At 44.7% G+C, this 288,358-nt stretch overlaps 2 protein-coding genes across 5 annotated transcripts in view; one reads left to right on the forward strand and one right to left on the reverse strand.

The window, feature by feature from the left end:
- The first annotated feature begins 70,866 nt into the window (after positions 1-70,866).
- On the forward strand, positions 70,867-219,415 carry KCNJ6 (potassium inwardly rectifying channel subfamily J member 6). 3 transcript variants are annotated; one of them, XM_039553472.1, is made up of 4 exons: positions 70,867-71,081; positions 119,592-119,640; positions 185,676-186,596; positions 218,178-219,415. In XM_039553472.1, exons 2-4 carry the CDS (start codon positions 119,616-119,618, stop codon positions 218,501-218,503), a joined length of 1,272 nt encoding a protein of 423 aa, XP_039409406.1. In that variant the 5' UTR covers positions 70,867-71,081; positions 119,592-119,615; the 3' UTR covers positions 218,504-219,415. The 3 variants fall into 3 exon arrangements, with proteins under 3 accessions (XP_039409406.1, XP_039409410.1, XP_010409535.1); XM_039553476.1 differs by lacking the exon at positions 119,592-119,640; XM_010411233.3 differs by lacking the exons at positions 70,867-71,081; positions 119,592-119,640 and adding an exon at positions 184,288-184,440.
- Positions 219,416-238,681: 19,266 nt separating this feature from the next.
- DYRK1A (dual specificity tyrosine phosphorylation regulated kinase 1A) overlaps positions 238,682-288,358 on the reverse strand; it is a 70,177-nt gene continuing 20,500 nt past the window's right edge. For both annotated transcript variants that reach the window (XM_039553482.1, XM_039553481.1), the window contains exons 2-12: positions 284,691-284,769; positions 256,942-257,147; positions 249,063-249,155; positions 247,936-248,124; positions 247,137-247,284; positions 245,669-245,955; positions 244,419-244,565; positions 243,969-244,109; positions 243,416-243,722; positions 242,811-242,935; positions 238,682-242,140 (exon numbers count right to left, since the gene is read on the reverse strand). In XM_039553482.1, coding sequence (XP_039409416.1) covers positions 241,517-242,140; positions 242,811-242,935; positions 243,416-243,722; positions 243,969-244,109; positions 244,419-244,565; positions 245,669-245,955; positions 247,137-247,284; positions 247,936-248,124; positions 249,063-249,155; positions 256,942-257,147; positions 284,691-284,700 — 2,277 coding nt within the window. In that variant the 5' untranslated portion in view covers positions 284,701-284,769 and the 3' untranslated portion in view covers positions 238,682-241,516. The remainder of the gene's footprint in view (positions 242,141-242,810; positions 242,936-243,415; positions 243,723-243,968; positions 244,110-244,418; positions 244,566-245,668; positions 245,956-247,136; positions 247,285-247,935; positions 248,125-249,062; positions 249,156-256,941; positions 257,148-284,690; positions 284,770-288,358) is intronic.

Genomic DNA, 288,358 nt, shown 5'->3' on the forward strand with positions numbered 1-288,358 from the left:
TCCTTAGTTAGACTGAGGCTGTGTGGTGTTCATCAGCAGCAGAAGCTTATATAAGTTTATATAGCTTCGATCTGGCGTGCTGGGCCATATGGTCCTATCCTTCTAGAAAGAGAGGTCTTCACTGAATGAAGTTCTGTCTCAAAACTGTTGGCACATATTTTGCAGAGTTCTGTGCAGCAGCTGATGTTGCTGGGAAGCTGAAAATACCCACTTTTAGTGCGCTGGGAAATAATAACAGGTGTGGTGGGGAGTGTTCATTGTACCCAACTCCAGGCACCCAGCATTGCTGCCTGCTCTTCTCAGGCCAGCCTGGAATTCCTGGAGAAAGACAGGCTTCTCTCAGGTGATCCAGAGTGACTAAGTCAGGGTTTGACTTGGAATTGTTCCCTGAAATAATCTCTCTCACTTTACAAAAGACAGTCAACTTCCAAAACGAATCCCTCTTGCTAGTTTGATTTTGTTTTCATGCTCCAGGGAAAGCTGAGAGTGTAGCAGTATCCTGCTACTCATAGCTGGGCATGGAAATATTTAATTTTCCTTTGAGAAATGTGGTCGTGTTCAGGTCTCATTGTGCAGCCCAGGTTTCTTCAAGTACTTTGGGGAAGAAAAGAGAAAGTGTGTCCTGTGGGATGCAGAATAACCAGGGTTCACCTTGTCCACTCTGTGTGCTCTGGGGTAGATGTGAGAATTCCCCTTGCTCTGGGATATTTTGGAAGGAGGAGATGCATCTTGCTCGTGATGTCCTCCCTTTTACCTCCTTCCTATCCCCAGCTCCCTTTCCGGACCGGAGATACGTAGGCTGACAAACACGTGTGATTGCTGAAAGCAGTGCATGCCTGAAAATGTCCCAGTTTTTCACACATTTGACAAAAAAAAAACCACTTCCAAAACCTGAAATACTCCAACCTGCTCAATTCTGACATCAATATTTAAATATTCAAGGCAGAATGTCCCACTTTTCAGAGGTAGTGAACAACCCAAAATTCAGGCTAAACGAAGAACCAAATATTCTTTATTTGGGCACATCTAGAAAACTGAAGTCTGGAAGTTCACTTAGTTGTCTTGAGGGGAAAAAAACGAATATTTGAGTGTTGTTAAATACAAGAAATCACCAGGTATGGCAAACTACTGTAGAGCCTAATTGCTAAATAACAGGTATCTTAGTTTATGAAAGCAGCTTTAAAAAATAAAGACTGTTTCTAAAAGATAATAGACTGTTTCTATTCAGTTCACATTAAGATATTTTGTAGTTTTACATCTCAAGACATTTAAAACAGCTTTTATTATGCCAGTATAGTGTTAATGCCATTAATTTCATCTATTCCTACTTGTTATTCAGCCCTCCCCCAGCTTAAACCCCTGTGAGTGGGAAAATGTATGAGGCATTAGATATGAAATGTCTAATAACTGTGTCTACAGAGAGAGACAATAAATAGCATTTTGATGGAGAGTAAAAGAATATTTTGAAGAGACAGTCTTATGAAATGAGTGGGAGTGGAAACTCACGATCATATTTGATTCTTCTGAGGTTATGACTGCAGTAATTTTTTACTTTTAAATAGGCAGGAATGGTGCTGAACTCTGTAAGTGAATTAACCTCAGTAACCACTTCCCTAATGGAAAATGCTGAGCAAGGTTGCTGCAGTTTTGATCACTAGAATGGAACCGGTGTAAGATATGAACAGGTCATCTGTCTGTCTTTTAAAATGAGCCAAACAATCAAAAGTGATAAGGCTAAAATGAGGCCACAGCATTACATTATTTTTCCACAAGGAGTAGGCAGAAGCTGTTCTGATTCATGAGCAGAAAAAGTAAAAACATCTCCCCACCTCATATCCAAATTGTAGATTTATTAAGGAGTTAAAACTCCTTAATAGCAAACTGATAAACAATATTCCATGAATCCTGATTAAAAGGTGAACCAATCTTCCTTAATGGGATTCTGCTTTACAACAAAACCACAGCTGGTTTATTTCAAAAGAAGTGAGCCCAGAGCCTGGAGAACACGGGGAGCAGAAGGAAATTCTGGCTGCCACATGTATTTTTGATCCCAGGTCTTCTTCAAGGAACTAGAAAGGTAAAATGTACCGATACCAGGCAATTTAAAGTTTCTCAAATGTCATTATTCATATCAGCAGACCTGCTGCACTCTTACAAGACAGATAAGGAAGCTAATCAACACTTGCTCATTAAAAATATCAATATATCAAAATATCAGTTCTAAACCATGAGGAACTGGACCTGTTCTCTCAGTGCCCAGTGAGACTCACTCAGTACACTCAGAAAGGCTCAGATAAATCACTTTTGTGCTGCTGTTGGTCCCAGGAGTCACACTGTGCTTGCCTTGCAGTGCTGGATCAGTAAGAGCTCCCTTCCTCCCATGGAACTCTCACACTCACACAAGGATGACCCTTGGAGTTTCTTTCCATCCTCTCACAGCTTAATCTCCACCCACTTGCTCTTCTTTTGTCTCCAGTCTGTGTGAACACAGGGCACATTTTCCTGGAGTTTTCTGCATCCTTTGGGCTGGGCCTTCCCTGAGGTGCACATGCAATATTTCTGTCTTATATATACACCATTTCCATCATATACACACCATTTCTATCTTATATACACCATTTCTGTGCTATACACACCATTTCTATCTTATATACACCACAAATATGCCTCATGATTACCACAAATATATCAAATGCTCTTTCACAACTTAACTCTTTAAGTGCAGTTCCAGCTAGGTCGAAACTACTTCTTTAAACACTTTCTCCCCATGTTGTTAAGCTTAACTAACAAGTTAAGTCTACCTGCATCTAGAAAATACCTTGAATTTCACCTGAAATTTAAGACTTTTTGTGGCCTAGGATGTGAAATTTTAAATCACAGCCTGATTTTAATTTTTATATATAGCCGTTTTTTTTCTTGTGCTTGAATAGAATAGTGGAATCACAAAATGGTTTGAGTTGGAAGGGACCTTAAAGATCATTTATTTCCAGTCCCCCTGCCATGGACAGGGACACCCAGGTCACTCCTTTGGCATTATCTGTACAATCCAATGCCTCTTGGTCCCTTATCTCTTATCTAACTTGTTCCAAGCCCTGCACTGCTGCACAGAACAAACACTGTGAGTAGCTGTAAACCCAGGTATCTACATGTGCTGTAGAACAATTGTGTAGAACACAATTAAACCAGAAAGTATTTAAAATGCAAAATTATTTGCTCTTAAAGACGGGGCATCCACTGATGGAGCACTTCTTAAATAGAAAAAAAACCAAGCGGGAGAGAAAATAACATAAAGTTAGGGTCAACACAGATTTTAATTGCCAGGGAAAAAATGTCATTACCACATCACTACTGGGGATTTTCAGTTATTGATCAGGAATGACACTGGGAGGGGAGATTGTGGATGTGGCCATGTATTCCCATCAAAGAGTCATGGCACATTCCTGCTTTCACTGTGCTTTTGTTAGGATAAAGATGTTCCGTCTGCAACAGGAGAGTCACACACTCCACTGATGAAGATTAATAGCTGCAGTGTTTTATTCATTGCTGCAGCATGGACGTTTCTTATTCCTGCCTGGAAATACCTCCAGGTCCATTTCCTTGGTCTGTAAACTGTTTTTTACACAGCTCCCGTTCAGCTGGATCTGGCTTCAGGGCCTGGAAACAACCAGCACAGTTGGCATTTCCTCTGCTTTACAACGTGTTCCTGCAGAAGAAACATTTCCTCTGTGCCTGGAATTTTACAGCACTGCCATGGTGAGAGTTGTAACTACTGTTTTGCTTCATCTCTGTGAGAAATACAACCTTTCTGATACGTGCTTATTAGCTTCATTACACAAATAATATTTCTTGTGTGCACAGGAGATAAAACTTTGACAGCTGAGTCACGGAGACTGAGCACGTTGCCGTATTCTGCTTTTTGTGACAGGCAGCCCTGGGAGAAAACAACGCCTTTTGTGACAGGTTCTTGCTAATGCTGGGACAGAGAATTCCTAACACATGTTTTATTCAGGCAAGCCATTAAGTTTGATAGTAAATAATTGGCCATTTCATCTCTGGTGGAGCAGCCATCAGCACACACTCAGCTAAGGAGGGAAAGTGATTTATATGCCATGAATTTGAATTTGGTGCAACACAGAACTGTGGCAGAGCTATGCAAAACTGCATTTAATTCCCCTAAATTGGATTTTCTAACACCAGTGGTCACGCTGACCAGGATGTCAGCACCCTTGGAGCTGCTGAAGTCACACAAGGAAGCAGAGGACAGAGGCAAGCCAAGTGATACATCTCAGCAAGTTCTTTCAGAACAAATAAATTTTGGAGAATAATGCATTTATTCCCACCTCCAGCAAGCACTCATGAGTCATGGGTAGAAATAGAAAAACCCAAATAATCAAACCTGGATTTGGGAGGTCACTGGAGTAATTTCTAGCATTCATAAACTACATAGGATAATGTCGTAGATTTCTGATTTTGTTCTCACCAGGTAAGCATTTAGCAAAGCACAAACTCAGAATCCCTTCCACCATGTGCACTTAAATGTACAAAAGCACAACTGAAGAATCTGGTGATGAGGACCTGAGGAAAAGTAGCCAAATTGCAAGAAGTGTTGATGTTGCTTGGCATGGAGTTGTTTCAAAAGATTTGCTGCAAAAATCATCATAAAGTTATTGACAACTGTTGTTTCAATAGCTCTTCACACTTCCAGGTGAAACTACACTTAGAGATGACACGAATCATGGAATCATGAGATCACAGAGTGGTTTGGGTTGGAAGGGACATTAAAGATCACCCAGTGCCACCCCCTGCCATGGGCAGGGACACCTTCCACTGTGCCAGGCTGCTCCAAGCCCCAATGTCCAGCCTGGCCTTGGGCACTGCCAGGGATCCAGGGGCAGCCCCAGCTGCTCTGGGCACCCTGTGCCAGGGCCTGCCCACCCTCCCAGGGAAGAATTTCTTCCTAATACCCCATTTAAAGCTGTTCTCTGTCAGTTTGAAGCCATTCCCCCTTGTCCTGTCCCTCCGTCCATTGGACATTGTCTCTCTCAGTCTTTCTCCTGGCTCCATTTCACCCAGCTCTCTAGACATGTCACAGAACAAATATTAGCACCAAAATCGCAACGTGGCTACAATTTCTTTCACCACATCTATTAATACACCTCATGGAAATTACAGTCAGTCTTTACAGTTTGGTGTCCACTGGCACTACTTTAACTTCAATAACTGATTAACCTTTCTGAATTAAAACAGCCCTCTTTGAAGATATAACACTCTCCCTCTAAAGTGAGATCAAGTCCGTTCAACACTCCCACTCACTCTGCTCTTGAAGAGAACCAGAGAAGAGAGGACAAAATATAATTCAGAAACATTCCCAGACGTTTCTTGAACAAGGTGAGGTGACAAAAAAAGCTGAATCTTTCAAAAATACTTTGCATATAACTTTTAATAACAGCTTTCTCCTCTGTGTGTGTTTTCCTCTCAGATCTCTTCTTTCCAGAGCAGGAGAGGAAATAATTGGTCTCCTGTCTTGCTGGATGCCCACTCAGAAGTGCTAAGGTGGGCATTAGGATCACTGTGATTAAATCCCCCTAAAACAGAGGTTAGAGCAAAGCAGAAAAGCAGAATTGAGGTTGAAACAGAAACCAGGTGGAGAAGGGAACTGGAGGAGTCTCACCATGGAGGAATGCCCCATCCTTCAGGAGGAGGAACTGGGGAACACTTAACTCATAACACAGGTCTGCCCTTGGAGCAGTCAGGCATCACCGCCCCAGGTACAGCTGCCCTGGGGTCAGAGCTCCAGCTGTGGGGGTTAAAACCCAGTATCTCCTGTATTTCTGATGGAAAACTGGGAAGCTGACTGGTTGCTGTTTCTGGGAATCTTGCTGCCCCTCAGAAATCCAAGGAGTGGATGCACTGCAATATTAACCATGATTTCTTGTTGGTATCAGCATATCAAAATAAAAAATACTATAAACCTGGAAGTCACAGACTGCAGAAACTGAGCAAAATTGGGACATGAACCTTTAATCCAATTCATGTTTGAGGGCACACCATCCCCATTCACATCCATGTCACTGCACAACAGCCTCATGTTTCCATCCCTACCATAAATGGCATTTCTGTGGTGAACTTTCATTTACAGAGCCATCAAGAATCACAGAATCATCAGGGTTGGAAGAGACCTTCAGGATCATCCAGTCCCATCCCCAGCACCACCAGCATCATCCCAAAACCCTGTCCCCAAGGGCCACATCCAGACACTTCTTGAACACTTCCAGAGATGGCAGCCAGAATTCCTCTGTCCTGGAGATCTTCCTCCTTCTCCTCCTCCTCTTCGTGCTCCTTCCCCTGTGTTCACAACAGGCAGGACCAAAACCCCTGGTTTCCCCTCTGGCTTCCAGCAGCAGCACTGGGATGCTGTGGTGTCTGGCACCAGGGGCTAAGAGCTTGGCAGGGATGACACTCAGTTTGCCCAGCTTTAGGAGTGTCTGAAAGAAATGATCCCCAGATGAAGGCTTGCAAAAGCCTCCTTGATGTTTCAAATGAGATAGAGAGTGAAAACAATAAATAATTCCATTTTATATTCATATTGCTCAGAGAAGCTCTGGATCCCAATCCCTGGAAGTGCCCAAGGCCAGGCTGGATGGGGCTTGGAGCAACCTGGGATAGTGGAAGGTGTCCAGGTGGAACTGGATGATTGTTAGGTGCTTTCCAACCCAAACCATTCCATGATTCTATGATTCTCTGGTATTTATACAGCGAAGGGGAGGGAAGTAATACAAACCCAGTCATTTTAATGTCTATTTCCAGCTTTTTAGACAATTAGATTGGTGAGATATTTTAAATAACCCCTGAAAATGAACTTGAGCATCCACTCCCCAACAAAAAGAAGCAAAGGGAGAGTGAGCAGAAGCCTTTCCTCGGGTACCGCTCTGGGTGTTCTCAGCGTTGCCCTGACAACCAACCAGCTCCTGGCTCTTGGGCAACTGCTGCCAATGCAACAACTTTCAGATTTCTCATTAGAATGTTATTATTGCTACAGGACTCACCAAAAAAAAAAAAAAAAAAAAAATTAAAAACCTGAAGGAACAGTCGTGTCAAATTTAGCAGAAGCACCCAGGTAAGGAACACTCAGAAAGACTTTTAAATAGCTCCTAATGACTGGGGCACAGCCTAATTTTAGAGCACTGTCAATCAGCCAAAACGGAGGTAGCTGCTTTGATTCCTTGGTGGTGAGAACCCTGTAACTGCCCAGACAGATGTTGGGATGTGAACTCCCTGTCTGGGTTTCTGAGCCTGGGACATCTCCTTCTCATCTGGAGCTAATCCCCTTTATTTTATATGAGGATATAGGGTAATATCCCTGGTACAGATCCCAGTGGCTACATTTACTTCCTTTACAGAGCTTTAAAAGTCCATTGGGATCTAAAGTCTTGAACAAAATAATCCCTCCCCAAGAATCCAGAAGGGATTTTTTAAACTGTGAGACACGACCCAAAATGAAAGCCTAGATTGTTCCAAGGCACTGGTACACTGAAATTCAGTCCTTACCCTTTCTTTCTCTATTAACAAGCTTTTCCATTAAATTAAAAGTCTGGTCATTGTTGTCTTCTGGCCACCTAGGAGAGCAGAGTTATTTTGAGGGTTTATCCAGGTGGAAATATTTCCAGAAAAACACACAGTAATCTAGATACAGCCTGCAAACAGCCCAAGCAATGCTGCTTGCGTTCCTTTGACTGTCACCAAGCCCTCACTGCTGTGTCCCCATCCCCAGTGATGAAAAAATGTGAGCCAGTAATCAAAACACCTCTGGACATGTTATGTTCCCAATTTCTCTGGTGTAAACCTGCAGCCATTCAATTTCCCCCCCATTTTAGGTATTTGCACATTTATACCCCTGCGCCAGAGCAGATTTGGCTTTCTGTGCATTTCTACCCAGCTCTGTCCAACTCTCCTTGAAAGCACAGGCCTTCCATCAGTATAACCCGTTCCCAGATCCAGATTTATAACACACAGGATAGACTCTGGGCCAGAAGGAGCAGACAGGAATCAGCTGTGACAGGATGGCTCCTGCTCGCACGCGATCCTCCTCAGACTTTTGGCACAGCCAGCGAGTGGCTGCCTTTATGTCTCTGCAAGTTTTAAACTTTAGATGTCGCGTGTGAAAAAGGTTTCCTTTCCCTCTCACCCTCTCCCAAGTCCCCCCATTAGCACAGCCTGTGCTCGTTAGCATGCAGGCAGATACTGGCCTGTCATTCTTCTTGCTCCTATTTGTATTCCTCACATTATTAACAGCTGCAGCGTTTATCAAATAGAAGCTTTCGTGGATCATGCAACAGAAAAGACAGATAAAATGATCATTTAATCGTAACTTTGAAGCTCAATTGTAACACACTTGATTTAGAACCTAATGGGTTTATTAATACTGCAGATAAACAAGGCTGAGGGAGCCGGGGCTGCTCAGCCTCGAGAGGAGCCCCAGCTGAGAGGGGCCCTCAGCCCTGGCTGTCCCTGGCTGCAGGGAGGGCTCAGGGCAGGGCCCGGGCTCTGCTCCGGGGCCCGGCAGCGGCACCAGAGCCACGGGCAGGGCCTGAGCCCGGCAATTGCCCTGCACAGGAGGCAGAACTGCTGCCCTGGGCAGGGCCAGCCCTGAGCACATTGGCCACAGAGGCTCTGGGCTCTCCTCCCTGGGGATATTCCAGAGCCATCTGGACACAGCCCTGTGCCCTGTGCTCTGGGAGCAGGGAGGTGGCACCAGGTGACCACTGTGAGCCCTTCCAGCCTGACCCAATCTGTGATTCTGTGAAGAACAAAACCCCACATTCTTTTCAATTTGAAGCAAACCTTACAAAAACCGTCCTTTGTGACATGTTCATCCAAACATTATCCATCAAATCACCCTGTTATTGAAAGGCTCTTGGCCATGAAACACAGAAATAATCTTCTGGTGAGTTTCAGTTGGGCACAGATTGCAATAAGAGCACACTTCAGGGTTCAGCCTGCAATCTGTCCATCATAAGAAATCAAATATTCTGTAGGATCCTAGGAAGAGTTAAAGGGGGGGAAAATGTCCTTGACAGCTACCCAAGTCGTTATACAGCCTCTCCAGTGTCACCACTGCACTCTGAAGAGTGACAGACTGGTTGCAGCCTTATTGCACCTTCAGTGCAGATGAGGTTTGGGGCCACAGGACCCACACCCTTGTGGTTCTTAGGGAAGGTCCCCTCACTCTCTGGGGGATGAGATCCCACCATAAAGCCAAGAGAGGAAACCAGGCCCAAGGCCATAATTGCAAGGTTCATCAGGACAATGACAGGCTGAAGAAGAAATAATCACATCTCTGTTCATATCTTACTGAAGGAAATACTTGGTGCTGCAAATTCTCGTACCTCTGTGTAAACTGGACATGCTCAAGAAGGAAGGAGAGATCCAAATACCCAAACAGAATTATCTCTTCACTGGCTCCTAGGCAAGCAAAACCTGAGAATGAAATACTTACAGCCATTATGTTATAAATATATTTTAATTAAGTGCTGCAAAATGCTACCCTGATTGAAAAATGAAGTGATAGAACTGGTTCTGTTGGCAGCCTGATTTTGGACATAGTACAATTCACACATTAAACTTCCTTTAGAGCTGAAGTTCCCAGTGCATTATAAAATGATAAGAGACAGTATTGCCTGATGATTTGCATGTTCACTACAATGACGCGGTACTAATGAGAGGTACTTTGCTACTCAAAAATGAAAACACTCTATTGGTTCATAGGATCCAAGAATAGTTTGGGTTGGAGGGGACCTCAAAGATCAGCCAGTTCCAATCCCCTGCCATGGGCAGGGACATCTTAAACTAGACCAGGTTTCTTAAGTTCCATGAAGAACTATTCTGTGCATCCCCAGAAAATCCTGGTCCCCTCTTTAAAGGTGATCAACCACCTGCGTTCACCATCTCAAAGCCAGCTCGTAACCTTCAGCTTTCTGTAACAATCCTACTCTTCCAACTCAGTGGCATTTCCTCCAGAGGGGTGAAGGCACATTTCTTCCACCTTTCATTCACAGCCATGTACAGAGAGCAACACACACCTTCAAAATGTGTTTGTTTAACAGTTTGTTACCAAAGTACCTCAAACAGACAGTCAAAAGGAACCAAGGAAAGCATCTGAACACTGTGGCATTGGTGGTGTAGGGACTTAGACAGACAAGGCTGATAAAGATATAGACTAAGAAAAAAGAAAGGATGGAACTTCAGCTCCAAAATTGTTCAAATAAAGTTGCTTGTGAATTGCAAATGACCAAATCTGTTGAGCACATACTTCCATTTCAGTTTAGAACTTTAAGTGTAACCTTAAAGTTAGACACAAATTTAATTACTTTGCTCAGACAGAACCCTTGAGAGCTGTTCACCCAAATGTGAAGTGTAAAACAGAGTTTAATAGACGCATTTTCAGGCTCTCCCAATTGTCGCTGCCATAATTCAGTTTTCCCTTAATAACATGCAATGACATTTTCACATCAACGCTGCATCCTACAGCTTTCAAGAAAAGCAGAGACTACCAACAAAATACCTTAAAAATCACTGTCCTGCTCAAAGCAAGATGCAGTTTGCAGGGAGAGTTATTATTATCATCACCACCATTATCATTACTGTTATTTTTATTAACTAGAGACCAGATATAATCTGGAAAAAAAAAACCCTGAAACCAAAGCACTTTCAGGTATTAATTCTCCTTCCCTCAAATTATCATTTCCAATGCAAGGACAGAGCTACTGTGATTCATTACAGAAGAAGCATTGGATGGTGACAGGAGCAAGGCCACCTGCAAAGACAGCATGAAATAAAACAGCAGGTGAGAGAGAATCTTTTCAGCACACTGTCCCTGTCTCTGGCTGCTGAAGAAGCCGAATCTTGGAGGCAGAGGGAGCAAAAACAAAGTTTGTGCTTTTGAATCTTAGCCTGTCATCTTCTTCACTTTAGTCTCCAGAAATCAGAGTATGAGGAGGAATGCTAAGAACCTGTCTTGGTTTGAAAGACAGCTCCTAAAACCCCAACAGAACCTCTAATAGAGACAAATAATTAATGTTCCTCACACAAAATGATTGCCCTCTATGCACTCTCCCTCGTTTCTCCTTGTGCATTTCTGTGTAACCCTAATGGTTAATCCCCAGCCCAGATTTCCCTTGTGTCCTAATTCTTTTCTGTTCTTTTTCAGTTAGAGATGCCAAGGTGCATAAAATCAGATTTGTCTGCAATTAACTCTTGTTTAAGTACAAGCCTCTGTGCTGCTTTGTTCACTGCCCAGGTCCCACCACCAAAGCAATGATCCCTACCGTAAATCAAGAGACTCTAAACCCTGCACACACGTGTGTGTAAATCTGTGCACACACAGTGATAGGAGCTGCGCTGAGCTTGTTCTGTGGAGAGAGATGAAGGGACAAATTCAGAACTGGACTTTGATAAAGTTGTGCTCAGTAATGGGTTCCTAAATGAACCCCAGAGGTGTTCCCTGCCTGGCAAATCTTCTGGTTCAGTGTTTTAACCACTTCTCTGCTGTCACTGAATGCAGGAGCTCCTGCTCTGCTTGGCACAACTTCTGTGGGATGCTCTCAGTCAGCCCAGCTGAGAAATAGAATCCCAGAATCACTGAAGTTGGAAAAGCCCTCCCAGACCATCAAGTCCAAGCTGTGCCCGATGTCCCCAGCCCAGAGCACTGAGTGCCACCTCCAGCCCTTCCTGGGACACCTCCAGGGATGGGCACTCCAAACCTCCCTGGGCAGCTCTTTCCAAGGCCTGAGCTCCCTTTCCATGGGGAAATTCCTGCTGCTGTCCACCCTGAGCCTGCCCTGGCCCAGCCTGAGGCCGTTCCCTCTCCTCCTGTCCCTGTTCCCTGGCAGCAGAGCCCGACCCCCCCGGCTGCCCCTCCTGTCAGGGACTTGTGCAGAGCCACAAGGTCCCCCCTGAGCCTCCTTTGCTCCAGCCTGAGCCCCTTTCCCAGCTCCCTCAGCCGCTGCTGGGGCTCCAGCCCCTTCCCAGCTCCCTTCCCTGCCCTGGACACGCTCCAGCCCCTCCAGGGCTCTCCTGCAGGAGCCAGAACTGGGCACAGCCCTCGAGGGGCCTCTCAGTGCCCAGCACAGAGGGACAATCCCTGCCCTGCTCCTGCTGGACACACAATTCCTGATCCAGCCCAGGGGCCAGTGGCCTCTTGCCCACCTGGGCACCCCTGGGCTCGTGTCCAGCCGCTGGCACCAGCACCCCCAGGGCTTTTCCCAGCTTTCCAGCCCCTCTGCCCAGCCTGGAGCTCCATGGGGTTGTTGTGACCCAAGGGCAGGACCTGGCCCATCCATCCAGCCTGTCCAGATCCCTCTGCAGAGCCTTCCTATTCTCCAAGGGTCCTTCTTGGTCCACTTGTGCCTGAGGACATTAAATGCACACACGGTTTCTGAGATTTGGATAAAATCTCTCAGGGACTTTCTGGTGCTCTGTCTCACTGACGTTATGAACACTTGTGGGGTCTCTTTATCAAGAGAATAAAAAAAAAAGTAAAAAAAATCCTCTCACACACAAAAGAACTCTAATGTCCAAGTTTAGAGGCTGTTCCCTGCTTCTTTTGTGCATACTTACATTTTTTGGGGATAGCATATTTGTCACAACCAGCTCTAGTGTTCCCTAGGCAAGGATAAAATAACCCGCTTCTATTTCAGACTTTGCAACTCTGTAGTTGCTTGAAGGGATAAGGACATGCACTGGGGAACTACAGTCTTTAAATATATATATATTTACATATATATATATATAAAAATATAAAATATACAGGGGAGTACAGTTAAACTGAATGATTAAAATGTGCTGGCAACTTCATAAAAACCAAAATCTTTCTCCAGCTCCCCTGAAGTCAAGAGAGACAGGAGAGACACCAACTCACCAAACCTCATGGTCTCCTAGGACATATTAATTACAAATTTGCAGCTTTCCCCTGCTGTGCAATGAGGCTGAACATCAGTTGAGGATCTCTCCTTGCGCAGAATAAGATGTAAATGATTGTCATTCAGATTAAGAAGTCAGAGAGGATGTCTGGACATCAGGAAGTTCAGGTTAAGCCAAGGCTGGGTTCCTCTCCTCATATATTTGCTGTGGAAAGACTCTGCCCGGTCCCTACAGCCAAGCCTTGTGTGATCCTTTGCAGAAAAGGGATTCAAACAAACCGCAGACTGGCTGATTTTGCACCGCTCTTCCCAGTTGACAAGGAAGAAATTTAATGTGCACTAATTAGTCTGAAAAGATGGGAGCCTGAAATTATCTTCACCCTGTAATTTAGAACCTGGTAGTGATTTGTACCTAACCCATACATTAGATACTGAGACCTATATTCAGACTTCTCCTTTTAGACATTTTAAGTGTAGCATTGCAGCACCTAAAATTTAGGCTTCTCACCCCACCAGCGTGATTCAGATTAGCTAAATTAGATACTTATTGGTGATCCTGGAAAAACAGGGAGTCAGGTGCTTCCAAAATCCTTTGGAGGGCAGCTCAGGAATCCTGGATTGATAGCGCAGAGTCTGCACTTTCTTGTAAGGTGATTCTGTGGCCTCACAGCTGAAATCCTGCACTTTGAAAAGCCAAGTTCTCCTCTGGCCCCTTGCATGGAGGAGCAGACACCCTTTCTGGTTTGGATTATTGGACAGGGTAATTGCCAGGAGAACCCTGAGTCTGTCAGCCCCCCTCAGCCTGGCTCCAGGACTCCCACTGGCAGGAGAGTGTTTTTACTCCAAGCAGGACAATGTCTGCTTGTCCCTCTGTTTCTGCTGTCAGGGCATCCAGTGAACATGGATCTTGGCCATATGGGATATGTGGGATTTGGTGACCAGGATTTTGCACCTGGGAGAGGCATTTCACCTGCTTTTTGCACTTGCTGTTGAAGGCCAAGTCCACACTCACCAGCTGCCCTGGATTCCCTCCCTCTGACTTCATGGAGCACACTCCAGGAGTCTGCCAACACCGCTGAATCCTGGTGGATTACACCATTTCCTTTCTGTCTTCAATCAGGGTTCCTGTTTTTCACACTGGTTTGAGGAAAACAAAATTATTTGGCTGTTAATCTCAAAGCATTTCATTCTGAGCCAGGTCTGCTTGTCACCAGGCCCTGTCTGCTGCATGGAATCTTAGCTCTGGATATGCCAGAGCCTTAGGAAGGGTATCCAACTCTTTTTAGCAAGACTCATGCTTAGATTTATAAAAAAACATCAATTCCATCAACTGGAAGTTGAGTGCTGCAAGTGCTTTACTCACAGGAATGGAGATAAACACGTGCTTAAATCCTTTGCTAAATTAGTGTCCCAGAGTGGAAGAGGATTAAGACTCGTGTTCATTGATTGCATATGATTTTAAACTCTTTGTAGGTTCTCCTGAACTTTCTCATTAGGAAGCACAGCAGGCCATTCACTTCAAAGAGCACTGTTTGTTTTATTTTATTTCATTCTACCACAATGGAGATTTGTTTCTTCAGTCACTCCATGAAATCGAGCCTGAACTTCTACACAGACTCCACTCAGATTTCTCCTTCTTTGAAATCACCGGTTTTCCATTTCCTTCAGGGGTAAATAAACCACTGAAGTCCAACCTGGGGTGAAATTTTGGAAATCAGGAACCTTTGCAGGTCCCAGCTGAGGCAGTTTGTGCTCAGGCTCCTCTTTGGGTGGGAAGTTGCATCCTGAGCTGTCCAAGGTATTCCAGGGCTGCAGCACTGAGGATAATTGAGCATTATTGCAATGGTTAAAATGCCTACTTAGCCATTCCTCATTGAATATGCAAATTACCAAACCTACATTACCATCTCAGCAATGTGTGATTCTGTACCCACTAGTGTTTATTTGCAGTTTGAACAGTTTGTTTCTGAGAGCAGAAGAAAAAGAAATAATCTTTCAAGCTTGTCCATTAAATTATTCTACCAGCTGTCACCTTATTAAAAAGCCTGCAGTTATTAATAAAACTACTTTAAACCACTCACCAGCAATTGCAAATTTAAGGAGAAGCTCCCTTTCCCCAAGGCTTCCTTGGAAAGGTTCTGAAATTCACTGACAACCTCAAATCCGTCTCTCTGCTCCTGCCAATATTCCTGCACGCAGCACAACAGAAGCTAACAGGGATAGGAATGCAGATTTTCAGACCTGAAGGTGAGGAGGAACAGGATGGATTTGTTCTGAGGTAAAACCTGCCAAAACACAGTAAAAACATCTGAGACAAGCTGAAATTCTAAATAAACATTTGTCTTCTTGTGCATTTTTAGTCAAATGGTGTAAACTAAGAAATAAACCAGAAGGAAATAGGGAGCTCCTAGATTTATAGGAGGTGGAGGAAATGAAAGAGAATTGTGAAGCAGAAGATGTAACCACCTCTTGTGCACCATAGTGCAAGATATCAAGATTTATCTGAAAATGTAATTTTAAGTGAAATTAAGTCAAGACAGTAAAAATTTATTACCAGCCTCCATCATCAAAGATCCTGAGCCAAAGAAAAAACAACAAAATTTTACAAAACCAACAAAAATGATAGCAGAAATCCCCTGTCACACACAGGCAAAAAAAAACAAACTCAGAAATAAGTGATGATGTTAAACGGATCAATTCTGCATCACAGAAATCGAGATGAATTGTGACATCAGGTTGGGAAGTTGACACAATTTAAGGTGCTGGGCAGTTGTCAAAGCCCTGCTGGTGTGGATTTTGCTAACTCTGCACATGGAAGTGATTGGGTTACTGTCCAGAGCTCATCCAACTGGAATTGGCTCAGTTTCTGTCCATTTGTTCCAAGCAGGAAACAGAAATGAAACTACTGCTGGATTTGAGCCGTGACTATCTCAAGTGTGGGGCAAATGAGGTAGAAACCAAAGTGAGACCCAGAACAGAAGTGCTGTGGAAAGCCTGGAAATGGGGAAAGGAGGGAAACTTTCACTTTGCAGCACTGCTATCAGAAAGGAGGGGGAAAGCTGCTACACTTCTCCTATTTCTGAACTGGGAAAGCAGATCCCTGTGATCACAGTCACCGTGATTCTCCCTAGTTAAAAAAAAAAAAAAACCCACAGCATTTCCTCGAAGGGAGAAAGACAGAAAGAAAGAAGGAGAGGAAGCAGAGAGAGTTAGCAGGGAAAAGACTTTTTTGAGATGCCTCTGTGATTTTTGCCAGCAAAGAGAAAGATGTCTTTCCTCATCCCAAATGAGCAGTTCATCATGTCCATGTGGGAATAAAGGCAGTCCATCCACCAGCAGGCAGGGTGTTCATCTGTGTTTTCCACTAGACAGTGACAAATCTTTATTTGGTTTTATTTCAGCATCCTGGTCATCCTTGACTTCTTATTAAACTCATCACGAAGTTCAAATTGCATTCAGCTGGTGCTGAACAGTGGAAACAGAGGTTCCAATCCTGTAAAAGCTGACAGCATTCTTGTTCTGCTGCTGCTTCCATCACATTCCATAAAGAAAAGTAGCACCACCAGGCTGGCATCAGAAAACGGTGTTCCATGTGGAAAACCAAACAGGAACAAAGGAATTCCATTGCACAAGGCATGTCTGTGATTTTCTTAGAACCACCAGCAGACTTGTCATCCATCTATTTGGATTCCTTTTCCCAGCCTTATGTCAGATCAACTTCTTTGATTTTTCTATTTCCAACCTGTTCCCACCAAAACTCAGTGTGGTGCTCTCACAGTGTTGCCCATCTCATCACAGCAATTTGATTCAGTGCTTTTAGAAACCACAAGGGTTCTGTGCTATCCTAATTTCAGCACACCTGCAAAAGTCTGTGATTCCTACTGACTCGCACTGGAACGTGGATCCACAGGAGGAAGAACACTCCTTTTCCTCACACTCAATCCTGAGAATAATGATAACATTTGCAAGAAATACTTAAGAGTAACCACAAGGCTGGGAACAGAATGAAAATCAAAACAAATCTGTAATTTTACAGTAATGTTGATACTGAAAATGTCTCATTTGCAGAGTCACTGGCATCTTTAGACTCAACCAACAAAGCCTCATTCAATATTCATTTCAATCCTGGGAAAAATTAAGGAAAATCATTGTTTACATCTCTGTATTTTGTAAATCCTTACCTTGATACACTGCAAATATTTGAGCTCAATTAAGTCTATTTTCTTTGCATGGTAATTCCGCTTGTTTGTCTCCAACCACTTCCTCCAATTTTAAATAGATTGATAAATGAAGAGAGTGGTGTCTGACAACCATTAAGCACTAATTGCTCATTTGCAGTACGGATCAACAACATTCAAATTCAGTCAGATCAGAGGGTGAAAGAGCTGCCAGGAAAAATGGAACAGAAAAACCAAAACCAGCAACAACCCTCACAGCACCTCCCTGGGCAGCCCCTGCCAAGGCCTGAGCTCCCTTTCCATGGGGAAATTCCTGCTGCCGTCCACCCTGAGCCTGCCCTGGCCCAGCCTGAGGCCGTTCCCTCTCCTCCTGTCCCTGTTCCCTGGCAGCAGAGCCCGACCCCCCCGGCTGCCCCCTCCTGTCAGGGACTTGTGCAGAGCCACAAGGTCCCCCCTGAGCCTCCTTTGCTCCAGCCTGAGCCCCTTTCCCAGCTCCCTCAGCCGCTCCTGGGGCTCCAGCCCCTTCCCAGCTCCCTTCCCTGCCCTGGACACGCTCCAGCCCCTCCAGGGCTCTCCTGCAGGAGCCAGAACTGGGCACAGCCCTCGAGGGGCCTCTCAGTGCCCAGCACAGAGGGACAATCCCTGCCCTGCTCCTGATCCAAGAGAGATCCAGAAATGTGGGAGAATGAAGAGGAAACTTCTGGTTTGGATTTGTGCCGGAATCAGTGTTGACAATTTGGGGATGCTTTGCTGAGCAGCACTTGCACAGAGTTGAGGCCTTTTCTGCCTGTCACCCCACTCCACTTGTGAGGAGACTGGGGGTGCACACAGATTTGGGAGGGGACACAGCCAGGCCAGCTGACCCCAAATGACCCCAGAGATGTCCCACACCATATGGCATCGTGCTCAGAGTCTGGAGATGGGAGCAGAAGGAAGGTGGGTGTTTGGGGTGATGGCATTTGTCTCCCCAAGTCACTGTTAAAGGTGATAGATCCTGGCTTTTCAGGGATGGCTGAACAGCCGCCTGCCCAGAGAAGTGGGGAATGGATTCTGGGATTTGCTTTGCTTGTGAATGTGGCTCTTGCTTTACCTATTAAACTGTCTTCACTGCAACCCACAAATTCTTTCCCTTTTACTCTCCAATTCTGTCCCCTGTCCCACTGGTGGGGACTGAGCAAGGGCTGCGTGGGGTCAGTTGCTGGCTGGAGTTAAACTCCACTCAAAACAAGATCTTGCATGGCCATGTCACAGTAATTTGCAGAAAAGAACTCCAAAATATTACGATTAAGACTGTTGGCCCACAAAGCCGACAGAACATAGAGCTTTGCTCATGTGCTGCTTTAATAGACATTAAAATGATAAAGAAATCTGTGAATCAAAGAAAATGACCCATTTTCCTACTAAAGTGTCTATTTTCCTGCTAAACCTTTTTAGTGGCAGAGAATCTGTCACTCTGAAAAACTGAAATGATTAGGCTTTCAATAGACTAATAGAGACTTTTTAATACACACAGACTATCATTTTCAAAATAGCAAATCTAAAATTAGGCTTTTAAGCTCGCATACACGGGATTTTTAAAAATAGTGGTGTGATTTGAGACTCTTGTGAGGTTCAAAATACACTCCCTAATTAAGAAGCATAATTTGCTTCGCTCTCATGACTTGCCAAAGTTATTAGAAAAGTGTTACCAATCAGATATGACATGAGAAGTGTTCATCAATTGCCTTTTTTAAGGATATTTGATTCTTCGCTGTCTTTTCTTGGTGAGCGTGAAACTGAGCAGTGAAACGATTTATAACAAAGCTGAAATTTTAATAATTATTACAAATCTAATAGAACAGGCACAAGAAAACATTCCAAATTTACAATTTTAAAGTATGATTAATAACATGACGCTCTCTATATATTAAAACTGATTTTTTAAAATTATGCATACAGGCATGGAGGTTCTGCCAAAATTTGGTTCTACCAAATCACAAAATCACAGAATGAGTGGAAGAACATTTTGTTAAAATGTTTTCCATTGTTCCAGGCGTATTTTCTCTATACTGACCCAAGATTAAGGCGACCTAAATAAAATTATACCCATTATCAAATCAAGCTTCAACATAATACATTTTCGTGCCTGCAGGTTATCATAAAAACTGTTTCCAGCTATCTTCCAAGGATGAAATCAGTTCAGTGCTGATCACATCTCCCTCTTTAGCTGTTGCAGAGCAGGGATGCACTCCCTGTGATCCAGGAAATCTGGTTCTCCAGAGCGGGATGCTGACATGGCAGGTATGGAGTCCGTGCGGATCCAAGTCTCACCTGCCTCCGAGGAGCTGCGTAAATGCTCCATGCTGGGACCACCCAGCTGGGATTCAGCTACTTCATGACACATCCAATCTGTGCTGATAAAAGAATCAGGTCTAAATTAAGACGCTTACACAACGAGGGGGAACAGAAAATAGGCTGGAGAGAACATACAGAATGTCTTTGCTGGTCTTTAAGTGGGTTTTTTACGGGGAACCTTTCCCTTTGTGAAAACAGGAAGAAGGTTTGCAGGCTTTGCATTCACCAAGACCTCATCTGAACAGAAACATTTGCATTCTGGTAGAAAACATAAACAGTGAGTGATTTCTGGGACTGGTGGGCTCAATTCTTCCCTGTTGTCACATTGAATTATCCTCAGAGGATCTACCTTTGGCTAACACACCTCAAAGGTACCCACAGTGTATTTGTACAGGGAAAAATACCCTCTTCTTCCCCATATATATCATCCTTTTTCTTTAATCTACACATTTAACATTTCCCTGGTTCCCAGTGGAAGATACTGTAGAAATTTCCTTCTAATCCCACTTTAAAAGACTGACCAGCTGAGGAAGTCCTCAAGTTTGAAAACTGTATATTAAAACTGAAGTGTTACTACAGAACAGCTTCTCAGTAGTTTATCCTTGACAGGACTTTTTTCACGGGGGAAATTCCCAAATGTTTCCATGACAGTCTCAAACAAGAGTTTTCTTCCCTGGTCTGTGGCTAAGTCTGGCTGGCTTCTGTAAAAGGGTATTGTCTAACTCAGCTAATGTCCAAAGAAAATCCAACATTTTCTCCAAAGTCAAGGGAAAACCAGGCACTGCCAGAAGTCAACTCAACATCCGTGTGGATATGTGAAATTTACATCCACTCTGCATCATTTCCATGGACAGAACAACCAGGACACAGTTTAAATTTAAAACATTTAAATAAAATGTTATCATGGAATCAGAGAATGGTTTGGGTTGGAAGGAACCTTAAAAATCATCTTCTTCAACCCCCTTGCCATGGGCAGGGACACCTTCCACTACCCCAGGTTGCTCCAATCCTGTCCAACCTGTCCTTGGACACTTCCAGGGATCCAGGGGCAGCCACAGCTTCTCTGGGAAACCTGTCCCATTACCTAAGTTTTTATGGTGATGAAATCATCATTTTTGTTGTCATTATTTATTCCCAATAATGCCTAGAAACTTCAGTTCCAAGCAGAAACATTTTCTCAGGAGTTTCAAGGAACAGTGCCTATCCTGGAACCCCCAAAATCTAAACAGATAAAGAGAAAATAGACAAATTGGATGCAGCCACCCATCCTCATAAGCAATGTCTTCATCACGACTTTCATTGAGGTCTCTTGGGAAGTTAGAAAGGCTGTAAATGGCAGGGACTGTGCTAAAATTTGTCCCCCATCTCCCAAATTCAGCATCAGAGCCTCATGTGAGAGATCCAGCAGCAGAGGGAACTCTGTTTCTGGACCTGCCAGCCAGCTCTGGGGCCACCTATGCCTTGTACAGCACAGTTTGAGGTCAAACCATGACAGATTGTTTAAAAAATGACTGAACAAACAACACATATCCTGAGAAATTCGTTACCCATGGCGGGATTTAATAGAGTTGACAAGATAAAATAATTGATCACTGTTAAGAGAGGGCAATAATGTAATACAGAGAGAAGAATATCTTTCACCGGAGCATTTTTAATTTACTGGCTTAATTTAATATTTTAGGAAACTAATTGAATATTCTTTGCTTCTGTTTTGTGGATCCATCATCATGTTTTAATCATTCTGTTTGCTTTTCCATTTTCCATTAGTTTCTGTCAGAGTAGCACTGCTCTACAACTTCAGTAATCTAATCTGCTTGATTTTTTCCTTGCTGATTTATAATTTCAATTTAAAATTTCTTTTGTCCTTTAATCTGGTGAGTAATTTATGGTATTGCAGACAGATCTCTGTAACAGGAAACAACAACCTTCTTTTCTTCTCAGAGATCACCTTTCAACCCTCTCAAAAACATTAGGAAAATGAATAAACTGAGGTTAATTTGTTTATTCTGAAACGAGCTCTCTGAATATCCATGGATTCCTGACACACTGCTGACTCCTGCAAGGATTATGGAAGTGCTTCAACAGTGGATCTCCGAGTCACAAGTCTTCAGCATCATCCTGTACAATCATTCCCTTACTCTGGGCTTTACTTAACACGATTTGCTCACAAAATCATCTCTCCCAAGCACAACAGAATCCCTGTGTCAGCTGATGTCAAATAAATAAAATGAAAACAAATGCATTGGCCATCTAAAAATTGAGGTTCTTTGATAAAGATGCTGTTACAAAGCAAGGAGGAAATGGAGAACAGGAAAGTTTTGATTTGCTACTAATAAAATCAACTTGACCGTTGTGAGAAAACCTAATTTCCTGAGTCTATTCATATTTACCTCCATGGGATTCTGCAGCAAGTTATAAATTGTTGTGATGACTGAATGTATCAGTCTTGCTGAGGCTCAGGAATAACATTAGAAGAAAGCAGGAAAAGCAGCACTTTCCACAAGAGTTTGCCAGGGAGTTAAAGCTGCAAGTCTTTACTGTAATTTTCATTTCACCCACTTGCAGACAGCAGAGTGGACTTTTACTTTCAGGTCAGGGCAAAATCAGAATTAAAACCAGGTAATCTCTTGGAAAGGTTGTGCAGGAGATTTTGAGAGGTGGTGTTACAATGTCAGAAGACTGAATGATAACACAGAGGTGTCTAAAATCAAGAAATAACAATTTCAGTGAGGTGACTTAGCCAGTAGTAGCTGAGATAATTTAGCCTGCATGAAAACCTTCAGATGTCACAAAGTTCTGTATCACAACAGTAAAATTTGAAGTGTTTTCAATTTTTTTTTTTTTTAATGTCATAGGAAACTCCATGCCTGGAAAATGTCAGTATTTGTACTCTACTGCTGGTGGTTTGCATTGCAATCTCATGAGTTTTTCCATCAAGGATTCTTTGTCATCTCCTCTCACTCCCTCCTCAGACCTGCTTCCAGTCCAACTATGGCTGCTGAGTGCTGGTATCACTTTTTCCACTTTCAGTTCTTTCCACAGTATTTTATTTTGGTTTCATCAGTGAAAAACAGGTTCTAGGTGCTGGATTCAGCAGCACAGCAACTGAGAGCATGTTGCTCCTCTCCACAAAGGAGCACGGACGGAGTAACCCCCAGGTGTCTGAAATTCTGGTTCCAGGGAAGATCCTGCTCAGCTGGAACCTGCTCATGGACAAAAGGATGCCTCTTGCTAAAATCTATCTTTAAGTCCCAAGCACATGGGGTGAAGATTAACTTGAAGAAAAGATTATTGGATGTTTCACTGGAGTGAAAAGCACTTTTTGTTTTTCCCTTGAGTCTCTTACAGAATACCAATTATTTCAGTGACGGTCTCCTCTCTCCTTCAAAAATCTCCACCTAAGGCATGTGGCTTTCTGGAAAAAGTTTCATCCAAGTGGAATTCAAGATCAGTACAAAGATTAGAATTAAATACAGGCTCTTATGTAGGAAATATTAAACAACCTGAATAACAGGGAATGTTTCCTCCTCCGCTAATAACACCAATTTACTGCCTTGCAGTTGGAGGAGGAACTACACTATCCCCAGCAGCTTGCCAGGAAGATCAGGCTTTTATAAACACCAAATTCCTTTTTTTTTTTTTTTTTTTAAATATAAAAACTGAGAAACAATTGTGAATGATCTGTATGCTCATGAAAAAGAAAGCTCTGTGTCCATAAATCTCCTGGCCATATTTGTGAACCAATATTGTATTGGTACTTGGATCCAAAAATTAAGTTTAGTGTCACACTTCCTACTGCATCTGCATAGGACAATCAAGTGTTGATTTATAATCACCTAAATGAAGAGGTTTGGGATTTATCACTCAATGTATTTTAAGATTAATATTTGTTCTTCCCTAAATTCAGGCACTTTCTGTTGAAGTGTAGAAAAATTCGTTTGTAGCACAAATGTTGTCAGAAGCAACAGAACCTTTTACAAACTCAGTGAGGTTAAATTGCAACACAAATTAGCTAATGAAGAACTTAATTAGTAATTCTTTGAATGCAAGAACTCAATAGGGGAAAAAAGTCCTAAAAATGACTGCTACCTAGACCTTCTGTGGAAAAACACCTCAACACTGTATAAATAAATGCAAAAAAAAAAATCACTGTAGAAAAGCAAGAGGTTTTATTTCTTAAAATGTAAACTGTAAATCCCCAAATATCTCCACAGTTTAACCAAAGGGAAAAACACCAATGCCATAAAGTGCAAGCAAAACCTAATTCTGCAGAATGTATGATATTTATTCACAGCCCAAGAGATGTATTTGTACAGATTCTCAATAGCTGGCAGCCAACATGACCTCAGTTGTGACCTGTTTTTCCAAGGCATCATTAGAGACATAAATACCTTCCAATAATCCCAGTCCCTCTCTTTGGGAATACAATTCACTAAGTGAAAACCAGTGCCCAACAAGTCCTGCAATTCAGAGTTTGGAAGTACCTTTGTGGACCGAAGAAAATCCCTCAGCACATAAAGAAATGTATTTACATTTCAGAGAAATGAAGGGAAGTGCAAAAGAAGTGTTCTGACCCTGGTCTCCACTGATGCAAACAAATGCAGTGTTTAAACAGCCTTTTTAATCTAAGAAACGATAAATGAAATTTTTGATGGTGGTTTGGCTACCATCCTTCAAGGGGAATTCTAAGTAATTCCCTCTTTTACCTCTCCATCACAACAATTCCCATTCAGCCTCTCTTGGCATCCTGAGCAGAACATCATCAATGATTTTGGAGACTCCATCCCTGCTCTCCCAGCACTGGGATCTCTCCAGCCATGAAGAGTCCCCAGTCTCCAGTGATGTCACTCCTCAGTTTTTTACAGAATCACAGAATAATTAAGGTTGGAAAAGACCTCCAAAATCATTTAGTCCAGCCTTTGACTTATGACCAGCCTGTCAACTGAGTGCTACATCCAGCCCTTCCTGGGACACCTCCAGGGATGGGCACTCCAAACCTCCCTGGGCAGCCCCTTCCAAAGCCTGACCACCCTTTCCATGAAGAAAAAATGTTTAGATGTTCAGATTCCAAACAATGTCACCATTCCCACAGGCACACTTGTTCCATCTATAGGTCAGTCAAATCCCCAAATGTGAGGGTCACGCGTCTCCAGCCACAGGCTGGAGATGTCCAGTCACATAACAGGAGAGCATATCTGCTCCAGGACCATGAGATTCAGCTGCCAGAGGGGAAAGTAGGGAAGTCTGGAGTAGGAACAGCTGCTCCTGCCGGGTGCAGCAGGCGCAGATGGGAACAGGAGGCAGAGCTGTCAGACAGGAGTGTGTGGAGGGGACACCAGGCAATGTGTCAGACGTGGCATGGCAGTATCCAAGGAGGAGACAGGTGTTAAAGGAGACTCCACAGGCCTGCTTGACATCTGCAGATACAGAGGAACAGCAGAAGGTGCTACAAATCCATCTGGGAGCCTGAGTGCAGTAGAGAGTGGTAGATCAGGCAAGGAGTGCCACAGGAAGGTCCACTTCCATGAATTCCAACAGTCTGGTGATCTACAACTTGAACCACATCAACAAGACCAAACAGGAGTGGGGTGAGAGCCCTGCCCAGCTGTCTCTTCATAGACTTCCCACCTCCAGACACCTCGTGCAGGTGTTGGCAGGTAGAGAAGGCTCCTGCTACAACAAGGGGCAGCCTGTGCCACTCACTTCCAGTGTTACTGATCCCCAGTGTTCTACAGCTTCTGCACAGCCTCGTGTCGGGTGGATTGAGTAGATAAAGAAAAACTCTGCTTCCTTTTGCCTTACAGGGACCTACAAAAGATCCTAATCAGCTTCCAAACCCAATTCCCAGCTCCGGAGTCCCAGCACAGGGAGGACGTGGAGCTGCTGGAGAGAGGCCAGAGGAGGCACCAGGATGAGCAGAGGGATGGAGCAGCTCTGCTGGGAGGAAAGGCTGCGAGAGCTGGCATTGTTCAGCCTGGAGAGGAGAAGCTTTGGGCTGAGCTCAGTGTGGCCTTGCAGGGCCTGAAGGAGCTGCAGGAAAGCTGGAGAGAGACAATTCCCAAGGCATGGAGGGCCAGGAGCCAGGGAATGGCTTCCCAGTGCCAGAGGGCAGGGCTGGATGGGAGATTGGGCAGGAATTGTTCCCTGGCAGGGTGGGCAGGCCCTGGCACAGGGTGCCCAGAGCAGCTGGGGCTGCCCCTGGATCCCTGGCAGTGCCCAAGGCCAGGCTGGACATTGGGGCTTGGAGCAGCCTGGGACAGTGGGAGGTGTCCCTGCCCATGGCAGGGGGTGGGACTGGATGAGGCCCCTTCCAATCCAAGTAATTCTATGACTCTGTGTCTCTCTTCATCCCATGTGTCCCTTCAGAGCTTCTCCCAAATCTGTGCACTGCCTGGTGCCTTTTAACCATCACTAATTACCCCTTAAATATTTAATGCCCTCCCCCCAAACTGTTCAGCAAGAGGCTGAGTTGGGACAGATCCATGGCCCTTTGCTTTGTCTTCCCGTTTGACACAACCTGAAAATTATTGGGATTACGGAAATAACTTCTGCCCACTATCATACCTGGGCATGACCCAGGCCAATTAAAATAAAATTAAACTCCAGAGGCCCAAGCCATCACTCACGATTAAGGGACTGGGAAAGGAAGAATATTTTTAACATATTAAGAATCCTAAAGCTTTAACATAATTTATAGCTGTCAGAAAAAGATAAAGTTGCAGCAAAAGATAGCATATCCTCCTAAGTAAGCATGTGGTGTTGCTGTAGAAGACTTTGTTCCTTTATGCTTGAGATGTTTTTGATTACAAAACTACGGAGTAGCAAGGATCAGTAAAAATCGAGAAATCATTTAAAGACTCATTTACTTTCAGCTGAGCACAGGGAAGAAAAAAACATTTTGGCTTGGAGGGGAAAAGAAAACTTGAGGAAGGAAATAAAAGTAGAAAACAGAAAAACATTATGTCACCAGAGATAAAAGTTTAGTTTCTGGCATCTCATTTATCTTCATAACTCAATAAAGGAATATAATGGATATTCATTTCTAAATTTCTTTTATACATATTTGTTGATAGCGATGTGATCTTTTGACTTTTTCATAACCTACTGGAGATAAACATCCTTAAAACAGGCCCTCCAGCACTTTCAGAAGCCAGCCTTCCATCTATAATTAACAGTGTTTTCTTCTTCTTCTCAGAGTTTTGACCTATCTTCTACATGGATTTCAATAATACTGTTTATTAGGCTCTTTATTATGTCTAATATGTCAGACAGTCTGTCACAAACACAGCTTAAAATGCAATAATCAGGAAAAGAAAGTCACAGGTTTTATCAAGCAATAACTCCCCAGTCACAGCCTGATCTGTGCATACATTATTTCCTCACACAATCCAAAACAAGGAGATTGGCAAGGAGAAACAAGGACTTGCCAAATATTGCCAGAAACAGTTTAACAGAAATGATAATACAGTACATCAATTAATGTTTAAAGCTTGCAAAAAGTTTAAATGAGTGAGAGAACTGGTGAGGTTGCCAACTAAAGTGAAAATAGATATGAGAATTACATACCTGAATGATATTTTTTTTTCCCCTGGTTGAGCAAATTTACAACCTTTTTATTATTTTAATGCTTTGCAGGACCATTTCCCCAACAGGTTTAAAAGATATGAGAGAGAGGGTTTGACTGTCAGATGGGTCACACCAGCCTCATTTATTTTGGAAGCCAGGCTAAGAAAGATAAATACCACTTGCTTCTGATGGAATACATTGCTGGGATTCTGATACCTAATTTGAATATGGGACAGAAGTTCAAGGGAAAGCAGGGGGAAGAGGGAGGATTGGTACAAATGGTTGGTGATCTTTAACACCCTGGCCCAGCAGGTGCTTTCTTCAGCTGGAAATGCTCTAAGACAGAAATGTAGGTAGGATGAGCTCAGACTGGCTGCTGAATTTTGTCTGCTCAGGCTTTTGTTGCACACAGGGTGTTGAGACAGGTTTATATTCCAAAGCTTTACCAGCTGAGCCCACAGTTGTTGGCAGATATTGCTTCCCACAAAGGGCCACCAAAACAGCAGGGTCTGGGCTTGCAGGGCCCTCGAGGTCACAGCATGAGGGCAACAGCGTGAGAGCCTCCAGGGGAAGATTTCTGCCACCAAATGTCTGGAAAAACCTGCCAGGGAAAGGGTACAGAGCCTCAAGCAGAGGGTAGCTGCGAGTTCACAAGTGGAAAATCTACGGGGGTTAATTCACCCACGGAACTCTGCAGCACATGGAACTGTTAACATTTAACTTGCCATTTGTGGAGGTTGCTCAGAGCATTTCAGGGCATGAAAGTCAGTAAACAAACCCAAAGTCTATTATTGTGTTCTGAGGCATTGTCTGCTCCCCCACAGCATAAATCAGTGTCAGGAACAGGGAGTGTGGAGCAGCTGCAAGGGCTGAGCACACAGAGCTTTCTCCTTCCCTAAGCACTGAATTTAAGGGCTAATGGTGTCCTGGGGTGCAGTGGGAAGAGCATTCCCAGCAGGGCAGGGTTATCCTGCCCCTGTGCCCAGCCCTGGGGGCACCTCTGGGGTGCCGTGCCCAGCTCTGGCTCCTCAGCCCAGCAGGGCCAGGGAGCTCCTGGAGCGGGGCCGGCGGAGGCTGCGCAGCTGAGGAAGGGCCTGGAGCAGCTCCGTGCCCAGCACAGGCTGAGGGAGCCGGGGCTGCTCAGCCTCGAGAGGAGCCCCAGCTGAGAGGGGCCCTCAGCCCTGGCTGTCCCTGGCTGCAGGGAGGGCTCAGGGCAGGGCCCGGGCTCTGCTCCGGGGCCCGGCAGCGGCACCAGAGCCACGGGCAGGGCCTGAGCCCGGCAATTGCCCTGCACAGGAGGCAGAACTGCTGCCCTGGGCAGGGCCAGCCCTGAGCAGATTGGCCACAGAGGCTCTGGGCTCTCCTCCCTGGGGATATTCCAGAGCCATCTGGACACAGCCCTGTGCCCTGTGCTCTGGGATGGCCCTGCTGGAGCAGGGAGGTGGCACCAGTGACCCTCTGTGGTCCCTTCCAGCCTGGCCCTTTCTGTAAAACCAACTCAAACACCTTGGAGAGCATGAGTGCCCTGCAGCACTTCAGCTTTGGTCAGCTCCAGGTGAAGCCTGCAAGCTCCCACCCTCTCTCAGCCCCTCCAGTTTTAGCTGTATCCCTGTGATATGGTCCCAGTTTTGGGTCAGCAATCAGTCTCTGATTGCCAGGTGGCACCAAACCCCCTTTGTACACCAGCCACGAACAAATAAATAGTGTAACTCACTAGAAGTGGGACAGAATTGAGGGGAAAAAACTGCTGCCTTTTCTCACAAAAGAACCATCCCATCCCCCTGTCCAGGAAGGGGAAGGTGAGGCTGCTGAAGGCACTCCTTGACTGGAAATGCAAAGGAATGTGGTACCAGCCATGTATAGGATGGACAGGTGCCAAATGAGCAAGTCTGATGTCAAAGGCCTACATATCTCACTTCCTTTCTCAGAAGTCTAAAAAAATCTGGTGAGTCCAGTGAAGGACTAAAGTACTGATGTGCCACCCTCCTAAATCCTCCTGCTTTTATGTCCCAATTGCACTTAGTAGGACACCTGCAGCATTTCACTTATGACAGGGAAAATATTTGAAAATGTTAACAGCCGTGGATGATCTCATTCTAATGAGGAAAGATCCTTATACATGGTAAGGGGGTCATTTTAAACTATCAGGAGGATGTTGGCCAGAAGGATTCTCCTGTCACCCCACACTGCAATTCATGAAGTCTTTCAGGAGAATTTTTTACCCAGTCACCTGACAAGTACCAGGGATAACCAGCACTCCATCCCTCACACAGTCCCTGTATCTATATCCCACAACCATTTCCCATTCTGCTGCTTTATTAATCCCTAGGAGCACATCAAGAACTTGCCTTGGATCCCTTCCTGATGGAGGGTGATGGCTGCCAAGAGGATCCCCACACATATGGGGCTGCAGTCCCCTCACACTCATGTTCCCACATGTCCCCTGAATCCAAAAACTCAGAAAAAAATGGGCAAATTCTGCTGAGGTTCCTGTGCTCAGCTGCACTTGTTGGAGTTGGAATTACAGATTTATTTAAAAAGCACCTACAGTGGAATTTAAAATTGATTTCTTCTGGCAGCAAAGTTAATGGGGGATTTTTTTTCCCCCTCACAGAGCTGTAAGTTTCTTACCCTCAACAGTCAGCAAACATGAGACAGGTTGCCAGGTAAATTGTTTTCCCACACATTCACCTCTCCCTCTGTCTCACATTCCCACAGAATTCAGGCTCCAGGAGAGGAGAGGGTAGAATTCTTTAGCAGATTCCTTTTGGGACACTTTGAACCTTTCAAAACATTAATCCCATTTTACTGTCACCAAATCCACTGCACAAATTATGTAAGGACATAATAGAGATGGACATTATATAACTCCAGCCACGGGCAGTGTCTTTTTTCTTACTGTGAGAAGCCAAGCGGAGGTTTTCTGATCATAATTTCACATTTTAGACCAGGACTAATATTGGACTATTCTACAATTACTTAAAGACACACACACACACACACAAGGCTCATAATTAATTCCATTTGTTCCTAGCCATCAAAAATTCTGAAGAGAACAACTCAAGACCTGAATAGGTTTCAGTGATTTCTGAAGGACATTTTAGTATGAAATATTTTCTGATGAACTCTGTCATATTTGGGACCAGTTGAAAGGGTTTTCCTTGCAACACTAGGTCATTTGAGATTTCAAAAATCCTGTCTTTCCTCTGCCAAATCAGTGCAGCAATTTAAAAAACATCTCCAAAAACAACAAAAAAGTTGACTTGACTCCCATTGTGTAATTTCTGACTTAGAAGAATCGATATTTTTCTTAATATTATTGATATATTTTTTTTAGTTAGTGCTTGAAACTTTTTTAAGGGGAAAAATGCAAAATACTCACTAAAAATGAAGTTTTATAGACCAAAATAGTAAAATACTATTTGGTATTTGCCCAGGGTGGCTGTAGGAACACCTCCATCCCTGGAAGTGTTCAAGGACAGGCTGGAAGGGGTTCTGAGAAATCTGGTCTCGTGGAAGGTGTCCCTGTCCATGGCAGGAGGTTGAAAATGGATATTTAAGGTCCCCCCCAACCCAAATAATCATGTGATTCTGTGATAAATATGGTACTGATCATTTTGAAAGTTTTTTCCAAACCATTTACAGCCAGGCTACTCATTGTCACCATATCTGCTTTGTACTGAGTTTGGAATATTTGGGGGGAAAACCCACCAGAATTCCAACATAAACAGAAATATAAAAGGAAACAAGAGCTTTTCAATTAATTGCAGACAAGCTCTATTTGAAACAGCCAAATCCCAACATCTGAATGTTTTCTGCATCACATCCCATCAATATCCTGCAGCCAAACCTGCCCATTCTGACAGGGCTACAAGGAGAGTATTTCCATGAGACATAGAGAAACCAGGCCAAAAATGCCCCAAATATGGGATATAAACAGCCAAGCCAGTAGAAGATAACTCTGAGTTGAAACTTTTTCAAAAAGGTGTCAGGAAAATATGTTTGCCTCCGGGGTCTTTAAAAATTCTGGGAATAATCTGTCCTCCAGACCCAGGTGGAATCCAGCACAAATCCATGTCCGACACTCACTCTAAATTGAGGAAATGCACTTTGCTGCTGATTCAGCTGAAACTGAGACTGCCCAGTTGATGCCTTGTCCAGTGGGAACAAGGGAATGATTATTCCAGGATGAGAGAGTGAAAATGTGAGTGAACATCACACGTTCTCTGCCTCATTGCAGAGCAGATGATTTTAATAACACACACCCTGTGCTCCAGCACGCTGCCAAATCCCAAGCTGAAAATTTGGAAGTACCTGCCTAATGATTGAAGACAGAAATGAATTCACAAGTTCCGTGCCCAGCAGTGCAACAAAAAAAAAATACCACCTAGTGTGGACGGCTGACAAAAATATTCCCTTATCCCCTGTGCAACAAACGGGGAGTGAAGGACCTTCCTTCCCCTGTTCATTCCCTGAATGTGAAATGACAGTGGGGGATTTCTGCTGCCACGCTTCAGGCAGATTTCAAAGAGAAAATCTGCGTGTTCCCCTTGGGAAAAAATGCACAATCTCCAGGCCAGGAGAGTCTGGGAGCAGGGCACACAGGCACAGGGTTGGAAAACAAGATCTGAGTGAAATGCAAAGTGTGGAGAAGACGGAGGGGACAGCTTAAAGGAAAACCTGTGAAAATAGGAAAAATACTTCTGCTTTATGGCTGTGTGACAGCTGCTTTCCTTCCCCTCGTGACTGCAGCAGGCTGGAAGTGGTGCAAGAGGAATTCTGGACCCCAGGAGCTGGCAAGAGTCCCCAGGTTTTTGCAACACAAAGGGAAAGGAGCAGGTCATTAAACATTGTTCAAAACCGCCAGGAATGCAAAAGAAATGATTTTTGGTTTGTGTTTGGTGTCCTGGCAGGGGTGCAGCTCCAGATCAGAGACAGGGTGCAGGAGATGAACAAAACCCTGGAATACTGGTGCCTGGTGTGAGAAAATACATGGCACCACAACAGTGGGAACAGGGAATGGGGTCAGACTGTTTAAACATCTCCTGGGAAATCAGGGCCACCTCAGATGCATCTTTTGGTGTATCCCATATCTGTAGCACAGCTAAATATCATCAGTTTGCAATGAATGGACACAGTTTTGATAGAATCCTATGGATATTTTGCATGTAAAGCCAATAAATAAATAAATAGATCCACTGCTGGGGGGAGAGGTTTTACTAACAATTACTGGGGTTTTCCTGTATTTCCTTAAGAAAAAAGGTTTATGCAATTATACAACCTGCCTGTCTTGTCCTTCTGTCCAATTGTTTTTGAACCTTTCACATGAGATCAGCATATTTGGAGGCACTGGGCAGGCAAAGAGGGCATCTGTGCTGGTGGGATAACCCTTGTGTCTCCTGCTGCAGGAGCAGGGAATTCAAGGAGTCTGTAACACAGACAGGTTGTTTTTATCAGTTAGATTCCACTGCCATCAAAACTCTCCTGAACACCATCACACCAAGCATGCAGAGAGTCTCTTGTCACCTTTCCACCCAGCTGTACCTGCACAGAGCTCTGCCAGTGTTCTGCCAGAATAAATCCAGTATAATTCCAGCCCAGCAGCCTAAACCAGGAACACAGAAAGAATCCCTGTCATGACAAGAAATTTGACATTTGATTCTCTGTGCTCTCTCTTTACAATACAAGAAGAAATATGTCAATGAATAACCACAGACCTACAACAATCAAATGCTGCAAATCTTGTGACGTCATAAAAAAGGAGAAGGGGACTGAGAGCATTTTGGGGTGCTCTGAAGTGATTGAGTTGCTAGTGCAGAATTCATTGCAGGCATTTTGGTGGTCAGGGTTTAGCCCTAAGCTTTTCCACCCTCATGCTTTCTACAGACCACATTCACCAGCAGGACAAACCACACCAATCAGCTTTTGCAAGAAGAGATGATCTGTGCAACACCTGAATGGCACCATCAGAAGGTCCCAAAATACACTATCACACAATTTATCAGCACATAATTACCTCAGAGGCTCCTCAAAGTAACTGGCGGCCTCTTGTCTCAGTGAAGTTATTATTATTATCTCCTATTTGCATCTCCATAATAATTTTTTGAACAATGTTTCCAGCAGAGATGTCCTGTTGAGCAGGTGTGAGCTGAAGCTTTTTCTTCCCAGAGCCTGAGCCAGAGGGGAGAGGTGGTGGGGTTTGACTCATTTACCCAAGGCAGAGTACAAACTTGCAGCTCGCCAGGGAGTTTTTTTTCCTGCCAGCCCACAATCTGTGATAATTTCTTTAAGTGTGATATAAAAAATACAGCAAATATGTAAGATCTGCTGGAGCAATGGTAGGAATAAGCAGGAGACCTGCTGGAATTTACAAATCGCCTGTGACAAGTGAACACAGCACCATGTTTCATGGAAACAGTGAATTGGACACTTGCCTGATTCAGCAAAGAAGCTGTCTTAATAATTTGCATTTCACTTAAATTTTATCTGTCCCCTAGTTTTACTTCCAAGAACTTGGCTTTCATTAGACTGGGGGGTTTTTTTCCACCTTCTCCAAACTTCATTTCCCTCGAAATAATTTTTTAAACTAGATTTTTTTATTTACCAGTTGTCAAGCATAAAAGCTAATTTGATTCATCATCAAACATAATCATGATCCAGAACAAAGCTGAAGGATTCAATCAGTAGTGAAAGCTGACCAGCCAGTCTTCAATTCACATCAAAAAAAAAAAAAAGAGAAATGAAACTTTCCAGTCTACTGAAAGTAGAGCTGGCATTTGGGCATGAAAGGCACGCAAGGAAGGGCCTATTTTTAACAGGAATGATCATGAGTCCAAACCTTTAAAAAATAAAATATTGCTTGTGAAAGTCAAATGCACAGGAGAAAAAAAACCCCAAGCCCTTGATGTATTCCACCCGGGAATCCTGGAAAGGAAGTGGGGGTGGTGGGCAGGGGCAAATGTTTTGAGCATGATTGCATCTATTGGCCAAACTCTCTTTATACAGGTGGTCTCTGTCTCCACATTTCTCCATGATTAGGGTCAAATGCCCCTGTGTGCAGTCACTGGGCTGCATATTCCAGGGGTATTCATCTAAAGTGAGTGCCTGGTAAAGTTTTGCAGCTGCTTTTCAGTGCTGGAATGTTGGCAGAGCTGGTTTGGAGGACTGAGATGTTCTGTTTGCTCCCACATTTATCCAGCTCGTTCGCTGAGCAGTGCAGAGATGCAATTTTGTAACACTTGGACACATCTGAAACCCCACAGAGCCCTGGTGGGCTTTGGTTCAATGGAGCTGCTTAGAAGAGATCATGGAATCCCAGAGTGGTTTGGGTTGGAAGGGATCTGAAAAATCATCTCATTCCAACCCTGCCATGGGCAGGGACACCTCCCACTGTCCCAGGCTGCTCCCAGCCCCAATGTCCAGCCTGGCCTTGGGCACTGCCAGGGATCCAGGGGCAGCCCCAGCTGCTCTGGGCACCCTGTGCCAGGGCCTGCCCACCCTGCCAGGGAACAATTCCTGCCCAATCTCCCATCCAGCCCTGCCCTCTGGCACTGGGAAGCCATTCCCTGGCTCCTGGCCCTCCATGCCTTGGGAATTGTCTCTCTCCAGCTTTCCTGCAGCTCCTTCAGGCCCTGCAAGGCCACACTGAGCTCAGCCCAAAGCTTCTCCTCTCCAGGCTGAACAATCCCAGCTCTCGCAGCCTTTCCTCCCAGCAGAGCTGCTCCATCCCTCTGCTCATCCTGGTGCCTCCTCTGGCCTCTCTCCAGCAGCTCCACGTCCTCCCTGTGCTGGTCCCAGGGCTGGGGCAGCTCTGCAGGTGGGCTCTCACCTGGGCACAGGGGCACCATCCCAATCCCTTCCCTGCTGCCCCCACTGCGGCTCAGCCCAGGACACGGGGGGCTCTGGGATGCAGCAGGTCAAGCTCTCACCCACCAGCATTCCCAAGTCCTTCTCCCAGGGCTGCTCCATCTGCTCATCCCAGCCTGGATTGATCCCAAGGATTGCCCCAACCCAGGTGCAGCACCAGCCCTCGGTGGTGTTAAACCTCACGAGATTCCCATGGGATACTTCTGGAGCTTGTCCAGGTCCCTGTGGATGCCCCCGTGGTTCAGATGAAACATTTCACCTTAACCTTCCACAGTTCCACATCTCCTGTCAGGACTGGAGCAGCTTAGCAGGAATTATTTGGGAGGGAACAGAACCAGCTTTGATTCTACTCCACAGTGTTTAAAAAGTGGTTGTTACAAAAATTCCAGTGCCTGCTGCAGATTCCTCACTGTACAGCAGGGAATTCAGTCCTTAGCAATGTGATACAGTTGGGACTGATTAGAAGTGGTTGAAAGGTTTCCTATTTGTTCCTAGAAAATCACTGTGGATTAGAGAAGCAAATGAGAAAGAAAAATTGAAAAATAAAACTAAACCCCCCCAGAAAACCAAAACCAGGCTTCAGAAGGGACCTAAAAATGGCTGTGTTTTGTATGAAGAGGGACTTTATTTAATCAAAAATGAAAACTCTTGGTGGTTTAATATCCTAAAATTAAATATTGGGCTTCATGAAATTGCAACTAAAGAAAAATGACAGCAATATTTTTACTACAGCAAGTGGAAAAAATAGAGAGAGCTGACACTCTCAAAAAGTATTTACATAGTGCAATTTCTTCAATTCACTGAGTCTTAAGGAGAAAATAGGAAAAAAATCTAATGAAAACCAAATAATATATCTAGGCCTAGATGGTGGACAAGGCTATTACACCATGTCTGGATGAATCCCTGCATGAAAAATGCATCTGTGACAGATGAATTTGCTTGGGACAAATTGCAACATGGAAGAATTAGGAGTAATGTGGGCCAGAATTTTAATCAAATAAATAAAGTGTGCAAATGGCTGTAAAATCCATTCCACAGGGGCCTGATTTAAAACCAGTTTTGATCACTGAAAGGTAACAGTGGATTTTGTGTCAGGGGACAGGATACCTGGATGGGGGTTTGAAAGAGTATTAATCCTAAATTTGGGTTACATTCCCTTTTCAGATCCTTTGCTCACACTGTAACTCAGATGTGCCCTCTTAAAAATACACATTGTCATTACTGAAATCTGTTTTTCTCTTTTAGGTGAGGACACTTGTGAGCTGTGCTGGGTCATCAAAGCACTGCACAAGAGGGACACAACGAAAGACATACAAATTCCTCTCTTTCCACAGGCCTTTCAGAGATGTGAGAAGGTGAATTTCCAGGGTTTGTCCAAATGTAAAAGAACTATTTCATGACCACACTGGGGATCTGAAGGGCAGGGTTCATCCAGAAGCATATTTTACAGACTCTCACTGGCTCAGAGAGCTTTGCAAATGATCATTTCCCTTTCCTACATCTTGCAGAAACACTTGGTGACAAGAATTGATAATAAATTGGGCCAACATCCATTCGTTTTGTTAAAATGATGTAACAGCATTTTATGCCACTTTAATAGGAAAATATTAAAGCAACAGCAAGTTTTATAGAACATTAATTTTTCTGGAGTAGGAAGCAATTCTGGCTTTGTTGCATAATGCTTAAATGGGTAATGTGGGAAAACTTCATCAGCAGCAGACTTAATGAGAGAGCTGATGCTTTCCTAATGCCTCTCATATTTCCTGAGTTTGCTACCTGTCAGCCTTTCAGGTTTCCAGATTTACCAACAATTTTATCTCATTGTGGTACAATAATTTACTTCAGGTACTCAATGCTATCTCTCAATCACTCTTCTTTTTTCCCTCTGTGTCTTCCTCCACACTCAAAATAGGACATCAGGTTCCAACTTTGACGTGGTTAAATCAGCCACTAAATCAGTTGTTACAACTCACCCACTGCTGCCTGAAGCCCTTGATATTTAACTCTTCCTGAGTGAAAAAATAACACATTCACATTAGAAAAGGACGTGTGGAAAATACTGAGGTTGCAAAATTAGTCCTTATGTGCAAGGAAACAACAGAGCTGCTGCTTTCTGTGTAATTCCAATTAAGCCTTTCTGTGTGCATGGGTGAGGATAATTACCTGGCCAGGTATTCCTTTCTTCCCCAGGGGATCCCTATTGCTCCATGTACAAAGAGAAGGACAATTACCCAAAGGGTTGCTCTGTGATTTTTTTTTACACCTGTAATTCAGTCTGTGGCCCAGCCCACCCTGCATAATCACGACTGAAGACTGATTTGTTGCCTTTCTTACTGGTTTATGTGTGGAGCTTCGTGTATGGAAGTCTTTCTCCACCCGGAAAAAACAGCATTCAAAGCACTCCAGTGAGACTGAGCATTGGTTTTGCTTTACACATGAACATCTGGAATAAATAATTGCTTGGAGAGGGTTTTCTCTGTCCTCTGCCAAAACAGGCAGCAGATATGACAAGTAAAACTTTTAGTAGCCTAATATTAGTCAAGACTTATTGATCTGACCACACCATGGTGCTAATTCTGCAATAAGCATAGGGAGAAGTAACAGCTCTCCTGGGGAACCCTTTACAAAAAGAGATAAACCTTTCTTCAGACTGTCCCCCTTCTCATTCAATGCTCAGCTCTCAATTTTGTCTGCCAGACAAGTGTCCCCTTGCTAAGGTGCCCTTTGCAACCCACCCCATCCATGATCAGGATCACTGGTGAATCAGGAGCTGATTCTCCCACCGTGTCTGCTCGCAGTCTGCTCAGTCACTGCCAAACCCTCAGAACTCTAAAATTAGTCAAATATGTATTAAGATGTGAAATTCCAGGTCCCAGCTGCAGCACCAGTAATACCTGAGGATGTCAATCACCAGGACAGCCCTGCAGATCTGCCAAGGCATTTCCTTTCATCACGGTCCCCACTAAAACATTTAATCCACCTGCTTTAAATCCACTTACTTAATGTTGTAGTTTAGAGGACTGTGACACTTAGCTGCTGTCACAAGTTCCTTTCAAACCCTTGCCCTGGAATAACTGGGTGGGGAGGATTTAGAACTACCACCAGCAAGAGCTGAGGTGGTGCCTGTGCCCCACAGAGTCAAAAGACAGGAGAGGGATGAGGGACAGCAGTTAAATGTAGGATTCTGTCCCTAAGAATGACAGACTTCCACCCTTTTCACAGAATCATTTAGGTTGCAAAAGATCTCCAGGGTCATCAAGTCCAACCTCATACCCATCTCTACATCAAATGATAAGATCAATCATTTTTCTCAGCTTTGCAAGGGGACAGATTCCTCCAATATCCGTGGCAGCATTTGCAATATTTTGTAGATCAACAAGTCCGGCATTTGAGCAGAGGGAAAAAAAATGACATTATCATGAATTACTCAGGTAGAGCTTTACAGAGGCTGCCTTCAGTTGCTATCATTTACTTTTTGGCTGAAATCCACTGTTGTGCAACTCGCTGTGAAAATCCTGGGTACTTCTGGAGCATGTAAGCCCGCAGGGTAACCGGGGAGGAGACATTGTGCTTGTACTTTACACAACAGCAAATGTCATCCCATGGGCATTGGCTGCTGTGCCTTGGATGTTCAAAACAGATGGTAACAGAACCCTTCTTCTAAGAGTCTTCTCTGGATTTCAGTGAAAGGGCAAAAATATTATATCCCTTCGGCTCAGAACACTAACAAACAGCAGAAACACTTCCTATCATAATTCCCCACTCTCCTTGTTATCATAATCCTGACTTTAAATGAGGACTGCAGTCAGGTGTCACAGACCTTTGAATTTACTCTTTACAAGGAAAAATTCACCATTTTTTCCTGTTGCCACTCTTACAGCTGGCATTTTCTGCAGCAGACCCACTGCAAAAGATTGGAAAATACATGAAATGTAAACCTTCATGTCTGAAGGGAAGTGATAGATTAACAAGTGGTGGGATAGGTTCTGTCTGGTTTCTATTTTAGAATCAAGGTATCTGTAAGATATAGAAGATATCTATCTATAGAGCTATACTATCCGTGATAATACAAATGTGTTTTCAGAGCAGGAAAGGCCTCAGCAACAAAGGGAGCAAAATATAACAACTCAGGCTGTAGCTGAGGCCACATTTTACGACTTACTCGCTATCCAAAAAGCAAAGATTTGGTTTATTTGGGAAGAGGAGGGACAGAGCACACAAAGTCCAGCACACAGCCATGAACAAAGGGCCTACACTGAGTGGGAACTCTGACAAGTGTGGCAAATCTGAGTAGATTTTCATGTGCTCTCCATTGTAATGAGATGCCTGCGTGCTGGAGAGCTGATGGATCACTGGCACTTGTAGGAGGTGCGTGACTGCAGAACCCGTGTAGCTGATCACTTAAAATACATCACTTAACAAGTTCTTGATATTTTTCTATGCTTGGCATAGATACATGGATAGATACAGCAATCCCTGGCCCATCATCTCTGCCTCGTGGAGCAGTGGCTTTGCTCATTTTCAGCCGCTACGAACTGCAGCCCGTTAAACTCAGAGCAAGGAAACAAAAATTCACTTTCTGTGAAACTGTTTTTCCTCTCTGACCTTCATGTATTGCACTGACACCATCAGAGCACACTTACCTTTAAGAATATGAGGAATCAGAGCCATATCTACTCACCTATTCCAGGGATCTTCCCTGTGTTTGTGCTGCATGGAGCAGTGTGAGAAACTTCAAGTTCCAGACAGAGAAGGGCTTGACATTTTCTCCATAATTTTCTCCACATCCACCCAGCATACAAGGAACAGAAATGTCTCTTAAGTCCTAAAGTGAAAACATAAAATCTCTCCTCCTGTGTTGGGCCAGGGGTGTATTCAAAGTGCTTCTTGTACCTGAAGGAGACATGATACAGTTTCACTGACAAACTCTGAGATTCTCTTTCAGTTAATCATAGAGGTGTTTCAGCAGCCAAATGTGAATTTATTCTTTTTCTTTCTGACATTTGGATCCATGAGTGTTTCCTTAAGAGGGATTTCTTATAAAATGCTGCAAGCCTCCATGTTAAAACCATGGAGCAAAAACATTTTGGAAGGAAGGAAGTTAAACGGAGAGGTGTGGAGAGGGGCAGTGCAGTGGTGAGTGCTCCTGGTCGGAATGAATCGGTGCCAGAGTTGCTGCACAGTTTCTGTGCAATCCCCTTCTCCCCTCAGTTATCTTCCCTATAAAACAAGGACAAAACCAGGCTCAAGTGGACAGGAACAGAAAAAGCCATCCTTGTTCCACAGTCCAGGAAACAAGAGAAACACTTCACAGAAATCTGTGAGAGAGGGAAAACTGTTCCTGCTCTTTGCAGAGGAAGGGAGAAGTTCTTTCCCTCTCACTCTCTCCTACCTGCCCCTCTGAGGACTACAACGTATTTACTCACAGGAAATATTCTACAAGGCTTAGGTAGTGAATATTTGCACAATATTTGGCTCATGGAGAACGCCATGCAGGAATTATCATTCTGTGGCAAAGCTGACTGTAAATGTTACCCACAGCAAGTGGCACAAACCAAAAACTTCAGGATGGGATGTGACTCACATGCCTGTAGTGACAGCCCTGCAAATTCTGCTGCTTTGAAACACCAGCATCAGATACCAGATCAAGATTAATTATTGCAGCCCAGTTGTAGTGAGGACAGAAACTCAGAGTGACTCGTGTGCGCAAATAGAGGAATCAAGAGTCAGCACTGCCATAGATGTCCCCAAAATAATCCCAAATCATTCAGATTTTGTGATCACTTCCCACCAAGCATAAACAATTCACAGAGTTAAAACAAATGTTACACAAACAAACAAATGTTGAGGTTTTTTTATTTTTTTTTTAAGATGTAATGATGGGTTGCTCACAAACACATTCAGGCTGTGCTAGAGGATACTGGCTGAGAATATAAAATATGTTGCTTATTTACATAAAGAGACATTTTTAGCTCAAATTTTAAACCCATTCAAGTCAGTGACAGCTGCCAATTTTAGAAAGAGCCCAGTCAGACCTTGCCAGAGAAACAAATATTGCCCTGCCTGGGATACCAAGAAACAATAAGAATGTGATATGCCTCTGCTGCTCTTCTTTTCTCTTACATGTGCCTTGCAGGCAGGAAAGGAAAGGTAACTTGAGTTTACTCAACCAGCTTTCATTGAAAAAGCCACGCTTGCATAAATCACATCCTGTTTTCAGGGGAAATACAGGGGAAACACAGAGCACACATCAGTTGCCATCCTGTATCAGCTGTTGTATGAAGGGCTCTTACCTGTTTTTCTGTGCCCTCTATGAATAAACCACACCTGAGCTTAATGTGGTGAAAAATCTCTCTTCAGCTCGTCCACCTTTGCTCAAATGCAGTCATTTAATGCAAACACAAAGTGTGTTCCTATATAAAACATAAAGGTGAGTTTGGAGGAGCTGGGATTGGGTCTGTAAGCAGGAATCACAACCCACTAGTTGTACAGGGTGTTGTAGCAGACAATTTGTATTTCACAACAATGAAAGAAAGATGATCTCTGTGGCCCTTTATGGAAAACCTTCAGTGTCCCCACATCTCCACCAGGAACTAAACAGTGAAAATAAGAGATATTTGTTTATTTTGCTCACTGTCATTGTCTGCTGCTGCTTCAGGATAAATGGAGAATTAAATTCCAAGGGGCCTTATAACTTTTCCAGCATGGAGCCATTTAAGTGACTTCTTATACTTCTCTTTAACAACACTAATATTTTTTTTTCTTAGTTTTTGAGTCTGTCTTACAGCATCTACCCGCTGTCTTGAAAAATACACTGCAAGAAATCATTTTGCTGCAGTTATTTAGCTTTGGGGTGACCTAATTGTGGCCTTGCAGGAGCTGAAGGGACTCCACAAGAAAGATGGAGGGGCACTATTTCCAAGGGATGGAGTGCCAGGACAAGGGAGAGTGGCTTCAAACTGACAGAGAGTGGGGTTAGATGGGAGATTGGGCAGGAATTGTTCCCTGGCAGGGTGGGCAGGCCCTGGCACAGGGTGCCCAGAGCAGCTGGGGCTGCCCCTGGATCCCTGGCAGTGCCCAAGGCCAGGCTGGACACTGGGGCTTGGAGCAGCCTGGGACAGTGGAAGGTGTCCCTGCCCATGGCAGGGGTGGCACTGGAGGAGCTTTAAATTCCCTTGCAACCCAAACCATTCTATGATTTTATGATTCAGAGAGAAGTTCGAAACTAAACTCTCCAAAATGTAATTTCTCTCTCCTCAGTGATGGAAGATGGGTCTAGGAAATAAGCATGGACTGGTCATGAACATGAACTGAGCAGGAACAGGTGAACCAGCTGACAGTATTATAATTAAAACTTTCCGGACACAAAATTGTCTGAATAATTATCTCTGCATAGAATTGCTAAATCTCCCCTAGGACAGAATGCCTCCAAGTACAGTTCTGTAGATTTTGGAGATGCATTTTAAGTGTGCAGTGGTGAGGACAAAGCCCACTTTGTTTTCTACTGGATAAAAACATCATTTGATTGGACACCTCGGTGCTGAGATAAGCCCTAGATTTAGGATTTAGCCTGCATTTCCAAACAAACATGCTAAATAGTCCTTTTATAGCTTTATTTTGATAAGGCTTCGCTCTCCTAATCAGTCGCATTGTTGGAGTGGCACTTAAAAGGAACTGGAGCTGGCAATCTAACAATAGCAAGACCCAGATAGGTCACTGAATCACCAACTTTCTGTGACTCACCCTCAGAACAGCATAAATTACCTAAGGTAATGTTTGTTAAACGGTTTGCTTTTGACAGGGAGACATATGCTGCACTGCTGGTTCATTAGGAGGTGTTTTAATAGTTAGACTTTAGTCTGGCGTCTGCACATTGCCTTTTCCAGCTCATGCTCTGTTGAATCAGCTGAACAGAGTAGCAGGACTTCCAGCGATCAGCTCTCAGCCCATGGGCTGGTTATTTTTGAAATAAATCCTGTCTCCAGTCTTTTAATCCTGTGCACAGACATAGGTCTCTTTGTTTTCCTCTCTGCACTCAGAGCTGGGGAATAAAAACTGCTATATTTAGTTTGGAGGATGGTTTTGCATAGAACTGAGACAAAAGGTGCTACGGTCTTCAAACTAATTTTTTTTACCCAGTTGGGTTGGATGAAAACCTACATCGATTTTGAGCTGTTTTAACTGTGCACTGGATTTTAAATGAAAATGTTAAGGGCTGGACTCTGCAGGCACAGATGGCAACTGAGTCCCACAGAAAATGAGCAGGATCCAGGTGTTTCATTCCCCTACATGACATTAAACATCTCCCCCTAAGTCCTCCTATTAAGCACCAGACAATCCCTTTTGTTTTCTGCACTTCATTTTCCTATCTGAGTCTTCTCTCACAAAATTAGTTGAAAATGTTGCTCCGAGTGTTGGAGATTTTTCATGGAAATGGTAAAAGGGAAAAAAATCCACAGAGGTTTAATACACAGCTGGTGGCCATCAGCTTGTAATGAAACTTTTGAGGGATGTCTAGCACCTGGATAAGGGTCATCCCTGGAATTTTTTGGTTATTTTCCTGGTTCCCAGCCTGTCTGACTTCCCCTGGGACCTCCCTGTGAGCAGGAATTGCCTCCCTCAGGAGATCCTGAGAGTCCAAGCTCTCCTCCAAGACCAGGGGCATTCCAAGCACCTCAAACTTCACACACTGAGCTCAGCAAGTGCCAGAAAACAAACTTTAATCTGTATCCATCCCTACATTCCCTGCCACACGTGTCTGCTCACCTGGCTGGATTCACATCCCAGAGCACAACTATTTATCCTCCTCCACATGGGATATTTGTAGCACCTTTGGTAATACTGCAAAGAGATTTTCTGCTACATTTGTGCAGGAATAGAAATTGTCTTCTGCTCTGCTGTGCAGGGACACTGTGCTTTCATTCCAAATGCCCTTTTTACCCCTTGAAAATTACTCTTTTCCTCAATAAATCAGTGCAGTTCTGGCTGACTTGTTCATGGGGGGAGACAGAGGAGAGGGAAGTTGGCCACCTTGATTTAATTTCCTCTCTGAAGTGGAGCGTATTTTGATTAAGGGAACCACGAGGAGACATTCCCTATAGGGACTCAATATTTGAAATTTAATTTCCTTCTCACTGAGCTGGATGTTGTTGTTGTTGGAATCAACAGACAGAACAGCTGACCAAGTGATGAAAGGACCCACCAGAAGGTGCTGGGAATGCAGGTTGCATTTGAAAATTTCTGCTAATGCTAAATTTCTCATAAACTTTCTGATGAAGAGTTGCAGAATTTCTTATGCAGTAATTTTTAATTAAAACACACAAAGTCTATTTTTAAACGCCTAAGACAAGCTACCTGTGCAGAGTAAATTGTGCAGCAGTGCAGGAATGTGAAAATTCCACATCTGGGGGTTTAAATTTCATTTACTGTTACCAAGCAGGGTTTTGGAGTCATAGTTGCTCCTAATTGAAAATAGGGAAGTATTTTGACTGTGCAATGGACACACACGACCCTCTTTTATTTTGATCTAGCTACACTTTCCTTCTTTCCCTCCCTCTATGGCAGGTGTTACTTAATGAAGTGAATTAGTAATTAGTGAGTTATGCTTGACAATGATGTATGTTGGGAGCTTTCATGTCCAGGCTCTAGAAGTAATTTGCACAGTTAGTGGAACAGAAGTTTATTCTTTTAAGCCTTAATCAAGTAAACAATGTAAGATGTGTAAATTTGTAATTTAATGAAATCACTTTTACACTTCAGCATCAGGCCAGGGTGCAGTTATAAATCTTATTGCTGAATCCTACTTGTTTTAATGGGATTTAGGGAAAACAGAAAATACCTTTCAATAACTTCACAGGAAGTTTGACATCCGCACTATAATAAAGTTTCCTCAAGTTCGCCCAAAAATTTCAAGACTTGATAAAGCAGAGGAAAAAACCCAATGCAAACTCTAAATATGGAAGTAGAAAAGGAGGTATATTGAGTCAAGTAAAGATTATAAAACATGGTTATTTAAATAACCAAATGACAGGGATTTGAGTGGATAGTCATCTTTTTAACACCTTAAGAAATAGTTAATTAATATAAAGGAAGGATAACACTGAGCTTTACCACACTTCCCAACACTGATTCTGTGATTTTATGACATTTTCCCTTTAGCTGGTTTGTACATGAAGGAATTAATTGTTTTTTCCATTTCCCCTTTCTTCTAGCAGGGAAAGTAAATGTAAAGGCAATTCTTGAACAGATTTTCCCTTAAGGCTCATAAAATAGAAACAATACTCAGGACAGATCTTAAAGTACATCCACAACTTCTATGCTTATGGTTTTTTTTCTGGTTATGTGCATAGTAAAGGCACATCTTGGACAATTGACTGTTCAATATTCTCTTTCATATTGCGAGGAAGTGCAGCAAGCAGACATAATCCTGGCAGTAATTCACATTAATGGTTGGCAGATGAATTGTGAATTACCACGGACTGCAAATTGATGAATAATCAAAGACAAGCAATAAGCAAGCATAAAGCTGCTCATAATATATTTTGTTCATTATCCCGAAGATCCCTTGGTTGTGTTAATAATTCAGGGGATTTTCCTAATAAATGAAATGTAGTAAATTTGGTAGCAAATCCCACAGTCCAAATAATAAGACTTCACTACAATGTCTCACTCAGTATATTTTTAAAAACTGCCAGATTCTTGCTGAGCATCATAAAATGCACAGATAACAAGGCAGTTTCACTTGCACTTTAAAAACTTTTCTCCTTTTTTCCCTAAAAAGAACCCCCAAACTGCAGCAAATCATCTCCAGAATAACACTGTCCTCTCAAACCTGAACAGGTGAGCCCAGAGGGCAAATCTGGTCATTGTAAAAAAAAGCTTTACAATTTTAAAAAATAAAGCCCTGCCTAAAAAGGCTAGGTCAGTCTATCATGCTACTGACTTTTGACGGGTTAGAATTTGGGGTTATTTTAATCACACACTGCAAAATCCTTGGTTTCTCTCCGAGGTTTTCACATTTCCCCACTGCACAGAAATTAAAGTTTTTCTCTTAATTTCTTAACCACTACTTTTTTAATTTTTCCACCTATCACCTCATAAGCCTCATGCTCTCCCTCTCGTTACTCTGACCTGCCTTTATTAAAACCAGATTTAAAGATTTTAAAGACTTAAACTGGCTCTTTGGAAGATACTGGGTGTGAATGCACATTCATAAAAGAGGCCTTCCACCACTGATCACAAAGATTAAAGAAAAAAAAAGGGGTGTTCCAGGCTTTGCAATCTCAGTCTTAAGGCAAGCAAACCCCAGTTGCATCCCAGCATTTTCCACGGTGACTAAGAGTTAGAAATGTCAGTGTGCCAACCTTCAGAGAGTTATTTTAGTGATACAATGTAAATGGAAAACGCTCTGATGGGGCCAAGTTCTTATCTTGTTAAGCAGATATTTTATGAAGAGAGCTAAGGTATTTTACTAAGAGAACAAAGTAGTTCTACAGGTCCACAAATTCACCCAGCTTGTTTAGGTTCTTTAACTTCCAGTCCTTTTTATTGCTCTGTTATTCCTTGTCCTTAACTGCTGAAAGAGAATATAACAAGTGCCATGTTTTAGTCTTTGTGAGGCTTGAGGTTTTGGAAGGACCTTTTGGGGATTTTATTTGGCTTTTTAAGGACTTTTAGAAAATCCAAGTTGCCTTTTTTCATTCAGAGGAATTAGCAATGGGTGTGATATGGAATAGTTCAAAAAATGTGTGGATGTGGCACTGGGGGATGTGGTTTAGGGGAAACACAATGATCCTGGGTGAACAGGACTTGTTGATCTTAGAGGCCTTTTCCAACCAGAATGATTCCATGAGAATATAGATCATGCAGAAAGGGGAGATGAAAATATGTGACATCTGTTACCTCTTAAAAGCCTGAAAAAAAAAGCGGTGCAGTGCATCCCAATCTTCCACTCTGGCAATATTGGATTGAGAGACCCAGCAAAACACCCAAACCTGCTGCATAAACTCTGGGCCACCAGTTCTGATCACCAAACCAAGGAGAATTTGCTTTGAGTAAAAGTTCTTTGCAGGAAGATCTCAACTACTGCCTGCACATCTTGACTTTGCCAGTCTTTCCATGTCAGCAAAGATCCCATATAATTACGAGCTCAAGCAATTTCTTCCCTGCCTAAAAATACTCTGATATTCCTACCTTCTGGGAAAAAATAGTTCCGCTGGAAGCTTGCACTGTAAAACTGTGATTTTAATTAGCTCTCCAAAGTTTTGAACTGAATAAATTATTGTTATCCACAGGAAACGTTTAACACATATTTCTGTTTACTAGGATAATTACTTTAATCCCCTTCACTCACTCTCTCTCCCCCTCTTTTGCCTTCCCCAAACTTGAAGGCAGTACAGACTGCTGTGAGAATACTTCTGCCTGAAAGAATAGCCAAGAAATTCTCCAGAACAATCCCTGTGCCTGAGACAACTCATTTAAAGCTTTCACTAAAGCAGGAGAAACGGCAAACAACAATTTTCAATATGCATGAGGCACTAAACAGCAGGCAGTGAACGGTGTAGGTGGGTTTAGACAGAAATGGGCTACAGCATCACTCATCTCCTCCTCAGGTAGACATTTCAAATAGATTTAAAACAGCAGAATCCCTTCCAGGAAAAATGCAGCTGTCTGCACTGACTCCACAGAGTCCCAGGTGAATTGTACAGCTGCAGGTGTCTTGTTGGGATCTGTCTGAAGTCAAGTGAAGGAAATCCCACCCTGAGGGCTTACATGACTGTTAGATAAAATAATTGCACCAACTCCCTCAGAAGATTTTAGAAAACCAAAGGAAGGGTTGTCACTCCAAGCTCTAAGGGACACAACTCCTTGGAAAAGCACCAGGATTCATCCACTTAAATCATCCTGATCCAAAGTGTGCTATGAAATCACAGCTCCTCTCAGACCTGTTCTTAGTGGCTGGAGGTTCTCTGTTCCTTCAGTGGTGTCCCTTCCACGAGGAGCAAAGCCCTGCCCCCATCTCTCTGCAAAAGACATTTGCTTTCACAATAGTTTATTCTCCTCTTTCCCTTCTGACAAGGTGCTCCCTTCGTCTCCAAATGATCCATTTTTCCACCCTCAAATCTTATCCATTGGGCTCCTCCTTAACAAATTTCCTGTCCTGCATCAGTCTATGCTTCTTCTCTCATCTTGCCATGATCATTTGGAGCTATAGGTTACAAGAAGGCCTCTGAGTGCTCTGGAACTTTCTGGATTTCAAATTTCTCTGGCACCAGACCACACCTTGCAGCTTTTGAAACTCAAACAAACCTAGTGCCAGCTCAGCTGCTCTCTGTGAGGGTCCGTGCTGAGCAACTTTTGGCTAAATGCAACAGAACCAAAAACTTCTAAAATGCCAGACTGTAACCACAGAACTCAGAAATCTCTTTCACAAGATACCTGGAACCCAACACCTCCGTGGGATCACAGAATGATTTAGCATGGAAAAGGACTCCAAGGTCATCGAGTCCCAGCTGTGCCCGATGCCCACCCTGTCCCCAGCCCAGAGCACTGAGTGCCACCTCCAGCCCTTCCTGGGACACCTCCAGGGATGGGCACTCCAAACCTCCCTGGGCAGCTCTTCCCAAGGCCTGAGCTCCCTTTCCATGGGGAAATTCCTGCTGCTGCCCACCCTGAGCCTGCCCTGGCCCAGCCTGAGGCCGTTCCCTCTCCTCCTGTCCCTGTTCCCTGGCAGCAGAGCCCGACCCCCCCGGCTGCCCCCTCCTGTCAGGGACTTGTGCAGAGCCACAAGGTCCCCCCTGAGCCTCCTTTGCTCCAGCCTGAGCCCCTTTCCCAGCTCCCTCAGCCGCTCCTGGGGCTCCAGCCCCTTCCCAGCTCCCTTCCCTGCCCTGGACACGCTCCAGCCCCTCCAGGGCTCTCCTGCAGGAGCCAGAACTGGGCACAGCCCTCGAGGGGCCTCTCAGTGCCCAGCACAGAGGGACAATCCCTGCCCTGCTCCTGCTGGACACACAATTCCTGATCCAGCCCAGGGGCCAGTGGCCTTGTCTACCTGGGCACACATTGGCTTTCCTCTTGTTGGTCCCAGTTTGGACAGGGTACCCACCTTTAAAAAAAATGGCCTTTTTTTTCTCCTTTCCCATTCCCTAGGTCTTAATGCAGTTATTTTTAACAGCTTCCCCAAGCAAATCCCAAAATATATCTTTCAAAATCTCTTGATTTTTCCATAAATGACAATGAACGCCATGATTGAATATGAAATGGGCTACAAAACGAATGGTGTGATGAATTCTTTATCCTGCCTCAGGCTTTGGTACCTACAGGTACCAAACATTTAAATACCAAGCTACTGAAATCCCTGGTTAGAGCCTTTTCGTGTCAGCTCCACTGCAAATATTAGGCTTTTGCTGATGCTAAATAGTCTAAACCCTGAGTCAGCTATCAAAACTCTGCAGCTCATAAGGGATCAGGCTGTACTTAGGATCTCAAGATTTGTATCTGAGTTGACTTACAGCTCACATTAAGTAAATATATTCACAGCTCTGCCCATCACGCTGTGTTAAGAAGCCCGGAAGCAGCGATGGAACCTGTGTGGTAACTTTAGCTTTGTTCATCATCTGACTTATTTACTGTTGCTAGGTAAAGCCATTTCCTGAAAGACTGAGTGAAAAATCACCCCTCCAAATCCTAAGGAACGGATCCTGCATGCAGGGAAATGTAGAGGGACGGGATGAGTCAGGGGAGCAGTGTGAAAATCTTCTGCAGCTGTGCCAGCAATGTGTGATGCTGTTGCCAGGCCAGCAGAGACTTTTTGTTAGTGCTGTTCTATTCTTCGAAAGATTGGCAAGTTTTGGTTCAATGGTCATAAAAAAAAGGTGGCTGAGGGCACCCCTCTGTCACAGATTTACAGCCTTAGTCAAAAGTCAGGTAGTGAACAATTTATCCCTGCAAACATAAATGGTGCCTCCAAGAAACAGCTGCCAGGGAATCACGGAAAAGATGGATTTTTGGTTTTATTTGTCCAGGGGACCAAAAAAAAAAAAAAAAAAAAAAAAAAAAAAAAATGGGCAGAGTTTATAGGTCTGGGCCTTATGCACCCAAACAGGTTCTGAATTACAACATCCCCAAGTGAAGCTGAAAAAGATTTGCATACCAACAAGACATGAATTTCCATGCCAACCTATCACTTCTACAGTTGCAATCTTGAGGAAAAAAACCCCAAGAAGAAAAGCAATCCTGTCTGTAGCCAAGTTAATGAATTCCACCATGCATCTTTCATTTACATTTGGTGATATGAAGTTTAAAAAATACATCAACTTCAAATTATCCTGCAGGCAATATGGACACATAGGAATCCTACTCCCACACAACTCATTTGGAGGCCAGCAATATTTATGACTAAAAAAACCTTAGCAGAATTTAAACAAACACAGGCTTTTCTGGGTGAAACTTCACGTCTATTTTTATTTTCTGATAAATTAACCTCAGCAGCAACAAGAGATTCAGTGAGCTGAGGGCTCAGCTGTTGGAAATGAAGCCCACGGACTAAAGCAATTTGAATGACCTAAACTTGTGCCTCTGAAAGGTAATTCCTTCAAATCAAGAACTACTTTATACTTGATAGATATTGCCAGGTAAAATCTGCCAGAATGAGACATCTGTATTTTGAAAAATCAAATTTCTTCTTACTAAAGTGAGCACTGCTCTTCCCAGGTCACGAATTTTATAGCATTAAGTCAAAGTATTTTTTGTTTTGCCACCTTAGGATCTTCTGTGAGTCCATTAAACCAGAAAAAATAGCCACCACTGCAATATGAAAAGATCCTGCTCAGGCTTCCACCTTTCCTAGGGAAGAAAAAAATTGGTCATGGATCCAAAGACTTCCTTTACTTAGTAGAAACATGCAATTTTTATTTCTTAGAAATCTTTCTATATTGTGTGAATATCCTGTCACAGGAAGAAAAATCATCACTATTCTTGTTTTTCTCAACATAACCTCTTATAAAATAATATTAAAATCAGGTACCTCCAGGTGAACTTTAATTTGATTTAAAAGGATTAATTAATTAAAAAACCACCAAAAATCCCACCCCCATATTCTTTGCCATGTTTTATCCTTTTGTTAAAAGGTTTTGTTCTCAGTAGCAGGCAGAAACAAGGAAAACAAAACAGATTTTTTAATCAGAATCTCCCTCATAACCTGATACATAAAAGCTTAAACTGATGTGCACAATTCCAGTCTCTTTTAGCCAGGAAATCTGTTCCCTCACAAATGAAAATTCCAGAATGGATATTAATCATGACTCTTCCCACTTGGAGCTGTGTTATTTATCACTCCATAAAGTGCCTGCATTTAAAATCGGATTCAGAGAACGTAACTTGTGTGTTCTTCACACAAGCCTAATAAAATATGTGCACTTATAAATATATATATATATAAATATTTTATGTATTTAAATATATGTAAAGAAACTACAGGTTTGAATAAATATGGGAAGTGGATTTAGGACTTCCTTATCATTGGTAGGGTAGAGGCAAATATGTACAAATATTTGTGCATGCATGGAAAGAAATCCTATTAATATGTTGGATGTCCAGCTTCTCTCCTAATCTTATATTTTCATAATCTTCATGGGCTCACACCTTAAAAAGATGTGCTCACATTAGATAAATATATGGAGATAGAACCACAGAATGGTTTGGGTTGGAAGAGACCTTAAAGCTCATCCAGTTCCAACCAGGGACATTTTCCACTGGCCCAGGTGGCTCCAAGCAAGTCACAGAAAATCCTTTGGAAATACAGGTTTCCAGATTCCAGTCCAATACAACATGGGAAAAAAGCTGTTTGGAATAACAACAGCAAAATCTCTCAGGGTGTGTTTTAAAGCATAAAGAGCTGAATGAAGATGAAAGTGTACCCAGCATAAACTGCGGGAATATCTGTGTACAGTGATGGTTTGATTACTGAAGGACATGAGGCAGAACACAACGCTGCAAATTCCAGCAAGAATTCCCAGAAAAATCCCCATGAAGCCCAAAATGTTTTGATCGATACCTTCCAACATCTCCTTTTCATGATGAATTTCAAACTTTACCACTTCTGTATAAAACAATTCCACCTATATTTTGATGTAGTGTCACGTGTCAGGGGTGATGCTCAGCAGATACATCATTAAAATTAATGGATGAAAATTAAAACCCACAAAAAGCGTGGGAGGAAGGTCAAGAAGCTGCATTTCAAGTCCCTTTTGGTCCATCTTTTATGCCTTCAATGAACACTGCCTCACATTTTTAAGAGATGCACACACTGTGAAATCTGCAGAGATATTTTTACGGGCCTAATGAAAAGTATTATTAGTTTACATTCTAATCTTTACTAAGTATTTTAGGAATACAACCTAATGAATAGCAGAGACGGCTGTGTTTTCACACCATAATTGCATTATGTGTAATTCAACCCCGTTGTCTCCTCACCAGATGGTGCCCTGGTAGAATTTAGTGGGTATATAAATGATGGATTTGGACTGAAATAAAATCAACCTTCGCTTGTGAAGTGTGTTTTACATTCCAGCACTGATTTCAGGACAAAACCCTGGGATGTAAAAGCTGGAAAATCAGCAGAGGGAAATAACAATGGAGTGTTACAGAGCCATACAAATGAATCATTGCAATTCAGGCTCTTCATACAAGACACTTTTCTGCCTGCTCAGCTCTCCCTGATGTGGTGAGAGTGCGAGACATAAAATTACTCTTTATGAAATTTGTGGAGGGCACAGTGACTGGCAAATAACATTGAGGACTGAGCAGTTAGAAAAAGCCACCTGATTTGCTTGTTGAGCTGAACATATTGAGGTATTCTGCAGGTAGAGAGTGGAAAAAGCAGAGTTGTAGGAGAAGAGCTTGTATTTTCCTGCCAGGAAAACGTAGACCTCAAGAATAGACACTGGCAGAGCTTGTGCAAGTCCCAAAGTCACAGGAGTCACAGAGCTCAACAAAAAATATGTTAAAATTATAATATCTTTGTGTTTCCACAGGGAGGAGCAGCAAAAATATGATTTTACAATGGCAGTGGCAAGAGTGATATGGGTTTTTTATGGTCAGCTCCGTGGTCCATGGGGAAAATGGGAACTGTGAGAGTGCTACAGGAAAAATAAATTTACCCAATGGCTGGAAAAACAACTGCACAGTGTAAGATGTGGGTATTTGACTGGACCATCTGTGTGTGATGCATCAAGAGACCCAACTAATGTTTCTAAATTTCCTGGGGATGAGAAAATAATTGATAATGAAGAAAACTTCAGTCTGGTGCAAATGAGCCTTATGAATGGTGTATAAATAAATTCGCAGCAGATTTAAGACACTTATTTTTAACAGAAGTGTGATCAGTCCTGTGTGAAAAACAACGGGATGCCTTCCATTCACAAGAAGATGAGGGGAATTATTTGGAATAGAAGCTTTAATCAGAGGTTCTTCTTTGAAGGATGCAATATCAGATGTTTTGGGTGACCTTTTCAAACCTTAAAATCTCAGCATGGACCAAAAGTAACCGACACAATTCTCTTGTAGAGACAGAAATCAAGGCAAAGATGTTGCTTTTTTTAAGTGAATGGACTGGGTCACATTTGGATCCCGTAGGTCCACAGAGATAGGAAATGTATGAGTTTTCCCAATTTTATGATGTTTAAAACCCAATTTTTCCATAAAAGTAAACATCAGGGAGTGTTTACAACTTTTTCTCCCTTAGTTATTATTCACACAACCACCTCCAGTGAAATCTCTGTAATTTTAACTACAAAAGGTATTCACCACTGAAGCCATTCTCGGGAATTAGGATTTTTTAGTAGGACGCAGCCCCATATTTCCCTTAACTCCTTAAGCACGACAAAGGCTGGAGGATTTGCCTGCTAATCCTGGGGAAATGACAGCCATCAAAAAGGCTGACTCATCTTCCCAGTCCATCCATGAAAGCCCCATCAGGCTGTTGTCCCTGGGAACAACACTGTGGGGGCTGTGCATGTGCAAATGAGCACGAAAGCACAGCTGGCATTTCTAATTCCGTCCAACCCAAGAGATATATGATCTCAGAAGTATCTGAGTTAATTGCACCGACTACATCAAACCCAAATACTGAATTCCCGAGTGAAAAAAATAAAATAAAATAAATAAATAAATCTCCACTGTGTGTCATGTAGAAGGATTGAAACATTTACTTTCCATCTGGGTGCTCTCTAATTTTTCTCGTCACATATTCTAATTATGAATAATGCTCAGAACCCAACACGTGTTTACACCTCTTCACTGTTCCAAACCCTGCTGAGAGAGTACAACTTGTTTGCTCTCAACTTGTGATTTCAGAAGAAATAAACCCAATAATGACTCTGTAGCACAGAGGACGTGGCCAAAATGTATTTTCTGTGAGCAGAGGGGAGAAATTGCTTTTTGAATAAATGGTCTTTCTTTCCTGCTTGGCCACCACATGAGGGTAAACATCACTTTCCTCCTCCAAATGAATATTGCATTCCAAGACAAACTCCATTCAGACAGCATAGAATTCTTATAATTCCAGCTTTAAATCCAGGCTGGAGGTACTTTTGTTACAGTGAATGTGTTTCACAATAATTTTGACAACAGCAACAGTGAGAAAAGCTCTTTTCTAACAATCCTTACCACCACAGCATTTAATTGTTCCACAATGCAGAATGCAGAGGCTTTCCAGCACAAGAAGGACTTGGAGAGCCTCATGTGTGTGTGAGAAGAGGAATTCAAGGCTGTGGAGATGGAAAGAAAGGGTAAAAAGCTGTGGCACAGTGTTTACCAATTCCACTGCTAGAGTTCTGTTTACATTACATGAAACCCTGCGAGCAATCGACTCATGAGGAGCTCTCATGTTATATGCAAAAAGTAATTAACAGGAAAAACAGGCTGAACATAAATTCCTCCAGAATTCAAGTTGTGGAAATACCAAGCCCAATGCTGGGCAGAATTAATACAGTTTATTTTTCTTACATTCACGCTTCAATTGATTTTAGGGTTTTTTTCAATTTAAAAAACACCAACCTTTAATTTTTTTTATTAATCATATGCCAGGCAAGCTGCTCTATGAAGATGTATAGAGCAGCATGGGACATAAACTCTGCAAACACCTGATAACAGCTGTGATATCTGTGACACTCTAAAAACAGTGGATATTTTACATATATATTCACTTGTTTTCTCCAGGTCACAGGCAGAAGTGCAATCCCAGAGTGAACAAAACCCTGACCTCCAAGTGACTCATTCCAGCTGCTGCTGGATCAGTTTTAGCCCCACTCAGGGCTCAGTTTGACCCTGAGGAACCCACACAGGTCTCTTTTAAAAGCAGGAGGAGTCCCTGAGCCCAAGTGTTTGGCTGAAGGACCTCATTTCTAACCAGCCCTGAGAAGTGAAATGATTCCATGGGCTACATTGCTCACATTTTTCTCTCCATGTGCGTTCCACCAGGCAGGGAGAAGAAGTCTCTTGTTTAGCACCTCTAAATAAAGATGCTGAATAAGTGACAGCTTATTTATGAAATATTGTATCATTTGTTACAACTACAGCTGGCACCAAAATCCCCTAAACATATGTGATTGTTTGCAAACGTGTCCAGTGAAGGTGAAAACAATAATATGCTTTGCCTTTAACCTTTTGCACCAGAAAACATTGGATATAAAGCAGGAAGTTTTGCAAGTTATGGGTTTGTTGGTTCTTTTTTTTTTCAAATACTCTGCTTAAAATAGGCAGAGAAAAATTTATTATAAGCACACACGTAAGCAGTTTTCACTTCACTGCCTGTTTTATAAGTGAGAGATGTTCATACAAGAGCTTGAGATCAGAGAATCATGGAATTCTAGAGGGGCTTGGGGAAGGGGAAGGAGAAGGGAAAGGTTTTTGGGATGGGGACCTTAAAGATCATCCAGTTCCAGGATGGGACAGGGACACCTCCCACTGTTCCAGGCTGCTCCAAGCCCCAATGTCCAGCCTGGCCTTGGGCACTGCCAGGGATCCAGGGGCAGCCCCAGCTGCTCTGGGCACCCTGTGCCAGGGCCTGCCCACCCTCCTGGGGAACAATTCCTTCCCAATATCCCATCTAACCCTACTCTCAGTCTGAGGCCATTCCCCCTTCTTCTGTCACTGCAATGCATTTCCATAAAGCACCAGGGCTCCACCTCTGTGGTCTCTTCAAAGTGGCTTCAGGGCTGAGCTGAAAGGCAAACTGCTAAACCATAGATAAACCATTTGCCCTCAGAAACACATTCAGGTACAAATTAAACCAGCTCAGAAGGCTGAGGGACAAACTCCAGCTCTGCCCAGAGCTGGGCAGAGCACCCAAAGGTGCTCCTGCCTGAGGAGCAGAGGAGCTCAGTGAGATTTTCCCAAGCTATCCATCTGCAGCACATCCCACCTGCTGTCCCAGACTTGTCACACAAGAGCCTGGCGCCCAGAAGATTGGAATTGTTGTCCCTCCCACATGGCTGCTCCAGTCACCTGCTGGCAGAGCAGATGGGATTTGTCTCCAGCTTGAGCCTGTGTAGAACTACCTGCCTGACAAAGCCAGGCCTGAGGGGGTTCAGCACCATCTGAGGCTAAAGCTGAGCCTGAGCCCGCAGCACCATGCAGGAGACTCTCCTGACTGAGCAGTTCCTTTGCAAAAGGTGCAATTTTCCCATGGTCAGGCATCAAATGAGTGACAGAGCTGGAAACAGAGCCCAGGAGTCCCAGAGAATCCCAGAGAATCCCAGAAGGATGAGGCTGGGAGGGACCACTGTGGTCCAGTCGGAAGCAGGGCCATCCTAGAGCACATTGCTAGGACATCCCAGATCAAAGAATCCTAATTTATAACTAATAGGGCCAGAAAGCCACTGCAGGAGGGTGAAGGTGCCTCTGCCAGCCGTCAGGGAAAGAGCCTTGCTGACAAAGAGCAGGATTTCGCTACTCAGTGTAAGAGGTTGATTTCTAAAGGAAGGGACTCTCTGAGAAACGGTGACTTAAGACTCCCTCAATATTTGCACGTCTCCTGTCTCCACGTCCCCAGCAGTTCTGCACGTCACCAGAGCTCTGCTGATTTTAGTGACTGGTTGCCAGAAAATGGTACAACCAGGAGAAAACGGTGCTGAGTAAGCTGCCATCATTTACTCACAGAGTAGACACGGAGTCACAAGCACAGAAGGTGCACAAGTTCAGGCTGTCTTCCTCCATCTTCCAAGCCAGTGCTTTGTTTTGAACATTATTTGGACACCTCAAGTCTCAGCAGTAAGTCTGAAGTGGAAAACAGTCAGCATTTTCAGGGTGCAAAAGCCCAAAGCCATGCAGGAAACAAAATGTCTTCTACTATTAAATATAGTGATATTTCATATCACTTTTATTAAATAAAAGTGATGCTGCAAATTCCAGCAGCAGGAAATCAGAGTTGGAAGAACTCAGAGCTGGGTTTGAACCCTCAAAATTTCCAAGAGAATCAAAGATCTAACTGTCTATATAAACAGGAGGGGGGGATTTTATATATCTGTATATCAGTATGCAAGTACATGCTGCAATTATAATTTATTATATATTAACATTTAATAACTTGTGCTATTCAGTTTATGTACATAAAAACCATATTTTAATACAGTACCATATTTTCATGACATCCCTATAGTAAGCAGTTCCTCCTTTCTGTACCAGGAATGGAGACATAAAGCACAGAACTTCTGAGCCCATTTTGTTGCTGTTGTGGTAGAGGGGAAAAAAAACACCTTATGGACAATCAATATCCAGTGGTCTGAGAAGTTTCTCCCATCAACAATCAAGAACATTTCAGAGGTGATAAAAATACTACATAAATCTTCCCAAGGAACTGATAAAAAAATGAGCAAGGTCATAAATCCGTAACATTTAACTGCTCTCTACCCCACTGAAGAAACACATTTCCAAAGGGAGTTAAATATAGCCAACCAGTAAAAGGAATCAATATGAACCATAAAAGAGGCGACCACGGGGATGAGGGGAAATTCTGAGAGTTCACAAAAAGGAGACTGAGAAAAGCAAGAATTGCAAAGTTCTGCTGAACTCCCCAGGCCAGCGAGAAGGTCTCTGTTAACAGGTTTTTATCCCCAGCTAATTAGGAGAGTTAATATGTTTCCAGCAATGAATATGGGTTGAAAAGCCCCACAAATGCACAATCAGTCCTTCTTTTCCCCACTGAGTGCAAACCAAGCCGTCTGGCGTGATACAAATGACACGCAGAGCAAGTCATGCAGCTGGACCCAAACATTCCCTAATTAGTAGCAGCCATTAACCCTCAGCCAGTGGTCACTGAGGTCAGGCCTGAGGATTTATAATCTCACCAATTTACACCCAGCTTCCCACAGAGTCAGGTCTGCAGAGGGGCTGCTAATCAGAGGTGTTTCTGCTCAACCACAGAGCCTTTTACAAAGTTAGGACCAATTAAAACTCAACTGGAACTGCACAGCCGGCCTGCCCACAGACCAAGCTGGGCTTTTGAGTCAACTGAATAAACTAAAGCTGCCTCAATGTGTTCAAATCCATGCTGGTTTTCAGCAGGAAATTTGAGGGTTTGGCCATTCCCTCTCCTCCTGTCCCTGTTCCCTGGCAGCAGAGCCCGACCCCCCCGGCTGCCCCCTCCTGTCAGGGACTTGTGCAGAGCCACAAGGTCCCCCCTGAGCCTCCTTTGCTCCAGCCTGAGCCCCTTTCCCAGCTCCCTCGGCCGCTCCTGGGGCTCCAGCCCCTTCCCAGCTCCCTTCCCTGCCCTGGACACGCTCCAGCCCCTCCAGGGCTCTCCTGCAGGAGCCAGAACTGGGCACAGCCCTCGAGGGGCCTCTCAGTGCCCAGCACAGAGGGACAATCCCTGCCCTGCTCCTGCTGGACACACAATTCCTGATCCAGCCCAGGGGCCAGTGGCCTCTTGCCCACCTGGGCACCCCTGGGCTCGTGTCCAGCCGCTGGCACCAGCACCCCCAGGGCTTTTCCCAGCTTTCCAGCCCCTCTGCCCAGCCTGGAGCTCCATGGGGTTGTTGTGACCCAAGGGCAAGACTCAACACTTGACCTTATTGACCCTCACACCTTGTCCTCAGTCCATGGATCCATCCCTCAGAGACTCAGGACATGCTGTTGAGACAGAAAAGTGCAAGATTCCCTCTCAAAACCATGAGTAATCTCAAAGGACCTGATTCAAACCTATTAAGTAAATGAGACTCTTTCTATTAACTTTCTATTTCTATTCAACTGGCTTTCTATTTGATCCCACGCAGCAAGAGGGAAATTGTCTTTCTTTAAAAAAAGAGTAGTTTGGATTAAAAAGCATTTCCAGTGAAAGGGTCTTCATACTCTCATATTTCAGAACTTTTACTGCTGCAATTCAAGCAGAAATCCTGACAGTTTAGTTCAGGGTAGTGCATTTCCCCCCTTGCTGAATTCCTTAAACATTTTGAGGGACAGAGGGGAGTACAGAAGCCACACAAGTGGAGGCTCCTGCTTTGCTAGAAAACAAACTGTTTCTCAGCACTTGAGCTGCAGTGGAAGGGAAGTAATTTAGACCCTGGCAAATCAGGAAGAATCCACCAAATTATTGGCAGCTTAAACTGCAGGGTGCTGCCAAAGCCCAGACTGCTTCAGGCCACTGGCCAGCATTTAGAAGGGCTACCAGAGGACTGATAACTCAGAGCTATCCTGTTTGTTTGGTTTTTTTAACAGGACCTTACAGGTTTCCCTCTGAAGGGTGAGGATGCTGGGAAGAACAAAGCCAGGAAGGCACAGGGCTCAATACCAGAGGGAGAGAACAGCCAGCAGAGGGGCAGGAGGGAAGGTAGGCAGCAAAAGCAGTCAGAAATGGAGTTTTTAGGTCGGAAATGATCTCCAAGACCATCAAGGCCAAGCTGTGCCCGATGCCCACCTTGTCCCCAGCCCAGAGCACTGAGTGCCACCTCCAGCCCTTCCTGGGACACCTCCAGGGATGGGCACTCCAAACCTCCCTGGGCAGCTCTTTCCAAGGCCTGAGCTCCCTTTCCATGGGGAAATTCCTGCTGCTGTCCACCCTGAGCCTGCCCTGGCCCAGCCTGAGGCCGTTCCCTCTCCTCCTGTCCTATTTTCCCTGAAAGAATAATCTAATCCCCCCCTCACTACAACCTCCTGTCAGGTAGAGTGAGAAGCCCCTGAGCCTCCTTTTCTCCAGGCTAAAGCCCCCCAGGTCCCTCACCCTCTCCTCACATGAATTCTTCTCTAGACCCTTCCCCAGCTCCACTGCCCTTCTCTAGACACCTCTGGACACCTTTTCCTGTGCTTCTTCCCAGGTAGGAGAATGGCATTCTGCACCAGGAACAGGTGGACCAAGCTGCAGCTGACTCACCAAGGCCACCAAACAACAGATGGTGGCAACTTCTGATAGCAACCGACATGGACTGGCTTTGACCTAGCGAATTAGCAGCAAAAATATTTCCAGCCTGTTGTCTAATTCCTTCCAACCAGCTGTTTCACCCATGGAAACATTATCTATTATGCATTACCTTCCATTAAGTCCTGGAGAGGCACTTGATTAAAAAAAAAAAACAACCCCAACCTTCTCGTTGCTGTGCAGTACAAAATAGAAGTGGCAAACCTGGCTGCCTCCTGTTCACATCTTACACTGAGAGGGCAATCTCACACTGCCTACCACTGATGCTGCACAATTTCCACACCCACTTTTTCCTTGTTTGCTTCTTTTAACTCAGCTCACGCCAGAATTAACACAAGAGGATTCATTGAAAATGCCCTCTCCTTGGTGGGGAGTTTGTGTCACCCTCTGCCTGCATTTCTGTGTTGTGATAGCATTGATCTGTCCCCAAAACCAGGTCAGCTCTGTGGCTGGCCTAGATAAGGCAGCAGGGATCCATTCCTTGGCCTGTCCCTGCTGCTGGTCAGCCAAGCTGTGGCTGTGCCCCTGCCCAGGTGACCACTGGCGGCACATGTGGCTGTGGTTCTGATCCTACTGACCGTGGCAGGATGCTTTGATCTGGATGCTCTGCCCTGGAACGTGGTCAAGCAGCTCAAATATCATGTTTGCAAATGTGTCAGGGTGGATTGAGAGGTGGCCACTGTTGTTTTTGTTGAGTTATGATAAAGCTCAATCTGGCAATTAACCCTGCATGAACATCCTGATAATGAGGCAAAGATTTGGCAGATGAACTGCTAAACTGACCTGGAGGCCTAAGACTGGCAGCCAACCCCTTTACACTATGAAAGTCCAGTCCACTTTCCTTCTGGAAGGTTCCCCTAACATATTCCTTCTTGGAATGTGGAGATCTCTCCCTTGGGAATTCGGGGATGCCCACCAGGGATAGTCCTTGAGGTTAAGAGAAAGAGCTGCCATGAGTGTTGTTATGGGTGAGTCACATCAATCTCTACTTACTAATTGTTTCTATCTTGCTAATTAAATATAATTGCTTTAATGTAGCTTTAGCTATTGTATTGTGTGGTAAATAATTCTGATGGAGTCCTTTTTGTCTAAACATTTGTCATAATAAAGAACTTGTTTTTGTACTAACAGATCTGATTTGCCATCATTAAGACCTGCAGGACAAAGTGGTAAAATTCAAAACTGTTGACAAACTCTGGGGCTAGGACTGGGTCCAGCCCCTCCACGCTCCTCTCTGTGAAGTTTAGAAAGCAAGGGGGGGCCTTTCAGCACCTCATGACTTGGTAGCTGGGATCCTTTAATAAACTTTTTCTGAAGCTCCCACTCCACCCACGTCACTAAACCAACCATTTCCACCAGGAGACGTGCACAAATCTCTCAGGTTTGGAGAGCTTTTAGATCTGTGGTTATTCAGGTTTCTATTTAGGAGCCTGTGGTGCAATAAAAAAGTGTGCTGAGGGAAAGAGAGTTGCTTTTCCCTGTTATTGCTGTGACAGAAATTAAATTATAAGCTATTACCACCACTTAGGAGTGGGAAGTGCTGGAGGGTAGAAACCTCCTGGGTGAAGCCTTAACCCTCTGGAATCAAAGGCAAAATTACTACTGACATTCATAAAACCAGGATCTCTTGCTCTGTAAATTCTTGTGCATTTGGGTGGTTTGCATTTTCACAGAGAGTCAGGATTATTTATTAACTGACTGCCCACAGCATCATCAAAACTTATGGAAATGCTCCTACATCCTTCCTTCCTCTGAAACTGCCCGTGCAAGCCAAACAGGAACTTCCCAAGCCCAGGGATGTGGTTTTGGTTACACAGAATTTATTTGTGAAATGGAGAGCCCGAGTGATTACACGCTTTTTTGTTGTTTCCTGAGGTTCATATTCATTTGTGAAAATGAAAGTAGGAGTGTGTTACGCTGTGTTTTATTAAATCACATTAGTTCCTGAATTTTAAGTGGCTTTCTCTGTTGGAAGTAAATCTCACAGCACTGGCTAGTGAGTTTTGGCTGTAGATGCTGTACGAAAGCAAACTGCCTGTGAATGCTTTATTTTTATGCAGCATTTATTATTTTGGATTTATAATTTCTGCCTTCCCCAGCAGCAGGATGTACACAGCTTTCTGTTGTTTCTCGAGCAAAAATAAAAATGGAAATTTTGTGCTGTGATCATTTTTAACTCATCCATTCGCTTGTTCTGACATCTCCATGGAACTGGATCTGTGAATTTGATGAAATTCAGCTGTCTGGCTTTTTTTTTTTTTTTTTCCTGAGCACTTTCTGGCAAAGGCAGATCCTCCAGTGACACTAATGACTACAGATCCTTTGGCATACATGGAACAGAAAAGTAACTCTGCTGTAAATCTCTTCCAGGTAACCAAAATTCTGGTTTTCTTCACATCTGTGAAGTTTCACATTAAATTATATCTGGGTACAAAACAATTAAAGAGAACTGATATACATATATATATATATATATATATATGTATATATATATATAATCTTCCCATTTCTTTATTTATTTCTGAATAGATGAATATATCTTGTCCTCACCAAAATCCTCTTCCAATTTGGTTTTAGATTTCTCCTGAGTGCCATCCCTGCATTGACTTCTATCACTCTTCTCACAGGTGAGGCTCAGGCTCTGCTCGAGGGAACGGCCTCAGGCTGGGCCAGGGGAGGCTCAGGTTGGACACCAGGAGCAATTTCCTCATGGAAAGGGTGCTCAGGCCTTGGCAGGGCTGCCTAGGGAGGTTTGGAGTCACCATCACATTCTACCTTGAACCTAGGGCAGGAGCCAAAACCAAATCAGGGTAGCTGTTTCTTAGCTGCTCAAATTCAACAGAGTAAAACTTCCTTTATTTTTTTCTTTTCTTTTTTTTTTTTTTTTTAACGTTTTACCTCAGAGGACACCAATATATCCATTACAATCTACAAGACCTTTTTACTAAATTGCTTCTTTAGTTTATTTTCTGCACCCAGATTTGCTTTTATTCATACAGATCTTTAACTCCTTAAATGCTGTATCAGATTACCTGTGTTCCTTGGAGAAGACACCTGCAGTGACCCAAATGGCAGCTGTCAGGCCAAGATTTAACATATTGATAAGTACCTGAAGCCTTTTGAATACCACAAGAGGAACACAATGGGCAGAGGCAACATCAGCCCTCAGATCTCTCCATTTAGGGCAAGGGGCTCCTTCCTTGCTGTGCTGAACCAGCCTGAAGTGCACTATGTCTCAAAATATTATTATTTTGTAGGAGCATAAGGATTTTAAACCAGTTATTACACACTTTGGAGCCTTACCAAAGACACCAACCCCCAGATAAAATTGTAATAAAGAGTGGTAGGGAGAAAAGTAGCTACTGCAAAGCCTAATTAAGTATTTTGATTAGTTCATACTTGCTGCATTTTGGCTGCTGTTTATAATTAATTTTATTATCTAATATCTGTCAGTGCTGGGGTTTTTTTAACTACTTCTTTGTTTACTTAATTGAGCCATTTATAATCATCACTTTGGAGGAGCGAGTTCTCCTGTTTGTTTTTATAACTGATGGTGTTCACTAAGCCTTTTTGCCCTTTCAGCTTCCCTACCCTTCACAGCACTACCAGGAGTAACCCCAAGCAAGAATCCAGATTTCCAGGCACAATGGAGGGTGCTGAGCATCATTTCTTAGCCACAGTCAAACACAAACCTTCCTTTCAGTCAGCTTTTCCTGCAAGGTACAACCTATTTCACTCTAACACCAGTTTGAGTTGGTAAGAGTGAATTATTGAAGATGGGGAGAAATCCGTAGAATGTCTTGTGGACTCAGACAGTCACTCCTGCCATGGAACAGCTGCAGAATTGGAGCCAAGAGCACCAAATCCCACTGATTTTGCAGCAGGAAGGAGACACCATCTCCTGTAAGGAAAGGCTGCGAGAGCTGGGATTGTTCAGCCTGGAGAGGAGAAGCTTTGGGCTGAGCTCAGTGTGGCCTTGCAGGGCCTGAAGGAGCTGCAGGAAAGCTGGAGAGAGACAATTCCCAAGGCATGGAGGGCCAGGAGCCAGGGAATGGCTTCCCAGTGCCAGAGGGCAGGGCTGGATGGGAGATTGGGCAGGAATTGTTCCCTGGGAGGGTGGGCAGGCCCTGGCACAGGGTGCCCAGAGCAGCTGGGGCTGCCCCTGGATCCCTGGCAGTGCCCAAGGCCAGGCTGGACATTGGGGCTTGGAGCAGCCTGGCACAGTGGGAGGTGTCCCTGTCCCATCCTGGAACTGGATGATCTTTAACCCAATCTATGATTCTATGATTTTCAATACCTTGGTTTTTAATTTTCAATGCCTTACTTTGGACTGGGGCAAGGAGACTCCTCACATTTTTTTGGCTTTTGCCTCTGCAGTCAGTTTTCTCCTTTCTCCAGTTTAAACAATAACTCAGTTAAAAGAGAAGGGGGCACGTGGCCAAACCATTTTATATTTCAGAGTATGACAGTGGCTGTGAAATGTGTCCATTACCCAAATTGGGGTAACAGGAAGATTGGGAATATCCCAATGCATGACCTTGAAAACTGGAGTCGAGTAATAGGTATGGAATGGAACTTCATGGTACAAAGTGCAGAGTCAGGAATGAAACAGAAATTCCTGCCCTCAGTTATGAACATGATCAGACTGACAAGGGAAGAGAAGGAATTGACTTTATCTCCCTGAGCCATGGGAGAACAGAGCCATGAGTGCAATGCAACTGTAAAGAAGTAAATGTGATCCTACATCTTATCGGCTGGGATGGTTCCCTTGGGGAAAGGGCAATATTGTTTCTGTTGTACATGACACTGATGAGCCCTTTGCAGGGATACTGTCACAATCCTGGTCCCTTCTGCACCAGGGAGATGAATTTGAACTGATATGGAGCAGAGAAGGACCAGCAGGATAATATGGAAAGCTTGTGGCACAAGGGAATAATAGCAAGGATTGGTCCAGTTTAGGAAAATAGAGGTGAAGAGGGGAGGGAGTGGTTCACTATAGATGTATCAGCTCAGATGAAGGAGAGGGAGAAAAGGAGGTAATAATGGTTTTAAATTAGTGGAAAAATCACTACAGGAAAAAAAAAATTGAAATAAATAAGCAGAGTGCTATGTCAAAGGGAATTTCTAAGCATCAGAGAACTGAATAATTATTCAGGAGTTGTAGCACGAATTTTAAAAAACAAACAAACAAAAAAATCCACAACACTCAAACAACAAGAAAAAAAAAAACCACAAATAACCAGACTGGGTTTATGGTAAACAGAAATCACAGATATTTCTGGAAGGAAGGAACTGTACAGCCCAGTGCAGACATGATCCCATCACCCTGCACGTTGTTTCCAGGCCTGTATTCCCAATCCAGAACAGCACAACTGAGCCGAGAAGTTTTATGAATGAATTTTCAGGAGATGGGAGGCTGAAATAGAAATAGGAGGAAGAGAAAACAGAGAGGAAAGAGCAGATGCAGTGACGGAGAGGCAGTGATGGACTAGACTGGGGTCTTTGGGGATTGGACTGGGTCTCCAGAGGTCCCCTCCAACCCCAAGTATTCGGTGATTCTGTGATTCTGTGACTGCTGTATAACATAGAAACAAAAGACCACAAATTCAGTGTTTAACCTGGCCCACATAACAAAAATTTACCAGTTGAAAATTAAATTTCATAATTGATTAGGAAATCTCAGCCGAAGAAGAGAGCTGAAGGGAGCCACTTGGGATTTAAAGAGTTGAAATGATTACTCACAAGAGGAGTAGAAGGGGATTAAAATAAACAGGCCTCAATTGATTAAATTTAATGTGAGGGAACAGAAAAGCTTCACATGGTTGGTACCTGCCCTGCAGTTTGCAAAGGAAGAGGAATTCTGAGAAAACATGAAGCTCCATTATCAGGGAAGATGGTTTGCACAGCAAATGGGATATTGGCAGAAAGATGGGGAGATTTTCCTCCTGCATGCAGCAAAATTCCAGGCTTGCCATTGAGTCTCTGGCTGCAAAACAGCTTTACATAAGCAGCTTTTGTAATGCTCCATGAAGATCAATAGCTTGAGGTTGACTTATTTGTTTTGTTTTGTTCCTCCATTACCAAAGTACTCAATTGCAGGCTGGAAAGTTGCTTTGTTGTGTCAGATTCTATCCAAAAATATCAGGAAAGACAGACTTTACCTTGCAAAATACAGGAGAGAGAGAAAGGGCAGAGGGGAGAAGGTTATTGCCAACCTCTCCATAATAAATTTTGGCAGCTGTGACACCTAACTCCATACTTACAGCCATTCCCTGGCCTGGCATCCAGAAATGGGAAGGTTAGCAAGTGAAATAGGAGCTTTTGCAGAGAAAAGCAACCTTAAATATCAGGCAGCTTTTCCAAACATCTGGGCTAGGTTTACCAGATTGCACCATGGAAATGTCAGACACCAAAAATTCAGGCCTTGATGTGCAAATAGGGGGGAAAAAAAAAAAAATGGGGGTGGTAGGCTGGGAAAGAGAATTCCCTCTGGTATTCTTCCTGCCAGAAAACAAAACCAGACAGCTTCCACCCACTGGTCTCTCCTTATCTTCCCTTCAGTTCCTAATGGCTTGCTCTGCAAAATCTCCCCAGCTCCAGCTCGCCACAAAACCTCCCGAGGATTTAAAATTCCCCTCGGATTAGCAAATGTTGACCCTTTGACAATATTATCAGCTTGTGTGAACCAAAACTGTTTCAGCTGATCTTCAAGCAGACATTTCCAACCACATCTTTCCTTGCTGCTGTGCAAAAAAAAACCTCTCAGGGTTGCCATATGGGCTGAGGCAATATCTAGACTTACACTTCTTAGGCCAGGCAGGGAAAGTGTCATAACAAGAGGAGGAGCAAAGGAGGCTCTAGGCAAGGCTTCTCCCAAGCTGCCAGATGATTTGTTCCCTTTGCATATCAAAACACCCCCGGGCCTGATCACAGAATCACAGAACCCTTTAGGATGGAAAGGACCTCCAAGATCGAGTCCAACTTTTAATTTTCATGAGGTTTTGGTTTATGGTGGTACCTAAAGAGTCACAGGTCAGGATCAGCCAGCCCCAGGACTGTCAAATGTGCATGTTAGTCATAAAAACAGATGATTTTTGATGTGCTCAGGAGTGATTTTGATATCTCCAGGTAACTCCAGTAATTTTGAGAACATTGGAAAATTCTTGTCTTGCAGATAAACAGTGATCCTTTGAGACAGGATAAAAAACTCAGACTCTTTAAAGTAATTAAACTCAGAGTTTATGTACAAAACACTATTCTGAGGACAAAATTCTTCTGCAGACATGTTTTGGATTTAACTACTTTTCATCTACTATTTACTAGCAGTAGTAATAACTCCTACTTTTTAACCCCTTTTTAATTACTTATCCCTTTCAGAGGTAAGGAGGGATGTACAAAAGGAAAGTCAAAATTCCTGAAGAGAATAACCAATGCCTCTGGCTCAGTTTCCTCAGACTTCAAATGCTGGTTTTTATGTGTGGGATTGCATTTGCCCAGGGAGGTTTGGAGTCCCCATCCCTGAAGGTGTCCAAGGAATACCTGGAGGTGGCACTCAGGGCTCTGGGTTGGGTGACAAGGTGAGGATCAGTCACAGCTTGGATTTAATTATTTTGGAGCTCTTTTCCAACCTCAGTGATCCTGAATTCAATCACACTAACATGAATCTGCACAAACCTGTAGGATAAGGTCATGGGAATACCACCTGCATTCCCATTTTGTACTGGGAGCTGTGGGTTCACTGAAACACCAGTACCAAACATCCCTAAAAATCACTCCTAGAGATGTGGTGCAAGTGATTTCTCCTTGTATAAATGCCCTGTTGCTTTGGCAAAATGAAAACTGGAGGGGTTAAGGATGTACCAGATCCTGGTTTAGGCAGTTTGTCTCCATAAAATCCCTCTGCACAACCCCCAGGAGTAAAACCCTCCAGAGGGCACATCAGAACTGAAGTTTATTTTAGGTGCACTGACCTCTGTGGGATCCTGTCCTCAACGGCCTGAGCAGAGCAGGCTCCTAAAGTAAAACCCAAAGTTAGGCATTTAAAGTAGGATGTACCCATCCCCTCCACCTCTTGCCAACCCCTTCCTCTGCTTTCCCTATCGTTTAACCATCCAAAACCAATTCCAAAATCCTCACGCTGATACAAACTGTGCTTCCTGACATAAACTGTTCCCTCAGGCATGGCACAAGTCTGGGGAAGTCATTTCTGGGACTGTGTGCCCAAAGGGAGCTGGGAGGGAACGGAGTCAGAGCCCATTAACTGGAATCACCCTGAACGAGCAGATTCAGGCACTGCCAGTTCAAGTTCTGCCTTGGCCTTCGACTGAAGTGGAAAGGGAAAGGAAATCCCAGCAGCCCACCAGTCAGGCATCTGCCTGGCACCTTAAGGAAGCAGCAGGGATCTTTTCAGTGTGTCTTGGCATGAGTGTTAATCCACTCTGAGAGGCTCTGCAGGGAGATTCACGGAGCTGACACTGAGCGAGCTGCAACCGAGACAAATAGATCGGAGGGGGACAGCAGGCCAAGTATAAAAGAATTATTTGTGCACCTGTTCCAGAGCCATTTCAGTTTTTGTGCCCCAAGAGAAGAAGTGCCATTTGGAAAGCACAAGGGTTTGTGCAATTAAATGATGCTGTTATGGTTCCAAGCTCAACCTAACCGCTCATATGCTGCTTCTCCTGAAATATTTAACAATTAATAGAGTTAAAAGGGCCTGTAACACGTCACGTTGTGTCAGGACTGTGAAGGCAGAAAGGATAAGTTCCTACATATCCTCCTTTCACATAAACCCTTTCTCCATTTTGAATGTGCCCAGTCTTCCCGCTCTGTTGGCAAATGAAAGCACGAAAAATGAGTAACAAGTAGAGCAGGCTCTAGAAAAGCAGCTTCAGCTTGGAGAACAGCTCCTGTTCCAGGAGATTTGGTCCTAGCACAAGGGAAGAGATTTAAAGAACTGTAGTTTGCAGGAAGAAATTAAGAGTTGTGCAAATCTCCCAGGAAGAAGAGGCCTCATGTTGCTCTTTTCAGCGAGGTTCCCTTTTATGGGAAAAGCTTAAGGCACAAGAACACAGCCATTTTTTAGTCTAACATGATATAATAATACATTCACCACACAATTACACGGGCTCAGATGAAATTTCAGAGAGAAGAAAAAAAAAAAATATTCCCAGAAAGTACATTAGGAAATGTAGGAAGGTGTGAAGAAAGGGTGAGGTGAGAAAGGAAATGCAAATAAGGAGATTTTACAAGTCAAAGTGGTGCTGGTTTAAAGTATTACTTTTGTCTCAGAAGGAGAAAAAAATTAGATCATTGATGATCCATGGTCAGAGAGCACAGATGGGGTGTGGAGCTGAGCTTGCTGCTAATCTAAGAAAAAAAATTACAGAGAAAGTGATACGATTTTTGAAAGTGCAGATTGTTATTATTTATGTTACCTGAAAATCCACAATCCCATTCTGTTTCCCACTGACCAGGGGCAAAAGTTTGGAATATGGGTAATTTATCACAGTGCACATACAAAAGGTGACTTTCACCTTTTCAGCAGGTGGAGTGGTCTGGAAAGGATGATTATGATGGTGTTTGGAAAGGACTTCTGGGCTCCACTTTTCAGCCAGGTTTTCTCAGCAAAGGAGGTTGAAGTAAAGTATCTGTTGATGTCTGAAGGTGTGCACCTGCCTGTTCGCCTGGCAGCTGTTCCACCTAGGAATGGGGGATCTGTTGGCCAATTTCAGCCGAGCCTGAGAGTAGAAAAGCAATGCCAAAGACTCCATGAGCGAGGAGGGAGGGAAAGGTGCTGGGAAGTGCCCCAAAGGGGGTGGAGATTTGTTCATGGTGTGAGATCAGCCCTCATTATGCACCAGAGAACTGCGGGACACAAACCCAGGTGTTCCCCGGATACACCCGGGGTGCGGTTCTCTTTGCTGTGAGGCTGGGGAGGCCCCGGCACAGGGTGCCCACAGAAGCTGTGGCTGCCCCTGGATCCCCGCAAGTGCCCAAGGCCAGGCTGGATGGAGCTCGGAGCAACCCGGGCTAGTGGAAGGTGTCCCTGCCCACGGCCGGGGGGTTGGCACAAACTGATATTTAAGGTCCCTTCCAACCCCAAACCGCTCCATGATTCCGTGATCCCTGCGCGGGGCGGACGCCGCCGGGGTGGGCGGGACGCTCCCGAGGCAGCCGCAGCCGGCGGCCGCATCCCGGCGGGAGGGACAGCGCCGGGTCTCCGCGCTCGCCCCGCGCTCCGCAGCCCCATCCCCGCGGGAGCGCAGCGCTCCCTTCCAGCGGGGGCGGCGCAGGCGGAGCGGGGCCGCCCCCGCGGAAGGAGCGCGCCGCCCCCGCCGCCCCGCGCCGCCCGCAGAGGGCGCTGCCGCCACCCGCGCTGCGCTCCGCGCTCCGCTCCGCGCCCGCCGGGCCAGCGCAGCCCCCGGTGCAGCCCCCGCGCCGCCCGCCCGCCCGCGGCCGCTCCGCGGGGCCGCGCCTCCCCCGCCCGCCTCGCTCGGACCCGCGCACAGCCGCGCACAGCCCGCACGCCCCGCGCACAGCCGCGCACAGGCGCGGCCGCCCGCTCGCCCCCCGCTCCGGCGGAGCCCCGCGGCCGGCGGGTGCCGCTGCCCCCCGGGGGTGCGCGCTGGCGGGAGGTGGGCGAGCGGGCGGTGGGGAATGGAGACGCCCGACAGCATCCGCGGGGCCGTGTGACAGCGAGCGGCGCTCAGACGCGCGCACGGAGCCCGAGCCCCCGCAGCCGGCGCAGCGCCGGGCAGAGCCGCCCTGCCCGTCCCGTCCCGCGGGGAGCCGGCATGGAGTGACAGCAGCGGCCAGGTAAGCGGGGCTGCCGTGCCCGAGGGGACGCTGCGCAGGTGATGGGTCGGGGCTCGCGGGTTTTGTGCCTGTGCCCTCACGGCTCGCTGCCGCCGCGTTTCTCCATCTCGCCCCTGCCCAAAAAACGCCCTTCCTCGAGCCCCCGGGCAGCCACGGCGGCGGTGCCGAGAGATTCGGGGCGCGTTACTTATGTAACCCGGGGGCGAGCAGCCGCGGCCGCTTCCCGCTGGGCAAGGGGTGAAGTGGCAGCGGCGAAAGCGCGGCCGAGGGGGACACGGTGGGGCGGGCAGGCGGCCCCGAGGTCCCCGTTTCCAGCTGCCGTCGCGGAAACCACCGCGTGGGAGCCGCATCCCCACGCCCTCGGGCAAAGCGCCGCCGCCGCGACGGGGCCGGGGCTGCTCCGGCCTCCCCCGGCTCCCGGGGCTCGGCACCGGGCACCGCGGGAGGGGACACCGGGGACGGCGTCCGCCCGGCCGCCCCCTCCCCCAGCGGCGCTCCAGCGGCGGTGCCGGAGCTGGGAAGAACTTCAAAGCGGGGAGGAGGCAAGGAGCGGGGGGGCGATGCTGTTTTGGCTGCTCCCGTCTCACTTCTCCGCTGGGAGGGCAGCGCGGGGAGGATGCGCTGCGGGGAGCTGGGGTCGATGCGGGCAGCCGGGAAGAGGCTGAGGGGAGCCGGGGTAGCTCTGGAGGTAGCCGGGGCCGGGCGGAGAGGAGCCGGAGCCGGGATGAGGGGGCGGCGCGGCCCCGCCGGGCGGTCAGGGAGGGACAGCCTCCCCCGGGGGACACGGGTGGCGGAGGGGACGGGGGTGTTCACGGAGGGGTGCCCGTCTCCTCTTGTTCGGAGGGAGAGTGAGCTCGGTATCACCATGGCGACCTGAGGGAGGAAAGCGCTAAATAAATAAATAAGTAGGAGATAACTCCCCCCCTCTTCTATTCCCCCCGGTCCTCGCCGTCCCTTCCAGGCCAGGTCCGGTGCCAGAGGTGGGGAGAAAGAGACCACAGACAAAACTTTCCTCTCGTGGTAAAAGCGGGCGGCGAAGGGCCGGGGGACCGCGGTGGGGAAGGGGCCGCAGTTTCGAGGAGCCAGGGACTCCCGAGTGGCCGTGGCCGGAGCATCTTCTCCGGGAAGCTGCCTCGGGGTTTGCTCCTCATGGCTGCTTGGGATGCTTAGGATGCATCCCTTTTCCCCCCCGCTCCTCGACCTCTCCGACAGCCCCGGGGCTCTCTGCCTTCGGCTGCCGGGCCGGTCCGGCCCCCGCTTCAGCACCGCGGACAGCGGCGGGGCGGAGGGGGAGCGCGGGGAGAGCGCGGGGAGAGCGCGGGGAGAGCGCGGGGAGAGCGCGGGGAGAGCACAGCTCGGGGGCTTGAATTGGGGATTCTGCGCTGGGAGGACCAGGGGGAGTCCCCACCGGTGTCCCCGCTGTTAAATTCCCCCCCAGCCGCTCCCCGCCGGGTGCCAGGAGCCGGAGGAAGACTCACCCAGGGCCACTAAACTTTCCTGAGCCAAAGGAATGCGGGAGCTGGGAGAAAAGACATGAAAAAATTACATCTTTTCCACGAGCTCGCTCGAGGATGTTTTTTAGGACTGTTTTGCAGCGGTTCTCTGTAAGTTGTTACAGGTAACTGCATCCCCCAGCAGGACCGTTCACACGCACAGCTCCCGTGAGAGGAGCCCTGCAGAAATTGTGAGAAATGCGTAGCCTCGGCTGGTTTGCCAGCAGAAAACTCGTGGAGAAATAGCACTTGGAAGGAATTGTGCTCGTAGCTCAGGGAGCCATCCCACTGCTGAGGGGCACAGTCGTACAGGTGGAGTTTGTGCCGGTCAGCCGTGATCAGCTCACCACAAAAACACCTCCTGATCGAGCCCTCTTCTCCTCAGACAGGTGGTGACCAGTTTAAATCAATACAAAAAGGGAAGGGAGAAAAAGTGTTCGGGTTAGTGATAATGCACCAACAGCCAGCATACATTTCCTGCTCTGATGGGTTGTGAATCACTGGCTCAGCGTGCCTATACCTATCTCGTTCTAGCAGTTACATATGCACTTATCACTTCAGACTGGGAAAAAATTAGTCTAGGAAAGCAAGCAGCATAATTAATACTCTTCACTGGGGAAGACAGAGATGGTTTAGCCACTTTTGGGCTGTTCACTGTGTCAGGATGTTCATTTTTCATTAAGCAAACAGAATTTATTCGATCTTGCCTCAGTGCTGATAGGCAGTAAACTACAGGTACACAGAGAATTACTGGTTTGGAATCCAAATCCCCGGCCTCTCTGGGCCATCCTTTAACTATCAGAAATCTATCAAGTCACACCAGGACTGGTTTCCTGCTTTGCCTGGCTTCCTTCTTGCTTTTAAATTCTCTGTTTGAAATAATTGTGGAAGAGACAACCACATAGGTGAGTCCTAGTCAAGTATGGGAGTTAATTGGGTTTTTCACTGATTCCTGGGATGCCCAGGGTGGGCATTCCTGGGTAAGGCTCTAGTGGAAGGTGTCCCTGGCAAGGGGTTGGCATGGGATGATTCTTAAGGTGCCTTTTAACCCAAAGCATCCTGTGATTCTGTGCAGGGACTCCAGGCAAATTCCTTGCTGAGAATAACAAATCCTTTCTCATGTAAATCCACATTTTGCCCTAACTCCACTTCTTGAGTGAACTAATGAGTTAAGCCTTTATGGAAACAGAGACCTGGATTTTATAATGCTGGGCCTCCCATTTCCAGGCCTGTCTCCCAGGGAATATGGGAATAAAGGCCCGAACTGTAAGTACAAGCTCAGGAACTCATTACTTTCCTGTGGGAAAAGGAGGAGTAACAGAAGCCAACTCTTCAGGGCAGCTACCAAACCATTTGCAATACTTGAAGCTATTGATTTCCTTACGTAAGGCAGTGCTCCTGCAGCGTCACAACAATGCCATCAGATCATTACCAAACAATTTTGCCTCATAAGCAAGTAAGGAAAGAATTAATTATAGCAACACCGACCGAAAGCCCCACAACCACAGCCCCAATCAGCTCAGTAAAAGACACAATTCCTCGTGGAATTTCTGCCAGTGCATTTGCACCACGTTCAGTTCGAGCTTCCCAAGATACATTATTTCACTGCAGAAAAGACTTGTTTTTCACAAGCATGTGTTTGGAGCCTTGTTTTGTAGTCATTTTGTTGAAGCGTGGTACTTTGGAAGGAAAATAAGATCTCTCATTCAAACTGTGTAAGAGAAACAGAATTTCATTTGTATTTTCATAAAATACCCATCACAAGGGATATATTCAAATATTTCACCATAGGTTGAGGTATAAGCTTTATGTTCTTTCACCTCTCAGGAACTCTGGACACCATTGGTGTAGGATTACTGGGTTTGTCATGATCTTCTCATGATGTTTTTACATATACAGTTTTATTCAGGATTTGTTTATATCCTTCTATAAAAGTAAGAAGTAAAATAATTCCTATTAACACTCTCCCAAATAAATGAAATTATGTCTGCAGCAGCAGTGCTTGATGCATTGTAAAGATCACATTCCTATTTTATAATTTCTTTGGTTTTTATTGCTGTTAAAAGCTTTGCACCTCTGTTCAGTGCTTCCATCACCTGCTTGCTCCAGGATGTTACTTTTTAATTGGGACAATTAACCAGGGGCAGTTTTTAAAAATATGTAAGGTTCAGGTTAATGTGTTACATTTGTGTGGATGTACAATTTTTACTGGTGGAGGCAGTTCGATACTAGAAAACAATATTCCCAATATATTAAGTATTAATATTTATATATTGATTGTGCAGAAAGAATGTGATGTTTCTTGACAAATCCCAAATTTCCCAAACAGCAAACCCAAGGGAAAAGTTTTAATCTCATTTCCACTTGACTTTCTGGAAGATTTTTTTTTTTTTTTTTTTTTTTTGGCTTTTACTTGCTTGGCTTTTGGAGGTTTTCTCCACATGCTTTGCTAGAATGCTGCTGATGTTGAAAATACAATTTTTATGTTTTATTAATAGCTGGAATAGAAGTATTGAACAATTGGAGGTTATTGAATCCAGTTTTTCCACACAGCACTGCAATTTTTAATGATGCCCAAGGACACTGGCTGGTGCAAGCTGGAGCCTTCTGACAGAGCCTCCTGACTGTGTTGTGGAGTCTCTGCCAAAAGGACATCCCACACCAGCCCATCCCAGCCCCACACTCAGCAGGACATCAATGGCATCAGTCCTGTCCATGCAGGTTCTGGAGGAGGAAAAGCTCTGTGATCAAAATTCTGGTGGAGAGACTGGAATTTTCCTGTCCTTAGTATGGCAGGTGTGGATCCTGTCCATAAGGAGGCTCAGAGCACCTTCAACTCCTCATTTAACTCATCACCTCCTCCTCAATTAACTCCTCACCCATGATCTGCCTCACAGAACATCACCCAGGGCCACGGGAATTTGGCAGCTGAGGAAACACACCTTGCTGCCATTTGAAAAGCTCCTTCAAGTGGATTTTTGCAGTCTATTCACGAGCTCCTACATGTGGCCAGCAGAACATCCTGTCCTCAGACACAGGACAAAAAACAAAGGGGGGAGATTTTCAAGTTCTTCAAAAACAGGCAACTTCTACCCTCAGAGTCACACAGTGCCCAGTAAAATCGTAGAATTATAGAATCACAGAATGGTTTGGATTGGAAAAGACCTTAAATATCATCTTGTTCTAACCCCCTGCCATGGGTAGGGAACCTTCCACTAGAGCCCCATCCAGCCTGGCCTTGAACACCCCTTGAAAATCTTCATGAGTGCAAGGGCTCTCCACAGCCCTGACTGCAGAAGCCCCAGTTTATGCCAGAGGTTGCACAAGAAGCTTTAACATAAGTGCCAAGGGCTGCTCAGAGAAGTTTTTTTTCTGGAGTATTACTCAAGAGAGCTTTGAATTAAAAAATAGCCACAATGCAAAGGCCCATTCTGCTGCTATTTGCCAGTTACAACCTCAGGTTAGACATTAATGGTAGCTGGAAGTCTATATCCACAATACCCACCAATCTTCAGCTGGAAATTATTTACTTCCAAGAAGTATTTACTTTCTTGACTCGCTCTGGTAGGAAAATACCGGAGTGTATCCAAGGGCAGAGCCTGCCTCGCAGTCAGAAAACCCTTCACATTTGCACACACAGCTTGCAATTCACAGGAGTAAATTAGGATTCCACAGAGATTTAAGGAGTTTTTTAGAAGCATCTACACTAATAACTCTGTGTGTGAGTGCAGACAGTGAAGGCTCAAATATTTAAGCCAGGGAGCCTCTTATTAATCCTGACTGCCAGCAACCTACCTACCCTTTCTGGCCATGTCCACACTGAGGGAGCTCAGCTTCAGACTCTGACATCTCTGGGGACATCCAAGCCCTCAGGAAAACCTCTCAGCCACAGGAAGCCCCTGACTCATCCTAAAACTGAGGAACAGGTTGTCCAGAGATGCTATGGCTGCCCCTGGATCCCTGGAAGTGTCCAGGGCCAGGCTGGACAGGGCTTGGAGCAGGCTGGATTAGTGGAAGGTGTCCCTGTCTCACCCTGGATGATCTTAAGATCCCTTCCAACCCAAATAATTCTGGGGTTTTATGCGTTTGGGATGCTGGCACAAATGTAAATATGAACTTTGCCAGTTGGCTTTGAGGCCTGATCCTCATGTGCCCCATGGCTAAAGGAGGTTACAGACAATTTGGGTGGGGAGAGGTGCTTCAACAAACCCTTGGATATGGTTCCACAACCCGTCACAGGCCCGCAGGAACAGCCTCAGTCTTGACTTAATTTCACTTCATAGCTTTTGACCTGTGTTGGGTCTTCAGATTCAACTGTGCCTTCAGGAAGAGAAGTCCCTGGTCTGATTGCTGCTGCCGCAGCAGTGATGGCATTTCAGAGGCAAATAAACACTGAAGATCACAGGTTTGTACAGCTGGTCTGGATTATCCCACATCCCTCTAATCTGTAGAGACTGTTGGAGGCTGACCTGAGGAAGCCACCATGCACAGGATTTTTTGTGACTCTCTGGAGCAGAACACTGGGGCTTGTTTCCTGATGAAAGCCAAGTGCTGGCATTTGTGCTGAATTCTCAGAAAAAAAAAAAAAATAAAAAAACAACCCCAAAACACTTCTGGACAAGAAAACAATTAATGTGCAGATTGAAAGGGTGAAACGGGAGGCTGAGGGAACAAATGGCACGATGAGAGCCTGCACGAGAGCATCGTTAATTCAATGCTCTAATCAACTGTGTTCTGCAGTGCTTCATCACAACCATCCCTGCACCAGCCTCTCCAGCTCAGAACACTTTGCAGCATTGCAGGAAATCCTCTGCTTTTTGCTTGCCATTTAAAAAAATAACCTCATTGTGTCTTGTCAATACAGACAACTTTGTCAATGAAAACAGAGGAGAAATTATCGTGTAATTTAGTATTTATCATAATCAAGAGCAGGGGTTCATTAGAACAATGAGCAATTGTCAAATTATTTCTCAGAGTAGTTATTTGAAGAATGAGAAAAGGGGTTTTCCTACCTTCCTGCTTTTTCTCCCACCATCTCCTGCTGACACACAGAGTCTGCAGTTTCTATCAGCCTGCCAGATCAATTTCCCATTCCTGAAAAGAAGCGTTTATGTTAAATGATTGTAATTAAGAACCTCCTTACCGCTCAATAGCTGTCTGGACATGCAGAGTTAATTCCCCATTGATTTCCATGAGGCCAGATTTTCACAGAAAGATCTCCAAAAGGCACTGCCTGCTTCGGAAGTGCAGCTTCCCTGGGCTTCTTAGAGTATCATAGAATGGAATCACGGAATCACTAAGGTCGGAAAAGACCTCCAAAGTCATTGTGTCCAGGCTGTGACCCATCCCCACCTTGTCCCCAGCCCAGAGCACCGAGTGCCACCTCCAGCCCTTCCTGGGACACCTCCAGGGATGGGCACTCCAAACCTCCCTGGGCAGCTCTTTCCAAGGCCTGAGCTCCCTTTCCATGGGGAAATTCCTCCTGGTGTCCACCCTGAGCCTCCCCTGGCACAGCCTGAGGCTGTTTCTCCTTGTTCTGTCCCTTGTTCCCTGGGAGAAGAGATCAAACCCACCCTGGCTGCCCCCTCCTGTCAGGGAGTTGTGCAGAGCAATGATGTCTCCCCTTAGAGCATCAATGAAAAGAGCTGAGCAACTCCAAGGGGAAACTCCAAAAAGTAATTTTATTCCATCAAAGATCTCAGGAGGCTTCTAGAGACACCACAGTTTGGTGCCTCAAGTTTCATGGCATGCCTGTCTAATAATTAAATCAGCATGGCCATCCACAGGTGCAGAAAGTGGGGGAGATGAGTCCCTGTCCTCAGAGCTCCCTCACAGAACTGAGCCCACTAAACTTCTTTGCACTGTCCTGCATCACTCTCTTCCTGCCTGGCTTATAAAAAGTACCAAGTTTATGTAGAAGTCAGGCTTATTTTTATCTCACATTGTCCCTGACACTCTGCAGCTGCAGCCTGAAGTGGCTCAGTGCCCCCTGGTCTCAGAGGTGGCCTTGGACTCTCAGAGCTGGAACCAACAGCAGGGGCAGGGAGAACACAGCTGGGCAAGGAAATGGAAGGATTCCTTTTTACCTAATTAAAACCAGGGGCTGTTTAATGATCTCAGGATTGTCATCAGCTGCAATAGGCTGCAGATCAGTGTCAGTGCAGAGAGGAAAGGAGGCTGGGCTGGAAGGGAATCTGTGCCAGCTTTGGTGTGTTCTCCTCAGTACTCTGCTGGCTTTGTCTGCTACAAGTGCAGGAGAGCAGAGCTGGTACGTGAGAAATAAATAAAGTGCCTCATTTAGTCCTTCACCGAATGGGAGCTGGGGGTTATCAAACCTTCACCCACCAGCACTCGTAGAGGGGAGGAGGGGGAAGGAGGCAGCTGGATGCCAGCCCATCAGGGCCACCCAGCATGGTGTGTCCACCAAGCCGGGCATGTTTCACCAAATCCAGCGTCTCTGCAGTCATCTCAAAATCCAGGGCTGGTGTGATTCACTGCACAAGGATGCCAATACTTCAGGTAGTTAATCATGTTCAATAAACTAGATACATGTTTATGTCAGCAGAGTGTCCCGGAGGGATGTGAACAATCCTTGGGAAGCTGCTGGATTCTATCTACGAGGCATAATTACATTGAGGCATAAAGTGCATCCCAAGCTTTCTGTGATTACAAACAAAGCAGTGTTAATCCACTTCCCCCAAATACACCAAAGTTACCACTAAAACCTGCAAGAGAAACAAGCAAACAGAACATTGTAGTGACCAAGAAAATATTCCAACCATACCTGCAATACCCTAGCGATGGTGACTGTAATTAAATGTTGGACATTTACAATGTGCTATTTTTTGTTGGTAAGGATTGATTTACTGTAGGTGTTCTCCACATATTCACCACCGTGAAACTTTTCCCTGCAACAGCACGTAAAGGTTTAAGGGTGACCCCAAACTTCTGCTGCAGTTCCAAATCCTGGGTCTGGCTGAGTTCTTCGTTTCTAGCCAGAGGAAGGAAAGCGTCCTTCAAAATGTAAGGTTGAAATTTGGCAGGGGTGGGAAGGAGAAGGGCTCGAGAGAGAAAGGAAAACAACATACAAAAAAAAAAAAAAAAAAAAAAAAAGGGAATGGAATAGAAGTCCTAGAATTGGATCATAAAGACTCCCATATTTGGAACAGCCCATTCCACAGTTCTGGCATGGCTCCCTGGAATTTAGGTGACCTGAAACATCTGGATGTTGCTGATCACTATTTTCTACTCCTTGCAAGTGGCAAATTTGTGGTCTGAGCTACAGCAGTGAATTCACTGACCCAACACTACCAAAGCCTTTGCCTTCTGGATGTATAGAAAATAGTTTTCCTTGAATAACTATTTTTTATAAACTTCTCTCCAGAAAAAAAATAGGACCCTGTGTGTATAAACAGCAAATGCCTGCTATTGACACGCTGCCTTCCAGTGGTGTTTGCTTCAGGAAAGAGCTCTGCTCTTCCATTGACACAAGGATGGCAGATATGAAGCCAATTTACCTCCAGAAGTTCAACAGAAATATCATATAAAGTCAAAGAAAATAATAATAATAATAATAATAATAATAATAATAATAATAATGTTTGCAAAGAGCAGAACTCGTGGTTTGTTTGCTGTTTTGTTTTTAATTCCAGCTGCTTTCAGAAGCCAAACTGGTGGGTTTGGGCACAACTCAAATATTAGAAGAGAATTAAGCAGGCAAATCAGGTAGGGCCTTAGAATTACACCAGAGGAAAGATTTATGATATTAACATGAGGGGAAATAATAATAACAAAAGAAAGTGGAGGAAGCCTTGCAGGAAATGCTCAGGGCTAGTAAAACCTACCAAGCTGCTACAGAAATAGAATCACAGAAAATATGAGACCTTCTAAATTCATTTTAGTCAAAGAGCATTAAAGTCTCTCTGTTCACTTCAAGGGGTTTCATATCAGACCTTAAATGTAAATTTATTTTAAATAGGCTGGTATGGAAGAGAGAGAGGTCTGACATGCAGCTTCCTTAGCACATCCCAGGATGACTTCATTCCTTCAGACTGGCATCAGAAATATTTGTATAATCCAGCCTAAACTTTGTTCCTATTTGTGCTTTGTCGGTGTCAATGTACAGCCAGCAGAGAGAGAGAAGGTGATCCAACAACACATTCTAGAAACCTCTACAAATTCTCCAAATCCTTTCCCAGTGGGATGATTTTAAATGGAGTTTCTCACATTTGGCCACAAAACAAGCACGTGGTGCTCCCATAGGAGTTCTGCAGCTCCCCAGGATGGAAGAGCACATTTTCAACAGAGGTGGATGTGCATCAACCCAAACATTTACCAGGAGCTGCAGCCTGAGTGTTTCTGCTTGATCTTTAATTAAGGTCAGCCTGCCTTAGGTCCAAAGCATGGATTTGGGAGTAAATATGAAAACAGATTTCAAAGCAGCTTATTTTAAAATTAATGGCTGTTGGCACCTGCATGGAACGTCAGTCAAGAGCGGTTGAGGTGAGCACAGCTGAAATGGTGCCATAAAAATATTAAGCCATCTGTTATGTTTTAAATATTATTTTTAGAAGTGCAGAATAAAGTCAGATTTATTCCTACTTCGCCTTAATGAAGTTTTCCAGAAATAAGTAGTGCACTAACAGACTCCTGACGATTTATGGCAGTAACCAGTCCATAAAAAGCCCATTAAAAGTGATGTTCAAGCCATCGAATGTGTAGGCAGGGCCACCCCATAAGTTTCAAGACAAAAACCAGCCCAGGAGCTGGGCTGTGCAATTGGAAAAGGTGGGAGCAAACAGTGGTAACTGAAATGGCAAGAAATCTTCATTTTGTTCTTGAAAACAACGCCTCAGGCACCCTCCTTACGAGCAGAAGAGGGAGAAAAATCCGACTTCACTGTTTGCAAATTACACAGAGGAAGAACTTTAAATTTCCACAACAATTTCTGGTTTCAGGCAAATTTCTCATTTCAGTGAAATCTGAAGCTGAGTGAGGCTGGGCCCAAAGCACATATTCCACATTTTAGCACAGTCACAGTCTAAAAAGTGCATTTTTCTGAGTTGACCTCGGATTGAATTGACCATCATTAGTGAAGGTGCACCATCAGGAAAAACCACAAACCACTAACAAAACCCAAAACCAAACCAAAGCAAACCCTACATACACACACACACTCACACACAAAATGAAAAAGCCTAAACTTCAAACCTAACTCTCCAGTTCTAATTGTAATTATCAAAACCATACTCAATAAATTAGAATTAGCACTTCTGCTCAATCTCCCACACCAACATGGGAGGCAAAAAGGAGAGGACCAGTGTAGCTTGATGCAGCTGCATAAACATGAATTAATGATCAGCAGAGAGGTCAAAATTAGAACTGTTAGAACTAAATTTTTTTTTTTAAAAAGTGTAAAAAGTTTCTCTCCCCAGATTGAAATTTTCATAAAATTAACTGGAAAATAAAATGCTTTACCTTTATATTGCCTATTTCCTCTGTGCCAAGTCAAGGACTTAATCTTGTACAAGGACCTAATCTTGTTTGTCCTCCCAACTTCCAGGGTTTTGGTGCATGTGGAAAGACTCTTGTCCAGTGTATGTGGAGTTATTGCTCTAATTTAACACCTGCCATGAATCTTAAATGAACTCGGAACAAAACCTAACGAAAAATACAGAATATAAAAATTATTACATAATTCCACAGAATCATAGAAAAAACAGATTAGAAGGGAGCTCTGGAGGTCCTTCACAGGTGCCAGGCAGAGGGAATAATCCCATTCCTCAGCCATTTGTTCCCAAAGCATCCCAGTGTACGTTCAGCCTTCGTTGCTGGAGGTTGCACAGCTGATCCATGTGGAAGTGGGTATTTGTGGAGCTCCCAGATTTTATCCCAGTTACCAGCCTGTACTGATGCATGGGCTGCTCTTTTCCAGGTGCAGGACTTTGTTTTTTTCCCTTGTTCAACTTCATGAGTCTCAACAGCCCATTGTTCTGGCTTTCCTGAAGAATCCCTGTGCATCCACTGCTCCTTCCAGTTTGGAGTCAGCTGGAGGCTGAGATTCCTTTGGTGCCCCAAAAGGAATCAGCCCCCAAGGGGTACCAGGAGCTGTGAGATTTGAATCTGCAGACCTTTCAGAAGTCAAGCCCACTTCCCACCCCTCCTTACGGTCCCTCCATCCCCTCCATTTGTCCTTTTTTTGGCCAGCAAAACTCTGGGATGGTGTTGAAAGTCTTACTAAAAACTTGCTACTCTCCCCTCATCCACAGATCCAGACATTTTGTGGTAAAAAACTATCAGATTTGCCAGCCATGGATAAATGTATTGCTTGGAGAGGTTATGGACTCCCCATCCCTGGCAGTATCCAAGGCCAGGTTGGACACTGGGGCTTGGAGCAGCCTGGGACAGTGGGAGGTGTCCCTGCCCATGGCAGGGGTGGCACTGGATGGGCTTTAAGGTCCCTTTCAACCCAAACCCTTCCATTATTCTAAATTCTACAATTCTAAATCCAAGCTGGCTGTTCCTGACCATATTCTTGTGTTTCATCTTTCTGGAAATGGCTTTTCTGAGAGTATATTCATTAATTTTCCCAAGGAGTGAAGGAAGGTTAATCAGCCTGTTGTTCCCTAAATGTGCCTTCTTATTTTCCTTAAAAGGACAATAAATCATTTCCCTGTGTACAGTCACCGGGGAATTTCTTATGTCGTTTGACTTTAAATGCTTTCATGTTCATTATTCTAATTTTTAGATTTCATGATTCCTTCCACTTGAAACATCCTTGTCTCTTGCTGCTAACTTGGCTGATTCTCAGGGTGTAACTTGACTTTCTGTGTGAGCAGTCCATCACTGGATGATTTCTTGGCAATCTTGTTCAGATTTGTGTCACATTTCTAGAAGGTTTATGTTTCATTCCTAAAGCCTTCTCATGCAGAAAGTAGGGGCACAGCATCCCAGCCCAGGAATGGGTTTGGAATTTTCCTTTATGAGGTGTTACCTTCATAAAATTCCTGCCTTTACTAAACATTTTAATTCTATCCTTTCCATGTGCACATGCACTGGAATAAGAATAATTTGAGAAACTTTTAAGACATTTGCAACAAAACAAAGGTCAATAAAAGAGTTTAATCGTTCACTTGGCTAATATTTGTTGTGTGAGCAGCTCTGCCCTGCCAGAGCCCACAGAGCTGTCTGGATATACAGAACTCTTCAGGAATTTTGCTTTAGTTACTTCTGAGTCCTCCTTGTTTGCTTGTGATATTTCCAAGTGGATATTTTTGATCCCGGCCAAACATAAAAGGTGGTGGCTGCTTTTGAAGTGACTGAGAGTTTCCCAACTCATTTCAGTGGGAATAAATTGAAACCCTTAATTACATTTTGTCATCTCTATCAATCTTTGTGGAAGAACTTTAGCACAGTGATATTTTCCTCACAGGCATATCCTTGTGGGATAATAATTGAAAATGTGAATTAACTGCATTAAGTATCGTATAATCAGGGTGGGTTTTTTTTTCCTAAGACAGTCACATTTTTGATTGACTTACACTGCTGCAGCAGTGACTTGAATTAGACATTTTGCCATTAAAAGCAGAGCAAGAGGATTACAAGGAATTCTGAAACAGATAAACCCTTGCTCCACTCTGCTTTTGCACAGATTGTTTTCCCCAGTTTCTCTCTCAGCTTCGTGACTACAAAGATCTCTGGACTATACCCAAAGCCATCAGAGCTGTTTCAGGTGCTGAAATGAACTAAATACTCATCATTTACTCCCTCTCAAGTGGCTGATCTTTGCCTCACCTTCTTTCACCTCTGCTCCTTCTCCTGCTCCTTATATTTGTAGGGGGAAAAAAAGGAAAAAGCCTCTTTTTTTCTTTCATTTTCTCAAGGTTGCTGAACAAAGCCTTTTATCCCCACTGGGCCTCTGAAAATGTGCCATGGTTACCCTCCACTCTTGGATGGATTTCCCACATCCCTCCTGAAGGTGTTCATCCCTTTTCCTCAATATATATCAATGACAAAGCTCAAGTTTTTAAGGTACATTGACAAGAGAATGAATTATCCTGTTTTGAGGAGCAGGAAAATTTTAATTTGCCCAGATTAGAAAGGAGTAAATTCCATTTTTTAAGCACAAATCCTCACCTGTCTTGAAGATTGTTGTTTCCCCACTGGATATATATTCTGTCTCCTACTGGAATGACAAATTTTGTCCTCAAAATATGAGGCTGAGGGACTAAGAAGTGCTGGAAAACCCTTCAGACCACGAACCACAGGCAGGCAGAGAATGCCATTTTCTAAACAAAAAAGCGATTAACCCTTATTAACCTGTGCCCCTTCTCCAGGCAAGGGGCCAAGATGAAAGAACAGAGTCCTTACTAAAAAAAAATACCACAAGGAGAGTTTATTTTAGGGAACAAACCTGTGGCATCAGGACAGGGACCTGGAGGGCGACGCTGCAAGGCTCTGTTTTAGCCTCCCTCAGATCCATCAAAGTCTCGGAGTGTTCAGTGGACACACACTCAGTGCAAAATCAAATAATGGTTCTCTCCTAATTTCCAGCATTCTGAACTCTTCAGTAGCATCTAAAGGAGAAGCTTTTCTCCTGCCTCTAGCAACTCCCACAGAAAGAGGAACATTTGGAGCTTAGCACGGTTCCAGGAGATGCAGCACAGCTCTACAGTAGTGACAGGGCCAGGAAAAGAAGATCCGATGGAAAGAGATGCAAGAAGAATTCCATGGCCAACTCTTGTAAATAGTCACCTATTTGCACCAAACAAGGATCTCATGCTAAGTACACAATTATCCATGTTTTCATCAGGTCACTGGATTAAATCCTTGGGCTGCAGCAGCTCGTTGCACACACACACAGATGGACATTTTGCCTGGCACATTTATCCTCTAATCTGAATAATTCCCATTAAAGAACTTCCTTCTTTTAGCTGTCACAAACTGAGGCTGTTCACCTTTCTCATGGAATTCAGTGCTCCATCCCACTGTCACTCTCCTCATCGAGCAGTTCCTGTCTCTCCATGCTGCTGCAGCATTACATAACCACCCCTGTGCAAAAGCTGGAGGAAAACCCAGCTCAAGAGCCCAGCACAGCACAGCCACGTCCAGGTGCCTCCTTGGAGAAAGGCACAAACTCGAAGTTGACCAATTCCCACTGGAATTGCAGTGGTGGGATGGAGAGAGGAGAGAATGATGTGCAACCAGCCGAGTCCAAGCGAATACAGCACCTTTGGAAACCTGTTCACATTCCAGGGAAGAATTTCTGTCTTTCCTTCAGTAAGGGTGTGAATTTCTCCCAACGTGTCTGAACAGAGATTAATAGAAAACATTAAATGAGTAGCAATACTTATTTATTAAAATCCCACTATTTAACATGCACATAAGGCCTTCAGCTCCCTTCTGGGCATACAGAGCATGGAACAAATGCAGTGCAAGGACTTCATTTATTCCCAAAACTTCAGTGTGGTGCTGTTGCCTGGAGAATTATTCCTACCAAGAGCCAGGACTTCTCCAGACACAGGAATACCCTCACAGTAGCACTGCTGTGCAACTCTGAGAGCCCAAGTCAGCAATTCTCTACAACAAAGTGTCCCAGGTTTAATTCACCACAGGATTCAGTGTCTTCCTTAAAACAAAGCACCAGAATTCATTTAGGATAACTGCTTGGTAAGGCACTGGCCCAGCAGCTCTCAAGAGCTACAAAATACAAGATACAGGCTGGAGTTTTAAATATAACATGTTGTATTTAAGTTAGATTTAAGAGCATCACAATGTCCATAAGCAAGAGCATGAACATTTTAACACAGGACTGCTGCCAGCATGGCAAGGCGGTGAAGTGCCGTGGCCTTCCAAAAACATCCCCAACGGGACGGAGCCGCTTTGGGGCCAAGCAAAGGTGCAGCCACACACCTGAGATGGTGCAGCCACTCACTCACACATCCACAGTGCAGTGATCAGTGGAAAAGAGGTGAGAAGGAGCGCCTGTATGGGGTTCCAGCAAGCAGGATTTATTCCACACATTGAGGGTCCAGCAACAAAAGGCAAAAGGGAGGACAAGGGTACAACTTTTATATGGGGCTGGGAGAAACCAGAGCCAATGGACTGAGGGCCAGGAGGGGGGGTAAGGGCAGGGTGAAGGTACAACAACCAGAAGGGAAAAGAGAGGGGCGGGCAGGAGAGCAGAAACCAATGGGAGAATCAGGAGTGGGGAACTTTCTAGATGGGGACCAAATAAAGTATAAAGGGAAGAGGCCAACGGGCTAATCCAAAACACAGGAACAGCAGACAATAATATATTAAGATGTGGGAAGGCTCCTTGTGCAAAGGGGGTGGTTCAAGACTTATGGATGGTCCCACTTGCAGACCTGTTTTGTCCCCACTGGTCCTGACCGGTGCAGTCTCACGCACTGCAACACAGGACATCTCAAAGACCAAGCAATAGATCATGGAATCATGGAATGGTTTGGGTTGGAAGGACCTTAAAACTCATCCAGTGCCACCCCTGCCATGGGCAGGGACACCTCCCACTGTGCCAGGCTGCTCCAAGCCCCAATGTCCAGCCTGGCCTTGGGCACTGCCAGGGATCCAGGGGCAGCCCCAGCTGCTCTGGGCACCCTGTGCCAGGGCCTGCCCACCCTCCCAGGGAACAATTCCTTCCTAATATCTAATCTGAACCTACTCAGTTTGAAGCCATTTCCCTTTGTCCTGTCACTTCAGGCCCTGGTCAAAAGTAACTCTCCATCTTTCTTGCAGTCTCCCTTTATCAGTATTATCATCTTTAGATGATTGCAAAACTTTTGCCACAGAAGCAATGTCAGCATAGAGAAAGAGGAGGAATGAAGTTGGGCATCTTCATCTTTGGGACACTTTGAAGTGGCACTTGGGGACATGGGTTAGTGGTGGCTTTGGCAGTGGTGGGGAATGGTTGTGCTGGATGATCTTGAGCATCTTTTCTAACTCAAATGATTCTGAGTTTCCAGGTGTGTGCAAACACCACTGACTTTGGCAAAGGCCTAAAATCAGAGCCAAGCTTCTTGAGGTTCTAAAAGGGATGAAGTCAGTGAATGAATCAATCCATTGAACAAATCTGAGCATTCCCCTTCATTTCCTGTATTTTTGCATCAGCACAGACAACATATGAGATGATTGGGATAACAAGTTCCTGGTGCAATTCCTGTGCACAGAAGGTTTGTCCAGTGCTTTTCCAGTCATATTTTGCACAGGGAAGGACTTGATACAAGCGCCAGGTAGTGATAGGAGAGAAGAGGAACAAGGTGCTAATACACTGGGGATTGAAAGAAGATCACTGATCTAAAAGGATCAGAACATCTAATCTCTTGTGGGCAATTAGAAGAATCACACAAATTCCAGGAGCTGTCAGTCATCGGGATTTGGGGGAACTCTGTAGAAAACTGCAGCAGTTAGGGAAAGCTGTCCCCCAGAGAAAGGGCACACACACACACACACACACACACACACACACACAGAGGAATCCGGATCAAGTATAAAAAACCAAGAGGTTAACTGAGCTAAGTGGAGAATTTCACACCGGCCTCACAAGAACAAAGCACACACAGACTGTGCCGTGACATTAAAGATAATTTCTGAAGGAAATAGGGGTTAACACTGGAAAGCAAGAAACACAAAGAGAAGTTCAGCTTGGAAGAGGCAGCAGTAATAGAAAGAAATTAATCTGGAGTAAATCAGTAGTAAGAGGAAGTGTTGGGAGAGTTTTGTCGCACTTTCAACAGGAAGGAAAGATACAGATGATATTTAGTAGGATAAAGAATATTTTTTGTGGGTTTTTGCACAGGAAAGGCCTGTGGTGAGCAAGGGACTACTCAACCCAAGAGGGAAGATCCTTCCCTAGAACTGGATAAGACATAACATAAAGCTTGATGTTCTCAAATCAATTAAACCTGAAGAATAGCCTAAGGACAGTCTGAGACAACATGAAATCTACCTCAGAATTCATGGAGAATGAGGGAAATTCCAGCAGGCTGGAAAGAGCAGATGTGGTGCCTGTCTTAAACATGAAGGATGTTTGGCAGAAAAAGGAAGAAACACTGGTGAATTATGGACCACTCACCTTAAATTAAGCTCTTTAAAAAATAAAAACTGCTTTAGGCAAGAGGAAATATAAGCCAAAATGGCTTTATCAACAGCCCATTGCATCAAACCTGCCTCATTTCATTCCACAGTAGATCAACACAGGCTAAGAAAGAAGCTGAGCAGGGTCATATATTTTGATTTTATTAAGACATTGCACCATCTGCCACAGTGTTCTAATCAGGAAACAGGGAAAGCTGATCTAGGAGAAATTACCTTCTCATGGCCCCAAAATTAATTGTAAAATGTGCTGAGGAAGAGTTACCAGAGGTGCATTGACAGCACAGAAGGATGTGTCCAGATGGGTCTGTGGAGTGCCCAATTCTGTCTTGGATAAAATAACGTTTTTAGTATTTTAGAGGGTAAGTTTAGCATCCAAAATGATCTCAAGAAGGTGAAGAAAAGGTCTGAAAAACCAGGTTCAACTCCAATAGCAACACAGACTATTGCCCTAAAACAGGAATAATTGGCTACAAAAACAAAGAGTAACAAAACCCAAGAATAATCCGCTACAATAATAAAGGACGGGAAAAATTAGAGAACAAAATTCCCAAACACGCTCTAGATCTCGCATATTCTGCCCTGAAATATGTGAATCAGGCCCAGGAGAAGCAGAGCATCCCACTCCTGAGAACAAGGATCCAAAGCCTTTCTTTGTGCCTGATGACTCTTTGCCACCACAGAGCCTCTACTTTAAATGCTTCCAAAGTTGTGTGACGTTGCTCTGAGCCAAATGTTTCTTTAAGGTGTTCAGCACTTCAGGAATGCAGGCAGGACAGATGTTTTACCAAGCTGCTTGTGGGTTCCAACAGCCTGGTTGTGTCTGCCAGGAGCAGATCCTGAAGGAGACTGAAGGGTGTTTGGCTGCCTCGCTGAGACATTTGGAGGAGGAGGAGGAGATGAGGGGAGGCCTTTCCCAAGAAAAGCTCCAGAGCTCTGACTGAGTCACCCCGGGCTCAGGACCCCATGAGCAGTTAGGACTGAGCCTAAATGCCAATCCTACAATGCCTTTGTCTTGAGGCACTTGGAGCTCGTGGGCTGGGGAAAGCAGCAGAGCACAAAAGCGTGTGCGGCACTCCGAAACCCTTTCAGGGCTTTCCAGCCGAGTGCTTTGAAGCAGCAGAATGTTCCTCTCTCGTTTTTGGGCGGAAATCACAAAAAGCAGATGTTCCACTCTGCTCATTTTTGTCACTGGCACCCGGCCCCCTGGCAGGATTCAAACAACTGTTGGCATCCTTGGAGCAGCTGGGCAGCAGAGCTGCTTCCTTCGCTCACACAATGCCAGTCTGAACAACCTTTGAGCCTAAAACCTTGTTCCTTTGTAATCTGTATTTTGGCAGGCTTCTCTCTTTTGGCACTCCCCCTGCTCAAATGTGGTATTCCCCAATCCTTACAGAGTCTGGGATGTGTCTTTATTGCACCGTAAATGCTGATGAAAAATAGACATAAAATCCACGACACTCTTAACTTTCACTGCAGAAAGGACACTTTCAGAGTTGTCTTTGCAGTTTAACTTCTCAGGATCTTTTTGAATTCAAGCTTCATCAATAAAGGAGGAAAAAGACCTCAGTGTGATGCGTTTTACCTGGATGTCTAACATAATAGACAACTTTACATAAATGGCTGAATAATTCTGACATTAGACATAGGATTTAAAAGTGAAAGTGGCAGTCATTGGCAAGAAATCATTTGAAGAATGAGTGCTATTAGATGCAGCATTGATAGGTGGAAGGAGAAAAATGATGCCTTATAGATCACAGTTCTTTTGCTGGGAGCTAAATGTGATGTCTTCTGTGGCAAAAAATTAAAATAAAAACCCCCAAACAAATATAAAAATGATCTACCTGTTGGTCAAGTGCACAATATTAGGAATGTCACTGATAGAACATAAAGAAGTGGGAAGAATATACACCTGGTTAGGAATCAGATATAATTTTTCCTGTGTTTTAGTTAATTGTTATAAAGAAAGAAAAAAAAATTAGCCCAAAAATAAACAAACTGCAACTTCTCACTTCTGCAGGCTTCACTGTGAGTTGTGAGATCACACAATAAAATACTAGACAGGGCTATAGAATGTAAATCCTCTGGGTGGGAGTTCCTGCAGAAAAATTGGAGATGTACTCAGCAACTCAAGAAGAGAGTCATGATTCAAAGGAGAAAGGGAAAAGCTACAAGGAACAGTGTTTCAATATAGTGCAGTGGTCCAAAATTGCCATGAATTCCAGATATCTTCATAAAAATCAGCCATTTAAGTCCTGCCAGCAGTCAAAAACTCAGGCAGGCGGGGTGAGTTGGGCTGGACTGCTCCCTTTGCAGCCAGCCAGTGAAGAGGAAATAAATACTTCCTGCCTCCAATCCTGTTTGCAATGGGATAAAAATGATCTCTGGAAGCAACAGGAATCATCTAAGAAAGAAAAAAGGGAGGTGAAATGAATTCCACAATTGCCACCTAAGATTACTTTAGCTTTCTGCAGCCTGGGGGAATATCTTATCCATGGGAAACGTGGTCACACGGAAAATTCCACTGGAAGTTTGATGTGGTGCATCCTCTCGAAAAGAAAGGGATGTGTTACTAAAGGGACAGGGCAAGTTCCTGTGGGAAAGAAGGAATTTGTGGCTTTTAGCCTTTTTTCCATACTCTGGATCTTGCCAGCAGAGACAACCTTCAGTGTTTGGGAGGAGTAGGTATTTTAAAACTCCAGCAGTTTGGGGGAATACATTGGATGCAGCCACATGAATCATGTGTGAAATATCTGCTTATGTTACTCCAAAGGTTTCCAGGCAGAATTGTGCTTTATGGAATGAGCTTGAAGTGAAATGGTCCTGATGTGAGGATATGCTCAAACTCCTTTTCATATTTCACTGGACATGTGTAGGACAGAGAATAACTACCCAAAACATAGATATCAAAAGTGAATATTCTCTTCATAAATATAGAAAAGCTACACTAAAAACTCCACTAGAATTATCATATATCTGTTTATGCTGTTTATATCTCTTTGGGAATCATATACAGACCTCTGCACGAGATATTTTTAGATTACTGCATGATTTCACGTGACTTGCATCTAAATTTAATCCAAAATTAAAATGAGTAACTACATTTATTTCAAACCCCAAGAAGCTGGAGACTCTTCCAATAGATGATTCAATACCAAACCAAAGAATCAGAGAATTGTTTGGGTTCAAAGAGACCTTAAAGACCATTTAATTCCAGCCCCCTGCCATGGGCAGGGAACTTTCCATTAGATCAGGTTGCTCAGAGCTTCATTGAGCCTGAAACTTGAAATTCAGGAAGTTCAAATGTAAAAAAATATATATTTACTTAACAAAATAGGTGATTAATTAGTTGAAAAAACAAGAGTGGGCACAGAAGGACAGTGCTCTCTAATGAAGTGAGAGATGCCATTGCATGAAGCATTCCACAGTTACACATTTTAGAACACTCTCATTAAAAGATGATTCAAAGGAAATTTAAGCAGTTTTTGAACTCCTTCTCCCTTCTGTGTTGAGTGGATCTACAGGAGATCCATAGACCTCTTGGATATATGGAAGATCTATAGAAAGATGTTTAGCTGCTGGCAGGGAGGACCAATGTCTCAAGAACATCTGATGGCACAAATTCCTTGTTCCCCGTGAACCTGTGCAGACAAAGCCTTGGCATTAGGAGCAGCCACTGATTTATTCCCAGGTCTGTTTAGGCTTCCGCTAAATTCCACTTTTGAGGGGCAAAGCCTGAAAATCTAGGGAAGAACGTGACTCACAGATAGGTTCTTCTGTTGTTTCCAAGAGTAGGGGTCTGGTGATATCATCTCACACCTGCAGATGCCGCCACATAACCCCAGGCGAGGAGCTTGCCTTTGGAAAAATCCGCTTTTTCCAGCTGATGTCCCAGTCTTTTCATGAGAACTCCAGAAATGACCAGTCCATGTTATACGTGCCTGCTGGACCCACCGGTTATTATGTAAACATCACTAAATGTTTGTGCTGGTATTCCCAGAATCACAGAATCCCAGAATGGCTGGGGTTGGAGGGAACCTTAAATCCCATCCATTCCCACCTTCTGCCATGGGACAGGGACACCTCCCACTGTCCCAGGCTGCTCCCAGCCCCAATGTCCAGCCTGGCCTTGGGCACTGCCAGGGATCCAGGGGCAGCCCCAGCTGCTCTGGGCACCCTGTGCCAGGGCCTGCCCACCCTGCCAGGGAACAATTCCTGCCCAATCTCCCATCCAGCCCTGCCCTCTGGCACTGGGAAGCCATTCCCCCTTTGTCCTGTCCCTCCAGCCCTTATATAAATCCCTCCTCATCGTTCTTGTAAATTCACCTCTTTTTCTCTCCTTACACACACCTTCCTCCACTGCATCAGCTGTGTCTACAGCACTACTGAAACTGTGATTAATTACAGAACTGAAATTAAATTTTCAGATAATTCCACATAGACAGAGACTTTCACAACACACCAGCTTAATCTTGGTCTAAACCAGAGGCTTAAAAGAAGATCACGTGTCACCTCTTCCAAACTATTTGATCTATCAGTCCATTCCCAGGTGCCCTTTGTACCAATCTCCCTTCCCCTCGTGTCATGGTTTAACCCCAGCTGACAAATAAATACCACATGGTTGCTTTCTCCCTCCCTCTCACCCCACCAGTGGGCAGGAGGATTGGCAAGAACAAGTAAACCTTGTGGGTTAAGGACAGTTTAATAATAATAGTAATAATAATAACAGTAATAATAATAATAATAATAAACAACCACTGATACTACTGATAATAATAATCATAGCAATGAAAAGGAGAGAGAGTGACAGAAGCCAGGAGACACAAGTGATGCCCAATACAATTTTCACCACCCACTGACCAATTCCCAGCCTGTTCCTGAGCAGCCACTCCCAGTCAGCTCTCCCACTTTTATCCTGGGAATGATGTCCTCTGGTGTGGAATATCCCTTTGGCCAGTCCAGGTCAGTGTCCTGACTGTGCTTCCTCCCAGTTTTGTGTGCATCTCCTCGCTTTCAGAGCATGAGACACTGAAAAGTCCTGGATTTAGGGTAAGCACTGCTCAAAACACTAAACTTCAGTGTGTTTTTTCACGCTAAATCCAAACCAGCTCCTAGGAAAAAAATTAACCCTCTCCCAACCAAAACCAGGACACCTTCCAGAGTTTCCTGTCCAGCTGGATCACCTCCAGGGTGTCTGCATCCAAACTTTTTCAAGCCACAGCACATTCAGTTATTAGTAAGTACAGAGAAATGCCAGCTCATAACAAGCCAAGATGAAACATTTAAATATCCACTACTTTTTTTTCCGTTCTGAAACTGATGACAGCTTCCCAGTTCCATTATTTATGCAGTTCCATACCTCTGCTCCAACACTGCAAATCTACAAGCACCTGTTATGAACTGGTTTTCTCTGTTAAAGGTTATGTAGTCAGAAGTCTGTGGAGGACTTTGACTCCCAATAGCAAATTTCCCTGCCTGGTTTTCACTGTGAATCACTCTTATGTTCTCCACTGCTTCTGTCAGCACAACATCACTTGTAAGTACATTGGAGGTCCCCACTCGAGTAAAACACACAGAATGCATCAAAAGCGGTACTTTGCTGTCTGGAGAGAAGAGTTTTGCTCCAATTCTTTCTCCATTTATTGTCTTTTCTACTCTTTTGCCACGAAGGAGTCAATAAGTAGAGCAGAAAGGAGTTCATTAAAGTCACTGCTGAGGAATAGCAAGGAAAACAAGTGTAGTAAAATTAAAATGCAAATTAAAGGACATGCATTTGTGCCCATGTGCTTGTGTGTGTGACTCCAAAGGGACAGCAAATTCCATGGCTTGTCTGTGAATGGATTTGCAGGAGTCACCTCAGTTGTGGCAGGGAGTTGATCAGGCATGTGAATCACCTGTGTGAAGAGGTGAAATCCCAGCACAGCACTGAGGTGAACAAAGGTATTCAGAAAGGTGCTGGGGAGAGAATTTCAGCTGTTCCACAGCTCCTGGTCACGACATTGTGATACAATTCCAACATTCCTGTTTGTGCACGGAGGAGACAGGGCACTCATGAAATACACTGAGAGAAAACAGAGGAAAAATAACCTCAATGGCTCCAAGTCTCTCAGAATTCTCCCAGCACAGCACACTGCAACATTCACAACTCCTGATTGATTCCTGGCTCCTTGGAGAATTCCTGTAAATCTGGGGGGAAGGGAGCGCTGCCACCCTGTTCTCCTAAACAGATCACCCTCCTACCCCCTCAATTAAAAAGCAATCAATGCACCTCTGAGGGACAAATATTGCAAAATCTCTGAATTGTCAAATTCTAACTGAGTTAAGGCAGATCTAGTAACCCCAGTTGACAACTAAGATTTTTTTTTTCCTGCTTTTAAAAAGAAAGTGTTTTGCTGTTGTAGGATGTTGAACCCTCATTGTGCACTGCTGCCATGGAAGATGCATTATGTAGATGATGCCAGGCCCCAGCATGTGTTTCCAATTAAAATTCTTCATTTTCTGCTAAGATGTTAGACTATGACCTGATTAGCTCTGCCAGTTATCAGAACTCAGCTTCTGTGCCTCCTTATCTTATTCAACAACTACTGTCTGACTCTACATTTGGAGAGGAAAGCACCACATCCCTCAAAGACCAGGCAAATTTTATGGAGTCCATAAAACTTTCCACAGAAAATTTAGTGTAGGTCAAGGGTAGCACTTCCAGCTGTTTTCTGTCCCTGAGTCTCCCCCTGTCTGCTCACACATCTTAATAAGAAACAATTAGCACAGCTCAAACTGCAGTTCCACCCTCACAGTGCAGGTTGATGTCTGGTTTTTTTAGAGATAACAACTGTACATGGTAGAATTTACTGCAGTAGAAGTACCTGCAAATTCTCGAGGCTTGAAAACAACAGAAAAGTTATCTCTTTTCATCCAGGATTCCTCCGTGGTGTTATCAGATAAGGAGCAGCATGAAAGCCCTTTCGTAAGAGGCAGTGTCCTTAGTCAGCAGGAAAAGAGCAGTGTATTATTTATGGAAAGCAGGAAATATGGGATCAGAGAGAAAAGGTGGTAGATGAAGTGCAAGATTAAGCCTGAGCTTTGAAAATGTATTTTATGTCACACATAAATAAATATGTCTGTTAGGTCAATTATATGCAATTATCAAAAGATGTCTTTTTATGTAAGTTTGACTTTGGATTCAAATTTCAGGTAGTGGACATTCATTTTGAATTCTTTCCTGTGAGGGTGGTGAGGCACTGGCACAAACAAGCTGTGGCTGCCACATCCTTGACAGTGTCCAAGGCCGGGTTGGACACTGGGGCTTGGAGCAACTTGGGACAGTGGAAGGTGTCCCTGCCCATGGCAGGGGTGGCACTGGATGAACTTTAAGTCCCTTTTAACCAAAACCATTCTGTGATTCTGTGATTCTACATTCAGCGTCATGAAAATTCTTTTTCAAGCACTTCAGCCTCAGCAGTCACCTCTCCTCACCTTCCCCAAAGACACACAGACATTATGCAGACGTTTTCAGCATCTTGTTCTGCACCAGCAACATGAAAGAATAGCTGGAGAGGTTGGGAAGACTGGAGCAGGTTCTCCAGCTGGGAAAGGGAATGTTTTTAGCACAGAGCTGCATACGCAAGGACTTCGCCTGGAGGTGGGTGTTAACGTAACTTTTTTAAAAGTGACAGTAAAAATGCAGTGCCCATAAATGCTGGGCCAGATGGATCCCCCCCTGCTTTCACGGGTTGTGCCTCAAATACCACGGTGCATATGGATTTGGGGGGTGAGGTGGTTTTCTGCTGGGTGAAACACACTGCCAGTCCTTGCACTCAGTATTGATAACGCCAGGGAGGGACTGGGAGCTTTCCAAGACTGGAGATGGCGAGTTTACACTGTAGTGACAAAGGTGTCTGTTCTCTCCAGCTCTGTCCTCATGTTTCCCCCAGGCAGCCTGCAGTACCCTGGCCTGTTCTGGGGCTGCCTTTGCCTGTGTCAAAGAGAGCTGAGAAGGCTCCATGCTTTCAGCTCAGGTAATCACAGAATCACAGGATCATTAAGGTTGGAAAAGACCTCCAAGATTATCGAGTCCAAGCTGTGCCCGATGCCCACCTTGTCCCCAGCCCAGAGCACTGAGTGCCACCTCCAGCCCTTCCTGGGACACCTCCAGGGATGGGCACTCCAAACCTCCCTGGGCAGCTCCTGCCAAGGCCTGAGCTCCCTTTCCATGGGGAAATTCCTGCTGCTGTCCACCCTGAGCCTGCCCTGGCCCAGCCTGAGGCCGTTCCCTCTCCTCCTGTCCCTGTTCCCTGGCAGCAGAGCCCGACCCCCCCGGCTGCCCCCTCCTGTCAGGGACTTGTGCAGAGCCACAAGGTCCCCCCTGAGCCTCCTCTGCTCCAGCCTGAGCCCCTTTCCCAGCTCCCTCAGCCGCTCCTGGGGCTTCAGCCCCTTCCCAGCTCCCTTCCCTGCCCTGGACATGCTCCAGCCCCTCAATGTTTTTCTCAAAGTGAGAAGCCCAGAACTGGACATATGGAGAATATTTACTGCACAAAGTGAAAGGGAGGAGGACTTGTTCTAACCAAAAAGTTAAATTTCTAGGTTGGGCACCTTGTCTGGGTGCCCTTTCTAACCAAGGAGACAGACACCTCCAGAGGATGATTCCCTGTGCCATCTTTAGGAGGGAGCAAAACAGGTACTTTTCATCCCAATTTCCTGTAGTGACAGACAGGATGAACCAGTACAGGTTTAACTTAGGGGTGGCTGAAGTCCAACAGGTGAGAAGTAAAAACAGCCATCAGCCTGTATATTATGATGTATATTTTGAGTTATAGCTGAAATTATTTGTTTCAGTGCAGTTTAGGGTACATCCACCTCTGCTTTTCCAAAGCTTTTTCTGCAATAATCCTCACTCCTGGAGCGAGCTTTGCAGAGCTGTGTGGGATTGCAGTGCTGCAGATTGTACTCTGCTAGAACTTTCTAGCCTGAGTTGCACTCCAAACACCCACAGGCTTGCACTAGGAATTTTAGGCTCATGAGGCTCAATGTTACTTCTCAAAGTGGGATAACAGAACCGGTATCACCCTCATGATTTTATAGATTAAGCTGCTTTTAGCTTAAATCTGGATCCAGGTTCTTTCTCGTCAGCAGCCCTTTTCAGTAAGGTTGTTGTAACTGGAAATAGAAAGGCTGAAAAAGAAGGTCATTAATGTGCTTATTGTGAGAGGGAACAAACAAAGGAAAAACAAAAGGAGCTGTGGATTTCTGTGAAGCCATGAAGAGGAAAAATCCCCACTTTTTTACTGTACCTTAGGCTGGTTCATCACTCCGTGTTTCAATATCAGGAAAGAAAAAAAGAGGCAGGAATGTACAAGGTTCTGCCTTCAGACTCCTGCTGAGCAATAATGGAAGTAAAACTAATTAAGGGCCTGATCAAGGTCCCGTTGAAGCCAAGAGAAAGCTTCCCACTGGTTTCAAATGGCTTTGGATCAGCTCTGAGTGCATGGAGTGTAAATATGACTGCATTAAAAACATGGTCTGCTCTCAGTCAGGGCTGGCTGAAGGATGCTGCCACACCAGAGCTGGCCCAGACCTGCTCTGGAGAAAAGAGTCAAAGGTTATTACTCAAAATTAAAGAGATATATGAAAGCTGCTCTTGATCTGAGAAGGATAAGTGGAAAAAGTGGTATAGAGAAGCCTGTGGGAAAGCTGGGCTGAGCCATTCTTGTGCTGCTCCTGGCACTGGTGGGAGAAGGAGAAGAAATGAGAATTTCCCTCTTCTCAGCACACCTGGAGCACAGCATCCAGTTCTGGGCTCCTCAGTCCTACAAAGACGTGGGCACACTGGAAAGAGTCCAGAGAAGGGCTACAAAAGGGACTGGAACTTCTCTTCCCCGAGGAAAGGCTGCGAGAGCTGGGTGTGTTCAGCCTGGAGAACAGAAAGCTCAGGGAGGGTTTATGGATATCTGCAAACACCTGAAAGGAGGGTGCAAAGGGGATGGCCCCATGTGCTTTTCACAACCTGAACCACAGGAGGCTTTGTCTGGACACCAGGAAACCCTTTTTTTTGCTCTGAGGGAGACTGGGGCCTGCCACAGGTTGTCCATGGAGGTTGGGGAAGTGTGTGGAATTTATTTTACAACTTTTTTACCTCAGCATCCTGCCTGGTCTGGTGATAAACTGTTTGCAGAGAACAGAAGATCCCTAATTGTGTTATATATTAGTCCTTAGGTTCCACAAGTTCTTCTTTCCGATTCTTTTGCCATTTATAGGACATTTGCTTCGTTCTGAGGGAATAAATATTCTCCTCAGCCTCTGAGTGTGGCCTGACCTCCACCACAGTCTGTGCCTGTTCCTGAGGTCACTCCAAAAAGGCTGTGACAGAGCTGACTACAAAAGCTGAGACATTGACATCATAGGGAAAAAACAAGCCTAATTTGAAAGGTTATTCAAAATGGGAGCATGAAGAAGGAAACCTTTGATTTCCAGGGCTCTGCTCCACAAAACATGAATAAATCAAAGCCTATCCTTGCAACATCTCTTTAATCCCTTGTATTCTCAGTCAGCAGATTAGAGAAGAAACAATATAATATGTTAACACCCAGGAAGAAAAAAAATTACTCACTCATCCATAAGCAAAAATCACAGAACACAATTCACTCTGGTCTGACTTCTGCGAGCAGCAAGAAAACTGCCACGTGAGAAACCACCCAGGCTGAAAAATCTCTCTTCTTCCCATTGCTATAGCAATTCTAAGCTGTAAAATGCATGTTCTTTTCCTACAAAAAGGGGATTAGTAGGCAGGAGACAAGGATTTGTCAGAATTATTTATCAAGTTAGTGCACGAGTTAGTTTAAAGTCGTGGACTCTGCCAACTTTTAATACCCTCTTCAGCCTGACTAGAAGGAGGAAGTTAAATTAGTAGAGAGTGGTGCAGTGGCAGATAATTTAAACCCTTGGAATGCTGTAGCTCCACAAGCCAGGCGAGTCAGATGTAATCCTCCAGTTTTAACCAAAATGAAAGAATGCCCTCAGCTCCAGCCAGAAAAAAACACCACGGGCAAACACAAGAGCACAGGCTGGGAAAAAATCAGTCCCAATGAGCAATAAAAGGAAAACCAGAACCAGGATTCAATCTGCATCTTATTTTATTGTTGTTGTTATTATCATTATTGTTTTATTCTTTAATCTACCAATTGGTCCATGAATGGTACATTGGAATCCCAAACCTGCCTTATAAACCAGCAGTGTGTGCAGAACACTGAGCTGACCATATCAGGAAAATAAATGTGCCCAAAAATAGCTGATGTGTTGTAAGTAGAGGAAATCACTGATTTTAGGTTGTCATTGATTTTGTGGGTGTTTCCTCCTGCCTTAAATTCATTCAGATGAACTTCTTAGGTGTTGTTTTAATATATTTTGTTTTCAATCAATGATTTATTGGTAGCCAATTCTGATAATTGATTCATTTTTTTCTTGAAAAAGAAGTAAGTGACTCAAAAATGCAAAATCTAGAAAAGCCAGAGTAAAAATCTTTTAACAGAGAAAACCAGCAAAAGCCTCTAGAACAAGAAGGAAGAGATTTTCCCCCTTGCAGACAAGAAGCAATTTATATTCTGAGGGGATGCATCATAATTTTGACTGAAGTAAAATATCTATCTCATTTTGCAAAGCAAGTTACCCTCATAGGCTTAAAAAATCTGCACATAAAACATGATGTCACCATCCATGTCTAACTCCTTCCTTCAAAGACAGGAGAACTTTTAAAAAAGTATTTATAAAGCACCAAGAGTTCCTTAAAAAAAAAAAGTACAGGTTAATGTACAAAATCAATTTCCCCAAAGAAAAGATAGGAAAACTGCAAAAACTTTCTCTTTGGACACTTATGACTCTATTTGTTTAAAAGAAAATTAACTTAATTTGCTAGATGAGTTCCAGCACTGTTGTTCTCTCTGCATCCAAAAAGATAAAAGAATTAGGATTTTTCATACCACTGATTAGAAAATGGGTACAAGTTTTTTGGGATAGAAGACAGGTCTCAGTGCAATTGTCTTTGGACTAGAGGTCAAAAAAAACCCAACCAAAATTTGGAAAAAATGTAGGTCCCTTTTTAATCCAAATTGAATGATTTGTCCATAATCCCAATCAGTTCATTTATTTTTAGACACAATAGGAAACCTTGGAGCTCTCATGGAAAAGCTCTATGGATTGGTTTCTATTGCAGCCAGTTCAGATATTTGTCTCAGAGCCTAAAGAAATGACTTTGGGGCAAAAATAAAATGAATATTTCAAAGGCCCGTTTTACTTCTGAAATCTTTGCTTAGTAGGAAGCAGTGCTAACATTTGCTGCAATTAAATTTTAATTTGTCCAGCTTGGAAAAAAAAAAATCAATGTTTTAACCTAATGATTTTTTTCCAACAAGCAAGAAAAATGCAGGACACGGTGCTGGGTAATTGATAAGGAATGTTGAACACAGGAATTCAGGATGCAATTTTCCCAATACACACTGAAGTGTGATAACAATGAACATTGGTCAAGGCTGTACCATCACTTTATTGGCTATTTTTACACCAGTTAGAGATGTGACAAGGTGTTGACAGAGCTCTCCTAACAGGACACCCTGGGACAGACACATCCACTCTAATAAATTCCATAATATGACACCTCATTTCACTTGGGACACACGAAGTTGCCACAGAGGTGATGCCTCTTACTGCAACTCCAGAAGTAATTTCCACTAAAATGTGAAATATTATCACCCAAGTAGAGAGATCCTCAAGTAAATACAGCCCTTAGAATAAAATATGTAACACACAGAGTGCAACAAAAGCCTAAACACCTCTCAAAACATATTTCAAACTCATTTTTCAGCGCTGCCAGTGCACACTTGGTGTTGTTCACAGCATAGATTAAAGGTCTTGCTTTGAAAAATTAGTATTTTAGTGCTGACAAGAGTAGCAGTACAATCTTTGCATGGTTCTTATACATTATCATTTCTAGAAATTTAATCTGCATGTCTTTACTGTTTAAAATAAAAGAGGGACAGTTGGCATTTGAGGTGTTCAGGTGCCAATATAAGAAGGTGTATCCCACAAGGTGCTTTCAGAGCTGTCTGGACATCGACTCCCATTTTATTTCTGAGTGCCAGCACCTGCCTGGATGAATTTTCCACCAGTTTCCATCTGTGCTGCAAGCAGATCAATGATTTTTATAATTTACAGAGTGCTCACCAGGCTGGCAGGGTGTGAAAGAACAGCCAAAAGAAGCCACAAATAGAAGGTAAAGGAAGGTGTCTTTTCCAATCAAAGTTAAACCAAAGTAACATTCTTCTGAGCAGCCCTGAAGGAGTTAAATAATTCACAAGGATTGGGATGAATGGATTCCCTGTAGGAAGCTCCCAAAAGGAGACTGGGGATGTTAATGGGTTCTTGGAAAAAAAGTGGTAAAAGGTAATGGAGGCCACAAAACCTCCCCTGTCTCACCTCTCAATTTCCCCTCCTGATAGACTGTACACAAATTAACAGCTTTTTGTGTCTTTCAAGGCTATTTATTTCTGGCAAGGACGCAGACTTTTCTGTCAAGGTTTGCAGAACATTTTGTTCTGCACCACGTATGCACATGCTGCTGGATCCTATTCCTATTATATATTCAAACAGCACACTGAAGATTGTCATCACACAATCTGTCTGGAGCTGTCCTGATGAGCAGAAAAAGTCCAAATTGATGGGGGGGAAAAAAAAATTCACCCTTTACAATTCTGATCCAGAATCAACTGGACTGGCCTTTGTGCACAAGAGGGGGTAAAAACACCAAGGTGTGTTCCCTGCCTCTCCTCCTCCCTTCCCTCATCCATCTGCACCTGCTCTTCATAATTTCATGGAGTTTTCTCCTTTCAGGAGCATCTATCCCTAATGGAAGTATTCTATTCATACAAGCTCTCCTGCCCTTCCTCATGATGCCACCTCAAAACAATTCCAGTGGCATTCAAGCAGCTGCTGAAACAGGTGTGCAATTCCTGTCCTGACTGCAGAGGTTTTGCACTATCACTGCCTAAATCCATACATTATTACTGCCCAAATCTGTAATTAAGGCTGGCAAGCAGCTGAACAGACTTTGTCAAGGATTTTAGACACCAATAATTTGGTTGAGCTGAAAATGCTGCAGTCACTGTACAGTCAGCAGCAGATCATCCCAGGATGTGCAAAAGGAACTTAAAATAAGGAATTTACACTACTGCAGAAGAAATGAGAAAACAGTATTAAATTAAGTTCTGGAAGGGATTAATTAATTAATGCATTTTTTACATCAAACTGGTCCTCTCACTCTACTACTGAACAACTTTATGTGAGGATGGACAAAATGAAAAATCAAACTTGTTTTTCCATGGGTGATGTAAATTCTGAGAGACACCCGTTAAAAACTGAAGAAAACCCAGCAACCGAACCCATTCTGATCAGGAGAGTTACACAGGGAGTTAGTCATATCACATTTAGGGTAAGGAGGATGTAACTTTGTAGTGGCAAAATGAGAAATACAAAAAGCTGCACAGCCAGGGGAAGCTGTGCAAGCAAAGCTCCGTGCAAAACATTTACACAGAAATCGTTCCCTGATTAAAAATTCCAGCCCAGACCTAAAAATTTACAACTTAACCAAATACACCAAAGACAACTCTTACTCTAGAGCTGAAACTGGGCCCTGGGGGAAATTTATTGATTATCACAACTTACTGAGACCTTCAGGGAAGCTACTGAAATTTAATGAATCACAGAACTTTCACCATTTGAGCCCCTGAAGCTGAATATTCTCCACCATCTGTGGGCAATTTTTTTGGAGCAGCAGACGGCACAAATTCCTGGGGAACTGTCCCATGTGAATTCTCCACTGCTTAATAGCAATGGCTCCTTCTCAGCTGCCAATTTTCAACTAAATTCCAATAAATGAATGTGATTGAAACCTTCAACCACGCTGATAAATGGGGTTGAAACTGATCTCCAAACTGCTAGAAGGGGTAAAAAATGACACCACAGTCACAATGGACTTGTTGCAGCAGAAAATCAGAATAAAAAAAAAGATAGGCCTGAGGTTATTTATAAATACATTGCATTTTAAAATGTTTAAATTTAAAAAAAAAAAGGCACCAACAATACAGAAGTTGGCAAAAAAAAAAGTATTACCATCAATATGTCCAAACATGAGAGATTAGACCCTTTTTCAGTCCCATCAAATACAAATCTTTGTTGTAGTGACACCATTAAAGTGCAAAGAAGAAGTCACCAGTTTAAATTTTCCTTCAGCACTGCCAGATAAGACCAGTGATTCATCCATCTAAGTGTCAGTATTTTGGCTGGGGAAAAAAAGCCCTAAAAAAAAAAAATATTTGGATGCACATGTCCACGTAATCTACTTGAAACTGCTCATTACCTCATTTCTGGAGTAATTTTATTCAGGTCTCCTCCCTATTAAGCTGTTTTCATTCTCCTCCATCAAAGAACTGGAAGCATTAGGGATTGTCAAGGTCTAAAGTGAAACTCCAGAAGCTGATTTGTTTCACTTTTTTTCCCTCCCAAATCACACACTGACCCATCCAGCAGTGTCCAGTCTGCCGAGATGGGTCTGAGCAGGAGGGAGCCCCTCGCACAGAGCGTCTCCCATAAATTCCTGGCCCCAAACTCAGCACAGAGCTATGGCCAAGCCAGGAAACTGCTTCTCTGCAGGCTGGCTGGCTACTGCAGGAGATGCCAAAATCATCAGGGTTGGAAGAGCCCTTCAGGATCATCCAGTACCACCCCAGTCCCACCAGCATCACCCCAAAGCCTGTCCCCAAGGGCCACATCCAGACTCCTCCTGAGCACTCCCAGAGACAGTGACTCCAGCACTCCCTGGGCAGCTCATCCCAAGGCCTCACCACTCTGGCAGGGAAAAATTGTTTCCAATCTCCAACCTGAGCCTCCCCTGGTGCCATTTGAGGCCATTTCCTCTCCTCCTTTCCCTTGGCACACGGCAGCAGAGCCCGACCCCCCCTCACTGCCCCTCCTGGCAGGGACTTGTGGGGAGCAGTGAGGTCCCCCCTGAGCCTCCTCTGCTCCTGCACGAGCTGCTGAGTACAGAAAGCCAAATTCTGATGTTTCTCCCCAAATGGAGCAGCCCCACTCATCTCTTGTGGCACGAAGTCCGCCTCAATGCGGCTCTGTCATGACAAAAAGTCCAAGATTTGGGCTCACTAAAATCAGCAGCAGCAGCAACAAGAAGGAGAAGTGAGGGAAAAGCTGTAAATTTTAAATCCAACACAACCTGTAGATCAGAGGCCTTCGGATTCAGAGAACACCAAAGAAATCGGATTTAAATCGTGATGTACAATCCAAACACAGAGAAAGTTGTATTTGCCTGTGCATCTACCAAGAAAGAGGCCAGAGGGGCACAGGGCAGGGGTGATGGTTTTATCAAAATTCTTCATTTAAAATTTCTCTAATCTAGCTCAGATGGCCACCAGGTCTTGCAAAATTGGAGGTTTTATGCCTGTAATATCTGTAATAAAGAATGTGCTGCATTGTGCCAGGCAGAATGAAAAAAGGACTGAAAATCATCATAATAAAGGATGTGCTGAAGAATTCATTGAAGGATCTTAAAGACAGGTTTTATTCACTAAAAAGGTGCCGTGGGGTGTTTCTTTTTTCCATCAAGGAATTCTAAGTTAATTACAAAGTTCTGGGGTTAAATGTTCTCCGCACATTTTCTGGAGTGTGCTGTGATAAAACCACTAGTTGTTGACTACTGTTAATTACGTGTTTGAGCATGCCAAAGTAATTTTCTGGGCCAGTTTAGTAATACGCCAATAATTTCTGTCTCCTTCAATCTAAAATTCCCCTAAAATCAAAAAAGAAGTGGCTTTGGAAATGAGGTGACCTTGTGGAAAAGGAGAAATAGTGACCAAAAAAAACAACAACAACAACAACAAAACCCTCAAAAACCAACCAAAGGAACCATTCCTAAGTAGAAAATTTTAAATTATCCAGAGGTGCTAGAGGTCTCATTCCTGTCTGATAATGAAAAATTTGTCTCTCAGCGACCTGAGCAGCAGGAAACAAGAGGAAATTACCCTCTGACAGCTTTCTTCGTAGGCAAAGAATTGGTGGCTCCTAATGGGCAGGTGTCCACATTAGAAAAAAACATTAATTAATGCCCTGGCTGGCAGGCTCAGCTGGGGAAAACATGGCTAAATGAGCGTGGAAACTGGAGTGCCTTCTGGGATGGTAATTGCGTGTCCCCACATTTATTGTAATTTGGGATGTGATTTTCCATTTGGATCCAAATCACTGAAAGGGTCTGGTTGTTGGGACAACACACAGGGATAATGATTCTATTAAAACACTGAGGGCCTGATTTCTAAAGAAATCAGCACCATTATTGGGATCAGGAAATTTTTGGTGGCTTGGAAAATTTGGATACTCATGATAATTTTAGGGTAAAAACTGCCAAGAAGGAATTATGTGAAAGCCACAAAGTGGTGGTGACTGTGGGCACAATGAAGAGCAACACCAAATTTTAAATGAACAATTTTGATAAAAACTAGAACACAGGGAAATGTGAGAGGAGGAAAGTTTTGTTTTCTTTCATTTTACATGAAGACAAAAGAGGAAAAAAAGCAGTAATATATTATTTTTCTGGTAATTAAGTCAGCAACTTTGTTCAGAAGTGGAAACAAAAATATGAATTAAAAATTGAATTATAAAGTTTCTAGATAAGTTGAAAGAGAGTTGTATTTTTCACCAGGACAGATTGCAGTCAAGAATGGAAAGATACGGAAAAGGCAGGTGGGATTTAACCAGATCCTCAGAGGGGTTGGATGAAGCCTTTCACAAGAGGCTGGTCCCCAAGGCTGCAGCACTGAAATGCCACAGGCAGGGACACCTCCCACTGTCCCAGGCTGCTCCAAGCCCCAATGTCCAGCCTGGCCTTGGGCACTGCCAGGGATCCAGGGGCAACCCCAGCTGCTCTGGGCACCCTGTGCCAGGGCCTGCCCACCCTGCCAGGGAACAATTCCTGCCCAATCTCCCATCCAGCCCTGCCCTCTGGCACTGGGAAGCCATTCCCTGGCTCCTGGCCCTCCATGCCTTGGGAATTGTCTCTCTCCAGCTTTCCTGCAGCTCCTTCAGGCCCTGCAAGGCCACACTGAGCTCAGCCCAAAGCTTCTCCTCTCCAGGCTGAACAATCCCAGCTCTCGCAGCCTTTCCTCCCAGCAGAGCTGCTCCATCCCTCTGCTCATCCCGGTGTTGCTCAACTTAGTCTTTTAACATTTTTTGTTATGAAATCTTTTGTAGCCACATTTCATACCAGCATCAAATTAATAATTACATAGCAAATAATTTAGCAAAGTAAAAATCATCCTGGTCTGAGGAATTCATCACCAGGGATGAGTTCAGAGGGTGGACAGAAGAATAAAGACATCTTCTTTCAATAAACTCAGACAAGGAGATTTCTCCTCAGTAGGATGCAAACCAAGGTAGTCACTTTAATTTGGAGCTTTTTAACCATCTCAGAAGAGCCTGGAAGGAATTTGGAGCTTTAAGCCCTGGCCCTGCACTGAGACATCTCTGTCTAGACTGAGCCTTCCTGTGGTCTGAACACATCCAGCAGAGCTCCATGAAGATGGGTAACAGCTCTGCCTGCACATAATTTCAGAGTCAGCATGTACCTGCCTATGTTGGATCACATTCTCCAGGTTCTGCAGCTGAAATTGTCCTGGAAATATACAGCAAAAAAAGAGAAGGAGGTGAAAAATTATCCATAAAGCTGCACATCCAGCCTTTGCAAAGCAAAACGAGCTGTTCCATGCAATGGTTAGGGAAGCCTGGAACTGATCTCTTCTAGTACAAATGCCTAGAAGCAGAGCTTTGATTTTTTTCAAAACAAACAAGAAGAAATTTTAATTAAAAGACATTGAGGAATGGCAAAACATCTTACCTAAATCTTGCTCCCGTTTTCAGTGAGTAAAGATTAACTTACCCTTAAATCACACCGAGTTTTCTGAAGTGTTAAACATTTGAGAATTATGCAGCAGACGTTAAAATCAAGTCAAGCTGCAAAACTCAGGAGATTTTTGTGCATCACATCCAGTCTGCACAGTGGTAGAATGCTTATGTTAATAGGACAGCACGAGAACTGTCAGGTGCTTATCTTTTTATTAACCAGGTTTGCACTCAACTGAGTGAATTCTGGGCATAATCTAGAATTTGGGGAGGAGAAAAGACAGCATTACAATAGAAAATAAGAAGGATCTTTAAAAATGGGGAAACAAATTAAATACTTCTTCTGACTGCATTTACTCCTGATTAAAATTTCACAAATCAGCTCTCAGGAAATATTCTGAGTAATACTGAGCTTCCTCAAAATTTTAAAATGAAGGAGACAATGGAGTTTCTATTGGGTTTGGGTTTGCATGGCAAGGTTTTGGTAGCAGTGGAGCTGCAGGGGTGGCTTCTCTGAGGAGCTGCCAGAAGCCTCCCGCATCTCTGTTTGTTGTCTGTAATGGAATAAAATGCTTTATCTCTATTAGAGCACATAATTTTTCCCTTTATAAGTTTACAGCTATGAATATTTTATCATTATTAACACTTAATAAGATTAAAAGCAGCAGCAGTGGCCAGCTCCATGAGCTGACCTTTAATCACTGGCATTATCCATTATTTTGGAGGTGTTTAAGCTCAGAAAGGACTTGAGTAGGCACAATTTGAAACATCTCCATTACAGGGCACTGTATCTAAAGCACATTCTGCAAAGTGGAAGTGCCATCAGCTGCACTGCCTCAAGAACACACAGATTTGCTGTGCCCAACTTGTCAATCTTTAGTCTGACTCACCCAGAGCTTGTCTGGAAATTCCAGTTAAAATATATCCTTAAAATATATCCCAATCCCCGAGACACGCCACACGTCTGCATGGCACTGTACAAAACACGCTGAGGTGAAGAGCTGCAGCAGGAACAGCACCAGGACAAGGCTCCTGCAGAATAATTGACTTGTTGACAGGGATTGTGCTTTCTGAGGCTCCTCGGGGATCTCCAGGCAGCCTCTCACTGTGCTGAGCTGGCATTCCCTCACAGGGAACAGCCCTTGGGGCTGGTTTGGACAATAAACGTGGATTCTGTCTCCACCCTCAGCTGATGGCAAGCAGGAGCCTCCTGGAGCAGTCAGAGCTTGGTCACCTTGGTCTGAACAGCAGGAGAGCCACAGGGAAATGAATTTCACTCTGTTCTGCTTTTTTGTTAGTGGATATTCTCTGTCATTTACAATATAATACATCCATATGTATGGTATTCTATATTATATATATTGTATATCAGCACTCAGGTGAGAGCCCACCTGCAGAGCTGCCCCAGCCCTGGGCCCAGCACAGGGAGGACGTGGAGCTGCTGGAGAGAGGCCAGAGGAGGCACCAGGATGAGCAGAGGGATGGAGCAGCTCTGCTGGGAGAAAGGCTGCGAGAGCTGGGATTGTTCAGCCTGGAGAGGAGAAGCTTTGGGCTGAGCTCAGTGTGGCCTTGCAGGGCCTGAAGGAGCTGCAGGAAAGCTGGAGAGAGACAATTCCCAAGGCATGGAGGGCCAGGAGCCAGGGAATGGCTTCCCAGTGCCAGAGGGCAGGGCTGGATGGGAGATTGGGCAGGAATTGTTCCCTGGGAGGGTGGGCAGGCCCTGGCACAGGGTGCCCAGAGCAGCTGGGGCTGCCCCTGGATCCCTGGCAGTGCCCAAGGCCAGGTTGGACATTGGGGCTTGGAGCAGCCTGGGACAGTGGGAAGTGTCCCTGCCCATGGCAGGGGTGGGATGAGATGATCTTTAAGGTCCCTTCCCACCCACTCTGTGATTCTGAGAGAATTTCTTGCACACATTAATTACTAAAATATCTCCACAGTCTGAAGTGAGGAGGTGACGCTGTGACAGAGCCAGGGGGTTCAGGCAGTGGAGCCCCTGCCCCGAGGCTGTACAGGCTGTTTAGGGAGGATAATCCCACGTGTAGGACTGGGGGCAGAGCGGGAGGATGCGCCCTGTGACAGCTCCGAGCCGCATGCTCCTTCCACACCCGCTCCCTCGGGAAGTGTGGGAGAGTGTGAAGAGAGGCAGGGGAGAGGTGAGGGATAAAGTTAGATGGAGAGAAAAGGAAAGGGAGACTGTTTTAGGAAAGGTGATGGGCTGGGTAAGACAAGAGAGAAGGAAACGAAGAAACTGAAGGTGGGGGAGAGGAGAATGGGAGGTGAGGAAGGGATCAAACCTTTGGCACGGCACAAGGAGCACAGTAACTCCGGGATTTCAGAGAGAGGTGGCCTCACACCCCCTGTCTTACCCATTTAACACATATTTAGTCACATAGAATCGGGTCAACTCCATCCTTAATGAGCTGAGCACTTCCCCCAGTGATCCCTTTGCTTGAGACCCCCGGACTACTCTCCTGTGGAGGTGCTGCTTTCCCTCTGTTGGTGCTACGGGAATCCAAATAACCTGCTTAGACCCTGCATCCAAATTTTCAGTGAAAAAGCTGGACTCAGGGACATGAACCCCAAGGCTATGTCCAAATATCCACACCTGGCTTGTTTCTGCTGCAGCTCCTATTATTGCCTTCATTAGCTCTGAAAAGTTAATGGTGAAGGTAAACCAAAAGCTGCTTTACCTCAGCATTTCTCTTTTTTATTACTTTTTCTGTCTGGCCCAAAAAGATCTGTGCAAGCAACCAAAAATTCGATTTTCTCTCAGGGAGTAGTAAATGGGAGGTATTTTCAGGTATTTTTTCAGTAGGACAGGGAGGTATTATCATTATTAGAATTTTTGCATTCATCTGACACATTACTTGTTCTTTTCCAACATCTCATTGCTTTTGAAGATTTTTTTTCCTTTTTTTTTTTTTTTGAGATGGATTTAACAACAAAAGGCTGCTAAAATTGGAAACTGTGTGAGACACTTTGGTATTATTCAATCGGAGAAAAACCTGACGCTGCAGACAGGTCTTGTTTAAGAACTTTCATTGAGGGAACATGATCACAGCACAAAACAAAGAAAAATGTCAGTTCCCCTTGTTCTGTGTTCATCATTTAAGTCTCACAAGGTACCTGAGGAAATAGGTTCAGGTTTGAGATGTTTGATCTGCTCTGTGCAGTCATGAGTTATTTTTATAATGCACCAAGGCAAGTAATAAACAAAACATCTTTTATTAGATCATTATTCTCTTAAATAGTTTAAATAATGGTTTCTAGATTAGTTCAGGTTATGCTTCCACTTACATTTTTCATAGGAAATCCTGAGCCTGTAGATTTTCTTAAAGCGATTCTTACTGAAATCTGGAATTTACAAGAATACAACCAACCAGTTGAGATTTTCCCTTTGGGGGGCACAGAAGCAATGAGCCCATGAAAAACCCTGCATGTGCATTATTAACAGCTGAAAAGATTGGATAAGCATTTTTAAGTCTCTTTTCTATAGTGAATCTCCTCTTTTGGGTTTCTACCAACTTTTTTTTTTTAAAAACAGGGTGGCTGCTGTTATCTCAAAGTAACTTACATTTCTCCTATTACAATTCAGAATATATTCATGATTTATGCCCTAAAAAAGAAAACCAGCAGTTTCTTAAGAGCTTGATCCAAAGGTCTCAGAATTGGTAAGAGCATTTCCACTGAAAATAGAGCTTTTCCCCAGGCATTAACTGCACACAGCCACCCCACCTGCAGCCTGCAGATTTCCATGGCAGAGCATATTTTAGATTATGCACTCTGCCTCGAAGACCTTTTGCTGAGATGTCATTTATGCTGGTTTGTCCAAGCCTAAGTAAAAAGCTTTCAAACCTTCTCAGTGTAGCATCCCTGCCTCACTTTGTTGCCTGGATATTCTCCTTGATTTCCAGTGTGAACTTACACTTGCTTAATTTCACAGTGCAGGCAGGAAATGCTGGGTGTAAGACTGAAATCCTCCACTGCAATTACCTGCATCCATAATTTGTCAGAACACCCAAGCTGAGCTTCTCAAAAGCAGGCAGAACATGCAGCTTGTTGGCTGTAAAACACAGGAGTGGAAGCTCTCCTGGTGTTCAGTCAGCCCAGCTCATTGTCTTGGAGTAGATGTATTTTTACAGAGATCTGAGGGAATCAAATGAATCTTCTGACTCTCTGTGGGACCTTTGTAGTGGGAGAGGAAAATTCACCCTCTAGAGCAAAGGAACTAAGAAAATATACCTGCCTTTAATCACGTAATCACACCACAACATTGCTTTGTTCCCACTGTGGTCCTGTAGATATCCAAATCTCTTTATTTTATTAACCTAAACCAGAATTGTCGCTAAAATAATCTGCATCTCCTGCCACTGTCACCACTGTAAGTTAAGGATACTCAAATTCCTGCAGTTCTGAGGTTTTTCTGCCAAAAGCAGGATCTTTTAAATAAGTTTTCAGTTTCATGTTCTCTGCAATAGATTTTTATAGTCTAAAATTGTGAAGTTCTTCAGGTTCAGTAAAACCAAAAACCTGAGACTTGCTACAGCTTAGATCTTACTTCAAATGTCAAACCCATAAAGTCTGTCTCTATGAGTTTTATCTTTTCATAGATATGAATATTCTCTCTCCTGCAAATGCTCAATTTTTTTCTCCTTATCTTGTCAAAATTGTATTTTATTTATTTATGATCTGCTAGATACAAGTGCATTAAAAACTGTTCCTATTTACTGCACAGCAGTCAGTAACATTTATCTGCTGATTCTGCTCCTCAAAGGATTTCCCACACTCAGAACCACCACACACCATCCCCACTGTTTAATATGTGAATATTTGTTCCTCCTCCTTGGAGAATGACACTGCATTTGCAAGGGGTTGAACCCACAATTCTGCGAGCTTTGTCCCTGGAGTCTGAGGGGACCTGACAAGCTCCTCTAGAACTGCTGCTTGATTTTTCTGCCTGGAAAAAAACAGAGATTTTTCCATACATATTTCACAGACCAAGTGTGAATGATGAGTAAGTTCACTAAGAATTATGAGAAATGTAAAAAAAACCCCTCGATTCTAGAACCCAGGGAAATAAATTCAGTTCCTCCTGCTGCTAATGCAAATTTCCTCCATGTAAGACATCTTAGAGCTCCTGAGAGTGTTTTATGAGGTCTGAACACATTAATGAGCCCAAGTCACCCCTGCTGCTCCATAACTCCAGTGAACCCAGCTAAGGCACTCCCTCCTTGAACTCTGCTCACTCCATCTATTCAAATATTGTATTTTAAGCTCATTCCAGCTGATGCAAATTGAAATCACCTCTTGTGCCACGAGAAGAATATTCCTATAAAATACATTCTCAGCCATTCAAGTGCTGGGATCACTGCAAGGGAGTGCAGATTAGTGCTCAGCTTTAAGGCTGAGGATGAAGCCAGTTTGCTGGAGATCAACTAGTGCTGCGTCCTGCACAAAAATAGTCTTTATAGGCCATGGCCCAACACTTAATTCTGGAAAACCAGAAAAAAAAAAGCAGCTGGGACCAACCTCTTTTCTTGGGACAGGCAAGACAGGATAGGAAAAATAAACAAGATATCCATTATTTCTTATTTTGGGCCAGGGAGACAGGAAAAGCAACTCCCACAAGCTTAGGCAGGCCTTGCATAAAGCCTGAATTCTAGTAATAGTAAAATAATGCAGTAACACAGAGTATCTCATTGTTTAAAGCCCTAAAGATGGGCTATTAAGCTATTTTTTTTCCTTCGTTGGATACGTGTGCAGATAGAAATGGAAGGTCCTACGGCGTTTTTCCAAAGGAAGAGCTCCAGCTCCTTCCAACAATCCCTCCCCACCTAAAACAAGCCCTGCTTTTGAGAGCTGGGTGTAGGCTATTGCAGGAATGAACAGCACATAATGAGAGCTGCATTTGCCTACACACCATCGCCCCAGAACCTGTGTCAAATTCATTACTGAAAAGTGTTTGGAGATGTCACGAGCAGGAAAGACACTCCATAAAATTAAATTCTATTATTCCCACTTAATAATGTTTCAAACATGAAACCGTTTTCATGTAGTTTGAAAAGTAATTGAAGATATCCCAAGATAGATTTGCCTGAGCTGAAATTTACAAAAAGGTTCTTCTTTCCTTTTTGCTCATTGAATTGGTACTTAGTGATTAAGGAGCTATTGCCTTCAAGGATGTCAATTGAATTACCAGGGATTTGCTACTTCAGAAGTGAGAAAGCTTCATAAAATGATGTGTAATGGATATAATGGATGTGAGTTCTGATCCACAGCTGACAAAATACTGTTAGAACTTTTAGTCAAAGTTCTGGATTACTTCAACAGATTCCCAGTGTGTTGGTGAAGCTCTGCATTTGTGAGCTGACAAAAGCGCAAGAGATGTTTGAGCCATGCAGGAAACAAAAAAATACCCTCCCCTGAAGGCTGTGAAGCCTTTCAGAGGGACCTTGGCAGGTTGGAGAGATGGGCAGAGAAGAACTGTCTGAAATTCAACCAGGGCAAAGTCAGGTCCTGGGGAGGGAACAACCCCAAGCAGCAGCACAGGCTGGGGGTGACCTGCTGGGGAAGGATGTGGGAGTCCTGAGGGACAGTGAGCTGTCTCCAAACCAGCAGAGTGTCCTGGGGGACAGGAAGGCCAGTGGCATCCTGGGGTGCACTGGGAAGAGCATTCCCAGCAGGGCAGGGTTATCCTGCCCCTGTGCCCAGCCCTGGGGGCACCTCTGGGGTGCCGTGCCCAGCTCTGGCTCCTCAGCCCAGCAGGGCCAGGGAGCTCCTGGAGCGGGGCCGGCGGAGGCTGCGCAGCTGAGGAAGGGCCTGGAGCAGCTCCGTGCCCAGCACAGGCTGAGGGAGCCGGGGCTGCTCAGCCTCGAGAGGAGCCCCAGCTGAGAGGGGCCCTCAGCCCTGGCTGTCCCTGGCTGCAGGGAGGGCTCAGGGCAGGGCCCGGGCTCTGCTCCGGGGCCCGGCAGCGGCACCAGAGCCACGGGCAGGGCCTGAGCCCAGCAATTGCCCTGCACAGGAGGCAGAACTGCTGCCCTGGGCAGGGCCAGCCCTGAGCAGATTGGCCACAGAGGCTCTGGGCTCTCCTCCCTGGGGATATTCCAGAGCCATCTGGACACAACCCTGTGCCCTGTGCTCTGGGATGGCCCTGCTGGAGCAGGGAGGTGGCACCAGTGACCCTCCGTGGTCCCTTCCAGCCTGACCCATCCTGTGACCCTATGAAAATAAGTATAATGATTTCATTAATTAGTGCCAGCTGAAGCCAACAGCCACTGGAGAGGGAGTTTCAGGATTGCCCTTGTCCTTCCATTAGAAAAATCACAAAAAGTTCATACACTGTCTTGTCCAAGAATTTTTCATTATGAGACAAGTGACCTAGGAACTCAATGTTTTGATTCCTATCTGGAATTCGATCCAGTCTTCTCCTGCTTGACATTGGAAATGTTATTTCTGTGCTGCCTGGTTGGCACTCCTGCTGTCTTCTTGTGCCTCTCTGACAGAGCCATGGCAGACTGTGCAGCACAGGATGTCAAACAAGGAAGGTTTCTTTGGCTCAGAAGGGAAAGAGTGATGTGAAGGCCGCACTTTGTGTTGTCCCTTTAAACCCATGAATCTTGCAACAACGTGATAATAATTTGAGACTAAATTCAGTGCAAGGCAGGACACCACAGCCTCAGATATTGTAGGACTGGGCAACTGCTCTTTTGTCTGAAGGAAGCTGATAGGAAGGAAATACCTTTAAACAAAAAGAAAACAACTCCATTAGAAAAGGACAGTTTGCATCTTCTTTCTTACACCCTCAGCTGAATGAAAGGCCTCACAAACAGTGCAAAAAGTACAAAGCAGCATTTTAAATGGCCCTTTTTGCTAGTTGAAGTTATGCTTCACTTAATTTATATTTCACGCATCCCTTCTTGCATCACAGTATCACCTTTTGCTGGCACTTTGTAAAGTGCACATCACTCCAAGCATGAAAAGCAGGATTTGTTGCTTTTTAGGCACCCAGGAAGGCAGTAACCATGTGAGACATCCACACACAACAGGAGCAGGGTCTGGCTCTGCTGCTCCTCTGAGGCTGTGGAAGATTTGGGATCTTCACCTCAGAACAGGCACCGGCAGCAAGAGCCCACAGATTCAAAATCCCCTGAAGAAATCACTCCATGCTGACTACAGGGCTACAAAAAACCCCAAAATATGAGCATCATTGTGTTAGGAGAGATAAAAAATGAGTCCTGCTTCTCTTGATGTGTTTTCTGAGGTGGCAATTCTTGTTTACCCAGTAATCTCCAGAGGAAATGCAACCACAGTCAGCCCTTAAAGGCAACTCCGCTCCTGTAATGAAACACGGTGTTGTTCGCTCTTTTTTTTTTTCTTGTTTCATTTTGTTGTTTACTTTTTTTGTTGCTCTGTTTTGTGGGTTGGATTTTCGTTTCTTCGAAGGCAGAAAATCTCACTCTGCTGTCAGTCTGTATTCAAACTCGCATCTGCTAAAATCAGGAACAAAAGTATGTTTTAATCTTTGATTCTCCCCCAAGTTAATCTGCTAGAACTCATTCTGTCAGAGAGGATGGAATTCCTTTTTTATATGGCATCAAAAAACAAATTTCTTAGAGGTATTCTAGCTCCCTTAAAATGCTCCATTTTGAAGAAACAGATGAGTGGAAAATTTTTCCTAATTTCCAGACCTTCATGGGTGTATGTGTGCACATCCTAGTGATCATTAGAGAGAGGGAAAAGGACAAAATTTGACATAACATTTTCATAGAGTCTTAAGTGCATTGATAACAGTACCAAAGGTTAATTTTTTCAATTAAAAAAACTGGAAATAAGATGTAATTTTAAAAAAAATTAATACTCCGAAATGACATGCATACAAACATATTTTTATCTAATAAAGAAGGAAGACCAGAAATCAGTAATCCTGGGCATTTCTTTAAGAAAAGTAAAATAAACTCAAAAACTTATAAATTTGTCCTTAGATAGTATATTTAATATTTTCACTTTAAAATGAAATGCCATTCAAGTCTCCTTTGTCATGATAGGCTTCGTCATTAGTAAAAAGTATGTCATGATAAGCAAAAGTAAAGTAATAATATTTAAAATATCAATTTGTTATTAGTCTAATAAATCCAGCCCTCCATCTCCAGGGCTCAAATTGCTCTTTCCTAACTGTTCACTCCTGATAAACTCGGAGTTCTGCAGCAGAAGGAGGTGCTTTAAGGTCACTTTATAAATCATCATGGACACAAATTCCTGATGGTTTTCAGAGTGCTTTGCTTTCCTTTGATGATTAATGCCATGCAAAAAAAAACTGCCATAGAGGACCTTTTTTTTTTTTGTAAAAAACCTGACAGTCTTGTGCTAGTTCTTTCTTTATTCCTTCTTTTTTTTTCCCTTCCATAGCAAAGCATGAATCTGATGCTGGATGCTATATTATCAGCATGGCTTAGGGCATTGTCCTCACTCAGATCCAGGGCATAACCTTAAACCTTTCTTTTAATATAAAATGCTCTCAGGGGTGTATGAACACAGTTCTGAAGCATTATCTGCTTGTTTCATGAATGCCAATGGTTCCTATTACTGTGACATTTGAGCTGGTTCTTCAGTAGAGGTCCAACTTTTTGAAGTGCAAGTAGTGGCTTATTTGGTATAGAAAATATTTCTGTAGGTTTTTGCATCAGATAAAAGTCAGTATCGGGATAAGACACTTAACAAGAGAGTACCTCCTGTGAGGAGCAGCTGAGGGAGCTGGGAAAGGGGCTCAGGCTGGAGCAAAGGAGGCTCAGGGGGGACCTTGTGGCTCTGCACAAGTCCCTGACAGGAGGGGGCAGCCGGGGGGGTCGGGCTCTGCTGCCAGGGAACAGGGACAGGAGGAGAGGGAACGGCCTCAGGCTGGGCCAGGGGAGGCTCAGGGTGGACACCAGGAGCAATTTCCTCATGGAAAGGGTGGCCAGGCCTTGGCAGGGGCTGCCCAGGGAGGTTTGGAGTGCCCATCCCTGGAGGTGTCCCAGGAAAGCCTGGACATGGTACTGAGTGCTCTGGGCTGAGGACAAGGTGGGCATCGCGCACGGCTTGGCCTCCATGGGCTGGGAGGGCTTTTCCAGCCTCAGGGATCCTGGGATTCTAAGGTAGAGCTGGACAGACTTCAGCTCCTCTGGAGTTATGAAATGGTCCTGCTCTTAGACAAAGTAAGGAGGTATCCCCTGAGCAGCCTGGGGCCCCTGCAGCAGGGTTTGCTCATGTCACAGCCAAAAGGCCTTGGAAAAATAACATTTTCCTGCCAAATGACACCTGGCAGGGACCATTCTCAGCCTGTGGCTCTCCCCAGTGCTGTTTTTACCACAGCCCCAGTCAAAGAGAGATGTCACCGTGCTGACTCCTGTCCCCAGCCATTCCAGCAGCTACTGAAGGTCACTGTACTAGTTTGAAAACAAACCAGTGGGAGGCACCAAGTCAGAATAACAATTTAATGGCGAAATCAAAGAAAAGGAAAAAAAATAAAAGAAAACACTGGTTCAAACTGACAGAGTCAAGATACAACCTGACACCCTGTTAGTCAGGGTGGTGGTAGCAGTCTGGTAGAATGGTGGCTGCAGTCCTCTGAAGCGGTGATCCTGTAGAAGAAGGGTCTGCTCTTCCTCAGAGGGTCCCAGTGGTGGCTGTGTAGCTCCTGTCCTCTGAGAGTCCAGTGGGAAGGGTTGTCTCTGGTGTTCAGCATCTCAGATTATATCCAGGATGGAATGCTTGGTTCCTCCCTCTGGGTGGAGCATCTCACAATGGGGTAATGAGTCATGAGGCCAAGTGTTGATTAGGCTCATTAACAGAAAATAGTCCGGAGGGAGTTATCTGGGAGTCATTCGGCAGGACAATGATGGGCCATTAACAGAAAGATAGTCTGGGGGAGGAGGCAAGGAAACACTGCCCCACCTGGTTTCAACTGCTCCTGAGGATGGTAATAGAAAACCCTGCAACCCAGGACAGTCACCCTGCCCAAAAACCTGCACCTCGTCCCAGAGCTGAGATAAGGAGCATCTGTTTGTGTTTCTGCCCATTAAAGTCAGATATTGGTGTAAATTTTCTCCCTTACTGAGGTTTTTTGGGGAAAAAAGAGCTGAGGTCTGCTCACCCATGGCCCAGGAGAGCCACTCTGACTACCTCTACATGGTACGAGGGTGGAGAGGTGGGGCTCAGTCACCAAAGGGATCAGAAGGGTGACAACAGCACCACCACATCCTCTCAAAACCACTTAATTGGAGTTTCAAGGGCTTTGTAGTTTTCATTCAGCCCAAACTTTGTGTCTGAAATCAGGAGATTAGGCCCAGCCTCCACTGCTCTGGCACTGGGACATTGGATTTTCGCCAAACTCAAGGGCTCTTGATTGACCAAGCCTCTGTCTCAGTTACAGCAGCTGCAAGTACCTGAAATGAAAAAAAAATCCAATAACAACAACAAAAAGGCAAAAACCCAAGAGACAAAGACCAGCAGGTTTGACTGGGAGTCCCTCAAGTATGCCCAGTGCCACACCACACACTCCAGCTCCCATATAAAATCGATTTATTTCCAAATAAGTGCTTTTTCCCTGCAGTGTAAGTGGTTTGTGGGTTGCTCTTTTGTCAGGAAGGCCTAACACACTTGTGTATTTTAGCAGAGAGTGAAAAACAGAGGAGGGTTTCCTCCTCCCTTACCACTTTGATTGGATAATTTTAATTTCTTCAGCTAGATACACTCAGATAAATACAAGCTTCACACTTCACAGTAGGAAAAATTGAGAAATGAAAAGGAAAAAAAAAAAAAAGCCCACAGAAGTTCAGGCTATTTAGGAGTGAAGTAAAATCCCTAAATAAAATAGAAATATATCATGGATTCATGTCCTCCCCTCACACTGCCACTTGCACTCAGGTGTATTTCTATTTCTATATTACATATACATATTTGTTTTTCATTTTGTCTGTTCCCCCAGGAGAAGCCCCAAAGAGAAACAGAGATGGCCAAATTGACAGAGTCGATGAGTGAGTACAAATAGGAAGTTCAACCACTTTCTTTTTCCATCTGTCCCCCTCCCTCTCATAAAGCCACAAACCCAGAACGCAGTGCTTGCATCCAGGGATCTCATTCAGCCCTGTCTTCACTCCCAAATTCATCATAAATCATTCCACTCCTGAAAAAAAACACCAAAAGAAAATAGGAATCCCCAGAAAAAGGGCTGCTATTTTCTTCATGCCCTGCTTAAATCACATCTGTTTGGGCTTAAATCCAGCAAAGAACCTGCTCCATGTTTGACTTTGTGAGCCTGAGGGGTTTTTTAAAATAGAATGCAACTAATTGTGGACTTAATAAGTGCCTAATTTACTTGATTCGTGTGTTCCTTTACAAGCTTACAGAAGGTCACTCTAAATCCAGTGCAATTATTCAGGATTGTTGCCGGTGCCACTTTCATCCAACAGGAATTATGCCCAGAGATGGGTCCAGAAAGCTTTCAGTTGATTTCTTTGGTTTGTGAGAGGTTTTTGTTGTATTTTTGCCATAATTTGGGATCTAGGTAATGGAGTAGTGGCTGTAAGCTTTTGTAGCTGAGAGACTCAGGTTGGATAATCCATTTGTGGACAAAATCTGGAGACAATTTAGGGTGAAATCCTGGTAGAGCACTGCCTCTTACCCAAAATTTATCAGCTACAAAGTCTATGGAAGCTTAAATGAATTGACTCAAAAGGGAGAAATATTTCACTCTGCTTAACCAGAGACTACAGAAAGACAGAATCACAGCCATGAATGAAATGTTTATATCAGAACGTTGTTTCCAGTTACTTTTTTCTGCTTGTGTTGGAAGGGACCTTAAAGATCATCCAGTTCCAACCCTCGTGCCAAGGGTGGTGATGAGGCCCTGGCACAGGGTGCCCAGAGCAGCTGGGGCTGCCCCTGGATCCCTGGCAGTGCCCAAGGCCAGGCTGGACATTGGGGCTTGGAGCAGCCTGGGACAGTGGGAAGTGTCCCTGCCATGGCAGGGGTGGGGCTGCATGGGGTTTAAGCTCCCTCCCAACCCAAATTGGTCTGGGGCTCTCTGATTCTATATTGCTGCAGTAAATATACATAGATATAGATATAGATATATATAAGTATAAAACCATATATAAAGAAATATAAATAAGTGTTTCTCCACGGTGCAGCCAAGCCTGGGTGGTAACAGAGGAAATCACAACATTCCAGCTTAGCAAGGCCCAGAAGGACAATGACACCAGGCCCCAGGGAAACTCTCTGCTGTAAGGATGGTAACTTTGCTCCTTTAATCTCTGTGGATGTTCAGTATCACTCTTAGAAGCATCCTGTGACCCCATCTGGTGCTGCTGGGTGTTGGATAGATGTGTAATTATGTCTTGATGGATGGAACAAAGGAGGAACCTGCTATCAAAGGTAGAAGCAGATAAATAATATCTCCGCTGTTCGTTAGGTACTTGCTGGACTTTGTGATGCCTCTTCCTGATCTTAAAATCAAGTGTCAAACACGGTTAGAAGGGGAAAAGGGATTTTACCTTGGTGTTTATTTTAAGGATCCTTAGGTGCACTACATCCAGGTCTAATGCACTGAAATGCACACAACAATGCCCCCCAAAAGGTCAGGTATATCATTATAGGTTTTACTAATTAGCACATCTATCAAAGATTCCCCAATGAGAGGCTCGAGTGAGCCCCCCTCCCCAAAGAACCTTCCCCTGGATGGTTCTATCTTGGTTTACAGAATGTGTTCTGGAGAGGACCTTGGGGTCTGGGGCACACTGATCCCTGGCTACCAAGCTTCTAAAATGTTTAGTCTCTCAGCTTGACAAACAAGTCCAAGAATGTAGGGGAAAAGCACTAGGAATACAGAAGTTGTAAAAAAGGTATAACAGGAGTATGAAAGAAAAGGCAAAAAATCTTTATGGCATCATTTGCACAACCCTTCTGAAACAAGGTGAAGGAATATTGCCAAAAAGTGTTAGGGGAAAGCAGTCAGACTGTCCGAGTGCTCTGAAGAGTCAGAGGAGAGGCCTCCAGAATGCTTTGTAACTGATTGGGAACACAAACCCAAAAACGCCCTGTGCTGTTCCTTCAGGATGCATGTTTGTCTTGCCAATTATTTTATCTGACTTCTTTGAGACAGAATGATGCCTAAAGGGGTTTACTGCTGCTTTCTGTGAGGATTTGTTCATACTTCATGTGAGGCTTTTATGAAATTTTCAGATCATTTCACGGCATTTTAAAATACTTTTAATAAATCATAGACGGCATTGCAAGGTGTAAGTAAAATTCTTAGTGAATGTACCACGGTGCTTATTTTAAAGCTGCTGCAGACTAAAATGAGATAAATGCAGTAGGGTGGGCCTCTGGCTGGGACTGCAGGGCCTTTTTCTTGGAACTGAGAAAATAAAGAAGAGCATTCAAGGCCTGAGAGGGTTTCAAAGGCCTGGAGAAATGGCTTGATCATGGTACCAATAGAACAGAATTATAACTTGCCTTCCTGTTTCACCCAAGAGCTGCGCTCCTCTCCCCCCTCTGCTCATATCTTTGCACAGCCCCAGGAAAAATCAATCCCCTTCCCTCCACTGCTCTGTATTTTCTCTCTATCAGAACACTTGGCTGAAGTTGCCAAGCACTGCTCTCTGCCCCTTCTCCTCCATAAAGATCTTCTTTCTGGATATTTCTGCACTAAGCAAAACCCCTGGACCTGAGATTCACATCACACCACACACCAAGAGGGAGACTGAGGGAGCACTGATGCAGAGGTTGTTCCAAGGCTGTTCTATTTTTTTTGCCTGCAGGGATAACAGTCTGTATTTCTGTCACATTTTGCATTTCCATTCTCAGAGGCTTTGTCACGTTATAGAGAGCATTGGTAAGGAAAACATTGTGTTATTGTTATTTTCTGTCCTCTTTCCAGAGAACCTTTATGGTGATGGAAAGAGATGAGGTATCATGACAGCGCCTTGTACTTGAGATTTGCTTTCCTTGAAAGTTAAAAAAACAAGAAGTGAGGGGGGGAAATCATTTTAATACAACAGTTAAAGTACAAACTAGCAGGAAATGTTCTGCTAAATTTTTCAGGATAGTCCCTAAGAGCTGATACAGAAGCAGAAATGAATACCAAATAACACCACTCCTTGCCCCAAGTTACTATTTCACAACTCTTGCACAGAATTAATAGAAAGCCACCACAATTACACTGAGCCCCAGGGAGCTGTCCAAGAATTCCTTTCTAATTCCTTAAAATCCATATGCATTTTTAAATTTCTATATAGCCTGAATTAGGCAATTTGCCTCATATAATCTCAGAATACTTAAAAGCTGAGCATATCCCTGAAACAAGGAATGAAATTCTTTTCCTTGCAACTTTTGTTTTCTTCTCTCCCTGTTGTTCTCAAGATTCCCATGCTCTGGTGATCATTTTTAACCCAAATGATGCCATCACCAGGCCTGCAAATGGCTAAAGCCCAGCAAGAAATGTAGGAGAGAAAATATTTAACAGCAGAGGAAGGAATCGATGTTCATCCTGATCTATTTGGCCAATATGGAAAATTTATTCAGAGAAATTTCCTCTAGAGAACTATCCAGTCCTTGGGAATGATCATTGCTGGGAATGCTTTCTGGAGTGAGTAATACAAGATATTTAGTGAGAAGCCAAATTTGTTGTTGTGTTTAAGAGAAGTTTTTTTGAGGATGTCAAAGTCCTCAGCTTTGCAGAAACATGGATCTCGTGTGCCATGGGATGTGTGACATGAGCAGAGAGAAGCTGCTCCCGGCTGGGATGGAAAATGGGCAGGGCTGGATGTCTGACACTGACATCCAATTAGGATCTGCTCTGGCAGCAAGGACACATCAGTGACCAGCCCTGCTTGCTCTGCTGCCCAGTCACTCCACAGACACACCTGCCTGAGGACAGCCAGAGGCAGCAGAGCTGAGTTAAAATAAGGATATTCCTTCATTTGTTACAAAAATGTGAGCTCTGAATGTCTGTGGATGTATTTCTGAAGACAGTGAAATAATGAATACTGAGACCTCAGATGACTCCAGATAAACCTTCTGAATTATGGATGCCACAAATTTTACTCAGGGGGGGTGAAAAGAATATAAGCCAACATGAAGGAATTGCAGGAGCAGACAAACCCCAGGAGAGAGCTGGTTTGTCATGAAGTGCTTTTCCCTAAAGGTTTCTTTTTCTTGTCTCCAGTGTCTGAGTCTGAAGTGTCCCTATTGCTCTCTCAGACTTGTAAGCAGAGCTTAGAAAGAGAAAAAATGTTTCTGCTTTGAGTTACTTGAGCATTTCCAGATTTACCCGTGCCAGGGTAGTCTGGAACTTTTTGAGCAGTTCCAATGATTTTGAATTAGTGTTTTATGACATGTAAGAAAAACATATGGTATGTTACAGTAAATACACATCCAACCTTCTCTCTTGCAATAGGACACTGTAACATTCCTACTTCCACCTTTTTTTCTCCCCAGTACTACACCTTTTATCTCTGCCTTTTGTTCAGTACCCTGGGCTGCATCAACACAATTGTGGGCAGGAATTAAGGGGGGGATGGTGTCCCTGTGCCCTGCTCAGGTGAGAGCCCACCTGCAGAGCTGCCCCAGCCCTGGGACCAGCACAGGGAGGACGTGGAGCTGCTGGAGAGAGGCCAGAGGAGGCACCAGGATGAGCAGAGGGATGGAGCAGCTCTGCTGGGAGGAAAGGCTGCGAGAGCTGGATTGTTCAGCCTGGAGAGGAGAAGCTTTGGGCTGAGCTCAGTGTGGCCTTGCAGGGCCTGAAGGAGCTGCAGGAAAGCTGGAGAGAGACAATTCCCAAGGCAATGGAGGGCCAGGAGCCAGGAATGGCTTTCCCAGTGCCAGAGGGCAGGGCTGGATGGGAGATTGGGCAGGAATTGTTCCCTGGCAGGGTGGGCAGGCCCTGGCACAGGGTGCCCAGAGCAAGCTGGGGCTGCCCCTGGATCCCTGGCAGTGCCAAGGCCAGGCTGGACATTGGGGCTTGGAGCAGCCTGGACAGTGGAAGGTGTCCCTGCCCACGGCAGGGGTGGATTATGATGATCTTTAAGGCCATTTTTATTCTGATTTTAACCTTTTTATGATCACACCAGGAGTCATTCGTGCAGCAATGCCGTCCTGTGTGAACACAACTCCACTTGTGCAGGTACTCATTCAAGAAAGACATTTGCCTGTGCTTGGGGGAGTCACTTTTTTTAGAAATATCCAGTTATCCTCTAGTTATCCTTTTTTATGAGGTGTGCCAAGAGCAGAATAAGAAAGCTGGTTTTCCAGCTACAGATGTAAATGATACATCTAATTATTGCTGATTCAATACTGTTTATGTAGGTTGATAACATTTATTTCCAACTTAACTCCCTAAGTCTTTGGTCAAATTTTAATTACAAGTAACCCGAATCTGTATGATTTTATTATTGTTGTTGTTTTGGTTGTTTCAGCAGAAATTAGCTGATACATACAATCCAAAGAACAGAAAGAACATTGCTATTATTAAAAGAAAAACCACTTTATTCTTCCTGGCAAAGGTCAGCTTTTGAGGGGAAGAATGAAATTCTAAAGCAGGAGTTCATTATGCAGGAAAGCAAGGATTTTATTGTCTCAGTGATGCACTGACAGGGGCCTAGAAGAGCTGTGAACTTATATATGCAATAATGAACAAAAGAAACTTGTCTTAGGCAGGAAGATGATTGACAACTTTTCCAGTCCTGGGGATATAACATTGTGAAGAGCATTTTCTTGGCATTCTCTGAGCTTTTAAGGGTCTTATCTTTACCTTTTCTCTGCAAGTGCGAAGGACAGAAATGGGTTTTCTTTCCCCAAATGAAAACCAAGGCTCTCACAAAGTCATATGATTCTAGAAGCCTGGATTTTTCAAAAACATATTAAATTTTGATAGCACTGCTAATATTCCTTGGCTAAGCTAAAATCTTTGTGAAAATTAAATTCAAAATCTCAGGGATGAGATAACCAAGAGTTGAATTATGAATGAGGTAAAAATTCCTGGTATTCTAGTTAGGAACAGCGATTACATATAGGCTACATTGGACTTCTTCTTGAAACAGAATATTTCCTGTTATTTCCACCTTTATATATGTTTTTATTAGCTCCATGTTACCCACTGCTAAATCACACACTTCTAAGACAGAGGCTGCAGTCAGGCTGCCACTATTTCAAAATTCTCAGTGTTCCTTTGCATTCCTATGGCCTGGATTTTTCAGTCTCATCCTTCCCAGGGCAAAGTGGGATTTGATTCCATACTGGATCTAAGTGGTGTAGGCACAAAGCTTTTAGATAAGACATCTTCCCAGCTTCCCAGGACACCACTCTCTATGCATCCCAAGCCATGGTCCTGTTGCAACAGCACCTTCTGAAGGGAAAATTTGTGACTCTGGATGAGCTTTGGTATGAGATGCATTTAGGTATGAGACAGTCTTCAGAGGGCAAATATATACCCAGGGGTTTTGGAAATGATGATTAGTTTAAGCAAGTGCAGAAATTTAATATTGAAAGCAGATTTTAAGGACCAGATTTTGAGGAGCTTGGTCAAAAATGTCACTTAAGTTGTTCAAGCCTTTATTGAGATAATTTTCTCCTCATACCCAAATAAGAAGTGTATGTTCAATGGGAGCATTACCCCCTTAACTATCCCTGGAAGTGTCCAAGGCCAGGTTGGAGCAGCCTGGGACAGTGGAAGGTGTCCCTGCCTGTGGCAGGGCTGGAACTGGATGATCTTTAAGGTCTCTCCCAGCCCAAACCATTCCATGATTCTATTTGGGGCTCGGTTTCACAATTTTAATGCTCATCTAACGCAAAGCTTTTCCTACATTTATTTAACATCCCCTCTAATCTTCCAAAGGTGCCAACCAACAACTTCAGCTGGAGAAGTGAACATTGTGCAGTGCTGGAAGAGCAGCTTCCACATGTAAAGAGCAGGAAGTTCATATTTACTCAGCATAAAAAAAGTCTAATCAGCTGTCTCCACAGAGAGCAGATGAGTCAAATTCTATGGTGAAAAGAAGGATCAATTTTTTTGAAAGCTGTAGAAACCTGTCTGTCCTGGAGCAGCCTTATCAAGCAGATAAGAGACCATAATGGATTTTAGTTCTAGGAAATAGAGTGTGAGGAATAGCAAAGAATGCTGGTCAACAGTTGAGGGAAAAACAATCCAGAAAAAAAATAAGCATTTGAGATGTACCAGAACAGCTGTTAAACAGGTAGTACCATGAAGTATTGGATTTTTAAAACCTTAGACACTGAAAATTATTTGCAAAGGCATCCAGAATCAATGACTGGAATATACCATAGAGCATGGCAAGATAAACTACTTGATGTGCAAGAGAAATATCCCACTTCACTGGAAAAAGGGCCCAGTTGCACTTTCCAACATAAACAATGAGAGAAAGGTTTTATCAGGGTGTTTTGGACAGATGTCTTTTAAAAGCCTTTTAATCGGGTATTAAATTAATCCCCAGAGCTGGACTATGTTCTCCATGTGTTTTTCACCTGCCTCTATTGCTCTTCAAACATTTGACAGGGGATAACAGGGACAATATTACCCATATTAAAGGCAAATAATGCCTGGAAGTGTGTGCACAGAGCACATTAATTCAAAGTGTGTTATAGCTGAATGACTGCCCATACTCACAGCTCAGCCTCTTCTAACTTTATTTACCACTATTCCTTTCACCATAAAATATCTTGAACTACATGGAGGAGAAAACCAGAAAGACTCCAGTGAGAGTCATTGCCAACAGTGAGAGAGCTGCTAAAATATAAGGAAGGCAGAGTCCTGTAAGGTCTGTCCTCTCTGAGGGACTCCAGCACTGTTTTCTGAGCCAGGGATGGCAGTCATTGTGCTATGGGGCTGTTCTGCTCCTCAAAATCAGTCAATCCCAGACTTCAGCATTACTGCCTTTGCTGTTCCTGCCCAGGAATGTCTCACAGGCATCTCTCTCTGCAGGAAAAGAAGGACACAGCTGTGTTCACCTGCTGATCATCGCTGTTAGAACTGCACTGAAATTCTGTCATATAATGAGATTGCTCCTTCTTCCTAAATGATTCCCCTACCTCCCTTCTTCAAATATGTGCCAGCTTGCAGAACCTCTCTCTAATCACCCTGTTAGATTTTATAATCCACATCAGCATCCAGGGCCTCCAGTCCTGGTTGTTCTTTGCTGCACTCTCTCCACTTTGTCATCCTCACACTCCGTAAGTACATTTCTTAATCCACATACCTGTAAGAAAAATAATGGAAAACAAAAAGGCTCACCCAAAATAAAACCCTGTGTTCCTTCAGGGCAGACACAGGTGAATCCAGCACAGCTGGTGGTAAAGTGCCTTAGACAGGTGCACTTCTCCTTGCCCTCCCTGACACCACTGACTGCTGAGGCACCACAAATCCTCAGTGCAGGAGAGCCCTGGAGGGGCTGGAGCGTGTCCAGGGCAGGGAAGGGAGCTGGGAAGGGGCTGGAGCCCCAGGAGCGGCTGAGGGAGCTGGGAAAGGGGCTCAGGCTGGAGCAAAGGAGGCTCAGGGGGGACCTTGTGGCTCTGCACAAGTCCCTGACAGGAGGGGGCAGCCGGGGGGGTCGGGCTCTGCTGCCAGGGAACAGGGACAGGAGGAGAGGGAACGGCCTCAGGCTGGGCCAGGGCAGGCTCAGGGTGGACAGCAGCAGGAATTTCCCCATGGAAAGGGAGCTCAGGCCTTGGCAGGGGCTGCCCAGGGAGGTTTGGAGTGCCCATCCCTGGAGGTGTCCCAGGAAGGGCTGGAGGTGGCACTCAGTGCTCTGGGCTGGGGACAAGGTGGGCATCGGCTTGGGCTCTGTGGTACTGGAAGTCTTTTCCAGCCTCAGGGATCCTGGGATTCCATGATGTAGGAGGTCAGATCTGACACTCCTGCCTGACTCCACGTCTCTATCCATGTCTTCAGGCAGCTCGCACTTCACACATGGAACAAAGGGAAGCTGCGTTCTCCTCCGACTGCCTGAGGATAAGTGATGGGGAGGTGATTATTGCTTCCAAATCATGACACTTTCAATTACCATTTTCCTTCATTCACAAGAGCTAAATCACACAATGATTGTCACTGTCTGACATATTTATCATTGTCAGGCTGAGCCTGCTCTCTCTACATCACAGGATTCCTCTGTTTCTCCCAGGATCCTACACAATGAAGTCATGTCCTGTGTCACGAAAGATTTGCTCACCTACCTGCAAACCAAAGGACAACAAACATCATTCTCTGTCCTTAGAAATGGCACATTTTTGTTGAGGTTTCAAACCTATACTTTCACTTAACAGTTTGGGTGGCAGTTTAAATTTCTTTTCCTGCTCTGTGTTTTAGGATTGTTTGAGTAGTTCTTTTAATGACAGGTAAAGAATAATTTCCTCTGAGATCTACTGGATGGTGTACTGGCAAATTTTCTTTTTTTTTTTTTTTAAGAAAGCAGAACAGAACTATCCCCAGAGCTCCTGCTAAGTTAGGTTCCTATGGCATATTGCTCTTGCATGCAGTTGAGTGTCTTTTTGGTGATAACATTATTATTTAGGGGAGTATTACTATTTCGGGCACAAGTAACTCATGCTGGTGCACTAATTTGTGGGTGAAGGCTGTGTATTTTTAGAATCCATTCAATCATGTGTGCTGGGCTGTAATGTTTCAAAGTGAAATCTTGAAAAGCATCATACAAACCCCCTGAAAGTGAGCAGAAGAACTCCTACTGTTTCTCTGCCTCCTAATTTTATCAGGTGCCTGTGATGTTAGCATGAAAAGGAAGGGGAGAGGCTCATGAACACAGTTAAATTATTTCTTTATCCCAATAATTTTGAGTGGGTCACACTAAGGTGTGACCTCAGTGACTGCTAGTCAGGTATATCAGGAAACAACAGGTTATTCAGAAAAGTTGTGCATTTCCTGGAAAAGTTTAAGGCCAGGTTGGCTCTCCATGGAACATTTCACTCCTGCAGGCTCCTATTTTGGACACCCCAACTCCAATCAAACCTTTCTCTTCTCCCTCCCTCCCACTTCCACTTCCAAAGCCTTGACAAAAGATTTTATGGATCTACATCTTCCCACTCAGCAGCAGAAGGCCTGGAAATGCTTCTTAAATGTTATTGAAATTGGTCAGGGATTTTTTTTTTTTTAATTCCTCATATTGAATGTGTGATAAACAGACCCCATAATAGAATTTGTCTAAAAAGACCAGATTAAAAATCCAAAGCCTATCACTAAACCTGATAAAGGCCTTTCCAACAGCCCTTGCAATGCACTTCTCTTTTTCCCATGGGATAAAGCAGTCATAGCAAACAAATTTAATAATTGAAGAATAAGAGGATGTGAAAAAGTAACCAAATGATACAGAATTTGTAATGTACAAATAAAAATGAGGAGTGGCAATGTGTCATTTTAAGTTCAGGGGAGTCATTTTAAGTTCAGCAGTGCTTTTTAATTTTAAGGAACTCTTTTCAAACTTCCTTAGGAACAGAGAAGAAGTAAAGCAGAGTGGCAAACCCAAATTTTTAAGATAAAGAAAATATATAGAGAAGGGGGCTGGGGGAAACTCATTTTTTATCAAAAGATTATAATTTCAAATTGAGCCTGCATTGTGTGTTACTATAGAAACTCCCATTTTGTGGCGTGTTTGTGGGGAAAAAGTCAAAAGTTGCATTTTAATGAAGGTAGATCACACATTGGCTTTCCTCGGGAAAGCCAAATAAAAGAGAAGTTTCTCTCTCAAATTGAATAATTACCCCAAATGAGGTGAGCTAATTAAGGGCACAGGGAGGGGATATTAAATCCTGAAGTGCCAATATGTTATGTTCATTTTTCCACACCAGTCCCTGCCTTCCAGATTATGTATTAGATACTGCAGGAGCCTGATGGATTGAGAGGCTCGTTGCCATGGCAATATTTGCTGCTTTGCTGGTATTCCCTACAGAAAGTAAAGGAATTTTTTTTTCCCTACTCAGTTAGACAAATTGGCTAAATATAGCCAGGGATGTTGGGGAACTGAACCAGCAGAATCTGCTGGGGGGAGGATCAGGGGAAGGACTGGCATTTCTAAGTGTTGAGGAATTACAATGGGACACGGATCGGTGGGGAAACAGGGGAAGGGGGAATGGGAGAGGGAAGGGGAGAGAGAAGGAAGGAGAGGAAGGAAGGAGAGGAAGGAGAGGAAGGAGAGGAAGGAGAGGAAGGAGAGGAAGGAGAGGAAGGAAGGAAGGAAGGAAGGAGAGGAAGGAGAGGAAGGAGAGGAAGGAGAGGAAGGAGAGGAAGGAGAGGAAGGAGAGGAAGGAGAGGAAGGAGAGGAAGGAGAGGAAGGAAGGAAGGAAGGAAGGAAGGAAGGAAGGAAGGAAGGAAGGAAGGAAGGAAGGAGAGATGGAAGGAAGGAAGGAAGGAAGGAAGGAGAGGAAGGAGAGGAAGGAAGGAGAGGAAGGAGAGGAAGGAAGGAGAGGAAGGAGAGGAAGGAGAGGAAGGAAGGAGAGGAAGGAAAGGAAGGAGAGGAAGGAGAGGAAGGAAGGAGAGGAAGGAGAGGAAGGAAGGAGAGGAAGGAAAGGAAGGAGAGGAAGGAAAGGAAGGAGAGGAAGGAGAGGAGAGGAAGGAAGGAAGGGTTCTTATCTCATACTTTCACAGCATATCTTGCTTTTAGAGACAGGGAGGCCAGCAAAGGAGAGCAGGCAGTGCTGCCCAGGAGGAAGACAGAGCTGCTGGTGATTTGCTGTGCTCCAGGTAATTTATAGCTTCAGGGACAGCTAAGAGGTAAAAAACCTCTAAAATGAATAAAAAATAAAAAATAAAAGCAATGGAATTGCTTACCACTGAAATTGCCAGTGTAAATCACAATTTCAGCTCCAAATATAAGCCGCCTTCTTCTGTTCTGTTTTTTTGGTTATTTTTTTTCGTTAATCTTTGCTCACAGCATTTTTAAAGCAAGGTGTTGATACCATTTCCATCCTCCTCTTGGCACAGGGAAAGCCAATGTGCTTCAGTCAGATGTTAGGGAGTACTGTCTCTTCTGTAGAGTTCAGTCTGTTGCTCGGAGGTGTGGGAAGAGTGTGACAATGTGCTTTCTTTTTAATATTAGCCCATCTCAGCCAAGCATCTATGGATTGCTGCAGAGTTTAAAAGAAAAAAGGCTGCTTTGTTTCTTCCTCTTCCCCACTCTTCTTATGCACAGAAATGCACTGACAAATCCATAGTGTTTGCCTTGAGGCTTAGAAAGACACTGTTGCAATGAGACTGACCAGGCAGCTGTGACTGTCCTTGGGGTTAATTCACTTCCCAGACACTCTTTCCTCCTCCTTTCCATGCCAGTCATGCATTTGAGTTTTAAATTTTTTAGGATATCAGACAGTCACACCATACTGTGGCAAGCCATGAGTACAGCTCTTGCAGCAGAAAGTTCACACCCACAAGGAAGAGCACAAGCAATGTGTAATTCAGTGGCCTGGAGAGTCCCTGAGGATGGGACTTTTCCTGAGGGAAGGCGCTCGTAAAGGGTGCAAGGTGGAGAGGCAAAGGAGAGAAGAGCAGGTCCAAAACCAGGATCTGATTCTCATGTTTTCTGAAACTTCAGGAGAAACTTCAGAGAGAAAAAAATACAGGCAGAGAGGCAGAAAAAAAGTGGGAACACCATTGGAGCAGGGAAGAGTGGAGGGGGATGAGAGAGGCAGGAAAGGGATATCTTGGCAGCAGCTGTGCAGCCTGTGCTTCACTCTCTGTGTGTCACACAGAGTTTGTATTACAGCAGTTCCAGGGATGTGATCAGACAGAAAAGAGATACAAGATCATTACAAGAACACCCAACCAAGCAGTGAAGGAGTGAGGGAAAGCAGTGGAATTAAAGAGGATGCTGAAAGGATGAAGTGCTGTGGAGACAAAAATAACAGAGCCCTCTGTTCACACCGCCAGCCGGAGCTGGGAATGAAGACAGGAGAGGGGTTTTTGGAAGAGAGGAGGAGAGTAAAAATCCTTTATCAGGCATATTAACATTCAGCTGTCAGATAGACCTGAAAGAAATTAAAATAAAAATCAGAGAATTAATTACAGTTCAACAGAAACAGAGAAAAGTTGCGAGGAGGGAAGAGGAGAATCTCAATATCCTATTTCACCTGTACAACCTCATAAAACCCACATTTCTTTGAAAGTGCAGGTACTAGAAGCCTGTCCTTGAATCACTCACTGTTCAAAACCATCAGGCTGAAGGGTGAAGGATAATGAACAGGGACCAAAAGTAGAGGGAAGTTGTGGATTTCCCATCCCCGGCAGTGTCCAAGGCCAGGTTGGACATTGGGGCTTGGAGCAGCCTGGGACAGTGGAAGGTGTCCCTGCCCATGGCAGGGGTGGCACTGGATGAGCTTTAAGGTCCCTTCCACCCCAAACCATTCTGTGATTCCATGATTATTGGAACAGAGGGATCAGGCTAATGGGAGCGGAGCTAAATGAGCAGTGACCCCAGGGATGGAGGCAACCAAAGGAGGTCTTTGGGATTTTTGGTTGCTTTTGTGTTGGTTTGGGTTGGGATTTTTGAGAGGAAAGCTGTTTCTTTAATAATAACTCACACAAAATAAATGACAAAAAAATTCATCCTCTCATAGAAGAAGGATGTAGGATCATTGGGAATGAACACGAGTTTGTAAAACAAACAGAAAAAGAAGAAGAAGAAAATAAAAGGTGCTTACAAATAAGATCCAAGGAAAAAGAGCAAGGGAGCTGAGGATCAACAAGAGAAGAGCATGGAAAACTCTGTACAGATCTACAAAAGCATAGGAGGGATTCATGGACTCCTTGACCAGAACAAATTAAAGATGCCATTAGCAAAGTGAGCAATTTCAGAGGAGCAGCTCCAGTAAATGCTTTGTAGGTGGGACACAGGAAAACAGAGAATTAGTGTCCCTTTGGAAATCCTCAACCACAGTATGTCTCTCCATGATCATCACTTCCATCATTTCAGGATTATTCACTGCCTAATCAGCATCATGGAGCTGAGACTTTCCACAGGGACACAACCACGTATCCCAAAACAACATCCTCTCCCATTCCTGACCTTTGGCTATGAAGTCAATGAGACATTGTGCTTAAATGAACAGCAGCTGCACACCTGTATATAAAAAAGTTTGATTTTCTTAGGAATAGACAGGGAGGAGCTTAAGTTTCCACATGGAGCTATAGGTTTCCATGCTGGGATTTTCAACAGAAAATGTCAAAGAATTGATCAGAACAAAGATGTGGGTGAGATGTATTGTTCCAAGGCATTCCCAAAGTGGCAACAGCATGACAGATGTGGTGTTTGAGCTTCTGTGTGCCCCCAGCAGAGGGGAAGCTGAGAGAGAAATGTCTGTTATTGATTCCCACTGCTCAGGATCCATTTGTACTGGCTGGTTTGGGAGCCATTCTAATTTACAGTCTGTCACGCAATTTGCTCTTGGCCTGTGAAATATGAATCTATTAGATAGACATCCCATGCCTGCACACTGAACACATGGACTCCAGATCCTTGGGGATTTTGCTTTTTAAACAACAGATTATTGCCCACGTTCACTAACTACTTCTACAAACAGCTCAGTAATTTCAAGCTTTAATATCCTCCTCAACTCTCTTCCTGCATAACTAGAGGTAATATTTGATGTACTAGGAATTAAAGACCTGGTTCTATTTTTTTTTTCACTTAAAAGGGAGCAATTTCAGTGTGCACAAAGTTTTTCTTCAGTGTCTGAAATGGATCTGTACACACACATATATATTAGCACAGATTTGGGGGTGTATAAATATCTATGTACCTTGTACAACCTTTGATTAGATTGGAGGAGGTGGTGATGGACTGAAGATTTGTTAGGGTTTATGCCAGTGTCATAAAAATCCTTCCCTGGGAGGGTGGGCAGGCCCTGGCACAGGGTGCCCAGAGCAGCTGGGGCTGCCCCTGGATCCCTGGCAGTGCCCAAGGCCAGGCTGGACATTGGGGCTTGGAGCAGCCTGGGACAGTGGGAGGTGTCCCTGCCATGGCAGGGGTGGGATTGGAAGATCTTTAAGGTCCCTTCCCCACTCAGAGAAGCTGTTGAACCTATGATCTGATTCTGCTGCCAGCTCTGGCCCAGCCCATGACAGACAAGGCCTGGCTTCCACTAATGAAGAGCCTTTGCTGATAAACAACTTCTAATTCAGAGCCCTGAGGAATCCCCTTCCTTCTTGGCTTGGTTTCTAGCAGAAGAAAGCTCATGGCACTCATGGCCAGACACCCCTGCCTTATCTATTCCTTATGAGACTCCTCACCCTCTCTAGCGAGGTGCTGGAGCAAGGCACCCAGTGCTGATGGAATTGGGAGAACACTGCCTTTTTGGGGGCCATAAAACATGGGCAGAAAGTGGCAACCAGGGAGGAAGGAAGAAGTAAAGATCATTAATCTCCCTCAGGCAGACACCTGTACCTGCTGCAGGGATGGAGAGGGCTGCGGGAGCCCTCAGCACCTTCTGTGGCCATGGATGTTCCCCACACAGAGAAGATCAGCTCCCCTTCTTTCACTTCTGACAATATTTCTGGGCTGCTTTTGCCCACTAGTCCTATAAGAATAAAGAAGACAGTCTTCATACACTCAAATACATCAACGTGGCAAGAGGCTGTTGTCAAAACGCCTGTTGGAGATGGAAGATCAAAGGCGGGCGAGCTGGAGATGTGTTTGCCTCTGAAAAGCCATCCAGGAGAATCCCTGGGAATGTGTTCTCACAGGTAGAGCAGGGAAGCACTTGAATTTTTCATCTCTCCCTGCCTACAAGGCAGGGAATGCATCACCCCTGTCCTCACAGCCCTGGATGTGATTTATCCAGCGGCACAGCACGGGATGTGATTTATCCAGCATTCCAGAGCCACTTCCCAAATAACCCAACAGCAGCAGGCCAGTTTATTATTTTACGGAGAGAAACAGCCATAAATTTCCTCAAATCCAAGCTAAACCAGCTTCCAGAGGCTCTGCCCTCTCTGTGGGTTCTCCTGAGGGTGGTGCACCAGAACCTTTAGAGCTACAAGGTCTCAGTGCTACTCGTTACCACAGCATTCATGCTAAAATCCAGCAATTATTCAAATATTACAACTCTGTGCTGCATCTCCACCTAAAATTCCAGCCTGTTCATGTGTTTTTCTCTGGAGTTTGAATTAGTGGAGCAGAATTTTTTATATATTAAGAGTTTCATCTTAAATTGATCATGAAATTTGGTCACCTGATGGACTCAGCTGTATTTCAGTGTGAGGAAAGTCTATTTAACAAAGCCAATTGGTGTCCAAGCACACACACATATTTTAAAACAAAAATTCATCACTTTTTTTTTCTATTCCATTAATTCATACAAAGCAAAATATGCTCTTTTTATGTAGTTTATCCCCCAAACTTAAATGGATCACAGTCCTTTAGCACCATCTTGAGAATAAAGTGACAAAGTTGTCACAGTATTATTTTACTGCAGCAGTCATTTCATCTTCAGTATCATAGAAGACTGATGGGGTAACTCCTTGTTTTTTCTCCCTGTAATCATTACTTGACATTATTTTATATTCACCTCAATAAATCCATCCCAAGAGCAGCAACGTGTGACATGAAGATTATTATTTGCTGGTAGCTTTATTATATAAGCAATAACAGTTCAGAAAATGATAGAAAGCTTTGCAGCTGCATTGGCAACACCCTAATGAACTGTCATTTTAATATATGTTCTAACTAGTCTTGATGGAAGGCACTACAGGAAAGTTATCACTCAAATTTTTAAAAGAAATTAATATTATGAAGACTGTGAAAACATGCCAGGAAGGAATTGTTGCTCTGTACAGCATGCAATTATTTATTCCAACTTTATAACATCAATAAAATCTTCCATGAAAAAAAAACCCTTAAATATTATTTTAAAGTTTTTTCCTTTAAATAGCTTACGCAATCATTCATTTCCATTCCCTAAATGCATGAGGAACAGAGAGTCACTAAACAGGAACTGAGGGGATAAAAGGAAAAATTGATACAAATATTTTTATCTCTGATGTGCATCAAGGCAGAATCCTCTGTGATTACAGAACCAAAATCCCTCAGGGATTGCAAAAAAATACAATCTCATTTGTGTGACACACAGGTGTGTGCACAGGCAGGTACAGACACACACACCGGTGAAACATTTTCACAGAATCCCAGGATCCCTGGGGCTGGAAAAGCCCTCCCAGCCCATCCAGTCCCAGCTGTGCCCGATGCCCACCTTGTCCCCAGCCCAGAGCACTGAGTGCCACCTCCAGCCCTTCCTGGGACACCTCCAGGGATGGGCACTCCAAACCTCCCTGGGCAGCCCCTGCCAAGGCCTGAGCTCCCTTTCCATGGGGAAATTCCTGCTGCTGTCCACCCTGAGCCTGCCCTGGCCCAGCCTGAGGCCGTTCCCTCTCCTCCTGTCCCTGTTCCCTGGCAGCAGAGCCCGACCCCCTGCTATGCGAATATTTTCTAAATATTCATGTTCATGATCTGTATCTGAGGTTGCCAGAGACGTGGCATTACCAAAATTCATAATGTATTAGCTGGAACTCCTTCCATGCATATTTCAGCAAAGTTGTACAGGCAGCGCTTCAAATCGCTGCTGTCTGGGAGATTTTCAACTTCTGTTCTGACTTGGTGCTTATGCAAATGCAAATGCAGGGGATAAAGCCAGGAGCAGCAGAAAACCATGCCTTGCAAGCTTCCCCTGACAAGTTTTCCAGCACATCCCATCCTATCCCTCCCATATGGAGATGGAGAAGGACTTTGGGTGCTGGTGGGTGAGAGCTTCACCTGCTCCAGGCATCCCCATGCCCAGGGCTGAGCCCCAGTGTGGGCAGCAGGGAAGGGATTGGGATGGTGCCCCTGTGCCCCTGTGCTCAGGTGAGAGCCCACCTGCAGAGCTGCCCCAGCCCTGGGACCAGCACAGGGAGGACGTGGAGCTGCTGGAGAGAGGCCAGAGGAGGCACCAGGATGAGCAGAGGGATGGAGCAGCTCTGCTGGGAGGAAAGGCTGCGAGAGCTGGGATTGTTCAGCCTGGAGAGGAGAAGCTTTGGGCTGAGCTCAGTGTGGCCTTGCAGGGCCTGAAGGAGCTGCAGGAAACCTGGAGAGAGACAATTCCCAAGGGCTGGAGGGCCAGGAGCCAGGGAATGGCTTCCCAGTGCCAGAGGGCAGGGCTGGATGGGAGATTGGGCAGGAATTGTTCCCTGGCAGGGTGGGCAGGCCCTGGCACAGGGTGCCCAGAGCAGCTGGGGCTGCCCAAGGCCAGGCTGGACATTGGGGCCCGGAGCAGCCTGGGACAGTGGAAGGTGTCCCTGCCCATGGGATGATCTATAAGTTCCCATCCAACCCAAACAATTCCACAATTTTTTGATATCCCTCCTGGTCCTGCAGGTCCTGCTTCTCTCAAGTGTGTTCAGGAATAGTTGATTCTTCCAGTTCCACATCCCTGCCACTTCACTTCTAAACTGCCCTGGAAGGTCCATGCCATCATTTAGGGCTGTCAGTATTTCCCAGCAGTGCAAACAAGCCCCACAGAAGCAGTGTGGCAGGGGCAGAGCCTGCTGTTCTGGGAGCCGATGGCTGTAAATGTGGGATCCACCAAGGAGCTCCATCTCTCTTCCCAGAGAATTCATAGGAATTTCAGTGCACACATGCTTTGCTCAGCCTGAAACCCTGCCATGCTCCTTCACAGAGCCAAAAAAGGTGCACAAGTGCCTTCCTTCCTTCCCACCACGTCTCGTTCTGCTCCCAGGGTGGCATTACTCATTTCACAGGGTGGCTGGGCAGGATGGCACCAGTGCTCTACCAACTGAGCTTCCTGAAGGAAAGCAAACCTCTCCCGTGGCTTTCCATCTGTCTGTGTTCCCTCACCGGCTCCTGCACCAAGGGAGGAGCTCCATGATGTGCCCACACTCTTTTCTAAGGATAAGTGGAGAAATTCCAGTTGGTTTTGGATGGATTTTGCCCTCAGCTGGAACACACAAACTGAATCATCACCTCTTTCCTCTTCCAGTGTTTTCCACACAGGAGGTAGCCAGTTCTCCCACCACCACTCAGAATTTAATGTCTCAACCTCTGCCCTCTGCGTCTTCTCCTTGGTTCTCTTGCTGAGAGCTCCTTGTCACACCACAGCCCACATGGGAGGTGAAAGAACCAGGAGAATCTTCTATTCTCCCATCACAAGGATTCCAGGTTTTCCAAAGAAAACAGGATATCCTGTTGATGTCGGTAGCAAGCAAAAACCCAAAGTCCTTTCAAAAAACAAACTGCCTGAAAATAAACCCCAGAAAAAACCTGAAACATAAACATTCTCTTCAGCAGAAGTAGCACAGCAGATAAAAGGTGCTGCTTAAATCAAAGGTTCTTCAGGAGTTGTTGCAAGGCCTTTAAAAAAAGAACGACAGGTCTATCAAAAGCCTCTCTTCCCATAGGGAATTTGGTTTTGGAGCTCAGGAGAACATTTCTGGTCACTGGTGCTGAAGTCAGTGCAACAATAAGTCAAAATCCATTATATTTTATTTTACAAGGTCCGAGCTATAATCTGGGGATGAATTAAGAGATAGAAAATAAAATTATGTCTAAATAAATGTATAAAAAATCAGAGCACGTTCTCATTTGAATGGTTGCCTTGGATCAGGTATTCCTCAGCAGAGCTACAGCTCATTTACCTCTAGAAGGCCAAAATTTCCCCTGCAAGACAAAAAAACTGTGTCTCCAACCCTGTGCCTTCTGCAATACTGGCAATATTTTGGGTCAGGGATGTTTCCTGATGCACATGGACACCTTTGCCTGTAGACCCTGTCCAGAAACCATTTCAACCCCGCCTACAAACCAGGCAAGTTCAAGAAAACCCTTGAGCAATATTGCACAAAATGCACACAGAGAGTAGGAACAACCAGGAAAAGAAAACAAAGGGGGAATATTTCTAATAATCCTTTATATATAAAAAAATAAAGCAAATTGAAGTACATCAAACAACAGCAATCAGGAACTGAAACCCACCACATTCCACATGACAACTGGAATGGCTCTGGGTACCTTGATGTCTTGCTTTGAAAATTCATTTGTATTTTTCTCTAAGCTAAGATAGCCAAGTGCAGGCTGGAGTTTGGTATTCCATCTTCCATGTGAAACCCTAACAATCCCTCGGGAACAGATCATAGCAGAAATCCACCTGCCTGTGAGATGCTTGCTGATATTTCCTCCATCACGATTTTGTTGTTTTAAACTGTGTTACCTGACTTAATGCCTACATTGCTAATAAAACAGTCCAAAAGAGAGGTTTAGAACTAAAAACAGCCAAACAAACAAATATCCATGCTCCTGCTGCAATAGATCTTGAGCACCTCGTTGCATTGGTTGTTGAAAACAGGGACAGAATTGACCTAAAAAGAAATTTTTGACCTAAAAAGAAATTTTTTACAGTAAGAATAATCAGTCACTGGAAAAACATCCCCAGGGACATCTCCTGTCCCCATTGCTGGAGATTTTCCAGAGGTGATTGGACAGGGTGGTAAATAATCTCAGTGGGCTCCCTTCCCCACAAAATGGTCATTTAAGGTGCATTCAAACCAGGGCTATTTTGCAATTCTCTGAATGATATTTGAAAACTGACTCTGCCCCGAGAAAAAGAAAATAATAATCATCAGTTGTAGAAGTGGATGGAAGGATGTGAGACACACAAGGCCAGGCTGGATGGGGCTTGGAGCAACCTGGTCCAGTGGAAGGTGTCCCTGGGGTGGAACTGGATGATTTTTAGGATCCTTTCCAACCCAAACCATTCCATGCTTCCATGATTTATGTGAAGGAACACAGCAACTTGTTAAGGCTATTTATTTACCCTTGCTCCTTTTTACCCATATCCTTATTTACTCTTCTATTTGTAATTGTTCATTTAATTCCATAACTCCCATCTGAAATTAATCCTCCTGGGCAGAAGAACTATCTTTCTGGAGAAATGAATGTCATGTAAGATCACAGCTCTGGTTATCAGGAATTAGCCCGGAAAGCATCGATACAATTTTTATCTAATTAGTCATTATAGGCATTTTTTGCCCCTAGTATTCCAGGACAAACTTTAAAGTCCTCATTGTGCAACAGGCTCACCTGGTGTGGGTGGATCATTGTCCTGGAGCCTGGCATACATCTGCAGTGCATTCCCTGTTGTGGCCATGACTCCTGCAAACATTCCCTGCTGGATTTAAACCAGCTGGGTTAGACCTGCCTCGCAGTGAAAAACAGCCTGGAAGGTCACACCAGGCACAAAACCTGCCTGATCAGGTGATGGATCCGGCAGGGAGTGGGAAAGGCTTTTCTTGGGAAAACAGGATGCTCCAAGATGTTGTGATCATCCTCAGGGGCTCTCCAAGCACTGCAGCTCACAGCAGGGCATTTTAAGGGAATAATCAGCAGTGTCCAGGACATTTCAGGCTCAGTCCTACCCCACCATCAATTAAGAAACTGGTAATTACCCAAGCATTTAGTCTGGACTAAGCAGAGCCAGCCTTTCCCTTTCAGTGGCAGCAGAGGCAGCTCAGCCTGCAGGGTTTTGGGGATCCTCCTGGAAAGGTTCATCCCTCCCTTCACCGATCCACTCCCAGGTCCTTCAGGTCCCTCCTGGGCTCAGCTGCCTGACTTAACTCTGTGCCAGACAAGGATTAACAATTCCCTCACAGCTGGGCCAGAAATCTTGGGAAAGACATCCCCAAGGAACACACATCTATTTATAAGTGTAGTGTCTGAAGTGAACTCCCCATCCTGAGCCGTTCACGCTCTCACAGCTTTGACAGAATCCCAAGCAGCGACATCACTTGTTTGTAAAGCTGTCTGATAAGAACTGTGATGTTCCCTGCACTCTACAGGAATTGGAAATGCAGTCCCTGTCCCGGGGCACAGGATCAGGATCAGAGAAACTAAAACCACTTATGCAATGCAGAGCGGGAGATAATTTAGCGGAAAAGTGTTGGAATTTTATTTCTTATGCTCTTTATTGATTATTAACTCACTTCAGTACCTGAAGGGAGCCAACAAGAAAGATGGAGAGAGATTATTTACAAGGGATGGAGTGACAGGACATGGGAGAATGGCTTCACTCTGAAAGGGAGTAGGGTTAGATGGGATATTGGGAAGAAATTCTTCCCTGTGAGGGTAGAAAGGCACTGGAACAATTTTCCCAAGGAGTTGTGGACTCCTCATCCCTGGAAGTGTCCAAGGCCAGGCTGGACAGGGCTTGGAACAACCTGGGATAGTGGAAGGTGTCCAGGGGGTGAAATGAGATGATCTTTAAGGTCCCTTCCAACCCAACCCATTCTGTGATTCCTGCAGACATTCCAGACTTTCTGCCTGTTTTCCACTGCAGTTACAGACCCAGGGAAATCATTTCCTTCCTATCGACTGCCAACCAGGAGCAGGACTGCAGGGAGCAACCAGATAACCTGGGAGAAATTCCTCTCAGCTTCACGAATTAATCAAAGGTATCTGACCCACTTCTTCCATTGACTGATTCTCCAGCTGGTCCCAAGCCAGTTTCACCAATTAGCAGCATGAAATGGAATCCTGGGCAGGGTGACCAGGGACAGCAGGGGCTGTCTAAAGCCCTCCAGCTATCGACCAGCAACAGCAACATCTGCTGGAGCAGCTGCCCCCCAGCTCTGGAGAGGTCAATCAATGAATCACTGCAGCAGCCCCAGGCCACACCTTTTATTTTCAGTTGTGCCATCAAGGCTGAAAAAGAAATCACCAGATCTCACAGGGAATCTGAACTTGATATCAATAATTCCATTGCCAGTGCCTCCCAATCTCTCCCAGTTAATCCATTTCCATACCAGTAGGTATAAGAAGGGGTAAAACCACTAATTTGTCTTTAAAGAATGTTGCCACATCGATGATATGTTATATACACATTTCCAAGATTGTTTAAAAATATTTCAAGAGGATTTCAGTCCCCAAATGCCTTCCACACATCTCTATATCAATATATTGCATGCACAGTTTGAAGGTGTTGCTACGTGTGAAAGTTTTCCAAGCCAAGAAATTCACTGATTAAAGCCAAAAAAATGACAGGAATAGAAACAAAAGACTAAAAAGCCTGCAGTTTGAAGCTTTTGATAACACCTTAAGCTTTACTTGTGTGCAAGAGTAAAATAATCAAATAAAAAAATAGTCAATAAAAACTTGTGTACTCCATAAGCAACCTGAACTTGCATTTCCATTTAGCATTCAAACAGAAAGAAAACATCCTTTCAGGTGAAAATGATAAGAACATTTCAAAATGTTCCTGTAAAAGCCACCTAGGAGTGCAGTGAGAAGCCCAAACACAGTGTGAGCGTGCCCTGGCTGATTTGTCCTGCTATCCAAGGAGGATGAAAGCAGACTTCTAGATTTTGGCATGGCAACCAATCCTACCACAGGGCACCACAGAGTGGATTAGGGACAGAATTATTTCCAGCTTTAACTCTGGGTCTGATTCAAGCTCCTCATATTACTTTGCATTTGTATTCCTTAGATTTCATAATCCTTCTTTAGCTGTTTGTGGGCAAAAAGAAAATAGCCAATTTACCAAGAACGTTTGGCAATAAGAATTCAATTTCTTTAATTGTGTTGCTTTTTAAAGGCACTGCCACGTTATTTCAGCTCCTGAGAAACATTAGTTTTATTTTTCCAAAGGACTTCAAGGTGAGACTGTTGCTGCCTGAGGTGCAAACATGGGTTTATATTTCCAACAGAGCTGTGGGGCACAGCAGCAACCTGTGTTTGAGGGGCAACAAAGCCCAAAGCCCCTGGTTTCAATGGTCACGTGCCAGATTCAAAAATATCTCCTAATGAGACTTGCTGGAGAACCCAAAAAAATACTTATGGAAAATCTGGGAACAGATTTCCTGGGCTCTGTGCCTAGGGCAGAAGTAGAGTTGTCTTCTGAGGGGTCGCGGTATGAATGTAACTGAGGCTGTTAACAGAAATACCTCAGGCCACCTTGAGTGCTCATTGCCAGCTTCCCAAAGAGTGTAAATATCCCAGTTATCCTGAGAGGAATCCTTGCCTCATCTGCACGCCCAGGACAGGAAACCAAGGCAGTGTTGATCACTTGAGCCTAATCCCAGCCTAATCCCATTATTCCACTCACACGTAGGGAATGCGCTGCCATGTGTCACCCTCAGCAGCAGCTACACCTCATCTCACTTGGAAATACAGGGAACTGGTAGAATTGAATTATTCCTATAAAAATGGTACCTTCTCCATATGTATTTCCCCCTAGCAAATGGGTTTTTTTAAGGTTGAAAGGAAAAACTGCTGTTCTCGTACAAAATCTGGTTCTGCAGTTCAGGTGCTGTTTGTATTTGGGGGCTCTCCACCTCTCCACTGGATTGAAAGCAGCCTGGTGTCCATTTGGCCTTTAAGATGGGACTCAAAAACACCAGTAAACACTCAGTTCAGAAGTTTAATTTTGCTTTTCATGATTAGGGCATGAACAGCAATTCTTCTCTTGGTTGTGTGCATGGCTCAGTTCAAACAAATGCCCAGAGAAGCTGTGGCTGCCCCACCCTGGAAGTGTCCAAGAGCAGGTTGGACAGGACTTGGAGCATCCTGATTTAGTGAAAGATGTCCCTTCCAACCCAAACTATTCCATGATTCTATGAAATTTTCCAGTCAGGAAGGTTTCTCTGCATATTTGCAGTGGAGGCAGCTCTGAGCAGGAGGGTAAAGGCGAAGAGGAATCACAGCTCCCCAACATAAACACATGAACCATCTTCCTGGCAGATCCCCTTGGGCCAGAGGTGCAGAACTCTGTATTTGTGCCAGAAAAGGCCCTCAGGGATGTGCCAATCTGCTATTGGCTACTCAGTGAGCAGCACATCTACAGGAGCCGCTCTCACTGCCTTCAGTCAGAAATGCCCTGGAGTGATTCTTTCATTGAATTCCCAAAGACTGCTTAGGCACAGGGAGCGTTTTCAGTGTTCCTTTGCGGGGAGAAAGGGTTTTGAAGGCAACTCAGAAATAGCACTGAGTCTCAGAGTGCAGAGCCAGCACACAATACAGCCCCACGGCAGCTGGCAGTCACTCACAAGTGGATGTCATATCAGGAAAATCCAGAATTTCTCCTTCCCTCTCAAGCATGTGCACACAAACAGCCTGACCCCCCCTTCCTTCACTGTGCTGCACCAGCTCAGTGTTTGAAGAGCCCAGGGTTCTCTGTTAGTGCCAGCTCATAGCACTTTTCTGACTGAAAGCAGAGGTTTTATCTCTTCTAGCTGGGACTGAGTGAAATCTGTCGCTCACCCAAGCAGAGCTTTTGAAGCACCACACCAGCACTAGGGATAGACAAGGTGAGATCCAAATCAAACCTTGCCCTGAAGCACCTCATGATGTTTGGCAGAGCATCCCCAGCAATTGAATTGGTGGCCACGAAATGCAAATAAAACAGACCTGTTAAGTTACAGCATGAAATGTATTGAGGAACCAACCTGCTGATCCTAATAAAATGGGCATAAAATTCAGCATATGCTCTTGCTTGTCATTAGCAGTAATATGAATACATGCCACTTTATTTGATTTCAGTGTTCCAAATCGTTGAATGAACAGCATCTTGTACCTGTTTTTTTATTAGGAAAAGAGTGATACACATATGGGCATGAACAAATGGATACAAGGATAGATTTACATGGACAGACAGGCATGGAGTTTTCCCAAAGATAAAACAAAAGCCAAATAAATGCCTGACTCTCCCTCCCTCTAAAGGAATAGACAGAAAGAGTCTGGCACATTTCCCCTGATTTCCCTGACAAGAGTTATCAAGAGGGCCTCAGATCCCTGGGAGTCTTTATCTGATGGTTATTACTGAAACACTAAGAATGATTCAGCCACTGAAAAAAAAAAAAAAAAAGTCCTTAGAAACAAAACGCAACCACCACGTTTTGTGAGGGGGTTTTGGGTGTGTCATTTTTGTGACACTTTCCTGCTGGTTAAAAAAAAAGAGAAAAACAAGAAGACCCTCAAACTGTGTCATATAACCATTAGATTTCTTTCTTCCTTTTTTCACTTTCCAAAATACAGTTAGTCCTTTATTCCTACTACCTTCATCTATTTTAGTGATATATGATCCTCATATGCAGCGCAGTTTGGTGTCTTGTTTTCATTGCTATCACTGAGATATTTTCTAATCCTTCCACTTCAAAATATCCCATTTTTCATTAAATGTCACTTGGATTGTGTCATCAAGAAGGCACTTTTAATAATCTGCATTTTAGAGCTAAATCAAGCTTGTTCAAATATTCCATTTTCCTTCCAGAGTCCTTATGGTTTTCCAGGCTGTAGTTTGGTCTCAGATATTCTCATGATCTTTGCAATGGGAACACAGGAGCTCAGCTGAAGATCAATCCTTGGGAATTGCTCTGTGAAAGGAACAAACTCTTACCCAGCTTCATACAAGAGCCAGCAAATGAGAATTGAATCTGTAGTCCTTCAGATTCCTTTACAAGAATCAATTCCTCCCATTTTCCTGCCTCCATGAAATATGGGCAAATGGAAAACTTTCCTGTAGCACCATCAAACACTGCCTGGTTGGAAAATCCACCCATGTTTCTTGCTAAGGAATTTCATTTTAGCCTTTCCTTGACGTTTGCCAGCTGCTTCCCTTTCCTAACGTTGTCCAGGGGGCATTTAATGAAACATCAAAGTAAGCACTGACACCCCCTAACTCCCAGTGCTGTGGCAAAAAGCTGCTCTTCCAAGGCTTCTGCACAGGTTAAAATGTCCATTTTGGAAATCTGGATTAGGGAGCTCTGGAGAGAACCCTTTCCTTTCACTGCTTACAGAGAGAATTTGGGGAGGTTGGCATCCAAGCTGGTGAAGCCAAGGTTTGCTTTTATCTCTGTCACCCTTAAAGGTAAAAAGCTTTTACAAATTATCTTATCCTTCCTAATCAAGCCCAGAAAATTTGGAAAACTGTGGTCAAACATACAAAAAGCCCTTTAGTTTGCAGCTTCCAGAGCAGGACATTCAGAGTTGTCCAGTCACTCATTTATTGTGACCAAAAAAGAAGCTGCATGTGGGAAGATAATGAAAGAAAGAAATCGAGTAGTTACAGCTAATATATTGTCGAGTGAAAATCATTTCCTTTACTAAATTAACTCCAAAACCTTTAAATATGAAGTTTGCTCCTAAGGGCTTTAGTAAATACAAAACACAGACCTTGATGCTGTGCAAGCACTGGTCAAGAACAGCTGAAATATCCCTGGGTTATTAATCACAAATCCCAGACACAGCTGCTGAGAAGAAAATTAACTCTTATCCCAGTTAAACCAGTCCACAGAGCCACCAATGCAGTTTGCTGTGGCCCAGTCAGAGCAGGGGAAGGGAAGCCTGTGAGGGAAATCCCAACCCTTGCAGGAAAAACAGGAATGTAGTGGTGGAACAAAGAGAGCCTGTTGAGTGTAGTGCACTCAGCCCACGGGATCTTCACGATGTGTCATCTTCTAGTGGTGCTGAATGTGGAATGGAATACAAGAACAGCTTTGAAAAACTGAAAAGTACTTCTGTTAAAAGCCTTTTGGTACTTACCGTGTTTTGCAAATGCAGCTCAGCACACTCTGTGTGCTGGGATTTGTATCGCAGTGAAATAGGGTTTCTGTTCCAATTAATATCCAACTCCCCCCTCCACGGAGAGGAAGAGACTCCTGAGGAAAGATTTATGCTGAGAGCTCACCTAAATAACACAGAAGGAAACACAGCAGCTGCTGTGACTCCACACCACGAGCCAAGGAAGACCCACGTGTCATTTTCCCAGTACTCTTTTTCTGAAGAGCCCCTTAAAAAAAATCTTTTAAGAGTTTTGCAGCCTGCTGGCTGAGTCCTTCAGCAGTCATTAGGGTGGCTTCTTTTTCGTGAAAACACATCAGGACTTCTTTGTAACCCTAAGTGTTTCAGGGAGGAGAATGCAAAGTGACATCCTGTGGGTGACATCCATTGGATCAGGACACGGCTGTCTCCACTCACACAGCCAGGGATCCCATTTTAATAACACAGATTGCATCGCAGCCTGATGCAGAGTTCTCAGGGTAAAAGGAGAAGGCACAGGACTGAGGGGCAACACTGATTCCCTAAATTATCCTCCTCTTTTGACACAGAACAAAAGTGTATTTTGCAGGTTTTATCCCATTTCTTGTTACGCTGATTTCAGAGCAGAATCCCCTCCTTCGAGTTTGTCACCCAGGCACTTTCTGCTTTCCTGCCAAAGCCACATTTCCTGAATGAGAGGTGAAATGTCTCATTTCCGTGCACAGGAGCTTAGCCTGAGGCCCATGTGAGAGCCGGGTAAGTGGGCACAAGATTATTTGCAGCAAAATATTTCCTTTACTGTCCAAGCTTTGTTCACTGAGGTAAAACCAAGGGCTGGCGAGAAGGAAAAGGTGCTGATTTCTGAGCTAGTCCGCTCTTTGGGAACTGATATTCCTGTTCATGGAAAGCTAAAGCTCTCCATTAAAATGCTGTGCCATCAGCCCTGCCCTCAGCTGGAGCAACCTGGAGTCTAAAAGGCTCCTCCCTCCTTCACCGAGCCTCAGTAAAAGATGGAAGACCATCCTCTACATCCTCACAACGTTCATTATTAGAAGGGAAGCACCATTTTCTGGGTTTTCCAAGTTTAGGAGGATCAAGAAGAAGATTCTTAAACTTGGAGGGGATGGCTGGCTCCACCCAAGCATTAGGCAGATCAGTACCAGGCACTGGCAGCTCCCTCAGAGCCTCACAAGTCCTTCAGGGAGCAGGAATGTCCCAAGAGCTAAAGCCAGGAGAATGGAATAAATTTTTCAAGCTAACTGACAAGGCAAACGGGGTTGTCCATCGAGAGACACCAAACAGAGAAATCTGTTTGGCTTTCCAGCCCTGGGAATTCATCTCCCGGCCATGTCAGTCACTGCTCTGCTGTCCAAGGGGGGCTGCTGGAACAGGGATGTTTGCAGAACCAACCAGCTCTTGGATGACCTCAAAGCTGTGCTTTGGGACAGATCCTTCCCCATTTTCAGTGACAAGTTACAGCCTGGGAGAGGTGCAGAGAGAAGAATCCCAGATTGGTTGGGTTGGAAGGGACATTAAAGGTTATCCAGTGCCACCCCTGCCATGGGCAGGGACACCTTCCACTGTGCCAGGCTGCTCCCAGCCCCAATGTCCAGCCTGGCCTTGGGCACTGCCAGGGATCCAGGGGCAGCCCCAGCTGCTCTGGGCACCCTGTGCCAGGGCCTGCCCACCCTCCCAGGGAACAATTCCTGCCCAATCTCCCATCCAGCCCTGCCCTCTGGCACTGGGAAGCCATTCCCTGGCTCCTGGCCCTCCATGCCTTGGGAATTGTCTCTCTCCAGCTTTCCTGCAGCTCCTTCAGGCCCTGCAAGGCCACACTGAGCTCAGCCCAAAGCTTCTCCTCTCCAGGCTGAACAATCCCAGCTCTCGCAGCCTTTCCTCCCAGCAGAGCTGCTCCATCCCTCTGCTCATCCTCGTGCCTCCTCTGGCCTCTCTCCAGCAGCTCCACGTCCTCCCTGTGCTGAAGAGGACTGACATCTTTTCCCAGGGATTTTTTTCCCTTTTTACCTTCACTTAGCTGCATCCATTCACATCCTTCTTACAGTTTCTACAGTCCAAGTCATGAAGAGAAGAAAGGAGTAGGACAGACCAGGAGTTAAACCCCAGGGTCTGAACTCCAGCTGAAGGACAGAAGATCTCTTAAGAATCATTCCCTCCTTTGCCATCCCTTGTCCCATTCCTGGAGAGGAAGCAAATCCTGACCGAAGACTGGGAGTGTAGCTGCTAAATGAGTCTGAAGTGGGATGTGCTCTGTCACCACCAAGGCACAGCTCTCTTGTGCAGATTTTGGCTTCCTGCAGAAAAAACCTTTCACCCTCCCCCCCCCCAAGGGTCCTAAGTTTAAATGTTTAGTGCAAAGAAAGGGCTTCCATTGCTTCCCTTTCAGGATTAGCAGTGAACTCGGGCTCTAAATGATTTATAAACATAATCTCCAGCAAATGTTTAACTCTCAGAGTGCTAAGTGCTGACCTGGGAGAAAATCCCTCGTTTCGCTCTTGCCTGCTGTTGTCTTGTTGGTTCCAAGCTCTGCTCTACAAACAGAGGAAACTTAATTCAGTTGCCTTTGAAATTAAACAGCTATATCAGACTTAGCACTGTGAAACTGCAGGAAGGCATTAGTCAACGGGCTTTAATTATTCACGTTCTCTGCTTGCTCCCTCCTTTCTCCCTCCTCGTTTTCCTCCAAGTGATCAAAAGCCAAGTTGTTCTCTGTGTCATGGAATATCAAGCAAATTTCCTCATGTTCTGCAGATATCAGTCATGATCTCACCCATCTGAGCAGATGAAAACCGCTGCTGCAGTGAGATCTGAGGTGCCCCAGAGACTTGGCTGAGGGAGAAATATCCCACATGGGTATTTTTGGGGCAGCAGTGCTCATTTCTACAGTTCTGACTGCACTCTGCAGCATCTGGGAAAGTCTTTGCAAGGGCAGGATGAGTTTTTATCCCAATGTGGACCTAAAGTCCCCTAAACCTCACAGATTAAATCCAGCTAGAGCAGGCCAAGATGCCTGCACATCACATCTCCAGCTCTTTTCACTTGATAGTCAAAAGAAGTATTTCAAATATTCCAATTTCAAATTTCGTGTCCCGTGTAAAGGTTGGACTTGATGATCTTTGAGGTCTTCTCCAAGCTTAATGATTCTATGTGAAAAATAAACAACTTCATAGCAAACCATGGCTCAACAAACCCTGTTTCTGCCACTAGCAGAGGTTTTCATTGCATGTAAAAGCTTTGTTCTCATTATCCTTAACAAAAGTGCTTCTTTTGGTTAACTAAAAATACATTTCAACAGTTGTCACTGCAGATAAAACACTGGTAAGTCACACTTACTGACAGAAAAGCTTCTCAAGACAACCTGAGAATAAAACTCTTGCAATTAAATTTCTGCCCTCAGAAACAAGCAAAACATATCCAAATTCCCATATAATCCACAAAGAGGATGATGAACTGTCAAAATAACACAAAACAAAACCTAATTAAAGACAAAGTAACTTAGTGTTGATGTGACTTTAGTGATGGGTACACAGAGAGAAGTTAAAACCTTGCATTTAAGCGTTAAGGCTTTTTTTTCCCCTTTTCACTTGATATTTGGGAGCCTCAGCACAAAATGCAGATTTTTCTGGGTTGCTGTCACTTGGCTGTGACCTTCCTGTCTGCAGCAGAAAGGCAGAGCAAGGTGAAAGGGCTCTACAAGGAGAAACGAGGGGAATTTTGAGATCTTAGAGCCCCTTCCAGTACCCAAAGGAGCTCCCAGAGAGCTGGAGAGGGACTTTTCACAAGGGTCTGGAGTGATAGGAAAAGGGGGAATGGTTTTAAGATGAAGGAGGGCAGGGCTGGATGGGAGATTGGGCAGGAATTGTTCCCTGGCAGGGTGGGCAGGCCCTGGCACAGGGTGCCCAGAGCAGCTGGGGCTGCCCCTGGATCCCTGGCAGTGCCCAAGGCCAGGCTGGACATTGGGGCTTGGAGCAGCCTGGGACAGTGGGAGGTGTCCCTGCCATGGCAGGGCTGGCACTGGATGATTCCCTCCCACCCAAACCATTCCATGATTCTGTGAAGTAGGAGCCATTCATGACAGCTGCTCACTGGTGGTAGAATCATCAAGGAAGAAGAGCAACCTTTCCTGACCAGGAACATTCACACATCTCTAAAACTTCCAAATACCATTTTATCAGAAAAAGAGTGCATCAAAACACTGTTTTCCTTAGCAGTGGGGAATTTTTCAGTCTGAACCGGCCCAACAGCTCCTTCCCAAGGGCTCCCAGTTTCTCTCCCTCCATCCTTCCCAGTTCTTTGGACAGGTACCAGAAAGATCCTCAGGAAAGGAGATTGATGTTGGACTCTGCTTCATTTCCCCTTGCACTGCACAGATTTCCAGGATCTTGCAGCTGCTTAACAGGGGGGAAAGGTCTCGCTTTGCCCCTTCTCTTACTTTCCTGCAGGGCAGATGAGGAGGAACAGGTCCCTGAAGGACACTGTGACACTGCTGACTGATATTTGTGCTCCATTCCATTGGAGCAGGGTGACTTTAAAACAGAGAGCAAGAGCTGCTCACTCTCCAAATTCAGTAATAACCGACCTAAACCAACCTGCTGGCAAAAAGCCACATCATGCCTGGAGCTGCAGCTCCCCTGAAGAGGTTGCAGCCTCTTTTCTCCCCTTTTTCTTCATTAAATAAGGAACATTCCCTTTTTCTGTCTCTCTGCCTCCTCCCAGTTTAGAGCAGCACACTTCCATTGTCATTTTCTGCCACCTACGAGTCGTGTGGCCTGTGGGTAACCCCAAAAGTGAAGAGGGACAGTGCAAACATCTCAGCAGCCTGTGGGAAGCACAGGAGCAGCCTGAATCCCTGGCACCCTTTGGAAAGGTGAGCTAATTGGAGCTGCATCATTAGAAAGGGCCACTGGGAGAGCCAAGTAACACTAATGAAACCTTGGGTGTCATCCTGTATTGATTAAACACTGCCTAAAGTCTCAGAATTATGGAGGAAGAAGGAGCTCAGGGGAGCCCAAAGCAGCAAAGGAAGTCAGCAAGCCAAATAAATTTGCAGGGATTTTATCATCCTAAACAGAGCTGTTTTGATGGGGAAATGGCAAGGAGAAATACGGAGAAACATTAGGAATTTTCCAGCATCTGACAATTCATCCTAATTAGAAAAATTCAATTAATTCAGCACATGCAACAATACCTTTATTATCTCCATCTCCCGTTCCTGCAGGAGAAAAGAAAGCTCACCTCTCACAATTGTTTTCTAATTCAATCTCCCATCACCCAAAGTCCTTCATTTCATCCTTCTTCCTGCACTTCCTGAATTTTGGCCATATTTACATATCAATCACACCTTGCACATCAAAAAATCATTTTCTTCCTTGAAAATAATTCATATCAGACAAAAGCTATTATTATACAATTAAAGAGAATGAAAATGCAAAGCTAATGGCAAACCTTTCTGTTAATCTGCTGGCTTTGTTTTCAGAAGGCACTTTGAGAAGAAATGAGGTGGCTCCTCATTCAAGTACTTTTGTGGGTTATCTTTGAAGATTTGATTTCTGCCTTCTGCACATTGTTGAGCTTGAACTCATTATTTAGAACAACAGTTTTTAGGATGTTTATCATGCTCTGAATAAACTGAATAATAAAGCACTGACACAAGTGCTGTTAAGAGAGTCAGCTGCACTGGCAGTGCCTATCCCCTCTGAAGGAGAGCTCATCATGTTTCCAGAAGGCCTGGTTATAAGAATCCACACTCAGCTCTTCCCTGTCAAAGGCAGCTCCACAGATCATGAAGGAAAGTTTTGGATCAGTTCACCTCAGAGAACAGTATGGACCTGGCACTTGGATTTTCCAACCTATCAGAGAATGCCAGAATGGTTTGGGTTGGAAGGGACCTGGAAAATCATCCAGTGCCACCCCTGCCATGGCAGGGACACCTTCCACTGTCCCAGGCTGCTCCAAGCCCCAATGTCCAGCCTGGCCTTGGGCACTGCCAGGGATCCAGGGGCAGCCCCAGCTGCTCTGGGCACCCTGTGCCAGGGCCTGCCCACCCTGCCAGGGAACAATTCCTGCCCAATCTCCCATCCAGCCCTGCCCTCTGGCACTGGGAAGCCATTCCCTGGCTCCTGGCCCTCCATGCCTTGGGAATTGTCTCTCTCCAGCTTTCCTGCAGCTCCTTCAGGCCCTGCAAGGCCACACTGAGCTCAGCCCAAAGCTTCTCCTCTCCAGGCTGAACAATCCCAGCTCTCGCAGCCTTTCCTCCCAGCAGAGCTGCTCCATCCCTCTGCTCATCCTGGTGCCTCCTCTGGCCTCTCTCCAGCAGCTCCACGTCCTCCCTGTGCTGGGCTCCAGGGCTGGGGCAGCACTAATCTGGTGTTTTGTTCAAATTTTAGAATAATGGAGCTTTAAGATCTATGGAGGCACCAGGAGGAATTCAAGCCATCAGCATTTGGGCTTTATTAAAGCTACAGTGTCAGCCACGTGGAACTCCAGTGGAGCAGGAGGACTGAGCCCAAAATGCATCCCCTCTGAGCAGCATCCTCGAGGACTGGCCCCTGTCACTCAGCAGCAGCTCTGTTCACCTGCAGCAGCCTCTCATTTGGAGGTTTCTCTCAGTTCAGAGGCTGCTCCAGGTCAGCAGGCTGACAGGCAGCTCGGGGTGCTGTGACAGCTAAAATCTTCATTTGGCATCTCCTTGCTTGTGGCTCACCGGCCAGAACATTCTGCAGTTCTGGTGACAGCCTGATATTTTGCCCTCTAATTGCTAATACAAATTTCTTCAGGCTAAAAGAGGGACAAAATGTGCCATTGCTGCTTGTCTGGGGGCAAGCAAATATTTGGGTTTCCTGCCCTAATCCCTAATCCAGCCTTGGGCAAACAGAAGGAGTGAGGGACCCCTATTCCTCCTCACAGTGGATTTAAACGTGGCCAAATTAACCTAATTGGGGTTCCCAGCCATGGCACCTATTGTTCAAGCTGCCTGGTAATTTTCATTACAGCCACATTTTCAGCTTATTGAACTCCCATCAGAGTCACTGCTTGGGCTGAAATCTTCCATGCTGAGGGTCAGCTTCAGGCAAAATATTTCACTGGATGTGGCAGGGAGAAAAGAAGAGAAATTAGGAAATGTGCTTATTCAGGAGGTACAGGAAAACTTCACCTTCCCACCTGCTCAAGCACATTAATTATGGAGGATCAATTAATTAAACACCACCAACATCTCTTGTTTCCATGGGCCCTGTCTCATTCACTGCCCAAATATGAACAGTGCTCACTTGACCAGAAGATGGGCAGGGTTTGTTTTATTCTCGTTATTCACTCTTTTTCTTGAGGACCATTTCCCCACAGCTCAGCAGACAGAATTAGTGACTCTCTCGTGGGCTCTGCCACACAGCCACTGCCAGACAAAGGCAAACTGACAAAAATTTGCTCTGTGTTGCAGAGCCTGACCTTAGTATTAAACTCAGTGGAACAATAGATAATTGAGCCAGGCTTGAATGCATGACAGCCAAAAGAGAAATGGCAATAGATAATTATATTACCAAAGAATATGCCTCTCTCAATTAACACCCAGGTCCACTTAATGGTTCAATTATACTCTAAAATAGTTGGTTACATTAACTAAAATCATGTGGGTTTTGCATCCTCTGGCCTCCTCCCGCTTAATATCTTTTTCCTCCCTATAATAAAAATAATTTGGGTGGTGACTCTACAGCTTGTTCCGTTCATGGTGGCCCCTGCAGCAGCCTCTGCTGCATTCAACAAGGCAAGACAGAGTGGAAGGAGGGGAAATCACTCCACCTATGCAGTGTAGATTTAAAACCAGACCCATTTGCAGCTCCTGGGGCTCCAGCCCCTTCCCAGCTCCCTTCCCTGCCCTGGACATGCTCCAGCCCCTCCAGGGCTCTCCTGCAGGAGCCAGAACTGGGCACAGCCCTCGAGGGGCCTCTCAGTGCCCAGCACAGAGGGACAATCCCTGCCCTGCTCCTGCTGGACACACAATTCCTGACCCAGCCCAGGTGCCAGTGGCCTCTTGCCCACCTGGGCACCCCTGGGCTCGTGTCCAGCCGCTGGCACCAGCACCCCCAGGGCCTTTCCCAGCTTTCCAGCCCCTCTGCCCAGCCTGGAGCTCCACAGGGTTGTTGTAATTCAAGTGCAGAACTTTTCCTTGCTATGCTCTGCATATCGTCATCTTTTATTATCTTCCTATCAAACATATCCCAGGAGAATGCCATGTGAGACATGCAGCAATTCAGAGGAGAAAAATCACACCATAGCCCCATCCCTTCTCCTTTTCTTCCATGAAACCACTCTCACAGCCTGTGTTCCTGCATTTTACAGGCCCATGCAGGGTCTTCCTTGCACTGTTGCACTTCCAGCAGACAACTGAGGCCTGGTAAAAAGGACAGCAAAGAGAAGAACAGAGTTAGAAGGTCTTTGCAGAGATACCCACCTCCTTTCATTGAAGGCAGCTCCCCAACAATCCTGGCAAAAAGCAAAGCAAAGCAAAGCTGCCTATGGAAAAGGAAGTTTGCAAAGATCTGCATCATTCAGGCACTGGTAGGGGGTGAGGCAGTGTGGGGTCAAGGCGAAAGAAAGAGGGATCTTCTTTTGCAGTAAGAGCAGTTGAACGCACAAGTGCTGTGCAGGTCACCCTTCTCAATAGACCCACAGCTTCCCATCAGCAGGAAATAACAGATTTTCCTTCTGTTCTGGAAGGGGGATTTTTTTTCCTGCTTTCTCTCCTGCTTTTAAGGCCAGAAGAGACCAAAAGTTCTGTGTAACACTTGCAAGGATATTTCATCCAGTTACCCCTGTAGGGAGGTTATTACTTTGCTAATGTATTCCTCCTACATTCCATTTCCAAACTAAAAGAGAGTGTTTCTGCCTAAAAGCATGTTTGTTTGGCTGGGTTTGACCCCAATTATGCAAGTTGATCTACTAGAAGGTATAATTACCTTCCACAGGCAGTGTGGAGTCACCTTACCTCCCATGTGAGTATAACTCCAGGAGCAGTTTCCTACCCTGTTAAAAACAAGCCACTCCCTTCTTCTTTAGGTTTCTTTCAGGGCTCCAAGCCTTGGCAGCTCCATAATTTCTTCCTGTTTCTCATCCGGATTCCTATGCAAGCCCAAAAAGAAAGTTGCCAGCATTATGAGCAAAGGCAAAATACATCTGAGCACTATCTCAGAGTGAAGGAGACACAAAAAAGCAACAAACCCCCAGAATAGAAATCCAGCTTTTTTCGCTGAAGCGTTCCTTTTCGTGCCCACATGTACCCACAGCTCCTCATTTTCCCGTGCATCTCATCCTTCCTTGCACCTGTCTCAGCTTTCAAGCCCAGCACTTCACGAGGAAGATGTGCCTGACAGCACATTTGTAAGGGCTGGGGGATAAAGGGGAAGCTCCCTCAGGGTGTCTGCAGGCTGCGTTTTCCCCTCCAGGAACCTTTCCCTGCTTGGCATCAGCGCAGGCTTTGTCATCCCACCACACCTCCCTCCCTGCCCCGTCCTTCGGGCTGAGGGCAATGAGCCATTTCCAGAGGGCAGGGAGGGGGTTCAGGTTCTCTGTCTCAGGAAATGAATGGGCAGGATGTGGAACAGATCCCAGGAAAACCCTAATCAAGTCAGTATCAAACAAACCTCCATATGCTGAGGGAACATAACACTAAACTCATTTGGAAGCAGCAACGCAGCCCTTCCCTATTAACACACAATAATAAGGCTCCATCCCAGTGTGGGTTCTGCAGGGTTTTGTTTTCTCCCCCCACCACCACTGCAATGTTTGAAGCACTTCTTAAAAATAACAAAAGTGGGGAAATTACATTCATGGGTTTCTGCTTCAAATATTTATATGTTTTTACAAAAGTTGGTGGAGGGGAGGAGGCCTGGGGTGTACATATATATATGCAAATAAACATCTGGGAACTGATCGAGCCACTGAATGCAGGAAAGTTTGGGCAATCAAAGAGGATGCACAAAGATGTGGACACAAAAGGACAGAATATATCTTTCCCAGGAAAAGATGGGAGAAAGGAGAGAAGGCAAAGGAGGGCGTTGTGTTATTCAGCAAGCAAAGGGAAGCCCAGTCAGGTCAGACAGTTGGCACAAGGAGAAAAGCAAGAGCAAAATAAAGCAAGAAGGTATCAAGGTACTGCATTCCAGAGGGGGATTTCACTCCTTCCCAGGACACTGTGCAGTGCAGAGTGCCAGCCCTAGGCAGAGAAACCTTCCCTCCCTAATTCCCTCCTTCCCTCTCTTCCTTCCCTCTTCCCTCCTTCCCTCACCCCCCAAGTGCTGCCCTGGCCCTGCAGGCACAGAAACCAAGAGCTCACAGCCCTCCCTTCACTGGTGTAAAGCAGCCAAAAAGCAGCAGCTTTTTTACACAATTTAACACAATTCAAAACTCCCCTGATAGCGCCAAGTGAGCAGCATTCAGACTTCACCCTAAAAGACGCTGGGCATTGGCTGACTTTCACCTCTGGACACATGCAGGGAAGTTTGAAAATTGGAAATTAGGAAAAATTGCTTCATGGAAAGGGTGGTCAAACACTGGGACTGGTGGCCCACGGAAGTGGCTGAGTCACCACAGAATCATGGAATAGTTTGGGTTGGAAGGGACCTTATGGAACATCTAAACTGGATTGTTTTGTCAGCCTGGAGAAGGCTTCAGGGTGACCTCATTGTGGCCTTGCAGGACCTGAAGAGACTCCACAAGAAAGATGGAGAGGGACCATTTCCAAGGGATGGAGTGCCAGGACAAGGGGGAGTGGTTTCAAACTGACAGAGAGTGGGGTTGGATGGGATCTTGGGCAGGAATTGTTCCCTGTGAGGGTGGGCAGGCCCTGGCACAGGGTGCCCAGAGCAGCTGGGGCTGCCCCTGGATCCCTGGCAGTGCCCAAGGCCAGGCTGGACATTGGGGCTTGGAGCAGCCTGGGACAGTGGGAGGTGTCCCTGCCATGGCAGGGGTGGCACTGGAGGAGCTTTAAGGTCCTTCCAACCCAGGCCATTCTCTGATTCTGTGATTTCTCTCCCAGCTGTCTCTCCCAGCAGTTTTCCTCGCTCCCAGCTGTCTCTCCAGGCCTCCCTGTCCCCTGGCAGTTTGCAGATCCTCCTGCAGCAGGAGGCTGGCAAGAGCTGCTTTGTGCCAGTGGCTGAAGAGCTGTGGGAGAAGCACAGCTCCAGAGGGGTCATTACAACACTTCCCTCTGCCCCAGGCTCCCCAGCTGTGCTGAAAAACCAGAGATTTCCCCTAAAAAACCCCTCAGTGTCTGGGAGGCCTCAAATTTAAAACATGCCTTTCACTATAGCATGACTGAAGTTCATTTGTGTTTTTGAAATGGCTTTTTTGAAAGCTGAGGAGTCTGTTGGAAAGCACAATGGATTAGGACAGGCTGGTTTTGCTACAGATTAAAGAGGTGCTTCCTTTTATTTGCATTTCCTTCAGGAAGCCCTAAGATTGGAGTTTCAGGAAGAAAGAAAGCATCTACTTAATTGCTTCACTTTCCTACTCTCAGAATAGTTTTCTTTTACTGTTCTACTTTCTTTGGGGTTTTTTTTTTTCCTTTTTCTTGTGCGTTTCTGTGAGCCTTTAGTAAGAGCCTGAATGACTTTTACACAATCAAAGGGGTTGTAGGGATTTGATCAGAACTTGAGTCCACCACAAACTGGAAACTCTACATTAATAACGTTAAACACAGGATGTTTCTGAGGCTTGGGTGGATGTACCTAGAATTCACTGGGAGTTTATCCAGATGTCAGGAAACACCAGTGTTCAAACTGTACCTGCTTCTCACTGGAGAGCCAAAAGTTGAAAATCACTCACTAAATGCATCATTGAAGGTCTTGATCAGATGAGGAATCTCATTTAGGATATTATTTGGGAGTTTTATTTGTCATCCAGAGGGTTCTGGACAAACTCAGGAGTGGGGCCATGCAAATCTCATGAGGTTTGAACTCAACAAGGCCAAGTGCTGTTGCAACAGGACAAGGAGTAATGGGTTTAAACTAAAAGAGACCAGATTTAGATCAGATATAAGGCAGAAATTTTTTACAAAGATGGTGGTGAGGCCCTGGCACAGTTTTCCCAGAGGATCTGTGGCTGCCCCTGGATCCCTGGAAGTGTCCGAGGCCAGGCTGGATGTGTTTCTGAGCAATCTGGTCTAGTGGAAGTTGATCTTTAAGGGTCCCTTCCAACCCAGTCTATTCTGCTTTTATGATTTATACCTGGAATATGAAACTGGAAGCCAAGAGACAAGGCTGATTCTATGTTTGCTGCTCTGTTTGTTAACATTATATCTTTTTAATTCCTTCCATGAATTGCAGAGTGCAGTCCTGGCTGCCTTGGATCTCAGCAGCACTGGAATTCTATGTACAAATGGGGCAGTGAACTGCAATTACCTCCAGATCAATCTTGCATGTGGACCTGTGGAGGATTTTTATTTTGCTTTGCAAACACAGCAGGGTAACCATGGCTGATGAGGTTTGTTTAAATAATATGTTGTCAAGAAAGGAAAAGGAATCAGAACAGTTTGGACTGGAAAGGACCTCCAAAGATCTCATAGTCCAACCCCACTGCCATGGACAGGGACATCTCTCACCAGACCAGGTTGCTCAGAGCCACCTTGAACACCTCCAGTGATGGAAGTATTCTCCTCTGGGCCACCTCTCCCTTGGAGTCTAAATGGGAAAGATGGATCCAGTTTTGGCCTTGGTCAACTGGAAGCAGTCCAAACTGGTGTCCAACACAGAAGTTTGGAACAGGAGCTCCGACCTCTTTTCACTTGCTCTCCTCCAAGTGGGAAGTGTCTGGATAAGGAGTTGGGGGAGGGGAGAGCTTCACACGTTCTCTGTGAGCCTGTAGAGTGCAGACAGAGCCACAGTCACATCACCATATGCTAATGCATTTACTGAGGGCTGCTTTTTAATAATTTTCCATTGCAGCAAGCGAAGATCTCGTTTGGCTGTGAGCTGCATTGTGCCAGCACGGGATATTAGTCTGTGTTAGATCAAAATCAATGCTGTCATTGAGGTATCCATTCCTTTCATTGCTCTAAATAGCACTTTGTCCTAATACATTGACTCACTGCAGCAGCAGCAGCAATAAAAATCAGTAAATACTTCTGGCTTATTTCAGGGTATAAACAACCTTTAATCCATCCCCCCACCACAGAAGGGTAGGGCCAAACGGAACAAATTTGGATAGGCTTTATTTAGCACAGATGCTATATTTTCCCTCAAAGCAAACAAAAGGGGCTATTTTGGGGAGGGAAAACTGAGCAGGACTAGGAAGGATGGAGGAGGGAAAACAGCACAGTGGGCTGGTGCCAAGAGAGAACAGGTCAACGTGCCTGAATATTGTCACCAGGGAGGTGGCAGGTTCCTGCAGTGAATGGATCAAGAGAGTGGATGGGACAGAGGGGGAGCAGCAGTGCCCCAGCTGGAGCAGAGAAGAGACTGATTTGTACTTCTGGTGTCACCCATCAGCATAAATGTTCTGCTTTAGATCATGTCTAATGTGCTGCACATGCTGCAGTTGTCTGAGTAGCCTCAACAGCAAATTGGATTGACGAGAGCATCTGTTGCCAAAAAACTTCTGGGATTCTGTGAAGTTCCCAGTCTTTGCCAAGGCAACTTCTCCTTGTGTCCACTGAACAGATTGCAGCTAGTCCCAGAGCCCTGGGGATGGCAGATCATGAGAGCAGAGCGTGCCCCATGGATCAAAGAGAGCAGATGCGCCCTGGCTGGGCCCAGAACACGGAATGACTCACAGATCAAAGGCTGCTCAGTGCTTAATAGTCACATTAGTGCCTTCTTAAATCAGAGGTAACCCAGAAAAAACTCAACTCCCTCACTCAGCTCGTCCCAGAAAATCTCTTCCTCCAGTCCCTTGCTCCCCAGTGGTTCGTTTATGATGTAGGGCACAACAGCTGGCGGTTCCTGGGTGGGAGATGATGTTCCAGGCACTGCTGAGCCTCGTGCAGACCTTGGCTGTTTCTCAAAGCTCTGGTACAATGTGGTGCCTCTCACATGACAAGCCCAAACAGCTCGGTGTGAGTAACAGCTTGGTTAAATACAAGAGGGGAAAGGCACAGGCACAGGAAAGCTGTGGAAACATTTTGCACTTCTCTCAATTCAGCACGTGTCTTGTTCCTCCTCACTTCCCAGATTTCTCCTCAGGCTCCCAGAGTCCAGTGATGTGCAAAACTTCAGGGGTTTCTGCAGAGTTTGCACAAAATCTTTATCCCACCCTGTATTTCCTCTGGTAGCTTCATGCTCCAAATAAATTGACATGAGGAAAGTCAGAGGAAGGTCCTACATCCCATTAAGTCCCTACATTTTATGTTGTTTTCACACATAGAGAAGCAGGGGACAAGCACCCTGGGAAGCCAAACCTGCTGGAATAGTTCTGACCAAAAAACATCTTGAAAACTGTTTTTCTTTGCAAGCCAAAATATTTAGCAAGGTGAGTCCCAGTTTCAGGAAAAGCAGCACTGGAAAGGGGTTTCTAAGGTGGGATCTCATGTCAGAGGGATTGCAGAAGGGAAACCAGTTTGAAATATCTGATCCTGCCAAGACAAAAAGGCATATTTTGCACAGGGGATGTTTCCCAAGAAGCATTGCTAAGGATTTGGTTTCCCTGCAGCACAGAATTAAAACTTCACAACCTCACAAAAAGCACAGAAGCTGCCATAAACCACAAATTATTCCCTGGCCAGCTTTACCTGCAAGTTTTCAAATAGCCACGGGTCAAAATTTAGGTTGGGAAGAAGGCAGAAAAGTCAGGAAGTGTCCTGCAGGTTGGGATTTCATAGGATGGGTGTGGGCAGGTCGTGGGTGAACAGCTACAAACCCCGACCCATAGCTGGGACCAAGAAATCCTTTGGGGAGATGGACACAGAACAAGAGCTTCAAACTTTTTCAGTGTTTATTTATTTACTTATTTATTTTAACTCTCTGTTTCTTGGAGTTTTTTGGGGGGTGTTTTGCTTTGTTTCTTAAACCCAGTCAGTTGTACCTGATTTCCAGGTTCCCCAAGGACAGCAGGTAAAATTACTCAGGAAATTACTTGCAAAGGAGGATTGCAAAGAAGAAATATGCTTTCAGGAGGAATTTCCCCATGGAAAGGGTGGTCAGGCCTTGGAAAGAGCTGCCCAGGGAGGTTTGGAGTGCCCATCCCTGGAGGTGTCCAAGGAGTTCCTGGAGGTGGCACTCAGTGCTCTGGGCTGGGGACAAGGTGGGCATCGGGCACAGCTGGGCCTTGATGGGTTGGGAGGGCTTTTCCAACCTCAGGGATCCTGAGATTTTGATTTTAGATCTGTATTGATTAAGGTACTTCTGGTTTCCATGGAATCTGTGGTTGCCAGCTTTGTTGAGCCTGGTAATTTATGGCTTTAAAGCAATCAGCTTAATTTAAAAGTGTATCTTGATCTCAGCACTGAGTGAGTTGCACCTGCCTGCCAAGCTCCAGTGCAGGATAAAACACACCACAAAGAAGTCTTCTCGGGTTTTTAGGCAACTGGGGAGAAAAAAACCAAAAAAATGTGTGATTCAAAGCACTTCTAGATTAGCAATTTCCAAGTGCTGTTACCGTGTTTTTATAATGAGCCCACACTCAAATGTAAGGATACATTTTGGTGGTGCTGGATGCCCATTAAACACCTCCTGTTTCAGCTGCAAGCCAGCCATGCTTAGAGACAAAACCTTACAAAGCTTTCCTACTCATTTTTGTAATCACCCACCTAAGACAGGTTACAGAACAAATGAAAATTAAGGTCTAGATGGGGACAGCACGCACGAATATATTCAGATTTCTATGACTCAGCCCAGACTGGGAGCCTGAGCAGGAAGAGCAAGCAGGCAAAATACTCCTGAAAAGGAATTTTCACTGTCCTGCCCACAGGTCTTTGAACACTATCAGGGTTTTTCACTTTCTAGAAGCACCCATTATGTGAGAATCTCAAAACAAAAGCAGCATTTCTTCTCTGTCATGACTGTAGAGCCAATTTCAGGTTCAAAACCCTAAATGCAATGAGGTTTTTTTCTTTTAAACTTTACCAAAGTGAAAAATTACATTGGTGTTTGTTCAGTATTTAGAACAGACTCAACTAAACCATTAACAGAAAGAAAATATTTTTAGAAATCAGTATTAACAGAGAAAATCAACTTCATTTCCTTGGTCTTTCTAATTTGTGTCCCTCTAAGTTTTCAGATTTTTATGTGCTAGGAAAACAAAAGTTGAGATGCTTTGATAAAGTTCTGCAGCCAAAAGGCAATATTTGAATTAAACTTATACCTTTTTATATCTTCCCAAGATTAGGAAGCACAAAGGATGACTGAGCACTGAATAATCCACCCAACACTGAGTTGTGCAAGGTTTTCTTAATCACTGGTTTCCACCAGTTAATGGCTGGTTTGTTGTGCCTTTTAATAGCCTGAGAGCAGCAGCTTCTGGTAGCATTTTAGTAGGATTGGGGTTTTTCCTAAACAGCATCCTGAGGCTGAAGATTGTTAAAGGTAAAAGAAATAATTCTTTAAATAAAAGGACCCAGCAGATATTTGTCAGGACAGGCTTCACCAAGAGGCAAAAGATTTGAACATCCCTGTCAGGAAAGCTGGGCTGAGTGAGCTGGACTGGATGTGGGAGAGTATTCCCAAAACATTCTCCAAACTTTCCCATTGTTTTGAGTTTTACAGCTTTGTCCCTCAGGTTTTAATGACAGCATATCGGGTGTATTTATATAAAAATTAATTGTTTGCTATGGCAAATGATTAGACAAAGGGTACTCCATAAGTTTTATTTACTACACAGCATAAAAGCTAAATCTGCTATTACAAGACAGAACAGTGTAATCAAAGCAATATTTAAAAAATTCTATTTAAGGTGGCAAAAAGAAATAATTATTAAGTAAATTATTTGGGATGAACTTTAATTCCTTGCTGAACAAAAACCACCTCACAGGACAGATCATCTGCTGCTCAGCTGCACCTTCATTTTCCACTTACCAGCTCCACAAATGGGGAAAGAGCCCAAGAGATCTGACAGAAAAGAGATTCTTGGAAGGGCAGAGTGGAAAACACAGAGATGGAACCAAAATGTTCTTCCTGAAAACTTCCTGCACAAAACCTTCAGATTGTCTTTCTTGGTGCTGAAGGTTTAACTTCAACCTGAGAAAACAAGATATTACAATGGTATTGATTTCCACCATTTTTGTAACAAACCCTGTGCTATGAAGCCCTAAAATTTAGAAGGAGCTCTAAAAACAAAGCCAAGAAAAAAGACAGAACATCAAAATTGGATTTTACATTCAGAGACATCCCAGAGCAACCAGGACATCACTGTATTCCTGTTTTAGTTTAGACAGAGAAGTTACTGAGGATGAAAAGCCTAGAGAAAAGAAATAAAAACCAAATCCTGACACACAGCCTAAATCTTCTTTGCTGCTTTATTCCACTGCAACTGGAACTGTTATTATTTCCCACATCTATTAAACTCTACTTATGCTTTTGCCCTCTTTAAATTCCCTCATTTACAATAACAGGTTCTCTCCTCTTCCAAAGCCTCTCTTTTTCATTCCAAAGGATTGTCATCCATCCACCACTTCACCCAGAGCAGGAACTATGAAGTGTAAGCAAATGCTAATTATACCCCTTGTCAACAGAGTGATCATCACACTCCTTTCATACTGGTGTTTGCAAGGGTCAGGAGAAAAATTAAATGCTTGCAATCCTCCTAATGTCCTTTTCCATAGGAGAAGTTTCTTTGGAATTTGCAGCTAGCAGGAAGTGGATTTATTAAAAGCTAAATATCAGCATGGCCATAAAAAAATGAGGGAATATGTTGCATTTATGCAGTTTTTAAAAATTGGTCAGGATGTTACAGATCCCAATCTGGAAGATGTACCCCAAGGGTTCCATTCTGAAAGAAACTTTTAAACTGGAGCAAAAGCAACTGAAACAGTTCCCGAGGAATACCACTGCAATAGGAAAAACCTTGGGGTTCAGGGCACAGTGATGCATTTAGGAGAGCCAGAAGTGGGATCTTTTTACTTGTCTCCATAGTAGGAATAGGATTTTTAATTTCTACATGTTGTAAATTTGTGATCTCCTTAGAATATCAGAGTATTTACACCAAAAGAAGGTTATCTTTCCTCAGTCATATTTCCCTTTGGTTTTCCACCGTGGAACTAATTGGATGTTTCTGCTCAGTCTTTGGAGACAGGCAAAATCATCCAGTCCCACCCTCACCCCAGCAGCACCAGCATCACCCCAAACCCTGTCCCCAAGGGCCACATCCAGACTCCTCCTGAGCACTCCCAGAGACAGTGACTCCACCACTCCCTGGGCAGCTCATCCCAAGGCCTGACTGCTCCTTCACTGAAAATGCTTTTTCTAATCTCCAATCTGCCCCTCCCCTGGAGCAATTTAAGGCCATTTCCTCTCATCCTTTCACTGAACCCCCCCCCCCTCTCTCACAGCCCCTCCTGGCAGGGACTTGTGCAGAGCCACAAGGTCCCCCCTGAGCCTCCTCTGCTCCAGGCTGAGCCCCTTTCCCAGCTCCCTCAGTGGAAAATTGTCTCCCCCTGAGTGCCCCCACCATGGGACCCCCCTGTATGGAAGCAGCTGGTGCAGCAGCTTCCCACACCTCCTCTTTGGCAGCTCTCTCTGCCCTGTGCAGACACTGCTTGGAATTAGGAGGCACAGAGAGCCCAGCAATTCTCACCAGCACCCCGATACCTCCCCAGCAGGGAGCTTGGCACAGCCTGAGCCGTAGGAAATTGGCAGGGGCTGCCCAGGGAGGTTTGGAGTCCCCATCCCTGGAGGTGTCCAAGGAAGGGCTGGACGTGGCACTCAGTGCTGGGGACAAGGTGGGGATTGGGCACAGCTTGGACTCAATGGGCTGGGAGGGCTTTTCCAGCCTCAGAGTTTCTGGGATTCTATTAAATAATTTGGCCTGGATTTTACTACATTACAGAGACAGCTTTTATTTTTTTTTTCCTCTGATCCTCTCTGAGCCCTCTGTGAAAGCACCAGGCCACTTCAGCAATGGCCACTTGGACAAAAGCCTCACCTCCAGTGACCACGGACAGCAGCCAGGGAGCAGCTGGAGCTGGGCCAGAGCAGGCTCAGGCTGGAGAGCAGGGAAAGGTTCTACCCCAGAGGCTGCTGGGCACTGCCCAGGCTCCCCAGGGAATGGGCACGGCCCCGAGGCTGCCAGAGCTCCAGGAGCGTTTGGACAGCGCTGCCAGGGATGCCCAGGCTGGGATTGTTGGGGGGTCTGGGCAGGGACAGGGGCAGGACTGGATGGGCCTTGTGGGTCCCTTCCAGTTCAGAACATTCTATGATACTACACAGGTTGCCAAGAATCCAAAGTCTCCAGGACAAGCTCATCCTGTGCTTTTTGGACCTGACAGGTTGAGCACCTGACCAAGTAAAACTGGCTATGAAGCCAATACTGGGCCCAGAGATGCCATGGACAGAATTCTAGTCCCCTGTTTGTCCACTGGTCCTGGCTTTCCATAGGAAAACAGTGTAGGTGGGCACTCCTATGGATACACGCTGGTTTTCCAGCTCCAAGTCACTTGACCAGAGGCCAACAGTTTCATTTTATTTTAAGCAGGAAGAGAACACAACAGAAGGACTGAAAACAGTGACAGCTTTATGAGGAGGTGTGGAAGAACAAATGCTGGGAGTCTTTTTAATCAAAAGGTCAAAAAGGTCTTTTAAAATTGCTGGATCTGATGCACAGCATAGTATGGCCCTGAAATGTCACTCTGCCACTCCTGACTAAGCCATTACTTCCCTTAGACTAAATTCCAGGCCAGCTTTATTTGCATTAATGTTCCTGGGATAACACCACAGAAGATTAAATGTGTTCAGCCTGCCATAGAGAGGGAGAATTTTGTGAACAACACTGAACACTGGTTTTCCCCTACCAATGTGGAGATAATATAATATATTTCTGCCTCCTACAAACACACCAGTGCACTCAGCTGCAGGTTTTAGCTCCTGTTTTTAATTTTGTCTGGACCAAATAACACCAGCACACTCAAACTGGACTGAGAGGATGAGCAGGGTGAGTGAGGATTTGATTGATTCATTCATTGATTCCACAGGGAAGCTTTACCAGACACAAGTCATACTAATGCTGAACGTAAAAGCAAATAATCAAGGTAACTGCAGGAGAAAGAAGGCGAAAGCCAGCGAGTCAGGCAATTTGTTAAAGTGATCACAGATGAAAAACAAGAGGTTTCCCATTTAGCAATCCCGTCCTGCAATAGGAGCTTGTACTCCATTTCCGTGTGAATGGCACTGAGGTCAGATTGCCTGCTCGGGTCAGCGCTGAAATCAGTTGTAACTGGTGGACATTTATCCCATCAGCCGTTCTTCATGGCTTGGAGATGTTGCTCTGTGTAAGAAGACAGAGATAATAAACACGTTACAGAGGGAAGGTGCCGCGCCCTGGGGGCAGATGTGTGGCAGGTCAGGCCATCAGCTCCTTGTGTGGATCAAACCCAAATTTAAGATTAACTTACAAACACGGTTGCCGCTTCTTTGATACCCACACAAATAACACCCATCGTGGGTTGTCACACATTTCCTTTATCTGTGGTGTCCTGGGGTGCACTGGGAAGAGCATTCCCAGCAGGTCAGGGTTATCCTGCCCCTGTGCCCAGCCCTGGGGGCACCTCTGGGGTGCCGTGCCCAGCTCTGGCTCCTCAGCCCAGCAGGGCCAGGGAGCTCCTGGAGCGGGGCCGGCGGAGGCTGCGCAGCTGAGGAAGGGCCTGGAGCAGCTCCGTGCCCAGCACAGGCTGAGGGAGCCGGGGCTGCTCAGCCTCGAGAGGAGCCCCAGCTGAGAGGGGCCCTCAGCCCTGGGTGTCCCTGGCTGCAGGGAGGGCTCAGGGCAGGGCCCGGGCTCTGCTCCGGGGCCCGGCAGCGGCACCAGAGCCACGGGCAGGGCCTGAGCCCGGCAATTGCCCTGCACAGGAGGCAGAACTGCTGCCCTGGGCAGGGCCAGCCCTGAGCAGATTGGCCACAGAGGCTCTGGGCTCTCCTCCCTGGGGATATTCCAGAGCCATCTGGACACAGCCCTGTGCCCTGTGCTCTGGGATGGCCCTGCTGGAGCAGGGAGGTGGCACCAGTGACCCTCTGTGGTCCCTTCCAGCCTGACCCATCCTGCAACTCTGAAGGTCCATAAGTGACTCTCTCTTTTAGAGGCGATCTCTAAGACCCTGGAAGGCCTAGATGCCCGTGCAGCAGGAATTCTCTTTGTTCTCAATCCCAAATTTATCAAAACTCAGAGAATCTTGTTGGGGACCGTCTGCTGAAGCTCTCTTGAGAGTCCTTGTACATGTACAAGAATGAGAAATGTGAGGAGCCCAATATCTTATTACATAACAATCCACAGAAAGTTCTTAGGCCGTTATCTTTTTTATTCCAACACTAGCAGAAGTGTAAAGAGAGGGAAAAACCTCTCTATCCAGGCCACCTTCCCAGTGCTATGAATGTGAGCAGGTAAATCCTACTCTCTCCCTCCAACCCCCTCCACTGATGGAGGCTGTGATTATATAAAATAATGCTTTCTCCACTTCACTTTGGTGCTGCTGATCATTTGAGCTTCCAACACAAATCCTGATTTACAAACTCACTGCCTTCTTGGGCTCCAGAGGGAAACAGTAGATCCGGGGCTGTGTCCAGCAGCCAGAGGGAAATGTTTGTTCTGCTGCTGCTCCCTGTTGCCGGCTCGAGGAAGCATCAGATAAAAATGTCTCTGATGCAGCTCCATGTACAGTACAAAATACCAGTCTCACAAGCTGGAGGAGGAGTAACAGCCCCGAAATAAAGAGTTTAGTCACCATTTCAGAGCTCAGTATCCAATGGAAAAAAATTGTGTTTGTATACAGGAAAAAAAAAAAAAAGAGAGGTTTCTGTGCATCTCCCCCACTCCTCCTGAATGCACATTCCTTGTTTTGTGTTCCACACACCTCAGGTCCTCACTATTCATTTCACACATGACTCCCACATATTCTGTGTAGATGGAAATAAATATCCATTTGTTAACGCAAAGGAGATCCATTTTGGGATACATGGAGGTGTGAAAGTCAGAAACAAGGTCGAAAACTCCATCCAGGCCTTTTGAAAATCATAATAATGATCACAGAATCACAGAATCATCAAGAGCCCTTCAGGATCACCCAGTGCCACCCCAGCAGCACCAGCAGCACCCCAAAGCCTGTCCCCAAGGGCCACATCCAGACTCCTCCTGAGCACTCCCAGAGACAGTGACTCCAGCACTCCCTGGGCAGCTCATCCCAAGGCCTCACCACTCTTCCAGGGAAATTGTTTTTTATAATCTCCAACCTGAGCCTCCCCTGGTGCCATTTGAGGCCATTTCCTCTCCTCCTTTCCCTTGGGACACGGCAGAAGAGAGCAACCCCGCCTCACTCCAACTTCCCAAAGGGACAATCCTGCTATAAACTGGAAGGTTTCCCACTTTTCTCCACACAGGCTGTGTCCAGGTAACTCTCAGCCACACTGACCCTTCCACTATTGATATTGCAAAGGACTTATTTTCTAAAGCTTCTCCTTTAACATGACTCCAGGTGTGCCTGAAAGTTACACTGTGACAGAGACTATGGGGAAATTTAACAGAAAATGGTTTATTTGCTGAACATAATATTCTAGCTTAAAATCTGTATATTTTCATCAAACTAGGTAAATATTTTTCAACTAAACAGCACCTTTTCTAAGGAGGAAAATATGGGTATTATATAGTGAAATAGTGTTACATTGGCGGGTTAGATTAATAAAGAAATTCAGGTGATATTCCCAAGAGAGTCAGTGAGAGTAAAGACCGTTCCTACCTCTCCTTCACCCTTCCTCACTCCTGTCAAGTAAAAAAGACAGCCCAAGTTCAATTCCTCTCTTTGCTTTACTCCAAAGGTGAAACAAAGGTTTCTCACTCCAAGTCTGTCTTGCATAAAAAGGGGAACATGTTTTATACACGGACTTTGCTCCTCCCTTTGTCATTTTTTCTGAGCCCTGGGCTATAAACCCCAACAGTTATTATTTATAGGCAGTAGAATTTGTTGGATCTTATTTTTAATAGCCAGAGATCATGAAAAAAAATCCCATCTGCATCCATCTGAGGACATTTTCCATTTTTCTGCTCAAGCACTGATCTGAAAGCCAGTTGTTTACAAAACCATGGTGTGAGGCAAATTAGGATGTCTGAAAAGAACTGATCAGAATGCTCTGATAGAACTGCTGGGAAATTTTGATTTTTGCCAATAAGTTCTTTGTGTCCATCTTGTTCGTTGCTGGCTAATTACCACCTTTGCAGACAATCTACATGGTTAGATCTCCTTGGAAACTAGCAAGGCTAGGAAAAAAATAAATGTAAGACTCTATATTTGAACTCAGAAATTGTTTTTTTAGCACAGAATTAGGGCCAAATCATCTCTGGTGCCAACTGATCACAGTATTTACATGAACAACATTCTCTCAGAAGAGAGGCAAAATATCTTTCTTAGCTTCTGTCCACTCCTTATGGACCCCCTGTGAGCCTCAGAGAATGTGTCCATGGCTTCAAAAAGAGAAATGTGTGTATTGGACAGTGGGAAAAATATAAAAAAATGTAAAAAGTGCTCTCCCATGCCCTGACAGGGGAGCACATGAGCCTGGGGGTCTATTTCCCACTTATTCCTGTGTAACTTGGCATTAGAGCCCTTGGAGGGTCTAACCCTGTCTATTCAAAGACCTTTTCTATGCTTTAAGCCAAATGAGGTCAGGGTTAGATTGGATATTAGGATTAAATTGTTCCCTGGGAGGGTGGGCAGGCCCTGGCACAGGGTGCCCAGAGCAGCTGTGGCTGCCCCTGGATCCCTGGCAGTGCCCAAGGCCAGGCTGGACATTGGGGCTGGGAGCAGCCTGGGACAGTGGGAGGTGTCCCTGCCCATGGCAGGGGTGGCTCTGGATGATATTTAAGGTCCCTTCCAACCCAGGCCATTCTGGGATTCAGTGGGTTTGCCAAACTTCTAGATTCCCTGATACTGTCCAAATCCACATCCTCCCAGGGGCAACAAGCTTTGGAAGCCACGACCTGCTGTTAAAGGAAAACTTACTTATTTTAAAACCAAAAAAATTCAGCTGTTTTAAAACCTAATTCGTTGTGTGAGATCCATGGGGTTTTCCACTCTCCACCCATGTCAACCCTTTTGGCCTTCACCCTCTTTAGGCTGAATATTCCAGGCTTTCCTTAGCATCTGTTTGATGGCCTGTTCCACTAGACTGGGTTGCTCCAAGCTCCATCCAACCTGGCCTGGAAAACTTCATCCTGGACAAAGAGAAGGAAGTTACAGCTCAAAGTTTTGCCACCAGATTTAAAAGGAATTAAACACAAATACTCTGGGTAACACCATACAATCTATCTCACCCTATGAACAAACTCACACAAGGCTGGATCCTGCAAATTCTGTCCTGTCACCCCTCAAGTACAAATACAGTCCCTTCTCTCTGTTGCTGTAGTGCCTCCTTCCTTCCTCCTTCCTCCTTCCTCCTTCATTTTTCCTTCCTCCTTCCTTCTTCCTTTTTCCTTCCTCCTTCCTCCTTCCTCCTTCTTCCTTCTTCCTTCTTCCTTCTTCCTTCCTCCTTCCTCCTTCCTCCTTCCTCACCAACTGCTTCTCTTCACTTTCTCTTTCTCCCTGCTAAAACACACACATGCCAATCCCAAATATTTCACTCAGCCCACCATTCCCCTACATCTTGGACATTCCAACATCCTCATTTCTTTCCCACACATCCATGGCCTCTGATGCTTCAATGCACACCAGGATAGCACAACTAGACCTCCAGGGAAGGCCCTTTAAAGCTTTTGCCATGTCACTAAAAATCACACCAGGTGCCCTTCTGCCATGGAACATGGTCTCATCTAGAAGACCTCACTTGCAACTTGTCCATATTGAGAAAGTCTGAGTGTCTACAAAGCTGCCAGTCCCACCTTCACACCAGTCAGGTGGGCTCTCATGGTGCTTGGGCACCAGAGAGGGCAGAAAACCCCATCAGTCCCTTCAGGTGGAACGTCAGGAGGAATTTCTTCCTCGAAAGGGTGGTCAGGCCTTGGCAGGGGCTGCCCAGGGAGGTTTGGAGTGCCCATCCCTGGAGGTGTCCCAGGAAGGGCTGGAGGTGGCACTCAGTGCTCTGGGCTGGGGACAAGGTGGGCATCGGGCACAGCTGGGACTTGATGTCCTTGGAAGTCTTTTCCAGCCTCAGAGATTCTGGGATTCTGTGATCATTCCTGGCAAAGCATTTCCCTTGTGCCACTGGCCTCCACCTCATGGATGGGCCTTTGGGTTATCAAAAAATGGTCTAGTGAGTAATCTTTAAAAAGAAGAAAACCAGAAACCTTCCCAACACACAGGCTAATTTGTTTGCAAATGTTCAAACCTTATTTCATGCACTGAAAGCTGCTCTGAAGCAGCCAATGTCTATTTTTACCACCTGAGTTCTCCATTTAATTTTGGGTTTGGATGCACAAGAAGCGTGTTCTCGTTACCAGTCGATTCATTTATCAAAAGCTGCCCTCCGTGGGCTCAATACTTTTGTTTACTGTTTTCTCATTGAAAGGTCAGCTCCTTTACCAACTACTTCTTTAAGTGAGTCTGTACCTGTCTAATTAAGACACGAAATTCACATTTTAGTGCAGCACTAATTCCTTGTCTCACGTAGCAGCTCTAACAAGACCAATCTGTATTTCTGCTGTCCATGGCCACATCCCTGAAAGGCAGCTCCCTCATTTCACTTTCCCTACACATCTCAGGAGAGATGGAAAGAGCAGAAACTCCCCTTTTTCTCTCAAGATCTGAAGGCTACGAAAGCTTTGAATTATTTGTGCTGCTGCTGAGCTTTGCCAGCTCCAGTAAGGGTGGATGGGCTTTACAGGCTGAATGTACCATCAAAAATCTCAGTTCTTTAAAAAAAATAACACCAGTGCAGCCTGTTCTGGTGAGATCCATCCACAGAAATAAAACATAATTCCACAATATCACTTCATTTTTATGTTAAACTCTCCATTCAGCCACCCAGAATCAAAGGCCATCAAGACTCCCTCAGATAGATGCAAGAAATTGGATGTTGCAATCTGGGATAACGGGAGAGTCCAGCACTGCCAAGTCTTTCTACTTTTTCCAAAAGGTTTCAGTTAGCCCTCAAAGGACCTTATTTTTAGAGAGGAAACTGGTGACTCGTGCATGGAAAAATCCTGGGGAATGATGGATTATTTTTAGCCAGATTAGAAAAACCTACAGGAAAAATCAAGGGCAATCAAAAAGTCTTTTATACTTTTTAGCAAAGTAAGAAAAACAAGCAGAAAATCCCTACTTCACCCAAAATAGGGATTACAGAGTTTTTCATATAATCCCTCCATTCTGAGTTTATTTAGTCCTTCTGAACAACTTTGTTTCCTAAAGTTGTGTAAAATATTACTGTGAAAAAGAAGTGCAAATCTGAATTATGAAACTGTTGTTAAAAGCACCAAAACTTCAGCATTTTGCACCCAAAATAGCACCTTTTTGAAAGCCTGACATTCAATGTATTTTCCCTTATAAAATATTTTGGAAAATGCTGTTGGTCAAATCAAATTCAATTTACAAAAAATGTTTCCTTGCTTCTAATTCTTTTTTTTTCTCTGCTTATATCCGTATAGAAAAAGATAATGGCAATTAGAGCAATTATAGCAATTTCACAGCAACTCCTTTGAGATTTTTTCAAACAAATTTATAGACCTATTTACTTTATTATGTAGCTTAAGTGAACTAGCACAGTAAATGGTAATTTAGACACCACTGAATTGCTTATTTCAAGACAAAATATTGCTATTTGTTAGCATGGAAAGATTTTTTTTTTTTTTTTTTTTTTTTTTTTTTTTTGGTGGTTTTAACTTCTATTTCTACTCTTGTTGGGGCTGACATAGTCCCTGCCTGAATACATCTTTGAACAACTTCTTATGTGTAAAATGGGTATAAAATCCTGTGGAGCTGATGCTCATTGCAGAAAAAATATGAGGTTTTTCATTCAGATTAAACAAAAGTAAGCAAAAATCTGGATTGAAACCAAACATATGTTTACTCAACCTTTTACTTAAAAATAAAAAGCACGAGTTGAGCCAGCTTTATTTTCTTGCACTTCAATTGTTTTGTGGACAAACCCCCAAAGTCTGACCTAAACTGAGCTGTTGTTGAAGGTGGAAGCCCCTGTATGGAAAATGAGGATCAGGCAGATGCAGCCGGGAAAATCCAAGCACACAAAGCAGGAGCAGGGGTTTCTCCTTTTGAAGAGACTTCTCAGGGACATGGAGTGGAATAGTGAGTTAAAAAAATATTTGACTGGAGCTTTGGGAGCAGCAGCATTTATGGAAACAAAAGAAACATTTCTTGTAGCTCGCTCTTGTAGAGATGGATTTCTTGGCGTCCAACGGTGTGGTTAACTCAGCCTGTTTTCATGACTTTGGTAGGAATTTAGTATTTCTGAGGGCTCCAAAATCTCACTGAAGATCTGAAAGAGATCTAAAAGCCTAAATACCAACCACAGTTTCAAAAGTGATTCAGAGGAGGCCAGACAGGGTGATGGATAAGGCTCATTTCCTTAGGAAACATTGCTAAAGTACCATTCTGAACTTACCGGTTCCAGGTTATCAAAACACCACAGCCTGAAACAAAACATTGACTCAGCTGAAATTAAGGAGGTTTTAAAAAATTTCTTTTTTCTAGATACCACTTCCAGCCTGATTTCTCAGTTTGGTTTTTTTTTTTTTTTCCTTCAGTCTATAAACTGCACAAAAGGGGAAATCATCAGCAAGAAACAAGGTCTTTGTATTTCACTGTGACTTTTTTTGGCAGGGAAAAGGGATGAAGGCAGTGATGGCCTAATTATTTAGCTTAAAGAAAGCAGCCAAAATCCCAGTATCACCTGCAAAAATGGTTAAGGAGCAGCATGGAAAGAACATGAGAGCTGTTGAGATAAACTCATTTTAAGAGGGGTAATTGCCTGGCCCCTGAGATATTATTTGAGGCAACATTTGGATGGCAGAGTTTGGGTTTGTATCTTAGGCCAAATGAGCCAACACTTAACCAGCAGAAATCTGTGCACATCCACCAAGTCACCACCAAGAGGGACAGCAGCAGCCACAGAAATGTTGTTTCCCTGGCATCCATGTGAAACATTTCAGTAGTTTTTCTCCTCAAGTGCATAAAAATTAAAATCCTGCATGATTTTTGTAAAGGAGGAGCAGGAAATAGAAGCTCACCTGAAATAGAGGCAAAAGCCATCAAAATCCTCCTTTGACTGCAGGGAAGTTGTCAAGAAAGAAATCTCCATTACCAGATTAAAAAAAATAATTATAATTTCTGCCTGTTTCAATTTTTCCAGTCTTTTCAACCCCTTCTTTAGCTTTGTGCAACAGTAATAGCAGCAAGAAAACCAATATGCTTGGGCAACATCTGTGACCTGGGGGCAGCAAGTTTGGATGGAAACTGAGTGAGGAAAAGAAAATCATTTCAGGAGGGAAGTTTCTGGCATTTTTTCATTTTTCTTTCAAGAATTGGAAGGCAGGAGGAATCACATATCTGTGCTTCAAAGTCATTCTGTCCCCTGTAGTTCATAATTTTTGGGGAAAAAAACCCAGAGCAATTGACAGTTCTTCATAACCCAAACACATCTCTTTACCAGTGGGATTTGCGCTGTTCTCCCAAAATTTTGCTGCCCAAGGAAGCTGAAAAATCAGTGTCAAAGTACAGTCAGGAGTGTGTAAATATTTGCTTTGCACTGTAGCAAACCCACACCCGACCCAGGGTGCCAATGCCAGAGCTTTCCCCAGCCAGTGACCACCCTGACCTCGGGAAAGGTAATTCAGTGCAGACAATGTTTTGCAGAGCAAAAGTGAACACTCTCAAAGTCATCTGGGATCCTCTCAGCTTAAATTGATCAGATCCAAGCTCTCTACCATCATATGAAGTCTTCTGCTCCTGGTAGGAAAGTGCTAGAAGCTCTTGGCCTTGGTCTGCAGCCTTAGACCATTGCATAAGTTATGGGTTTCACTCGACTGCTTCAGCATCTTGATTGAATCAAGTCCTTCCTTCTGACCAAAAATATTCCTCTCCATCATTCCTCTGCCTTATATTTATGAGAGTTCATTGATCAAAGCAAAGAAGCTGTCAGAGTGTGTTGTGCAGCAGTCAAGGTGGTTCCAGCACCTGCCCAAGGAGCTCTATGAATATTCAGGCACAAGGCTGCCTCAAGGTTGTTCAGCAATGCAGGAAAATACTGAATTTGGCTATGCCAAGGATGAAGATTCAAGTGAAAACACCCTGACTTCAGGGAGGGGAGGGAAAAAAGGACAGGAACTGAGTTGGGATAGGAAACAGCAAGGAGAGAGGGGCTGCCTTTTCCTGCCAACGTGAAAATTGGTGACAACAGCTCTTCTGAGAGAGTGCATTTCTCTCCTCTCTCATGAGCTAACTGGACAGACAGACTTTGACAAGCTGCCTGCCTTGATTTCCAAGCTTTTCCCGTGCTGGAACATGCACCAGCCCCACCAGCAAGCTGACTCCATCTCCAATGTTAAATAAAAGCAGGAATTGTTCTGCAGCCTTGAGACCAAGCAGTACAGGATGCCCTGCTGCAGAGCACCTGGCCCTGAGTCTTGTGGGGACTTTCTCTTGGGTTTAGGGCATAACTTGTTTATTAATAGTGACCTTTTTCCTCTTCAATTTCTCTGGAACAAGGTGAGGTCTGTGTTGCAGACCAGGGGTTTGTGTTGCTTTAAGCAGGGGTGAGATGGGAGCCTGTGGAGGTGTCTGAGGGAGCAAAGGTGGAATGGTGTTGGCAGATAAGAGTGAAAAAAGCCAAATCCCATTCAGTCTCATCCATGCTGCTGAATGGGAGCACATCCTGTCTCCCAAACCCTTCCCAGGTATTTTCTCAGAGCACTAATTGGGCCAAAGCCAAAACAATCAGTTTGCTAAATTAGCAGTGCAATCACCACTGGACAGGGCAGCCAAACTCCTATTTACGCTTCCAGAGCAACCAGGAGAACACCCCAGGTATCAGAGATATCACAAGTGCAGAATTAAATGAGTCAGGCTTATCCATATGAAATATTTGGGTCAGAATTATCTACACAAAATAGCTCAGCTGATCAGCTCATTTTTGTTCCCAGAGTTTTCATCTGGGAAAATTTTAATGGGGAAAAAATCTGGAGAATCTTGTCTCACAAAAGTTGGGAATACTCTTTTTCCATGTAATCAGTAAAGAGAATACATGGAGGAATCAGCATTTAACCAGCCCTCAACTTCTCTGGAAGGCTGAGCTCAGATTTGAAAAAGAAGCTGAAGAGAAGATGAAGTCCTCCTTTCTCAGAGGTGCAGGGGGAAGAACAAAGAGCAATGGACACAAGATGCAGGGAAGGGAATTCCAACAGGATGCAAACAAAGCAAAAAGAAGTCCTCAATGTGAGAGAGAAAGTGCTGAGACAGGGCCCAGAGAGGCTGTGGACACTCCCAACCTCGACCCAGAGCAGAGTAACCCAATTTTCAGAGAATCAGAATCCCTGAGGTTGGAAAAGGCCTCCAAGAAATCCCAGCTGTGCCCGATGCCCACCTTGTCCCCAGCCCAGAGCACTGAGTGCCACATCCAGGCCTTCCTTGGACACCTCCAGGGATGGGAACTCCAAACCTCCCTGGGCACTCCATGGAAGTTGGTTCTGTGTTGAGCAGCGCATTGAAACCTTTAGAGGTTCCTTGCAACCCAGAATATTCACTGATTTAAGCAGATTTTGAATTAATTGATTGATTATTTTTAGCAATTAAAGCATATAAACACAGTTTAAAGCTGGTAACAATAAGGTCAATACAGGTCTTTCATGCTTTCTCCTTTTCCTGGTACACCCCACAGAGAAGAAAAGCTTGGTTCTTAGTAAACCTCTGAAGAAATAGTGCAATAGTACAAAAATTTTGGTATCTGGACATGTGATAGCAACTGGCAGGAATAACTGGGGTTGAGTAACTGGAAAAAGAAGTCTCAGGGGTCACATCAGACAAGGACACCTTGCAGCAAGTCAGGGAACACGTCTGACTTAGAGGCACCAGGAGGCAAATGTGTGGCCAGGATTTGCAGCTGCTGAGGCCTGTCAGCACCATGCTCAGTGATCCCTGTTATCCCTCTGGCAGCACCTGGCACTCGTTTGGCACATGGAAATACCAGAGAAGAGCCCAGCTCTGGTGTTGCTGGGTGGCACAGTTCAGGTTGGGACACCTGGGCTGTCTCTGCTGCTGCCCTTGCTGCCTTGCTGGCAGCAGCACTGACAATATTGAGCGTTTTTCAAGTGTAAAAAAGGCTTTTTCTCTGCTTTGTCACCTTCTCAGATGAAACAGGGCTCTAAGGTTGTGGATAGGACAAGGACATTACAGAATCATGGAATCACAGAATGGTTTGGGTTGGTAGGGGCCTTAAAGATCATCCAGTTCCATGGGCAGGGAACCTTCCCCTAGACCAGGTTGCTCCAAACCCTGTCCAACCTGGCCCTGGACACAGAAATACCTGCTCTGAAGCTCCAGCTTAAGCTTTTCTGGGAGCCAAAGACCTGGTAAAAGACTAATCAGACAGGAAATGTCTCCTTATTCCAGAGATCTGTGTTCAGTGCCAGGCAGTAGAGATGGCTCTGAATAAACACTGACTCCAAGAGCTCAGACTTCAGGTAGCAAACAAGTTTCATCATCCAGTTTGGGACCCACAGCCTCAGGAAAGGCTGAAGATGTTTATAATGAACTGTGTCTGCACATCTTTGCAGGTTCACAACGTGCAGCCTTTTTACATTGCCCCATAAATGTTGCCAAGCCAGGGCTGTTTGGCTTCCCCGTGATTCAAATGAAGATAAATTTAGCAAAGCAGATGTAAAAACAGCATTCTGGAGCCTTCAGTGGTAAATTCTGCAATGAAGTTGGTTAGAATCCAAGACAAAAACTACAAGGTCAAATGACTACCAAAAATGGAGTCGTGTTTTTCAATTTCAGTTACCAGCTTCATTTTCCACCCTCCACAATAAAAGGGCCAAGAATCAGAAGTGAATGGAAATGTTTGTGCTGCAGAGACACAAAGTGTTACTCAGACTGATTTCTTGCAGCTGTACAGGCTTAAAAGAAATGAAAATAGTAGAACATTATTTTTATCAAGTGGGATTGGAAGGCAGTGATGAAGCAGGTAATGTGAAAAAACAAAGTATCATCTCTACAGTCTCTTTTCTAATCATAAATATATCTCATCTCGTGTCCTTTTTAGTGAAAGCTGCTGCTGAAATAAACCTCAGTCACACACATGCTCCCTCTGAAATTAGATTTATGATTCCATGGGTGCAAAGAAGTAATTTGGGTCCTGAAGAGATTTGCCAAGTCAGTGTTTATTGAGCACTCCAACCTCTCAAAGCGAGGCCTAGCAATGCTTCCAGCTGAGTGAATAGACAATCTTGCATTGATTTCAACAGTGCAGGACCAGATCCTAATTCCTTTCTTTTTCAGGAAAAAGGATCTGTGTTCTGTGATAATGACTGCTTACAGTTGCTAGCTGATCATAAAAGGCTCCACTTTTTTCTCTAAACAAGACTCTTTCTCCTCATATCTGGAGTGATGATGGCTCCTTGCAGTGTGGATTATCTGGCTGGGCTCATCCCACAGACAAATCCCCCTCTATTCCCAGAATTCCTGTGTTCCTGTGCCCCTCTGTGCCCATCACAAACGAGATTTTGCAGAGCTCTGAAACAAAAACCAGCCACAGATGAGGCAAAGCATTCCAAAATCTCTGCTTCCCTTCTCTGACTTCTTCCATTGCCAGCAAGAGGAGAAACAGAATTACCTGGATTTAGGGTGTTGAAGGCTACAAGAAATTCCTTGTGCTGTGCAAAGCCCAACAACCCCACAGAGGGAACCCAAACAGCCACCAGGTACTGCCAAATACTCCACAGCTGGATGCAGTGCCAGGGAGGTTTGGGAGCACAGCAAACGAGAGCTGAAACACTCAAGGCTTCCCAAAAGTCAAACTTGGACCTTAGAGATGCAAACACCTGCTTCACTTAAAAGTGGCCCTCATCCCAGCAGGAAGTGGGGAATGCAGACAGGAATGGCAGTGTCTGCTCAACACATCTGTCTACATGCAGCAAAGCCCATGAGAGCGATTTTTAGATTGTAAATGATTTTGGAAATCAGGGCATTTTCAATGAATCTGCACACAAAGTGTTCACAACTGTGTTACGAGAGTTAAAATCACTAAATTACAGTGGAACATCCACAGAACTTTCTGAGTCAGCTTCTGTTACAGAAAGGTCAGTTATAATTTGCAATATTCTTTGTTGAAACTCCTCATTATTTTACAGATCATACACAACCAAAATAGGCTTCCAGTACTTAAATTGGACAAGCAGGCCCTTTACATTCCTCCTTTTGCTTTGCATTTGCACAGCAGCACAACAAGATCTACAAAATACACCAAAAATCACATTTTTGATGAAAAAATGATTGCTTAAGGGTTATATTGATGTGTTACATTCACAGCCTCAAAGAGAGAGAGCATGTCCTGCACAGCTCTTTTGTTGTTGACACTGGTTTCGTGTTGTTCTACAGGCTCTAAATAAAAATATGTGCATGGAAGAATGGGATTGTGCCTTTCCAGTGCTGCTTTGGAGTAGACAAGAACATGATAACAACATTTGCTGCAATTTTACTGGAAAATAAAATGTTCTGAGCACTGGCACACAACCCCCTGCAGGGTGAAATTTCTAGAAAAGCCCTTGGCATGGTTTGGACCAGTGCAGAACTGAGGACACACAATTCCTGGCTCCATTTCAGGACACAGATTATTCCTGTTTGGCAGATTGTATGACACTAACCTGCCTGGAAAACAATTGGAGTTCAATAATCCAAGTGTGGGCTGCACCCTCCTTACCCTCCACGCTAAATAATAGGCCTGGGCACACTTAATTTGCTAAATTGGCCACAGCCAGGACACAAGTGAACTATTCAGGGACTTATTTAGGAGAACTCCTTGTCATTTGCTGGGAAATTAAACAAATCACTGAAATCTCCTATGTCTTGTAGGTTTTGCCTAAGAGAGTAACCAAAGCAGATCCTTTGAATAGAATCCCTTAAATTGGCTTGTTACCTGGCTGTTGTGTTCAAACAAACATAATGTTTACTGGGAGAGGAGGAAGAGTTCAGAAACACCTTTTTTTCTCTTTTTCAGTGCAGATTAATAATATGTATATATTTTTGTCAGGAAGAAAAGCAGAGAGAGCAAAAATAGCTCTCAAGTGAGGCTGCTGCTACTCACTCCCCTGTTCCTGGATCCATGACAGCCATTATGTAACCAATAGGAAAATTGGATGGAATAAACAGCAGAAGTTAATTGGGTTGATACCAAGTAAAAATATAATTAGTTAAAGTATTTTGTGGCAAAGGCACTGACAGTATGTGGCTGTGCCTCAGCCTCAGTGGTGAACAGGGATCCTGCCATGTGTTTAAAACTTATTCATCAAGCATTTCCATGGAAACACACAGATGCATAATCTTTGGATCACTTATTGAGTCTTTCATTAGTAAATTTGCAGATGACACTAAGCTGGGAGCTTGTGTCGATCTATTGGAAGGAAGGAGGGCTCTGCAGAGAGACTTGGATCGATTGGATGGATGGGCAGAGTCCAACAGGATGAAGTTTAATAAGTCCAGGTGCCGAGTTCTGCATTTTGGCCACAAAAATCCCCAACAACGTTACAAGCTGGGGACGGTGTGGCTGGACAGTGTCTGGGCAGAAAGGGACCTGGGGGTGCTGGTCAACAGCGACTGAACATGAGCCAGCAGTGTGCCCAGGTGGCCAAGAAGACCAATGGCATCCTGGCCTGCATTAGGAACTGTGTGGCCAGCAGGAGCAGGGAGGTCATTCTTCCCCTGTACTGGGCACTGGTGAGGCCACCCCTCGAGTGCTGTGTCCAGTTCTGGGCCCCTCAGTTCAGGAAGATGATGAGATGCTTGAGTGTGTCCAGAGGAGGGCAACAAGGTTGGTGAGGGGCTTGGAACACAAGCCCTGTGAGGAACAATTGAGGGAACTGGGATTGTTTAGCCTGGAGAAAAGGAGACTCAGAGGTGACCTCATCGCTCTCTACAACTCCCTGAAAGGAGGCTGTAGACAGGCGGGGGTTGGTCTCTTCCACCAGGCAGCAACTGACAGAACAAGAGGACACTGTCTCAGCTGCGTCAAGGAAAGTAGAGGTTGGATGTTAGGAAAAAGTTGTTCACAGAAAGAATGATAAAGTACTGGAATGGTCTACCCAGGGAGGTGGTAGAGTCACCATCTCTGGATGTGTTTAAAAACAGACTGGGCATGGCACTTGGTGCCATAGTCTAGTTGAGGTGTTAGGGCATGGGTTGGACTCGAAGGTCTTGGAGGTCTCTTCCAACCTCGTATTTCTGTGTGATATATATCTGTGTGTGATATTTCAGGAATTGCTGCTCCCAAGGTTCACTCTGGAGTGAGAACTCAGTCCAGGAGAGGGTAACAAACTATGATTCTGATCTAGAAACCTCTCCACAAAGGAATTCATTCATAGCAGGATTGGGTGAGGGAAAGAAGGAAAGGGCATCTTGCAAAAAAAAAGAGAAAAAGACAAAAAACTTGACCTTAATTTTTCCTCTAAGAGACTGAGAGTTGAGAAATGACAGCACTGGGAAGAGCCTGGAGAGTTTATAAACAGCCAGATGCCCCCAGGAAGATGGAAATGTCTGTAAGAGTGTCAAATAAATGCTGTAATGGGAGAGACTTTGGTTAAACACTGGGTTTGGTTGTCCAAAGCTGCCCCCTTACAAAGCCAGATGAGAATTAGCTCAACTACAACCTCTCCAGGTTAAGAAAAACCCTTCGAATTTGGAAGTGTCACATCCTGATCCCACTTACTGTGACAGCAGCTCCTGGCTCCTACAGAACCTATGGACACTTGACAAAATGTGGCCCTTCCCTCGTGCTGTGAGAGACAGGTCAGGCTGGTTGTGATGCACAAACCCACACAAAGCGTTTGGAAAGCATCAGTAAAACTTTGCTGTGTGAATAAAAGGTGCTTTGCTGCTCAAAGTACTTCCACAGGAGATAAACTCTGCATGCAAAGCAGGAGCCGTGTGGTGGGAGGGCAGCCCTGGATGTCCCTTCACGTTCCTCCTGCTGCCAGGAATAAAATCAGCACCTGGGTCCCCTCCCAGGATAATTTCTGGTAAGAGATGCTCAGACAGGGAGGTTTGGGATGTGGTTCCCTTCAACAGCAGGGCCAGGAGGAAGGAATATTCTCAAAACCAACAGGACTCTTCCACTCATGGTCTCTGGGTCCATGCCAGGCTCTGACTGGGAGGGGAAAGCAAATTATTCATAATGCCTGAAAGATAATGAACCCCATTATATCAGCATTAGTAGTTTAACATAAAGCCTCAAAAGCCAGAGCCTTCATAGGTTGTTCATAATTACTTGAGGATTCTGTTGCTGCAGTGATATGATAACTCCTGTGGACTGGAATTTCCTTAAGCACAACGGAGAGTTGAACATAAAGTGGGAAGCCTTAACTTCAAATTTTCTGGCTTTGGCTTCAGTCTGCCTCACAAGGGCCTTGCAATGCCTTTTGACTGTGTTTTGTCATGCATTACCCTGCATCAGGGATAATGCAAGCAGGCACAGTGTCACTGGCTGGGGGAGTTCCTTCAGAACTGAGGGCCTTGTGACACAGCTCCCAGAGCTGCCACTGCCATCAGCCCCGATAACGCTCTCCTGAGACAGAGCAGCAAACTGAAAAGGTGACACGGGATGGGGTGCACAGCCTTATAACGTGGCATTGCTCTCAGATTCTGTGCTACTGTAGGGCTTTGAGTCTTTCTTTGAAAGAGGAGCAGATCAGGAGGAGGGACAACCAGGCTACAACCCTTTTTTTCCCCCTGGGTATTTCGATCGCCCCTAAAACTCTACAAGGGTCTGTGATCTTTCTCTACAGGGATGAACCTGCACATCTTGAAAAAGCTACAGGTGCTGTGAGACTCCACACAGGATCTGCTGCACAGCACACATTTCTAAGAGTGAAAAATGCTTCTAGAACCACACTGACCCACCAAGAGCAGCCCCTTGTGCAACCCTCTGTAAGGGACTGGTTCAACATCACAGCAGTGCTGCTCTTTAGGTGGGATATTGGGAAGAAATCCCTGGGAGGGTGGTGAAGCCCTAGCACAGGGTGCCCAGAGAAGCTGGGGCTGCCCCTGGATCCCTGGCAGTGCCCAAGGCCAGGCTGGACATTGGGGCTTGGAGCAGCCTGGGACAGTGGGAGGTGTCCCTGCCCATGGCAGGGGTGGCACTGGATGATTTTCCAGGTCCCTTCCCACCCAAACCAATCTGTGATTCTGTATGCAGAGTCAAGCACCTGGACAGACCCACCAAAAGACTTTTCCCTTTACAGTCTGGCAGAAGAATGACAGCAGTTAGCCAGAAGGGAAAGAATTAGGAATTCAAGAGCTGATATTCCTGCAGGAAGAAGCCCCAGAAAACAAAAGGATTTCGGTTAAAAACAACAATTACCCCAGACCTCACCATGTCCTCCATGCTAAAGACATTTGATTAAACCACTCTCCTCCTCAGTACACTCTTTTTTTTCTCTGGCACACAACCATAATGAAGCTATTTATCTCCAAAGGCTGGGAAACTTAAGAAAAAAAAGCCCAGATCATTAGAGGACAAGGTACACTTGAATTAAAGGCCACAGGCACAGTGAATTCAAATGAAATCTGAAGTACCATAGGTTTTGCGTTGCTGGGAGAAGGACACACAATTCCCTGTCTCATTATCAGCAAGACATTGATTTTCTGTGGAAGTGTGCATGAATTGCTCTTGATGGATATTACAACTGTCCTTCAACAAGAGGAAGATTGGTTCTTTCTAAAAACTATTGGCTTTTTTTTTATAAAAAACCTCCTTCTACTTATTTAATACTTTCCCCACAGCAATGCAATTGATGGAAAAGAATAACTCAACAATAGCTCATTTTCTCTGCTCACCCCCAAGTCAATCCATTCCCTCATTTATATCTTTTATCTCCATAAGATCTTTTTTGGTGCATAAAAAATTTCATTCATTGAACTCTAATAGGGGTGAGGGGGGGAAGGAATATCTGCTTAAACCCATCTTGCAGAATTTAAATAAGGTAGGATGTAGATAGGATGACCTGATAAGAAACGAGAGTTTGGTTTCATTTTATTTCTGTGTAGCAATAAAATGAGGGTGCCTGGAATCATTTGATTTTTGTGTTAGCAAAGAACAGGGATGATAATTTTATCGATTAACACAGGAAAAGGTTGTATATTGACTTAGAGGAATACTAAGAGGAATAACGACTTTTCCTTGTTTGTTTGTTTTCCATGGCAGCCAACGTCCTGGAAGAAGACTCAATGGAGCAGGACATCGAGAGCCCTGTCACTATCCATCAACCAAAGTTGCCCAAACAAGCTAGAGAGGATCTGCCAAAAAACATAAGCAAAGAATGTGCCAAGAGAAAAATCCAGAGGTACGTTCGGAAAGATGGGAAATGCAACGTCCACCACGGGAATGTCAGAGAGACTTACCGGTACTTGACTGACATCTTCACCACCCTGGTGGATCTCAAGTGGAGGTTCAACCTGCTGATCTTTGTCATGGTTTACACGGTGACCTGGCTCTTCTTCGGCATGATCTGGTGGCTCATTGCCTACATGCGAGGGGACATGGATCACATAGGGGACAGCACGTGGACCCCCTGCGTCAGCAACCTCAATGGGTTTGTCTCAGCCTTTTTATTCTCAATCGAGACCGAAACCACCATTGGGTACGGTTACCGGGTCATCACGGACAAGTGTCCCGAGGGAATTATCCTGCTTTTAGTGCAGTCTGTCCTAGGTTCTATCGTCAACGCCTTCATGGTTGGCTGCATGTTTGTGAAAATATCCCAACCCAAGAAGAGGGCAGAAACCTTGGTTTTTTCTACAAACGCAGTCATTTCCATGCGGGATGGAAAGCTGTGTCTGATGTTCCGAGTAGGAGACCTTAGGAATTCACACATTGTAGAGGCATCAATACGAGCCAAGTTGATCAAATCCAAACAGACAAAGGAGGGGGAATTTATACCACTCAACCAGACAGATATCAACGTAGGTTATTACACAGGGGATGATCGTCTCTTTTTGGTTTCACCACTGATCATCAGCCATGAGATTAACCAGCAGAGTCCTTTCTGGGAGATTTCCAAAGCCCAGTTGCCCAAAGAGGAGCTAGAAATTGTTGTAATCCTAGAAGGAATGGTGGAGGCAACAGGTAACATTTCTTATACTTTGTATAAGGTAAATGCTTTGATTTTAGCAAGGAAAATCAGTGGGTTTGCTTCATTTTAAAGGAATCACTTCCACAGTTGTTACATTTGAAAAAGGCGTCCGTTCTCTGGTGAGCTTCAAAATTAAAAGCATGCCCGGTTTAATTGTCTGTTCCATCTTGCCTAACGGAATTAGTGTTGTTTCTGCTCTGTTTGGAAAATGGGATAGCATCTCTCATTTTCTAAATTTTTCACAGCATGTCACCCCGTTATTTGTCATTCTATTGCAGGAGCAGCTCAACCACAGGGACCTTGTGGGGTAAAATTGCTTAGGAAAAAGAAAAAAAAAAAAAAAAAATCAATGCAAAACTCTGTTTGTGATTAACGTGGAAGCACCACGGTCCTGCTGCTTCCAATCACCCCTGGGTATCTGCAGAACAACTGCCAGCCCTGTGGCATTCCAAGCCTCTTTGGATCCAGTAGGAAGTCATGATGTGTTCGGCTCTCTCTCTTTTTTTTGCATGCTTGTTTTGCTTGGTTTTTGTTTTAACTTGTAACATGGGGCTTGTTCCAGTTTAGCTCACAAAAGATCTTTGATTTTGTATTTCACTGGGGCCCCCACAGAAGCACACAGAACACTGGAAGCTGGGATGTGTAAACACGGAATGTTGTGTCACCGGAGTCTTGTGGAGATGCTGGGTGGTTGTTACCTGCAATTATGCAGCAGAACAGCAGAAATCACTTGGTGCAGAGAAAATAGTGCTTGAAATTCGCAGCAAATGCACCACTAAAATAATGTTTCTTTTTTGTATTAAAGCCAGAATTATAGGAGGGTACTTTTATCTGTGTTTTAGAAGCTGGAGGTGGTTTTTTCCCTCTTAATAACAGCATCAATACCTGAAATAAGTAAATACAATCAACACAAGGGAATGGTGATTATGAAATGAAGATTTGATGTGCTTGGGGAGGAGAAAACACTGAATATAGAAATATAAGAATGAGATTTGCCATTTTTCCCCACGACTGCAGCAAAACCCAGGGAAGTTTGAGCACGTGGATTCCACAGCTCTGACAGAGGCACAACCTTTCCAACCCTGACTCATGTTTTGCAACTGGAGCCAGGAAATAAAGAGCAGTCTCTTACTAGAACATGTGTGTGTGTTTCACACATCTATTATGTGGTGTCAGAAGAAAACTGCATTTGTCACCATATAATAAACGTGTGAGACAAAAATGGAGCAGGGGGGAAAAAAAGAAAAAACTGAAAGGAACTTGGCAGGGAATTTGAAGTGGTAAGTGCAAGGCTTCCAAATTTTCCAGGAAGTAGGTGGTACTGAAGAGAAATCAAGATGAAGTGTTTAGAGCTCCTGATCTGTGCAGTAGGCACCGAGATTTCAAACATCTGCATCACCTTTGGGTGAGACAATGAGGAAATTGCTGTTTGTTCCCTGAAACCATCCTGAGGTCTCAGAATTGCAGCTGAAGGAACTTGACATCCCAGAGGGTGGGGAGTATTTTCAGGTTTGCTGAACACTGTGTTTCCCAGCAAAATGGTTGGCAGGTAGTAGAAGAATAAAAAATGTCTCACAAAACCACCTACAAGATCAAAAGACAATATTTGTGCAGTGCAGCAAATGTAGATTTGTTATCTTAAGTCTCAACACTCTCCATTTGTGACCCCCCCTTCCCTCACCTCATTTTCACCCCTGCACACCCCCAGGCTCTCCGGGGTGTCCTTTGCTGCTCTGGCTCTGACCACCTCTCCCACTCAGCCATCACCAGGCTTCACTGCAGCACAAAACCCCTCAGCCTGCTTGGGCTGGCAAAGTTGAAGATAAAAATCAAATCTGTCGTTATCTGTAACCTTTCCAGTCCATATTACGAGAGGAACTGAGTGCAGTGATTTGAAAACCCACAGAAGATATCCAGGATTAAAGAGTTTCCCCTGCACTGGATGGGTCCATTTCCCATTTTAAACTTCTCTGTTTGGGTAGAGTCTCCTGCTGAGTGAGATATGAGCAGAGGCCATCAGATAATGTCAGAATTACCAGCACAATTTCTAGAACATATTTGTGCAGAGGTAGCTGCTTGTACCGTCCTTTGACCACATGCATTGAGTGATTTTTGTTGAAGGCACAATCAGGCCAGACTTCTGCCAAAACGAGGAATTTTCACTCTTTTAATTTACAAATATTTACAAGTTGCATGCTGGCAAACACAGAAAGCCGATTTACGCTGTCAAATCTACACATTTCCTTCTTCCACCTGATGCAGAGTGAGAGCAGCAAAGTCCAACCCCTCATTCCTGCCAACAAAGTCATGGAATACAAAATTATTAAAGTTGAAGCCAGGAAACTGTGATGTCACCTATAGCAGTGTCCTCATTTAGTGTTGCTGCTGATGGATCCAAACCAAGTGAGCTCATCAGAAAAGCCACTCCTGAGTCTGACCAGGGGAAACAATCCTTTATCTATTTTCAGAGCTTCCCCACTCAGCTATACCTTCAATGAGAAATAAAATGGGAAGTGATAAGGGTAAACATTTGCTATTACTGTTGCTGATTATTGATATCATTCTGTTTAAATTTGACTGAACAGGTAAATACATTTATAATACTTTCCACCCTAAGTGCTCCAAAATCACATCTACCAATGAAACACAACTTTTTTATGGGTTGTCATGGGAAGTCAGCATGGTGTGTTAGGACAGGAAATTAAGAGCAATGCATTTTATTAAATGATGTTAAAATAATGAACCGAACTAAAATTCAGCAGAAAGTTCAAATCAAGGACCCCTTAATTCCCCATGGAAGCATTGCCATAACTTCCTGAGGTGCAAAAAGAAGTGGATGTGTCTTTACTAAGGCACATAACAAAGTATTATCCCAGGGAGAATCCCTACCCCTTGGTTTTCCCATTCTTTCTACCATGAAGATCACTTTGAGGGCAGAATCTTCAGCAAGGCACTTTCCAAAAACATGAACTCAATCTGATTCCTTCATCCAGCATCATCAAACACTCAAAATAAGGCTGGTTTTTAAAAATATTTGTTACAGATCCTTTCAATATGCAATTCTCTTTATTTATTTACAACAGCATTCAAAAATATCCCTTTGGATTCAAAGGATAAAACTTTTGCAAAGATTTTTCTCTGTGCTTTTCCTGATGGTGGTGCACAGCTCTCAAGTGTCCAAAACCACCAATTTTGGGACAACACAATCATAGTGTAAAGCACATTAGGCTGCCATGGAACCACTGAGGAGCTTTGAGGAATGGGGGGAAAAAATCCAACCAAGCTTCACTGCATTTGGAGGACACCTCTGGTATTTCCACATTTTGCAGCCCCCATTTCCCAGAGTTTTAAATTTAAAACAATCTACTAGAATTATTAGATAATAATTATTAGGAATGTTTTATGATCATTGAATCCTAGCCATAGGCTTAAAATTTTTAAGCCTTTTTCACCTGGTGAAATGCTATTTTTAAGGGAAGTCTTATCATCATAAGCAAAGTAAGTATTTTAAAAAATTAAGCAAGGCTTGCAAATGTGTAATTCTGATAAGGAAATAGACCCATGAGAAGAAATGGAAACCCTTTTAAATTTGGGATGCAAAGTGGGAAAGTCAGGTGTGGTACAATAGCAAGAGAAACTGAGAGAAAGAAACTGAGAGAGAGGAAGAGAGATGCAAAAAAAAAAAAGGAAAAAAAGGGTGAGAAAGAGGAAAATTGTGAACAAACCTTGTGAAGTTTTATCTGGCCAGTGGGGTGCACTCAGTGACACTCTGGCAATTCCCTCTGCCTAAAAATAAACATTTGAGCATTGAACAGCACCCAGGAAAGAAAATAATCTGCACATTTGTAGCTCTCAAAAAAACAAGCAACAAAGCCAGACAGAGAACTTCAGGTTCAGAGGGATAATTTTACAAATAAACTCAGACTGGGATGCATTTATAATTCTGACACACGGGCAGCTTTGAGAGCAGCATCTGCAGAAGGCTTTACAGATACAGGAACAACCACACTTGCCAGCTGTGGAAAATATGTGTGCAAAGCAATAAAATGTTCACAGGGATGGTTATTTATTCAGTAAACAATGCTATTGACCAGACAAACATTGTACAAAGCTGTTCCCCTCTTCACTACAGCCCCTTTGACTGACTGATTTATCGTGGGTTGGATTTCTCTGGGATGAATTGCCATATTTACCCCTTATCCTTGCCCAGTCCTAGCAAATATCTCCCTCTGATATGAATTTAAGCAGTTCCAATCCTTCAAAACCTCTCAGCAGACTTTGCTCGCTCTCCAAATAAACATTGCTGGGGTCAGAGTTTCTCACTTGAGTTTTCTACTGCTCTTCAGAGAAGAAATGCTTATCCTCTCCAACTGCTTCTTAAGGGGATGCAGGTGAAAGGAAGAAAAGCACCAGCATTTCTCCCACCTGAGTGTTTCTGCAAGACAAAGAGTGAAAGTGGATTTCATTGTGCTCCAGGGTGTGACCAAAGCACATTGACTGAAATGCAGTTTAAGCAGGGTCAGGAATAGGTGGCTAATGCTCCAAACTGGATCCTCTTCTTTTCAGGAATGATCAGAACACAAGGGCTCTCCAGTCTGCAGTTTTCCTTTCTATTTTAGGGGTTTTAACATCTCCTAGTGCTGGGTGCTAGACTTGGACAAGGTTTAACTTCTCACACATCCCCACTTCCCTGGAGTTGCCAGCAATTCCTTTCACTTCTATCCCATTTTAGTTTTACTGATTGTAACAAACAGTTTCATTGTTATTTACTCCAACACAGAAAATTAGGGGCATTAGCAGGAGTGGAGTTCTAAATGCCAGCAGGGAAAGGCATTCCTGTCTCATTGGGATGTTTCCTTCAGGAAGATTTCTCTACAGGTGGAAAAGATGAGTTTCATTGCTGAAGAGGACTGTAAGGCTTAAAGGAGGCAATTACAATTTCACAATAGTCAAAACTATGAGGAATAGCAAGAAATCAGGGAGCAACATTCATGGGAAATAAAAGAGAGATGCTGATTATGAGTATCTCAACTAAAATTTTGCTGTATCTCACTTTCAGGGAAAAGGGAGTACACATTTGCTTAACAGCTTTATTCTCTGGGTACTGCTGTACTTTGCAAAGCTGTTATGAATGTTTGGCAATGGCTTTTTGTCCATCTCTCACACCTTCCTCACCGATTAATTCCTCAGCTCTTCACAACTCCAGCTGCTCCCTCACCCCTAAATGTTCAAATATAATATTCAGATTCAAGCAGTAACTCATATTAAAAGGTAAGAGCCCTAAAAAACCATGGGTTTAAGGATTACCTAACAGATCAGATATTATTAAATAATTCTGTGCTGACCACATATCAGACTTGCACGAGAAGAGCTTAATTTTGCACATCCTGCCTTTGCAATCCCTGCTAGATCTCTCTGGGCATGGAAAAAGGGCAGGTTCCAGTTCTTTCCACAATCCCACAGACCTACATTGTGAACATTGTTCCTTCCTAAACCAGGGACAAGCAGAGTGAGGTGCCCCAAAATCCTGTCTTTGCTCATCAGTCCTGAGCCTACACACAACATTCCTGCAGGGCTCATGATCTCCACGGCCAGAGGAATGACAGGATCCCAAAGTTTGCTTTAACACTGGCCCTGCTCCTGTTTTCCAAGCAGAAAGGCACAGTGGGAAGCTGGGCTGGCACTGTCTGCATTGACCAGCAGAGTCTTCCTAAAATCCTGTGGTTCCAGACTCCAGCACAGCATCAAGCAACAGTTTCCCAGCAGTTTTAGCCCAGAAAGAAGGCACTGCAGAGGTGTTCCTGCTGAGTCCCTGGGGCTCCAGACCCAGCTCAGACCCTAAGGAATGCCAGGAGGAACCAGTGCCCGTGTCCCTGTGCCCACACTGTCCCCACCTGGCAAAAACAAAGGGAGGATTCTCTGCAAAGGGCACCTGAGCCTTATCCAGGTCAGAGGATTCCCCAGGCAGGATTAGCTCACTGAACATGTTCCACCTGCTTTCTGAGTGGAGATGTGATTCCTGAGCCCCTCGGAGACGTGCTGGGGGCCCTGAGGTGCCTTTTCCATTCCAGAGCACTTCCCAAGACGACACCAGGAACGTGAGTGTGCTCAGCTTCAACTTGAGCTCACCCCTTGCTCCGGTATAAAAGAAGGGTCAGCACTGAAATATTTTCCTGGGAAAGGAAATATTTCGCTGGTATTTCTCATTTTAGACTTTCACTTTTGGTCATCCGAGGTTGTTACCTGCCTGGAGACAACGGTGGTGAAATCCCAGGCACGGGTTTGAGTCAGGGCTGGAATTCTGCTGGAATGAGCTGATTCTTTCATGTCGATTACCTTGTTCACTCAGCTTGATCTCCAGATATGAAGTCTATCTGTGCAGCCTGCAGTTCAAAACCCTGGGAAGTATTTTTAGGAAAACTCTGCTCCCTCCCATGTTTCTAAAAGATCTTTTCGCTTCTCCCCTTGGTGCTTATTTACTTCCAGCTGTAGAATATTGTTTCCTCCTGTCTCCCTGAATTGTAATGAAGGAAAACACTCTTCATACGCTCCCTGATAACCATAAGGCCTCTCTGGAACAGCAAATATTTACACAAATATTTACAGTTTCTAATGAATGTGAGCAGAAAGATTGTTCACCTTCAGCAGAAAGTTTTCACAAAATTCAATAGAGCAGCAACTGCAAAGCCAAAAGGGACCTAAAAGGCTGAAGAATGAGAAAAGCTGTGAAGTAAACCAGAAATTCAAACTCAACAGCTGATAGATCAGAAAGAACGAGGCTATGGGCAGCAGAAACACCACTAGCTACATAAAGGACATCAAAAAAGACAGAAAATTCCTGCATTTATATTTTTTATCCTAGGAAGCAGCTGCCAGCACTAAAAACTCCCATCGTGGCACAGTTCCTGGGATTCCCAAGGCCACTGAAAAAAATCCTCGAGGGATTTAAGGAAAAACAAATCACAAAGAAGGGCAGTGATCTCAGTGGTCTCAATCACTGCATTCCAAGGAAAATCAAGCACAAGTTTGGACTCACTGCTGTGCTCTTGCTCACTTACTCCCTCTTTCCTTCATTCCCAACATTCCCAAGAATGACTTAAAGAAAGTCACAATCCTCTCCAAGATTTCTTTTCTTCCTGATTTCGACAATTTTCATTAGTTGGGATTTCTGTGGAATGGCATAAACCTTTAGTATAAGAAAATGGGATTTTCATAAATACAGGATTGTTGAATAGGAGATATCCCATTCTTACAACTTAGACCAGAAAGAAACTTGATTTAAAGAAACATTCCAAACAAAGCAAAAAGGAAGATCTCCAAAACCAAATTTCCAGTGGAACACGTTTGAGATATCTGAGGAATGCCAAAATTTGATTCAGAAAAATGAATTCAGAGGGAATATTTGGCTGAATTCCATTAACTTCTCAGAAATGAGTAGTGGGAAGGGTAACTCACACTCTGGGGTATTTTGTAGGCTCCTCCCAGGCTTCTCCCAGCAGTTTGAATTTACAAAGGGATGAACTGGACAAATAATTTCCCCTGGCAGGTCTGGTCAGGACTTATCTCATACCAGGAGCAAAATGAGGTCAGAGCAGCCAAAATCTCTTCTTGAGGACACTCCATGGCAGTGGCCAAGGCTGAAAGGGGAGCCAAAGCCCCAGGGATTTGTCAGGGAATTCAAAGATAGAATAAACAGAGTTGGAAGAGGGTGATTTCAGGATGGCCCTGATACCACAAAAGTGGATAGAAATCCCCTCCAGCCTAAGTTTACCTGTGATTATAAAACATCAAGCCAGCTCCTCCTTGTATTTTAGAGCTGTGAAGAATGGAATGGCTTTGCAAAATTCATAGCTCGCCTCAGAGCTTTCATTGTTCTCCTCTGTGACCATTGAAGAAATTGTGGTTTATGGGGGGTTTTGCATCTTTCTGCTCCACTGGAGAGTGAGGGAAGTTGAGATGAGTGTCCAGCATGGATTGGCTGCTCCTTTCTCTGTGGGACAGGCTCCCTGTGATTCCAGCTGCCAGCACGAATCCCAGCTACAAACAGGTGCTGAATTGTCATTATTAGCATTATTAGCATCATCATCACAACAACTTGTGTCTCTCAAGACATTCCAGACTTTTTTGGGGTAACCCCTTTAAGGCACATCAAGGCTGACACCTTTGATTCCACATTTCTGACTGGTGCAGACCAATGTGAACGAGAGAGAGAAAGGGGGGCTTCCCCTAAAGGAGAGAAATCCATCTGACTGTGGCAGAGCTGCCAGGCACCACCAGAACAAAAAAGATTTATGACTCAGCCACTCCAATTAAATTGTGCTGGCACTTTTTTTAACCAGCCATTAGCTTCTATTTTTTTCTTTTTCTTTTTTTTTTTTCTTTGCAACCTTGCATAAGAAGCATTAATTTATTACACTTAGATCTCCAGAGTGGGAAAACCCCCCAGTCCATTTTCATCGTTTTCCAATTCTTTTTCCATTAATCTCCTTCTCCAGTGGGAAGACAACAAATTAGCTGCTTTTTCAGCTATTAAGTGCAGCAATGAGTCTCAAACTGCCAATAGGGCTGTGACAGGTGCCATGAAGAAGTGTAGAAGAGTCCAAAGCCAAAGGTTTTGAGGCAGTCAAAGGTTCTTGTCTGGCCAAAAATCTTCTTCAAAGGCAGCAGCCACAACTCCACAGCTGTGAAGGGGAGGAGGTTTTGCTTTGCATTTTAAGGAAAATGCTCCTCTCCTACTGTGAGTCAGGGGCTAAATCTCCTCTTTGAGCCACTCCCATCAGGGCTTGATCACAACTAAACCAGGAGTTTAAACCCCTGCTAAATTAGTCAAGATCCAAGGTTTAAGACACAAAATATTAATTTTAACCTCACTACATCTTCCTTTACCCTCCAAAGGGATATAAAATACCCTCCAAGCATTCAAAAGCCATCAGTGATAGCAATTCAGTCCAAAACCACCCCTTATCAACGTGGATCTGAGGTTTAATGTATAATTTTGAGCCTGATCCAGAGCCCTCCCAAACCTGTGGAGTAGGACTGAGTCTCTGGTGGCCTCTGAATTAGGACCCTAAAGGACTGAATTGAGCTGTGCAGTGCCTGTCAGCTCCTTAATGGTCTCAGAGAAGAAGCAATTAAGGCTCTAATTAAAAGGCAAATGGAAGATTAGAAGCAGCTGAATGTTTATAATCTAGATAAAGTACCCACACTGGAAGTTTGGGCTTCACCACATCTGAGGTAAGTCCACAGCCATGGGAGGAAGGGTGGATCCAGGCAGGGTGTCCTTCCCTCAGGAAATCTGTCCTGCAGCCCTGAGTTTTCTGTTCTCTGCAGCCACTGTCCCTTCTGCAGCTGGATGAAAGGAGCCATTCCACAAGGACAGACCCAACAGACCTGGACTGTTTCACTGTCCATGGCCAGCACAGACACTGCTGTGGCCAAAAATGCTCAATCCATGGAAATTCTCCTTCCTCTGTCTCCCTTCCTTGGGTTCTGAGTTCATCCCTCCCACCACACTTCCCATCTGTCATCTGTGGTTTCATGCTTAATCTGTTACAAAGAAAGGAACCAAAAGCCAAAATTTCAGCAGGTGCAGAGGGTCCATTACAAATCTGTGCTAATGATTCCCTTGGAAAGATAACAGACCTGGAGCAGAGACCCTTGGAAACACAGATCTCAGGGCTCATCCTCTGTCTGGCAGCCAAGACAGAGATCATGTCTCTCCTAAAACTCTTTTCATTATATTGTGTAAATATCACACTCAGCAGAACAGAATAACATGGTAAGGGAAAAAATTGAAACGTTTCCAGGAGTTCCCTGGAAATTTTTTGTGCAGATTAAGCTCTTGCACTTCTTGCTAGCTGAAATATGAGGATTGGCTGTCTGCTACCCAATAGACAGACAATCCTCATATTTCAAAGTAGTCTTCTGAAGAGCCTCTGATGCTGAAAAGGACCTCTGATGCTGAACGGACACCAGTCAAGCATTACTGATGTCTACAAAGTGACCAAAATCAAATGCACAGAAAGCTCTAAATAACCAGAGCAATTTCTATCCAGCACCTTGTACCCGAGCCTGCAGCACAGCCAGGGCAGGATGTGCTGAACCCTCACCCTTCAACCAGTTCTGACTTCCAACTTTATCTGCTGGGACATGGAAACCAATATGAGGGGAGCACAAAATGAGCCTGTTCATCTTTTGGGGGATGAAACAATGATGCAAATTCCCAGGGATGCAACAGCAGCAGCCAAGAGAAGGGTGAAAATTCTCGTCTGATTTGCACTGGGAGTAAAGGGGATTTGTGTGACTGAGAAAATAAGTGGAAGCATTGGAAAAAAAAAAGATGAAGAGAGCAGGGTTGGATGGGATCTTGGGCAGGAATTGTTCCCTGGGAGGGTGGGCAGGCCCTGGCACAGGGTGCCCAGAGCAGCTGGGGCTGCCCCTGGATCCCTGGCAGTGCCCAAGGCCAGGCTGGACATTGGGGCTTGGAGCAGCCTGGGACAGTGGGAGGTGTCCCTGCCATGGCAGGGGGTGGAGCTGGATGAGCTTTAAGCCCCTTCTAACCCAAACCATTCCATGATTCCATGATATTTTATGGGTACCATCCATGTCAGGTAACCAGGCCCCTCTCTCCTCCCTCAGCACACCCTCAGTTTCCCCCAGGCACCTGGGAAGATGTGAGAACACCAAAAAACATGCAGTGTCCCTCAGGGATGCAAGAGGAATCACACCTGTGGGACCCCATGGAATCCTCAGAACTCCAGGCAGCACTGAGACAGCTGGAGTAGCATCCTTCAGCCTCATTTCCCAAAAAAAGCCAGCACAGGGATACCACAGGGAGAGCAGTGCCCTTCAGCCAGACACCTTCCAGGTGAAAACAGCACTGTGCAGCACAGGAAACCTTATCTCCACTAGTCTACTTATTGCAGGGCTGGAGAAGATAAGGAAAAATCCATTTTAAAGCAATTTCGTAGAGGATGGCTATAACTTACTTAAATGGACAAAATACACAACATACCTGTAGGTTGTTTAGACAAAAGGAGAAGAAAATAGCAGGAGGAGCAGGTGTAGTGGCACAAAAATGACACTTAGTGTGCAAGTGGGGCTGTGAGAGCCCAGAAAATGCAGGTTGTGCCATTAATCCATGCTAGCATTTACAAAATGTGTTATAAAGGCTTTATCATGAGACCCTGTGGCATCACACTGCAAGGAAATGATGAAACCACGCTGAAGTAAAGAGGATATTCCAAGCAGGTGGTGGCATTAGGCAGCAACTGTGTTTTCCATAGATGTCGTGTAATTACAGTCAGCTCAGGCTGGGAAATCTTGTAAAAAAGTCTTATTTGTGCTGGGGTAGTTCCCTTCTGCTCTCCAGGCTGTAAAATCTTGCTTTTTCATTATTGTGAGCCTGAAGGCCTGGTGTTAAAGAGACCCTGGGAACAGTTGGGATCTGTCAAGGAAGAAATGTAATTTTCTCAGTGAGTTTTGAGCCACTGAAAACCTCTGAGTTCATAAAATTGCAATAAACACCAGGAAAGTGCTTGGGCTGAGGGCACTCAAATCCACATGGTCACTCAAGTGCCAGGCAAAATGAGTAACAGGGTCCTCTAACTCTTTTAGTGGGGAGAAAAGTTGGAGAAAAGCAGAGGGATTGATATAAATCAAAATTCACTTGCTCACACAGAGCATCTTGTGGTTGTCATTTGGGTTATGGTTAAGGTCAATCAGTTCCTCCACTGCAGACTCAGAGACCAATAATTGTGCTGAGAGAGGAAGCATCTGCTCTCTATGAAGCATTTGGAGCACAGATTAGGGTTTATCTTCTTTTCCTGCCAGATTGAAAGTGGTACAGGTCTGTCAAGGAGGAGAAAAGGAAATTTGCTGGTGGAGAAGGGGTTTTTTTACAGCACAAAACCATCTTGCTGGTAAAATACAACCTTTTGGAAGGCCTTGCTGCTACCCAGAGGGCACTTTTTTGTCTCAAGATGCCAAGATCCCGAGTTGGAGTGGTTTTCAGGGCATGTGAGAGCACTTGAGTTCACTAAATCAGCAGAGAGGTTTGTTGCTTTGAGTCAAGTCCAACCACGTCATCACCAGGGATTTTGCTTAATCACTACCCTGAGATTTTGCATCCAGACCAAAAGATACCACACCAAATCTATCTCAGATATTCTATTTGTTAGGGGTTGGTGCAGGTTTTCTGCTTCCTCCCCTCTGTCTCACGTTAGAACAACGGAATGCAGGACCCTGTGATTAGGAAAAAAGAGATACCATGTGAGGAGTACTTCAAGTTCTGAATTTGAGCACCCAAATTTTGCACAATGCACTTTGCTTCCACACTGGAATAAGATTTTGAGGGGGGGGGGAATCTCCCCCAAAAGATCCAAGTCTTTTGGACTCATTTGGCTTTGGGCTGATCCCACAGAGAGAAAGCAGGGACAAGCCCAGCACAGGTGCTGTGCTCCTAAAAGCAGGAGGGGAAGGACAGAGAGGAGAGGCTCCTAAAAGCAGGATGGGCAGGACAGAGAGGAGCAGAGGGGCTGCAGATTCAGAGGTGGAACCTGCTTCAAGCAAGAACAGAACATTTCAGCATCAACCCAGCCTTGCTGCCTCTGTCCTGCAGCTGCTCCAGAGCCTGCTGTGGGTATGTGCTGAGTTATCCTTGCTGGAGCAGCACTGTCTGCCCCCAAAAAAGGGAACAGCATCACACAGCCTTGAGATAAAACTCAGATTGGGCCAACAGGAATGAAACACCTTCTGACAGGATCAGAAATGGATCCCTGGTGTGACACACACACTGGCGTGGCCCAGATGGACGGAGCAGATCCCTCCCTCCCATCTCACCCTCTGCCTCGTTGTTTCCACACCTGAAGAAGCGAGCACACAGCTCCCCCAGACTTCAGCTGCACAGCTCAGTGAGAGCTGAGACTCGTTTTTAGGCAATTTGCATGGATGGGAACAATTACAGCCAAGGCACATCAACAGAGAATCAAGCCCTGCATCTAATGTTGGTAATGCTCTTAATAATAACAACCCCACTTTCCTGGAAGAGAACATTAAACCTGTTCAAAATACAGTATTTTTTTCCAAATGATAGTATTTCTCCCCTCCTACACCACATCTACCTTAATCATCTGACTCCCACGTAGCTGGCTCGACTTCAATGACAGTCTCCTCTACTTGTTTAAAAGTCATGTTATTTCCACTGCCATCAAAAAGGCAGGATTTTCAAGTGAAGTTATTAAAGTTTCCAACACAAGGAACAGTGCGTGGGTGCTGCTCAAGTCGACTCTCAAGAAGGAAAAAGAGATTCCTTCACTTCTACCAGAGGATTGAGGCTCCCTTCTCTCGGGGGCCAGGAGACACCTGTATTTATGATGATGTTTTGTCTGTCTGCAAAGTGTCTCAGATGTTTAGTTTGTTCTACACCCCCAGTGATCCAAACCTGACTTTCCAGCAGGAAAAAAAAACCTAGGGAGCAGTCCTTCCTGCTGCTGGATGAATGGAAAAATACTTGGATATTAATGTGTCCAAAGTCTTCTAGCCAGAGTACTGAAGGCAATGGGCAATGTGAGATCCAAACTTCCCCCTGGAGGCTCCACAAGGCCATCCCATCTACTTATCTGCCATCCAGAGCCCTGATTTATTGCAGCCAAGAGTAATTAGGTCTAATCCACTGCCTGATCCCCACCCAGCTGCTAAGCCCCTCATATTGGATACAGAAGAAGGAAATTTTAATACTTTAATTGGAAAAAATCCCTTCGATGCTGACCTGCAGCTGTTCACCTCGAGCTCTGTGTCGGTGCTGACAGAGTCATGGGTTTTAATCAACTTTATTGAGTTTCAACAAGTTTCTGCAGCAGCCCCCCTGTGTAAGCACAGGCTTTGTCAAGAGACCGTGGTTTAGTCATTTTGTGCCACTGATCTGAGCTGAGAGGTGAGGAATTAATCTCAAAACAATTCACTGTTTTGGGAGACTTTCAGCTCCTTTTCTGTACAGCTCTCTCAGCGGCTGTAAGATCACTGCAGGCCTTCATTTGCTGAATCCACCTCCCTGAATTTTCAGCTCATTAGCTGCCCTTTCACAAGGCCTGTTCAGTCCCTTTGAATTCAGCAGGATCAGGAGCTGGAGGGATGTTGCAGCTGCTCTGGCAGGAAAGGTTTATGAAAACTGCATTATGCAGCACCTACACTTGTAATGAATTAAATCCTCCAGGTTCATTCATCCATTGTTTCAAAACCTGTCAGAGCCCCTTAATCAAATTACAGCCCTCACTCAGCTCAGGATTACACCTGATGGTGTGTCAGTCTGACATTCTGTCATTCTCTGATCAGGAAAGAGAGAAGAACAGACAACAGGGAAAAGGAAAGAAAGTTTTTTTATATCAGAAGTGGTCCATCCCTTCCCTTCATCAGCAGAATTGTGTCCCAGATGTGATGGCTGTTTGGTTTTTTTTAGCATTGATCCATTCTATTTTGTGTTTGTATTAAAAAGACGAGGTCAAAAATGTCTCTCTGGCACTTCTGATGGAAACTGGGGAGTTTTAGTTGTAACTGGAGTTTATTCCTCAGTCTCTTGCCTCTGTACAAACAGAAAAGTTCTATTTTGACCACCTTTCCCCAAGATGGAAACAATCCATAGTTATTTGGGTCTCACGGAATGAGCACCTTGTAAACAAGCACCGGTTTTAATTCTGTTTCTAGAGATGAAATGGCAGGTGAGGTGTTTGGCATTCAGCATGGATTGGACCTGTGGATTTATGGCCTCTGTTGCCTTGCCCAGGTAGGAGGTGAAGAAGGGCCCGAAGTCAGTCCATTTACCTGAAATGCAGGGGAACCATCAGCTGTGCTTAAGACCTGTCCAAAATCTTTAATTCTAGACTAATTCCAACGAAATTCTTCCTTCAATTGAAAAACAGCAACAATAACCTTAAGCTCTTGTGTGGAAAAGATCCAGTGTGGCTCTGGAGAGCAGATTGCCTGCCTGGAATCGAGTGGTGGCAGAATTCAGCTGCAGGAGGTGTGTGTGACCCATTGCTGTGTGTAACAGTGCCCAGCCTGATTGCCCATTCACTGCTGGTCCTGATTTACCTGCCCTGCTCAGGTTGGGTTACTGGGGGTTTGTATCCTCGTGGGAAGGGTGAGCCAAAGAGACAGCAGCATCTGGACTCTCACAGCCCCTCCTTCAGTGTCTCTCCCTGGCTTGGAGTCTGATTTAGAGCAGCAGATTAAAGTTGTCCAGGTAAAATTGTCCCAGTCGATGTGGCAGTGCCCTGCTGGGCAATATTCCTCCCCCTCAGACCCCAGAGCAGCTGGTGCCCTGCTCAGCACCGACCACAGCCACGTGCTGACACCAAATAAAAAGAGGGAATTGTCTGTTTAGTCAGCACAGCTGAGGAAATTGATAAGCAGGAATTTCTCCCTCGCTGTTTTTCACGCCCCCTTCCAAGCGTGCAGTCGAAAGCAGCAGGGAGGGACCCACTTTGGGTGGAGGAGTGGTGGTGATGCCAAACTTGGACTCTTTCAATGCCCTTCCAGTCCTGGGAATATTTGTCCCATCAGTAGCTTGTAAAATCATTTTTTGCCCTCAGCCTATGGCCCCAAAGCAGCAGCCACTCAGAGTTAGGGAGGGTGGTGATACGTCTCACCCCTCTCCTTCCCCAAAAGGATTTGCTCCAGACTCTGGGCTTTTGGATGATCCCTTCTGGCTGGTCCATATTTCCTGGGACAGGGGGAGAGCTCCAGGAGCAGGAAGAGACTGCTTTAGAGCTGTTTTGCCCCTCTGAAGCAGCACAATGCAGCATTAGCACAGGGAAGGATCTGGTCCATTAACTTCTGAAATGAGCTTATCAAGGGAGATGGCAGCACTGGTGGGAAAACAAGACATTCAAAGCTCCTTGCAAATCCAAACTCTCCTCCTTTAAAGCATCACACCTCATCAGCTGTGCTTGTAGCTCTCTCTCCTACAGATGACAGTGTAAAAAAAGGCTGCAAAGTGGATTTTCTCCTGCGGTTGTCATCTTAATCTCCATCTTTCTCCTGTTAGCAACAAGCTCCAGCATTATCCCGGAGTTTTGCAGTGTCAGGGCTCTGGCTGTGCTCCCTCTTTTGAGAGAATTGTTCATAGCAATTTAGTTCAAGGTACCACACAACAGCAGCAGACCAGGCTGGTGTGGCTTGAACATGGCACAGTATGTAATGGAAAGTTGTTGTGGGATTGTTGCTGCATTATTCCTGAAGTGAATTAAACCTTCTACAGGTGACTAACTCCAGTCATGGCATCCTCGTTATCTTGGGGTGATTTCCTTTGAACAAGTTCTTCCTGCTGTCAGTCTGACACATTTGCATTCAGAAACATCCATGTGGTTAAGCAGCCACATGAAAAACTGGAGAAATTCCCCAAAGATCCCAAAAGGGATCCTGAGGAGTGATTCCATTCCTATAAAGAGTTTTCCTACCTGCTCTCATCCAGAATTAATCCACTCCCTTCCAAAAGCCAAGTAATGCAGCAAGAAGATTCTTTGGGCTTTTGTGAAGCTTGGGTTGGGTCATCACCTTGTCAGTGACTTTGGAGCCTTTGGCTGCTTGGAACCCTGGAGAATGGAATCACTGGTGGGCCCAAAAAGCACTGACCACAAGCAGCCTGTTCACAAGGGAATTCCAGTTCAGTGAGTAGGGGAACACAGTTCACAGGGTCACAGAATGCTTCGGGTTGGAGGGGACCATAAAGCTCATCCAGCCCTGCCATGGCAGGGACACCTCCCACTGTGCCAGGCTGCTCCAAGCCCCAATGTCCAGCCTGGCCTTGGGCACTGCCAGGGATCCAGGGGCAGCCCCAGCTGCTCTGGGCACCCTGTGCCAGGGCCTGCCCACCCTGCCAGGGAACAATTCCTGCCCAATCTCCCATCCAGCCCTGCCCTCTGGCACTGGGAAGCCATTCCCTGGCTCCTGGCCCTCCATGCCTTGGGAATTGTCTCTCTCCAGCTTTCCTGCAGCTCCTTCAGGCCCTGCAAGGCCACACTGAGCTCAGCCCAAAGCTTCTCCTCTCCAGGCTGAACAATCCCAGCTCTCGCAGCCTTTCCTCCCAGCAGAGCTGCTCCATCCCTCTGCTCATCCTGGTGCCTCCTCTGGACTGGCTCAAATAGTTTCTCATTATCAGTCAGGACAGTTAACGAGGCATTAATCACCTCCTCTTCCACTGACAGACACAAACACCCCATGGACACACAACCAACCTGTCCACGTTCCCAAGGGGATTTATTAACTGAAAGCCTTCAGCCCTGACCAAATTTTGAGGAATGCTCCCTGAAATGCTGGCCTTGAATCCTGTATCCAACCATGGGAGCAGCCCCTGATTTGCTGGGCTTTTATCCTGTGCTGGCCTCTGAGAGAATCACAGGGGGTTACATTAATATTCCTGGTGAGACCAGAGCAAACCCTTTGCTCTGTGATTAATAATGTGTTAAGCCACAGTTCCAAATTATTTCAACTTTTCGATGGTTATGGGAACTTTTACAAGAGTGATGGCTGGGCCAGACGCTGCCAAGAGGCTGAAAGAGCTGTCATTTATTACAGGGAATCCTTGCAGCCAAATTGTGTAACACTACCCTGCTAAACTGCAGGAAAAGAATTATGAGCTTTGCCACAGCTTCTTCCCAAATTAGAAATCGAGTGAAGCTTTCAGCACTACAAATGTTTTTGTGAGTGGGGAGAGGGAGGAAATGAGGAAATGCCATTAGACGTCACCAAAAATACAAGCCCCAAACATTTCTGTGCTGTGGTGGTGCAACAGAACTTCACTCGTGGGGTTGGCTGATTTAATCCTGTCACACCACAATATTTTGTGGTGATTTTTTGTTCAGTTTCACCATGTTCTCGTAATCATGGAATCCCAGAATGGTTTGGCTTGGAAGGGACTTGAAATATTATTTTGTTCCAGCCCCTGCCATGGGCAAGGACAGCTTCCACTATCCCAGGGTGCTCAGAGCTCCATCCAACCTGGCCTTGGACACTGCCAGGGATCATGGGGTATCCACATAACCTGACCTATTCATGATTTCCCAATTATTTTCTTGTAACAAGTTCTTAACCCTCCCAGTGCCGCTCTGAAGTCTGTTACTTGTCTTCTCCCTGCTGCCAGTTAAATTCTCTTCTCCTCCCTTCTTATGACACAAGGAATTTTCCTTTGATGATAATCAACCAGTCTCATGAAGCATTTAAAGGGGCTGAGGATTTCCAAGGCTCCCACGCCAAGGCTTTGCTATTTTGGGCACAGGGGAAGCGCGGCGGCGCTGCCCTCGGTGTCTCCGTGTGTGTGCACGTGCCACAGCCTCCTGCCACCCCAGCTCCCCCAGGAAATGCCTCCATTGTGCTGGGAGCAGGAAAATTTCAATCATGATTGAAAGAATGCGAGAGCTCCACTGCACAGAGAACAGGAAAAGGCTGAGGAAGCGCGATTGCAGCTCCAGGAAAACACGTTCGCGTTCCATGACTGTTTCATCTCATCCTCCTCCTGTTCCTGAAACAACCCATCCACTTTTGCCACCCATACCCTGCTCTGCTTAAAGCAAAAGGGAGAAAAGATGTTGAGAAAGATGCTGAGCTCTGCTGAGATCCCAGCACTGAGCCAAAACTTGCCTTGTGTTGAAATAGCAGGACCTGAAAAAAAAATGTTGTTCCAAAACTTTAGTTCTCCGTTAAATCTAAATCAGTGCTCCAGGCCAAAAATTCCTCCTGGTTCCACCAAAGGCCAACAAAAATCCAGCAGCCCCCACCTGACCATGAGGATGTTGAAATCCTCACCAGAGCCTTTCTTTGCTGCACACCTTCCATGAGGCCTCAGGGCAAGTCGCCATTCCCTGCCTCAACTTCCCCACTGGAAAAGAAAAATAATAATGAATCCCTACCCTGGAGACCTCCAGATAAAAGGTCATGGGAAATAAGAGCCAAATATTGCTGGTCTTGTTCTTTATGAGCTTCAATTATTCATTTCCTGATGGCCTGCTGGATTTCTGTGCTTGTATTGTTGTGTTTCCATTGACCTGTACTTCCAGCAAAATTGGAATAAAAAGTAATTGAAAAATTGATAGGAAACACAAAAAACAAATGATCTGGGTTGTAGAGAGTGAGTTGCAGTTAATGCTCTGTGAATGTAGGGCCCAGCATGTGCCAGCTCTGCCTTTGCTTCCCATGTATTCCACGTGGAATGTCAGGACTTAAGCTGGGCTGGGACAGCTGCATTTCCAATTAATTTCCAGTGCTCACATTCCTACTGGGTATAAGGGATTGCTGGTTTGTCTCCCTTTTCCCTTTCGAAATGTGTGATTAAGATGAAAAAGAGTCTTCATTCTTTGAGACAGCTCTGAGAAGCTGATCTCAGCTGAGCCAGGCAGGAGTCCAGCCTTGGTGGGTGATTGAGCACTTCCTCACCTTGGGGTCCTGATGTTCAGCTGTGCTTTGAGGAGAAGCCAAGGTGGCCATATTGATCTGTCACCTGTCCCAGCAGCCCCTCCCAGTTTTAGTTAAAGGGCCTTGTGCAAAATATTGGCTTCTTTTGTCTCTCTGGTTAAAAAAAACCTCTTCTTGGAGTGTATAGGGGAAGGCAGTGGCCAGATCTTTAATTTGGCAGCCAGGGAAAAGTTTTATTGTGGTGGGAAGGGAGAGAAGGGCTCAGAGCTGGTTGGATTCAGCATCCTGGTGTCTTCTTGAACATCTCCCAGACTCGTATCCCTTTTATCAGCCTGCCTTGTGTCCAACCTGTTACCTGAGTCCTCCCAGGTGTTGTGATTGACACTGCAGGAAGTACCAGGAATAAACCATCCCTGAGCTCCCCTAGTACCTAAATCTGACTCCCTGCAAGCAGGAAGGAGAGAAACATGGAATCCCAGAATGGTTTGGGTTGGAGGAACCTTAAAACTCATCCAGCTCCACCCCTGCCATGGGCAGGGACACCTCCCACTGTCCCAGGCTGCTCCAAGCCCCAGTGTCCAGCCTGGCCTTGGGCACTGCCAGGGATCCAGGGGCAGCCCCAGCTGCTCTGGGAAACCTTTTCCAAGGCCTCCCCACCTTCCCAGGAAACAATTTCTCCCTAATCTCCCATCCAAACCCACTCTCTGTCAGTTTGAAGCCATTCCCCTTGTCCTGTCTAAGGGCTTGGGAAGTTTTCAAAGAGACCATGCCAAGTTTTATTTCTCTTTCCCACCCTGGAGGTTAAACACACCTCAGGACCCCAGCAGGAGCCAGGGGATGCTGCCCCACAAGCAGACATCTGCTGGGTTTCTTGGGACTTAGCAAGGATCCCATGGAGGTGTAAAACTGGGGGGATCTGAGTCAGGTGGGCAGTGTGGAACGGCGAAATCCCGATGGAGGACGCTGCTGCTTTGAACTGCTGCTGACTGGGACTGGAATCGGGACATTTTAAAATTTCTCCCCAAGCACTCACGTGAAACGTTAGAGACAGATGTTTTCAGCCAGAAATGCCTGGGTTTAGCTTTTCCCCTGTTTACCTCTCAGCCTGGGAGCCTTGATTTTGGTGAGGACACCTGGGAGTGAGGGATGTCCAATTTTAGCCAAGAGCTCCTTGTACAACGTCTGGATTAACGAAGGGCTCCAAACCAGAAGAGGTCTGGCAGCAGCAACAGAAGCTGCAGGAGAGAGGCTGTGGCACTGTGCTTGTCATGCAGGAGAATGTGGTCCCCAGCTGCTGTCAGAGCTGCCCCAAATCCATGTGGGAATCAGAAGGAAACCAAGGAAAGCACCATCCTGTAGCTCAGAGAGAGTTCAGCAAGGCACATCCTTCAAATAATCCATTCCTGCCACAACCCCACGACATCCTGCTGATCTCTCACGGCCTCCCTGCCCAGACATTCTGAAAGCAACTTTCGCAATAATCCCTCGACAATATGTTCCAGGCATTGCTGCTTTTGGTTTTTTTCCCCCTTAGACACACACTCCCTTCCAAGGCATCTCTGCTGGGAGAAGAGTGCCACCTCATGACTGATGCTGAGGATGGATCGAGCCACAGCGGGGGAGCTGGGATTGTGCAGGACAGGGACAGCTCATGCCCTGGGCTCCCAGCAGGTTTTCATCCAGCACCACAACACCCTGAGAGCATCAGCCCCTTCCCCAGCTCGTGTTTGTGTGCTTTGCTGAACACTAATCAATTAATTACTCAGGAGAGCTGACATTATGGAGGCTTTCACACTAAGTTTTTCCTGCTCTGCAAGACCCCTCATTGAATTTCAGACTCTTCTCCATCATCTCAGGCACCTCTCCCCTGGGAATTCTGCAGTTTGGGTGTGAGCACCCTCACCTTGCTGCCCTTTCCCCACACACTCTTCTCAAGTTCATTATGTTTTCCTTACTAAACCAACAGATTTTTCTCAAAATTTTCATCTGACATAATTTTTGTCAAATGAAGGAGAATTAAAAAGTCCTAATGACTCTTTGTTACTTCCGTAAGTGAGGTGCAGGTGTCAAAGAAATTTAGAATTTCTCTGCTCCATCAGCAGTTGGAACAGTTTGAGGAAAATCTGACACATCTCTTTATGGATTGCTTTGTCTGTGCTCCTCCAGAAACAATTAGTTTAAGTATTATTAGTTTAAATATGAAGAAATAGAAAAAAAAAGTTTTGCTGGGGGTTTTGTTGGTTTTTGGTCCCCTCTTCCCCTACTTTAAATGAATTCAAGCATTGAAGAAAGTGCAGACTGAAAAGCCCAGAGCCTGACATGTGTTGTTCCTATTTTTTCCCAGAATAGAAATATCAGGGGAGTAGAACTGAAGCTTCCCTAAAATCCCAACCCTACTGCTGCTCTTCTCCTTTATTGGACCCTTTGCTAAATGTGGGCAGTAATTAAAGATCCGAATCAGCTTTTCCACACCACCTCTGATAAAACCAAAGTCAATTAAAACCAGGCGAATATTAATTTTTCTAAAATGGTCATTGATCTACCAGCAGATGTATTAATAGTCCCTACTATTGGATGGGATGCCAAGAAGATAAAATATGGAAATAAAATTTGACATCACTTGAATATTAAACAGCGTTTCAGAAGTGAAAGATTTTGCATCTCATTCCCCCAGGCAGCCACTTTCTGCTCCCTCCTGCATTTCAAAAAAAGATGCTGCTCAAGTTGTCAGATAGCCAAATATTATTAACCTGAAAGCATCAACTTAATAAGTCTCATCCCATGAACTGAAAAAAAACCAACTCAGAATAAAACTCAAAACCCACTTGCTACACAGTGGGAGGATTTTAACAGCGCAGATGATTTTCTGTGCAGAACTGCAAGAAGGCCTGCAAAAGTTCATCAAAACTCAGAGCTGCAGGGAGCCTGGCATTGGCTAAGTCTTTTGTTATGATCAAGATATCAATAAACCCTCATTTAAATTTTAATTAAAGATCGTTGTTGTGTCAGATGAACTTTGAGCTTAATGTGTTTAATGGTTTCCCTTAAAGAGATTTTTATAAAGGGCTGGATCAATCATGTTAAATAATGACATGAACAAATGCTTGGTTGCTTAAATTCTCTCCCACTAAGAAAATTAAAGGGGTTAAGATCTACTATCCAAGCCCATCACTTAAAATAGCAACAAAACCAGCCCAGATATTCCTCCTCCCAGAGCTTGGGATTTAGAGCTTTCTTCTGCAAACCACGGAGCTCATCTCCCCCAGTCCTCTTGCTCCTCTTTCAGGTGAAACAGAAGTCAAAAACATCATCTCTGAAAGCGGGATATCTTTAGAAAAGCTGATTTCTTCAAGTTTTCTCTTCTAAAAGCAAGCACCACCCACCCACGTGTGGCTTGTCCCAGCCCACCTAAAAGGATGCAGCGTTACGAAACCACCCAGGCGACCCCACGGAACTGGGCTGTTGCTTCCCAAAAAATCCCAGTGATTTTGGAACCTTTGCTCGTGCTGCATTTCCAAGCATCACTTCTCACCAGCATCTGCCTGGCAGGAACAAGTGCTTTCTCCTGAGCTCTCTTTCATCTCCCCCTCTGCTCTCACAGCAACCAGGCTTCAGCCACAAACCTCGAAACAACCCCCAGAATATTTGGTGGGTGATTCACAGATTTTGCTGTCAAAAAGCTCCTGATCTTGCCTTATTGCCTGGATTTTACAGCATGCCAAGCTGCATGTTCACGCTGTTTTGTCTTTAATCCTGGCTTCACAAGCATTTCCACAGGAAAATGTGACATTTTTATATAAAAAGCTCCGAGTCGGGAAAGTTCAGCACGGAGCAAACCTTGGATGTTCAGCATTTTAAGGAGAGGAACAAAAGCCATCCAAACAGGCAGACTGGAATTAGGTGTGGAAGAAGTGGTGGAATGGATCACACTTCTATTTTAATGGAATGTTTGTCCCCCAGCAGTGACAGCACAAGTGTGCAGCAGGTACAGAGTGTCACAGGAAACGCTTCCTTCGCAGCAAGCACCATTCCAAGGAAAGGGGTTTTTCTCCCAACCATCCCTTGGCATGAATTCCCATTAGTGGGAATTCAGCAGTGCCCACACATGCCTTGTTTTAGTGTCAGTCCCATGGCACTGGGTGCTGAGTGCCCGTTCCCCAGGAGAGGTGCAGATGCTGAGGGTTGTGTAGGATAGAACCATTTATTTTTCCACAAAAGATTGACTCTCCGTGCACATTCCTTGAAGGATGCCATCTTGGAAGAGCTCCCTCACAAAAAATGTTCTATTCTTTTTCAAGGCCAAGTGAATTTCACAGAATCCCAGAATGCTTGGAGTGGGAGGGACCTTAAAGATCACCCAGTGCCAGCCCTGCCATGGCAGGGACACCTCCCACTGTCCCAGGCTGCTCCCAGCCCCAATGTCCAGCCTGGCCTTGGGCACTGTCAGGGATCCAGGGGCAGCCCCAGCTGCTCTGGGCACCCTGTGCCAGGGCCTGCCCACCCTGCCAGGGAACAATTCCTGCCCAATCTCCCATCCAGCCCTGCCCTCTGGCACTGGGAAGCCATTCCCTGGCTCCTGGCCCTCCATGCCTTGGGAATTGTCTCTCTCCAGCTTTCCTGCAGCTCCTTCAGGCCCTGCAAGGCCACACTGAGCTCAGCCCAAAGCTTCTCCTCTCCAGGCTGAACAATCCCAGCTCTCGCAGCCTTTCCTCCCAGCAGAGCTGCTCCATCCCTCTGCTCATCCTGGTGCCTCCTCTGGCCTCTCTCCAGCAGCTCCACGTCCTCCCTGTGCTGGTGCCAGGGCTGGGGCAGCTCTGCAGGTGGGCCCTCACCTGAGCAGGGCACAGTCCCCCCTTTTCCTGCTGCCCACCTGCTTTGGAAGCAGCCCAGGGCACATTTGGCTTTCAGGGATGCAAATGCTCATTTCTGGGTCAGGAGTTTTTTATTCTTCACTTCCTAGTTGTATTTTATATGTGCCTAATTCCCATCTCCTGCCTCCTCAGCAAGGAGTGGAGAGAGAGGAACCTGCTTCTGATCCACCCAGGATGCTCTCAGCTCCATCCAGATCCACCCAGGATGCTCTCAGCCCCTCATGCTGGTGCCTCAGCTCACACTGCTTAGTGAAAAATCCCGCAGGACCCTTCTCCAGGGAGGCAGCAGCTGGAACCAGAGCCTTGCTGCCTGTTCCTGGATGGCTGTCAAGGAATTGTGGACCAGGATGCCAGTGTACCATGACAGGGGAGAACATCCCATCTGCAGGATTCAGGAGAAAGCCCTTGGATTCGTAGGAATATATTTTTAAAAGGTCAGGACAGGTCTTCTCCTTACTCAGCACTTTGGAAAGCGGAGCTGCAGCTTCTTTTAACCACAATTCCCACAAATCCCCCTGTGGTGGGCACCCAGTAGGAAAAATAAATCTCTTGTGTGGTGCTGATCCGATGTCTGAGGAAGCTCTGGATTTATAAATGTATCCAAACACAGAGCAGAGCACAAAATCCTGGCACTTCATGTTCCAGCTTCTCTGAACTGAGCTCCCCATTCCCAAGGACTCCCAGTGCCAGCTCTGGAACAAGCTTCTCCCTCTCTGGTCAGGCATTATTGGATACAAGAAATTTCCCAGATTTAGGTGACAGAAAAATGTAATTATCACCCATTAGGTAAAGATCAGCTGAAAAACAACATCAAAGCTCAGCCACATCAGGATTTGCTGGGCACGGCCTGAATAGGAGGCTAAATATAGGTTAAATATTGGCTGAATTGTAATTTTGCAGTAAAATTGTAATTTTTTGGTAAAATTACCATCTCTTTACAAGCAGTTCATTGAGAATGTGTTGGTACTGTTTGCTAAAAGTGGCAGCACATCTGAGGCTGGATCAGACAAACTCTTCTGCCTCACCAGGTACACTTGTCAGAAAGCAAGAAATTAGCACAAATTACCCAGTATTTAATTCCTGATAGGAGAAACAGTAACCAAGTAAATCAAACATTTCTAATTCAGCATTTTGCCACTGGAAAATATCACTTTGCTGGCATTGAAATCTCCTGCTGGGGGGGGGGGGAATGTGTATTTTAACAGTCTGTAAAAGACTAAAGCATGTCCATTTTTTTCTTATTTAGGTGTTGCATTACACAATACATCACATTTGAAGAAGTCAGAATGAAACCAGAATGCTTTGATTCACGCTGGGCTTTGTTTAGAATTTAACTTAATATCAACTCCATTTTTTTCTCATGCCTGTTATTTGTTTCAGCAAGAAGTAGAATTGAGAGTGTCAGAAAGTTCAACTGGCTTGAAATTGTGGCTTCTCATCAGCTCAGTTTCCTTTGCATATTCATCTCTGTGCAAATGGGAGCTGATAATCTGCGTGTTCTCCTGCAGAGCTGTGATTTTATTACAGGGTGGGGTGGTCAGAGCAGCTGCTCCAGCCCACTCACTCCATGGAAATTTGGATTTTCTGGATTGAGCTGGTCCCTGCTCCCTCCTCAGCTACCACGGAGACCCCTGAGCTGCATTCACAGATGGTGTCAGCAAATAAAATCTCAAATATAGTGATCTGCTCCTCAGGCTGATTAAGTAAGAGACGTGAAAATAGAAATATCAAATTACACGGATCCTTTGCAAGGAAGAAAAATAAACCACGCCAGTTTTAACATTAAAAAAGGAAAAAGAAAACAAACAAAACCCGGCAAAATTAACTCCTTATATTCTTGTAAGAGTAAAAAACATCTGCCCTCACTCCCTTCCTCTCCCACACCATTCATACCCCCACAGCACGAGGGTTTCACACCCAGATCCTCAGATGTGCTGAAGCAAAGATATTTAAAATATTTAAAAGGCTCCCAGGCACCTGTGCAGTTTTACTTCTTTCAGGAGGTTTAGACGTTGCTCAGGGTGAGATAAACATCCAATTTCCAGGTGTGCCTGGAACCAAGTTATCAGAACCCCTGGGAATTCCCCTTTGCTACCTCTGAACGGGAGATTATATACGTATAAAATATAAAATATATATTTGTGGGGTGTTAACTCAAATAAACTGAAACTACCATGGCTTTATTGTCAGCTGTACCTAAATTCGATGATTTTATGCTCCCAGCTTTAAAATACTGCAGTGAATTCAGGCTCCAACATGACTTATTGCTTCCTTCTTTTTAGCTTGATTAAAGAGGACCAATTAACGCCCATGGATTGTTTCTGACACCAACTTGGTGGCACTCTGGAGACTTTATTCCAAATCTCTCTCTTTTTTTTTTTTTTTTTTTTTTTTTTTGAGGCAATAATTTTCACACCAGGGAGAACTGTTTAGTACAAATTTGACAGCGAAAAAATTCTAGAGGAGGAAGAGAATCTACTGCCAGCACATCTCCTGCTTTTCCATTTCAGCATGTTCCTGGTGGCACAGCAGGGAAACGGAGCCAGCAAAGCTGGGGGATTTGCCAAAGCCCACACAGTGTCTGCAGGAAAACTGAGGGATCAAGCAGGGGGTCTTGACTCCAAGCCTTTGGCTTGTTTTTGATAGCCCACGTTGCTTTCTCATTCTCTTGAGAACACCCAAAAATAGCAGAGTGACAAATCCTTCACCGAATCCATCGGCGTGCAAAGGGTCAGCGGGGCAGAGAGCACAGCTCTGCCTCGCTGGGGATCCTTCCCAAACACGGGAGCAGGGCTTGGATGCAAAGCTGGAATCCACTTGGGTTTCCTGGAGCTACAAACAAGGTGCACGTTCCTCCAACTCCCTCAGTACTGGTGTCATTGAGAGGGACTTTTCTGCAAGAGGGACTTTTCACACAGCCCTGGAGGGCCAGGAGCCAGGGAATGGCTTCCCAGTGCCAGAGGGCAGGGCTGGATGGGAGATTGGGCAGGAATTGTTCCCTGGCAGGGTGGGCAGGCCCTGGCACAGGGTGCCCAGAGCAGCTGGGGCTGCCCCTGGATCCCTGGCAGTGCCCAAGGCCAGGCTGGACATTGGGGCTTGGAGCCACCTGATCTAAGAGAAGACTCCCCACCTATGGCAGGGGTTGGAACTGGAAGATCTTTGATGTCCCTTCCAACCCCAAACTGTTCTGGGATTCTTTGATCACAGTGATTGAATAAAATTCTCTCATCTTCTCCCCCTTGCCCCAGACAAGGTGAAAACTCAGCTCTAAAGCCTCTCCTGCTTCCTGATTCCCACAGCTCCATCATGAGAACACAGAGGCTGCAGAAATTAATAAGGGGCAAGAACTTCATGTTTTTGTTTGGTTTTAAAAGGTTCTCATGACTCAAGTGAACTTTTTGCAAAGTAGATCAAAACCTCTGCAGTGATAGCTCAGCAAAGGCTCTTATGGATACAGACAGGGTGAAAGGAATTCAACAGTAGCATCACAGGCACGAGGAAATCTCAGCTCCCAGATGGAGACCCCAGACCAAATTTTGTCCTCCTGCACATGAGTGAAACCCCACTCACCCCAGAAACAGGGACACCCCTATGCTCCATGCACAATTTGCTGCTGAGTCTTACTCCAGGCTGAAGTGTGAGGCAGAATTCCCAGGCAATGATTGAAAACAGGCCGTTCCTGTGGGATATCCCGAATAATTCAGTGCAGCAGAAAGTCTGCCTGGCCCTGCCAAGTGCCAGCAGCAAATTGCCAAACCTCGAAATCGCTGTGACTGTCACAGAGGTGCAGCCAGTCGTGAGCCATAACTCTCAGCCCCTCATTTCACTGAGAGCCCTTTTTTTATCCCAGAAATGGAATTTGAAAAGAAAAGGTGATGTTGTAAAAAAGGGCCTGTCTTGAGTAAAACGAAAGCTGAATGAGGCTGTCCCTGTGTGCAAACTGCAGGGCTGGAAAATCACTAAAATCCCTGCATTTCAGCCCAAACATGGATTTGATCCCATGGTTCTGAAGCAACCTTTTCCCCTGATTTTTTCCAAGTGGTTTACTTTTGATGGCTCCCATCCCAAAGGGGAACACTGCATGGTAAGAGTGCCTGACACAACCTTTTATTGTCTAAGCCACCAGGAAATCTTCAATTAAGTGCACTCCGAGGAAATGCATCAGGTCACTCTGGGTCATCACAGCAAACCCTTGTGGCACTGTGAGACAGAGCAAAGCTTGAGCCTGAATAGCAGCAGACAGCAGGAACCTCCAAATTTCTGCACAGGGCAACATCTCAAGAGTAATAAAGCCAGAAGTGACATCGACTTTGTAATTAATTCTCATCAGTCAGAGGTGGGGGTGAACCTTATCTGCCTTTCAGCAACAGCTGTGGGGAATTTCTTCTGTCATTCTCTTAGGCTGTGTGGGGCAAACATTAATAAATTAATATACATTAATAACACCTTTCCTTCTGCTGCAAAGGAACCTTCTGGCAGGGCATCCTGAAATAAATAGAGGCCACACTCCCATCCAGGCACAGGAGCCACTGCTCTGGAGAGGAGCAAGGTCCCAGCTTCTTGTTGAAGCAAAGATCTTTTTTGTTCCCATTTAAAAGCAAAACAATAACAATTTTTAATAATAATAATAAATAATAAAACAAAAAAAAAAGCCAAGTTAGCTTGGTTGCCTAAAATTAAAAGTCTCCTTCCACTCAATCCCCATAATTTAGTTTCACTGACTTGAAAAATCCTAACTTCCATTCTAGCTCTGAAAGTGCTTCATCCAGCTGTGGAAAAGGAACGGGAATTAAATCATTGCTGAATAGGAGCCTAAATTAAAAATGGAGATCTACATTTCAGAGGAGGCTTTGTTTTTTATGAGCCGTAAACCATAGTTCAATTAACACAGTTCAATTAATCTTCTTGATTTCTGCAGAAAATTGTCCCTCCTCTTTCCCACCAGGCAGAGCAATTTTTCCTAACCAAAGCAGCAGGATCACCGAGTTCTTGCTTTCCGGGCATGGTGATTCCAGCACCTCCCTGGGCAGCTCTTCCCAAGGCCTGAGCTCCCTTTCCATGGGGAAATTCCTGCTGCTGTCCACCCTGAGCCTGCCCTGGCCCAGCCTGAGGCCGTTCCCTCTCCTCCTGTCCCTGTTCCCTGGCAGCAGAGCCCGACCCCCCCGGCTGCCCCCTCCTGTCAGGGACTTGTGCAGAGCCACAAGGTCCCCCCTGAGCCTCCTTTGCTCCAGCCTGAGCCCCTTTCCCAGCTCCCTCAGCCGCTCCTGGGGCTCCAGCCCCTTCCCAGCTCCCTTCCCTGCCCTGGACACGCTCCAGCCCCTCCAGGGCTCTCCTGCAGGAGCCAGAACTGGGCACAGCCCTCGAGGGGCCTCTCAGTGCCCAGCACAGAGGGACAATCCCTGCCCTGCTCCTGCTGGACACACAATTCCTGACCCAGCCCAGGGGCCAGTGGCCTCTTGCCCACCTGGGCACCCCTGGGCTCGTGTCCAGCCGCTGGCACCAGCACCCCCAGGGCCTTTCCCAGCTTTCCAGCCCCTCTGCCCAGCCTGGAGCTCCACAGGGTTGCTGTTATGTACAGTGCCCTGTGAGCTCCCACATTCCTTTCCCTCCATGATTTCACAGGAAAGAAAACATCCTTTAGAACTCAAAATCACACAGGAAACAACATAAGAGGTGATTTTGTCACAGGCCTTGGTCTCCTCCCACCCTTCCCACCTGTGGAAGAGGAGGAAAATGGGAAGATCTTTGTATTTCCATTTGTGCGTTTCTTGGGAATTGAAATGCAACTTGTCCTGGAAGAACAAAGAGACAAATGAAGGCTTAAATATTTGTGTCAGGTCTAAAGAAAGAGAACTGAGGTGGTGTTCCTGCCTGGCTGCAGCAGGGAGGTCCAGAGCAGCAGCTTTCCCACATTTTTCCTTGTAAATCAACATTCCACAGGGTCCAAGGAACTGCAGGAAGGGCAGGGAAACACTGGAGCAGTGTCACAGTGTGGTGACAGCTGGTAAATATCTTCCTAAAGATGATGTTGTAAGTGAGAATATGGAGAAACAGCAGTTTTCAGCCACCAGAAGGAAGAAATGAGAACTTGGGAGAGGAGGCTTGAAAGAATGAGGGCAGAATTACCTGGAACAGTCTTCACAGCCCTGAAAGAGATTTGGGATATTAAACTCCCAGCGCTGCCTCTTCACAGGACCCTTCCGTGTGACTTTCCATGATGTCACCAGTGCAGAGACACAATGGGCATTTCTACAGCCTGCCATTTGTGCTCTCTAAATTCATTATTTTTAACTGTTTATGATTGCCTTCTAAATAACTGATGTGTGGCAGGCTTGTCCAGGGCTTAAACAATTTCATTTACTAAATATTCCATATATACTGTCCAGCTTAGTAATACGAAGCTAACAATCTGCAGCCATCAAAGCTGGCATCATTTTTGGCCTCTTAAATTCATTTCTCCTGATATTTCTGCCTGGGATGCCAGGTAACCCATTTTTCCTGGGTTTTTCCACTCCTGAGCATCAGTATCTTAGTGCAGTGCTTCCCTGAGGTTCTGGGATGGAGCAGGTTCCAAGTCACAGATCCCTGCCATTCCCAGGAATTTCTTCACCTAGAGGACACTCTGGAATGTGCACTGGGCTTGGATCAGCACCTCTTTTTTGCACCTCTGAACAAAGCACAGTATATTTTTGCCCTATAAAGTGAGGTTCAGCAGAGCTGGGGAGAGAATGAAACAAAGGAATTACTCCCAGTTATCCCAGTTCCACTCCAGACACTATCCCAACATCCTTCCGGAGTTTTATTGGTGTTTATGCATTGCCCACCAGCCCAGCTCTCAGATCAGAGTAACCAAAAGGTGACTCCCACCTTCAGGGGAGCCAAGGGACCCCTTGGATCTCAGGATGAGGGGTGGGCTCCAGCAGAGGGAAGCTTTGGTGACAATTCCTGTCACCCTGGGCACGTGCTGAGTGTGGGTTTGTGACAGCCAGGGGACAGAGGATGGCACAGTGCCAGGCAGGGGCACTGCCCACACCACCTGAGACCCAGCAGCAGGTGAGTTGGTGAAACCCAGGCAGAAGAACAGTGTCTAACAAAGAAATTATTATTAAAATCTTCGCTGGCAGACTGAGCACTTCAGCTTATACACCTGAAGTTGATTGCTAAGCTCCACCTCATGTGATGTCAAACCTCATTCTGTCCTGGCATGTGCCTTCTTACAGACAGAAAAAAGAATAAATTAAAGACTTGGGGAAGCAGTGGGTCCTGATTACAGCACTTGTTCCTTCTCTGTTCTTGCAGGGATGACCTGCCAGGCTCGCAGCTCCTACATCACGAGCGAGATCCTCTGGGGCTATCGCTTCACGCCCGTCCTCACGCTGGAGGATGGCTTTTATGAGGTTGACTACAACAGTTTTCATGAAACCTATGAGACCAACACCCCCGTTTACAGTGCCAAAGAGCTGGCAGAGATGGCCAGCCGAGCAGAACTGCCCCTGACCTGGTCTGTTTCCAGCAAGCTGGACCAACACGCCGAGCTGGAAACGGAGGAGGAGGAAAAGAACCAAGAAGACCAAAACGAAAGAAACGGTGATGTGGCCAACTTGGAGAATGAGTCCAAAGTGTAGAACCAGTGGAGAAACCAGGGCCACACCACCTCCTTTGTCTTCTCCCTCTCTGCTCCCTGTTTCTTCCTGCGACACGCCTTTAATTTTTTTCTCTTCCTGTTATTGGTAACTCCCAGAAAATGAACTCTATAGATGCGAAATCCCCGCCCAACTTCAACCCCAGAGATCACCAGAGTCAGCAAAGGCGTGGGTTAAAGCTGCAACACCCATCAAGGATGGTGGAATCTGCCCCTGGCAGGGACTGATGGCACCTCTCCAGTGCAGCCCTCCAGGTTTATTCACATCAACAACACAAAAACCAATCCCTGAATGCAAAGGAAATGCATGCAGGGGATTTCAGAGGAAAGACTCGTTAATGTTCATCAAAGCAATGGGCCTTGACTGTGGTTTTTCTGTATTTCAGGACAGTTTCACAGACTGGGTGACAGTGGAATGGGCCTTGCAGCTTTAAGAGGAAGGTGAGCAGAGGGACCTGCAACCCCACAGATCCTGTACATATGCCTTATGTAACTATTTCTCTCTACATTTAGTAATAAACACCGCATGTACAAAAGTACTGTAGTAAAGAACTTCTAAATAATGTACACAGCTGTGTAATTAATGTAGGTTTAGAAACAGAGCTCTAGAAATATTGGGATGCAAAAACTAACTACCCATCGAGTAGGCATTTCTCTTCAAATATTTGGAGTGTACTATTGATTTTAATTTGGGTTGGGTTTTTTTTGCCTCCCCTCTCTGACTCTTCTAGTGCATGACATTTTCTTCAGCGTACCAGACTGGCAGCTATTTAGAGTACCTCACTGTTTGCCAAACAGAGCGTTTCACTCACTCTAAAAAGCCATAAAGTCTGGGAGAGGGCAGGGTAGAGGAATTGTACCAGAACTCCTGACATACTGTGAAAATGTTTACAAATAAGGCAAAAACCCTTCCTGGTTACTCTTTTTTTGGGGGCAGTTCAACGGAAAATTTAGGCTGTGGCAAACTCATGGCTAACCAGAATTTCCTGTATACTCTTCATAGAGCGAGCATGTGTCGTGTGGAGGTGTTATCCTCACTGTGCAATATCCAGGGAATCTCCTCCCTCCTCCCCACCCAAACCGTGGGATTTCAGCAGAGTCGTTTGCTACACAAAATATAAAACAGCCAAAACCCACACAAGCCATTGAAAAATCAATGTTGCCCCTCAGCCAGCAGATTTTAGCTACTTCAGCTGTGAAAGAAACAGCTGGATTTCGTGTGAGAGGTCCATGAGGTTTGCCATGTGCTGGCGGCGCCGGTGCTGAGGCGTGGGGGGCACAGCATCCCTGGGGGTATCCTTCCACGAGGATTCCCAGGAAAACACACGGACCCTGCCACCCACGCTCAGGTGGGCGATTCCCCAGTGAGTTTTTCCACCTTAGGTAGCTCCCTGGTTGTTGTAAATCCCTGGAAAACCCTGGACATTCCATCCACTGGGCAGAGAGAACTTTCATTGCTTCCACAGCAACACGCATGGGAGTGGGGGAGCTCAGCCCCACCAAGAACAGACTTTCTGCCAGCACAGGAGGAGAAGCTGCAGCCTTAATTTTGTTTTGTTTTTTTTAATGCCTGCCTACTTCGGGAAGAAAGAAAACACTGAAGAGAATCCGAAGCATTTTTTTGTACAGAAAAATTTACGTTAAAATAAAAGAGAAAAAAAATATGTATAAAAATAAACCTCAGGAGAAACTTGGTGGGCAGGTGGAAAATTTGCACTGTGATATAGCTTTGGCATTAAATTCACACCTCTCTTCCTTTTTTTATTGTTCTTTTTTTGCTGGTACAACTGCCCCTTGCTGATTTTCAGAGAGGGTGGCTGATCTGGGGGGCCTCCAGGTGAGGAGGGCACAGCAGGACCTGGGGAAGGGAAGGGTCGCACACCAGGGCAGGTCAGGCTGGACGGGAAGAGGTTTTTTGGTTTCAGCACTGACCATTTTCCCCTAAAAGGCTTTCCCAGGATGCAAGGAATGGTGCAGGATGAGGATTTTTGGTCCCTCCACCCGGGGTGGATGGTTCTAGCAGCTCAGTGAAGGTTGGAGACACTTCTGGGAGACAGCACCCACTTGGCCACAGCGCTTCCCAAGCTCGTCCTTCTGCCCCAGCATCAGCAGCTGCCCCGTGCTCCAGCCCATCCATCACCACCCCCACGGCTCCCCACGAGGGGTGCTGAGAGTTTTTAGGGAAAGGCAGCTCCACAGCCCCTCTGGAAGCGACCCCGGTGCCGAGGAGCCACGCGCGCGTGTCCGTCCCGCCAAAGGTGCATGAGCTGAAAGCAAAGCTTTCCCTCCGAGGATAAACCTGCTTTTCGCTCTTGGAATTCACTGGGCCACTCTAGAAGTCGTTGCTGCAGGTTGAGAAAATTTGTTGTGGTCGGAACAGCAGCTCAGGGCCCTGATGAAACCTTTTTTTTGTGTCCTTCAGCACAGAAAAAGAGACTTTCCGCCACTGGGGCATGCGCATGTGTAAGCTTTATTTTTGTGAATAGGGCACTTACAGCTTAAGGTGTGTGTGTTTTGTCTCTTTCTCTCTCTCCCCTCCTTGTATTTTCTTGTCTTTGGTATCCATGTAGTATGGACTGTAAAGTTTATGAACTCTCATTTTTTGTAACATAAGCTTTAAAAAAAAAAAATATAGAAGCCTCCAAAGCTTTCAACGGGGAAGCTTCACGGAAACTTTGTACTAGAATGTCCCTATCAAACACCTCTATTTTTCTACAATGATTGATTAAGCAGTTTAACAATGTATTTTGTGTCAATGATTTCAACTGAATTGGTACAAAGACAATTAAGAATTGAATGCTGTTAATTAACAATGGATTTTCAAGCCGTATATCCTGAGTGGTGTTTTCATTGACAGTAAATAATTTAACCCAGGAATTTTACCTCTTAATCCTGAGCAATGTTCTAGGAAAGCTCAATTCCCTATGGGAATACTTGTGGCAGATCACATTTAAGGGATATGGATAATGTAACATCTTAATGTAATTGACTACATAATTAATCCAGACCCATTACAATTCTATTTCATTCACTAATATATTCTGATGGCTTTTTCTTGGAGTCTCTTATGATTTCCAGGAGAAAAATTATTTCCAGAGGTAAATGTGAGCTCCCAGTAATCTCCTGGAGCTCTCAATTCCTTCTTCAATGACCAGAAACCCTGCTGAATGAGAATGTGACCTTCAGCAAATACTCCAAGCTCAGGTTTATCATTTAGCAACAAATACCACCTTATCAGCATTGAAATACATCTCCACAATTATTTTACAATATCACCCAAAAATGCAGAAGTCCTGGTAGGTGTCTGTAGTTGTTCTGATCTGCGTCTTTGCCCTACAACACCAAAGCCATGGAAGCCATCCCAACAAATCCAGCAGCTGCCTAAACCAGGAGGGACAAGGTGCTGGAAAATCCAAGAGCATCAACAGATGGTTTGAAGTTCACTTCAGGTCTTTGGTTTCAAGTCTGGGTTGCTCATGTTCCTCTGTTGGAGTTAAAGTGGCTACTCAGGCCTTCCAAAACCAGGGAAGAACAAAATTCCTGAAATCCCTGTCCTGTTTCCAGCCCCAGGGCACCACTTTGGGCTGTTTAGGAGAGGGAAGGCCTGGACTCAGTGCTCTCTTCAGCCCAAGGATGTCCAAAGGCGCATCCCAGTCCTCCCAAAAAACAAAGCCTGCCATAAGAGCACCGACAGCTCCAGCCCCATGCCAAGGGCTGACTTGCTCTGGAATTCTCCCAACAGCCCAACTTTCTCCTTCTAGAGTGGAAGGATCCATGCTGCTGGATGATCTTTAAGGTGCCTTCAAACCCAAACCATTCTAGGATGCTGCAGTTCTACAGTTCTAGGATTCTATAAAATCTATGGGGTTTTTAATGGACGAATGGAAAATCCCTCATTCCCTGGGCCCAGCCTACCCATCGGGGTGTTCCTTGGCTAAATGGCAACGCAGGTTTCTCACTTCCTGAGCTGGAGTAGTTTGATCTTCACTGCCCAGCCCTGAGAGGATGCACGGTGTTATTCCCAGAAACCCTGGGATACCTGTCACTCCTGCCTTTTGCAGATTTGAACTTGAAGTGGTGAATTTATACCATTTCCTCTAGTTCTTTGATGTGGGTGTGAATTAGAGGTTCAACACAATTTGTCTCCCATGCACTGGGCACCTTGGACATTCCTTAGGTGCTACCACCAGAGCTTCTGGCTGGGAAATAAAAAATTTTTACTGTGGTGGTACTCCCTGTTGATCAAAATATCTTTCTTTTCAGATTATCAGCCTCCTTGACAGCCAGACCTCACTCAGGCACTTTTTAGGCCATAAATTAAACCTAAAACACGAGGAGTTGGCTTCTCTTCCACCCTTGTTCCCTCAGCTCCCAAACACCTGTTTGGAAACAAGCACGTGGAGAGCAGGCATAAATCTGGGCTTTGAGCTGTAAATAATTCCTAAAGACAAGACCTGAAAGCTGTTATTTGTTCATCATTTCCTGAGGGAGTTTGAAACTTCTAGGGTTTGGCATTTTGGAGGGGAGAGCTGGTGTCAGACATTCACAATTCATTTCGTGGCTTTCGCCGAAGCTTCTTTCTCCCAATTTATTCTCACAGTTTTATCAGCTCCTCTGGATTCCAGAAATTATAATCCAGTGGCAAACCCCAGTGCGCTTATTTTACCCCTTCCACTGCCCCATTTGTTGCCTGTTGATGCTCCAGGGGTTTCCCACGTCATATCCAAAGACAGAGCTCCAGAGGGACTTGGATCTTCCTATTTCACCTCAAGTGTGAAATCTGGTTTCTATTCCCAGCAAATTCACAACTACAAACCTCAGCTCTTCCCTCATTCTCCCCAGCTCACATGTCATCCACACAGAGTAAAAACTTCAATTTCAAATAACATCAGCTGCTTTTAGGGCTTTTTTTTTCCAGAGGGCAGGAATGGGGAGAGCCATCCCTACTGTTTTTCCTTTTTTCCTTCTTTTAAATCAAAGGCAGCAGCTCCAAACTCACAGCTGAAGCTCTTTTCCCTCAAATGATTATAGGCAATCATTTGCACTGACTTTCCTGGAGAATTTAAACTGGGAGAACTGGTGGACAACTGTTATCCCACCAAATTTTCCTCCACATGTCCTCCAGAGGACTCCTTCCAGCTCAGGGAAGGAGCGTTCCTGGCTCACCAGGATGAACCCTCACAGTCACCTTCCCTGGCCACTTCTCCATCACTGTGTCCCAAATTCCTCACTGGAGCATCAACAGCTCTTTCATCTTCCCAAATCTTCCCCAAATGCAGCTCTGATCGAGTTAAAAATGGCATTTTTAAAAGCAGATTATGATATCACAATGAGAAGTCTCTAATCTGAGAATATCAGTGAGATTTGGGGTGGGGAACCCAAACTGTCCCACTTTGGAGTCATTCCAAGGAATCTTGCTCACATGGTGATGGAAGTTATTTCCTTTTAACAGCAACGTTTTTGGTTTAGCTGGATGGGAGCTAATGGAGCTGCCTCCTAAATCTCTGTCCATGCTCCTCAGGAATGCTGAACATGGACCAGCTCTTCCCAAAATCAGCTGGAATTGGTTGGAAGGAACCTTAAAGCCCATCCAGTGCCACCCCTGCCATGGCAGGGACACCTCCCACTGTCCCAGGCTGCTCCAAGCCCCAGTGTCCAGCCTGGCCTTGGGCACTGCCAGGGATGGAAATACAAAAGATCCCCGGAAAGGAGGAATAAAAACGAGTGCAAAGTCCACAGATGAAGCCAACAAAAGTCTCGGACACAGGGCAGGGCCAGTGGAATCAGGAGTTTGGAGCTCAGCCATGCTGAGCCATTTTTTACAGTTTCTCTGTCAATTCTCTGACATGCACCAAATTACTCTTAATAAATATATTAAATAAAGCATGACCAAAACCATTCCTTAAAAATGTTGGCCAGACAAATCATCACCACAGAATAACAATAAATATATTAAATAAAGCAAGACCAAAATTATTGCTTAAAATTCTTGGCTGGACAAATCACCACCGTGAAATCTCCATGAGGAGAAGAGAAAAGGGAGAGAATTCCTCATTTCAACCTCACACAGAATCTTTTCCCCCCCCTCATGAAATGCAGCAAAGTAGCTCCAATGAGAGATGGCATCATTTCCAAACTCCCTGGATTCAAAAGAAAGAGGGAAAAGTTCAATGCACAAAAACCATTGGGTCCCTTCAAGATTCCAACTTCCTTTTGTCACCAAAACCGACACTGGAATTTCCCAGGAAACTGGCAGGGGAAAGTGGGGCTTAATTTCATAAACTTAAATAACAAATTCCATTTTCTTTTTTAGTGATTTTTTGTTCTCTCTTTGTGTCAGCTCTGACTGATTTGCCAAAAATCTGCATGGCCATAAAAATATGAACTTTTAAGAGTATTTCTCGTTTTGTAACAAAGTCACTTATTTTAGGTCTTTAATTTTTAATTACTAAGGAAGCTGTGGATCAGAACTGATAATTACAACAAGATCAATCCAGTGAACTCTCTCAGAGAAAAAATTCCCAAAAATTAAATCCCAGCACTTCACAGATCAGAACAGAATCTTCCATTCCCAGGGTTTTTTTCCCCCTCACATTCCCAAAATAAATTAATGAAGCATTTTGCTATGAGAACAAATGTTTTGTTCATCTGGAGACTTTCTTGAAATGGGTTGAAAAAACCCATTTTTGCTCAAGTTTGCAGATAATGAACAAATTCAGGCATCAAATTAAATCAGTTTTCCTACTGCAAAATGGAATAGGCATTAATTTTTGTTATTTTAATCAAATACTCTGCTGGAGATATCTGGAAATGAAGAAATTTGCCATCAGCTCACCCTTGCAATGAGTCAGTCATTGCCAGACTTCGATCACAGATAAAATTAAACTATTCCCAATCTGACATTCTGTACATTTTCATCCCAAAAAATGGGACTTGGGAAGGGTTTGGACCAAAATGTCAAGGACCCACTTGGGATTTAGGAAGTGTAGGCTCAATTTCCTGCTGGTACTGACTCAGAGAGACTTTTTAAGTCTTGGATTATCTTAAATATGAAATTGCAGAAGCTCAAACCATGTCTCCTTCCTCCCCTGGCAGGTTCTACCCAGCAGGGTAGAAATTCTCAAAGTGGAGGAGAAAAAAGGAGAAAAGAAGGAAAAATGGGGGCAAGGGGAAAGAGAGCAAAAAGGAAAGAGAAGAGGCAAAGGAGGGGAGAAAAGGAGGAAAATTTAAAAAGGGAGAAAATGAAAAAGGGGGGAGAAAAGGGGGGGAGGAGGGAAAAGGGGCAAAAAGGAAAATTAAAAAAGAGAAAAATGAGAAAAAAGAAAAATTGAAACAAAGGAAAGGGAAAGAAGGGGGAAAAGAGGAAAAGTGCAAAGAGGGGAAAAAGAAGGGAGAGGGGGGAAGGGGAAAAGTAGGAAAAGAGGAAAAAAAGAAAAGGGAATAAGTGGGAAACAGGAGGAAGGGGGAAAGGGAAAAATGAAAATAGTCAAGAAAAGGGAAAAGAAAGAGGAGAAGAGAACAAAATGAAAAACTCATTCCCAGAAGAGTAAGAAATAATAACATCTAGCCAGATTTCAAACTCATTTTTTCTGCATTTCTGCCTGAATCCCAGAAGTTGAATATTAACAGGATTAGGTTAAAAAATGAGTAAATTGTATCTGCCTTAAAATACTCACAGAGAAGTTTAGGAATAAAGCAATAAAACAATATTTGCTCAAATCATCTCAGTAAATAAGCAGGAATGAGCAAAACCCTTCCAGGAAAGGTGTGGTCACCTCCTTGCTGTCCCAGCAGCGTCCCTGGCACTGAACAGCCAGGTAAGAGCAGATATGAGGCAGAAATAATTCCAACACACCTGGCAGTGGGTAAAGATCAGAGGATTTCATTTAAAAAGCACATAAAATAATGTAATTAGAGAACCAATAAAAGAAAAAAATATATGAAAAGGTGTTCTAGGAAAAGAATTTACCCCCTTTAAAATGAGATGGTCTCAGTCTCTGGGACACCTTGAAAGCTGCTTTTCCACAGTTTCAGGGAGCTTTTGCTCACATTATATCAATGTTAATTTTCCTTCACACCTTCTCTAAGTGTTACACCACCAGATTATCATGCAACACGCTGCAATCCGTTTCCAAATGAGGAGATATTTCTTTAAATGTGATTTATAATTGGGAAAATTTTAATTTTAGTTTACTCATTTTCTCAGTGAGAACTCAGCCTTTTACTCTATCCCTTGGCCCTCATCTCTCTGGTCCTTGTCCTACACTAAATCCTGCCCATCCTTTGGGTCACATCCCAAGGCCAATCCCTGCTCCTCATGGCTCAGATTCTTTAGAACTGACCTCTGAAAAGCCCATAAGAATGAACTCTAAACCTCATTTGATCATTATCTGGAGTGGAATAAACTGAATTGAAGCCGTTTAAATTTTGAGTGAAGTGCCACAAACTGATTCTGTGCGATCAAACAAATCCACTTCAAATTACTCCAGCAGCTAATTTAGATAAATTTCCTAAGCAGACAAGTCTCAGCTACAAAGAGAGACAGAGATAACAGAAAAATATGAAGAGAAAATGCAGTAATGCAGCATTTTGGTTAAATTAGATAAGGCTTGGGTATCAGTGAATACCATTATTTAGGGTTTTGTAACAGCCACCAAACAAGTAAAAGTTTCAAGGAGGAAAATTAAATCTATACATAAAACTATAATGTTTATTATTTGTGGAGAGTTACTCCCCAATGCAGAAGAGAAGCAGGAGGAAGAAAAGAAGACTGGATAATTTACACTTCAATTTATAACGTAGAAGTTTGCACTTAAATATAAATTCAATTTAAATTTTCAGGCCATGAATCTGAGTGGAGCTGTAGGAACAGACAAGGCAGGGCTGGAAGAGAGAGAGGGAGTTGAGTTTTTCCCGTGTCAAAGGATGGGATGGGACAGAAATGGGGACAGGTGGGGAGAAGAGAAGGGATCCAGGAGAACAAAGAAGCTCCCACAGCTCACTCTGGAGGGAGTGGGAGAAATCCTCTGCAGAGAAGCTGAAGGAGCAGCTGTGGAGGGAAGATCTCCAGGAGATGCCAGTGCAGCAATCCAGAGGGAGGGAGAATCCAGGTGGTTTGGTGTTCCAAAGGCTCCAAGGCGAGGCGGGGGCACACGGAGCACCATGCCAGGATCTTCCTGCAGGGAAAGCTCCCCACATCCCTCCTGCTCCAGGGGGAGCAGGGGACAAGGGACAGCACGGGGAGGAACAGGAGGAGGGAGATGCTGGAGAGCGCTTGTGCTGCGATGAAATGTCACAAATCCCACGCAGCTCAGAAGAAAAGGAGGGAACAGAACAAAAATGTGGCTGAGGGATCAGCCAGGAGCCCTTCCAGGGGCAAGGGAAGGAAGAGAAGCAAAGGAAGAGCACAAAAGCAAAGGTTCTTTTCCTTTTCTGTGAGCTGTTTCTTCTGTTCTCCAAAATTCTGGCTGCTTTTCAGCTTTTTCCTAACGTTGCAAATTGTGGGTTATTTGGAAGTTTGCTAGACATAAGAATTGTAGGGGAGTGTTGGGCAAGGCAGAGATGGACTGGGGAGAAACCTGGAGCTGACAGCCTGCTAATCAATAATTGTCAGAGCAGACAAAGCTGGGGGCTTAAATATTACTTAAAAAGTAATAACTGGAGGGGGTTGGAACTGGGTGATCTTTAAGGTCTTTTCCAACCCAAACCATTCTGTGATTCTGTAGGAGTGGGGGTCAAACTCCTACACAGCACCATATCCCCTCTACACTGAATATTCAGATTGAAGGATTGGATTCAAACTGTTCTTGATAAAAATCGTGAAGAATAGGTAAGAATTTAAGCAAATCCTATCTACCGAAGATCCCCTCAATCCTGGGATTGTGAATCATTTAAACACAAACCAAACCCCACACCTGAGGTCTAACACACATAAAATATAAAAACCTGAAAATCAGGCTCTGAGGTTTATTTTTTTTGTGGGCAAAAAGAAGAGGAGAAACAGCATTTTTTTATTATTCAGTCCCCTGCTGATTTTAAAGAACTGAGAGCACTCAGATATAGTTTTATATGATGCCAACAGATTATTAATCCCTTCGCACCGAATTTGACATCACATAAATTAACTCCTGGGAAAGGACCAAGGATAGCAAAAAGAATTTTTAAATCTTCATGGAAAATTTATTATCTTGCACAAAACTCAGGGAAAAGTTGCCTTTATACAAAGAAATCATGAACCCACACCCTCCAAACAACAGGAATGTGTTCTTTGCATGAACACAGGGATGTTGCTGTTCAATGTTTTGCTAAAATGTGCTGGAAGAAGAACAAGAAAGCAACATTTTTTAATCAGCATTTTATTTCTGCTTTGGTTTTGGGGGGGGGTTTGCCTTTTTTTTTTTTTCTCTGGGAATTGAAGTTCTCATGACACCAAATCAGGCAATTTGGTGTTCAGGATCAGGAGCGGAGTCGTGCGTTGAGGTCAGGGGTGTGCATGGATTCCTTTCCCAAATTAGAGCCTGGGAGTGCTACCAGAGCTGCTCAGCACTTTGTGGGATGGCCTCAAACCCTTCTGGTTTGGTGAATGACACATCCCTGAATTCCATGGAGTAGGGTGGGCTGCAGAGCTGCTCTGTGTGCTCCCCTCTGAGCAATTCCAGCCTCATTCCAGGGCCAGGCTGCTCCCTGTGCCCACGGGATCAGCCAGGGCAGCCCCTGAGGGAGGAGGTTATGCAAGGAGCAGGATCCACCAGCAGAGGTGGCTGAAATAAATCCAGGTAAATTTGGTTCATTTGGAGCAACAGCAACAAAAAAAGAAGGAAATTGTGCTGGTTTGGGAAAGTCCTGGTGGTTCTCAGTGAGCAGCAGAAAATCCAAGGAGATTTTAAGTGGAACAATTCATTTCTTGGGGGATTTTTTTTATGTTTGGTGTTGTCCTGATCCATGAAAATCAATGTTTTCCTCTAAATGTCTTAAGATTTGGAGTACTTGGAAGTGACCATGCTGCCACTGGTTCATAATTTACCATTTTCACATGGAACCATCAACGTGGGAAGGGACCTTCAGGATCACCCAGTGCCACCCCAGCAGCACCAGCAGCACCCCAAAGCCTGTCCCCAAGGGCCACATCCAGACTCCTCCTGAGCACTCCCAGAGACAGTGACTCCAGCACCTCTGTGACATCCTGGATTTTTATATGAACACTGAAAAGGAGAGAACAGTGGGGTTTTTTTGGTAAATCTCTCTCCTATAAAGTGCAAATCAGGTCAGAGAGGCTCAAATCACGCGAAGAGATTTAACTCTGACTGTGAAGAAAAGAGGGAGATCTCAGCCCAGCACTTTTCCTTCAGCTGCACTTCATGGAAAAATCCCTGCTACCATCCAGGCCAGCCACATGTTACCTTTTCCACTCCTTTTCTTCCCCCCATATTCTTGTCCTGTCTCAAAGACAGGAAAACCCCTGTCCTTGCCTATTAGAAATCACAATTGCATGAGAAGAGGAGATGGATTTCATGAGGGTTTTATTCCTTTCTTTTTTGTGGCTCCCTTACACTCTTCACTTTCTTTGAGCTTTATCCCCTCCGCTCTCTTCCCGTCACATTCCACTCTCGACTGACATGTCCAAGTGCTCCTGCTTTCCATCCTGGATCAAATCCAGTCATCTGATCCAGCAGCTCAGCTGTTTCTCCAAGGTTTTTCCTCTGCTGTGGATTTGGTCAGCTCCAGAAATCTTCACTTGCTAAGGGACCTCCAGCTCTAGAAAGTTGCATTTTATATTCCATTCCTGCAGTGGCACAACTGAGAAGCATCCCCTGCAAAGATGCCTTTGCTATTTTTGCAAATCCTTCCAGCAGCATTTGTGCTCTCAGGTTTCCCCCCTGGGCGGCTGCGGGATTTTTTCGATGTCTCCTCATTATTAATAGCTGCTCCTCCTTCGTATCCCTTACCTCAAATCCACTCTCAGTTATTTCTGTGTTGACAGTTGCAGCCTCTGCACTTTATCTGATCCATCACGTGTGGCTTCCCCTTCTGGAACTCTGTTCTGCTGCAGCATCGTGGTCTGAGTTAGAACTTTTGCCTTCCTGCCCCCAGAAACAGCACAGATTCCACCTTCGCTGCACTGGAGCTTTTTGAATCCCCTAATGAACATCAAAACATCCTTTTGGTTTTCCCAAGTTGTGGAATCCAGCCTTGTGAAGTTTCTCTGCCCATGGTACACCCAGACAAAGAACTGCTGGACTCCAGCTTTCCTGTTCTTCGGCAGAGGCTTGTGAGCTTTTCCTTTGTCTCTGTACTTGAGACAAGTCACAAACTCCTCAGTAATTCCCTGTTTCCACAAGGAATGAGTAGGGACACCCATCTAGCAGAACTAAAATATTTTGCCTTATTTGCTGGGTCAGTTTGTACCCATAAATCTTTCCAACACAACCAAAAAGATGCAAGGCTGAAACAACCTTTTATAAAAAGCTCCCTTATCACAGATTTTCACAGCAGGGTTGGTAACTCAGGATGGGAGAAGTGAAGGAGTTTGTCTGAAGCTTCATTGTCAAGAATCAGCTCAGAGCCTTGACCCTCCTCCCACACACACAAATAAAAATCAGGGGTCAGCATCGCTCCAGAGCAGAGGGAAGGGGCTGCACACCCTGAATTTACTCTCCCCTGGCAGAATGATGAGGGGATGTGTCCCAGGACATTTCCTTTCATGGAGTCCCAGAATGGTTTGGGTTGGAAGGAACCTTGAAGGTCATCAAATTCACCCCTGCCATGGCAGGGACACCTTCCACTGTCCCAGGCTGCTCCCAGCCCCAATGTCCAGCCTGGCCTTGGGCACTGCCAGGGATCCAGGGGCAGCCCCAGCTGCTCTGGGCACCCTGTGCCAGGGCCTGCCCACCCTGCCAGGGAAACAATTCCTGCCCAATCTCCCATCCAGCCCTGCCCTCTGGCACTGGGAAGCCATTCCCTGGCTCCTGGCCCTCCAGCCCTTGGGAATTGTCTCTCTCCAGCTTTCCTGCAGCTCCTTCAGGCCCTGCAAGGCCACACTGAGCTCAGCCCAAAGCTTCTCCTCTCCAGGCTGAACATCCCAGCTCTCGCAGCCTTTCCTCCCAGCAGAGCTGCTCCATCCCTCTGCTCATCCTGGTGCCTCCTCTGGCCTCTCTCCAGCAGCTCCACGTCCTCCCTGTGCTGGTGCCAGGGCTGGGGCAGCTCTGCAGGTGGGCTCTCACCTGAGCACAGGGGCACAGGGGCACCATCCCAATCCCTCTCCTGCTGTCCACGCTGCTGGGGATGAAGGCACAGGTAAGAAATATTCTCTCCTCCTGAATTAATACTTGAGGGGAACTCACACGAGGTGTGTGCTGGACCAAACAAACACCACCCACGTTAATAAAAGCACCGTCAGTGTCCCAGGCCAAAACAGATTTCATTAAAATCTCCCCTTAAGAGAACACCTTAAAGTGAAGTTCAACCAACTAAAAGTGAAAAGAATCAAATGCTGAGGCACTTGTTTTAATTGGCCTTAACTCCTGCAGCCTCAATGCAAAGCATGAGGCCCATTAGTGTTTGGAAAGCTGCTGCTTCTAAACTTAGGGTCAGAATTTGGGAGTGATGAGGGCTGGCAGAGCAGCAGCTAAAATTAGCCACGGACAGCCCACGTCAGATGTGTCAAGAACCCACTGCAACTGAAATATTTTTGATCTCTTTCAAGAAGGCCCTTCCACCCAGCCAGACTGAAGTTTATTTCAGATAATGGTGGAGAGTTACTGGTCAGAATTTTTTCAAACTTGAGGAAAAACAAGTCAGGAGAAATGCGCCTGCTCAGATCTGCTTTTCCCTGCTTCTCCTGTTACCCCTCCTAAGTCCTGCTCTCCCTTGGCTGGATTTTAAAACACTCCTGCTCAAGCTCCCAGCTGTGGGATTTTGGCCAAAAAAAGAGAGACAAGGAGCTTTTTCTGTGATCCAGCTGAGGCTGGAGGTGGATTTGGGATGAGGGAGAAGCTGCAGCACGGGCAGGCCTCAGGAAGCCCCACATGGACACAGAACAGGTTCGCCTGAGGATCTTCCCCCCAGCCACAGCAGCACCCGAGTTCTCAAGGGAGCAAGGATGGCTTAAGCAGCTTTTAATGATCTTTTTGTGCCTGGAAGTAGCCAGGAAGTTTCTCCTAACCTCCAATAATTAGGATTGATGCCTCTAGGGCTGAGGGTGCCTGGTCTCTTCAGTGTGTTCATTTTGATTTACCATTATCCATCAGCTCTCCGATGCTTTTCCAACCCTTGGATCCAGTGGGACTCATGGGAGTTACATCACATGGAAAAGTTTTGATTTTCCCACTCTCAAATTCGATTCCATTTCAACTTTTCAAGCAAAACCATTTCACCTCACAGAGACCAAGGTGTGTAGAAGGTCTGACTACACCACACCAGGTGGATTTTTGATTTCTCCATGGATTTTTTTTTCTCTTTTCTCATTAATCAGCCTGAGTCTTTCCAGTCTCCATCCAGGAGAGCTTTTCCCATTCCCTTCATCCTTTCTTCTCCCCACCCCAGGCCTTTCCATGGAGCTGCAGATAGCTTATGTGCCATTCCCTGGATTCCAGCCTTGGGGAGGTGCCTCTAGGGTTTCTCACAGCTTTCATGAACTTTGTCCCAGTTTGCCACGTCATTTATGGGATTTGCCATCACCCACTTCCCAAATGTCTGGTAAGGATGCAGAAAATGAGAAAAGTCTGGATTTTAGCCCTTCCCAGGAGAGAAAATTCCAGCTCTGCTTTGCACCAGAACAGGTTGTGTCTCCTAAGTTTTTTTCCCTGGGCAACCCTTTTTGCTTAGGAAATTTCCCTTAGGAAATTTAGGGAGAAAAGCTCTCTCAGCCATTTTCACAGCTGTAAAACAAAATGTTATAAAGACAAAAAACTAAACAGAAAATGGGGAAACAGTTGAAAGAGAACTAAAAAGAATTAATGGAGCATTTATAGGTTTGGTAGAATCTAATTAGAATTATATATGGGAAAAAAAGGCACCAAAAAAAAAGGATGCTCCTTCCTTCCTCAGAAGTGAGAATAAAGAAAAGGGTGGGGGGAGAGAAAGACCTGTAAAGGGGTGAAAATAAATAGAAAGAGTTACAAGGATTGAAAAGAGAGAGGAAAAAGAAAAGCAAGGAAAGCAGGGAAAGATCAAGAAGGGAATCAAGAGGGTTTCAAAAAGGAATCTTTTCATGAGGGGAGAAGAAAGAAAATACCTGAAAAATCAGTGAGAGTGAAGTCAAAGCACTGCAGGCAGTGGGAATGGGAAAGGAAAAGTAGGGAAAAGAGAAGGGAAGAGCAAAGAAAGGACCTGAAAAGCAGAGAAAAGTCTCTTTTAAGTACTGAAAAGGATGGAGGGCGTGGGAATAACAGCATGAAAAGAAAGGAAAATATGAGAATAGAAAAGCAAGGAAAAGGCAAGAAGGAAAAGAAGAGGGGAAAATGAAATTACCCAGAAAAAGCATGAAAAAGATGGGAGAAAAATGGGAAAGAAGTCAAACCAGGGAAAAGCAAGGAGGGGATGGAAAAATGAGCAAAGGGAAGAAGAAATACACCTGGAAAGCATTTGGAAAAAAGCAGAGAAGGAAGGGGGAAGAAACTTGAAAGGAAGCACAGAAGCACCTCAAAAGTATTGAAATAATGGAGAAAAAAGAGGGGGGAAACAGAAAAGATTGGAAAGAAGAGGGGGAAAAGAAGGAAAAGCAAAGGGGGAAAAGCAAATGCAAATCAAAGGTGGAAAAGTGGGGATAGACAGGCAGTGAAAATATAGGGAAGAATAATGAAAATAAAGGGGGACGGTGTTGAAGGATCCTGAAAAAATAATGGAAGAAAAGAGAACTCAAAGGAAGGGGGGGAAAGTCAAAGCAGGGAAAAAAATGAAAGCACCAAGAAGAAAAAGGAGAAAAAGGAAAGACTTGGGAGGAAGCCAAAAGGGGAAGAAGGAGGGAGAGGAAGGGAAGAGCAGGGGACGGGGAGCAAGGAAAACAGGGAAAGAATGGCAGGAAAACAAAAGCAAGGAAAAAAGCAGGGAAAACAAGACAGGAAAAGCTGTAAAAAGAGAGGAAGATAATAAGCAGGGAAGGAAAAAAGGAAAAGGAAAAGGAAAAGGAAAAGGGAAAGGGAAAAAGGAAAAAAGAAAAAGGAAAGGAGAAGGAGAAGGAGAAGGAGAAGGAGAAGGAGAAGGAGAAGGAGAAGGAGAAGGAGAAGGAGAAGGAGAAGGAGAAGGGGAGGGGAAGGGGAAGGGGAATGGAAAGGGAAAGGGATATAGTGAGAAGAGCAGAAAGACTGGGAAAGCAACAGGGGAGAGAAAGCAGGGAAAAGCAGTGGGGAAAGCAGGGAAAGACAGACATAGAAGCAGAGGGAAAATTCAAAGCAGAAAGATGGGAAAAGGAGAAAAAAGCAAAATGTGAAAAGGGAGAAAAAAGTGTAGGAAGGGGGAGAAGGGTCAGAGTGGAAAGCAGGGAAAGGGAAGAGCACTGAGAAAGGACAGGAATTTGGCAAGGGGGTGAAAAGGCCTTGAAATGTTCCTGAAGAGGGAAATGAACCAAAGCTTCAACCTAAAAGCAAACGCAAAGAGTATTCAATTCCTTTAGCCAAGGTTACAATGTTGGACTTTTTCTTCAGACAAAACTCTCACTGTCCCCGTGGAGGAACTCTGTGACATCTCTGCTTTTCCAAGCCCTGGCTCCTGAGATCCCTGGATTTGTCCTCACTGAGGTGGTGACACTCAAGCCTTGAAAATTCCCAGGGAATGGGCACAGCCCCGAGGCTGCCAGAGCTCCAGGAGCGTTTGGACAGCGCTGCCAGGGATGCCCAGGCTGGGATTGCTGGGGGGTCTGGGCAGGGCCAGGGGTGGGACTGGGTGATCCCTGTGGATTCTTCCCACCCAGGATATTCCATGAGTCTATGATTGAATTCCCCCAGCTCATTCCAGACTCCAAAGGTCTCCAAAATGGGAATTTCCTTCCAGCACAAATTACGAAAGGCTTTGTTGAGTTCAGCTCAATGTGCTCCATTCAGGATGAGCTTTTCTTCCTGCCTTGGGTAAAGGGAACTCCATCATCATCATCCTCCTCCTCATCCCTGCAGCCTCAGAATTATTAATTCCATCTACCAGCTCTTGATACTGATGGGAAGGAGTCCTGGATTCCTGCCTGAGCTGGTTGGCAGGAATATCTGAAGGGAAAGAGAGCTTGGAAACACAACAGGAAGTGGGAAAGATGTCCCCAGCTGGGGATGGGGAAGAGAGATCCTGAAAAAAGATTTTTTTGGGGATCTTCTGCTTGAGATCTTCCATAAGTTTCTTTAGAACAAACAAATTCTGTATTGAATTTTCTATCTATCATTTTCCAATCATGAACTCCCTGGTTTTTGACAATCACCATCCATCAAATCCATCTCCTTTCTCAAGGGGAGGCCTGTGGGAGGGGGATTTGGTTATTAATTTCTCCTGCCTTAGCCACACTATTTTATTACTCAACACCACAAGCTGTACCCATAAAACCTGAAGTTTCAAGAAATTGTTACAATTCCTGTGATTTTTCAGGAGATTCATAAGCCAGGGCTCAGCAGGACTCAGTGATCACACAACACTGGATTTGAGAAGTTTTTAACCCATTGTTAACATAATCAAAGAAAGTTTGGGGTTGAAAGGACCTTAAAAATCATCCAGCTCCACCCCTGCCATGGCAGGGACACCTTCCACTGTCCCAGGCTGCTCCAAGCCCCAATGTCCAGCCTGGCCTTGGGCACTGCCAGGGATCCAGGGGCAGCCCCAGCTGCTCTGGGCACCCTGTGCCAGGGCCTGCCCACCCTGCCAGGGAACAATTCCTGCCCAATCTCCCATCCAGCCCTGCCCTCTGGCACTGGGAAGCCATTCCCTGGCTCCTGGCCCTCCAGCCCTTGTCCCCAGTCCCTCTGCAGCTCTCCTGGAGGCCCTTTAGGCACTGGAAGGGGCTCTGAGGTCTCTCTGGATCCTTCTCCAGGCTGAACAACCCCAGCTTGTGATTAACTCCGATGCTCCAGGACATCGACCATAAAACATCATGAACAGCAACTCCAAACCCCCTCAGGTTTAGGCAGATCCCATAAATTTCACAGGGCTCCTGTGGAGAACTGCTGAAATCAAATCAAGGCATCTTCATCAGTGAGGAACAGCTCAACAGTTGCCAGAAGGTGGAGAACTAAAAACCAGCTGGAAATTTCCGACATGGAGTTGTTTCTGTAGAACCCCACATAAACAGGGATATGGAACAGAAAACCACTGAGCAGGTGCCTTCCCTTGCTGGGCAAGTATTGTGCAGTTTAAAGGGAATCATTCAAAGTAAAATATCCCAGAATCCCAGGATCCCTGAGGCTGGAAAAGCCCTCCCAGCCCAGCCAGGCCCAGCTGTGCCCGATGCCCACCTTGTCCCCAGCCCAGAGCACTGAGTGCCACCTCCAGCCCTTCCTGGGACACCTCCAGGGATGGGCCCTCCAAACCTCCCTGGGCAGCCCCTGCCAAGGCCTGAGCTCCCTTTCCATGGGGAAATTCCTGCTGCTGTCCACCCTGAGCCTCCCCTGGCCCAGCCTGAGGCCGTTCCCTCTCCTCCTGTCCCTGTTCCCTGGCAGCAGAGCCCGACCCCCCCGGCTGCCCCCTCCTGTCAGGGACTTGTGCAGAGCCACAAGGTCCCCCCTGAGAGAATTCCAATAAATAAATTATCCAAAAGTCAGCCTAACACAATCCACCCTCAGGAGATCAACTCTCACAGTAACTCTACTCTGCAGCCACTTCCCCATGGAATTTTGACCAGAAAGACACTTCCTTTCTATCCACAAGTTCCAGACTGATCCTACTGGGATGCATTTGTTCTAAAAACCAACACAACACATTCTGTGTCACCACGCTGGAGTTTTCACTCACTCCCTCATTAAAAAGGATGTTCCTGATGGGTTTCAACGGGAATTCTTCCACAGAGGATCTTCAAGTCTTTTTTTCAGTTGTCCAGAATAAAATGCAAGCACATAGATGGTGTGATGAAGACAGGGATGGCAGAGTGATAAGCAATGGGAGATGAGTCACATTTCCAGGTGAATCCAACCCTTCTGGCATCCAGGCCCCTCCAGACACCACTGTACTTACGGGATGGAAGCCTAAATCCTGGCAGAGCAGCCATTCCCAAAGGACTGAGCAATCAGGATGGAGAATCATCTAAATTTACAATCTTTTAATGCAAAGAACTGAGACTGAAAGGTTGAAAACTGCAATCCTTGGAGGGATAAACAGACAAGGAACTGAGTGAGAGGTTCAAGGATGTACCAGCACCTCCCTGCCTGCACACAGCAGGACTGGCACCAATCCCAGGGGCTGTGTGCAGCAATTCCAGCTTTTAGAATGGGTTTGAAAACACCTGAAGTTCCGGAAGAGCCGTAAGAGCTTTACAGTTAACATATTCTGACATGGAATAGTTTCAAACTGGAGTTGTTACCCATCGTTCTGCCAGGCTCTGGTGGCCACCAGCTGTAACTAAACAGTCCTAGAACCAAAGGAGGGCTGGGAGCATGGAAATAACCTGGCTGAATCACTCCAGAGACACGGAAAAGTCCTCCCACTTGGCAGAATCTAGAGGAAAATCAGCTTTTTCAGAACTATGTCCTACTGCACCCAAAGACAGGGAGCTGGTGATGCAGGAGGATCTAGGCTGGGTTCTAGGGATGATGGCATGCCAGTCCCAAAATCCCATTCCATGGCCTCAAAACCAGCTCGTCTGGGATAAGGAGGAAGCTGCAGAGCACGTAAGAACACTCAGACTAACAGATGAGGATTAAAGAACTCAAACTACAAGCACAGTCCATGAGAACCAAGCAGAGCTGTGTTCACACATCAGGGATTTGCAGACCTTGCTGGTTTTCAATTAAAAACTCCAAATTAGCTGTTACGCCTCCAACTTTTACTTTCATATTTTTAAGTCTGTTGCAATGTATCTGCTATTTACATATTATAGTATAATTATACCTACCATACCATGGCTTGGAGTAGGTTAATTGCATAGGAAGATTTACTACGTTTACATTTTTTTTTGTTGTTTGGTTTTGGTTTTTTCCTTAAATTACTTTTTTTTTTTCTCTCTCTTTTTTTTTCTTTTTAAAAAGCACAGTAAAGAGTCTGAGGACAAATTATTCAACTGTTTATCATACATAAGACTGCATGACTATAATACAAAGGGCTTGTCTTTTCATTTAACGTTACAATATACACAGCAAGTCCGGACTAGATCTTACAATCTGAACACAGGTATTTAACCTTTTCCATGCTGTTTATGTTTACAATGCACAGAAGTCCTGTAACCAAACTGTGTAGTAAAGCACACAAAACTGGACTGTAACATAACACAGTATGCAGAAGCACTGGATTTTATGATGGTTTTTTTTTTGTTTTTTCTTCTTGATGTAGAGGTTATTTCTTTGAACTGCTTTAGGTTTGGTGGGGGTTTTTTTTGGCGCTTGCTAAGGGGTGGCAACCGGCGCGCACGGTGTTACCCAGATTCCATATTACCCTTATATTCCTAGACAGCAGTAAGAACTGGATTCCTTTTTTTATATTGCTAAACTCAGCATCCTTTTCTAAGGTGACAGCCTTCCAAATCCTGTAAACTTCTCTGAATTACTGAGCTTTGAAAGAAAACAAAAAAAAAAAAAAAGAAAAAAAGCAGGGGGGGGAAAAAAAATCAATCCACTTTCATCCACAGGGTTGATGTGTCGGTACAAAAAGAAATATTTGATTAAGAGAACCATGATTTACAAAAAAATGATAATCCCAAGGATTCGTTCCCATTTACATGGTAGTCAGCTGCTGTGTTGCCACTGTGAGTATAAAAAATTCCACCTTTCCGGCTGAAAAAATCGACTTGGCCGCATGGAATTGACCATTTGCTGCTAAAATTAACTTTTCCAAGGGCTTACTGGCAGAGGTAGATCACTGCTTCTGTAAGAGAGGATGGGCAACACTGTTCATCTGGGATGGGCAATCAAGGAATTCACCTTCATTCTTTCACCAAGGGGTTTTTTTTTTCTCACGCAGCGTTCGGGTTTGTTTTTTTTCCTTTTCCTACAAAAAAAAAAGATCTCTTGGATGGGCCCATAAATTTTGCAACTGCCAAGCTGACTGTGTTATATTAAGGCAGCGTTACCCAAAAATTAGGCACCTGTTAAATACAGCCTGCTAACCTCAGGTCTCCCGTGAGGGTTTTGCTTTACTCAGCCTATTATTTTTGGACCTGTTTCATGCAATCAAGGTCTTGCCTTCAAGTTTACAATTATGTTAATAAGGAATACAAGAATCAACTGCTGGTTTCATAGCTTCTGGATCTAGTGTCCCTTTTAACCTTCAGAAGCCTGAACACATTGATAATGTAACAGATGTTATAGTCTCCAAGTAGATGTCAATCTATTATCTTCAGTACACAGATTGCTGTAAATGTATTGGCTATGAATTCAACAACAGTTCCAGTTTTGTTTAAGCAATAGTACAGCCATAATTTTTCAACTGACATTTAAAAATGGTCTAGTTACACCTTGTGTCAAAGTGCAGAACTGCTACATTATTGGTTACAGACATCTATGTGCTATAAAAACAGCTTTGGTACAATAAATTATCAAAAAAGAAAATAAATTTTTGTAAAATTCACAGCATAATTGTGAGGCAAAAAAGCAGTCACATAAAATTCTGCATTTTTTTTTTTTTTAAAAATGTTCAGGATGAACAGAAGACGTCTTTGTGCAGAAGTAATGGTGGAGAAAACCACGTGCCGAGAAAAAGCAAAAGAAAAAAGTAAAAAGCAGGAAGGGACACAGTTGTAGCTATTTCCATCAAACGCAAACCACTACTCCTGTGACCTTCAACCAATAAGGAAGTCAACTTTATGACACACGCAAAGTGACCTTGCAATACCTTACAATAAGTGGGTCACAAAAGTCTATTTTTAAAAGAAAGGCCTCTTGAATTACCCATTCTCTGTGTTTTCAGCATTAAGGACTGTCTGCAAAAGCATGTCCAAAAGTGATTGCATCTGAAATGGTAGGCTCTTCTAACTTAAGAGTCCAAATCCATAAGGCCAAAGGTTATCCCAAAGACCACCACTTAGACCTCCCCAGGACTGGCCAGGACCGACCCGTTGATTGCTTCTCAGTGCACCTCAGTTATGAAACCAGTCAGATTTCCATCCTAACTGCCCGTGGGCTCCAAAAGGTGGCACCCACAGAATTCCCATCACAATTGCTGCTTTGATCCTCAGTAGATTCAGAAAAGGAGAGTTCTGCTCACCGCCACTTCGCATGCTCAATGTGCCTCACAAACTCCGTCACAACCGTCCCTTTTTACAGCTGAAGAATAATATATTTGTGTAATCTGAAGGTCCCTCTTTCTTACAGTACTGCATTTCTGTGCCCATGGTTGTTTGGGGAACTAAAAAAAATATATATATTACTCACTCCCCCTCCCACCCCAAAAACTTCAAAGGGCCTTTTTTTAGAAATCATGTGCAATGCCTTTAAAAAGAAACTAGCTTGCAACTATGACTAACATTTGAACAATAACCCCTGTTGAATGAGAGCAAAAAAAAAAAAAAAATTAAAAAAAAAAAACCAAAAAAACCCAAAACCCCGCCCCAAAAAAACCAAACTATGACTAGGTTGTGGCAAGTTAAAATGGGGGAAGCAAAAGGTGAACACCACTAAGCTATCCGTTAAGGTGGGTCCAGACATGGCTCTTAAAAAAAAAACCAACCAAAAAACCTCCCCCCAGCAAAAAACCAACAACAACAAAAAAAAAAACTTCATTGTCCCTTTGCAATCTTTTCAAGTTTAAAAAAATAGTCAACTTTGCCCTCCTGTAGCGGTTCAGTGAGTTTATCTCCTTCTGATTCAAGCAGCTTTGCACTTTGTTTTTGGAAAAACACCACTTCTATAAAAACACACAAGAAACAAACTTAGTTTCAGTTTAGTCACGAGCTAGCCACAGGACTTTGCTGAACACAAACTCCTGTCATGGGAGACTCTTCTCTATCAATGCCTTGCCTCATGGCAAGGTGTCCTTCAGTCATGTAATGAGCAGGACCTGTATTAGCAGAAAACTGGTACGTGGGATGTCCAGCTATGCCAGTTTCTTGGCGCGGATTAGAGTAGACTGTTAAATTCATGTCCATAGCTCCGTTCTGTCCAAAGTCCAAGGTATTAGCAGCCACTGGGCGGTTCTGATAGGCCTGATTGCCTTGGTTACCAGTAGAGGAGGAAGATGTAGAGGAAGAAGTAGTTGAGGAAGACAGGGATGTCATGGAGTGGTGACTGTGGCCCACCTCCATAGAATCCTGGGTGGAGGAGCTGTTTGTTGGAGAATTGTAGACTCTCGGCCTGGTCCGGCTGCCCAAGGCTTGCTGTCCATGGTGGTGGTGGTGGTGGTGGTGATGGTGGTGGTGGTGGGAGCTGTTGCCGTGGTGATGGTGTAATGCATTCTGTTGTTGAGGGTTTACATGGAAGGTGGTTTCTTGAACCGGGTGGTTCTCGACAGTGACCTGGGTGGGAGCTTCGGTGGCTGTCCAACCGATCGGAGGAGGAAACTGTTGTCGAACCTGCGGTCAGGAGCAAAGTTACAATTAAAATGCTGACTCAAAGCTGTGATTTCACTGAATCAGAGAATCATAAAGGTTGGAAAATACTTCCAAGAGCATCCAGTCCAACCTTTGACCACCCTGTCAACTGACTGTCACATCCAGCTGGTTCTCGAACAATACATGAGAGATTAAGTTATTCGTTATTTTGAAATGTTACCCAGGCCTTGCAGTTGCACAATTTTTCTAGAAATGCAGGCATGTAGTTAAGAGTCATTTCCAATAGTTTTCTATATTTGCCTTAAGAAAAATGAATACACATCCTGGATGTTTTTCTCAAACAATTTAAGAAAGTCTGGTAAGTGACTCGGCTGTCAAAATTATAGGAGCAGCTTTACATTACAGTAATAATAACAGCATTTGTACAACACTTAGAAAAATAAAGCCCTGACCTCTGGCTGAGGAGCCTGGAGACAATAAGCAAAGCAAATTAAATTAAAATGTTGTAGCTCATACCTTGAAAGGTGCCAACAGCATTAGAGGAACCTCTGGAACAACACAGCTGATTAAAGGTTACTAAATGAGCAAAATCTATCTCCACACCAATTTATAGTTACATTTATAGGGGGGATTGACAGTTTTATCTGTTGTATGCTAAGATATCACTGCCTCAGCCCCACTGGAGCATTACCTGTGGGCTGTGTGTTTCACAGTCCATAGCTTGAACAGCAGCAGTGAAGTGCCCACCACTGTGTCGATGCTGGTGTGTGGGGTCTGACCGCGCCCTCCCGCTGTTGCTCGTGCCGGAAGATCCACCTGGAAAACCCCAACATGACAATAACTAAAGGGACAAGGAATTTACAGCTATGAAACAATGGCAGCATCAAGATTTATGAAGTGCTGCAAGGGAAAAGTATAAGATCTGTGGTAATCACTCACATTTTTGCTCATCTAGTTGGGTTTTGGGGTTTTTCTGTTTACCTGCTCCAGCTGATTAAAATAATTGTTTAGTGATCATGATTGATACATTTTTTTAACAGGAGAGGAAAAAAAAAATCAACATTTCACAGAATCATGGAATATTCTGAGTTGGAAGGGACCCACAAGGATCATCCAGTCCAACTGCACAGACCCCCCCCCCCCCCCAACAATCCCAGCCTGGGCATCCCTGGCAGCGCTGTCCAAACGCTCCTGGAGCTCTGGCAGCCTCGGGGCCGTGCCCATTCCCTGGGGAGCCTGGGCAGTGCCCAACATTAGAAAGCAGAATTTTGTCACCTGTTCGTGACCAAAACCCACCTGAGCTTGAAGATGTACTAGAGGTGGTTCCTGAAGACTGGGACTGCTCCATGGCAGGACTCGTGGACACGCTGTTACTCGTGTTGGTACCTTCGTCCGCTGTTTTCTTGAAGAAACTGTGCTGCAGGGCGTAGTAGGGCTGGATTCGTGTCTTGGGGTCATAGTCAAGCATCCTTAAGATGAGGTCTTTGAACTTCAAGTAGTCAGCTACAGTATGACCTGACTCCCCAGCACGGCGCCCACCCGGTCCTCCTGTCTCAACTCCCAGGATATTGTGGAGTTTGCGAGTTGCCGGTGGTTTGTATTCCTGTGGGAAGGGAGGAATTGCTTGGAATCAACGGGTGAAGCCTTGGGTGTGCACAGATTCTATATCAAAAGTTAAATCAAGTAAGGAAACTATTCAACACTAAAGGAAATGTTATTTAATTGACAAGATAGAATGCTAACAAACAACAAAGCTGCATTTTCAGTAAGACAAGATGTAAAACAAAGTAACAACTCACCATTTTATGTGTTTTGATATATATATTATCATCCTAATTATTTAACCTACCCTTTTTCCATCTTTGGTCTTCTTCAAGTTCCAAGTGCTATCTGGCAACTTCTCAAAGAACTTTCTTGCTTTGGGTGCTTGGTCGAGGATGTGGGTTGGTGGTATCCCCAAAACTTCCACTATTTTATTCATCTGATCCACCTGTCCCAAATAAAATGTGTTTGTGAAGGACAAGTGACAGCCAGCCCAGCTGGGGCACAAATGTCAGCAACTCACACAAGTTCTAAATTAATTAATTTAAGAAAAACTTAATATGTACAAAACAAGGAGTAAGAGGGAGACACAGAAAATTATGAACAGGCAATTTTGTGTCCTGACAAAAGTCATGATATTGATGTTTAATCCTTTCAGAATTATCAGACTTCCCTCATTTATGCATTCCAATTAAACAGATGAAAATCACGATGGTAATTAACAAGAGAAAAACCCAATTACTGGTACATAACTTACCTCATTTGCCCCACTAAAGAGAGGCTCTCCAGTGTGCATCTCGACTAAAATACACCCAAGGGACCACATATCAATTGCAAGGTCATAAGGCATTCCCAGTAGCACCTCTGGTGATCGATAAAAACGACTCTGGATATATTGGTATATCTGGAATAAAAGCATCTCAAGGTCACAATCACACACAGCATCCAAAGGGAAAGAATGACAATTCCACGTGACAAAACACAACTGCCATAAACATTTCGGTGGAGGAAAAGACAAGGTATCAGAGATACTAAAATCTACACATTCATGACAGTAATAAAAATATCTTATTGTTGATTTTTAGGAAAATATTATGCTCACAAAAAAAAAGCAGGAAGTTCAGCAATGTTTTCGTAATTGTGATTCTTAACACTTCAAAATTATCGTATTATTGATGAATAATGGATTTGGATAAATAATCCAGATGTGATCTCACCTCTCGCTGTCTGCCTTCAGCCCTTCCTTTTAGTTTATAGCAAAAAGTCCTTTTATACATCTAAATCTGTGTCTCATTGCTGCTTTCAATACAATATTCAATATTGTGATCTGCTTTTCCTAAGTTCATTATGGGAAAAAGCAATGGGGTGCTACTGGCCAGTCCCAACTCCTCAAGAGAGAAGTGGGGCACTTTTGGTGAAGTTAGTTCCTGACTTCCTGAATTCTTTTCCTAATGATCCAAACTGCAGTGTCACTAATTGTGAACAGGGGGCATGCTAAAGGAGTGCTCGTGGAAGGAAGAGTTAGGTGGAATAAGATAATAATAAAGGAGTATTTTATTAATTAGTACTGCAGATTTCTACAACCAAGTGTTGATACATTCTCTACTGACAAGGCACAAAAACACAGCCAAGAAGAAATAAAAACCATGGAAAATTTATCATGTGGTGGATTTTTATCTACTGGGGCACTAAAGGGAAGTGGTGGAGCGTCAAAGTGTTCAAAGAATGTGTGGATGTGGCACTTGAGGACTTGTGGTGTTTAGTGGTGAATGTGGTGCTGCTGGTTCATGGCTGGACTTGATCTCAAAGGTCTTTTCCAACCTTGACAACTCTGGGATTCTGAAACTCATATTTAAAGCTCTTGTGGACCGTGGATCCCTATTTAAATTATTGTTTTAAAATCACCATGAATGAAGTTCCAATGAGCTAGATGAGTACTATGACTTAAAAATCTCGCATTTTCCAGCAGCACGAACAGAATTTTCGCCGATTTTCCCCCAAACTCACCCTCTGCCCAAGCTGACACGAACTGCCAAAATCCACAATCTTGATGGCGCTCCTTTTGGGGTTGCAGAGCAGGATGTTCTCTGGTTTTAGGTCACAGTGAATGATGCTGAGCTCGGGGGTGGCCAGGAAGAGCAGGGCCGTGCACATCTGCTGCGCGAACTTGCGCGTCAGGTTGAGGGACACGCCGCGGAAGTTGGTGTTCCTCAGCAGGTCGTACAGGTTGTAGGACAGCATCTCAAACACCAAGCACAGGTGGTTCCTGAACATGAAGTGGCGCTTCAAATGCACTGGGGAAAAGGGGAAAATATCACTAACGAACGCTAAGAATTATGGGTTAATTACAACAGAGTACGTAGGAAGCAGGACTATCATTAAATAATAGAGCATCATTTATTTTTTCCTAGTTCTGTCTTATTTACAAAATATTTCTGCCATGCTTGGAGGACAAGAGGACATTTTACACATCCTCAGGTGCACCTCAGTAAAAAACTGCAAAAACTTGCGGAATCTTTTAAGTATTTCAAGCAATGTGTGAAATAAGAGCATTTTTTTTTCCTAGTTCTGTATTATTAACAAAATATTTCTGCCATGCCTGGGGTACAGGGGGGCATTTTACACATCCTCAGTAAAGCTGCATTAACCAAAACCTTATGAAATGATAAGATTACCAAAGTAAGTTATCACTCCCTTACATTGACAGAGGAAATATTTAATAGTGAGAATAATTTAAAATACACAATGACATCAAGGCAATTAATAAGCTGTGACTTCAGTTGATTACTTGAATTAATAAAACTGATGGATATCCCATAGGAATTGGATTTCCTATTCATTTCCTTCAGGTACAATGTCAGTTTATGAAAGGAACCAATCCAAGCCTTTTTTTTCATTAAATAAGTGAAATATTTATCACATTGCTCTGTTCAGAGGCCAGCAGGGTTTGCCATTGTCAAACCTTCAGGCTGCCACAAGAAAATTGAAATAGGAAAAACATTCCAGAGAAAAAGCAGCACTCTCCCCTTTCTGGCAGAATAAAATCTTGAATATGAGCACCATGAGAATTCAGACTTTTAATTAAGGTGGATTTTTGGTCAACAAATCCATGGATTTGTTTTCTCTGTTATCCCAGACCAGTTCCTTCTGTGTCCTTTACAACTTACCTGAGATGCAACCTTCTGCTCCCACCCTGCTGCCATTTCCTGCCACACATCCTTGTCCAAATTCCTGTTCTCTCACCTTTGGAACTCTCCTCCCACCATTCCATGTCCTGGTAGGCTTCCTACACTTGATTCCAACTCCTCCTCACCCTACCTGAGCTCACTGGACCCACCAGCTTGGCAAGAACCACCAAATATCATCACAAATGGTCCCAAATAGATGTGGAAATCAGCTGAAAGCAGCCTAAGCTCTACAGCAAGATCTAAACCATTCATAATAAAATAAAAATAAAGAAGAATTATTTCCATACCTATGTAGTACTTCATCTCAGTGTCATGTTTGTTCATCAGCTCGAGCAGTCTCACTTCAATCTGGGCCTGGTTTAAGAAAGCCTTCTTGTTTTTGATGATTTTGATGGCCACCCACTCCTGCTCCACTCGGTCATAAGCCTTCACAACCTGCCGGAGAAGCCAAATCCATCAGGAAACTCCCTCCAGTTTTCAAAAAAACCCACCCAAACTCCCTTTCTCACCTTTCTGAATTCGGAGGAAATGTTCTCCTTTTTAACTCTATACAACAATAAAGCTACAACTGACTGTGTGATGTTTATTGCAGCAATGTCACTTTATATGCAAATAAAATTATCTAAACCAACACTGTAAAAGGACTGCTAAGTCTGAGAAAAACTAAAAACTACAAAATAAAAGCTCCATCCTCCTTCCACCCTTGGCTAAAGCTGCAACCAGTCAAAACAAATGTTGCTAATGACATTTATAAGAGGTAAGATCCAGCACTAATTATTGTTTTAATTTAAAAACCCTGTTCCAACTAAAAAGCTAACTCAAACCAAAACTAAACTCAAGCTAAAAATGTGAATTGATGGCAAAAGGTGGAGGACTTCTCATTATAAAATGCAACACACACTGAAACATAATTAAAAGTTTTCTGTAGTAACATGAAATAGCACAAAAATATGTGTCTGAACAGGAACTCAGGATAACAGGACTGAGAAAAAAGAGTTTTAATTTCAAAATGAAACAGCAATAGCACTTCCAATTAAATACAAATGTGGTCCACATAAATTACATAAATACATAATGAGCCATTACCTGTCCAAAGGATCCTTTGCCTATTAAAGAGTCGATTTCATAGCGGTCCATCCACTTCTCCCCATTTTTCACGATGTAGTCGTAGTTGTCATCATCATAACCATCATTGTAAACTTTCCTCTCCTTTTTGTGACTGGAATCATCTCCCTGGCCCTGCTGATGCCGCCGTTTTTTTTTTGCATAGTAAACCTGGAGGGGAAAAGGAGCTTCCTTAAGAGCCCTGCTTAGAACAGCAGCTCAAGAAAGAGGAGAATCAACTTTTATTCAGCATCCTGTGGCTTTAAAGTCAACTTCTCCAAGTGGAAAACCAAGCAATCCTCTCCTCCTATTGCTCTGTTTGAAGTCAGGCCATTATTCCAAAGGGAAGTCTGGGTGAATAATTGAAGAACTGGGAAAGCAGAGCTAAAGGAATGTACTGACACTAATAAATAATAGTAGTAACACTGATCAGTGTACTAACACTAATAAATAATAATAATAATAATAATAATAATAATAATAATAACAACACTAATAAACGCAGTAACACTGATCTCTGGAGCAGGTGCAAAAGGAACAGATGCATCCCAGCACACAGTGCACACAGCAAAACTCAAAATGCTAAGGAGCCTGGAAACAGGAATTATCATTTGATCTTCCCACAAGACTGGGAAAGAATTCCAAGGAAGTCATTAATCACCATAAAATTCCATTCACATTCCCTATAATTGTCGAAGTTTGAAACCAACTAATGCTTTCCTGTAACAACCACAACAATTTTGTATTTTACATTTGTCAATAAAACTGAAATAATTCAGGGAAAACACTTCAGCACTTTCCTTAAAAGATCTTAGAAATATTAATAAAGTTTCATTGAGCTCAAAGTGTGCTTGTGGCACTCAGGTTTCCTCGTCCTGCAAGCTCAACATTTGTTTATAAAACAACAGAAAATAAATCCCAGCGTAAGAGAGTTCCTGTGTGCTGGACAGAAAGCAGGACCATGACACCCATGACCTCAAAGAAGATGTGAACAACTGAGAAAAAACTTGATTTTTTGGATCTCTTGATAAGATTATTCGTAGAAAATACATCTAAATCATGTATTGTAACAAACATCAGTGCACATTAAAGACATCTGGAGCCATTACCTCATTAATATGCTTGTATGTTTTGATCAAATCTACGGAGAGTTTCCTCAATGGAGCAGTGGCTGGATCACGAAAAGTTTGGGGCATCCGCCTCTGGAATAGGAACATGGCAGAAATCAGAACAAAAACCAGGAATTTAACAGTATAGTTACTAAATCAAATTGTGATATTCTTCACAGAAGTGAGTTCTTTAAATGCAAGGGGTTTTTTTTAACTAGTAGTAAAAAACCCCCACACCTAGTTTAGTTAAGTTACTTTTTAATATATTAATAATTTTTAATATATTAATTATTTTTTTAAAAGGAGTAAATTCCAAGATTCCTACTCTCCTCCCACTACACCCAACAGGTTTCATCGAAATCTCTTCTCATAACAAAGACTCTCCTCCATCACTCCTCCACCTCAGGGCTGACTCATGGATTGTCACCATATTTAAGGTACAGTTCCAAAGGAACTTTACAGGAGGTTCCAACGGAAGTTCACAGGAACTGCTGGAGAACTGGGCCAGCTCAAAACATTCAACTGCATTAAATTCCAAAAAAAACCAAAATCCAGGACTACCAAGAGACAAACCATCTCCAAAGGCCCAGTACTGCTGCCCTGCTGGACAAACTCTGGGAATTCCCTGTTCCCACCCAACCAGAGCCCAAAAAAGGAGTTTGGAGAGTGGCCAGTCCTTCAGTCTGCTCCTCCCTCCATCCCCTCACACAGGTGGCTCTGGAATATCCCCAGGGAGGAGAGCCCAGAGCCTCTGTGGCCAATCTGCTCAGGGCTGGCCCTGCCCAGGGCAGCAGTTCTGCCTCCTGTGCAGGGCAATTGCCGGGCTCAGGCCCTGCCCGTGGCTCTGGTGCCGCTGCCGGGCCCCGGAGCAGAGCCCGGGCCCTGCCCTGAGCCCTCCCTGCAGCCAGGGACAGCCAGGGCTGAGGGCCCCTCTCAGCTGGGGCTCCTCTCGAGGCTGAGCAGCCCCGGCTCCCTCAGCCTGTGCTGGGCACGGAGCTGCTCCAGGCCCTTCCTCAGCTGCGCAGCCTCCGCCGGCCCCGCTCCAGGAGCTCCCTGGCCCTGCTGGGCTGAGGAGCCAGAGCTGGGCACGGCACCCCAGAGGTGCCCCCAGGGCTGGGCACAGGGGCAGGATAACCCTGACCTGCTGGGAATGCTCTTCCCAGTGCACCCCAGGATCCCATTGGCCTTCCTGTCCCCCAGGACACTCTGCTGGCTCAGGGACAGCTCACTGTCCCCCAGGTCCTTCCCCAGCAGGTCACCCCCAGCCTGTGCTGCTGCCTGGGGTTGTTCCCCTCCAGGAGCAGGACAGAAAACCTCAGGGTGAGTTTAAGCAATTCCATTGGAGAAAAGCTTGTTCCATGTATGTTTTCCACCAGTATTACTTAACTAATAAATGAGCTGGAAAAGTCTAACTGCTCCTCTATGTTTTATAGGATAACTTAATACTTATAATGGTTGCTGTACAAATAACTCTTTTTTTTTTTTCTCCTCAATGACAAAATAAAAAGAATCACATCAAAGTAACCCAAAAAAGAAATTATAGAGAGTTTGTGCTTCTGAAACTGAACCTGCACTGAGGTACCTGAGGGACCACCCTAGAAAGCCAAACTCCCCTTCTCCTCCTGTGTGGGCAGGGGTAAAGACATTAATTCTATTTTATTACAAGGACAAGCACTTTGTAAACATCAGGAAACTGTTGGAAAGTTTCCTAAACAAACTATCGGACATTTACAAAACATTTTTGTTTCTTCCTTTCATCTGGCAAACAAATGTGGCCCATGAAATAAACCCCACCTAAAGAGGATCTCTTTTGGTTCCCTCCCACAGCTCTGAGCAGCAGCAAGTCCTGATCCAGCTGTCACTGTTACAGCTCTTCAAATCCAAGGATTTCCTTCAAATTCCTTAATCTGACTTAAAGAAGGTACTGGAATATGGGAACACTGGTGGGTTTTGCTGGTAAAAGAAACCAGGGTGTGGCACAGGAATATCAGGAATATTGGCAGGGCCCCGTCTCTGTCCTGGGCTGGATCATCAGCACAGGGACTTAAGTTCTGAGGGAAGAGTCTCAATATGGAAGAATTCCATAGTTCAGACCAATTATTCCCACAAAAAATTGCTCTAATTTGGAAAGGGAGTTTGTAGGACAAGTCTTCATATTCGTTTTCTACTTTGTAAGTCAAATTTCCTTGCTTACTTCAAAAATAAAAACCTAATTTCTCCTCTGAAATAAATAGCCTGATGAAAAAAAATTATAATCTGATTTGCTGCCATTCCCTAATTGTAAATTAAATTCTGCAGACTACTGCAGCCAGTCCCTTATTTAAAAAGTGCATTTTGGCAGTCACACATCTCTGGGCACACTCTTGAACCTGTATGAACCTTTCCACAAGTTCTGTTTTGCTCTCCTGGGTTCATAAAGTTTTGGGTTGATTTTTTTTCCTCACACTTTTATATCGAAAAATTTTTAATATTCTCTTCTGTTTCCCAGAGAGATTCTTACTCCCTTCTTCCTGATGATGGAAGACCATGGAACAAAGTAGTCTTTATCCATTTTATACAATCTGGAATTCTTTATTGTTGGGGTAACACTGATTCCTGTCCTGGCTTCAAGGAATGCTCAAGCACCAAAGAAAAAAAGGAAAGGGGAAGGGGAAGGGGAAGGGGAAGGGGAAGGGGAAGGGGAAGGGGAAGGGGAAGGGGAAGGGGAAGGGGAAGGGAAGGGGAAGGGGAAGGGGAAGGGGAAGGGGAAGGGGAAGGGGAAGGGGAAGGGGAAGGGGAAAGGAAAGGAAAGGAAAGGAAAGGAAAGGAAAGGAAAGGAAAGGAAAGGAAAGGAAAGGAAAGGAAAGGAAAGGAAAGGAAAGGAAAGGAAAGGAAAGGAAAGGAAAGGAAAGGAAAGGAAAGGAAAGGAAAGGAAAGCTCCTATTTCACAAGCTTCAGTCTCTATCTGGTGGCCAGACTGCAACACTGCAAGCTCAGATAAATCTCCCTAAAAACACAACACAAATCAGAGATGCTGCATCTCAGGTCTGAGAGACCAGAAACTAATTTAATTACAATTATAAATGTCAGGGAATACCCACAGAAAAGGCCCCATTTACGTATCCTCAACACACTGGTGACAAAGGACATTTTATGGGAACTGTGACTTTTAACTCAGGTGTGCTGTTTGAACTCCCAGCCTTTGGGGGTGGAACACACAACAAATGTCACTCTTTTTGGACATTTTCTTTTTTGTCCAAGCAGATGGCATTGTTCCTTTTTAAATGATTTTTATTTTGATTATGGAGAATCTTGAGCTGTTTATGGGATGCTTTAATTCAGATTTTATGAAAAAAACAACCAAGATCCACCACCATCCAAACTGATTAAAAGAAGAGAGAGAAAAAAAAATAAATTCAGCTTGTGTGTAGCACATGTTCCACTTGACAAACAGAATAAATAATGAAGATTTTATCGTGTAAGGGCAATTTTAGCAAGAATTCCAAGTGTAAGGACTTATTTAATTGACCTGCATGGCCACACTGATGACAGGGACTGCTGAAGTTAAACCATCATTAACAGGAATGTTGATCAGGTAGTGGGAATATCTGAATTAAGGATTTTTAAGCGGTGCTGCAGCGTGAACTTGGCAATGATCTTGGTGTGATCAATAAAATCTCTGGCCAAGATCTATCTGGTCAGTAAAATCTCAAATTATGCAGAGTGATCTTAGATAAACAGAGATAGAAAGGTGTCTAGCAGTCAGCCTGACCTTCCCATTCCAGGTGTTTCATGAAAGCTGAACTGCTGGAATTTGTTACCAAAATCTCACCTCAGCTCCTTTATCAAGTACATCAATTTTCTAAGCATTTCGTTATTAACTGAAAAGAGTTCCAGGCAATCTGAGCATCCACAATGGAGATAAACAGAGCCTCAGAAAAAAGAGACTTTGAAGTTGTGACAACTTTTAAACTCTTATCTTGTATTCCCATCAGGCTGCATTGAACTCACAGGATGGAACCAGTTAAAACTGGACAGAGAAGTATTAATTTGTTACTGCTACAGGAGAAAGATCCCAGAGATCCCAACTTTTCTGTTCACTCTGGACCATGTGCTCCCAGACTTCCCTGAAACTGAAGCACTCAGCAGCCACAGCCAAGATGAGGACCCATCCTGCCAGCACTTTTTGGGAAAAAAAAGCCCTAAAACCAACTCCTGAAGGAAAAAAAAATTTAAAACAGAGCTGGAAGTTTTAAACTGTGATTTAAAACCTCATAAATAAGTGAAAACCAAAACAATCTGGCTGGTCTTGGAGTATCTTCCTAGAATTCTTTGATCCTTGTCAGTGACAGGTTTGGGGACCACAGCCAGAAAGCAGTAAGTGCAAGAGAAGATTATGTAAATAATTTTTTAAAAGCAACTTATATGTAATTATTTATATTATTTACATGTAACATAAACACATATATTTTATATCATTTTAATATAAATTGTCCTTATTGTTTCCTAACCTTTAATCTGAAGCTGGGAATGATTCCCAAAATAACAGAATATGCCCTGCGAGCCACTACAACCCCAAATCCAAGCAGGACAGAGCAGGAATAAAAGCAATAAATTCACATTCAAGGCCTGGCTTCCTTTTTCTGGTTATGAATTAAAATCATTGCAGGAACCTGAACCAGACACTCCATAAAAAAAAAAAAGGAGTCAGCGTGCAGCAAAGACGCAAAAATAACCTGAAGAACATCCTCAGGTAATTACTGAAGCTCAGGGAGTTGGAGGCAAGGATGGCATATTTGGGGAGCAGCTTTCCCAGCAGCAGCACCGCGGCGCTGCGGCCAGCAGAGGGGGGCTGGAGCTCGGGAAAGGCTCCACCTGGAATCCCGGCAGCGCCGAGTTGGGAAAATCCCGATTTCCTGATCGCTCTGGCTGCTCAATCCACCAGGGAACGGGAGCAAAGGGGCTGCAACTCGCTGTCAATCAGCTGCTGGGTACTCACACCCAAACAGGTCGCTTCTAGGGCACCCAAACGGGGTATTTTAGGGCACCCAAACGGGGTATTTTAGGGCACCCAAAGAAGCTACTTTTACGGTACCTAAATGGGTTACTTTTAGGGTACCCAAACAGGTTATTTTAGGGCAACCAAACAGGTTATTTTAGGGCACCCAATTAGGTTACTTTTAGGGCACCCAAATAGGTTACTTTTAGGGCACCCAAGCAGGTTATTTTTAGGGTACCCAAGCAGGTCAGTTTTAGGGCACCCAGACTAAGTTACTTTTAGGCTGTGGAAGGCTGTAGCACCCAAGCAATCCCAATGGTCCAGGCTGCTGATGTCAGGCAATTCCAGGAAACTGAAGCTCCTAGACCCAATCCTTGTCTGTTTGACTGCATGTGAGCCACTGCATTGAAAGGATCCACTTAAAAAAATTTAAAAGCTTCCTGAATCTGCCTGAAGTCACCTCTTCCCTCCTCCTGTTTTTATGACTATGTTAAGATCAAACTATGAAACCATCTCCAACAGCCAATTCTTTTTGCTGCACGTTAAAAACAGGATCTTCTGGAAGATAACCACTGGAGCAAAGGAGGCTCAGGGGGGACCTTGTGGCTCTGCACAAGTCCCTGACAGGAGGGGGCAGCCGGAGGGGTCGGGCTCTGCTGCCAGGGAACAGGGACAGGAGGAGAGGGAACGGCCTCAGGCTGGGCCAGGGCAGGCTCAGGGTGGACAGCAGCAGGAATTTCCCCATGGAAAGGGAGCTCAGGCCTTGGAAAGAGCTGCCCAGGGAGGTTTGGAGTGCCCATCCCTGGAGGTGTCCCAGGAAGGGCTGGATATGGTGGGCATCGGGCACAGCTGGGACTCATCTTGGAGATCTTTTCCAACCTAAATGATCCTGGAATTCTGTGATATGAACTTACAAAGGCAGAAATTACCTTTTGTGACCAAAGAGAGTTTGCCATTATTAAAGACTGGTCTGTGGGGCAAGACTTTTGTAAGAAAAAAAAAGTTATTTTTTAATCAAGATGAACAAGAGCTGAACAAGATGAACCAGAGCCGTAGAAGGGCAACTCCAAGAGAAAGATCAGCAGATTGGTTTAGCACAGAGACCAGGTCTAGAGCAGATGATCTGAGCCACCAGCATGAAGATCTCAGCTGGATCTGGCTGTGCAGATAAAATCAGAATTGCAGTGCAAAGACAAAAAGCCACTGAGTCCCCACAGAGGCTCACACAGAACTTCCACTCCAAGGAGGAACCTGGTGAGGAGATCTCTTGGTGGGACTGGGTGATGGGAGAAGCACAAGAACTCGAGGGAGGAAAGAGGCACAGAAGGCAAGTACTCAGAAGACTTCAGAAAGCTGGCCACCATCAAAGCCAAGAACATTGATTCAGTAGGATTGTGCTGGTGCTGCAAAGACTGCTCGATTGCCATGATGAAGGTGGCCAGCTGATCATTTCCTCACATGGATAATGTCCATACAATCTAAAATTCCTTGAGTTTGTTTCTAAAGTGCCTTAAAAGGTTTAAGGTGCAACTTTTCTTGACTGACCAACCTCATTGTAGAAGTTCTGGGAGACCTTTAACCCAAAAAAACTCGCATAAAATGCCTTTGAAGATCCTCAAGCTAAGTATTGTTATATAGGAGCAGATTTCCTCTTCCAGTTGGATTGGCTCTCAGGAAAGGAAACCCATCCTTGGCCAGCTCTATTCACTTTGCCCCTGTCACTGGAGATCTCAAAATCCTGGCATCCAACATCCCAGCACTTGGTTTGACCATTCTCATTCTCTCTAATCCTTTCCTCCTCCTGCAAAAGTGTCTCCCTACAGCACCAGAGCATCTCTTGATAGTACTGAAGAGTTTTCTACCTAAAACATCTTGAGCAGCAAAACACTTCACCTACATCCTCTTTAGTGAAACATTCCTCATTCCTCATCAATCTAAACCAAATTTTCAAGTTCTGACTTACGGGCTTTGTTGGAACCAATCTGCCCTTTTGTTTCCACAACTGGACTGTGGAATTTTTAAAAACCAAGAGAATTCCCAGTTATCCAGAGCAACAGCAGCTCTTGTGGCTCCCGGTACTCTGAATTAGGGAGCTCTTTCAGCAGTTCTACCTACTCAAGTAAATTATCTTCTGTGCAAACTATATTCCATTTACACCAACCAGTGACTCGGCAGTAAAAAACTGTCCATTAGAATAAAAAAGCAATCAGATAGTAACAAACAGCACAAAAGTTAAAAAAAATAGTTATTAAAGAGCTTTTTACAGCTGTCCACTTGGCCAATCTTTTTCTCCCCCAATTTCAAAAAATGTTACAAGCAGAATAAGCATAATAAATAAGTTCCAGAAGTTTAGAAACAACTACAAAAACTTACTTTTGAAGTTAGAGTGTATATATATATATATATATATATATATATATATAATACGTGTTTCTGAGTATGTAGTTGTATATTAACTCCTTCCTTACAGAGTCAGGAGTTAATTAGTTTAAAAAAACCCAAACCTACAAGAATAAATGCCCTGATCCTGTAATTTATGGTTGTATAATATATGGATGGAGATGGACTTTTCACAAAGGGTTTAGAGTGACAGGATATGGGGAAAACTACCTTAAACTGACAGAGAGCAGAGTTAGATGGGATATTAGGAGGGAATTTTTCCCTGAGGGTGGGCAGGCCCTGGCACAGGGTGCCCAGAGCAGCTGGGGCTGCCCCTGGATCCCTGGCAGTGCCCAAGGCCAGGCTGGACATTGGAGCTTGGAGCAGCCTGGGACAGTAGGAGGTGTCCCTGCCCATGGCAGGGGTTGGAACTCAATCTTTACAGGTCCCTTCCAACCCAAATGATTGCACAGTTCGACATTTCAAGAACTCCCAGATGTAAAAGGAGCTTTCCCCCCATACCTGGTTTGTTAATGGGAGTGGCTGCTCGAGCTGGTCAGCGTAGGATAAGGCCGAGACCTGCTGGTCACTGATGTTCTGCTGCCGCCGGTCACTGTACTGCTGATGCGAATGGGACATCTGTCCAGCCATCTGAAGGCCAGCAGCATGGAATGAAAACGATGGTGCAAGCCGAACAGATGAAGGTTTGCATGCTGAAGTCTCTCCTCCTGCGAAGACAACGTGAGGGTTAAGCAGGTGATGGGTTGAAAATACTGCCCTGTGGTCAGGATCCCAGAGCTCATCGGCACCGAGTGCTTGGCACACACGGGAGATTCCATAGGGAGTGATCCCAGATACCATCCTCAGGGAAAGGTTATCTACAGGGCTGGACAGGAAGGCTGGACAGGGACTTCTCCCAAGGACATGGGGGAATGGCCTTAAGCTGAGGGAGGACAGGGTTAGATGGGATCTTGGGCAGGAATTGTTCCCTGGGAGGGTGGGGAGGCCCTGGCACAGGGTGCCCAGAGAAGCTGCGGCTGCCTCACCCCTGGAGGTGTCCAAGGCCAGGCTGGAGCAACCTGGTCTGGTGGAAGGTGTCCCTGACGGTCAGAACTCAATACTGAAAAGTCCCTTCCAACCCAAACCATTCCATGATTCTAATCCTGAGCGTCCCATTTCTCACATCCCCACCTGGGTGTCATAATTCAGTCAGAATTTGACAGGGTTTATTCCAAACACACTAATTCCATGTACGGATTCCACAAAAGCCAGAAAAACACACAGGTTCTGCCTTTCTGGGTTGCTCCCAGCAACTTTCTTGACTGATTGTACCAAAAGAAAGGAAAATCCTGTGTCCAGCCTCAGCAGCTCATCTTCATTTGGGGATAAGGTTTAGGGGTGATGATGGGACTGGATGATCCCAAAGGGCTCTTCCAACCCTGGTGATTCTGTGAATCCCTGATTCCCTGTTCTCTGTGTTTATGCCTCCCTAAAAAGTGCAGCAAACAAAGAGCAGCTGCAACGTGAACGCAAAATTATCACTAAAGATTAAATTTAGAAGGAAGGTGTTAAACAGCCAAGCACCTGACCAGCAAAGGGAAATCCCCATTTCCTTTACAGTCCAAACCTTGCAAGAAAATACAAGCACTAGAAAACAGTAGATTAGTACAGCCAAGATTTGGCTTTCTTAAAAATAACTATGTTAAAAGAAAATTAAAATATTGATGTTGATATTGCACCATTGACTCAACATCTATCAGGGCAAGAGAAGAACTGCATGGATGAAATCAAACACCATTTTACATTGGTTATATTAAAATATTAACCATTTTAAGTTAACATTGCACAGAAAATTACTTTTAACTCTTCTACAAAATGTCCATTAAAAACTGAGAATCAGAGTTAATCTTCCATCTCTACAACTTGGTGAAGTTAGTGAACATTTCCTTTTCAAGATTCACTGAACACTCCTGTAAGAATGGCTGAACATATGTAAGACATCATCCAGTATCTCTACTTTCTGCTCTTTTAATTTCTGAGGTTCTGCTTACCCTGAAAAAAAATCATAATCTCACTTAGCAACATCACGGTGACTGAAGTAAAAGTCAAAACAATATTTAAATCAGAGAGTCAAAAATACCACTAATTCTAAAGTGTAGAGCCAGTTACTTTCAAAGGTTTCTATCTTGTATTTTTTTACCTCAGGCCACAGGTTTCCAATAGACAGATACCTGGACAATTACAGAACTTAATAAAAACAGATTTTATTTTTAAAAAATTCTGCCCTTCCACAAGTTCCTAAAAAAGCAGAAAGCTCAAATATATAAAGCCAAAAATCCTGGCACCGTGGGGTTCTCATTTACAGTTTGACTTCATAGGATCTTCTGACACTCCAAAAATCACAACAAATCTGGGCACAAACTGAATAATGCACTACACACATTTAAGATGAAGTCAAAAAGTAAAGTAAAAGAGTGTTAGAAGTATAATTATCCCACAAAACAGAGTTGTAATTTGATGTTTTGATTCAGCTTCAAACTTTCCATGTTTGTAGACCTTTTCCTCCCAAGTCCACCTGCATCCAAATCCATGAATTTTATTCTTTTAGTTAAACATTTTTTGGAATTTGATGTTTGTGACTAACAAAGAGGTCCCTGTTGGCTTGGAGGGGAGTCCCACAACAAATGTGATGCCACGAATCCAAACTGTGTCCAACAAGAACCTTCTTAAACCAGGAACACAAATGGTTGCACAGCAAATCTCAGAAAAAAGGACAAGATTAGAGCCTGACCAGCCCGATGACGTAAGAATGACAAGGAGATGGATGGGAATTGGCTAACTCATCCCCATGTTCCCATCCCAAATGGAAAAGCACTTTAGTCATCTCCTAAATGGGACCGACCTCACCCACGTCACCAACGAGCAACAACCACCTGGGTCAGAAGTTCAGGATCTGTAACCACAAGGATCAGCAGCCAAGTAATTCCATCTTTCCAACTTGTCCCTGTCCCTGCAAGGAAGGCACTGGAGTTCACAGCCTCGTGCTGGAAGCAGTCCTGGCCACCAACACAAACAAGTCACGCTCAGCTCTGGGCCCTGATGAAATCCCTGCCCTTGCCACATCCCAGACTTTGCTCCTGGCACCTGCAATCCAATCCCAGGACATCTAATCCCAAGAGAACACTCCTAGAAACACCCAGTGACACGTTAGGAAGAAAGGAAGGGGGAAAGAAGGACTGGTTAGAATAGAAATCTTGACCTCCTTTAGTTTTAGGTCGAGGAGTCGCTCCAGAAATAGGGACATTTGTGCACATCCATTAACTGAGGCTCACAAAGCCTCTGGTGGCTCAGAGATTGCTTTTTGGCTCATTTGGAGAGCTCCAGACATCCAAAAAAATCAGAGATCTGCTGACCACCAGAGCAGGACTAAAATCCACCGGCACTTGTTACCACAACACATCCAGAACTTCCACAGGACATAAATATCTATGAACAAGGTGTAGTCAATCATCAATTTTCCTTTTTAACCACTACAAGTTCAAGTGCTCACACCTCGTAAAGCACCTTGGGAAGAAAATAAAGTAAAAAACCCCAAAACATATGCCAAGATCTCTAAGCATGAAGCCCATTAAGGGAAGAGATTATGGATTGGAAGTGGGTAGAATTATCTTACAAATAGGCCTTACCTAATGTTAGTTCGGGGAAGGCAAAAAAATACCCACCTTGCTGTGTATTTGCACTCAAAAGAGGCTCACAGCTCAGAACTACCTGAAAATAGACACACTGCAAAAATGGATTCCCTCATCATAAAGGAGAAGGTTTATTTCTTTAAAGCATCATCTCAACACAGTGGAAGAAGAATAAATTTATTTCTTTGGTGAGGATGGAAAATGCTTTTCTCATTCAAAATAGCTGTGTTTTAAATGGATTTTTTTTTTTCATGGATGTTTTGGGGCCTCCCCACCCCAAGTGTCCAAGCCCAGGCTGGATGGGGCTTGAGCACCCTGGGATAGTGGAAGGTGTGCCTGCCCGTGGCAGGGAGTGGAACTGGATGATTTTAAAGTCCCTTCCAACCCAAACCATTCTGGGATTTTATGATTTTTTCCAAGCAACAAAGAAATTATTAACTCCAAGCAGAAGTAATATTTGAGATGCTGGTTACCGAGGAGTCTATAAATGAAAGACAATTGGTGTAATATTGGAAAAGTTGGTGTAAAATTTTGCATCAATCTTTAAGAACTCAATGTATTTTTTCAAGATTCAATTCCCTCCCTCATCCATTTGAGATCCTATTATTCCCATTTTGACATCAGTTCACACAACTCATTTAGACATTAAACCTCCTCCCAGATAAAGTACCTTAAGGTCAGGTGGTGAAACACATCCGTGGCCCTCTCCTTTCAGCTACAGCGAGGCACAAACATTCACTGACTGATGGGGAAGAGCTGCAGGTGACTGAGTGACCCCAACAGTGGATCACCAATCCAGAAAAAATGTGTGGATTGTGGCCAAAGCCCAACTGGCCACAGGACTGGGCTACCTCCAAAGGTCTCTTCCAGCCTCAGTGTTTCCATATTTCTGTGCCACAAAGTCAGCACAAAGTGAGATTTCTCCCCGAATCAGGAGTTGTTAGAGCATCTCCTCTGTTGGGTAAGACTGCACCTGCAAATCCCACCAGTAATTCCAAGGTTTCTTTGCATTCCTGCCATCCAGCTCATTAAAGATCTACTTTGCTTCTCAAAGTATCTTTGTGACTCTCTTTGTCCCTCTGTCACACTTCTACCCAAGTGTTCTACTGAGGTGCATTCATAGTGAAAGATAAAAAAGGAGGCACAGTCAGACAAAAATCATTAGAGCATTAAAAAAGGTGACATTTCCTTAATACATCTTCCTACTTCTCGCCTCACAATTAAAAATTAGCCCCCAAAAAGAACCACTGTGACAGTTTGAACCCTGTGAGTGATGCAAGTTTGCCTTCAGGACTGACAAAAGCATCTCCCAAGTGCAGCAACAGATCTTGGTTCCATGACACTGGGAGATAAAGAGTTATCTTGCTGATAACAGAACCTTTGCAACAGCCTTAAAAACACTTCCTTGCCTGCTGATTCTCGTGCAAGATGAAGCAGGTAAGAGCAGTCAAAGTCCCATCAGCATTTATTCCATACTTCTAAAAGTTTAAATGCAGTAATTCCCCAATTTTGGAATGTTCAAAGACAGGTTGGACAGGGCTTGGAGCAACTTGGGGTAGTGGAAGGTGTTCCTGCCCACGGCAAGGGGTTGGAATTAGATGATCTTTATGGTCCCTTCCAACCCAAACCACTCCATGATCTCAGGCTGAAGTGTGAAACCTCCTCTGCACAATTCACTTTCCATTCTCTTTGCCTTGCTAGACCTTTTCTTCCTTTTCTTCAACACCTTCCCTCTAAAGATTACTGCTTGACACAAAATGTTTTGAGCTTCTTTCCCCTCATCTCCCTCCTGTCCCACCCTCCCTTCCTGTGTTTGGGTTGCTCAGCCATGTGCAGATATTCCCCCTATTCCCTCTCAGGGCTACGCTGGCAGCTGAGTGAGAAGCTGCCAGAAAACGCAACCTGGGAATAAAAGCGAGAAGTGTCTTGCTCCCCACAAAGGCTGTTCTCCTTTCCACAGTCAGAGTTCAAGAGCTTGTGGGCCCACACCACAGACCAAGTACGGGTCTTACTGCACAGGACTGGTTCAGACTTCGAATCTTTTTATTTCCAACCCCTGCTAAGCTACCACAGGTGAAGGCAAGCACTTCTTGTTGCTTTATTCTGTATTTAAATTAGTGAATGTGAAAGCAGCCCAGTGTCCTCTCTAAGAACATCCTGTGTTAGCTGAGGAACTGTACAGCCCTCTTCCTTCATGTGAGATCCTTCTCCTTTTGTTGCAAAGTTAATTGTTCTGTGAAGTTCTGGTGTACTTTATTTTTCAAAATCTCTGCTTGGAAAAGCTCTCGGCATCCATGAGCAGTGATGCCTCAGCTATTGAAGAGTGTCTGGAAAAGGGAGACTGATCCCCGCACTGCTCTAGCATCCAACCACCTCTGTGCTGTATTAGCACATCCCAAAACAGACAGTGAGCAATTAGCAACAAGCACTTGTACCTGACAACTCTCTGTTCAAATAAACCCACACTGAAGACGAGTCAGACCTACCAGAGTTCTGCCTGAGCATCACAGATGTCAACCACAGGGGACTGGAGAGTTTAGAACAATCATCTTTCAGGCAATCAGCAAATGCCAACCTGAACTCTGAGTGAACTTCTGCAGCCCTGCTCTGCCCATTGTCCCCATGCATGGGGTTTGAAGTGACTGCATGAGAACGTGGGGGTACAGGGACCTCTCTCAGCTTGGTCTGGAATGGGAAAAGCTGAAAGAACCCAGGGAAAAGCTGAGAGAACTCAGGGAACAAAGGGAAATTACCTGCGGCAGCTACCGGAGAACAATCCTGTTATAAATATCCCACACGAGTTCCTCCTCTGGAGGAACTTTATTATTGTGGGGGAATTATTAAGAATGGCTGCTTCAGAAGTTATCCTACAATAACTATTCAGCCAACTTCCCTGTACAGAAATGTCAAACACTGCTTTCCCTCAGAGCAGAATGAAGCCCTAAACTAAGAAACAACCCCCCTGTCCAATCCCATTCATGGGTCAACACTCCCATGGATTCCTCCTGCTCCCAGCTCCTGCTCTTCCCCACTGGATGGAGCTGCAGGGAGGACACAGTGCTCAGGAGGTGACATCAAACTCCTGGGTGCCATCTTTTCCCAGCCTGGAGAAAAACTAGGCCAAGAGCAGGTTCATGAACTGCTGGGCCTGTCTTGGCTGGTTTCTTCCCTGGATGATCTGCAGCAGGAGGTGGACTTTGGGCAGGACTTGTGGTCTGTGGCTTTTGTGCAATCAGAGGACACCAGTTCCCCTTTCCTGGAGAAAAACTGGAGCTCAGACCTGTGACAGGGAAAGATTGGGGGAAATATCTTCCCAAAAAAAGCCACTTCAAAAATCTGGTACCAAAAGGACTGAATGCCGCTACTACGTTGTAATTCTCCCACTACAAGAGAAAGAAGTTTCTAAAACTCATTCAATCCACTGGCAACACTATATAAATCTGTGTTTCATTAACTTATAAATATGACTTTGAGTACACTCCAGAGAATCTTAGAACTGAGAAAATGTTGTGAAAGTGAAACCACTTTTTTTTAATACATGAAGCCCAAGATTGCCAAAATTCTCAGCTAAAATCTACAGGAAACACAAGCACTCTTAACTTTCAAAGTCAAAATTAAGCTCTGTGAGACCTCTGCTCTTCCATTTCTGCCCTGGAGAAGCACAGCTAAAAAACACCTGGAATTCCACAAGGAAACAGGGAGAACTGAACCTACGGACAGGCCTACAAAGGACTGAATGGACTGAAAAACCACTAAAATGAAGAGCACTGTGCCCAGAAATTAGGAAAGCCCAGAATCTTTCCCCAGCTTTAATTTAGTGCCTCCATGTCAATAAGTTATGATTCTATTTAGCTCCATGAATGCCCTGTTTGTTTTAGGGGGCAGAATGGAAGCAGCGCTCCCTGAATAGGTGGCCATACAATAGATCTTTTTATTTTCATTGTGTTTAACATAATATCCCTTGACGCTCTTCAGACTGTGCTCCAAATAAAATTATTCCTGGCTGCATATATATTCTATAGAGTGGTCATTGTTTTTGCATCCTTGGAATTCACAAACAACCATTTCCTTCTGCAGCGTTCTGCATTTTCTCCTGTTCTGCAGAAAAACAGCGAGGCATGGGATAAACACCAAAGGGCTCCATGATTTAAAGTTTTGTATCTTCAGGACTTTGCAAAGACAAGGAACGCATCCTAGCAGGTAAATCTCTGTTTTACAGAGCTCCACAGCTTTACAGGTTAGGAAAAAAAAGCTCCTTTTTGACACACTGCCCCCATGTGATCCTCCAAGAGAGGATATCCCAGGATTTAGAGAGGAAACATTCTCAACTGTGCATCTGTACACACTCCAACAGAGTTATTACTGAGGGTTTTCCCCTCTCCTAACACATGGTTAAAATTCTTCCCAAGTTTTACTGGTCAAACTCAAGTACTTTGGCTGGTGATTCACCCCAACGTGTATTTATGTATTTTATGACAAATGAGTGGGTGAAACAATATCTCAACAGTCAATACTTTATTATTGAATATTTAATAACCTGTATTTCAAGAAGAGACCTAACATTTACTTTAAAACTGACAAATAAAAATTGTCCAAATCCTCCTTTTCCAGAGGTCACCGATGCTGGTGAAAATGTGTCACAGCTGAGGATCTGAGGCTTCTTTTTTTCTCTCCCCCTACAAACTTATGTGCATTTAAAGATTTTATGCAGTTATTCTAAGGTTTACAATTTTTCTAATTGAATGAGAAGTCTGACACTTAAAAAGAGAAAATATAAAGGAGAGGAAAAATGGACAAACTCTTTTATGCTCATGGTGAAAGTTCAAAGAAATACAGAAACAATAATGTTGGAAAATACCTCAAAGATCATCAAGTCCAACCTTTGACCAAACAAACATTACAGCTTTAAAGCAGAAATAAAGACTGAAGTGTGAATATTATTCCCTAATAGGTTTTCCAATGATTACTTAACTCCAACTACCTCTGCATATTTAATCTTGCTCAAAGACCCACACCTGTCCCTCAATTACAAGTGAAAATCACAAATACAATCAGAAAACAGAAACTTCTGTCAAATTCATTAAATAAGGAGAAAAACCTTTATAATCCATGGTAATCTCCTAATACAGCAGAAGTTTAGTGACACAAAGTTTAAATTGACATTATTTTATCCCTTAAACATGCTACAAAAGAACCTCTAAACTTACTCTTCAGGAGGCTTCAAGCAAACTCCAAGTACACACAATTTATATTAAATCTAAGTTTTTGGTTCTAGAAATCACTAAGTTTCTCTATGAAAAGGTTGGCTTTATTCAAGAGAAATTACATTTCCCTCTGCTGAACCTGAAGTTTCCTGAATGGTTTAGAAAACAGCCAGAAAATTAAAATTAAAATTCCACCAAAGTAAAAATCAGATTTAATCAAAAATCTGCTGGTGACAGGAATTTCCACCATTACTAGTAAATGCTGTGTAGTATCAAACCGTAGATACACATTGATACTTATGGTAAAGGGAAGGGCAAAAAAAGGGAAAAAATAGCATGGAATGTAGCTGGATTTACTCAATTAAATAATTTATTAACCTTACAGTCAATTTTACTGAGTTGGAAGGAGAGAATGTGAGCAGTTATGGAAAGAAAACCCAGGAACTGGACACTAAGGAAGACAGAGGGAAGCAGTGGGGAACAGGACTGAGGAAGGTAAAGTGATCCATGACTGAACAGGAGAAAAAGCTCGTTGGGAAAGGGGGGGAAAGGGACAGATACAGATACAGATTTAAGCAACAGAATATATTTTAAGCTTAGATTCCCCAATATTCTTAGGCAGGAATTATATTTAGGACAGAAAAAAACCAGGACTCAACTTACAGCTGAGGAGGGGCTTGGTTTTTGGTGGGTTTTTTTTTGTCGGGGGGGGGCGGGCGGGGATTGGGATGCGAATACACCATTTTTGAAAGGTGAGTGTGTGTTCCAGAAATTATGCTAAAGAATTATCAGATTCAGATCCTGATCTCGGACAGCGAGAAGGGGCTGATATGCGAGGTGAGTGTACCAGCGTTCCACAGCCGCGCTTTCTGCGGGAATCTGGCTACTTAAAGGCATTTAAAAAAAAAAAAAAAAAAAAAAAAGATAAAATAGTAAAAAAACTAGCACCAAGGCTTAGTTGCGGGTGCCCCATGGCTGGACGCGCTCGGGGGCTCGGAGCAGCCCGGTGTGAGGCGCCGAGGGTGCCCCGCACCGCCCAGGCCCGCGCGCCGTGTGTGAGGGAGAAGCCGATGCCGGCGCTCCCCTCAGCGCATCCCCGGCTGCCGCAGCGCGCCCCAGCAACAGCGCCTCATTAGCATAGCCCACCCCGGGCCGCGCCGCGCCATTGGCCCGCAGCGCCGCGGCGGCGACCAATGGCGGCGCGCTATGCAAATGCCGGCGCGCAGTTGCCAGGGCAGAGCTGGCGCGCGGCGGCCAATGGGCGCGGGCTCCATAAACAAGGAGCGCGATTGAGCTTTGTCACATTCGCCGGGCGCTGTTAACACTTTCCAGTTTAGGGCGAAATTAGCTCCATCTCCCGAGGATCAGGCTCATGTTCTACATTTCACCCCCACAGCAAGGGCAGGGCGGCGCAGCCATGATACACGGGATTACAGATAAGCGCGCCCGCGTTAGGATTTCGCCTGCCCGGCTCCGGGACGCCTTCTCCAGGGCTGGGATGCTAAAGATCCCCCAATGCTGCCGGGTGGGAGCTCGCCCGGCTGGAATTCTTCCCGGGGCTTTAAAAAGCCCTGAAGTTCCCTGTCGCTGCCTTAGGCAGGTCACCTCCTAAAATTACTGTGTCAGGCTACTCCTGTCCTTCCCTTTTTCCTTCCCTTTTCCCAAGGATCTGAATTTATGTTTCACTGGTTTGGGTTTAACCCTAAAGACACAACATTCTTTATTGTTATTATTATTATAATTCACACCCCCCCCCCCGACAGATTTTAAGCAAATGAAATTTCAGCTCATTCCACCGCCGCTAACGACTGAACATGAGCGAAGCTGAAGCATCCTACGAGAAAATAAGCAGATTTTTTTTTTCTTTTGACCGATTTTAAAGGGAAAAAAAAAAAAAAAGATTATCTGACAGCATATTGGTGTCTCTGTGCCTGTGACGGTGTGAATCCATCACTGACCACCACCGCTTGCAGGGCTGCTGGGGAGATCCCCTTCCCACGCGCACGGATGCGGATGTGGAAAACCGGCGCCTGGAAATGCAAAGAGTGACAGACTTACTCTGGAAGCCCCCGGCTGTCCCTGGAGCGGCACTGTCCCCTCTACGCCGTGGCGGCCGCAGCGATGCCGGGCATGTTTTACTGCACTTTGCCGAGCCCGGCAGCGATGTGCCAGCGCCGCTGCGAGTCACTCACCTGCGAAGGGGGTGGGGGGTGCTTCCTGTTCTCCGGGGCTCCGGGAAGGTGCCCGGCGCTGCCACCGGCCAGGGCACGGAGCGCCGGGACCCGCCGGGACCCGCCGGGGCGGCCACGCCGCTCTGGGACAGCACCTGCGCTCGGCCGCTCGCCTGGGCCACGGGTAAAGAAGGGACAAGATCCCTGTTTTCTAGGGGGTGCCTAGGACCGCCAAACGTTTCAGCCCTGAAGCAGAGAATCTGCTTTTTCCAAAATGTCAGTTCTAACAGAACTTAAAAAGTTTTACCGGCTCCCTCATTCAACAACTTCATTTTGGACGTTTTACCAGTAGTGAAACTACTGCAATATCTCCTTACATGCCCCAAAACACAAGCGACTACCTCAGTGCGTGTGCATTACACATCCCAAAAAATCAGTGCCACCTATTCTGTATCTCGTGTCAGCTTTTTGAACTCAAATCTTGCATTTCTTTCGTGCTCGTCTCACAGACCCTGCAGCAGTGCAGCAGCAGCAGCGTTACCTGACCAGGGGCTTACAAGATTTTCCAAGCAATCCAGGCTGGGCCAGGACTTTGCAGCACTAATCCTTCTCCTGGTCTGCTCCGCTGTCCTTTCAGGGAAATACTTTTATCAGCACTTAACCGAGAGTTCCTCGTGCTGGTGCAGCGCCTCCTCCTTCCCCCACCTCCAAAGAACATTACTCACAATTTGCAGTTTGCAGCGCAAAACTAATTAAAGATGGAATAAATTACCTGCTACATGGCAGCACGTCAAACCACACGAGAGGTGAAAAACACCCAATATTTTATCCCGAATCAATACCTGGCCTGATGTGTCAGGCATTTCCAGCTGAACATAAAGTTAGCATAAATATCGGCATAATTTTTCAAGTTCTCCTTTAATCTATTGTGCAAACAAGATATATGTTAAAAAAAAAATTAAAAGAAATCTTTTCCTACGCATAAAACCCATCAAGGGAAATTACTTGAATTATTCTATTTCCCATTTGTAGTTACTGAGGCACAAGATATATTTAAACAGTTGGTAGAGAAAAAATGGGAAGCATCTCCCATATCAATGTACAGCCAGCATGCCAAACCATGAATGTAAGAGCTAAACAAGGGATGAATACATCATGTGCAAGAGTCTCACATGATATAAATTATTCAATACCTGACCAAAGAGAACAGCTTTCAGGAGAGAGGGGGAGGATCTCAAAGTACTTTTGCAGTTTGAATACAGACAGGGCTCGGAATTGATGCAAAATCTTTTTAACTCAGTTAAATAATCCCATGTATTTTTGAACTATTTCACTGGGTGACATCCATCCAGCTCTGGTGTCTACCATAAATAAAGGTGGATTTCATCTAACCCAGTGATGACAATTTTAAAATAAAACCAACTGCAAAAATAAAATAACTTGGCACGTGGGCAAGTGTGTATTTTCAGAATTTGGGCTGTCCCCTCCTTCCACTTGCAGGATTTGCACAGCCCTATTGATATTAAAAGTCTTTTTTCCTTTACTAATTCCAAACTGCCTGTACAGTTTGGGATTTTTGGGATTGGATTCGGGATTGCTATTAACCTATCACACACCTTTAAGGACCAACACACACAGAAGCTTTTTAAGTGAAAAAGTGAACTACAAAAGAAATATCAACCATTATGAATGACCCCTCGATTATGGGGAAGCTGCTGGTGTGATGATTCCAGGGAATTCCCTCAGTGGCTGATTTCATGTATGACTTTGAACCAGTTCATGTCACTCCAAGGGAAGTTTATAGCACATAAATTGTGGCAACAAACTGAGGGTTCTGTTGCATTTGGAGACATTGCACTGCTTTGATACTCTGTATTAGTAACACAAATTCTGACGAAGTTCCTAAAAACCAGAACACTTTGTATTAATAACACCGATTCTGATGGAGTTTCTAAAAACCAGAATACTTTAAAACTCTTAGGCATGCTGTCCTTATTAATCCATATCACAGATCATAAAATAATAACATTCCAGGTTCTTTCCTCACTCCAAAGTAGCCTGCAAGCACCAGAACTATTCCATAAAATCCTCACAGGTCATGAACTGTACCTAAACCATTTTTCTGCTGCATTCTCAGTGATTTGATAACTGATATTCTGACACCTGCATTTTACAGCAGGAATCTGAAGCCAGTCCTGACAAACTCCACTCAGACTTCTTGAGTCACTAAACAATAAATCATTCCTCAGTAAAAAGTTTCAATTATTTCCATATCCAGCCGAGTGCTCATCACAGAAAAGCCCAAAAAAATCAGAAATAAACCCAGGCAAGGGGGTTGACAAGTCCAGTCAAACCTCACAATTCCAAAGCACTCATTTGAAAGCCCAATTTCCTCCTGCCTTTGTAATAATTCCTGTATTTAGTACACACACTTTAAAGTTGAAGCAATTACTTCTTTTGATTTGTCTCACCTTGAAGTTGCAGCTTTTAAGGAGAAAAAAAACTTAAGTGTGGTTGAATCCGTACTTCCAGCTGGAAACCACCAAAACCCAGGCATGCCAGACTTCACTAATCCAAACGATACGACCCCAAAGTGGAGCTCACTGTAAACTTTATTAATTTCTCTCAAGTAACAAATTTCAACCCAGAAAAATTTTAAACAAATCAACAAAAATACCATCCCCAAAACAAACAAGAAGTATCGTTATTCCTTTAGGAGAATACTGTGATTTAAGAAAATTATCTTTGAAGTTTAACTCGCATTTTTCCTTCTAAGCTTTTACTGTTTCTAGCATAAACTAAGAACTATTAAAGCTAACTATAAAAAATGGGGTTTTTTCACAGTAATAATAATGATGAGAGCAACACTACCCAAGTATCAGAGTTGTGCAAATTAAAAAACTTTAAATTTTGTCTGCATCTTACAGAATCCTAGAATGGTTTGGGTTGGAATGAACCTCAAAAATTATCCAGTGCCATCCCTGCCATGGGTAGGGACACCTCCCACTGTCCCAGGCTGCTCCAAGCCCCAATGTCCAGCCTGGCCTTGGGCACTGCCAGGGATCCAGGGGCAGCCCCAGCTGCTCTGGGCACCCTGTTCCCTCCCAGGGAACAATTCCTGCCCAATCTCCCATCCAGCCCTGCCCTCCTTCAGCTGATCTCCATTCATAAATCTGATTCCCAGCTTACAAACTCTCCCATTTGCCACGACTGGGGTCCCCCTTTCCAAGAAGTGCCAGCTGTTCCCCGCAGGGACACCATGGAAGATGCATAAACCAAAGACATCGTGTTCCAGCTGTAACATTTGAGCCTCTCCTTCCATCAGTCTCTGGTTTTTCTGGAAAGCCAATTCTCAGAACAAGCTGCTGAGAGCTGCCTGTCACCTGCACTTGAAGCATCCATGAGGGAAGAGATGTAGCCAGGCCACCAAAAAAAGCAGGTGACTTCCAAGGGGTGCAGAAATGGGGTAGGGATGGAAGGAATCATTGCAGCATTTCCTGAAGGATCTATAAACTACACCAAGGAAAACCTGACCGGATAATTTGCCATGGTTTGGTGTTGGGTTTGGTGCAGAGAGGTGCAGAGGGAGCATTTCACCTGAGGTAAGAGATGTTTCTAAGGAAAGGTGATGATGGAAAATTATTGACAGGATCCAAACACCAAACACACAAGGAGTTCTTCAAGGTTCAGCAAACAACTGTGTTCTGAGGAAAGATCACCCCAAGTCCAGTTCATAGCAGAAATGTTAATGACATTCAAACCCCTGAAGGCTTTTAATTGAAACAAAACTGTGCCCTGGTCTGGTCAGGGAATGTTCCCAGTTCCTAAGGACATTGTGAACATGACATTTATAGACATCAGACACAACTGTCCTGCAATGCACAGGAACCACGACCTCCTACAAAGTCATGTCACCAAGGGTGAAGTCGCTGCAAGTCAAGAAAAGTGAAATAATAGCAAACAAACTCTTTATTTAGAAGTTTAGGTATCAATGAGCTTCAAAGCTTCAGCATTGGGGTTTTAGAAGTGTTCTCAGGGAACAGAACACCCGGCTTCATGCATGGCACAGTCAGGAGGACTCTGGCAAACACACCCGTGAGGATGAGTCTTTGAACAGCCTGACTCTTCCCTGGCAGGCAGATGCTGAAAGAAGAGGGAAGAAGTTGGAAGTGCCCTCCTGCCATGAGTGAAAACCCACTGGAGTGAGGGCTGTGTCAGGCTGTGGTGGGAGGAGATGCTCGAGAAGGGGTGCAAAGAAACGTTACCCCAAAGAAACGTTACCCCAAAGAAACGTTACCCCAAAGAAATGTTACCCCAAAGAAATGTTACCCCCAGCAGGACATCAGCGAGGGCAGTTATCAAACAGTGCTCAAGGTAATGGGACTTTCTGTTACTACAATGCTGAATTAGGCTGCCCACAGAGGTTATGGCTGCTCCATCCCTAGAAGTGTCCAAGGCCAGGTTGGACATTGGGGCTTGGAGCAGCCTGGGACAGTGGAAGGTGTCCCTGCCCATGGCAGGGGTGGCACTGGATGGGCTTTAAGGTTCCTCCCAACCCAAACCATTCCATGACTCCATGAATTTGGAGGAGAAAGTATAAAACAAGCACAGAATCTGTCACCTCTAAGATGTTTGAAAAGACAAGGGCCACATAACTCATCATTCTCATGACTGCCATGGAGCCCAACTTTTTACCAAGTCCATCTAAGAGTTTAACAGCCTTACCAGAAAAGAAGAGCAATAGTGTTTCTTGTGCTCCAAAACCCCTGCAAAAAGCAGGGCCTTGGTGCAGAAGGAGCAGAAAAAGCCCAAACCACCTGCTCCTGCTTTGCAGCACCAGTTGTTCTGCCAAGCAGTGGCGACACTCGAGGCTGTGCTCTGCCAAAGCATCTGGGTTGAAAGCACCACGGTGTTGTTCTCTGGCACTGCTGGCCAAGTGAGCACAGAGCTGCTTCCAAATGTCACTCAATCTCACACAGCTCCTCAAGACTTCTTCAGAAATCTGCGGAATTGCTACGATTTCTTAGCAGTTCCAGAGAGCCCGACCGTGTCCGAACTGAAGGTGCCAGAGAGGACTTCCTTTCTTTTTCTGCCCCACAAGAGGGTAAGGGGAGACTTCCCAACATCTCTGCAAACAAAAGGGAGTGGACAGACGTGGAAAAATTGCCATCATTTGTGAGAGGAAAACATGGCAGACTCTTCAGAGGGTCACGGCATTGGCCACCTTTAGCCAACACTCCAGTGTTTCAAAACATCATCAAGGATTAAATGATTTTGCCAGGGGAGGTTCTGATTGGATATTAGGAAAAACTTTCCATGCAAGACTGGTCAGGTATTTGAATGAGCTGCCCAGGGAGTGCTGGAGTCACTGTCTCTGGGAGTGCTCAGGAGGAGTCTGGATGTGGCCCTTGGGGACAGGGTTTGGGGTGCTGCTGGTGCTGCTGGGGTGAGGTGGGACTGGATGATCCTGAATACCACTGTCTAACAACCCTTTCAGTGGAGAAATTCCTCCTGGTTTCCAACCTGACCCTCCCCTGGCACAGCTTGAGGCCTCCTTCTCTTGTTCCCTGGGAGCAGAGCCTCCTGTTCCACAGAAAGCTCAGACACCACGGTAATTTTGTGTTCCTACTCATAGGATCTCATTCCTGAGGACCATGTTAGGCACAGAGTAACACCTGGAATTTCCTGTGCCTGTCCCTTCCCTTGTAACTGTGCTGAGGACCCCAGAATGACTGGGAGGAAAGAGACTCCCTGACTCTCCAAACCTGAGCACAGCGATGCTTCTCCACGGAGCACCTTGTCCAGATGCTTCCAAAAACTTCCTGAGGCATTTCTTGTTCTCCAAAACGGATCAGTTCCTATCTCCGAATGGGGAAGCCAGGCCTCTGTCAGAGGTGCCATTAATGCAAAGGTGCAGTACCTGTCTAATTACCTGGTCTTTGATGAAATTCCGACGATTCATTAGGAGCTGATGTTGAAAGGAGCCCAAATCGCTTTGTTTAAGTAGCTGCTACCCAGACTTGCTCAGAAGACACCAACTCACTTTTCTCTAAATTGATCAAAAGGCTTATCCAGGAGGGAGATTAACCACCTTCCTAATGGGTTACTGCAGCTTCTTGAGAAGACGGAGCTACTGCTAATCTGTTATTGAGGATAATGTGGATTTTTGATAGCAAAAAGATACTGCTAATAAACTGGGATCCACAGGAGACAGCATCACACAAACAACAGAATACTGTAACCAATCTGTAAATACTGAGCAAGTGTATCTGTGCAAAGTGTATTTGTAGGGAATGAGTTGTTCCCTGGGAGGATGGGAAGGCCCTCACAGGTTGCTCAGGAAGGCTGTGGATGTCCCATCCCTGCAAGTGCCCAAGGCCAGGTTGGATGGGGCTTGGAAGAAGCTGGGATAGTGGAAGGTGTCCCTGCTCATGGCAGGGGGTGGGAATGGGATGAGCTTTAAGGTCCCTTTCAACCCAAATCATTCTGGGATTCTATGAAAGCAAGAATTCCCCTCTCCTCTTTACCAACCCCTTCCCAGAAAAAAACAGTGAAGCAGATTTTTCATTCAGGTTATAAATGCTGTAATTCATGGAATTAGAGGACACAAATGATTCCTCAGGTGTCTGAATACCTACTGAGTGTTTACTCAAATACCTGTAGCCAGAGTGAAAGACTTCAAGTGCAAAGACGTCACTACGGATCTGGAAGTGTTTTGAACCCAAATCCCCGCTCCAGACGAAGTTAGCTCCCAAGTTCTATTTAAGGAAACTGCCTTCTATTGAAGAAGTGGAGTATTCAGCTGGCTCCGTTTTGGTGGCACTTTTTCTGAGCAGGGAAGTGTCAGAATTTTTGCATTTGGATGGCAGCCTATAGAGCCTGGATTTCTCCCAAGAAAAAATGAAGTTGCGCTTCTTGCCTTCCCCTGGAGCTCCACATGCCTCCAGACATAAAAGAAAACACCAACCAAACAAAAAACACAACAACTACTTTTTGCCTTTCTCAGGATCCAAACAGTCATTGCCTGGGGCCTTTTGCTACCAGAATCTTTGTAGGGAAACAAAGCTGAACACAGAATTTAAGCTGAAGGTGCAGAATCCTAACTTGAAAGCTGACCCATTGATTTGGGTGTGAAACAGCCTCTTTTTTTCCTGAGGAAAATCTCTTTTCTTCACAAGAGAAGTCATGAAGACTCCTGAAGTCCATGAAGTCAGCCCAAGCCAGAGGACAAGAACAACTTTACAGATAAAATTTCTCAGAAGATGGAAGAAAAGCTGAACTTCCGATGGAAATTTATAGGAAAGCAACACAAAATTCTCTCAGGCTTTGTAAGTGAGAAGGAAGCAAAGGAATATTCCTGCAGCTGCAGGTCAGGAATAAAGAAGTTATATTTCTATATATATATTTATATATTATGTATATATAACAAAAGATAGAACAACCCTGGGGTTTTTTGCTTTGACAATGGGAAAAAAAGCAATTTTCTCCTGAGACATCCTAAGTCCAAAGAGGAAAAGGATTTAAGGACAACAGTGGAATGAAGAGCTGAGGAAGCATGGAAGCAGCAGCTGTGTACCCCTGGATCCAGCTGGGCTGAGGAAGATCCCAAACAGGGCCGTGATCCGCGGGATCCACAGCATCCCTGTGTGCAGCGCTCTTCCCAGCAACTCCTGGGAATGTGTGGCAGTCAGCATGTTCAGGAATCCTTCCCAGCAGGCAGCCAGGACAGTGAACTAGCACAGATGTGTGCTGCTCCATGTGATCGGCTCCCGAGGCTGGGAATGCTCCGTGTACTAACAGGGAAACAGCTCTTTTTGTCTGGGAATTTATGTTCTGAAATCTCCTCTGACCACATCTGCTCCTGCAGCTCTCTGCTGGCACAGTTTACAAATCAAGGCTCTTACTTGACACAGCTTCCTTCCAATTAGTGAAAATGGCAAACCAGGAGAGCCTCAGTTGTGAACTGGATTTTGGAAAATCCTGGGATGTAAAGAAAGGAAAACACCTCAAAACCATTGGCCAATAACTGCACTGCTCACACCAAGATTTTGGGCTGTGACCCCGTTTCTCTGCAAGGCTTAAAAGAGGTTCATGCTCTTATCAAGCAATTGCCCAGGGGCATGAAAGGTGAGGAATTATCAGCTGATTTTGAGGATCACCAATGACAAAACACAAGATCTTCACGAACTGGTCTAAATTAAAGCACACAAGACTAACTTGGTGGTTTTTTTCATTTATTTATTGTCATCCCAATGCTGGGATCAGAGTTTTTCTTCAACATCTCAGCTTCTACAGAGCAGCTGGGGCTGCCCCTGGATCCCTGGCAGTGCCCAAGGCCAGGCTGGACATTGGGGCTTGGAACAGCCTGGGACAGTGGGAGGTGTCCCTGCCATGGCAGGGGTGGTGCTGGATGGGCTTTAAGCTCCTTCCAACCCAAACCATTCTGGGATTCCGTGATCTCAACGAGCCAATTTTGTAAAATTGAATTTTGGAGAAAACTCAGAGATGTGAACATTTAAACCTAAAAAGAAACACTGCCTTATTTATATCCCCTTCTGAGCTTAAGCACCAGAAATACACTTCAACTCCACACCGTGGATGTATCACTGGACTCAGGGAAGTGTCCTGGAATCACTCAGCACTGTGAAATGATTACTTGATTTTAAATCTGGAAGTTTTAGAAAGGTCTAACTTAAGAAGCAAGAATAAATCAATTACCAGATTACTGCTTTTTTTACAGTCTTTAAGGACCTGACACAGAGCCTCCCATGAACATCTGGAACACACCTAAAGTGAAGCTGTAAATGGAATTAGGATGGACATCTGCTCCTTTTCAGATATTTTGCTAAACTTTAGTAAGTGAAATATTTCAAAGGGCTAATTCCCACTTTTATTCCAAACTAGCACAATGCCTCTGGATGGTACAAAACTTATAAGTTAAACATAATATAAATATTTATATAAATAATATAATCTAAATCTAAATCTATAAGGTAAATATCTTTGGTGGGGGGGTTAATTTATTTTATATTTTATAAGCTAATATAATATATGTAAGCCATTATTCCATACCTACATGAAGATAAAAACAGTTTTATATTCAACCCAATTTGTGGAGAAGGATCTGATCTACTGAGAGGCAAGAACAGCAAGTCAGAACTCACATTACAATGGCAGGTGAAATCAGAGATAGTTTTACCTATATATAAAAACTTGGAGAACCAGTTCACTCCATTCAGGCATCTTCAGGACCTTGGAGGAGCATGAAGATGTCAGTCCTATCACAGCTAAGCTAAAAAACCATGTCTGGATCTCCAGGTATTGCCAGAAACCGTTTATTTTTCTGGAGTGGTGAGACAGTCCTGAGGAACTGTGGATTTTAATCACAGTATTATAATATTTTTCTCTATTTAAAGGCCTCACAAAGCCAAGTAAAAATGAAACCAACCTCCCCCACCTTTACAAACATCATCCTTCTGTTTATTTCCTGGCACAGCACATCTGCTGATCCCTCTCCATCACATCTGAGGGAGCACAAACAAGTACCAAGTTCACCCCAAAATGCTGAGCTCAAATAGGCAAGATGCACAAATATTGAAATTTTCTGTGATTTTAGTAAGGAAAAGGCAAAGTGTTGGATTGGTTTAGCAAACTTGAGGTTGGATTCTCTGTTCACAAAGTGGATTCAATGAAATGAAAGAGAAGTTAAGAATATGCACAAAAAGAAACCACTTAGAAGATCCAGAATTAACCAGTAAAAAACTCAATGCTCTTCTTGTATCCCCAGGTTTTTAAGGGATCTGTAATAACCACTTTGTTAGGAAAATGCCAGCACCAACAGATTCCCACAGGGAAGGAGGAAATCAAGAACAAATCTCTCTTCCCTGTCTGGAACAGAACTGTTGCCACCTGTTCCACCTTTCCAGTGAAGATGTTCAACAGCTGGCTCTGTGTGCAATACACTCAAATCTAGATCCCCAGAGATATTTTGGGATTTAAGTCAGCCAAATGTCACCAGGGGTTAGGTGGGAGTGTCAGGGAGTGCTGAGCCTCAGGAACCAGGCTTTTCCCTTGGGTTGATGGATCCATGCTGGGCTGGGTATTTCCTGCTCTTCCCAGGACAACTGGAAGGTCAGAACCTTAAATCTGATGTGTCACTCCTAAAAACAAATTATGTTTCTTGCTCTCTAATCTAATCCCTGTCTTTAACAGCAACAAGTGTGTTTCTGAGACTGTGGCATCACAATGGAAATCTGAGAGTGAGACATTCTCAGTTTTACATTTTCCAAGCTTAATTGTGTTCCTAAATCCAGCAGGGTTTAACCAGACCCACTCAGATGACGTCTGAGCTGCTCCCAGTGACATCAGAGGGCTGACAAATGTGTCCTGAAGCTGCCTTGTGGAAATATCCAAGCTATCCATGGATAGCTGACTGCATATTGAGGCATGGAAACTCTGGTAAAACCTGGTGACAGGAACCTACTCCTCAATGTATAACCTGGAAAAAACTCTGTCATCAAGCTGAGCATATCCTGTGTTGCTCTGGAAAGTTGGGAATCCACCAGTTTGATCCCAGTCAGGCATCAAGCAAACACAACATCTGAGCACCACTGCCTGCAAGAGCATTTGATAGAAACATTAAAAGCCACGCATCAAGGGATGAATTGAATAGAACAGGAAGCAGCAGCCTGACTAGAAAAAGAGAAATACAAATCTTAAGAAGTCAGAATGTCCAGTTTCATCAAGATTTAGGAACAATATTTGCCCAGTTCTTGCCTCCACCTGCCTGATAAAGTATTATAAATGGGATTCTTACCAAGAACTATTCAGGCCTGGCTGTTGAGAGACATCCTATGGTGTCTCTGTGTATTGTAAAACCTAACCCCAAAGGAACAGAACTTCCAAGGATGGGGGGAGAGGTCATTTCTGCCTGGCTCCATGATGCAGGATGCCTCCTACAGACATTTGCTGCCCTGCTTATGGATGCAACACAGAATATGCTCAGAACTGAAGTGGTACCTAAGTTAAGGCACTGTCAAGCTCATCTAGTGATGATGAATTTAGGGTGTTGTGTCCCCAGAAAGGGAGCTCAGGCCTTGGCAGGGGCTGCCCAGGGAGGTTTGGAATGCCCATCCCTGGAGGTGTCCCAGGAAGGGCTGGAGGTGGCACTCAGTGCTCTGGGCTGGGGACAAGGTGGGCATCGGGCACAGCTGGGACTGGATGGGCTGGGAGGGCTTTTCCAACCTCAGGAATTCCATGAAATACCCACAAAGTACTGCTGGGTGCAGATTTGCACCCTGGGAGGTCCTTCAGGAGCACCAGATTTCAGGTGGGGTTCCTGGAAAGCTGCAAATGCTTCCGAACTGGTGCTGCCCATGCCAAGTCCATGGGAAGAAACTCCCTCTGGATCTGAACCTATGGCTTTTCCCCGGAGCACAGGGCTGGGATTCCCTCCAACACCCATCCTCACTCCAAACTTCACTCCAAACCCACCCAGCCCAGGCCAGCAGGATCGATCCAGGAACATCTGCTTCCAAAACAGCGGAAACAGGACACAAAAGGGGATGCACAAGACAGGGCCACTCCCAGCAGCAGCCACCTGAGCCAGTCAATCCCTGGGACAGGGCACAGTTCCCAGACTCCATGGGCAGCTCCAAACTCAGTCTCAGCACCCCATTGCTGCCTTGCCCAAGTGAACCTTTCCTTTTTGCTCCCACACTGAACACTGGCTTTAAAGGCTGCAAGAAGGACTCTGTACTTGCAGTGTTATGTTCATTATACACCTCAGGCATTCTCGGTGCACTGACCAATCATTCAGGAAATAGGAAATAATTTTTATAGTTATTATTGCAATTTTTAATCTGAATTTTAATTTTTGTTCAAAACCTAATTTTTCTCAAGCCTAAGTGAGTCCTTGCTCTTAGAAATCGGCAACAGAAATAAATTTCAGCCTTGCAATAAAGAAATCTCCTCACAACTTAAAACTTCATTGAAAGTTACCTCAAAAGGTTTTTAAAGAGGGTCACATGTATTGGGAGGCAAAATGAATAGAAATTACTTTTCCAGAGTATTAAAACTATATATAAGAACAGCAGCATCTTAAGATTTTCTGGTTTAGATGCTCTGGTCTGTTCCTGGATAAGGAAAGCAGCATCCTCCACCAGGCTGTAATTCCATGCCAAAACCCTGGAAACAGGATTTTTGTTTCCTCTTAGATGCGGGCTGAGGCTGAAAACTTCAATTTTCAATATCACAGGTACTGAGCCATTCTGGAGGAGGGGTAAAAAAAAAAACCTTTTCTTTTAAATAGGCAACTTCTTTTTAAATATGGATGCACGAATCTAACTTTAGCTGTCCAGGTTTTCACATTCCTGCTCTCAAATCCAGAAAGTAGAGCATTAATTTAGTCTGTTGACTTCAAGGTTATCATTCATTGAGGTCAATGACTCCATCTCTGAAAAGCAGAACTTCCACTTTCAGTCTGAGGAGCGCTGCCCTTCCCGACTGCTTTCTCACAAAAACTCCCAGGCAAACCAGCACCACCCCCTGCTGCAAAGGGATTTATCCATGGAAAATCAGGGGTTAACCCAGGGAACATCCAAGCCCTCATTAGCTGCTTGTATTTCAAACTTCCCCTCCTAATGAGCAGCTCTGTCTCGGACATGATTTTCCCGGTATCTTCTGTTTATGGCAAACTTGTGTTGATCTGCTCAGCCAGGACCTGAATATCCACCAAAAACTCCCTGGGAGGATCCAGCCAGACAGAATCCAACTGGAACCAGTCCCCCACTGGAAACAAAACCAGTGGGAGCCACCAGTGTGCCCCAGTAGGGACCCAGCACACGGAGCAGAGGTTTGCTCTGCCCAAGCCGGGTCTGGTTTTCTGCCACCAACTTTCACCTCCAGGCGTGCGATCACCGCCGTGGGACCAGGGACAGCATCTTCACTGCCACAGGAAGATCCAGGGACATGGTGCTGGCCCAGGAAGGTTCTGGATTTCCCTGGTGAAACTTCCAGTGGCTGTGACTGAAGCAGTTCAGGTAACACAGATGAACTCCAAACACAGAGCAGCACCATGGACACACTTTGTTCTGGCTGCAGAACAACAGAGGGGTTTTTCTGCTTCGGTTTGTGTTTTTTTTACTACTGACATATAAAAACATCCTTTAAAATAGCTACAGGCTCAATGAAACCAGCAACTAAAACATCAGAAATAGGAGATGTGAGAGGCATGGCCCAATTCTACATTTTCATTCTATTCTTCCATAAAAGTAACACCTGGACACTTGCAGGCTCTAAACTCAACTCAATCCAGGAACTTCCCAGAAGTCTTTCCTCTGGATTTGTTCTATTTTAATAAGGAATACAGCTGGGGGAAGACAGGTATCTGTGGGAGAATTGGCTATTTCATTGCTCTTGCACTATCCTTATCGAGAAGTATTGGAGTGGCTTTTTTTCTTTTCCAAAAATGACCTTTTTTTTTTTAAGTTAAGAGCAATTTGAGCACCTCCAATGTCTTATCAAACTTGACTACACCATTATCACATTTCCTTGGTTCTCTACATCTCTGGTGCATCCAGGATAATTCCATGTTGATGAGAATAATTCGCTGTAACCATTATGTTACTCTATTTTCTTACAAAGGTTACAAAAAGAGGCTGTGAGATCTTCAAAAGCTTCAAAATCAGACAACTCAGTATTTTTAGATCCATATTCCTCAGGCTCCAGCTAACTAGAAAAGTCAAAAGCAGAAAGCTGTTATAAACCCAGAAGATTTTTATAAGGAATCTCCATTAAAAAGAGGAAAGAAAAGAACAGCCAACCACTGAGTTATGCAGGAGCAGGACAACGTGTAGCAGTAACTCTGGAAACACCAACTTTTAAACCCAAGATGAATCCTTGCTTGTAAGAACCCAGCACAACCCCAAATTTGATGCTACCACACCATGAAAAGTGAATATGGGTAGGATGATTGACCACCAGCCTAACTACACCCAGAACTGTTTGGTTCCTTCCTTTCCCAAAAAGTCCTGGAGAGACTTGCAAAGGACAAAAAAGTGAGAAATTCACATTCTGAAAACACTTTTTTATCACAAACCACATTCTAAGGCATTGCCTGTGTCACCACAACATGACTGAAATACGAACTTGGCTTTTCCTGTAAGGAGCTGAACCCCAGCTTTGCTTACTGCAGAGTGGTTCAGGGAAAAGCAGAACAGATCCTAAAAAATCCACAAATAAACATGGAATCAGAGAATCATTAAGGCTGGAAAAGATCTCTAAGACCATAAAAGTCCAAGCATTAACCCAACTCTGCCCAGCCCATCACTAAACCTTGAACTCAACTGCCACATCCACAGGTTTCTGAACATTCCCCAGGAGGGTGATTCCAGCACTTCCCTGGAAAGTCCCTTCCAAGGCCTGAGCTCCCTTTCCATGGGGAAATTCCTGCTGCTGTCCACCCTGAGCCTGCCCTGGCCCAGCCTGAGGCCGTTCCCTCTCCTCCTGTCCCTGTTCCCTGGCAGCAGAGCCCGACCCCCCGGCTGCCCCCTCCTGTCAGGGACTTGTGCAGAGCCACAAGGTCCCCCCTGAGCCTCCTTTGCTCCAGCCTGAGCCCCTTTCCCAGCTCCCTCAGCCGCTCCTGGGGCTCCAGCCCCTTCCCAGCTCCCTTCCCTGCCCTGGACACGCTCCAGCCCCTCCAGGGCTCTCCTGCAGGAGCCAGAACTGGGCACAGCCCTCGAGGGGCCTCTCAGTGCCCAGCACAGAGGGACAATCCCTGCCCTGCTCCTGCTGGACACACAATTCCTGACCCAGCCCAGGGGCCAGTGGCCTCTTGCCCACCTGGGCACCCCTGGGCTCGTGTCCAGCCCGCTGGCACCAGCACCCCCAGGGCCTTTCCCAGCTTTCCAGCCCCTCTGCCCAGCCTGGAGCTCCATGGGGTTGTTGTGACCCAAGGGCAGGACCTGGCCCTTGGCCTGGTTGGCCCTCACACTGTTGGCCTCAGTCCATGGATCCGGCCTGTCCTGATCCCTCTACAGCACCTTCCCACTCTCCAGATCCACACTCCTGCCCAAATTGGTGTTGCCCACAAACTGACTGAAAGGGCACTCAATCCCCTGCTCCAGATCATCGATAAAATTATTGAAAATCTTTTGGTTCTCCAAACAGCATCTTGAAGTGCCCTTCTGCTGGGTGTCCTACGTATTACACACGGCATAAAGAGAAGTTAAATGTGCTGCAAGTTTGTTTTCTTGGTGAGTCAAATTGGAAAATAACATTTAATATCCCCATTTCTTCAAATTTTCACCTTTTTTTTTAAAGCAGTGGACCTTAACACATTCCTGGGTTTTCAGCTTAAGTGGTGATCTAAAATTAAAGTATTCCATGGTAGAAGAAGTGAAAAAATCCACTTCTTTAGGGAATTGTTTCCCCAGTTGTGGTTGATAGTAGGGGTTTAGAGCAGGTGAGCTTCCCCAACAGTGAAGTGGTGCCCATTGTAACAAAGAATTTGTTGGCCCTATAGAAGCTTTCCCCCTTTAACCAAAGACAGTTTAGACATTACCAGGCACCTTTGATCAATCACCCTCAAGAAACCTTCTTGAAAATGTACAAGGAACCATCCTCAAGCACCACAAAACCTTTCAGTTTCAGGCCTGAGCTCTCCCCAGCTACTTTGAACTTGAGATCGAGGTCAGCAGAGTCACCGAATGACTCTGGCTGTTACTGCACCACAAAATAATCACAGGGCAGGTTCTCATTTTAAAGCCTGCAAATCTTGTTCATGCTCAAAACCTCAGCACAGCAAGCCTGGCTCTCCTAATAAAAAGAAAAGGCAAATAAATCTGACTTTTCTAACTTCCAACACATCAGAGGACATGAAGGTCTTTGTCCTGTTTTCTGATGTGTATTTATCAAGGGACTTGTAAATAAAGAATTTGGGCTGCAGAAGACAGAATTACCACTTAAATTTCAAAATCTTGTATCCATTTCTATTCTGCAAGCTCCTAATCCTACAAGCTCAACATCATCAGGAATTCTGACCAAAACTGAAAGTGCTTAAGTTGGAAGTTTTAAATCAGATTAATGTATTGCAATACAAAACTGAATTCTCCCAAACACTGTCATACATAAGGTACTATTCCATAACATCATCTCTCCTTTCAGTTGTGGGATGAATATTTTTAAAGCTTTCAAAACATTTTCTCAATATTTAAGTTCTATTTTAATCTGTCACTGCCTACTAGACAGAGCTCCCCGAATCTGATGGGACATCAATTTTGAGACTTCTAATGCCGTTCCTCTAGATGTAGATATTTAAAACCAATGAAATACCCCTTTGGAGTAGTTTTCCCTTCTCCTCTTCTTTGCCCAACCTAATTTTAGAATTCTTTGGACCCACTTTGACTTGAGCTTTCAGCACACAACTCACAAACATCGGAGTGGAATGAACGATGTTTGGTTTTCACGGAATGAAATCTCCACTTCCAGCATCTTGGTCCTAATCCAAAGGCTCCATGTAAATATACCCTCCAAAGCTGTTTATGCATGAACAGCTGATGCAACTGAAAACTGTCAATCAGGAGATGAGCTGGATGCACACGGAAATCTACCCAGACTTTTTTTTTCCAGCCCCAAGGATTCCTGGGGTTTAAAGCTGAACAAGCAAACCAAAGATCTGGTTTGTATCTACTACACCTTTACAGGCCCCAAAACTGCTAAAATAAGGGCATTTGGGTATAAAAAATTAGACCAACCCTCTTGGACAAGCTCAGTTTTATTCTATTTCTACTGCTCATGATTTTCTATGTCAAAATATGAACTCTATTTCCAACAAAACTAAAAATCAGCTATTCAATCTGCAAATACATTTGGCACTTCCAGGATTTTTGATTAGCCAAAAAATGGAAGAACTTCCTAAAATATCAATCAGTCCATTAAATTGGCACCTTTAAAAGCATTCCCATGAAAACTTTGAAAACAATATTTCCATTCAGGAAAACCATTTTCTTCCTGGAAGAAGGAGAGTTTTCCAAGCTGCAGAAGAGTTTTCAAAGGGCAAAGAAGGATTTCAGAATTCTGCAGGTTCTTAAATATTCTGCTAAGTTGGAACAACATCATTTGAGGGGGACAGACAATGGAACAGCAACAAAAAGCACATCAAGAACATGCACAATTTTTCATTGTAAAAACCCTAAATATAAAATCACCTGTATGCATCGTCTTCTTTCAAGTCTCATATCATCCTGCGGGGTTGTGGGGACAGGGGGAGTCCAGCAGCAAACAACACTGAAAAAGGAAAAGTAAAATAAGAATAAACTTCTTAAACTGCAGCCACAACTGCTCAGTTCAACCCCGAGCTAAACCAAGGAAATCCAAACAGAAACTGAAGTTTTCCAACAGGAAAAGCAGAGACAGGCATTACAAAGACTTATCTTCCACTGATACCTGGTTTTAGAAAAACTTTCTAAGTGTCAAAATGTCAAGGATTAACTTAAATTTCAACTGGGCATTGAATAGTTCTGAAAATTAAGGTCATCCCAAAAAATTGACAGTTACCCATCTTTGCCAGGCCCTTAAATGTGTGGATTTTTACAGAAATTCCAGGCAGTATTTCTAAAACACAACTGAACTTGTGGGATTTTCCCCAATCAACAAGCTACAGAACCATAAACATATATAAATTCCTAAATGTTAAAGTTCATTTCTCCTCATAGCCCGATGAAATTGAATTAGGTTCACCTTGCTGCAAAAAATTAAAATATGCTCAGAAAAATAAAATTATACTTTCCATAAGACAGAGAGATATAAAGACAGGAGTTTCTAGGAAGAAAACTCCAAGAGAAGTTAAGAAGAAGAGTAGGATTATGAACAAAAAAAAAGAGAATTAAAACCCAAAACACAACACCCAGCAACTAAGACTGGTCAAAGTATTTCTCAAGCATTTGTTTTTCACTTGTTCTCCAACAAACAATCATTGGTACTCTACAACCTATGGAAATATCAAACCCACTTAGAATTACTGAGAATTTTAGAGAACTCTGCAAATTACTGACCAGCTGGAATTGCAGAGTTATTATTATTTAAACACCTCCTGAAATATGTAACTTCAGGCAAGTGTGAGCAGTCTAAAATGCACTCAGACCCTGCGATCTGAGCAGCAACCGGCGCCGTTCGCTCCATTTCCCCCCAACAATGAGAGTTCAAACCCTGCACAGCCCACCCTGGGCCCAGCCTGCCCTCCTGCCACCACGCTGGGCTTGTCCCTGTGCCACTCAAATGTCAAACACACCAAAGGGAAGGGGGCAGGAAGACAAGGAACAACTTTTTGGATCCATGTAGGAGCAGGTGTTGCAGCGGTAGTGTCGGTGTTTTAGGAGCAGGTGAATTCTTGCTGTTGTGCCTCCAAAAAAAAAGGGGAAAACCCCTCAAAGTGGCCATCCCATATCTTGAATCCACAGCCTTTTTATGGCCGCAGTTCCACAGAGCCCTGGAATGTCACTGCCACATCCACAGCTGCCATGAGCACTGCTGAAGCTACACCAAGTCCTACAAGCTGGGCACTCTCGTGCCTAAATCACTTCAGTTTGGGTGAAAGGCTCGGTCTGGTCCAGGTGCTGAGTGAACACCTCCCACCCTGAGCTGAGCCCCACTGACCCAGCACAGGCAGCCCTGGGACTCAACAAGAAAAAAGAAAGGAAGAGCAAACTCCTACTTAAACAAACAAACAAGAGAATCCCAGAGTGGTTTGGGTGGGGAGGGACCTGAAAGCTCATCCCATTCCAACCCCTGCCATGGCAGGGACACCTCCCACTGTCCCAGGCTGCTCCAAGCCCCAATGTCCAGCCTGGCCTTGGGCACTGCCAGGGATCCAGGGGCAGCCCCAGCTGCTCTGGGCACCCTGTGCCAGGGCCTGCCCACCCTGCCAGGGAACAATTCCTGCCCAATCTCCCATCCAGCCCTGCCCTCTGGCACTGGGAAGCCATTCCCTGGCTCCTGGCCCTCCATGCCTTGGGAATTGTCTCTCTCCAGCTTTCCTGCAGCTCCTTCAGGCCCTGCAAGGCCACACTGAGCTCAGCCCAAAGCTTCTCCTCTCCAGGCTGAACAATCCCAGCTCTCGCAGCCTTTCCTCCCAGCAGAGCTGCTCCATCCCTCTGCTCATCCTGGTGCCTCCTCTGGCCTCTCTCCAGCAGCTCCAAGTCCTGGAGCACCAGGCCTGTCCATCCCACACAGGTGCCCTAAGGCTACAGAACCTCAGTTCTATTTCTGAAATCTCTCTCTGGCCAATATCCTTTTATTCCTTTTAACTGCAGCACCTCTGGGTTTACACCAGGATTACAGGAAGCTTTTGCGAGCAGCAGCTCAAGGACTGAAGGCATCACTCTCTCGTCTTTACCACCCTGCAGCTCAACCACAGCCTGATCCCTTCCCAGTGCCACCAGTGCAAGACCAGTTTCAATACCAAACCAGCTTAATTCAAACTATCACCAGAGTTTGAGCAATTTTCAGCCAAAATATCGTGGAGTGTCAAACACTGCCTCCTGCCCATTCCACAATGGGATTGGTCAGCTCCCAAAGAGCTGGAGAGGTACCCACAGAGCCCTGAGCTATTGTAGAATTTAGAAGACACTTTAAGAGCTACCAACACTACAAAGAGCTGCTGATGTGAGAAAGTCATTAACAGGTTATTACCAGGAATCAACACATCTGTGCATTCCAGAGCTAACCAGGAACACAGATCCACCCCAATTTCAGCCTCCTTCCAACTCTCCAACAATCAGCCCATCCTGGAGAACTGGAGAACTCATGTGGAATTCCAGAGTGGAAAAGCAGGTGCAGCCCTGTTTTCCAAGGAGGGGGTTAAAACCTTGGCAAAGCCCAAAGCTGGTGAGTCCCTGGGACAGCATCAGTGTCACAGACACACAACACAAAAGGGTAACGATTTGGGGTTTTTTTTAAATAGATACAACCAAATTGCACCCAATGACTGCAGGGGCAGCACCTTAAACTCAGTCACTGAATGTCTTTGCTGTGTCTGCATTGCCAAGTTCTTAGACCAAAAGGCCCTTCAGCCAGCCTGTACAAAGGCTTCCTGGTTTAGATAATAAATTGATGATAAGAGGAGGCAAGAGCAAATCCTACTCATCACACAGTCTGTAAGATCATTATGAGAAGAATCCCCTCAGTAATAACATTTACTGGGCTTCAAGAACCCAGTTTGATCTACTTAGCAGTATAGAACAGAAGTGAATTGGAAATAAAGGAGGAGAGGAAGGAGCAGATGACAGGAAAGGTGTTAAAAAGCAAATTATTGAAAGTAGTAGAGCAAAGAGAAGAATAAAAGCTGAAGTCTTTTATTTAAACAAAGAGAGCAGTTCTTAGAAATCAACTGTGCTAAACTTTACCTCGTGCTTTTGTTTCCTCTTTCAATCACTGTTGCTTTCTACTCTTCCTCTTCCCTAGCCAAACGAGGCTCCTCTGATCTCCTCAAACACAGGGAATGGGATCCCCTATCCAGAGCCACTCCCTGCTCATGAGCAATTCCGGAGTGGAGTTACACAAGGCTTAGTCAGATACACCGAGGATGCTGAGCACGTTCTATTCCAGGTTATATCCACAATGTTATGAAGATGGTGACACCGAATAACAAAACTTCGTCACGTCTCTGACTTTTCCTCACACCCAAGCCTGGTTTCCCTGCTGGCCTCTTTGAGAATTCAAGCTTTATTCCCTGTATTCCTTAGGAGCATCCATCCCTTCCTTCAAAACACTCAATACCCAACTCACGTCAATAGGTCCACTGCAGATCAAAGTTGGGTTCAGAGCAATCAGACTTCTAAACCCCTAAAAGTTAAAGTGCAAAAACCATTATTAACAT

Source organism: Corvus cornix, chromosome 1 (assembly GCF_000738735.6).
Source record: "Corvus cornix cornix isolate S_Up_H32 chromosome 1, ASM73873v5, whole genome shotgun sequence".
In the NCBI taxonomy this organism is placed as follows: domain Eukaryota; kingdom Metazoa; phylum Chordata; class Aves; order Passeriformes; family Corvidae; genus Corvus; species Corvus cornix.

Bases quoted from the DNA above. Each gene is read 5' to 3' on its own strand.
- KCNJ6 (XM_039553472.1), top strand. From the start codon at position 119,616: ATGGCCAAATTGACAGAGTCGATGA. The intron at 119,641-185,675 runs GTGAGTACAAAT...TTTCCATGGCAG, and splicing joins CAAATTGACAGAGTCGATGA to CCAACGTCCTGGAAGAAGAC. The intron at 186,597-218,177 runs GTAACATTTCTT...CTGTTCTTGCAG, and splicing joins AGGAATGGTGGAGGCAACAG to GGATGACCTGCCAGGCTCGC.